Source organism: Hakea prostrata, chromosome 4, assembly GCF_041222555.1.
Source record: "Hakea prostrata isolate BN-2017 chromosome 4, UWA_Hpros_2, whole genome shotgun sequence".
NCBI lineage: Eukaryota > Viridiplantae > Streptophyta > Magnoliopsida > Proteales > Proteaceae > Hakea > Hakea prostrata.
In genome coordinates this window covers 1,314,364-1,576,694 of record NC_142603.1, presented here as the reverse complement: position 1 = coordinate 1,576,694, position 262,331 = coordinate 1,314,364, and the positions used below count along the sequence as shown (strand labels likewise).

At 38.3% G+C, this 262,331-nt stretch overlaps 22 protein-coding genes and 1 pseudogene across 36 annotated transcripts in view; 11 read left to right on the top strand and 12 right to left on the bottom strand.

The window, feature by feature from the left end:
* Positions 1-22,040: 22,040 nt before the first annotated feature.
* LOC149016964 (RNA-binding (RRM/RBD/RNP motifs) family protein) lies at positions 22,041-67,586 on the bottom strand. Of its 4 annotated transcripts, none has more exons than XM_089151265.1 (19): positions 67,271-67,586; positions 66,865-67,004; positions 66,665-66,725; positions 65,151-65,187; positions 63,946-64,076; positions 63,510-63,695; positions 63,305-63,383; positions 53,881-54,014; positions 48,015-48,154; positions 38,631-38,681; positions 38,440-38,522; positions 38,293-38,347; positions 38,097-38,211; positions 33,723-34,230; positions 33,423-33,636; positions 33,271-33,341; positions 26,148-26,316; positions 25,924-26,053; positions 22,041-23,000 (listed from the first exon to the last, which is right to left on the bottom strand). In XM_089151265.1, exons 2-19 carry the CDS (start codon positions 66,979-66,981, stop codon positions 22,300-22,302), a joined length of 2,982 nt encoding a protein of 993 aa, XP_089007391.1. In that variant the 5' UTR covers positions 66,982-67,004; positions 67,271-67,586; the 3' UTR covers positions 22,041-22,299. The 4 variants fall into 4 exon arrangements, with proteins under 4 accessions (XP_089007391.1, XP_089007392.1, XP_089007393.1 ...); XM_089151266.1 differs by having other exon boundaries at positions 66,865-66,984; XM_089151267.1 differs by having other exon boundaries at positions 67,413-67,586.
* Positions 26,957-29,042, top strand: LOC149016965 (uncharacterized). 2 transcript variants are annotated; one of them, XR_016172742.1, is made up of 2 exons: positions 26,957-28,826; positions 28,872-29,042. XR_016172742.1 is itself a non-coding variant. In XM_089151264.1 (2 exons), exon 2 carries the CDS (start codon positions 27,684-27,686, stop codon positions 28,680-28,682), a length of 999 nt encoding a protein of 332 aa, XP_089007390.1. In that variant the 5' UTR covers positions 26,957-27,078; positions 27,124-27,683; the 3' UTR covers positions 28,683-29,042. The 2 variants fall into 2 exon arrangements, 1 of the variants encoding a protein (XP_089007390.1); XM_089151264.1 differs by having other exon boundaries at positions 26,957-27,078; positions 27,124-29,042.
* Positions 67,587-69,556: 1,970 nt separating the features above from the next.
* LOC149016963 (Methylthiotransferase) lies at positions 69,557-77,470 on the bottom strand. Its single transcript, XM_089151263.1, has 3 exons — positions 77,069-77,470; positions 70,893-71,950; positions 69,557-70,279 (listed from the first exon to the last, which is right to left on the bottom strand). Exons 1-3 carry the CDS (start codon positions 77,368-77,370, stop codon positions 69,771-69,773), a joined length of 1,869 nt encoding a protein of 622 aa, XP_089007389.1. The 5' UTR covers positions 77,371-77,470; the 3' UTR covers positions 69,557-69,770.
* A 981-nt stretch (positions 77,471-78,451) lies between these two features.
* LOC149016962 (putative ubiquitin-conjugating enzyme E2 18) lies at positions 78,452-84,165 on the top strand. Its single transcript, XM_089151262.1, has 6 exons — positions 78,452-78,683; positions 78,832-78,935; positions 79,064-79,166; positions 79,259-79,322; positions 82,874-82,962; positions 83,078-84,165. Exons 1-6 carry the CDS (start codon positions 78,654-78,656, stop codon positions 83,171-83,173), a joined length of 486 nt encoding a protein of 161 aa, XP_089007388.1. The 5' UTR covers positions 78,452-78,653; the 3' UTR covers positions 83,174-84,165.
* A 5,005-nt stretch (positions 84,166-89,170) lies between these two features.
* On the top strand, positions 89,171-99,050 carry LOC149016961 (BEL1-like homeodomain protein 6). Of its 3 annotated transcripts, XM_089151261.1 has the most exons (6): positions 89,171-89,662; positions 89,775-89,908; positions 90,686-91,934; positions 97,031-97,410; positions 97,519-97,579; positions 97,886-99,050. In XM_089151261.1, the coding sequence occupies exons 3-6, from the start codon at positions 90,840-90,842 to the stop codon at positions 98,588-98,590; spliced, it is 2,241 nt and encodes a 746-aa protein (XP_089007387.1). In that variant the 5' UTR covers positions 89,171-89,662; positions 89,775-89,908; positions 90,686-90,839; the 3' UTR covers positions 98,591-99,050. The 3 variants fall into 3 exon arrangements, with proteins under 3 accessions (XP_089007387.1, XP_089007386.1, XP_089007385.1); XM_089151260.1 differs by having other exon boundaries at positions 89,171-89,908; positions 90,776-91,934; XM_089151259.1 differs by having other exon boundaries at positions 89,171-89,908.
* A 1,318-nt stretch (positions 99,051-100,368) lies between these two features.
* LOC149016960 (BEL1-like homeodomain protein 11) lies at positions 100,369-103,405 on the top strand. The gene is made up of 5 exons (XM_089152855.1): positions 100,369-100,909; positions 101,789-101,973; positions 102,061-102,389; positions 102,489-102,549; positions 102,655-103,405. Exons 1-5 carry the CDS (start codon positions 100,369-100,371, stop codon positions 102,775-102,777), a joined length of 1,239 nt encoding a protein of 412 aa, XP_089008981.1. The 3' UTR covers positions 102,778-103,405.
* Positions 103,406-106,008: 2,603 nt separating this feature from the next.
* LOC149016959 (protein CHROMATIN REMODELING 35-like) lies at positions 106,009-113,880 on the bottom strand. Its single transcript, XM_089153792.1, has 6 exons — positions 113,554-113,880; positions 112,990-113,080; positions 111,801-112,762; positions 110,499-110,660; positions 108,504-108,662; positions 106,009-107,757 (listed from the first exon to the last, which is right to left on the bottom strand). Exons 2-6 carry the CDS (start codon positions 113,072-113,074, stop codon positions 106,009-106,011), a joined length of 3,117 nt encoding a protein of 1,038 aa, XP_089009918.1. The 5' UTR covers positions 113,075-113,080; positions 113,554-113,880.
* Positions 113,881-115,022: 1,142 nt separating this feature from the next.
* LOC149016958 (GTP-binding protein, HflX) lies at positions 115,023-128,026 on the top strand. The gene is made up of 13 exons (XM_089151256.1): positions 115,023-115,434; positions 115,590-115,732; positions 116,996-117,112; positions 119,058-119,172; positions 119,250-119,387; positions 119,570-119,665; positions 119,757-119,870; positions 122,660-122,728; positions 122,917-122,987; positions 123,057-123,150; positions 125,810-125,938; positions 126,031-126,120; positions 127,671-128,026. The coding sequence occupies exons 1-13, from the start codon at positions 115,078-115,080 to the stop codon at positions 127,761-127,763; spliced, it is 1,626 nt and encodes a 541-aa protein (XP_089007382.1). The 5' UTR covers positions 115,023-115,077; the 3' UTR covers positions 127,764-128,026.
* A 464-nt stretch (positions 128,027-128,490) lies between these two features.
* LOC149016957 (heavy metal-associated isoprenylated plant protein 19-like) lies at positions 128,491-128,979 on the bottom strand. The gene is made up of 2 exons (XM_089151258.1): positions 128,913-128,979; positions 128,491-128,767 (listed from the first exon to the last, which is right to left on the bottom strand). Exons 1-2 carry the CDS (start codon positions 128,965-128,967, stop codon positions 128,499-128,501), a joined length of 324 nt encoding a protein of 107 aa, XP_089007384.1. The 5' UTR covers positions 128,968-128,979; the 3' UTR covers positions 128,491-128,498.
* Positions 128,980-129,415: 436 nt separating this feature from the next.
* On the bottom strand, positions 129,416-132,117 carry LOC149016956 (coatomer subunit alpha-2 pseudogene; annotated as a pseudogene). The gene is made up of 3 exons (XR_016172967.1): positions 131,666-132,117; positions 130,699-131,191; positions 129,416-130,569 (listed from the first exon to the last, which is right to left on the bottom strand). The product of XR_016172967.1 is annotated as a coatomer subunit alpha-2 pseudogene (transcript).
* Positions 132,118-136,565: 4,448 nt separating this feature from the next.
* Positions 136,566-144,079, top strand: LOC149016955 (histidine kinase CKI1-like). 2 transcript variants are annotated; one of them, XM_089151255.1, is made up of 8 exons: positions 136,566-136,981; positions 137,972-138,075; positions 138,187-138,414; positions 138,497-139,033; positions 140,385-140,760; positions 141,026-141,600; positions 141,825-142,928; positions 143,604-144,079. In XM_089151255.1, exons 2-8 carry the CDS (start codon positions 138,022-138,024, stop codon positions 143,814-143,816), a joined length of 3,087 nt encoding a protein of 1,028 aa, XP_089007381.1. In that variant the 5' UTR covers positions 136,566-136,981; positions 137,972-138,021; the 3' UTR covers positions 143,817-144,079. The 2 variants fall into 2 exon arrangements, with proteins under 2 accessions (XP_089007381.1, XP_089007380.1); XM_089151254.1 differs by lacking the exon at positions 136,566-136,981 and having other exon boundaries at positions 137,933-138,414.
* Positions 144,080-150,100: 6,021 nt separating this feature from the next.
* Positions 150,101-162,647, top strand: SAE2 (SUMO-activating enzyme 2). The gene is given in 12 exon segments (XM_089151253.1): positions 150,101-150,399; positions 150,515-150,604; positions 152,812-152,895; positions 153,024-153,242; positions 153,989-154,090; positions 155,201-155,392; positions 155,394-155,660; positions 155,926-156,155; positions 159,813-159,906; positions 159,994-160,176; positions 160,873-160,970; positions 162,034-162,647. Coding segments are annotated over 12 exon segments (1,908 nt in total). The 5' UTR covers positions 150,101-150,366; the 3' UTR covers positions 162,350-162,647.
* Positions 162,648-163,980: 1,333 nt separating this feature from the next.
* LOC149016953 (Peroxidase superfamily protein) lies at positions 163,981-165,476 on the top strand. The gene is made up of 4 exons (XM_089151251.1): positions 163,981-164,245; positions 164,508-164,699; positions 164,811-164,976; positions 165,064-165,476. Exons 1-4 carry the CDS (start codon positions 163,991-163,993, stop codon positions 165,474-165,476), a joined length of 1,026 nt encoding a protein of 341 aa, XP_089007377.1. The 5' UTR covers positions 163,981-163,990.
* LOC149016952 (G-protein coupled receptor) lies at positions 165,224-188,840 on the bottom strand. Its single transcript, XM_089151252.1, has 18 exons — positions 188,763-188,840; positions 187,074-187,142; positions 186,772-186,863; positions 185,574-185,612; positions 185,397-185,450; positions 178,533-178,607; positions 177,272-177,337; positions 177,124-177,166; positions 175,595-175,640; positions 174,154-174,247; positions 174,021-174,073; positions 170,448-170,532; positions 170,181-170,283; positions 170,006-170,098; positions 167,913-167,979; positions 166,929-166,995; positions 166,770-166,823; positions 165,224-166,517 (listed from the first exon to the last, which is right to left on the bottom strand). The coding sequence occupies exons 2-18, from the start codon at positions 187,138-187,140 to the stop codon at positions 166,380-166,382; spliced, it is 1,236 nt and encodes a 411-aa protein (XP_089007378.1). The 5' UTR covers positions 187,141-187,142; positions 188,763-188,840; the 3' UTR covers positions 165,224-166,379.
* Positions 188,841-192,897: 4,057 nt separating this feature from the next.
* Positions 192,898-211,652, top strand: LOC149016951 (uncharacterized). Its single transcript, XM_089151249.1, has 7 exons — positions 192,898-193,412; positions 195,458-195,600; positions 197,224-197,495; positions 199,595-199,749; positions 200,142-200,404; positions 203,280-203,342; positions 210,983-211,652. Exons 1-7 carry the CDS (start codon positions 193,166-193,168, stop codon positions 211,238-211,240), a joined length of 1,401 nt encoding a protein of 466 aa, XP_089007375.1. The 5' UTR covers positions 192,898-193,165; the 3' UTR covers positions 211,241-211,652.
* A 299-nt stretch (positions 211,653-211,951) lies between these two features.
* On the bottom strand, positions 211,952-215,254 carry LOC149016950 (uncharacterized). Its single transcript, XM_089151250.1, has 6 exons — positions 215,124-215,254; positions 214,565-214,841; positions 214,310-214,450; positions 213,330-213,449; positions 213,105-213,200; positions 211,952-212,966 (listed from the first exon to the last, which is right to left on the bottom strand). Exons 2-6 carry the CDS (start codon positions 214,781-214,783, stop codon positions 212,874-212,876), a joined length of 669 nt encoding a protein of 222 aa, XP_089007376.1. The 5' UTR covers positions 214,784-214,841; positions 215,124-215,254; the 3' UTR covers positions 211,952-212,873.
* A 134-nt stretch (positions 215,255-215,388) lies between these two features.
* LOC149016949 (NAD(P)-binding Rossmann-fold superfamily protein) lies at positions 215,389-224,076 on the top strand. Of its 2 annotated transcripts, XM_089151248.1 has the most exons (10): positions 215,389-215,503; positions 215,741-216,000; positions 216,141-216,239; positions 216,512-216,590; positions 216,714-216,795; positions 219,573-219,612; positions 219,697-219,831; positions 220,808-220,945; positions 222,700-222,997; positions 223,580-224,076. In XM_089151248.1, the coding sequence occupies exons 2-9, from the start codon at positions 215,771-215,773 to the stop codon at positions 222,962-222,964; spliced, it is 1,068 nt and encodes a 355-aa protein (XP_089007374.1). In that variant the 5' UTR covers positions 215,389-215,503; positions 215,741-215,770; the 3' UTR covers positions 222,965-222,997; positions 223,580-224,076. The 2 variants fall into 2 exon arrangements, with proteins under 2 accessions (XP_089007374.1, XP_089007373.1); XM_089151247.1 differs by having other exon boundaries at positions 215,389-216,000.
* A 773-nt stretch (positions 224,077-224,849) lies between these two features.
* On the top strand, positions 224,850-238,011 carry LOC149016948 (mitochondrial fission protein ELM1-like). The gene is made up of 10 exons (XM_089151243.1): positions 224,850-225,327; positions 227,236-227,471; positions 230,508-230,604; positions 232,621-232,770; positions 232,902-233,028; positions 236,384-236,496; positions 236,573-236,636; positions 236,732-236,825; positions 236,918-237,026; positions 237,397-238,011. The coding sequence occupies exons 1-10, from the start codon at positions 225,145-225,147 to the stop codon at positions 237,511-237,513; spliced, it is 1,290 nt and encodes a 429-aa protein (XP_089007369.1). The 5' UTR covers positions 224,850-225,144; the 3' UTR covers positions 237,514-238,011.
* A 204-nt stretch (positions 238,012-238,215) lies between these two features.
* Positions 238,216-241,728, bottom strand: IMPL2 (inositol monophosphatase family protein). 3 transcript variants are annotated; one of them, XR_016172741.1, is made up of 10 exons: positions 241,243-241,728; positions 241,055-241,133; positions 240,883-240,977; positions 240,753-240,802; positions 240,407-240,531; positions 240,157-240,223; positions 239,942-240,031; positions 239,371-239,482; positions 238,551-238,724; positions 238,216-238,417 (listed from the first exon to the last, which is right to left on the bottom strand). XR_016172741.1 is itself a non-coding variant. In XM_089151244.1 (9 exons), the coding sequence occupies exons 1-9, from the start codon at positions 241,586-241,588 to the stop codon at positions 238,654-238,656; spliced, it is 1,035 nt and encodes a 344-aa protein (XP_089007370.1). In that variant the 5' UTR covers positions 241,589-241,728; the 3' UTR covers positions 238,216-238,653. The 3 variants fall into 3 exon arrangements, 1 of the variants encoding a protein (XP_089007370.1); XR_016172740.1 differs by having other exon boundaries at positions 238,557-238,724; XM_089151244.1 differs by having other exon boundaries at positions 238,216-238,724.
* A 1,252-nt stretch (positions 241,729-242,980) lies between these two features.
* On the bottom strand, positions 242,981-243,776 carry LOC149016946 (uncharacterized). The gene is made up of 2 exons (XM_089152854.1): positions 243,366-243,776; positions 242,981-243,277 (listed from the first exon to the last, which is right to left on the bottom strand). Exons 1-2 carry the CDS (start codon positions 243,684-243,686, stop codon positions 242,981-242,983), a joined length of 618 nt encoding a protein of 205 aa, XP_089008980.1. The 5' UTR covers positions 243,687-243,776.
* A 1,182-nt stretch (positions 243,777-244,958) lies between these two features.
* Positions 244,959-252,189, bottom strand: LOC149016945 (uncharacterized). 3 transcript variants are annotated; one of them, XM_089151241.1, is made up of 4 exons: positions 252,015-252,189; positions 250,699-251,086; positions 246,079-246,113; positions 244,959-245,878 (listed from the first exon to the last, which is right to left on the bottom strand). In XM_089151241.1, the coding sequence occupies exons 2-4, from the start codon at positions 251,006-251,008 to the stop codon at positions 245,228-245,230; spliced, it is 996 nt and encodes a 331-aa protein (XP_089007367.1). In that variant the 5' UTR covers positions 251,009-251,086; positions 252,015-252,189; the 3' UTR covers positions 244,959-245,227. The 3 variants fall into 3 exon arrangements, with proteins under 3 accessions (XP_089007367.1, XP_089007366.1, XP_089007368.1); XM_089151240.1 differs by lacking the exon at positions 252,015-252,189 and adding an exon at positions 251,645-251,990; XM_089151242.1 differs by lacking the exon at positions 252,015-252,189 and adding an exon at positions 251,241-251,638.
* A 3,274-nt stretch (positions 252,190-255,463) lies between these two features.
* LOC149016944 (protein CASPARIAN STRIP INTEGRITY FACTOR 1-like) lies at positions 255,464-256,576 on the bottom strand. The gene is made up of 3 exons (XM_089154259.1): positions 256,406-256,576; positions 256,253-256,302; positions 255,464-255,950 (listed from the first exon to the last, which is right to left on the bottom strand). Exons 1-3 carry the CDS (start codon positions 256,491-256,493, stop codon positions 255,804-255,806), a joined length of 285 nt encoding a protein of 94 aa, XP_089010385.1. The 5' UTR covers positions 256,494-256,576; the 3' UTR covers positions 255,464-255,803.
* Positions 256,577-258,519: 1,943 nt separating this feature from the next.
* Positions 258,520-262,331, bottom strand: part of LOC149016943 (uncharacterized) — a 6,907-nt gene continuing 3,095 nt past the window's right edge. For both annotated transcript variants that reach the window (XM_089151238.1, XM_089151239.1), the window contains exons 4-6: positions 262,298-262,331; positions 260,541-260,801; positions 258,520-260,145 (exon numbers count right to left, since the gene is read on the bottom strand). The exon at positions 262,298-262,331 is cut by the window's right edge. In XM_089151238.1, coding sequence (XP_089007364.1) covers positions 259,986-260,145; positions 260,541-260,801; positions 262,298-262,331 — 455 coding nt within the window. In that variant the 3' untranslated portion in view covers positions 258,520-259,985. The remainder of the gene's footprint in view (positions 260,146-260,540; positions 260,802-262,297) is intronic.

The window sequence follows — 262,331 nt, the reverse complement described above, 5'->3', positions numbered from 1 at the left end:
ATATCCACATGGCCAAAAAGCTAAAACCATATGATAGATGAGAAGTTATTTCATACCATCATGAATTGATTTCTCATCTCATTCCATTACATCTTATATATCCTAACTAATTAATGTTGTCAACTACATGAATCTTACCCTCTTACCAACTTTATATTCAAAGCCATGCTTTTCTGTAAGGAAATATCTTTCAAAAAATTTAAGCTATATAGTCAAGGGGTTTAACTAGTATATGAGATCATCTAAAAAATCTCACATTGATGGATATAGGACAATTCCGTAACATTTTACATTAGGTTTGTTAAAGTAAATATTATTTCTTGTCTTAAATAATATTGTTACGGAGAGAGGCCTTTTCATCAACATTCTTTATTTATTTATTAATAATGTTTTGATAGAAATTTATTTATTTATTAATAATCAAAAAAGAATATTATGAAATATAAGGTTGGTAGGTGGCTTTACTAAGACTAATGGGTGAGATAGATGCGTACGCTTATATCTTGATTTCTCTTGTGTTTACATTAAGCATTAAGCTTCTCAAGATCAATAAACATAATTTCTTATCTTAAACAATATTTTTGGTAAAATTGTTTAAATAATATGGTTATAATAGAGACATTTTCGTTAAAATTATTTATTTATTTATGAATAAACTGCAAAGGATGTGAGAAACCATGAGGGTGGTAGGTGGCTTTGCCACCAATCCTTTTACTTCAAGGCGCGCACTTGATATATAATTTAATTAATGCATATTATTATTTTATTTTTTTTTCATTGTTTTATTCTTAAATTTTTTTTAATAGAATCTAAAAAAAATAATTCAAAATAAATTGAAAAAGGATTTTTCATCATGATTTTATGCATTGATTATGAGTAAATGTTCCTCTCCCACAAGTTATTCAACAGAAAAAAGCCTAAATATAAGCGGAAAAAGTTTATTTCTTTCACAGTTTTTTTTTTTTTTTTTTTCATTTTTTGTTGGAACTGAGTTTTATTTATTTAAAAGGAGAATCCCCTATTGCAACCTAATCCTATTTGATCAAATAGTAAAGACCAGTGGAAGAGGGGGGGGGAAAGGTGATAGTTAGGAAGACATGTTGTGAAAGGGCACTTTCCTTCGCCAGCACATCGGCTACCATATTAGTCTCGTGATAAATATGTTGGAATGTGAGAGAGGCAAATGAAGTCTTGAGTTCTAGAATGTCCGAGATGATGGGTAATACCTTCCATGGTGCTTCATGTGGACAGTGTTGCAATATGTAGAATAGGGTCTGATTGTCTGTTTCTATTTCAAGATTGGACAAATGAAAGTCACGGGCCCACAACAAGGCTTAACCCAGTGCCATGGCTTCTATGGTGAGAATGTCATGAGAATCAATTCCTCGGCCAAAGCAAAATAGCATATTGCCCCTGTGATCCCGAGCAATGCCTCCAAAGCCTGCGATTTTGAGGCCCTTAGAAAAGGAACCATCCACATTTATTTTGATGCAAGGGGGAGTTGGTGGTTCCCATTTAATAAGGGATGGAGCTAGACAATGTGGCAAGATATTCTGTAACCCTTGGCTATAAAATTGAAGATCTTTCCAAATTTTAAAAGATACCTGTGATGTTGAAAGACGCTCTTGAGAGTCAAAAAGACTTGTGTAAGCTTCACAAAAGCCATAGCGCTGTGAGGGTGGTAATGGGTCGTTCTGTCCGTGGGTCATCATGCCATTGGTTGAGTAGACATATGACTTTGTCCACCAGATTACTCCGTTGTTCCAAGATAGAGAAGTGTAAAGCCTCCCAGACGGCATGAACTAGAGGACAGGTGACAAATATGTGGTCTGAGGTTGTGTGCTCTTCGCCACAGTGGAGACAAAAAGTGGAGCACGAGCAACCTATTTGTTCCAATAAAAAGCAATAGGCAATTTTTTATGCAGAACTTTCCAAAGGAAATGTTGAACTCGAGGCAGTAGCGGTACTTTCCAAAAGCGCTAGAGGTAGGGGAAGGGGTAATAGCCAACCTGTATGCAGATCTAACCGAGAAAATCCCCGAGGAGGTCGATCCAGTGCCAGATCTGTCTGTCTGCTTGTTGTATAACTAATAAGGGAATCTCCAAGATTCTTTGAACAACTTTAGGAGGCCACCAGTGATTTTATAATGTTTTGTTCCATGAGTGAGAGCGTACATACAATGAATTGAGATACCTTCTTTGGGGTAGAGAAGGCGAAAGGAAAGCATCCCAAGTCGGGAGTAGCTTGAGGGATCCATGGATCAATCCAGGGGTAGTTGATCAGTTGACCATCTCCCACTTGCCACAAGAGTCCTTTTTTCAGCAAATCTCCACCCGCTAAGATGTATCGTCATCCCCAAGAGTCTGTGGGCGATGGGAACACATTGAGGAAAGAGGAATGATGAGAAGTAGTGTGCCAATCGGTGTGTACTTGTTGTTACCATTGGACCAGAAGAAGCTTCACATTTTTTCTCCAATGACTGAATGACGACCAACAGTAAATAGAAACAAGACATAAAGTGAGAATCATAGTTTATTTTCATTTGCAATGTAATAGAAGCAAATAATAAGTCATTAAGAAGGGTGTTTGGTCATGGTATAATGCCGTATAATTTCAATAACAAAAATCATAATATTATCCTAAGTTAATAGGGTCGGCTACATGAATCCCAACAAGGAATATCATCTGTACGTAATTCCATGATGATGAATATTATCCTAACTTAATAGGTCAGTAAATGAATCCTAAGTAATATCATCTGTAATTCCACGATGAAGTAAATTGTCCTAATATCCTCATATGGTGTGTACCAATAATGATCACATAACAAAAGCACCATATTTATATATATATGAAAAGAATAAACAAGTGCATGCATGGAAAAGGAGAGGTTCATATGTAAAAAATGATGAAGATATATATTCTCTCTCTCTCTCTCTCTCTCGCTCTAGCTTACATGAATCAGTGGAGAAGAGTGACTGCATGTGCCCCTTATGCTTTTATCTTTCTGATCTAGGGAAATCTCCCTTCACTCCATTAAACTAAACCCCCGGGAATTTGGCTTTCCTGTCGGTTTCTGATTTACCCAATAAAGTGCTTACTTCTGCGATTCATCTCTCTCTCTCTCTCTCTCCAATCTCAATCGATCCCTGAAGATCATTTTGTTTCTTTTTTGCTTTAATCTTTTGTATTACCATCTTTTTGTCTTTGTATAGTTAGAACCTTAAGCTTTTAAACCTAGACCCTCTTTTGCAAGTGCAATATGACCCTACACAAGTGCTACTTTGTAAACAAAGCTACTCAAAAAGAATATGAACTCCTTTTGTTGCCTGCGTATAAGGGAGAATCCACTACCTCTCTTTTTTTCTTTCTACTACGTACTCCTTGTAAAAAGAAAAACCCAAACCCAAAAGAGCAGTTGCTTCCAATGAAGAGATCTTAAAGTAGAAATGTAGATATGACAGCATATATCAATTCTCTCATGCATGCAGCTATGGTCGTGTCTTTTAGCTCATCTTTCTCTATTTTTTTCTCTGTGTAGGCTTGAAAGTGAGACAGCGGTTCCGGCCTTGCATGGGCTAAAAGCCCTAAAAGATTGCTTTAACATTTGCTTTTAGGTATAACGCAGCTGGGGTACTCTTTAATTCTATATAAGATCATTAGTGGCCATTTTATTCACTTTACCTTCTTTTGCCATTTTTATTATGTTTCCACTTTGCTCTTCCTTCATTGCTAGCTAGCTCCTTCATCATCTATGTATCTCTAAACATAAATTATCCACAATTTATTATTTTAAACTCCGGGGGTCCATGGCTGTTAACCAATCACCTTCCCAGCCTGAATTCACATTATATCCCACTCTGGTATCTTAATGGGTAGTGACAATCATAATCATTTACATTCTCCACTGTCTCGAAAAGGGTTTGTGGAGGTCCATATTAGCTGTGGAAAAAAAACCTTTGATTAGTGCCTTATAATGGCATGAAATTGAAAAGGTTTGTGGAGATTCATATTAGCTGTGAAGAAACATAAATACCTTTGATTATTGCCCCTTATGATGGTAGGAAAAGGGCTGTGTGGTTCATGCATAAGTTCTACTTTCAACCCCTCCCAACCCCCAAACGGAATTACCCAAACACAAAACGAGCATATAATTGATCTATTACAGTGACTGCCAAAGAAACTCATTTCTGGATGAAAGGGACTCAGACACAGTACTAGTCATTCATGCACTCACCAATCACTGTAATGGGTTTGCTTGAATTATTATTGATGATATGGGTAATTGTCCAACTGGCCAAGGAGAAAGACTACCTGCCCGATGCTTTAACGTGGCACCTTCTCCTGGCCATGGCAATGGTCCCATTTGTGGTCGGCCAACTCTCTTAGTTTGGCTACACTAAACCCCAAAAGTCTACTGTGAATGATCCAAGTTTCTGTGAATGAAGCTAGCTAGATGGGGCTGTGTTGTATTAAATTCGTTCAAACCCATTTTCCAAATCTCAGAACTTACAACTATTTTCTATATGGTACTGATGTATGCATGAATGGTCCTGATTCATGGCCACAAAACAACTTAAAGCAACTAGTACTTGTTGGTTTGGTAGCTGTTAGAAGGCATAGTCCAACCAAAAGAACACCATTAATTCAAACCTGCAAAGGCGATTGTACCTTCGAGATGCACATGAAAAATGTGAAATTAATTAATGTGTTGTTTAACTTTTTCCTCTCGTCCACATTTATTTCATTTCTACTTCTTCTGTGCGTTCGATTATCGTATGGACAATATCCATCAATTAAATATTTGTATGTCTTCATCATCCATTATTAGGATCTAGAAGATAGCGATAACACATTCATTTCATGGTTTTGCACGTCACTCGTGTGATCATCTTAGGGCAATAAGAGCTTCTATCACCACTTCTTACTTGGGTCATGGAATCGGGCATCTGATCTAATTATTGACCCAGAAGTCTTCCTCGCTATAACTGTCCATCTGCCCACATACAGTTGGGATTCTTAAATTAAGCTTTTGTTTTGTACTACATGTTTGAACTTTCGGGTGAGAGAGAGAGACTTGCGAGCTTATATTATTGAGCACTGAGAGAGAGAGAGAGAGAGAGAGAGAGAGAGAGAGAGAGAGAGACTTGCGAGCTTATATTATTGAGCACTGTGAAAGAAGTACATGTGAATAGCAAGAGACTATATAAATAAAACTATATTTTGTCTAAGAACAAACCTTAGAAGCAATATCAGTTGATGAACAAGTGAGACAAAATTAGGTAGGGCTCAACAGTACAGGGATTGTCTTACGTATACCTGATCCTTATCAACATCCATAGCCTGTCCGCCATTATTATTGTACCTTAATCAATTACAAATAGTTTTGTCTTTGTTAGTCTCCTTAATTAATCACAGTAATGTTAATCTCTACCTGATATATACAATGCTTGATTAATAGACTTCAGCCCAGATAGTGAACAGCAGGCATGCACAATTCAGGGGGGAAAAAAAAGGTGAAACAATATTAGAAACAGATTAGATTGCATTTCTCCTGTTCAAACATGATGAGTGACTGCTAGTCTGAATGCATAGAGCAATTTCTTCCAATAAGTTGGACAAGGACTACATATGAGAAGACCTTTGAGCCTTTGGGAGTCACTCATGGATCTCCAGCTTTTATTGGTCCCCCCAAGTGAAGTTGGTCTTAGCATCTATTAATTTGCTAATTTGAGGGAGACGATGCAGTAATGCATTGAATGAGACACCTGGTAACTTTAATGGTGATGTTAATATTTGCAGGTCCACAAACCAACAGAACATAGAAAAGTAGAGATTCTGGAGAATAATGATCCTCTCAGAGTATAAGATTGATCTTGAGAGTTTTTTTTCCTTTCAATCAAGTATGGAAACATTGGTCTAATCTATTAATTATGTGGCCTTAATTGAAATCAAAGAGCACTCATCGATTAGTGATAGGTGAGCTTCATCAATTATATGTAGTTGATCTTTAATCAGGGTTTTGTTTATGTGATACAGGATGGAAGATTTGCATCTGTAGGCGTTGAAACTAAGAAGTGCCGCTTCTCACAACTGTTCAATCATCAAAATTTTGGGTTACAATCAATGTCAAATGAGGTTGGGTTCAAGACAAGTCCACATTCGTTTTGGTCAAAGGGTGATCACCCACCACAAATTGTGTTGGTTGCAAGTTGCAGGTCATCAGCTAGTCAGGCGTGAGAGATGGGCTCAAATGGGACCCATATGTTGCAAAAGAAAGCCCATAGAAAAGTTTATATGGACCCCACTAAGGACCAACCTATTCTACACATCCCATCATGCCTCATAGACTCATAGGTTTATTAATGGTGTTTGTGTGTAATTTTCTTCTGAGTGTTGCTGTCAAAACCAAACCAAAATTTAAACTCACTAATGCTGTTTTATTGTAAAAATCAAATCCACCCAGACTCTGTGTAGCCCAAAACCATTACCAGCACACTTGCAGTGCATAATGTTGTCCTTTAACGGGACAATTGTCAAGAGTCATACACGGTTGTGGGGACCCAATCTAGAAGAAAATGAGAACCTCCCTCATGACCCAGATCAAATCCCTTCCTTTCTTTTCAAACATTTTTGGTTAACACATCAGGGTGTAAAGGCATAGCACAGTAAGTTTGTAACCTGTGTGGGTAACACAGAATGTAGTTTGGATTTCACTCGATTTTTTATCATTGTTATTACGGAAGGATGAATTGACATTCCTTTTTTTTTTGCCAAAAGAAACAAGTAGCAATTAAATTAAATAAAAGAGTTAAGGTCATAAGACCTATACAAACGGAAAGGATCCACAATAAACAAAGGTGGTATACCCCACCAAGATCTATCTAGAGATAACCTGCAAGCACCCTTAGCAAGAAAATCTGCATAGCCATTGTTAATTCTAGGAATATAACTAAAAGAAACCTTATGAATTGACATTCTCTCTTTAAACACCTTGACATGCGTTCATGTAACGTTGAAACAGGGCAGCTCACACGACTGCTAAGTCCAGTTCTTCTTAGTGGAATTTTCACTTCCCTTTCAATCCTCACAAGCAATCAGAGCCAGAATGACACTATTCTGTTGGTGTACCGGAACACAGCGCACTGAGGATCTTGTTATGGGCCTGTAGAGTTAGAGGCCCATAAGCCCATAGTTAGGATTAGATGCAAAAGACAAACCTACCGCTGTTTCTGTATTCCAGGTGCCGTTTTACTGCATGGTAAGTGGTGATAAAATGGTCATATTACCGTTACCATCGGATTCGCAATATTTAAATTTTGTTTAATTCGAGCCTGGCCCACTACCCACCTAATAATGGCATGGGCCTTTCTAATTAAGAAAACCGATATGGGCCCCCGAGGTTATAGGACTTATGCGCAAGGCCTTGTCTAGACTGTGGACTCTAATGTACCCAATTAATTCGAAGGATCACTATGTTAGGTTAGGGGAAAGGCAACGCAGGGTCCGTATCATCTTTCCCGACAGCTATTAACACAAATTACAAGGGTCCACAGTGTGAGGTGATTGATTTTATTTTTCAAAAATTTTTATTTTTTGTTTTTTAATTGTGGGTCCCACATAATTTGCAATTGTAACATTGTCAGGGAAGCACAAAGTGCTCATGAATGTTTCTTGATCATATGTAATCAGATGAGTTAGTAAAGCGGTTAAAGGCTCTACCTCCCACGGGGAGGTCTTGGGTTCGCACCCATTTGGCGGCATTAATTCGAGGATGTAATTGTGGTGCGCACAAACTGGCCCGGATGAACCTCATAAGAAAAAAATATGTAAAAAAAAAATATATATATATATATTTAAATTTGGCCAAAAAAAGAATGTTTCTTGATCGTGTGGATCATGCATCTACATGTATGGGTGAAGAACAATCACGTTGTTCATCCATGTTAATGGCCACTCATGCATTTTCATGGTCATATGTAATCAGTTGTGGGGCCTACACTGATATTCTTTTTTCAAATTTAGACATGTGAATCAGATCTCATATTGAAGATGTTACTATTCATGTACCGGATCAACTCCCCGCAGGGGTAGAACAATGTGCTCCCCTAGTTTCACAATAATAAAGAAACTTGACTTGAATGATCCTGTAATAAGAGTTAAATTGGCTAAAGGGGTGGGTCATAATTATTACAACAAACCCACGTGGCCTGACGATCTTGTATATATTTTTCAGTAGTAATTCTAGGTACTATTGCATATAATATAAGCTTAACCATCAATGATTGGTGAACCAATAGATCCATTTGCAACCCCTTTGCAAATATTACTTTAATGGTACTACTTTCCTGTATTTCAAATACTTTGTACAATACCCAATAAATTATTGACAATACCTTTTTTTTAGAGAATGTGAAAAAATTCCAAGATACCGCAATAGCTCTTTGGTTGGGTATTGGAGCAACATTACCTATTGATAAAAATCTCTTAAACTTTTTTCAAATTGATCCAACAATAAAATACAATGACATGTATCTATGGAATGGTCGCTTGAAAGTGAATCCTCCCTAGATACATTGTTAAGAAAATCTAGTCTAACGCAGCGGAATACCAACAAGAATCGTAGAGACAGAAGCAATCACTCGCACAACACAAAGATTTTACTTGGTTCGGGTCGAGACCTACATCCAAGGATGAGATATGCTCTCACCAAGCTTATGCAATCGAAGAACAACAGAGAAGGATTACAGCCCTAAGATCAGTGTGATAACTCTATACAAAAGGTAAAAGAAAGAAACATCAAGACAAGGAACAATCACACCTGAAACCACAAATGACAGCCTTGCTTCTTCTTCCCTGGAACGCACAACCGAGAGTACCAAACCAGCACCTCCACGCCCAAACAGCAAGTAATACTTGCACACCTTTACAAGAGTAAACCTCACAACAAAGATCAAGCAAGGAGCAGCAATGGAGTCTTCTTGCGCATGAGCAGAATCACCAAACCAGAGGAGAGCAAACCCTAGAACCCGTGAGAGAGATTGAGAGGAGAGAGAGCAAATGAGCGAATGATCCTCAAAACCCAAAACCCCCAAATTACATACATGAGATACAACAAGGGAAATTACTCACATACCCTCTAAACAACTCAATAAGACTCAGCCTATCCTAACCATAATGAAAAGACTAAACTGCCCCCTTTATCATATTACAACATACATCTATTCCATTATATTCTGGACCTATTCCGAATATAAAGATTTGCAGAAGATTCATAACCTTTCTGTGAACCGGTTCTATCGAGTACAAACAAAAGATAAATTATAAACCATAAATTAATGAAGAGCTATTTGTGATTTACTGCTACAAACTATTTTTGTCTCTTTCCCAGGTGAATCCGATTTGGCACTCACCGATTCGATTTTCTGACACTTTCCTGCAGTCCCCGCTGCTTCCAGGCTGACATCTCTTCACAAGAATTCAAAATTTTCCCCTAAATACAACTACAACCATTAAAGAGAGCTACGGGTAAGCAATCAGCAGAACCATCTTGGAGTTGTATATAAATACAGTTGTGGATGATACAAGATTGAAAATCATCACCACAGAAGAATAAATACATGGAAATAACAACCATAATCTCTTAAAGATCTAATCGGAAGCTATGACTGGAACCATCTTCTGAGTTGCCTAGAACCTTGCTTTTCACCATCGGGCTGTCGGAAGAGCGCCGTGAAAACTTGGATCGATACTGTTCTACAAGCATATCAAGTTTATCCACAGCTTCCTTCCCTGAGTCTTTGTTATCTTTGCTCTTCCTTTTCTTGAGGTTTTTGATGTTCTTTGGTTGTTGCTTCAGAAGAACACCATCCTCTAACTTCCTCTTTCTCAGGCTCACCTCCGCATCCCCTCTAGGTTTCGACTCTCGTGTGTCAACAGCCACATCTCTGGCATCAGATGCTTTCCTACCCTTCTCTCTCAATTTTTGGAGCTTTTTTGGTATCGCTGTCTGAGAGTGGTCCTCGGAAGCAAAGATAGCTCCCTTCTGCTTCTTAGTCGGGGGAAGTTCTTCCTTGGAGGCTATCCCTGGGCCCGTGTATTCCGTCACAATTCCTTTATTAGTTTCTGCTGTTTTGGCCAACCCCTTGACATCTCTAATCGGAAGCTTACGATTGGTCAGACGGGTATCGCGAGATTCCTTTCTGACGCCTCCGGATGGCCAAACTTTGAGCAGCGACATCTTAGGCTGCGGAGCTCGTTTCAGGGTGTTCTTTTTTTTGGTTCCGGGTGTTTTTTCGATATCTATCTAACGGTTAACTCCGATGGGAGATCGTAGCTAAGGGTCTCGCGATATGCATTCCAAGCTCAAGTCGGAAGTTGTCAAGCCTGATCGACAGTTTGAGATGATCCCCCCCCCCCCCCCCCCCCCCAACCACACTCACAAACTTACCCACAACTCTATTTAATTTATCGAATTAAGTTCTATCAATTCATTCCTAGGTGGAACTTAATGGTCTCCTTGATTTTGGAATGACCCCCACGTCCCCAAGTCCCAAGTCCCATATAAGATTATATATACCATTCGGTGAAGGTCAAGCATAGGTTATTTATCCCATCGCATCCCATCCCATACGGTGAATGTGATGCTGTTATGGTTAAGCATCCAACAGCGGATTTTGAAGGGCATTTTGGTCACTATGAGTCATTCCGCGCTCCCCTTACTGGAGCGGTGGAGATTTGCCAGTATGGAGACCCTTGTAGGTGGTTCTGCCCGCCACGGGCGCACTGGCCGCGACCGGCGCTGAATTCTGGAGTCCCGTCCAACGGGCGGAGGGCTGGGCTGCGGCGCACGCCGCGATCACGTAATCATGAAGGGCATTTTGGTCCTTTTTGAGTTACTTCCGGTTTCCAACATGAGGCGGCGGAGAAAGAATCTGGTTTGTAGAGCTAATCGTCGCGGACGCACTGCGGCGATCGGCGCTGAATTCGGAGCCCGAACGGGCGAGTTACGAGTCGCGTAATCATGAAGGGCATTTTGGTCCTTTTTGAGTTACTTCCGGTTTCCTAAATGAGGCGGCGGAGATTTGCCGACATGGAGGGATTTTATCTGTAGGGCTCGTCGCCACGGACGCACGGCCGCGATCGGCCCTCGAATCGGAGTTGAAACGGAGGGGCAGTGGTGAAGATTCCGTTTCGGGCCCTGTGATGGGTTGGGAGCAGGAAAGCAATCGTGCGCGGTCGTGCATCCAGAAAAGACTCGAGCGGTTCAGATTATTTCTTATTTCAGATTCCATTTTGGTGGCTGGGATCGTGATGTGTTCTACAGTGTAGCGCCGCGTAGGGCTTTGACGTTCTTTAGATTCAGATCGTGGGTACAACGTTTCTTTAGAAGATCAGATCGCAATCAAGGGTACAGATTGAGGGTGTAAGTAGGATCTCCGTGGTCCCTGATTCGGCGCATCACCAACGTAGAGGACAACAGGAAGATCCGGCAGTTCGTTCGACGATCGATAAACCTATTCTAATCTAACGGCTTCCGATCCACCAATCCATGCACCGGCGGCGCATGGAATCAAAATGTTACTGTGGAGGGCCGAGCAGGCTCACCCACGCGAGATTCTTATCGGAAGCTTACGATTTGTCACAAGGGTAAGCGAGATTCCTTTCTGACGCCTCCGGATAGCTAAACTTTGAGCGGCGATATCTTAGGCTACGGAGCTCGTTTCAGGGTGTTCTTTATTTTGGTTCCGGGCGTTTTTTCGATATCTATCTGACGGTTATCTCCGATGGGAGATCGTAGCTAAGGGTCTCGCGATACGCGTTCCAAGCACAAGTCGGAAGTTGTCAACCCTGATCGACGGTTTGGGGGTTCTTTTTTTGGGTTCCGGATCGACGGTTTGGGTGTTCTTTATTTTGGTTCCGGGCGTTTTTTCGATATCTATCTGACGGTTATCTCCGATGGGAATGATCGTAGCTAAGGGTCTCGCGATACGCGTTCCAAGCTCAAGTCGGAAGTTGTCAACCCTGATCGACGGTTTGACTAGAAATCGTCGCGCAGTCGAAGATGTGGTGCATCTGTCCCACCCCCCAACCACACTCACAAAAACTTACCCGCAACTCTATTTACGGTTTGACTAGAAACCATCACATTTAATTTATTGAATTAAGTTCCACCAATTCATTCCTAGGTTGAACTTAATGCTCTCCTTGATTTTGGAATGACCCCCACGTCCCCAAGTCCCAAGTCCCATATACGATTACATATCCCATTCGGTGAAGGTCAAGCATAGGTTATTTATCCCATCGCATCCCATCCCATCCCATCCCATCCCATCCGGTGAATGTGATGCTGTTATGGTTAAGCATCAAACAGCGGATTTTGAAGGGCGTTTTGGTCACTATGAGTCATTCCGTGCTTCCCTTACTGGTGCGGTGGAGATTTGCCAGTATGGAGACCCTTGTAGGTGGTTCTGCCCGCCACGGGCGCACTGGCCGCGACCGGCGCTGAATTCGGAGCCCGGACGGGCGAGCTACGGGTCGCGTAATCATGAAGGGCATTTTGGTCCTTTTTGAGTTACTTCCGGTTTCCAACATGAGGCGGCGGAGAAAGGATCTGGTTTGTAGAGCTAATCGCCGCGGACGCACTGCCGCGATCGGCGCTGAATTCGGAGCCCGAACGGGCGAGTTACGGGTCGCGTAATCATGAAGGGCATTTTGGTCCTTTTTGAGTTACTTCCGGTTTCCAACACGAGGCGGCGGAGAAAGGATCTGGTTTGTAGAGCTAATCGCCGCGGACGCACTGCCGCGATCGGCGCTGAATTCGGAGCCCGGACGGGCGAGGTACGGGTCGCGTAATCATGAAGGGCATTTTGGTCCTTTTTGAGTTACTTCCGGTTTCCTAAGTGAGGCGGCGGAGATTTGCCGACATGGAGGGATTTTATCTGTAGGGCTCGTCGCCACGGACGCACGGCCGCGATCGGCCCTCGAATCGGAGTTGAAACGGAGGGGCAGTGGTGAAGATTCCGTTTCGGGCCCTGTGATGGGTTGGGAGCAGGAAAGCAATCGTGCGCGGTCGTGCATCCAGAAAAGACTCGAGCGGTTCAGATTATTTCTTATTTCAGATTCCATTTTGGTGGCTGGGATCGTGATGTGTTCTACGGCCGTTCGTTCAACGATCGATAAGCCTATTCTAATCTAACGGCTTAGGTTCCTCCAACCCGTGCACCGGCGGCGCACGGAATCAAAATGTTACAGTGGAGGGCCGAGCAGGCTCACCCACGCGAGATTCTAATCGGAAGCTTACGATTGGTCACACGGGTAAGCGAGATTCCTTTCTGACGCCTCCGGATGGCCAAACTTTGAGCGGCGATATCTTAGGCTACGGAGCTCGTTTCAGGGTGTTCTTTTTTTTGGTTCCGGGTGTTTTTTCGATATCTATCTAACGGTTAACTCCGATGGGAGATCGTAGTTAAGGGTCTCGCGATACGCGTTCCAAGCTCAAGTCGGAAGTTGTCAACCCTGATCGACGGTTTGGGGGTTCTTTTTTTGGTTCCGGATCGACGGTTTGGGTGTTCTTTATTTTGGTTCCGGGCGTTTTTTTCGATATCTATCTGACGGTTATCTCCGATGGGAATGATCGTAGCTAAGGGTCTCGCGATCGCGTTCCAAGCTCAAGTCGGAAGTTGTCAACCCTGATCGACGGTTTGGGGGTTCTTTTTTTGGGTTCCGGATCGACGGTTTGGGTGTTCTTTATTTTGGTTCCGGGCGTTTTTTCGATATCTATCTGACGGTTATCTCCGATGGGAATGATCGTAGCTAAGGGTCTCGCGATACGCGTTCCAAGCTCAAGTCGGAAGTTGTCAACCCTGATCGACGGTTTGACTAGAAATCGTCGCGCAGTCGAAGATGTGGTGCATCTGTCCCACCCCCCAACCACACTCACAAAAACTTACCCGCAACTCTATTTACGGTTTGACTAGAAACCATCACATTTAATTTATTGAATTAAGTTCCACCAATTCATTCCTAGGTTGAACTTAATGCTCTCCTTGATTTTGGAATGACCCCCACGTCCCCAAGTCCCAAGTCCCATATACGATTACATATCCCATTCGGTGAAGGTCAAGCATAGGTTATTTATCCCATCGCATCCCATCCCATCCCATCCCATCCCATCCGGTGAATGTGATGCTGTTATGGTTAAGCATCAAACAGCGGATTTTGAAGGGCGTTTTGGTCACTATGAGTCATTCCGTGCTTCCCTTCCTGGTGCGGTGGAGATTTGCCAGTATGGAGACCCTTGTAGGTGGTTCTGCCCGCCACGGGCGCACCGGCCGCGACCGGCGCTGAATTCGGAGCCGACGGCGCTCGGTCGCGTAATCATGAAGGGCATTTGGTCCTTTTTGAGTTACTTCCGGTTTCCAACATGAGGCGCGAAAGGATCTGGTTTTCGCGGGGCATTGGCTTTGTCTTTTTGTTCTTGTTTCTCGAATTGGTTGCCGGCCGTGCGGGCGCGTAATCATGAAGGGCATTTGGTCCTTTTGAGTTACTTCCGGTTTCCAACATGAGGCGGCGGAGAAAGGATCTGGTTTGTAGAGCTAACGCCGCGGACGCACTGCCGCGATCGGCGCTGATTCGGAGCCCGGACGGGCGAGTTGGTCGCGTAATCATGAAGGGCGTTTGGTCCTTTGAGTACTTCCGGTTTCCGTGAGGCGGCGGAGAAAGGATCTGGTTTGTAGAGCTCGCCGGACGCACCGCGATCGGGCGCTGAATTCGGAGCCCGGACGGGCGAGCTACGGGTCGCGTAATCATGAAGGGCATTTTGGTCCTTTTTGAGTTACTTCCGGTTTCCAACATGAGGCGGCGGAGAAAGGATCTGGTTTGTAGAGCTAATCGCCGCGGACGCACTGCCGCGATCGGCGCTGAATTCGGAGCCCGGACGGGCGAGTTACGGGTCGCGTAATCATGAAGGGCATTTTGGTCCTTTTTGAGTTACTTCCGGTTTCCAACACGAGGCGGCGGAGAAAGGATCTGGTTTGTAGAGCTAATCGCCGCGGACGCACTGCCGCGATCGGCGCTGAATTCGGAGCCCGGACGGGCGAGGTGCCGGTCGCGGCTATCGTGAAGGGCATTTTGGTCCTTTTTGAGTTACTTCCGGTTTCCTAAGTGAGGCGGCGGAGATTTGCCGACATGGAGGGATTTTATCTGTAGGGCTCGTCGCCACGGACGCACGGCCGCGATCGGCCCTCGAATCGGAGTTGAAACGGAGGGGCAGTGGTGAAGATTCCGTTTCGGGCCCTGTGATGGGTTGGGAGCAGGAAAGCAATCGTGCGCGGTCGTGCATCCAGAAAAGACTCGAGCGGTTCAGATTATTTCTTATTTCAGATTCCATTTTGGTGGCTGGGATCGTGATGTGTTCTACGGCCGTTCGTTCAACGATCGATAAGCCTATTCTAATCTAACGGCTTAGGTTCCTCCAACCCGTGCACCGGCGGCGCACGGAATCAAAATGTTACAGTGGAGGGCCGAGCAGGCTCACCCACGCGAGATTCTAATCGGAAGCTTACGATTGGTCACACGGGTAAGCGAGATTCCTTTCTGACGCCTCCGGATGGCCAAACTTTGAGCGGCGATATCTTAGGCTACGGAGCTCGTTTCAGGGTGTTCTTTTTTTTGGTTCCGGGTGTTTTTTCGATATCTATCTAACGGTTAACTCCGATGGGAGATCGTAGTTAAGGGTCTCGCGATACGCGTTCCAAGCTCAAGTCGGAAGTTGTCAACCCTGATCGACGGTTTGGGGGTTCTTTTTTTTGGTTCCGGATCGACGGTTTGGGTGTTCTTTATTTTGGTTCCGGGCGTTTTTTTCGATATCTATCTGACGGTTATCTCCGATGGGAGATCGTAGCTAAGGGTCTCGCGATACGCGTTCCAAGCTCAAGTCGGAAGTTGTCAACCCTGATCGACGGTTTGGGGGTTCTTTTTTTGGGTTCCGGATCGACGGTTTGGGTGTTCTTTATTTTGGTTCCGGGCGTTTTTTCGATATCTATCTGACGGTTATCTCCGATGGGAATGATCGTAGCTAAGGGTCTCGCGATACGCGTTCCAAGCTCAAGTCGGAAGTTGTCAACCCTGATCGACGGTTTGACTAGAAATCGTCGCGCAGTCGAAGATGTGGTGCATCTGTCCCACCCCCCAACCACACTCACAAAAACTTACCCGCAACTCTATTTACGGTTTGACTAGAAACCATCACATTTAATTTATTGAATTAAGTTCCACCAATTCATTCCTAGGTTGAACTTAATGCTCTCCTTGATTTTGGAATGACCCCCACGTCCCCAAGTCCCAAGTCCCATATACGATTACATATCCCATTCGGTGAAGGTCAAGCATAGGTTATTTATCCCATCGCATCCCATCCCATCCCATCCCATCCCATCCGGTGAATGTGATGCTGAATGTCCGTAGATGAATGACATGGTGTACTTTCTAGATATGAACCAAATCCTCAACTTTCGATGTGGGATTTAATATTTCGATTGAAGAGTGACTGCATGTGCCTCTTATGCTTTTATCTTTCTGATCTTGGGAAATCTCCCTTCTCTCCATTAAACTAAACCCCCGTGAATTTGGCTTTCCTATCGGTTTCTGATTTACCCAATAAAGTGCTTACTTCTCCGATTCATCTCTCTCTCTCTCTCCAATGTCAATCGATCCCTAAAGATCATTTTGTTTCTTTTTTAGCTTTAATCTTTTGTATTACCATCTTTTTGTCTTTGTATAGTTAGAACCTTAAGCTTTTAAACCTAGACCCTCTTTTGCAAGTGCAATATGACCCTACACAATTGCTACTTTGTAAACAAAGCTACTCAAAAAGAATATGAACTCCTTTTGTTGCCTGCGTATAAGGGAGAATCCACTACCTCTTTGTTTTTTCCTACTACGTACTCCTCGTAAAAAGAAAACCCAAACCGAAAAGAGCAGTTGCTTCCAATGAAGAGATCTTAAAGTAGAAATGTAGATATGACAGCATATATCAATTCTCTCATGCATGCAGCTATGGTCGTGTCTTTTAGCTCATCTTTCTCTATTTTTTTCTCTGTGTAGGCTTGAAAGTGAGACAGTGGTTCCGGCCTTGCATGGGCTAAAAGCCCTAAAAGATTGCTTTAACATTTGCTTTTAGGTATAACGCAGCTGGGGGGTCTTTAATTCTATATAAGATCATTAGTGGCCATTTTATTCACTTTACCTTCTTTTGCCATTTTTATTATTTTTCCACTTTGCTCTTCCTTCATTGCTAGCTAGCTCCCTTCCTCATCTATGTATCTCTAAATATAAATTATCCACAATTTATTATTTTAAACTCCGGGGGTCCATGGCTGTTAACCAATCACCTTCCCAGCCTGAATTCACATTATATCCCACTCTGGTATCTTAATGGGTAGTGACAATCATAATCATTTACATTCTCCACTGTCTCGAAAAGGGTTTGTGGAGGTCCATATTAGCTGTGGAAAAAACCTTTGATCAGTGCCTTATAATGGCATGAAATTGAAAAGGTTTGTGGAGATTAACATTAGCTGTGAAGAAACATATATACCTGCTTTGATTATCGCCCCTTATGATGGTAGGAAAAGGGTTGTGTGGTTCATGCATAAGTTCTATTTTCAACCCCTCCCAACCCCCAAACGGAATTACCCAAACAGAAAACGAGCATATAATTGATCTATTACAGTGACTGCCAAAGAAACTCATTTCTGGATGAAAGGGACTCAGATACACTTGTCATTCATGCACTCACCAATCACTGTAATGGGTTTGCTTGAATTATTATTGATGATATGGGTAATTGTCCAACTGGCCAAGGAGAAAGACTACCTGCCCGTGCTTTAACGTGGCACCTTCTCCTGGCCATGGCAATGGTCCCATTTGTGGTCGGCCAACTCTCTTAGTTTGGCTACACTAAACCCCAAAAGTCTACTGTGAATGATCCAAGTTTCTGTGAATGAAGCTAGCTAGATGGGGCTGTGTTGTATTAAATTCGTTCAAACCCATTTTCCAAATCTCAGAACTTACAACTATTTTCTATATGGTACTGATGTATGCATGAATGGTCCTGATTCATGGCCACAAAACAACTTAAAGCAACTAGTACTTGTTGGTTTGGTAGCTGTTAGAAGGCATAGTCCAACCAAAAGAACACCATTAATTCAAACCTGCAAAGGCGATTGTACCTTCGAGATGCACATGAAAAATGTGAAATTAATTAATGTGTTAGTTTAACTTTTTTCCTCTCGTCCACATTTATTTCATTTCTACTTCTTCTGTGCGTTCGAATATTGTATGGACATGAATATCCATCAATTAAATATTTGTATGTCTTCATCATCCATTATTAGGATCTAGAAGATAGCGATAACACATTCATTTCATGGTTTTGCACGTCACTCGTGTGATCATCTTAGGGCAATAAGAGCTTCTATCACCACTTCTTACTTGGGTCATGGAATCGGGCATCTGATCTAATTATTGACCCAGAAGTCTTCCTCGCTATAACTGTCCATCTGCCCACATACAGTTGGGATTCTTAAATTAAGCTTTTGTTTTGTACTAAATGTTTGAACTTTCGGGTGAGAGAGAGAGACTTGCGAGCTTATATTATTGAGCACTGAGAGAGAGAGAGAGAGAGAGAGAGAGAGAGAGAGACTTGCGAGCTTATATTACATGAGCACTGTGAAAGAAGTACATGTGAATAGCAAGAGACTATATAATAAAAACTCAATTTTGTATAAGAACAAACCTTAGAAGCAGTATCAGTTGATGAACAAGTGAGACAAAATTAGGTAGGGCTCAACAGTACAGGGATTGTCTTACGTATACCTGATCCTTATCAACATCCATAGCCTGTCCGCCATTATTATTGTACCTTAATCAATTACAAATAGTTTTGTCTTTGTTAGTCTCCTTAATTAATCACAGTAATGTTAATCACTACCTGATATATACAATGCTTGATTAGACTTCAGCCCAGATAGTGAACAGCAGGCATTCAAGTCAGGGAAGAAAAAGAAAAAAATAAAAAAGTGAAACAATATTAGAAACAGATTAGATTGTATTTCTAATGTTCAAACATGATGAGTGACTGCTAGTCTGAATGCATAGAGCAATTTCTTCCAATAAGTTGGACAAGGACTACATATGAGAAGACCTTTGAGCCTTTGGGAGTCACTCATGGATCTCCAGCTTTTATTGGTCCCCCCAAGTGAAGTTGGTCTTAGCATCTATTAATTTGCTAATTTGAGGGAGACGATGCAGTAATGCATTGAATGAGACACCTGGTAACTTTAATGGTGATGTTAATATTTGCAGGTCCACAAACCAACAGAACATAGAAAAGTAGAGATTCTGGAGAATAATGATCCTCCAGAGTATAAGATTGATCTTGAGAGTTTTTTTTCCTTTCAATCAAGTATGGAAACATTGGTCTAATCTATTAATTATGTGGCCTTAATTGAAATCAAAGAGCACTCATCGATTAGTGATAGGTGAGCTTCATCAATTATATGTAGTTGATCTTTAATCAGGGTTTTGTTTATGTGATACAGGATGGAAGATTTGCATCTGTAAGAAGTGCCGCTTCTCACAACTGTTCAATCATCAAAATTTTGGGTTATAATCAATGTCAAATGAGGTTGGGTTCAAGACAAGTCCACATTCGTTTTGGTCAAAGGGTGATCACCCACCACAAATTGTGTTGGTTGCAAGTTGCAGCTCATCAACTAGTCAGGCGTGAGAGATGGGCTCAAATGGGACCCATATGTTGCAAAGGAAAGCCCATAGAAAAGTTTATATGGACCCCACTAAGGACCAACCTATTCTACACATCCCATCATGCCTCATAGACTCATAGGTTCATTAATGGTGTTTGTCTGTAATTTTCCTCTGAGTGTTGCTGTCAAAACCAAACCAAACCAAAATTTAAACTCACTAATGCTGTTTTATTGTAAAAATCATATCCACCCAGACTCTGTGTAGCCCAAAACCATTACCAGCACACTTGCAGTGCATAATGTTGTCCTTTAACGGGACAATTGTCAAGAGCCATACACGGTTGTGGGGACCCAATCTAGAAGAAAATGAGAACCTCCCTCATGGCCCAGATCATCCCTGCCTTTCTTTTCAAGCATTTTTGGTTAACACATCAGGGTGTAAAGGCATAGCACAGTAAGTTTGTAACCTGTGTGGGTAACACAGAATGTAGTTTGGATTTCACTCGATTTTTGTCATTGTTATTACGGAAGGATGAATTCACATTCTCTCTTTAAACACATTGACATGCGTTCATGTAGGGTTGAAACAGGGCAGCTCACACGACTGCTAATTCCAGTTCTTCTTAGTGGAATTTTCACTTCCCTTTCAATCCTCACAAGCAATCAGAGCCAGAATTGACACTATTCTATTGGTGTACCGGAACACAGCGCACTGAGGATCTTGTTATGGGCCTGTAGAGTTAGAGGCCCATAAGCCCATAGTTAGGATTAGATGCAAAAGACAAGCCTACCGCTGTTTCTGTATTCCAGGTGCCGTTTTACTGCATGGTAAGTGGTGATAAAATGGTCATATTACCGTTACCATCGGATTCGCAATATTTTAATTTTGTTTAATTCGAGCCTGGCCCACTACCCACCTATAATGGCATGGGCCTTTCTAATTAAGAAAACCGATAATGGGCCCCCGAGGTTATAGGACTTATGCGCAAGGCCTTGTCTAGACTGTGGACTCTGATGTACCCAATTAATTCGAAGGATCACCATGTTAGGGGAAAGGTAACGCAGGGTCCATATCGTCTTTCCCGACAGCTGTTAACCACAAATGACAAGGGGGTCCACAGTGTTAGGTGATTGATTTTATTTTTTTAAAATATTTTTTAATTTTTTAATTACGGGTCCCACATAATTTGCGGTTGTAACACTGTTGGGGAAGCACAGAGTGCTCATGAATGTTTCTTGATCATGTGGATCATGCATCTACATGTATGGGTGAAGAACAATCACGTTGGTCATCCATGTTAATGGCCACTCATGCATTTTCATGGTCATATGTAATCAGTTGTGGGGCCTACACTGATATTCTCTTATCAATTTTGAACATGTGAATCAGATCTCATATTGAAGATATTACTATTCATGTACCGGATCAACTCCCCGCAGGGATAGAACAATGTGCTCCCCTAGTTTCACAATAATAAAGAAACCTGACTTGAATGATCCTGTAATACAGCAAACCCATGTGGCCGAACGATCTTTTATATATTTTTCCAGTAGTAATTCTAAGTATTATTGCATGTAATATAAGTTTTAACCATCAATGATTGGTGAACCAACAGATCCATTTGCAACCCCTTTACAAATATTACCTGAATGGTACTTCTTTCCTGTATTTCAAATACTTCGTACAATACCCAATAAATAAATTATTAGGTGTCCTTTTAATCGTTTCATACCTGCAAGATTATACATACCTTTTTTTAGAGAATGTGAAAAAATTTCAAGACACCGCAATAGCTCTTTGGTTGGGTAGTGGAGCAACATTAACTATTGATAAAAATCTCTAACTTTCTTTCAAATAATAAAATACTATTACATGTATCTAGGGAATGGTCGCTTGAAAGTGAATCCTCCCTAGATACATCTATTCCATTATATTCTGACCTATTCCAAATATAAATATTTGCAGAAGATTCATAACCTTTCTGTGAACCGGTTCTATCGAGTACAAACAAAAGATAAATTGTAAACCACAAATTGATGAAGAGCTATTTGTGATTTACTGCTACAAACTATTTTTGTCTCTTTCCCAGGTGAATCCGATTTGGCACTCACCGATTCGATTTTCTGACACTTTCCTGTAGGCCCCGCTGCTTCCAGGCTGACATCTCTTCACAAGAATTCAAAATTTTGAATCCGGATCATCACCCCCCCGCCCCCGAAAATGGTGAGCCCCACCACTGAAAATATTAAAAAAAAAAAAAACCCTCCCATCACCACCCCTGGGCCCCCTGTTTTTTGTGGTGGTAAGCCGTCGGGGAGCACAAACGATGGAGTCACAGATCCGGTTTCCAAAATTTTCCCCTAAATACAACTACAACCATTAAAGAGAGCTACGGGTAAGCAATCAGCAGAACCATCTTTGAGTTGTATATAAATACAGTTCTGGATGATAAAAGATTGAAAACCATCACCACAGAAGAAAAAATACATGGAAATAACAACCATAATCTCTTAAAGATCTAATCGGAAGCTATGACTGGAACCATCTTCTGAGTTGCCTAGAACCTTGCTTTTCACCATCAGGCCTGTCAGAAGAGCGATGTGAAAACTTGGATCGATACTGTTCTATCAGCATATCAAGTTTATCCACAGCTTCCTTCCCTGAGTCTTTGCTATCTTTGCTCTTCCTTTTCTTGAGGTTTTTGATGTTCTTTGGTTGTTGCTTCAGAAGAACACCATCCTCTAACTTCCTCTTTCTCAGGCTCACCTCCGCATCCCCTCTAGGTTTCGACTCTCGTGTGTCAACAGCCACATCTCTGGCATCAGATGCTTTCCTACCCTTCTTTCTCAAATTTTGGAGCTTTTTTGGTATCGGTGTCTGAGATTGGTCCTCGGAAGCAAAGCCAACCTCTGCTACTCTCTCCATAGCTCCCTTCTGCTTCTTTGTCGGGGGAAGTTCTTCCTTGGAGGCTATCCCTGGGCCCGTGTATTCCGTCACAATTCCTTTATTAGTTTCTGCTGTTTTGGCCAACCCCTTGACATCTCTATGTTTGCGTTTCTTCTCCCCAGCATTTGGATTTGCACCTGTCTGAGATTCAGTGTTTTCCCGCTCCTCTTTTGGGTATCCATCCTTGCTCACTTGAGCCTGTAGCTTGAATTTTCGCAACTTCAGTGTCTGGACATTGTCTAGAGCAAACTCAACAATGGGACGATACTCTGGACCAAAAGTTTCTGGTTGAAAATGTAAGAAAGAAATTAGGCTCATTGATTAGTTGGTGAAAATTCAACTACTTAGTTGCATATACACCTTAATTAACTGGTAGAAAGATCTGTTGAAACGATTTAAAGATTCTGAACAAAAGTTGCATCACCCTTATGACCCAACTAGAAAAAATTTGTACATTTATGCATTTCCCCGGGTATTCAAGATTCCAAGAGAACAAGAGATATTTGTAATTGCTAAATACAGGAAAGTTTTAGTTTACTTGATTAGTTTATTTAGTTTGATTAAGACACTTTGGGTTGGGCAATCCTGATTTGTTTCCATTCTTAATTTGACTTGTTACTTAAATATATGTAAGAGGCACACCCTCATGCATGATTTGATAATGGAATACATATTTGGTTAGTCTTAACCGAGAATATTCTCTAAACCCCTAGCACCCACCCAAAAGAAAAAACAATTCGGTTCTCTCACATTTTTTCTTCTTCTCAAGTTGGTTAAATCTCCCTCTTTCACACTTCCGTAAATCTAAATACATCAAACTCCCTCTTGTTCCCTTCTGAAGCAATGGATGCAAATTTAATCGATTGGATTTCAAGTCTAATGTTTGGATATTATGAATCACAAGCTAAGATTATTTATTTGCCCTTTTGGTTTGAAGTTATTAATGGTCAATTCTATGAGATCTCATGATGGTGGTCAGTCCTACAAGAGGTTTTAACTTTTGTGTTACGTTGAGTTACTAGAAGTCCTATATCAGTTTCTACATCAGACCGAGTAGTTTCCCGGAGTTCCATTAAAAGATCCTGCAAGTGTGACAACTGGTGTGTTGGCAGTTGATTAGTTTCTAGTTCTGGTCCATGAAGAGCTTTATAGAAAGTTCAGTACTTGAAACAAACAATTGGGTTGATTACTCCACTAATAATAGGATTGGAACCCCCACTGTTTTAAATAACAATAAAATTGTGGTTATCTAACAGCTACCATGGATTCAAAGTGCTCATAAGGACTGGATTCTCCTAGGCTGACTGGGTGGATTCTACAGGCCATAACGAGGATCTCTATTGTAAAATGATTATGCGGCTCAAATTTTCCAGTTAAAAAGATCAACTACCCCTAAACTTCCATTGATTAGGTTAAGTTGTCACTAACTTTTATCCCACCCTGCAGATGCACTGTTTTTTATTGGTTCATGTACTTGCAATTCTTTAACTTGAACCTGCTCTGTTTCTCCTGAAGCTTCACTTGTCCTATTTATTAATCTATCCCCATAAATTGATGTAGCCTTAGGTTGAAGTCACCCAACTAAGTTCAATCTAAAGAGGAGCTAGGATGAACTAACTCTGAAATGGACGTGCTCTGGTGTAGGGTTTTGAAAGTGAAGGCTAAGAACTTCTAGGATTTCTAGTGGGTAGTTATGGTAAGGGTTTGGATTGAGTATAGTGGAGGGGAAAGAGGGTAATTCAATCCAAAATTGGAGTGAAGCCCTTGGTGTATGCTTTTCACTGATGACAATATTTTGATAGATGAAACAGTAGAAGGGATTAATGTGAAGCTGGGAATATGAAGATCAAGTTTGGAATCAAGAGGCTAATAACTAGAACAAGGGCAAAATATCAGGTCTAATTTTTGTCAGAACATGACAAGTGATGAAGTGGTAAAGCTCAAGGAGGGAGAGCTACCACAAAGTGAATGCTTTGGATATCATGGATCAACAATTGGCACAAAAGGGTGATACAAAAGATAACATTTCACACAAATAAACTAGAATGGATGAAACAGAGAACTGCAGTGCTTTATGTGGCAAAACGTCTATCAAACTTAAGGGAAATTTTTAAGGACATAAGAAGACCAGCCATGACATATGGAGTGGAATGCTGGGCGGTTAAGAAAAGCAGTATAAACAAGATGCGTTGCAGAGATGAGCACGTTGAGGATGTGTGCAAGATCAGGAGAGACAAGAATAAGGAATGTTCATATTTGAACTAAATTGCGAGTTGCACCCTCTGTGAGAACCACTTGAGGTGTTATGGGAATGTAGCACAGAGACCACCAGATGGATGGTATGGAAGAGTGACCAAATTCAGTTTCACAGGCTTAGAAGAGGTAGAGGCATACCCAAAATGGTTATAGCATTAGTAAGAAAGGACATGTATGTGCTGGGGCTCGATCCTAGTATGACCAGGAATAGAATTGTTTGGAGGACATAGACCCCTGTACTTATTGTCCCGTTTACCTTCTTCCACCCCTTTTACTTCAATGTACTTCTCTTATTTCAATTGCTGTCTTAATCTATTTTGGATCCATGTAGCTGACCCCATTAATAAAGTTAGGGCAGTGGTCACTGTTTCATCTCTAGCTCTGTCCCCTGAGATTAGAAGTCAGCTCTTTCAGAGGTGGTCAATAAAGCTGCAATGGAACTTCTCCATTCTCTCCCCTAGGTACCATGCACTTCTATTAATAAGCCTTGCTTCAGTCGAAAATGCATCTCAATACCAACAGAGAAACCTGAGATTCTGGTCTCTGGTGATAGTCTTGAACCTGACTGTAAGCAAACAGAGTTATGGAGGTTGTATCCTACAAGATGGTGTATTTATATCTCAAAAGCCTAAATCTGGTTTCAGATATTTCATAATTTCTGATCATTTTCAGCCACCTCTTCTTCCTACACTTTGAAAGCTAGCTTTCTATAATTGGGCCCATTGATATAGGCTGTGCTTGGGTACTTCTGATCCCAGCCTACACCAACACTAATGATTGATCCACATGCATGACATTAAGAGCAATAAGGTCAGAAACAAGACAGCACTGGAATAGATAAATAGCTCAAGGAAATGTGATAAAGCAGTAAAACCAAAAATGAAACCAATTTCTGATAGTCACCATATTCTTACGAGCACTAGAGTTCATTATACTACAGAAGTACATTACCAGGATTGTTGTTAAGAACTCTCAGAGCTACAAGTGCATGCTGATGTTCACTGAACTCAACAAAAGCTACCCCACGTGAATGATTCTTCTGAATAACCTTTCCTTTCTTTGAATCCTTCAAGAACTTGATCTGCATGTTCATTGTTAAATTTACTCGCAAGGTTATCTTAGATGTAAAAAAAATTGCATTCCAAGAATTCCAACTACTATCAGGAGAAGCTTACCTGCTGAATCGCAGGTTTTTGTTTAGAAGCACGGGAAAGAACTGCATCTATACAAAGCTTCTTGAGATCCTTTTCTGTCAACGATTTCGGCAAATTGTACATTATGAGTCTGGTTCTGGAAACATGAAAATTAGGAGACTGAAGCTTCATCTCCTTTTTCTTTTGCAACCTGTACCAGGTAAAAAGCTCAAATTAGAAAGCTCATCCAAGCTTTCATACAGAAAGTAGCAAGAGTACATTGCATAGAAGGGCAATCTATGTCAGGTCCTGCAATGTAATTTTTTAATTGTAAATAGAAAGTGAAGATGAAAAATCCCAATTCCAAGACATGACATCAACCATTATGATGCAACCAGCCAATCCTAGATTCCAGTCAAGGAATTAAAAATCAGATCAGCTTCTTCACAAGACCAGATGTCCAGATCCAACCTATTTCCTATAAAACAAGGTCTGACAAGCCTTGTTGGGCTGTTGATTTCAGCAGTCCACATTGGGGAAGGGAGAGTTACAAGATAGAAAAGATAGGGGCTGTAAGGGTGAATAGTAGCTGAAGAAAATGAAGAGAGAGAAAAGAGGAAGCCTTCTAGAGTACTAATACGTGAAAAGGGTGGGAAAAGAAGGGAAAATAGAGGAACGAGTTAAAGGAGATAGGAACTGACATAGTGATGCAGAATTGGCAGCAGATACAAAAGAGAGAAAAGCCCAAAGCTCAAGCCCATTAAAGCCTAAGGACATGACCCAAAACAGCCCATGGCTTGCATGGGCTAGGACTATTGGAGTGGGTTAAAATGAGCCAATGGTTTCATGGGCTTGGATCACTTTAGTGGAAGAAGAATATCAGCCCACTATTTTGAACTAAGCCCAAGTCTAGCTTTGAAAAGTCAACAAAAGGAGCTAGTAGGTGGTGTTGGTTAGTGGTGGGGTATAGTTGGTGGATATTTCCATTATTATTTTGACTTGTGGTGTTGGGTAGTAGTTGGATGTTTCCAATGTTGTTTTGACTAGTGGTGTTGGGTAGTAGTTGGATGTTTCCATTAATGTTTGTAGTAGGTTGTGTTAGCTAGTGGTTGGATGTTACCATTAATGTTTTTGTCTCTTTAGAATGCTATATAAAGAGACTTATGTAAATGGTGAAAAGACAACTTGTGAAATGAAATCAAATTGCTTGCTAGCATTCCTCCTCTTGGAGAACCCTTGTGTTTGATCAAGGTAGATTGGTGTTCGATCCAATCGATCCACCTTACGGTGAGAAGCCCGGGTGTTACATGTTACTTTGTTGTCCTTATTGTTCTCTTAATTCTCTTATATTGTTCCATCCATTCTTCTTTATAGCATACTGCTGTTTTGAAAACCTAGTTAGTCCTTGTTCTTAAACCAATATCCTTGTTCTACCACTTCGGTTTTCAGCCTTCCATTATATCTGAATTTTATCTATCTTAAGTCTATCAAATCTGAAGTTGATTCCCTGTGAAAGGTCCTATTTGGCTACTGTTTTGATCATTCAAATATAGTACTACATTATTTGGTATCAGAGCCATGGCAGGGAGTAAAACTTCTGGATTGGATACTAACCTTATGGCACAAATGATGGGGATGTTGCAACAATCGAGCAACCAACTCACTGCAAGTCACAAGCACGAGGAAGAGAGGCGCTCAACAATGGAGGCTAAAGTTGTTACCTCTACTCATGCTCCACACCCTCCACCCATCAAAGAGTTACCTAAATTCAATGAGCATGTTGGTGATTCTCAAAAGGTAAAGCTTGAACACCAGGAGTTCATTCACACTAGCCATAACACAGGGCTGGTATTGGCTCCTGTTACAAGAGAAGTTACCCCTCAACCTAAGGTGACATTCCCTCCACTTATCAAACAGTTGCCTTCTGATTGCCTTGAGGTGGTTCCTGATGAGTTGCCTAATGAGCTACCTCTTATGCACGATATTTTGCATGCCAATGATTTGGTATCGAGTGTAGTGTTACAACACCTTCCGACCTATCACCTCAGCCTAGTAGAGCACAATGACTTCAAACGACAGGTGGATGAGTTGCCACATAAAGGAGTCATTCAAGAGAGCTTAAGTCCATGTGTTGTACCGTCATTACTCACTCCAAAGAAGGACGGCTCATGGCGACACCACTCTGATGAGGGAGACACTGAACAAATGTTGAGGCTGCCCCAACTCAAGCCACCAATCACTAACATCATTGAAGAGGTTTTGGATGACTCTTATAAAACCACTCGTCGTGGCACTGAATACCATGCTTTCCTCTTCAAATGGAAGAATCGTCCACGACATGAGAGCACTTGGATTCATGCTGGCAACTTCGAGAAACTCGATCCCGATTGGTGTGAGCGTTACATATCATTCATCCATTCGTCGGAGACGAATGTTTTCAAGCCGGGGAGAGTTGATGCAGAATTGGCAGCAGATACAAAAGAGAGAAAAGCCCAAAGCTCAAGCCCATTAAAGCCTAAGGACATGACCCAAAACAGCCCATGGCTTGCATGGGCTAGGACTATTGGAGTGGGTTAAAATGAACCCATGGTTTCATGGGCTTGGATCACTTTAGTGGAAGAAGAATATCAGCCCACTATTTTGAACTAAGCCCAAGTCTAGCTTTGAAAAGTCAACAAAAGGAGCTAGTAGGTGGTGTTGGTTAGTGGTGGGGTATAGTTGGTGGATATTTCCATTATTATTTTGACTAGTGGTGTTGGGTAGTAGTTGGATGTTTCCAATGTTGTTTTGACTAGTGGTGTTGGGTAGTAGTTGGATGTTTCCATTAATGTTTGTAGTAGGTTGTGTTAGCTAGTGGTTGGATGTTACCATTAATGTTTTTGTCTCTTTAGAATGCTATATAAAGAGACTTATGTAAATGGTGAAAAGACAACTTGTGAAATGAAATCAAATTGCTTGATAGCATTCCTCCTCTTGGAGAACCCTTGTGTTTGATCAAGGTAGATTGGTGTTCGATCCAATCGATCCACCTTACGGTGAGAAGCCCGGGTGTTACATGTTACTTTGTTGTCCTTATTGTTCTCTTAATTCTCTTATATTGTTCCATCCATTCTTCTTTATAGCATACTGCTGTTTTGAAAACCTAGTTAGTCCTTGTTCTTAAACCAATATCCTTGTTCTACCACTTCGGTTTTCAGCCTTCCATTATATCTGAATTTTATCTATCTTAAGTCTATCAAATCTGAAGTTGATTCCCTGTGAAAGGTCCTATTTGGCTACTGTTTTGATCATTCAAATATAGTACTACATTACATAGAGAGAGAAAATATGGAGATAGACTGGCCTTAACAGATGAAGAAGCCATGAGACTGGCCATAAGACTGGCCTTATTTTTCAAATTTTAAGGCAATTCCAATAGTAATGGCATGCATATCCACGTAATCTGGAACCACAACTTGGAAAAAGGACATGTCTTCATTCAAAATCCTATCACATTTAGAGGTAGCCCCCCTCTAATTGCAACAGTTAAACCATTTAACGAAGCCTGATGAAAACATCCCTTGTTGCCTATCGTGTTGTGTACTGATACCTCTCCCTCTTCTGTTCCTCCCAACACCCTCTTTCCTATTTCTTCTTGTGTTTATCGTATCCGGCTCGCAGCTAAGACAACATAGTTTCTTGCATCCATTTAGAAACTAAAGGTCCTTATAGAGCACCAACGAGGTAATTCCTTGTACTATTTTTATGATATACTGTGAATCTTGTGTATAGTAGCAGTGGCTACTTTCCGCATTGTAATGTGGAGAAAATGGGGATTTCAGATACGCTCTGTAACTGTTTATTTTGTTTCTTATAGCTATACGTTACTCATGTTTCCTATGGCATCTGTTAGGTTATTGTCACGATTGAGCTGGAGATTGGTCCATGTATCTAATTTTACAGGTTAGAAAGGTAGAATTTACTTGAGCTTCAATCGAGTAATAGTTTATGAATCATCTAAGAGAAGAGGAAAGTGGGATAAATAGAAATAGAAAATAGAAAACGTTTATTTTTTTATTTTTTATTTTTTTCAATTTGGCTTTTCTATATATTCAATTAGTGAAGGGTGTCATTTTATCATGTGTCTTTCACTAATTGATTCAATCATTTCTTCTTTAGATTTAATTTATTTGTCCCCAGCTCCAACTTCTTGCAGATTTGCGTGATTTTGTAATTTGACACACACAAAACCCCCTGAGAGAGAGGGGAAAAAAACTAAAAACTAAAAACTAAAAAAAAACTAAAAACAAACATACCGTAGGTTTTTGTTACTTTGTTATTGGGTTTTTAGCAACTTGAGCCTTCAAATTGCTGCAATAGTTCTTAGATTGATTGGTAACAGATTCCTTACATCTTGCTTGAGGGCTCTTTGGCAGAGACTTCTCACAAGTAAGAGGCCATGAGTTCAGTACTCCTTGGGACTAATTATTAGATGGAAAGAAGAAAGCCTGAAGAGGGCCTATTAGGACTTGGAAGGGAGGAAGAAAATCATATAGTAAAAAAGGGGGGAATATGGAGGGAGAAGAAGTCACAGACATGTCTTCTATGTACTCTCCAAACTCAAAACTTTTCAACGCGTTCTCCAGCCTGTGTACAAATTTCACGATTGCATGGCATAAATAAAAACAAAAACACTGCTATTCCAACTCAAAATTTAGGGATATACTAGGACTCTCTTCTTATAGCTATGGCCCTATGTATGGACTCCCCCCTTTAGGCTGGTCACCATATTTTGCTCTTGTTTCTGCTGTTATTCTACTTCTTTTGATATTTAATCACACCTCCAAGAACTGACAAGGTGATCAATTTTTGGGAATGTCCTTGCTTTCCCTATTATATATTGTTTAATCACATGGGCAAACACTACAGCAAGAATTTCTATATTGAAGATTCTATGGATTTCATCTTTTGAATGTCTACAACCTAAGAGGTCTAACATGGTGAGTAGTAAGTAGCTGCTACTTAGAGCTTAATTATGTCTCACACACAAGCTTTTCTTCATCCTTACCTGGAAGATGGTTTCTTAATTTGTTGAGAAACAATTAAAGTTGGAACTCAAACTATGGTATCTTTGAAATGACAAGTATAGATTGTGATTCCCTTGACTTACACTCTAGCAAAGGTTGTTGATCTCAATGCTCACTACTCATACTATAATTGATCTACTAATATTGAAATTGAGTTGACTAAACAAACTGGTCGTATCATAGTCAACCTGAATACAATTCGCTTCTCACTCAAGAAGACTACTCAGCTGGTGAAGGAGTTTGGTAGGCAAGCTAACTTCTAAAGTGTTTTGATCCTGCTGGCTTTTGATAAGTGTATTGTGTTTCTCCTCTTTTTGAAGGTATCATTCTCAACGTAGCCATCATAGAAAGTACATTTTTAACTCTAATTGAGAGAATAATATTTGGCATTATTTTTTGCTGCAGGTGTGATGTGCAAGCAATAGCATGGTAGAAGATCTCGCTCGCTCGAGAGATCTCGCCACCTTGAAAAAGAGAGATCTCGACCATCTCGGTGAGATCTCGGTCAAGATATAAAATTTTTTGGCGTCAACTCGGTGGCCCATCTCGGTGGGTTTTAGGGTCCCAATTGGGTTGAAACTTGGTATTTAGCTTATTTAAGGCCTTTTGAACACGTTGATGGCCTTGGATTTATTAAAAACAACCCTATGTATGATTTCTAAGTCTACCCATAGTGTGAAACCAAAATGTAGTAGGATTAGGGAATGCAATGTTATACAACATGTAATATAGAACCTTTAAGGCATATAAATGAAAATCAAGTATATCAAGGGCATCAACTAACTTAAATGTTATCAAAATTCCATCCATATGAGTATCACAATCTCAATTTTCAAGAATAAAATAATTATACAACCATTAGAAGTTCTATATAAGTCATTAAATCATAAATTCATAAGATAAGTAGAGAATGATTGATCTTCCTTTTTGTAGGTGTGCTAAGAGTAATTGCAAGTGAAAATTCAGCCAAAATCCACAAAAAAAGGTAAAATTTGAGAGTTCCAGCTCCAGGGCGAGATCCAGGGCGAGATATGGCGAGATCTCGAGCGAGATATCCCAACTCGCTGCTCTCGCCCTCCATCTCGTCTCGCCAAGATGAAAAAATGAGATATCTCGCGAAATCTCCCACCATGAGCAATAGCTCAGAAGTAAGAACAATGTGGGCACTTACCAATAGTTGATAAAAAGGTGCTTCCAAAAGGAGAAAGAGAAGAACAAAGAGATAACAAAGCAGCACTCTCAAATTATGGAATTATAACTATTTCAATTATTTTTGAGGGGCTATAATTGGTTGTTAACGATAACTTTATCTATTTTGACAATTGAAAAAGCTTTGAAGTAAACAGCAAATGTCTAAGTGTATGATTAGTTTCTAGGCATAACTGATTGGAGATACGTAAATCTTCTTTTTTATTTTTGGTAGAAAGGGGATTCTTAAAAGTATGTTACTTTCAATATACTATGTTCACTTTATCCTTAAAGAAATGAAATTCCGACTGTTTGTTGTATTGTCAGATTTCGGAACCATACACCTAGGTAGTTGAATTTCCATAGTTTTTGATAGAATTTAAGTGACATCTTCTGCTAAGAAACTCACGTCTCTAACACTAACAGCAGCCCCACATTGAACCCATTGGACAAACATCAAAAAAAGCAACTCATTTTAATTAAATCATGATTATCTTCATATTCTCCACTAAACAAGAATTTCTGTCAAAAGATATAAATATATATATATATATATAAAATATAAAATATAAAATAAAATAAAATAAAAAAGAAGAAGAAGAAGAAGAAGAAGATAATCATTTAGATGGCAGAACATATAACTCCCATAATAGCTTTCTCTTCTAACATTTTAAGCTTTTCTTCTTCTAATTTTTATTTGTGTAAATAGAAAAGCATAAATAGAGCTAAAATTTATTTAAGTCAAATCGTGCATTACTATAATCTATATTCTATAATCTTCAATCTAATAGAATAGAAGCAAAAGGCTCACGTGCATTTGCACGTGCATATTTACTAGTGCCACTAAAAAGGGAAACTTCTATCAAACTTCTATCAAACATTGGCAATTGGGTACAACCTCTATTACTTACATTTGTCGTTTTGATAAATCACTGGCTGAAACACCTTCAGCAGCAGGTGAGCCCTCAAGAATGAGACCCTCCTGTAAATATGGGAACATAGAGTGGATTGAAGAAAGAGTTAACCATCACAATTCAAAATGAGAAAATGGAAAACTAATGACCTTTGCAAGGTAAAGGTTGCGGTGATCATGATCATCCTTCTTCGCCTTTTGGAGTTCTTTCTGTTGGGCTGATTTCTTGTCCAAAGCCTTCAAAGCAGTCAGTTTTCTACCTTTAAGAACAAGTCCAAGACCAGAGGTATCATTTGCTGCTGAAACTGCTGCATCTGCAGCAGATGATGTACTGAACTGAAGAAATCCAGATCCTCTAGGTCGTCTGCTCACAGAAACAAAAATAATAGAGATTAGGACAAAATATAAGAATTCTTGGGGGGGGGGGGGGGAACTAGATTCCAATCATACTTGGTGATCTGATGAAGAACTGGAACAAACGATTTCACTTCCCCAAATACAGAGAACCGTTGTTTCACATCTTCATTGTCAATATCAAATGGGAGGTTACTAATGAAAATTGTCTTCTGCAAGTTATCCTGTCCCTCAGTCAGCTGACTAGCTGCCTTTCCAATTTTAGGTGATTTTTCAGATTTGACTGGCACTGCATTTTTTCCAGGCTCAATGGCATTGTCAACATTTTCTTTGTCATATTCATGTGTCATGGAATCATCAGTCACAGAAGGCACTGTTCCTTTTGTAGAGAATGCAATCAAATTCTTTAGTACTTTCCTTGCAATGTCTGCCTCCTCATCAAAATTCAACTCTTCACTGGGAACTCTGTCATCTATGGCATTAGAGTCCTTTGGATAATCATGTTCACCAAGGGTGTTTTCACATTCTTCATCCCTAACGTCAATACCATCCTCCAAGTCATCACTACTGGAGTCACCATTGTCATGTCTATCATCTAATTTCCCTGCAAAAAGAAATTTAAGCCCAATGAAAATGATACAATCCAAGGAAATGGAAGGGGCAAAAACAAGGAAGCAAAGCTTCAAGACAAACTACAGTCCCCTAGAAGACTATGGCCGAGTAGTAAAAATTTGGAAGGCACTGCTCATCCAACAGTAGGCACGGTAGTCAATATTTCCACTCACATATTTAAGTCTGCGCTCAATATAAACAGTTTTATAATATACAAAATAATGAAATTTGAACCATAAAAAAAAAATACACTGCAGCGCAGGTGTGTGAAACCTGAGAACACCAGATTTTAAGTGCCAAGTTTTAAAGGGGGGGGGGGGGGGAAACCGCAGCTAAATGGCCGAAGAGATAGAAATTTCAGAAATGGACCTCAAGGAACTTGGCAATGCAATAAAAATATAAGTGATAAGCAAGGTGTTGTCAAGTGGCAGGCAAAAATTGATGCTCCTAGCTATTAGAATTGTAGACTCAAGTGTATTTACAAATCTTAAAGCATTAAATCCATTGACATACAAGCAAATTGAAACATTAAGATGCTTTGAGCAAGCACATAATGATTACAGAAAGAAAACCTCATACAATGCAGATTCAATCGGGACAATGTGTTGCCTACTCCAACAAAGCTTGATATTAAAGAAGAGCAAAAGTGCGCATAAACTAGGGACACAAAACATACAAGCAGCAGTTTAGTTTGAACCCCAAAAGACATTGCATGTATAGGCAACCAGAACAACAGTACTAAGGTACAATAATCAAGAGATCAGCTAAAGTTTGTTTTCTAAGGTCCAAGATAATTTCACAGACAATACTGTTAACTAGACTAAGCTTATCACTGCAAGGTGCGAATATAGGATTTCGGATATCTCAAAATACTTCATACTCAACTGTAACTGGATTCAGATTTCTCTAACAAGGTGAGGGTATGAGAAGTATAGTTGTCAAGGCACCGTTTGAGTGTCCAGGCTGATTTGTAGGAGTCTAGGTAGCAACCGCCTTATCGTAGATTGCCTTGCACTAGTGTAATTGGTAGACCACGTTACAGTACACACTAATGCCAAATATTATTTAAATAAATGTTTTTACTTAAGACATTATGGAGGGGGGTACACTTAACCATAATAACTGCCTCAAAACCACCATGGTCGATGCTTTACCACCTAAGCACTTCCACTACCGAAAAATGCCTTGGATTGCCTTGCTGCCATGACAACTTAAAGAGAAGAGGAGTAGATAGGTGGGGATAGAACCTATCCTACTTAAAGCCATCTACCTTAAACTGATTAAATGGATTCCCCAAGTTAACATAAAAACATCAGAAAAATAAATACTTTCCAGTACTAACATGAACCATTTGAGAGGAGGTGATGTAGCCGCAAGTGAATGAGGGCCTGTTCTTCTGTGGTCTTTTAAGAGAACCAACTCATATGGGACCAAGAAATAAAATTTGGGGATAGGGTGTATCAGTTGTTGTTTCCCAATTGTTTCTTAACAAGTGTGTTATAATTCCTCGCTTGGGATTTGGTTCTTTAATGGGATATAGATGGATAAAGGTATAAGGATAATTACCCATTATCCCCATCCCATGGGAGGTTGATAAATTTGTCGGTATGGGACGGATTTGAAATGGGATGAAAACTTAGGGGAATGGGATAAAACTTGAAAGGAATTTATATTTTGATCCTTAGAATAATCTTTTCAAGTTCCATTGATTTCTGATGGGTGGTTTGGGAGATATCAGGTTTCTTGATTTTTTTCTTTTCAAGTTCCACTGATTTTCAATGGGTGGTTTGGGAGATATTGTGTTTCATGATTTTGGAGGGAAAATAAGTTGACAATAACAAAGATGGGTAAATCTAGGTTTAGTTGGTTTGTTGGGGCTGAAATTGGGATGGAAGGTCAACAGTTAGACTGGCATAGATCTGACCTTGAATTTTGGGTCTCCAAAAAGGTCCAAAAATTCAAGCAAATTGAAGAAAATAGAAGAGGGTAACATGCGAAGGAAAACGAAATTAAGTGTTGACTTGTTAATTACCTATAATACAAGCCTTGAAATGCGGTGTGATGGAAGCACTGCTAAAGGAGAATCCTTCAAGTAGAAACCCTAGGGTGCTTACTTGATCAAATAAAGGTCCCTTACCATTGATGAGAGCTCTACTAACACCTTGCTCTTAAGCAGCAACACACTCTATTATTAATTGTATTCTCAAATCTGGAATCTATTACAATCCCAGGGCTTTATTTATAGCCTTAAATAAGAAGTTCTAGTGAAATTAGGACTGAGAAACTGACTTTCCTACTTATACAGTTATACTCAACATACTAATCCAAATATAACTAGGAGTCTAGGACTTTTATAACTAAACTTAAAAGGACTCCTTATCATATACTAGACTGCATCAGACATTAAAAAAACATATAAAGACTATTCTGCTTATAACTGGGCAAAATTTACATAATTAGACCAATTAAATTAAAATAAAAACCTGTTTTCGTAATTGACCTAAACACTAAACTTATGGGCCCATAAAGTAAATCCATGACCACATAAAACCTGCAGAACAAAGGCCCACCACCCATATCTATCAACCCTAAGTTGATTTCAAAGGGAAGTTGGCCAATTCGGTGTCGGACTTGCATGAGAACCAAGTATTACCATTAGTCAACCATTTATCATCTGAGGCACTTCCTGAGCACATAAGTGTCATTATGACATAATCCCAACATTTTCTTCTTTGAGGATAAATGATGAGGGGCGAAGAGCCAACCAAAAAAGTATGTCAAGACGTCTTGTCCAACGCATATACATATTGGACATCGGTGAGAGCAGAACTCAGGCCATTGTCACCAAGTGTTCAGTGTTCAAGTGGAAATAGCCTCTTGGTGAAGCAAGGTATAGGTTGTGTACATTCAACCCTCCCCAGACCCTGCAGTTGCCTCATGCACTAGGCATGCACCTATACTCATGGAACTTTTTTTCGCCGAATTTTGGTGATTTCGCCCCCCGGCGAACTGAAACCAGGGGGCAAAACGAAATGTTTTTAATATTGCCAGAAAATCGACGATTTTCCGGCGAATCAGCGAATATCGCCGGATCAGAAGAAGAAGAAGAAAGAAAGAGAAGCAGTAGCAGATTCTGGGTGGTTGATCTTTCTGAGTTTCTGATTCACCATCAACAATGCCGAGCAGATTCCGTCCCAATCATTCTACACAAATCCAAGCCGAACTCGACCACGAACCGGCGGCATTAAACAGAGTTGGGGCTGAAGTAAGGCAGGCGATACAGAAGATGAGTCAGGCAGATCTTGCAAAGCAGATCAATGAGAAGCTGCAACTGGTTCAGGAGTATGAGAACGGGAAAGCTGTTCCTAATCAGGCTAACAAGTGAAGATGGAAAGAGTCCTGGAAGTCAAGCTCATAAGGAACGATGGGAACTCACGCTCCCAGTCCCAAGCTCCCTGCGAAATCCAACTGAAATCTTGGCGAACTTTTGCCAAGATTTCAGGGTTTCGTTGGTTTCGCCAGCCAGCAAAACCCCGAAATCCGGCGAACTTTCCTTCCCTGCCTATACTTTTTCCCCTAACAGCCTCCGCAATGTTTAGAGGTTGCAGGTGTTATCATGACTAAATTTTCCAACTTACTTCTCCCTAAGAATAAAAGTTACAGAAGTCAGCATTTCCATCTATTAGTAAGCAAAGTTGCCAAACATTTAAATAAAGAAAAGCGCAGAAAGAAATCCATGCATTATTTACATACTCCAAATCGAAGAACAGTAGACCACAAAAAGATAAGAGCCATTAACCCAAACCCCCTCTCCACCCCCACCCCAAAAAAAAGAGTAAGTTAAGAGCTGTAAATCACCATCCTCCTCTGCATCAGCTGAATTAACTCCAGCTGTATATATTTTTTTGGGAACAGCCCAATCAACAGCAATGGGTCGTTTTCCAACTGTTTGCCCATTAAGGTTCCTAATAGCCTGTAAAGAAAAGTAAAGACTCTGAGATCTTTATAATACAAAATTCCTACTGTTCTCAAAGCAAGTCAAAGACAATCTTACATTTTCTGCATCCTGCTTGCATGTGAATGTAACAAATGCAAATCCCTTAGATAACCTGCATTGAGAAACACAGCTCAGATCCATTTCACCTTCAAAATGAAAAAATAAATACAAAAAAAGGAGATAAGACATATATAAAGCCTATACCCAGTTTCAGATTTCTGTGGCACAAAGATATCCCAAACAAAACCGGCAGACGAGAAGATTCCTTTTAAGTCATTGACTTTAGCCTGCAAAATATTTTAAAGAATGACTAAGCTACATATTTCCTCCAACAGCAACAACAAAAGGGGAAAAAAGAAAGAAAAAAGAGGTAAGACACACGTTAAACAATTAACCTTAAAGGGAAGATTTCTAACTATAAGTCTCCATTTGCGAGTCTTGGAACCCTGATCACAAAAAACAGAAAGAAAAATATAGACTTGCTTTAAGAAAACATTATCAAGAAACTAGTAAAACATAGGAAAAATGGTTAGAGACCAAAGATCACAATCGAGGAAACAACGAAACAAAGCTAAGCTCTCCACACTAACAATAAATATAAGATGGGCATGCATTTCATGTTTCGGATACGTAAATGGTTTCCCCAGCACACTATTAAATCAAGATTTTTTTTCACACATTTTGTCTTTTTTGCGGGGGCCTGGGGTGGCTTTGCAGGAAGGGTTTAATCATTGACATGAGAACACACTGCATGGAAGAATGCAAAAACTACAGGCCTTTAGTTCTTTGATATTCCCATAAATCAAACACGGAAATGCTCCTCCCTTCATAAAAAAAATGACAGGATGGGATCACACCCTCACGGGCCCAATAACATAATGCTGCAGATTTAGTCGAGCTATTTTCGAACATGACCGGTGATATTGTTGACCCTTAACAGACCGACTCGGGTCAACCATGGATGAATCAGACCAGCCAGTTCTTGGTCGGACCATGAACAAACTAAACCATATAGCATGTACACCAAGCAAAGTACAATGTTTGAGCTACAACAAACCTCCTAAATGTTTGGGACGACGACTTTGGATGAATCAAGGAGTTAGAACTAGTCAAGGAGTCCAGGTTGAACTCAATTACTATTAGAGTTTGAACTGGTTAAGGAGTCCAGGTCGAACTCAATTTCTGTTAGAGTTCCAACTGGTTAAGGAGACCACGTCAAACTCAATTACTATTAGCCTTATCTGACGGTCAGCAAGTATTTTGGAAACGGATCACACAGTCAAGGTAACTACCTAAAATCTATATAAACCTACACCTTTGCCATGAACCGGTACACATTTTTCTGGTACTTCTGCCAGCTCTGAGATCTCTACATCTGTTGTTCTATCTTATAAGGTTGTGTGCTACCACTGACTTGCTCATCGGAGATGTTACTCGACCAACCCAGTCAAGCAAGTGTTTGCAGGTTAGTTCGCTTGTGCTGCCGAACAGGTTTTTGAAGCAACAACCAGATTAGACCAACTTTTTTACTCAAGCAGCCAATCACAAAAATATTTGGTTCTCTTCCATACTAGAAAGCACAAGAACCTCAATTTAAGTAATTTTGTGATATTTGACCTCTTTGAACAATTGTAATATGCTGAATAGATGAGAAACATTTTTTTTTTATCATGCACGTAAATTTGTGTAGGGTCGGAACTGTGTTTCCTTAGAAATGCATTTTGAGCAAATTGATCCAGCTGTTCACCATTCTCCAGCAGACAAAATGATATTCACAAGATCTTGAGGAATCTTACAGAAAAAATCCAATTTACAACTACAAAATAGCCAGAAAATAACCATAATCCCAATAACTGTACAGGCTGCCTTCAACAGCAAAGAATCCTGATCTCTACAAAATATAGAAGGAAAATTTCAAAGAAATCCTATCAAGATTTTCGACATGATGAAGAATCAGATATCAAAAAGAAACAACAACTACAATAAGCCTTGTCCCAACTAAATGGGGTCGGCTACATGGTTTCTTGCCCTCCAATCAGTTCTGTTCGAGGTCATGCTAGATACAAGGCCTAAGCTATACATATCATTTCTCACCACTTCTCCTAAGGTTATCTTAGGATTACCCCTAGCTCTTCTAGTTCCTTCAATATGGATTAAATCACTTCTTATTACCACAAAAAAAAAATCACTTCTCCGTACAGGGGCATTTATAGGTCTCCGTTGAACGTGGCCGTGCCACCTCAAACGACCTTCTCGAAGCTTATCACTTATGGGAGCAACTCCCAGACCAACTCTAATATGATCATTTCTTATCTTATCCATCCTAGTTTTGCCACTCATCCATCATAGCATCCTCATTTCTATTACACTGAGTTTATCTATATGATTCTTTTTAACAGCCCAACACTCTGCACCGTACATCATAGCTGGTCGAACAACAGTCCTATAAAATTTTCCTTTAAGCTTTAATGAAATACGCCGATCACATAAGACCCTGGACGCACCTCTCCATTTCATCCACCCTATTTTAATTCTTTGGGAAACCTTATCCTCTAAATCACCTCTTTTACTTATGATTGAACCTAGGTACCTAAAACAATCACTCTGAGGAATCTCTTTATCGTCAAGTATCACCACCTCATCATCTGCCCGATCATGACTAAAGTTACAAACTAGATATTCTATCTTTGATCTACTAAGTTTAAAGCCTTTCGATTCCAAAGCTACTCTCCATGATTTTAATTTGGTATTAATCCCCACTTGGGTCTCATTAATCAACACAATATCATCTGCAAAAAGCATACACCAAGGGACCTCATCTTGAATGTCTTTGGTTAATTCATCCATTACCAGTGCAAAAAGATATGGGCTTAAAGTTGACCCTTGATGTAGCCCAATTGTTATCGGGAATTCATTACTTTGTCCCCCCACTATTCTAACACTAGTCACTGAACCATTATACATATCCTTAACTATATCTACATATTTACTTGCAACACTTCTTTTCTCTAGTACTTGCCAAATTAACGCTCTAGGGACTCTATCATAAGCTTTTTCTAGGTCAATAAATACCATATGAAGGTCTTTCCTACAATTTCTATACCTTTCCATAAGTCTCCTAATTAGGTAAATAGCCTCTGTTGTAGATCTTCCCGGCATAAACCCAAATTGGTTCTTCGTAACTGTAGTTAAGTGTCTCAAACGGGTTTCAATTATTCTCTCCCATAATTTCATCGTATGGCCTCATCAATTTAATGTCCCTATAGTTATTGCAACTTTGAATATCTCCTTTTTTTTGTAAAGAAGAAAAATTGTCACGAAGAATGCCTTCGAGCAATGCTAGGCATGCTTCCTTCAGTATTGCCTTCAAAGTTGTCAACGCCTGAACAGCTTAAGAGGAGAAGTTTTAAGTTGGCTAGAGATGCTATCTTTCAAAGAGCCAAAGAACTATCATGCCATCTGTTTCTGAATGACTCCAGTGTGATAAAAATGTAGCTACTAGGGAGTATTATTTTGGTTAGTTTGGTTTTTGGTGAATTCCTTCCCTTTGTCAGCAAATCTACACCAACTGAGCGGCTTTTCTTCAAATTTGCCAGTATCCAGATCTGTTGGGTCATACATCAAGAAGGAAATTAGAGCAGTCATGAAAAAACAAAGAAATATCCTAGGTTATATCTGGGTGTGAAGCACTCTTTGGCCAAGGAGCATCCGAAACAACCTAAATTTGAAGGAATGACTCCACTAAGCATGACTCCATTTGGGGTCAACTAGGTCCACTCTTACCTTCTCAAATCTGACTCTATCCTGATTGTCCTGGGTCCACTCTTACCTTCTCAAATTTGACTCTATTTGGACTGTCCCTGATGTAACCTAGGGTTCGGGCTAGTCTTTAGGATCTTCTCAAATAGAACCAGCAGTACTTTGGGATTAACTCCTTGCTTTTTGGGGTTAAAATCACTGGGGACAGCAGCTAAATTACACTCAGAACACACAAGGATCCCTGCAGCTAGGACTGATTTGGTTCCCAACTCTTAGATCTTGGTATAGGTAGGTCTAGGGTTGACCGGCATAGGAATTTAGGTTTTGGCTAGCTTAGAACTAGGTCTGAAATCAATGGAAAATATTCTCTTCCACACAAACTGTAATTTCAAAAAACTCCCAAAGTTGGGGTTTGTAAATTTAAGACTCTTAATTAATGTGTATAAGACTCTTGGTTAGGGTTTGGAGGGGAGGTAGAGAAGGTGAACGGGAAAGTAATCCTAAACGGGTCTAGGTTTTGGTTGAGAGGTTTGGGAGTAATGAGAATTTTAGTTAAACTAGGGTTAGGGTTTCTAGAGCAGGTTCTTACTAAACTAATGAAGGGTGAGGCTGTGATGGATTTAGAAGAATGAAAAGAGAGGGAAGAGGGGTGCAATCCAAGGATGAGGGAGGATGAGGGAAGGGGATACAATGGTTTTAGATTCGAGGGCTGCTGCTACTGCCGCAAGGTATGGGGATGGTTTCAGATCTTGCGCAAGGTTTAGGGAGGGGTATTAGGACTGGAGAAGGGGATGGGGTTTGCTTACTTAATGCTTGCTGAATAGGCTTGAAGAGTTGTTGAAGACCACCACTGTTTAGAGGTTCTTCAATGGTGCTGCAGGTGATTGAAGAAAATCCGAAATTGCAGACTCTAAAACCCAGGTCGTGGAGCTCCTTCCCATGACTTCAAGTCTTCCTTCAATGCTGGTTTTTTTTTTTTTTTGGTTCATCAGGATCTGATTTGTTTACAAGAGGTAGGGGCTTTTTTATAGCCTCATTACATTGAAGGAATGCAACTAGGACTCTTAACTCTAGTTGGAAAACATACTTGGACTCAACCAAGGAATCCAATTTGGATTATAACTAGACTTAACTTGAATAGGACTCTTATGTAAAGAGTTCCTAAACAAATACAACTTGCAAAATGAACAACCAATTTCCAGAAGGAATCCTACTTGAGAACTGGATTCTAACTGGGACTCCCACTCAGACAAAGACTCTTCAATAACTTGTTAACCAGGACTCAAACTCAAAATGAAAAGTAGATCTAGGGAGATCCCTTCTCTAATTGGAACTCCTAACCAAGCTGGGACTCTAACCACTTGTCCAAACTTAAAACAAAGAGTAGATCCTTGCTCTTATAATTATTCTGGATCCTTCTGGAGCACTTTGGAGCCCAAAGGAGCTGGGAAATGACCAAAATACCCTAGGGTAATTCAGCCAGCTCTTGGTTTTGCATAATTTTGGGCTAAATTTAGGCCTAAAATATGAAGGGCCCTATGGTAGCCAATCCTGGTTAAATCAGTCCCTATCACAACCCCCCCCCCAAAAAAAAAAAAATTTCATGAAGCTTCTCCTCCTAAGGCCCCCAGCCCTCTCTGCCACCTTCACCTTGATTTCTTACTGCTCCTCTACCTCCTTGTGGCTGGATCCATGGCACCCTTCAGGCATCCTCTATAACCTCTTGGGTCCTTGATTGGTCTGTGCTTCTTACATCCCTAAGTCTACCCTACTCTCTAGTTTCATCTCTAATGGTTCTTGGTTCCCTCCCCCCCCCCCCCAACCTTCCCCCCTCACCTCCAAGTCTCACTCAAGTTTGGTCCTCCCTTGCCCCTCTCCCACCCTTTTCCCCATAACAAGCTCAATTGGCTTCCTACCTCTTTCGAAAACTTCTCTACCTCGACTTGGAATCTGTCCTACTCCCTTGACCAAAACGTCCCCTGCACCCTCTTACTTGGTTTAAAGGCCACATCGCCTACCATGCTTTGACTGTTTGGAGAGCACAAGCATTGCCTTCCCACTCAGTCCTTTCTCATGTACTGCTGTTTCCTTGCCCCTTCTTCCGCTCTATTCGGGAGAAAGTTGTCCCCTCCATTTGGCCCTCTTTTGGCTTCATCAGAATTGCTTGTGGTTATTGAGATCTTTCTCTGTCTAGGTCCTCTATTTGTAACCTTGCAAGTAAGTTGGTGTTTGGTGCAGCAGACTCACTTATGGTTGGATTCTCTTCTTCTTCTTTTTTTCCCCTCGATAATAAAGCAGGAATTTATAACAACATCAAAAAAAACTTATGGTGGATGTAATGCCCCGCATCTTTTTCTATTATTATTTTATTATTGTGGGTGAACATGTCTTTGTGGTCAAGGTCAAACATCACTTGTGGGTCCCACAACAGTGGAATTAGACTGAACCGAAAGCGAGGAAATGATCAGCGTAAGTTTCTGGACCTAGAGGTATGAATATTAGCACCTGAAAGTGGGCCCTGCATAAGATATTACAGCGGGCCCACAAGCCCATAACAAAGCCCATTAGTCCTATAATTAAATATATTATATATATATATATATATATATATATTATATATTATATATTATATATATTAACCGACTTAAGAGGACCGACTTAAGAGAGATTAGAGGAGGAGGTGGCATTTAGGATAAGATTGAGAAATCAGATGCAGAAAAGGAGAGGCAGTATGCGTGGAAACAGAGGAAGGTTAGTTGAGAGAGAAGAGTGGAGTGAAGAATAAAGAAGGTACAGAAGAGGAGAAAGAATTTTACCTGTACGTGGAAGGGAAGTGAAGGCAAGAAAATCAGAGGGAATAACGTAGAGAAGAGAGAGGAAGTAGAGGAGGAAAGAGCAAGGAAAGAGAAAGGAAAGTACTTGCAGTTGCAGTTGCAGAATGTATACAGGAAGGAGAGAGAAAGAATGAAGAATGAATAATAAGGCCATTAAATGAGAAAGAGGGTAGAGTTGGAAGATTAATGGGATTTGTTACTTGTCCGTGAGGTGAGTTGAGTTGAGAGAACAGAGAAGAAGAGTTAAGGAGAGAGAAAATAAGTGGAGTGTTTAAGAAATTGAAGAAGAAAGAAGCCATTAAAGAATATTAAGAAGAGAAGAGAAGAGACAGAACGTGCAAGAGGAGAGAAAGAAAAGTGAGCTAGAGGAGAGAGAAGAAGTGGAAGTGAAGTGAAGCATAGAGGGAAATAGAGATAAAGGGCAGCCATTAAAGGCCTTAGGGGAGAACGTGGAGAAGAGGAGAGAGAAGGAGTGGAAGCAGAGGAGAGAGGAGAGAAATGAGAGAAATAGAGAAAGTGGAGGGAAGCCATTAAAGGAAGAGGAGAGAGAAGGAGTGGGGAGAAGAGGAGAGAGAGAGGGAGTGGAGACAGAAGAGGAAGACAAGAAAGGAGAGAGAAGAAAACCGTGGGGAGGAGAGAGAAAGGAGGAGAGAGAGAGAAAGAAAATAATATAAAAGGGGGGAAAATTCCCTGTTAGCCCCTGCGTTTTCGTAATTTTCGTTGATCGATCGAGATGCAAGGAGAGCGAATTATGATGGAACCAAGGTCAGGACACGCACGGAATAGGTAAGTAATATTGACCAACCTATGTATGATAAGTTGGTGTTTTTCTTTAATAGATATGTAGCATGCACATGGCAACATAAAGTCTATGTTATTTATGCGATGATGCAATTTGTGTATTGAACAAAATGCATGGAATTGGATGACAGTTCAATGATTAGATTGAATTGGTTGAAATGGAATGTGGATAGTGTGTTTGAACTGTTAATCATGAATTTGAAAGGATGTTTATGCATGTTAAATGTAAATTATCATGCTCTCATATGTAAATGATGAAATGTCATAAACTATGTTCAGATGAGATTGAATGATGCTTATGATTATCAGATATGGAATTGTCATGCTCACATATTTACATGATTGAATTGCATGAATTGTGTTCAGATGAGACTGAATGATGACTGGATTGAAAAATGTTCATGGAAATGTGCAGAGCATGGTAAGGCAATTTTAAGAAAGAGTAAAAGAATAAAATGTTAAAGGCTTCTGTAAGACCTGGTACTTATGTACCCAAATGGGAGGGCATGAAGCGGCTTCTATAAGTCCTGGGAGGGCATGAAGCAAGACTGAAAAGTGAAAAGAAAAGAAAGAAAATAAAAGAAATAAAGAAAGGAATAAAATGTAATGGCTTCTGTAAGTCCTGGTACTTATGTACCCAAATGGGAGGGCATGAAGCGAGACTGAAAAGTGGAAAGATATACTAGACCGATGATGGCCTCCTGTAGAGAACACCTGGACTTGAGCCAAGAGACTGATGCCACTTGTGTGGTTGAGACTGATGCCACTTGTGTGGTTTTGACTGATGCCACTTGCGTGGTTGGGACCGATGCCACTTGTGTGGTTGAGACCGATGCCACTTGTGTGGTTGAGACCGATGCCACTGCGTGGTTGAGGCGGCCACTTGTGTGGTTGAGGCCGATGCCACTTGTGTGGTTGAGACTGATGCCACTTGCGTGGTTGAGACTAATGCCACTTGTGTGGTTTAGACTGATGGTGCTCTCTCTACAGGTAGCGCTTAGGTCTAGTTTAATGAAAAAGGAAAAGGAAAAGGAAAAGAAAAGGAAAAAGGAACAGGAAAAGGAAAATGATAAATGAAAAGAAGAAAAGAAAGGAAAATTTGGAATGTATGATGGTATATGATTTTGATGTGATAATCGATGCATAATAAACTGCATGACTTACTTACATGGTTGTCTTTATTGCTTACTGGGCCGCAAAGCTCATTATTGTAAATGTTGACAGGTACTCAGATTCATGATAAAGGCAAGGTGTTGCCATCTGTCAATGCCTTTAAAGTTGAAGATGTAATCTCATTCATTTCGTTACGTTTGATGTTTGTATAACTGGACAGTGAATGTATATATTTCTTTGAGACTGTATGTATTGTTCTAGACATTGTTGAAAGGTCAAATGTAAATATAACAGGACTTTAGATTGTGTACATATATATGTTTATGGGTGAAACTGTCAACCAGGTTGTTTGTTTTTGAGAATGTTTTGTCTAGCATTTTGTTTTATTGATTATAAAGAGATGTTAACGAAGAGGAGCTGTCACGTGCCCTAGTGGAATGTACATGATGTGGGCCCCACTAAGCCTGTGAGAATTGGGGTCGTGACAGTGGACCCCGAGAGATGGACTTCCAAAAATACCAGGTCTGTTGACTCCATTTGGAAAGCCATACGCTTCGATGTCTCCTCTAAGCTGCAGTCTCTTCCCCATCCCAAGATTTTGGATACCCTACGAACAAGCTTATCACTTGTTGCTTGGGGCCTAGCCTTACAGGCCAGTAGTGGCTAAGTGTTTGTTTGTTACCTCCCAGCCACTCAATCCCTCCTCCCTCCCACTTTACCCTTGTGTATTCTCTTCCCTTCTCTCCCCTTTGGTGTTTTGGTAATTAAATATTTATTCATCCAAAAGAATTTTTGAAGGCATCAACATCAATGAACCACCAAAAGTGGTCTCGTTTTAAAATATGATACATGTGTGGCTTTATAAAATGCTACGATCTCTCTTCAAAAAAATCATTCCCCAAGTGCAGTCGAAGTTAATAAGAGGGAATAAAATTTAATTATTCACTGGTCTCCCTTAATATATTTAAAGATTACGACAAAATTTAAATTAAGTGCCTAAGCACATTGCAAAACAAGATAATTAATTGTTTCATCTTCCTCATCAATGATGTATTACATACTCTTAGAATGCCATCAAAAAGAGGAGGGAGGGGGGATGGTTTGATACATTGAGGTAGGTCACAAGAAAATACATGGTTTTCTAAGATTGAGGTTAATATATGTACTTAAGTAATCAAAAGTACAAATCGATTGACTAGAACATGGAATTTTCACATTAAAAGAATAAATACAAAAACTACATAAGGCAATAAACTATCAAGTATCTCATACCTCCCCCCCAAACTGACGTGCCCAAATATATCCACCCTTAATCTCTTGTTGATGTAGTGAGGCAACAGAGGCACGTGCTGCTTTAACACTTTTGTAAAGTACGGCAGCAGCATCTAGTTTGCATCCATCCTGAGCAAGCCCTGCAACATTTTTTGGAGAATCTCAAAGCATCAATAATAAACTCAGGCAGAAAAAATGCATTCCTACTAGCATGCAAAAGGTTTCTCTTCATTTATGATAAAGGGACCAATACAAAAATCAAAAGACATACGCTACAACAGAAGCAAAGAACAAGAAACAGAGAAGTATATTTAAGAGAGAGAGAGAGAGAGAGAGAGAGAGAGAGAAAGAAATGATTTCTTCATCAAGAAGTCCATATCCAACTCAAGCCAAGATGTCAGCAGGGCCATCTGGTAACTTTCTTCGAGGTCCTTGACATTTACCCATGTTTCCAAAGGCTTATTATTAATACTCAAGGATGTCCCATCAACTGGAGTACAGCTACTTGCATACCCGTCTCACAACTTTGATTGTAAGCATATTTGATGTTAACCCAATTCTAGGGTCACGGTTTCTTGGAAAGATTCCTAGAATTAAGGATTCACCCAGAATCTTCCAGCAAATAATGGTAAAATATTATGGGATGCCTATGGGTATCTAAGAAAATTGTGGGAAGCTCTTAGGAATGATATGGGTTGTTAGGGTTTTAAGATGTTGAGAAAATCAAGGAAGGCAAAGTAGAGGGAATTAAGTGTTTGCATGGGATAGGAAGTATCTTGGATAAGGGAGGGAGGCATAGGGGATCTTGTGGTAAAGTGAAGGAGGGGTTTGAGACTTGCAGCAAGGGGAGGGCGTGCTCTTGCTGGATTCTTATTCAGCAAGGGGAGGGCGTGCTCTTGCCTGGTAAACATATGGATTTTCTTATTCTTCTTTCTTCTCTTCTTTTCTTTTTCTTCTCGTTCTTTCCGTTTCCTTCTTCTTTTTCTTCTTTTTTTATTCTTTATTTGCTCACTTTTCTTTCTTTCTTTCTTTCTTTTTTCCTTTTCTATTTGAATTCTGCCGCAAGTCTCAGAGAATAAAAGAAAACAGAAAAATGGGCAGAGAGAGGCTGCCACAAGAAATAAAAGGAATGCAGAAAATTAAAAAGAAACAGAAAAAGGGAGGATCTTGGGGATGTCGCAGGGGAGGGAGGGAGCTGGGGATGCTTGCGCAAGGAGGGAAGGAGGGGGAGGGTTCTTGGTTGAACTGCACGGTAGGGGAGGGCTGTAATTGTTTAACTGCTGGAGATGAAGAGAGCTGCTGATGATGGCTGAAGAGAAACTGCTGCAATTGAATCCAGAAACCATAAATCTGCCGAGGCCCCCTCAAACAGACCCCGACTTGTTTCCCTACAAGCAATATTCAATCTTTATTCAATGCAGCAAAATTTTACAGCCATATGTGGGCTCATTTATAGCCTTAGATCAAAAAAGAAAGAACTTAAACCAAACTAGGAGACTCTTTCTTAACTCAACTAGACTTAAAGACCAACTTAACTTGGGTTTCATTTATAAGTTAGGTTACCCTATTACAATTTATTAACAAACACCTAAATAAAAGACTGAGACTGACTTATCTAAAGAGTCTTCTTTAGGAAAAGACTCCTTACCTTAGTTACAAAGTAAACCACAATCACTAATAAAGACAATTTCTAATTAAAAACAAACTCCTAAAAGATAGACCGGAAAAAGTTAAATAGAAAACAAACTCTTCAAGTAAAAAAGTCTTATCTTATCTACAACTAATCTATGGAAACCAACTCAAACACGACTCAAATAAGAAAAGTTAAATAGACTGGGCAAACTCTTCTAATAAAACTAAATTCTGGAATTTAGATTCCAGCAATAAAATAGGCTCTAAAATACCCAAAATACCCCAAAAATAGGGTTCAGCCAGCTTGCTTGGGTGGGTCTCGGGGCCCACTTTAGGGTTCAACCAGGGGGGTCAATTCATTTTCACATCAGTATCTCAACCTAGTAAGAGCTTAAGAAATCCTATTATGATTTATAAGTCAGAAACTAAGAATTCAGATAAAACAATGTTTTCTGCTGGTGGTCACTTTAACAGCCCTCCCTCAATATATCTAGCTAGCGACATAAAGCAAAGACATGAGCTTATTTCCATCTCTTATTTCACTGTTAAACTCCCAGTTCACTACTTTATCTATGTTTATTTGCACATACCTGGTGAATGAAACCATGGTATTAAATATCGGAAAATCTCCCCGAATTTTTGGCAGATCCTGGTAATTTTGACCTAACCAAAACGGATGGGCAATTGAAATAAAGAGGTACCAAAACCCGACTGGGATTTTGGGAAATTTCAATATTTTGGTCTGAAATCTCAAAATTCAAACATTTTGTGACTACCACTCAGAAGGAACAAACTGAATCAATTTTGTGAACATCTTCTCCTACCCATACAAGCTAATAGCAGCATCATATGACTTATCACAATGACTCAGAGGATCTTTTCACAACTGGGTGATCCATAGCCTACGATAGTTACTTAAAGAACAATCCACATTAGTTCCATCGAACTTTCACAAAAGTACAAAACAATTGTACTAAAACTTTATCAGAGTATGATGCGATAATATCCTTGAAAATTATCAACTTAATTATTATGAGTCTTCGACAATATGTAATAATAATTCACTACATTACTCGTTTAAAACTTTAAAGTGCTTATTATTTATGCTCTTGAGTACTTCACCTATGTATAAATGTGTAATTACACATGAGGATTCAATGATATATTGCCCATGAAGGGTGAATACCAAACACCTATTTAGGTAACTATTTTTGCAATATGGTCATCTAAATGTTTTAATAACTAAAATAAGCTTTTCATGAATGTGAATTTATACTTCAAGAATGCTTAGATGTGTGAAAATACATTCAGACTTCACAACATACAAGCAAGCAAGAGTGTGAATCTAAAATAGTATTGTGGTTTTTTTAACCAAACTAACCAGGGATGTGTTTATAGCCCCCAAAAATGGCTGCCAAGAAGAATCAGACCCAAAAATTGGCTAAACCCCACTGTAACACACCACCAATATTTGGCAGACCTTGTAGCATCGGCCTGAGGATGATTTACTCAATCCTAAAGGTGGTCTAACTTGGAACACTGTTGATAGAGCTTTGGGGGCATCTTCATCATTTAAGGGCCACAACAGACCAAGGAGATCTCAACCAAATCCTCTTAAGTTAATTTGTGCAACACACGTTGCAAAGGCAAGGAGTTCAGGGAGAGGGAATTTGAAGAAGATGACTTGGAAATTGGAATCAGATGGAGATATGGAATAAGAGGAAGAAGTGAATGATGATGAGAATGTTTGGATAATTATGGTGAAAGGGCAAGGACAAGAACAGCAGCAACAACCACAACTCCCACTTACTACTGATTTACTTGATGATGATGATTATTAGATAGTTTGTACTTTTGCAGTTGGATATTTGACTATGTATGTGGGGTTTGGCCTTCGGACTTCAGCTATATATAGGGTTTGGACTCTGGACTTTGGATACATATGGGGATTTTCGTTTAAATAATTAGAACTTTGAATTTGGATATTTGGTTTTATAATTTGCTTCATTTTCTTCTTCTTCTTTCTCTTCATCAATAATTTATTTGTGTCACTTTGGCATTGAATATGATGGTTTCTTATTCAATTCAATTTATAGGTTGCTTCCTTGCTCTTTAGTTTTTTTACTTCCTAATACTAAACAATGGCAGATGAGTATACTGCTTGGCAACATAGAGTCCAGATGGATGTAAGAAGACAAAGGACAATGTGTAACTACTACGAGTCTACAAGAGAGTCATCCAATAAGGTAAAACAAAGTTCAAGCAACATTTGGTTAGAGCTTATACAGATATTCCCAAGAACCACAAACCCCCTCCGGAGGTGCAGGATGCTATTGCTGAAAACTTGTACCATTTGGAATTGGCTAGAGCTCAATGACATAGAGGAGCTGCAGGACCTGGTGGAGCAGGTGGTGGTGCTAGTTGTGCTGGTGCTGGTGCTGGTGCCATCTAATGACGTTATGTTATGCTGCTTATGCATTGGTCCTTAATCCCATTTTACAAGTATCTTGATTTGAATGGTTGATAGTATAATACTTTCCATAAATTATTTTTTAATTTATATACTACCTAATTACTTAAAATTTATTTAGGACCTAGGGAATTACTATGTGGTTTCTGGTATGTTGGATGACCTAAGGTAGCCTAATGTTAGTTTTTTTATTATACAAGATATGGTATATTTATGTATATTATGAAGAACAAGAGTATACAGGGGATGTACACTAGAAATGTCCCTTAAAACACGTTAACCAATAACTGCCTCGAAAGCACCTCAGCAGGCGCCTCATTGCCTCAAGTGGCCTAAACCACCTCGCATCGCCTCATTGGCTTGACAATACTGATTCTGATCTTCTAACCTGGATCTACTTAGCTCAAGAACCCTGTGTTTTGTTTTTAAAATGAATTAGCATTGTTCTAAAAGTAAATGGGTTCCGCTTTGCCTTCAAATTTTTCGATAGAGCATCTCTATTTCTACCAAAACCTGATTGTATATGAAACTGAATTTTCTGAAATTTTTGGACGAAGTTAACTCATATTCTGTTGCCCAAAATTTCTAAAAATTTTGTCGCTAGATATCAGCATGTGGGTTTCATGTGGCAATCCTCAGCTAGCTCAAAGTTTTGGGTGAATTAGAGTTTCTCTTTGTTTCACCTCTTCTTCTTGAAACCTTCTCTTTATTCCACTGGAATTAGGATACATGGGTAATGTGTTTTCACTTTCATATCTCACAGTGTTCTTTTGTGAAAAGTTTGTGCTTTCAGTTTTTTCCCCCTGACTCTTAACACCTCATGCCTTACAATTAAAGAAGGGGGTAAAAAATCAACTTGGGTCTTCATTTATTCTGAAATATTTTTGCTAAAATTCATTATTCAATGGAAGTTTTAATCTTTCCCGTGGTTCTTCCTTTTTTCATGTGGTCTGCAGTCTGGTAGCTGTAAGACCCAACCTCATGTAACTTCACCTATCTGACCCCAATTGAACAGTCCAACACAGGCACCACAAGCTTATTTTCCGACTCTGACACCATAGCTTGAAACAACAACAATGTCAGCTACAATTGCCAGTCTTGCAAGGCTGAGTGCTACAAAACACAAGTGATTGGAAGAAGGTGGCCATGGTCAGCACATTATCTTCCTTATTTTCCTTATCCTAGCATATTTCATTCATTTCTGTGAATTCAGGAGCACCAGGAAGGATACAGATTATACAGGATGGACGAGTCTCCCAAAGAATATCTATTTGATTGGATTAATTTGCTGTAGAGAGAAGGAAAGATGGAGATCTTATTTTGCTGATTTGTTTGTCTAACTACGTTTCCATCTGAATTCCAGCAGGATCCTTAGATGGACATTCTTCAATTTCTAATTCATGTTCTTGTATAACTTTGTTCATTAGTATTTCAGTATGTAATCTACTTGCCAGGTTAACATGCATGTAATTTTTCAGCCTCTACTAGTGCTTTCTGGGAGATAACTGGATCCATCCAACAGAAGTGGATAGAAAGCTCCCATGAAATTATACTGTAGGTTGCATTTACATTAGTTTTGGTGAACACCAGAAATAATTAGGTTACGAGCAAGCCATACTGGTTTCTGTTTGTTTCGTATTTCCATTAAACCTTTCTAATCACTGTCACCAGACAGCATTTCTAATTTTCAGGACACAGCAACGCTCAGAAAGAGCTTAATACACCAAGATGCACAAAAATAAAGGAAAATTGGAAGTTACTAACCATGAAGTTCGAGCATTTCCTTTGGAAGGGGATACGTTACAGAACAAACAGGGCCCACTTCTTTGGCATGGCTGAAAACTTCCTCAGCCATCTCAGCGCTATTTAGTCCACCAAATATGACTGTTTTGGCAACCCTTCGCAGCATCAAAGTAAGAAATGAATACATAAAAAAACAACATTACTCCATCAACCATTCATAGTAGCATCAGGCATAAGCAAGACAAAAATGATAATTTTTATGAAGTATAGGTTTCATGATAATTATAGAACTCATGAGATCTTGCTGAGATATCGCAAGATATCTTGGCTTTTTGAAAATCTGAGACAAGATAGGTGAGTCCTAAGAAATAGTAAATTCGACCAAGATCTTGATTCAACTGAAATCTCAATCCAACCACTGTTATAAACATGCACCAACTCGATCGTCTCGTCCTTTTCCCCGCTGCCTTACTGAAAAAAGATGGTTTTACCAGGATTTTGCCATAGTTTTGACCAGAATGCCTACTAGGCTTCATCAATAACACTCCTAGAAAATCTATAGCAAAGATTGAGGGTTTACAACCAGATCTTCAAGAAAGGTAAGATTTCATCCCAAATTTTATTTTTTCTAAAAACTCTACGTTCTACCCTAGTATTTTTAGTCATGTATTCTCGTGGTTTAAATCATAACTATATGATCTTGTCATGTGATTGTGAACTGTTGGGGGGTAATCTGGTAATTGTATCTTTTTAAGTCATGAACCGAACCGGTTGGGTTCATAAGGTTCATAGCTCTTTGTATATGAGAGGGCTGGGTTGGTTCAGGTGTGTGTGCAAATCGATTTCCTCACATTTGGGGATTTTCTGTTCTACGGTTCTTGGAGCTCTCTTGAAGGGTTTCTCATGGCTGCAATGTTCGATCATCTGCAACTTCGAGTTCCATTGGATCTTGATGAAGGTTATTGAGGGCTTTTGATCAGTGGAAGAGGACGATCACTCGATGGTACTTTGGAGGCCTATTGTTACCTGTACCAGGTGTAATCGTGAACTTCTCCTTTCTTCTTCTTATCTGTAACATCCCAAGATTTAGTGTAGTTGGATTCAAACCTGAATCCCGGAGAGTAGGCATATTGCCGAACTCCGTAATCATGTCTTCTTCTCTTTCAAACTTTGATAAACCTTGCATGCTTCGGTCCATATAGTTCTTAGGGCAATGAGGTATTAACGGTCACAGGTTGTTAGGGTTTTAGGCTACATTTCATTCTTCTTATTGATTCAATTGATAATTCATATATGTTAATCACCTAATGCGAACATGAAATAAGACCTGGGAACATCAAATTGGCATCAGAGCTCAGGCTAGGTGTTTCGGTTGAGCTTTGGCTACTGCGCTTCTGTTGGTTACAATTTTGGCTACTTCTACTTCTGGTTAGGAATTGATGATATACATAATTTGTTTTTTGTTTGTATAATTTCTGCCTGTTAGCATGTCAGCCTGTTAGCCATGTTAGTCTGAGATAGCCTGTGTTTCGGTGATTTTCTTTTTCTTGTGATTCTGTGGAGACTAATTGCTATTATCTATGCTTAATTGGTTTATATGATCTCATAGGTAATTTCAGGATAAATTATTGAATTATTTTTCCTGATTATATAATCTGTGTATGCTTCGGCTGCTGCTCTTCTGGCTAGGACTTGATTATATACAGTTGTATATATTTTTCTGCATCTGTTGGTTAGAATTGATGATATACATTTGTTCTGTATAGTTTTCAACCATTGCTGGTTCGGATTTGATTATATATATAATCTGATTTTTTGTTTAGTTCTACCACTGTTAGCCTGTTAACCTATGTTAGCCAGTTAGCCTGGTTAGAAGGTGTTAGTTGTTATCAAATTAGGTTATGTATGTTATTTACATAATAATTTGATGTTTGATCTCATAAGGTTTTAGGTTGTTTTTACAATTTTTAATTTCAGATCTTGTAGGTACCTGCTTCTGATGCCTTATAACTTTGCTGTTAACATTCGGTCCTATGCTTGATCTGATTTTTTATTGTAATGGAATAAGCCTATGTATGAGAAGATATTCTGATATGGTTAATGTTTAATTAATCACTGTTATATATTTTTTGCTAAATATTCTTTTATAAAATTGCATTATTATATTAGTTTGTTAATATTGGCACTTTACTTGGTTTGTATTGGCCTGTTGTGTTAACATCTAATTAAATAAATGCTGATGTTTTTGTTTTTGAATGATATTAGCAAACAAAGTGTGATTAATTGATGCTTGATTAGTTTAATCTTCCTTTCTCAGAATTGTTTATATCAGTATTGTTTGAATTATTTCTTATATACTGATTTGTTGTGATTTACCTGCTTCAAAGTGGAGTCAAGCAAGGGAGTTGGTCTACCAAGGGAGGGCACTCCTCCCAGTGTGGTCAGTGGGGTTACCACAGGCTCGAGTAGAGCAGTAGGTCTAGGGTTGAATCCTAGTTACCTAAGTTTGGATACTCCTATGGGGGGTTCCAGGGTAGACATTGAGAAGTTTGATGGGACAGGGGACTTTGGGATTTGGAAGAGGAAGGTTCGAGCCTTAATGGCTCAACAAAAGCTCCTAAGATCAATAGATGACCCAGTTGCTTTCTTTGAAAGTATTGACCCAGTCTTGAGGACTGAAGTGATGGAGAATGCAATTGGTTGCATGCTCTGGAACATCACTGATGGGGTTATCAGGTGTCTTGATGATGATGACAATACTCCTATTAAAGTTTGGAATAAGCTTGAACAAATCTATCAAAGAAAGAATCTAGGTAATAAAATTTATTTGAAGGAGAGGTTGTATGGGTTTAAGATGGACCCTACAATCAGCCTTGACAAGAACCTAGATATGTTTAAGAAGTTGATTCAAGACTTAGCCAATACAGGGGAGAAGACTAAATTGGAAAACCAAGACTTGTCTATTATCCTATTGAATTCACTTCATAATGATTATCTTGTTGTTAAGAACTCAATCAAGTATGCTTGTCAAAACATTTCCCTAGAACAACTGATTGATGCCTTAAAGAATAGGGAGTCTGAACTATTGGCTTCTAGTAAGACTAAGGACTGGGGAAAATCTGTTTGTTAAGGGCAAAGGCTCTTACTAACAAGGGAGACCCAAAGGGAAGGGAAAAGTATTTGAAAGTCATGAGAATAACAATAAGAATAATAATGGGAACAACAAGTCTGATGCAAACCTCAAGAGATGCTTCTTTTGCAAGAAAGTAGGACACTTTAAGAAAAATTGCTTTGCATACAAGAGGAAGCTGCAAGAAAGTGAGACATCTAATAATAATGTGCCTAATTCTGGTGAAATAAACATGTTTGAGGTCCTTTGATGACCTAGGTGCTTTCTATGTTAGCATAGACCTTGTTTTAAGACCTGGTTGTTTGGGTTTCCATTGGGTGCACACTTTGGTTTATCCTATTTTGTTCCTTTGTTAAAAGGAGGTGGTCTATTTATCTTTAAGGTGATATGCTTGTGAAAGGAAGCTGTTTATTTTCATAAATCTGAGATAACATGTTTTATGCCTGATTTTCTATTGGTTAAGATATGCCTTGTTGTGTGAGAATTCTTGACCAATTATGATAGTGTTGGCATGTTAAGTATTTATTGTTGTTTTGTACTCTCATGGATGCTTTTTATTTGCATTGATATACATGTCTAACTGAGTTTTTATGCTAGAGTGGTTATAGGTGGTGTTGAGACTGTTTAGTACAGTTGGTTACACATGAGGATTCCTATTTCACTTGGTATAGCATTAGGTGTATCCCTGGTGTTTGGAGAGGTATAGTCTCCATGTTCAGCATGAGTGCTGGTCTTGACACAGGAGATGTCAAGAGGGTGTGTCCTCACATGATGTTGAGGTTCACATGATATTCAGGGGATATGGTTTGTCAGCTTGTATGGTTTTTTGATTTGGGAGTATTTATTGTCAAATTTATGGAGTTGTCTGGTAAGATGACTAGCACCAGTTTTATTGGTTAGATTATGTCTTGTTTGCAGTTGTATTTTTATGTGGTCATTGAGTCTGGTCTTGTAGGTCAGAGTTGTTAAGTCTTATTGAGTTTACTTCTTTTATCTCTGGTTTGGTTTCTACTCTAGGTGACCTGGATGTGTCTAGTTGTGACTTGTGCCCGTCATGTGTGGTGAGTGGGTGAAGAGGTCCTGGTTTGAGTAGTGGTAGTAAGCCAGTGATGGATTGAGGAGTGTTATTGCCTATTTGGGTTTGTTTAGAATATTTTCATCTTGTTGGTTAAATGTAAGGCTATTAGAATGTTTGCTATCCTGAGTTACTCTCTTCATTATTTTAATGGGTAATTGGATACTTGTTGTCTTTCTTTACTTTAGTGTGGAAGAAAGAATGATTTGCAACTTCTTTAGGCATTTTAACAACTAAATTTGAAAATATGACTTGTTAATGAATTCTGTTGTAATTTCATTTGAATACCCTTGGCATTGATATATGACTTGATGGTTGAGTTTTTTTTTTTTTTTTTTTTGCATTGTATTTGCATTTTTAGGTTGACAGTTGCCTCTAGTTTCTCATTTCATTTTCTGTGTCTTATATCTGCATCTATGTGGTTTACATATTGATTGCATGATTGTATTCGGGGAAGGTTTTAAAATCAGAATTTTGAAATGAAAATACATGGATTTGTTAGGAATTTCCTAAGTTTTTGGAATCTACTGATTGAGGGGGAGAGATTTATGCTTACTTGTTATGTTTTATATATTTGAATTGTTTAATCTCTCTTCTCTAGTTGGTTAAGTTCTCTTATGTATCATGTGATATGTTTTAGACTTGACTTGGCTTATATTGTAAGCATTTGTAGATTCATGGGTTGTGTTGGCATTGTCAATTATGTCATGATCCATGTTGTTCATCTGTTGATGTGTGTGAGGTTCTGTTAATCTAGGATTGTTTTTTGGATATCACCATGGATTTCTTGAAGTTATACTTGTCTCTTGTTTAAAGTCTTACTTGTTTTAATTCATATATTTATTATGCTTTGGTTAGCATGAGTAAGTCTATGTGGTGGGTTATTATCTTTTGTGGAGATTGTATACTTGTTTTTCATTTATCTATGGTGTGGTGATGTCCAGGTATGTCTTGTGTTTATTTATCAGGTTTTGCATTTGTTGCAGTTTTAGGGGAGATGCTGCCCAAATTTTTAACTCTTATTATGTTTGTCTCAGTTTTGAGATATATGACTGGTGTGTGCATGTTTGCTCTTCATAGTTATATGAGTGAGTTGTGAATTATGAGTTATGATTAGGGTTTCTCTACCTGATGCATTTTGTTGCATGGTGTATCTACATTGAGTCCTTAGTGTTGCATGGTTAGTGCATGTCTAGGTATTTTGCATATTTTATTTTGCTTTGTACTGTGGTCTCTTTTGTTTTGTGTGTGCAGGTACACGTGGATGATGATGGTTGCATCCAGCTCATTATAGTCATTTTGGATGTACAGATTAAGGGGGAGATTGTTGGGGGGTAATCTGGTAATTGTATCTTTTTAAGTCATGAACCGAACCGATTGGGTTCATACGGTTCATAGCTCTTTGTATATGAGAGGGCTGGGTTGGTTCAGGTGTGTGTGCAAATCGATTTCCTCACATTTGGGGATTTTCTGTTCTACGGTTATTGGAGCTCTCTTGAAGGGTTTCTCATGGCTGCAATGTTCGATCATCTGCAACTTCGAGTTCCATTGGATCTTGATGAAGGTTATTGAGGGCTTTTGATTAGTGGAAGAGGACGATCACTCGATGGTACTTTGGAGGCCTATTGTTACCTGTACCAGGTGTAATCGTGAACTTCTCCTTTCTTCTTCTTATCTGTAACATCCCAAGATTTAGTGTAGTTGGATTCAAACCTGAATCCCGGAGAGTAGGCATATTGCCGAACTCCGTAATCATGTCTTCTTCTCTTTCAAACTTTGATAAACCTTGCATGTTTCGGTCCATATAGTTCTTAGGGCAATGAGGTATTAACGGTCACAGGTTGTTAGGGTTTTAGGCTACATTTCTTTCTTCTTATTGATTCAATTGATAATTCATATATGTTAATCACCTAATGCGAACATGAAATAAGACCTGGGAACATCATGAACTTAGTAATTTAAACATTGATGATGAAGATTAACATGTGTACGTAAAATATATTATAGTTGCTTGAACTTGAACTGTAATGAATGGATATATATTAATCAAATCATGGGTATCCTATGTTTTATAAGATGCAATCATTTCTTCAATGAAGAAGTTCCAAACTTAGGACAAAATGGAACTTACATTTACAATCTGAGACCGTCAATATGTTCAGAAGGCCTATAATAGGCGGCACAGCAATTTAAGAGTTTTGGTTTGAATTGGATTGCAAGTTAGAGTCCTAGTTTGGTTTCTTTTAAAAGTTGACTCCTATTGTGAACTCCTTCATGTAGGCTAGAAATAACCCTCTCTAGGTTATAACAAATCAATTGATGATTGATAAAATAAAGCTGAGATTGAAGAAGCAAGTGAGAGAGTTGTGGGTTCCCATGGATGGGACTTGCGGCGGCCTTAAATGAGAGTTTTCTGCAGTTAACTTAGAATCCTAACAAGCTTCATCAAGTCCAGCAGAACCCTAATTCATCTTCAAGTATGTACAACACATTCACAGTCCCACCTCAGCCCCTCCCTTCTTCTTCCTACCACCCACAACCCTTCCCCATCCCATTAAACCCTAGTTTTTAGAGTCCCGACCCTAACCTCCATTGCAGACAACCCCAGCCCCCTCCCAACCCCTGCGGCAGGCTTAGGAAGCCTCCCCCTTCACTCGTAGTTAATCCCCAACCCTCCCTGAACTGTAGTTACAGCCCTCCACCTTACCCTTTCTTCTTCTTTTCTTTTTCTTCGCTGCAGCAGCTTAGGATTTCCCAGAAAAATGAAACAAGAATTATTTCCAATCCTAAATCACCTATATCTTCACCCTTTTAGGTTCAGCTTCCCCATCCCCTTACTCACATTCGATCCCAACCCCCATCCCTTTCCTTCAACTAAAACCCTGGAAAATTCTGCAAATTCCATCTTCTTCACTAGAAACCCTAACCCTAAAAATTTTCGAAATCGTAAATCTCTTCAATCATTCATCCAAACATTGAACCCTTTTAGAATTAGATTCATTCCACCCTAAGTGACCCTCGTTCTTTACCCTAGCTTGATCCAAACCCTAGAAACCCTAATTCCTATCAAGCCCTAGATTCCAAAAGCCTACAACAACAACAACAATAAGCCTTGTCCCAACTAAATGGGGTCGGATACATGGATTCTTGCCCTCCAATCAGTTTTGTTCAAGGTCATGCTAGATACAAGGCCTAAGCTATACATATCCTTTCTCACCACTTCTCCTAAGGTTATTTTAGGTCTACCCCTAGCTCTTCTAGTTCCTTCAATATGGATTATATCACTTCTCCGTACAGGAGCATTTATAGGTCTCCGTTGAACGTGGCCGTGCCACCTCAAACGACTTTCTCTAAGCTTATCACTTATGGGAGCAACTCCCAGACCAACTCTAATATGATCGTTTCTTATCTTATCCATCCTAGTTTTGCCACTCATCCATCTTAGCATCCTCATTTCTGCTATACTGAGTTTATCTATATGATTCTTTTTAACAGCTCAACACTATGCACCGTACATCATAGCTGGTCGAATAACGGTCCTATAAAATTTTCCTTTAAGCTTTAATGGAATACACCGATCACATAAGACCCTGGACGCACCTCTCCACTTCATCAACCCTATTTTAATTCTTTGGGAAACCTCATCTTCTAAATCACCTCTTTTACTTATAATTGAACCTAGGTACCTAAAACAATCACTCTGAGGAATCTCTTTATCGTCAAGTATCACCACCTCATCATCTGCCCGATCATAACTAAAGTTACAAACTAAATATTCTGTCTTCGATCTACTAAGTTTAAAGCCTTTTGATTCCAAAGCTACTCTCTATGATTCTAATTTGGTATTAATCCCCACTTGGGTCTCATCAATCAACACAATATCATCTGCAAAAAGCATACACCAGGGGACCTCATCTTGAATGTCTTTGGTTAATTCATACATTACCAGTGCAAAAAGATATGGGCTTAAAGTTGACCCTTGATGTAGCCCAATTGTTATCGGGAATTCATTACTTTGTCCCCCCACGGTTCTAACACTAGTCACCGAACCATTATACATATCCTTAACTATATCTATATATTTACTTGCAACACTTCTTTTCTCTAGTACTTGCCAAATTAACGCTCTAGGGACTCTATCATAAGCTTTTTCTAGGTCAATAAATACAATATGAAGATCTTTCCTACATTCTCTATACCTTTCCATAAGTCTCCTAATTAAGTAAATAGCCTCCGTTGTAGATCTTCCCGGCATAAACCCAAATTGGTTCTCCGTAACTGTAGTTAAGTGTCTCAAACGGGTTTCAATTATTCTCTCCCATAATTTCATCGTATGCTCATCAATTTAAGGCCCCTATAGTTATTACAACTTTGAATATCTCCTTTATTTTTGTAAATTGGAACCACAACACTTCTCCTCCAATCATTTGGCATTTTCCCTGTGGTCATAATCTTATTAAACACCTAGATTCCAAAAGCCTAAACTGTAAAATTCAGATCTGAAACTGCAATTAAAGCTAGGTTTCAAGCCCTTAAACAAGAAATGTTAGACCCTTAAGCATGGCCAAAACTACATTAACCCTAGCCTAGCATGGCCAAAACTACACAAACCCTAGCCTAACCCTTACATATATAGAATCTACCCAAAACTCAACCACTGAAGGTGTTCACATCCTATAAGACTGCTGATTCTCGGAGAAGAAGATCCTAGAGTGAGCTTGGTTCTAGGGCAAAATTCCAATCAACTAAACCTTAGATCCTGGTTCACATCACTCTGACTTCCTCTTTTCCCATATCTTCATCCCTTTTTGTTTGATCTCACTTTTCCTACTTGGTTTGCTTGACGCCTTAGATCCATGTAGCCAACCCCATTAAGTTGAATTAAGGCTAAGTGTTTCGTTGTTGTATTGGTCCAAACTTGCTACTAGAATAACAACCTTAATTTGGTTTTCTTTATGGATTCTATTATGAATCACTAATAATAACTAATAAAAAGGGGGAAATTACTTGGCAAATGATGATTCAAAATGACAAGTAGATATCACTTTATAGAAATAATTTTCTCATCTAATGTCATTTCCCTCTGTTTTTCTAGCAACAGTAGATTGAGTATCTAGGTACACAAGCCTGAGAAGCAATCCTTCAGCCAGGATGAAATATGTTGGCATCCTAAAATCTAGCATATTGCAATCAAATACTAGTATCACTAATCAGCTAATGTCAAAACAAATAGTCACTACCTCTGCTTATCCAAAGAATCCTCTTTCTCTCTAGGATCCATGGAAATTGACTTCACTTTCCTGGTTCCCTGAAACTTCCCTGAAACAATATGCATTCATAATAATCACTTTTCAGGAAGCAAAAAAGAAACATGACTCCAAAATAGCTGGCAACCAGAGGAAAAAGTGGAAGGCAAAATCAAACAGCATTTCACTTTATCAAAACCTATTTTCTGCAGCTTGGAAGCTCGTTCATGTTGGACCATAACACCAGACAAATTCTCTTTTTCCATGGTATCACCAACAGGAGAAACTTTCTCCTTTCCCTTGGTATCATCAGCAGGAAGAACTTCCTCTTTTGTCTTGGAGTCATCAGCAGGAAGAACTTCCTCTTTTGTCTTGGAATCATCAGCTGGAAAAACTTAGACAAATAACAGTTAAGATATTTTATCATAAAAAATACAAGCCAACAAAGATGAGGGACTAACAAAATAGCACACTCATTCTTTTGACAAGATCCAGATTTGCAGGCAACAGAGTCAAGTTAACACCTTATTTTCTCTCTTTTTTTTTTTGGGGTGGTGGGGGTTGAAATAAGTAGGTAACACAAATTAACAATAGCATTATAGAACACAATGTGGAACCACGGCACCATAAATAACCTTGATTCATCCTTGACCGGCGCTGCTCAAGAGGAAGACGATGCATGGCATGCTTAACTCCAATTTTCCTACCACCAATAAACACACCATTCTTCAGCTCAATAGCACGATCAGCGTCCTCTGTAACAGCACTGCATATTTATATTATGAATAATTGTCAGCAATTTCAGTGAGAGGCCCAAATACAAAACATGTAAACAATTACAAACAAGGAGAGGGAGGAAGGATAAGAATAAGCAAATGGACATGAGGACCAATTGTTGTACTAATGCAAGCCTTGGCCAGCAATGATGTGGCCCAGGCATCATGAGGATAACCATTGTGTAAATATACTAAGGAACTATCAAAGAAGAACGTTAAATGCACTTAAACAAAGAAAAGGAAAAGAAAGAAATGTCATGGTATAATAAAAGGCAAGCATAGTTGCCAAGTCATTTTTTTCTTTTCTTGTGTTTTTTCTTTTCTTTTCTTTTCTTCTTCTTCTTCTTTTTTTATTTTTTTTTTTTTTTTTTTTCTCTCTCTCTCTCTCTTGAGGGGGGGGGAGGGGGGTTTCAGACACAAGCAACCAAGGTACCTGGGTGAGCAGCATGCTGACAACTACGACTGGAAACAGTTAGCAGGATATTAAGAGGCGCATCCATGCCTAATAACAGGTAAAGATGTCTAGCCTAGAGACAAGATGGGTCAACTGCATCTGGTTTTGGCTTAAGTTCAACTGGAACCCCTGTTCGATTATTTTTTTCCAGCATAAACAGATCCATTGGATTCCTGAGCCTTTCATCATATAGATCTGATGAGTCTGTCATACTTTTCCAAGAATAGAGGTCACTGGCATCTCAACCTCATATGCTACAAACTTTGTATACTCAAGTATATGTTTTTATGCTTCAAACTTCATTTCCTCAAAGTTGTTCTGAGAAAGATTTCTTTTTTCCTCTGATGTCTAGTTCCCAGAACAGAAATTGGAGGCAGATTTGCCAACCTAATTCCACTACCAAGCTGCCAGATAAAACAAGATCAAGGAAATCACTCCCCCAGTGTTACAAAACAAAGCCTAAACCTAGGAATACTTGACAACCTATCTTCCACATACACTCCAGGCAAGAGTGTTTTTTACCCTTTAATTTTCTCTTCTTTTTTTTTTTTTTGTGGAGACAGAAAGCCTAACAGCACGCACAAGAGCAACAAATATTATCAAAACTTACAATTGAACAAATGCAAAGCCGCGGTGTACATTTGAGCCTGCAATATGGAACAAAAAAAATTAGCAAAACACTATTGCCTTATGTTATGTATATAATTTCAATTCATGAACAATATATTAGGAAAGAAGTACCATCCATGTTTATATATTTTCTCTTAGAAGACCAACATTTATCATCTAATTGCAATATTGTGTTGAGTAAAGCCAAGTCCTTGATACAACTCAACTAACTGATCGTCCAACAAACAGCATCGTCTTCTTCTTCTTTGTTTTCTTTTTTTTTTTTTTTGAATGAATAATTAAATAAATAAAACTGCAAGAACAAAATACAAAGAGGGAAAGGGGGGGAAGTAGCCTTCAAGAGGGAGGCAGGAGAGGGGAATCAAGACACCAGGAGACAACAATGAGCCTGTTCCATGGGGTATCATCATCCGGGGGGTGGGGAATAGACCCAAGCCTAGTAGAGACATCAAAGCAAATGGCTTTTCAAATTGAGTTTAGGGATCGAAATTTGGAAGTCCATCTCCTTAGGTTGCACTCCCACCACAAGTGGTGGATAGTGGCACTAAAGACCAGCTTCCTGACCCAATCACAAATAGAAGAGCCCAAAAAGTTTCTCAAAATCCAATGCCAATCTCGAGTAAAACCAAAAAAGCGTCTCGAACAGAATCAAATGGAGGCTAGGGCTTTTCCCCAAATGAGACGGGAGAAGGGGCAGGTGAAGAAGAGATGCTCAATGTCCTTTGAACCCTTCTAGCAAAGGATACAGTTAGGGTTCATTGGGATATAACGGCTAGTAAGAAAAGCCTGGATAGGGAGGCCAAGGTTGAGGGCTCTCCAGAGGATTAGGGAGTGGCACGGGATGTGGCCTTTAAACCAAACCAGGAGGTCAAGGGGACGGGGGGAGGGGAGCGAAGTAAGTTCCAAGCAGAGAAAATGGATAAGGTTTTGAGGGGGAGGGGGTCCAGACGGGAAGGTCACAGGGAATATCCAAGAGAGGGGGGAGGGAAGACCAAACCTGTGTGAAACAAGAGCGGAGGAGGGGGGACCAAGAACCACCGGTAAGGTCTTCTTTTTTCTTTCTCTTCCGTTCTTATGAATTCGCCAAACCAGTAGCTTTTACTCTGAACTAAGGACCAAGACCTAAAACCCATTGGTACCTAACATCTAACCATATAAAACCTAAGCCTAAAGCCTTGATCCTAAAAACTCAAACCCTGCAGCCTCAATTTTTTATCTTCCCATGCAATTAAATTGACACTACACCAGCACTAGAATAGGTACAGAAAATGAATTCAACCACGGACTTTCACATTGTATACCGTATTCTACCTTACTGAATTAAACCACAAAAGTGTCTCATTAGGATGTGAATCATTTTATAGTTTGTTTTGGTGCTCTTGTATTATCGTGAAAACAAAGCAAGCTATTGGACAATAACCAATTCAACGACTACAAGATAAATACAACTGAAGAAAATGCAAGTAAAGTACATGCTTGTTGCGCATTGCATACCCTTCTGTGTTACCATGAAGCAGCGCCTTATGGGACCAATCTCGCTAAATACTTCTTCCAACTAAGAGTCAGGAATGCATATCAACTTGGTGAGAAGGAAACAACAGAATGTGGAAAAGCATTTTATAGAATATTGTAATTAAAAAATCAAACAAAAACAAAAAAAGTGAACACAGACAGAGGAAGAAAAAGAATAATACCTGTGAGTTAGTGAAGGAGTAAGGCAAGTTACTAACGTAAACGGTGCAAGGAGAGTGGTCACCCTCCCCTCTGTGCTTGAACCCTTCTCCATCATTTATCTTGTTCTTTTTCCCCATAATCTGCAGAATGGGATGAAGTCCTACAGTTACAGAAATCAAATTGGCGTGGATACGAATAACAGTTAATTCATAACTAAGATAAACAGTGACAAAAAAACTTAAAAGGAAAAGTGGGGATCCAATTGTGGGTAAAGTCCTGCCGCTCTAACAGTACTTCCATTCTAAACGAATACGTGATATTTAGAGGTTATACAAACTTGGCAATTATATTTGAGCTTAACAAATAAGTTGCAGAAACGAAAATACGATATATGAATATGAAAGTCTGGGGACATAGGGTTGGCACCTTTGAATAGTTAGAATTTGGAAGAACTAGGTCCACTTGTAGTGTTTATCCCTTGGGTCCTTCCTTCCGTTAGAGAGAACCAACAAGAGATACAGGAACAGGAAGGTGAGAAAACCAGAAGAATCGAATAGAGAACTAGTACCTCAGGGAGAATTGAAGATAACCGCGAAGTTTATCCAATGCCCAAGGAAAAAGGGGAAGAAGCAAGAATTTGCAGAACCCAAAGTGCAGCCTAGCGGAGGTTGCAGCGGGAGCGGCCGCGGGTAAGGTAAGCCGTTTTAAGCATAGCCTCCTTGGCTATTACACCATGAGTGATTCAGCCACGGACCATAGGGTTGCTAATGCAATTAAGCCCGGTTTGATTTTATAAAGACGTTCCAACTTCCAATGTCGTGCCTAAACCGGAATAACTCGTTCAGCCCATTTTCTGATTCGGTCATAAATGCGGACCGAACAAGTCAAACCAGATGGAACTGAAGCCCATATCTTCTTTCGTTGAATCCATCTGAGGCAAAGTGGGTTTTCACAGTTTCTGATCAGTTAAAACGATTCCTTTCTTCTTTTTTTCTTTTCTTTTTTTTCCTTTTCTTTTCTTTTCTTCTTCTTTTTTTTTTTTTTTCTTATTAAGAGTTGAGAACATTGGGTTTACCATGCCAACTATGCCTTTGAATCCCTATCTCATTGCTTCTTAAGCGCGGTTTGGTAACAGGCCAAAGAACAATTTTTTGTATTCTACCGTTCTTATAATGACAAAGAAAAAAACGTTAGTTAAATGGATCGTTCTTTCGTTCTTAGAAAACGAACCAGTCTAATTTTATTGTCTGAAAAAAGCTTTACGTAAAATAACTTTGACTTGTTTCATTGTTCTAAAAAACAAAAAACACTTTAAAATTACTTCAAAGAGGGGAACATTCAACTCAAACTTTATTCACATGCAACTTCTAATTCTTTCCCGTCTTCATACTAATTTGTTGTTGTTTTAAAAAAAATATATGTCATCACCTCAAGTGTTTTCAACACATATTTTACCAAAATTGTCAAAATTGTGTTCAAACCACTATTTATTGATAAAGACACTAACAAACAATTACGTTAAAGAGTTTTATTTTCAAAAAATACTGTTACCAAATGCATCCTAAATCCCTTCAATCATCACTAAGGCATTAGTATGAACATTGACTAACGAGCTCCATAGCTTTTGCATTGTAGCTACCTGAAGCTCATTTTTCTTCATAAATTTGAAAATTGAAAATAAAAAAAATGACAATCATCAATCAATAATGAAATAGGTATTGGATAATTATTGAATATCTATTAAAGTTTAAGATTCCAATTTAAATGCCTATTATAGATTTATGCCAGATACAGGTGGGATAGTGGTTTTACTTATCCAGTTCGGTTTCGGATTCATAGAGTGGTATACCCAATCAAATCCAATCTGAAAACTAATAAAATGAACTACAAATCGAATCTATAATGGTTAATTGGGAAATTCTCCTAGATAACAATCCTATTTTTGTAATGAAATAAAGTTCCGTTTACTTATAGAGTCAATACAACCACTAAAATCTGCATTAGATTTTGAGCAAATTGAACTGGCACCCCAAATGAAGGCCTTAAGTCACTGACACCCCATTTTATGTTTAAAAAATACAAAAATCCTAAAATTATATTTTTATTTAATATATTTATCAAATTTATCATATAAAGTCGAATCCATAAAAAAATGTTTGGCTAGATTTTTTTCGGTGCCGGCTACCAACCTCATGCACCAACCCTCCTCCTTTACCAGGGCTTGGGACCGGCAAGAAAACACTGGCGGAGTAACCTTAGGAGAAGTGGTGAGAAATAATTTGTATAGCTTAGGCCTTGTATCTAGCATGGCCTCGAACATAACTAATTGGAGAGCAATAATCTATGTAGCCTACCCCATTTAGTTGGGACATGGCTTATTGTTGTTGTTGTTATATTTATCAAATTTATCAATTAAAATAGTTAAATCACTATTTATTTTAAAAAATATCCCTATAATAAACAGTGTCTGAAAGGTTTTCAGTGACAAATTGGTCAAATATTTCAAATAAAAATCAAATTTTAAGGCTTTGTATTTTTTAAACATAAAGTGGGATGTCAATGCTTTAAGACCTCCATTTTGAAGTGCTAGTGCAATTTGCTCTTAGAATTTTAAATACTGCTGTAGTTACTTCCATTGCTCTAACTCCCTCATTCCGAAATTTGTGCTCAAAACCCCTAAAAATTATCGAGTAGCCTGTGTTCTCCCATCCCTGCATCTGAAATGGATCTGAAGACGCTCAAAATAAATTTCTTTCATTTTCTTAGGGAAAAAGAAAAACCCACTAGAAAAAGATTTTAAGTGCCGCCTGCACACTGCACAGGCAACATCAACAACATTCATTTTGCCTTTCTACAAAACAAGTTCAAAATTTTTACAGCCAGCGCTAAACTTACCAAAGGTGCTCTCATTAATTTCAATAAGTTTCTAAGCCCTGTTTGCAAAAGCAACAGCTACATCATCCGTTTTGCTGTGAAATGAGCTCAAGGTTGTTACGGCCAATGCTTCCCCAAACAAAGATGCTCTTGTTGATTTCGATATTTTGACTTCTACATAGTCACCAACTTTAGGCATCAATTTATCATAATTCTTATCTGAATGCGGGACTGGAACATTAACAAATGAAACCCTATGTCCTCTGTCAGTCTTGCCAATAAGCTCTGTCTCAGGAGCTCTCTTGTTTGGTCCTTCAACCAACACAAGTTGAGTCGTTCCAATTTGTGAATCGTAACACTGACCTGTTGTCCCACGGAATGCTTCAATGAGCTCAGTAAGCCTTCTTTGTTTGATGTCACTAGGGACATCATCAACGTAGTTTCTATGGGCATGGGTTTTCTCCCTCATGCTATATGCAAACATATATGCCATGTCGTAACCAACTTCCTTTAGGAGGCTTAATGTATCAGCATGCTCCTCCTCTGTTTCTCCACAAAATCCTGCAACACAATCAGATATTTTAGACAACATGGTATTCCAACTCCCTGTAAATTGAAATAAAAATCATCTTATTTTTTAACCTACCTCCACACCTGTCTGCTTTGAGTGTCATAATCTGGTTAGAGAGAATTTCTCTCTCAATAATGGTGGAAGTTTTTGTGTTGGCCAAATAAATAGGAGAATATAAAAAGGGCAAACTGGTGCCAAAGGCATCCACACAAGTGGAGTCCAGGGGGTATTCCTACACAGCCTTACCCCAACAATTTTGTTGAAAGGCTGTTTCAATTTCTGACATCAGGCTACAACTGTGGTCCACCAACCAATGCACTAAGCCCCCCCCCCCCCCCCCCCAATATGTAAGTGATTAACTTTCTTCTTGTAAAAGGTTAAAAATAATTATTTTTGTGAAGAATAACTGATAGATTTGGTTGGATCCATGTCCTCACTGGTTACATAGAATGGTCTGCCTGAATCACGATAGTCCTGACGTCAATAAGCAACTCAGTTTTGTGGTAAATTCATCATAAAACCTCAAGGTCATCGATGTCTTAATCTACTGTGTATGAATAAAATTCAATAAATTCAGGAAAAGAGGATTCTATAATCTCTTACCACTGATGAAATCACTACTTATCCCAACATCGGGAATGATAGTCCTTATCTTTTGTACAAGATCCAAATATGCTTCCCGGGTGTATCCTCGACGCATTCTTTCAAGGACGGTTGTACTTCCTGTTTGTGCTGGTAAATGGATACTTTTGCAGATATTATGTCTATCTCGCATAAGATACAGCAATTCATCCGGAAAATCTTTAGGATGTGGGGATGTATATCTGAAACGCATCTCAGGAAATTCTGTAGAGAGTTGATCCAAGAGATCAGAAAAGCGCAGACCCATCGATTTCACCTTGCACGTGCTAGAAAATCCTTCACTATATTTCCAATTGGCTCCTGGACCATTGTCTTTGTCACTCCCAGAGGCATCATTGTAGCTATTCACGTTTTGACCTAGAAGTGTTACCTCTTTCACACCATCCATCCAAAGCTCACCAACTTCTCTCACAATTGATTCCACAGGACGTGATCTCTCTCGTCCTCTAGTGAATGGAACAATACAAAATGAACACATGTTGTTGCATCCCCTCATTACAGAGATAAATGCACTGATTGAATTCTTTGAAATTCTAACTGGACTGATATCAGCATAAGTTTCTTCAAGGGAAAGAAGAGTATTGATCCCCTTTTGACCAGAGTCAACCTCTTCCAGTAACCGTGGTAAGTCCCTGTATGCATCCGGCCCACAGACAACATCAACCATCTTATCTGCATCGAGTATCTTATCCTTTAACCGTTCAGCCATGCACCCCAAGACGACGACTTTTGGAGGATGCAAAGACTGTGATCTTCCAATGGAGACATTGCTCTTCCAGTGTCTTTTAAGGAACCAGAAATAGTTAAGTCTCTGCCAGACCTTTTGTTCTGCATTATCTCTAATAGCACAAGTGTTGATAAAAATTATCTCTGCACTCTCTGGAGCATCTACCACTTCACTATATCCAGCTTTCTTCATGACAGAAAGGACAATCTCCATGTCATTAACATTCATTTGGCATCCATAAGTTTCATGGTAAATACGACCTCTTGGAAGAACTTCCAAAGCTGATCCAGGGCTACAGAGATAAACAGGAGGAAAAAATAAGGGGAGGGACGCAGGTAAAAGTTTTAATTGGTACCAGCTATCATATAATATACAGGGATATTTGAAAATGCTTGCTTAAGGACTACATGCAAACAAAGTCTAAGCATCATTAACATATTCCATCAATTTAAAGAATAATCTACCTATAACAATCCAATAAATGCATAAGGACCAAAAATCTACAGAAAAAGAACTTGTTATTAGTTTTTAAAAAAGAAGTCCGATGCATATAAATGGTTTGAAAAAATTGCTCTAAATCATTGCTCAATTTTTCACTATGTTGATATCTATTACCCCCGACGTGTCATTCATTTAGTAATGACTCATTCAGCTCAATGCCACCTCAGCTAGACTTATGTTGCATCAGTAAGGCCATAAGTCTAGCTGCCAGAAAAGAATTGAGTGACTCCAAACCATCCCATGTCAACCTTGAATTCCTACAGGACCACTGACTTGTATCCAAATATGATGGAAGGTGTCAGTCCCATGTAGACAGACCTGGTAACGGGTTGAAGACAAAAACAAGACTGATGGGAAATCCCAGAACCACAATTGTAGGATGAAAGCCCATAAGTTCCATCATAGCCAAATTTTTCTCCAAAAAACAGCAGAAATTATTAAGCAATACCTAAAAGGTCTCTCTTGATTTCTTCCCAACTCCTCAAGAGCCACAACTGAAGTGCAACGCACCCACTTCTTGATAATAAGCAACTATCCAGCAGTTGAACTGGCAAATCTCTAAACCAGAAACCTAATGAGAATGTGGTTCACTTCAGCTCCAGTATCAACCCACAGAGAACTTCTCATTTTTTGTGCCCCAACAACGAAAAAAAATTAAACTAGAAATCATAACTTGAGGCCAATGGAAACTACATATATTAATAAAACAGGGACCACTGGCAAGAAATCTTCTGTCACTTGCCTTTTCAACATGAAACTCAAATGGCATCAAGATCACTCATTATTGACAGCTGTTCTTTTGAATCTTAAATCAGCTATGTGTACTCAGTGCCAAGCCCTTTACTTCGTTAGAGTCCAGTAGGGCACACCATGAGTCAATTCTCTTCACATTTCTGAGCACATGCCATCACATTTCCATTTCGAACTTCTTCTCTTCTTCTAGAACTGGCTTTTTTTGGATTGAACCAGCTATCCTTCTGAACACTTGATGTAACCCAGGGTCTGGGCCAGTCTTCAGGATCCTCTTTCAAAGAACCAGCACTAATCTAGGGTCTTAATTCTGTTTTTAGGTCAAACTGCAGGTTGACAGCAGCTGATGAAGTCCAATTATGCCCTGTGGCTAGCATTACAGGGGTCTAGGGTTGATGTAGGTATGATGGGGAAGGCAGTAGGTTTGGCTAAGCTGTTTAATGGCTGGAAAAAGAAGAAAATTATTCTGTTTAACGGAATTTTAAATCGCAAAATTATTCTTCCAGCTAAGGCTTGGGAATTTAGGGTTTTTGCAATTCTAGAGTTTCTCAGGTTTTTGGAATTTAGGGGATATGAGTTCCTTTGTGATATTTGTTGTGAAGGGATGATTTCCTAAAAGGAAAGGTTAAGTTAATGTTTTATGGTAAAATATGTTCTAAGGATTTCAAAGATACATAACCTGTCCCATGGAAGACATGGGATAAATTCCTTGAGATGAGAAACTAGTGTCTATAGGTGTCAAAAAAGGTTGAAACTTGGATAGAATATAGGTAACAATATGGAAATAAGATCCCCCACATTTGGTGGGGTTTGGATGGCTAAATTAAAAGATATTAAGGTTCTTGTTTTTAGGGTTTTGGAAAGTATGAAAATTCAAGAAAATAATTATGTTTTGAAATCAGACAGTCAAAATGGGGTCAAGCAGGGATCTAAGATCACTGGGGTTGGAGGAATGAGGCTCCTAAAGTTTGGGACAGATCTAACCTTGAAATTTAGGTCTCTAGAGAAGTCCAAAAATTCAAGAAAAATTCAAGAAAAAAAAAAAAAAGGTTGTGATGGATGGGGGAAGAAGAGGGAAGGGTAGGGATGGGGTTGAGGATGCAGTACTTACTCATAGGGGGAAGAGACGTTGAAAATCTTTAGCAAAATGAGAATTCTCAAACCAGCTGCAGGCTTCCCTCCTAGGGAACCAACTACCCCATTCATCTTCCTTCAATTCTCAGCTTTCTTCAATAATCATCAATTCTCCTTCGTTAAAAGGTGTGACAGGGTATTTATAGCCTTGTTTCATTGAAGGAATACAACTAGGACTCAATAAAGAAAGCCAACTTGAACTCAACTGAGGAAACTTACTTGGACTCAACTTTAGGGAATCCAATACGCATTGGGATTTCTTTTGCAAATCAACAACTTAAAAATGACCCTTAGAACAACTAGACAAGGAGGCTTCTAGAGAACTTCTGAACAAAAATAAGTTGCAAAATAGATAACCAGTTTCCAGAAGGAATCCGGCAAGATTGGATCCCATCTAGGACTCCTAGTCTGATCAGGATTCTTAACCATAGTCCAACTGAAAAACAAGAAGTAGATCTATGATCCTAAAATCATTTTGGAGCACTTTGGAGCCCAAAGGAGGTGGGTAAATGACCAAAACACCCCTAGGGTAATTCGGCCAGCTCTTGGAATCGCATGATTGTGGACTGAATTTGGGCCTAAAATATGAAGGGCCATATGGTTGCCAATCCTAGTTACATCAACTTTATAAGTGGATTTATCCGCTATCCAAGAGGTTCAGCATTCTAATTTTGTTTAGACTTCATTCAATTTGGCCTGAGAAGTCTATTTGATGTTCTAGAAATCAAAGGACGATACATTCACATCTAAAACAAGCTAATATTCTTCAGGAAATTGATAAGGAAATCACATTTCCCCCCCCCCCGAAAAGGAAATCAGATTTGCCCCCCCCCCCAAAAAAAAAAAAAAAAAAAGGAGAGAGAAAGAAAAAGAGAAAAGGTCAGTCATATGGGGTGGGTTGCTTGACGTAAGCTCAATCACAAAGGCAAAATCCAGTGTTTGAGAAAGATATTCAATCAATAAATAGGAGTGGGTGCTTGATATAGGGCATCAATAGGTACCTGCTCTAACACTAATCCTTTTTTGCCCATGTTTTGAGGAAGCAGATATAAAGTTAATAACAAAAAAGGAAATGGATGATCACCTAAACTCTCTTTTTTCTTCTTCTTTTTTTTTTTTTTTTGGGGGGGGGTGGCTAAAAAAGTGTTTTTGAGCCATAGAATGGTGTTTGGTAAACCTATTCCAATAGAGGCAAAAGAGAACGCAGAGTTGCAGGTTTCTATCTTGTTTCTAGTAAAAAAGAGGGTGGTTTGTCTCACTGGCACATAAATAGACCAGTATAACAAAATAGAAGATTCTGTTTTTCTGCTCCACTAGCACAGAAAAACATCAGAAGCAAGAAACAAAGGTGTTACCGAACACACACATAGACATCTAAACGGATTTTTGTTCTATTCTTCTATACTGCTAATTCTTCTCTTTCTTAGTTTTGCTAGCTCAAAAGCTTCATCTACAAGCATTGCCTACATCTATGGGGAAAAGGGAATAGTTCTTGATTTCCTTCTCTATCCAAATTGATAGATTCTTGGTTAGCCAATTATCTTGTTGTAAGCTTAGAAATAGAGCATGCATAGAACAAGAGACGTCATGGTCTGTCATTTAAGTGATTTGACACCACACCTTGACCAGCTTTCTCTTGTAGAGTGGTTAAAAGCATCTTTTCTGTGGAGCAAATTCCTTGTCAGTCGTTGTAGTTAGTGACAATTGAGCTTTGTATTGTGAGTATTATGGATCTGCCTCTTTGGTAAGTCCTTGTTGTTATGGCTACCATAAGACAATCCATGCAAAGTCACTCCCCAACGCCCGAGGATTGATCTTTAACTCCATCATGGAACTTGAAGCTAGCTTCAAAAAAGGCAGTGGAAAAGAAAATAGTTGTAACATACAAAGGCTTTTGTTCCAACTCAAAGCTCAACAGGAGAGGGGTATAGACACAAGAAAGTGCAAATACAGCCTCATAAGATGAAGCCTAGTAGTCGCATCTGACTGGTTCATAAAAATCATATGAAGCAGCTGAGGCACCTGAATGGCAGAATAGGACACCAAATCCTTCCAGGAAGGCAAAAAGACGATGGTCAGCATCATCCGATGAAGAGAAGATTTACAAGAAGGGGTTGTCATCCTACCAATACAAAGAGTAGCTTGGTAATGGGTAAACAGACCCCCATGTGTAGTATGACTGCTGTCATACCCCTGGATGATCAGTTTCCTAGAAATAATCCCAGATAATGAGTGTACCAATTTTCTAGCAAAAGCTAATTGATGTGCCTAGGTTACACTTTCTTACTGCCAAAAAAAAAGACAAAAGAAAGGATGCTGCTGATTTGGGTTGTACAGGACTATTGTAAATTATAGAATTTAGCACCTCCATGAAATTTATTTAATTTCATTCAATAGATTGAAAATTTCTCTGTATCAATTTTTCAAGCTAGGTAGCAGTTTTCACTCTTGCAAATTTTGTTACTTTCCCACCAAAATAAAGGTTTATTTCAGAAAATGTTATCTGAATTTTAGTTCTCATGATTTACATAATAATCCTTTACAGGCCTTATATGTCAGTTCAGCACACTGAACCTAAATCCTAACTAACAATTTTATGGGCAAATCCTGCAGCCCTTTCAACCCACCAAATTGCCATTTTGAGTGTGTGATAGAAATTATGTCATAAGAATTGGAGGCAACTAAAGGTAGAAACCTGGCACTGCATCCAACCTCATATGCACCTAGTGCGAAACTAATGAACATTGAAGCGGAGCTTTCTTAGTAACTTAAAAGTTAAAACAGAAACCTAAAGCCACAATGAGAGCTACAAATGATTTCAGACGATGAGAAATTCAAGTACAAACCCAAAAATCAATTCAAAACGAGAGCCAAAATCCATAAACGTATCTTGAGTGAAGGGTGTGACAAACAAAATAAATAAAAATAAAAAAAATAAAAAAAGAAGCTAAAAATAATATCTAATAAGCACTTGGCATTATAACCCTCGAATGTTAATGTGATAATCGACACTATTAGAGCTTACCCCGGTTGAACTTCCGAAGCCGTGAGCGCAGCTCGAGGCATAAATTCTCGAAGACTCGGAGCGTCAGGTTTCTTGTAGAGGGGAGATTGAGAATAGCAGAATGTCCTGGCATGATTTAGATAAACACTCCGCCTGAATGACCGTGGAATTGGAAGAGAATAAGATGAAGAGCGATGTGAATTTGCCGTGAGAGGGATAAGACTAAGCTTAAAACAACGGCAACTCTGAATTCTGACGCGAAACGCGTTGTGTGGTTGATTAAAAAGAGATGACAACGACGCTACAGAAGTAATTGCCGCCATGAGAGCTCTGAAACTATGAAAGGAAACGTTGCTCGTCGTCAATTCATCCGCCGGCTTCACAGCCTCACTTCTTTACTTTCGATCTGCTCAGGGTTATGAAGATAACCGGAATCGAATCGGTTCAGTATCGGACTCCTATATGAAACAAGTGGAATCGGGCCAATTCAACTCTGATCTGATTTTCAAATAAAAAAAACAACGGTAATAAAGTTTTATTTTCCTCTTTTTTTATGTAAAAAAATAAAATCTATAAAGTTTTAGGATTCATTTCGGAAAATTCTGCTCTAATGAAAAAATAAAAGAAAACGGGGTTATTGTTGAAAAGAAATATAATAGACGAAAAAAAATAAACAAAAAAAAACATTTGTGTAAATCAGTATAAACATCAAAGCACAAAAAAAAATGAGAAAATTGATCCTTGTGATGGAGTGCGTGGATTTCAATTTGAACTTTGACCTCCTATATAAATTCATCACTAATCTAGTCTCCGAACAATGGAAACCACACGAAAAATCATTCTTCATTTGTTTAATAATATTTGAAAAATAAAAATAAATATTGGTGGACCAATAATCCCTTTAGAGTAAAAAAGGAACCATCCCATGAGAGCGACCGGACCACGTATGATCCAGTCACGAGTAATTGAAATGTAAGTTTTGGTCATTGTTGGGTGGTTTGACAGAGACGGTGAGAGAAATGTGGTCTTTTATTGATTTGCATGGGGTAATATCGACATATAAGGCATAAAAAAACACTAGTAGAAACTCAAAAACAATGACCCAAAATTTTCAACTCCGTTTTATCGAAAAAGTAAAAGAAAATTAGTTGTCAACTTCTTAGCCGGTCAACCCAAGTTGGTTGGACCAATCAATGATATATGGTCGAATCAAACTTTTATTGGTTGGTTTTGGTTTGTGATTTATGATTGACCCATAACCATAAGGGTTCGGTTAAGATTTTATTTATATATTTTTTTGGTTCTAAAGATTAAATAATCAATTGGCCAAAAAATAAAATAAAAAACAATCAAAAGTGAAATATATAATTGAATAAAAGAAAGTGCAAGAACGGGTGGGGACAATACCATACAACGAGGGAGGAGGCGGACGGTATCCTCCCCAAGTTGAAAACTATAAATGGTCTCGCTCTCACTTTTTTTTCTCGATCGTCTAATCTGAGTTCTTCTGGAAAATCAATTCTTCGATCCTTCACTTTCTCGATTCGCTCATCAACACCCTCACCCTAGGCACCTCTAGGTCTCTCTGCTGCCCTGTGGAAGAAGCATGACCAGTTCTTCCGCTGCTTCTCGCAAGGTTTCCTCTCCCTCGTGCTCTATTCGGTTGTTTTTGTCGATTTCATACCCTAATTTTACCCTTGTTTGTACTTCTACGCATATTTTATAGTTTTTCTTCTGTTCTCCTTCCACTTCAACCTTTTCTTGGTTAATTATCGCTTTTTCAGGCTCTGAGCAAGATCGCATGCAATCGACTCCAGAAGGAACTCGTCGAGTGGCAGGTTAATCCTCCAGCAGGTTTTAAACATAAAGTCACCGATAATCTCCAAAGGTTAGGGTTGTTAAATTTTATTTATGTTTCCACTCGATTGCAAACTCTAAAACTGATACGTGTCTTTTATTCATCGTCATATTCTTTGATTTGCGTTTTAGTTGCGTTTGTATGATTCTTTCTTGAAGGTGGGTTATCGAAGTTACAGGTGCATCCGGAACTCTTTATGCCAATGAAACGTATCAGCTTCAAGTAGATTTTCCTGAGCATTACCCTATGGAAGCGCCTCAGGTAGAGAAACGGTCCGATTTTCTGTATTGTTAATTGGTATTACTCCCAAGAGAATTTTTGAACTCAAATGAATTTTATTTTGGCTTGGACAGGTTATATTCGTCCCTCCTGCTCCGCTGCATCCACACATTTACAGCAACGGACATATATGTTTAGGTAATGGGTGAAGTATTTCAGCTGCTTTTGTTCTGAAAGTTCGCGCTTAATCTCTGTTGGCACAGTGCTACGGATGTTTTCCTTACCCATGTTTGTGGTGGCAAAGCCCTTGATTGCGAATCAGGGTGATCCTGTGGTATATAGTTGCTCCATTCTAAGTGTAGGCTTATACTGCCCGTAAAGTGCTACTGTAGCTGTCAAGTATTTCATTGCTGATGTGGTCTGTTTAGTCTGCTTTCTATCTAAATAGGAATGGAATTTTCATCCAGTACGATGATTGCATGCATACTATACTCTGTATTGTTTTTATTTATGGGGACATGGGATTGGGGAAATGAACTTGATCATATTTTGATGGATAATGTTTGTTGCAAGGCATGTTCCCCTTAGGTAGGAATATGTCTGACGGTATTTTATTTTGTGCATTGGATGAAGATGAGGGATTCTTTGATTGACTAGTTTCTTTTCCTATCAGTGCCAATTTGACGTTTCGTTGCCTCAAATCCTTAAGCTAGCTGGACGCTGCCTATTCCCCAGTTTTAACTTACACAGTGTTTTACATTCACTGAAACTCCTGTGTGGTATTAGGCTGTCAGATGAATATTATTTGCGTCAAGTGAGTCTCATTTTTTAATTAGTCTCCATTAACAAGAGTGTTACAGAAGCAACAGGAAGTGAAGATCTACACATCAAAGTGATCCTTTGACCACATGATAAAGGTCAGAATCTTCCTAGACACTTAGTCCCACATTTCCACCTATAGACCAAACTTTCTAGAGAACCACATTCCCTGAAAAACATAACTCATCCTTCAAGTGTTCCTTACAACATGCCCTAAAGAGAGCTTGTTCTCTTAGCTCATTGTTAAGAGATTTCCCTATGTGCCCGATCATCTCCTCTACCAACAGATAGCATACCCGCTTTGATCAATTCATGTGAAAAACATGACATACTAACACTCTGTTCCCCTCTTTTGAGTCCACAGAAAGCTTTTCTCATTATTCAAGTAGGGTAATTGGATATAGACAGAAGCCTCCATTTTTCCTAGCATGGTTCAAAACCCACCCATATTTGACAATTAGACAAGTTAAAGCAATTACTCAATTGCTTTGAGCATCTGAGTGATCAGTGGATTACTGAAAGTACAGTATGGCCTGTCCAAAACAATCTAACTGTTTGAATCATTTAAATTGAGAAATTGGATCTACGGATCTATGGTGCATTTGAAATTTGGTTGTGTGAGGAGTTGAATTCAAGTGGTGCTCAACTGTGCAAAGCCTTACAACTGAACCTCCTAAAGGTTCTACTACCTAGAATAAAATCTATTTTAATTGAATTTTAGATGCCACTGTTTTAATCTCTTCATATCAATTAGACCTTTAGATGACAGATGAGAACTTCCAACAACCAAACTGCCGCCGATCAGCACAGAGGGCTTCCATTGAATGGCTTTGTGGAGGTTGTGGGTGTGAAACCAACTGGTTCATGATCTCTCTCCTCATTTCCCTTTGAGCTTTTCCTCTCTCCTTGTATGTTGCATAACCACAGATTTCTACTATTCATAAGTGTTCTGATTTTGACTTCAAATAAGGCATTTTATCTCTACATCATAGGCTTCACAAGGTCCCAACTAGATACAGATTACCATAGATTGATTTGTTTGTTTTCCAAGTGGACAAACATACCAATCTTTTCCTCTATTCCTTTAACCATATTGGTTATGTTGATCTCGTGTTTGCTTTTGGAGTTTAGAAATGCTAGTGCTGGTGAAAAGTGCAATTGATAATCTATGTGGTGTGATGAAGGTGATGTATTATATTATTACATGTTTTCATCATAAACCTATGAAGTGTATGTTTCGTTTCCAGAGTATCGTTTCTATAGCTTACTAGCCTAGGGATCAAATAGTCAACGGACTAGGTAAGAAAAAGTTGGTTGATGTTCAACTTGATTCTAACAACCATTTGGCTAAACAACCATGTGCTATATATATACATACACGCACACATTTGCATACACATTCAATGTACAAATATATCATATGTGTTGGTTACCTTGTGTCATTATTATTTGCAATGTGAAGATAATTTGGATGAGATTCTCCCTTGTTTTAGTTTGCTATTATAGATCTCTACTCTTTACACTCTACTTTCTATAGTTTGCCACATGTTCTGTTTATGAATGGGTGTTCTACTCTGTGTTTTGCCATATGCTATATTTATGGATGAGTTTGTTTTCTCTTTTTAGGCCTTCCCTATGAATACAATCTGTTAAAAGTGTATTGGGAGCAATAGGTGAAAGTTTAACATGTTGCCTGGAACTCTTATAAAGAAATGGATTTCTCCTTCTCCAATTGCTAGGAGAGATTGGTTTGCGGTTGCTTGTAAATGAATTTCTTAATAAATGTTGGAAAGGATTCCAAATCTCTTTCTTACTTCTCTGCTAAGTGTTGGTAATGCCTTCCATTTTGCTTACTCAAGCCTCCCAATTATTTTAGGGTTGCTCAGGCATGTTGAAAAGATCTATATGGAACCTATCCAGCTAAAAATTGCACCGACATGATTTGAGATCTATGTTTCTTGGAGCAATTTGTGATTATTCACTTGCCTTTTCTTTTCTTTTTTTGGGTTGGTGGGGGGTTAGGCAGGGTAATCCTTGATTATCTACTATTTGAGTTGGGAGCAATTCTATTGATTTTTTTTTTGGTACTGGTGCTTTTTTTAATACTGGAAACAAAATGTTTTCAAAAGGGTCGAACCCACAACCTCTCCATTGAGAAGTATGGATCTTACCACTTAATTAACCCTACATTGGTAGCAATTCTATTGATTATCAACTATTCGAGTCAGGAGCAATTCTATGATCCTTATCTGTTGGTGAATTATCCTTCTAGAAGAATTGACAGTGTAGTTGTTGGATGGTACTTGACCTACAAAGATGGTCCAGTCTTTAGAACAGTTTGATTCCACTAGCCTTATGCTTTTGTTTTTGGCAGCTACACTTGTCTTCTTCTTCTTCTTGCTTCTTTTTTTGTGCGCGTGCGGGGGTGGGGGTTACTAGTAATTTTTGTTATTTGATAAATGATAAGCTACATGAAAGTCGATTGAGGTGGCACGGTTACGTTCAATGGAGGCCCTTAAATGCCCCTAAACAGAGAAGTGATTTAATCAAGGTTGAAGGAATTAGAAGAATTAGGGGCAGACCTAAGATAACCTTAGGAGAAGTGGTGAGAAAGGATATGCATAGCTTAGGGCTTATCTAGTATGACCTCAAATAGAGCTGATTGGAAGGGAAGGATCCATGTGGTCAACCCCATAAAGTTGGGACATTGTTGGTGTTGTAATAGTAATTTTTGTTATTTGAATGTATAAAATGGACTGCTTGCCCGGTTTATCCCTGTTGGATGGTAATTGTCACTTCTATATTACTAGAGTGCATATATTTTCAGTTGCCCCACATTGATTACTGCCATAAAAAATGTATACTGTCTTGAGCCTAGTAAATATGATTTTTTCACACTGACATTTGTTTACATGTGTTCTGTGAGGCAGATATTTTGTATGATTCTTGGTCCCCAGCGATGACTGTTAGTTCCATCTGTATCAGCATTCTTTCTATGCTATCGAGCTCGACAGTGAAGGTTTAAATCCAATCCCATATAACTTCCCTTTATCTTTCTATAGGAGGGAGAAAAACTATTTTATCACCATTTTCTTACTAAACTCACTGAAAATTATGGAATTTGTCTATGTCAGCAACGACCTGCGGACAATGATCGCTATGTGAAGAACTGTAAGAATGGGAGATCTCCAAAAGAGACGAGATGGTGGTTCCATGATGACAAAGTATAATCATAAAATGATTGCTGACCAAAACACATGCCTTTGGTTGGTCAGTCGAGAAAGTAGGTAGGTTGTATTCACCTCTGGAAAAAAGGTGGAAGAGGTGTTTATTAACCCCAACCCCATCCCGGGGCCTCTCATCCCCTCCCCCCCTCCCCCAAAAAAAAAAAAAAAACTTTTCTCTTCCCATTCTGCAAAGTTGGGTTTTGGAACTGTTGTTGACAAGTCTACTGTATATTTGCATAGCTTGGTATGTATGAAGAAGCTAGTTTCTGTTTTAGCAAAAAGGTTTTTAAGTGCCCAATAGAGAGCTTGTTTGGAATGTAAGTGGTATTTGGAGAATGTATTTCCTGGATTTTGTCGTAGTCTTGGTACCTTCTGTACCATAAACCTAACCTATCTGTTTATATGTTATATATTCTCTTGCGCGTTCTCTTTGGTATAATTTGTGGTTGTATTTATATCCTATTTTTAGAAACTGACTTCTGACATCACTTTATGAGTTGAATCTGTTTGGTTATTGGCCCGAGCTTAAATTGCGAAGTGAGAGATGTTAGGGGCCGGCCAATATTTGCAGTCTCCTTTGGAGCATGCCTCATCAGCTTTGATGAGTGAGGCCTTAACCCTTCGTTCTGGGCTCCCCCCACACAGTGGCGGAGGCAGTGGATCTATTAGTTGTGGAATGGGATTGTCAGGTGCTGAACGATTTCATTAATGAGGGATCTTCACTACCTCCGCTAGATATTAGTCCTATCTTAAGCTGATGTTATGTATCTAAGTTCCTTCTTAGGGAATGTTCTTTCTCTTATGTTTTTATGATCGTCAACTTTACAGTAGACGATCTAGCAAGGAGGGCCTTTTGGGTGAGCGTACTTCAACTTTATCGTTGAAGAGAGTTTTTCTATGTTTTTCTTTTTATTTGGTAAAATATGAGTTTATTTAAATTTAAAACCTCGTAGTTTTTAGATTACCAAATAACTAAGCCCGAATAAAAAAAAAAAAAAAAAAAAGATGATTTCAGTCTAGAAAAGCTGTTGAGTTTGTGCTACTTTCACCGCCAAGCAGTCCACAATAATATTGTCCTCCCTCTTGGTGTGAGTGAAGGCGAGAGGGCCAAAGGACGACGTTAAAATTTTGTCATCATTGACAATTTTGCCAATTTTCCAGTAAGGTTCTCTCTCAAGATGAGCTAGGAGATTGATAATTTCTCAATTGTCACCCTCAACTATGAGAGTAGACAACCCCAAGTCATGTGCCCATTGTAAGGCTCTTCTTAGAGCAAGTGCTTCCGCCAACATGGTTGACTGATCACCACAATCCTCATAAAAGCAAAGTTACATTCACCCATTGTGATCCAGTGCCACCTTCCAAACTAGCTAGTCTCTACAATAGATCATTGATGTAGCTCGAGCTATCTATGTTAATTTGTTTGATAACCCTAAGTCATGTGCCCTTTGTAAGGCTCTTTTTAGAGCAAATGCTTCCACTAACATAGCTGACTATTCACCACAACCCTCAAAAAAGCAGAGTTCACCCCATGTGATCCAATACCACCCTCCACAAAACTAGCTTGTCTCTGCAGTTGATCATTGATGAAGCTCGAGCCATCCATGTTAATCTTTTTGAGAACCCCAAGTCTTGTGCCCTTCGTAAGGCTCTTTTTAGAGCTATTGCTTTCGCTAACATGGCTTACCACTCACCACAACCCTCATAAAAGCAAAGTTACATTCACCCCATGTGATCTAGTACCACCCTCCAAAATCAGCTTGTCTCTGCAATTGATCATTGATGTAGCTCGAGCCATCTATGTTAATTGTTAGCCAATCTTTGGTAGGTGCTTCCCACTGAATCAACTCAATCTCTTGGAGAGTTGCTTTTTAGCATTGATCTTGCAAAGATAGTCTTCGGTTAAAGTCCTTGCATATCTGAGTAAGTCCCAAGGATGCTTTGATCTTTGTCAGTGGATAACATTGTCATAGTTAACCCAAATGGTCCATAAGCCATTAAGGTGCAATAACATATTCTCTTTAAATCCCCATTTCTATGCCTGAAAATAATGAGTTCTTTCACCTACAAATGTAAGGGTTGATGCTCTTTCCACAAGCTTGAATATAAAAACGATCACACCTGTTAACTAAAGGGGCAATCCAAGAAAATGTGTTGCACATCATTATTTACATAACCACAAAAATAGCATTGAGTGGAGAAGTTGCAGCCTTGACTTTTGAGTATATATGGAGAAAAGAGTCTCTTATGTAAGATTTTACAAATAAAAAATGATTAATTTAGAAACCAAATCAAGATGCCATACTTTTTTGCCAAACATAATCTAGTGGAAGAAATGAATTAGCTATATCCCCAGTCTGTAAGCCAAGGCCACTATGAAGATTTCATTAGCTGTGGGATACCATATGAGTCTGTCTTAACGATCAAAGACAGGGATGGGAATTTGTATAGTTGCTTCCTCAATATCCGGTGACACCAGTCTTTAAGAAGATCCATGTTTTATGTGCTATTATGTTAAGGGGTAAAGAAAATGTTCTACTGTATCACCCTTAATGCTACTACTGCTGCTAGTACCAATATGAAGGGGTCAGGTGACATATTGTGTGGTGAGCTATTGCATCATTGAATATTATGAAGATCCTTTTAACTTTGTAAAGGGTGGACTCATGGAGAAGTGTACATTCTTCTTCGGGTGCAAAAGAAACCATCTGTGTTCTACTCATTGCTCCTATCATTGTCACAGTAGAGGCTTCTTGTGTAAGTCAACTGATGGAAGAAGGGAAGGGCTTGTATGAAAAAGTAATTTAATTTAGATTAAAAAAATTAGAAGAGTTATGGCTGACCTAAAATAACTTTGAGAAAAGTGGTGAAAAAAATATATGAATAGCTTAGGCCTTGTATCAAATATAATGTTAGGCAAAGCTTATCTAAATGTAGGAATCCATGCGATGACTCCATTTATCAATCTAAGCTAGCCAAACAGAAAAAAAAAAAAGTATATGTTGATTACTGAATTGAGTCAACCATTCTTATTAAAGGTGTACGCGTATATAAGAGGATGTATTGATTGTTACGCGTGCCTTGAATTCTTTTATCAGATTTTGAAGATTGATCAATATTAATATATATATTTTGGTAGACAATTTGAATGATGCATCTTGCATTTTCTATGATCCAACTCTCCTAATGGCTTGAGCCTTTTATTTGATTGAAATTCTACATTTCGTATACAATTATTGTGAAACGTATAGATTTCTTAGGGTTTGAGTAATGGTTTTGTAATGTTCTAGTGCTGATGAGATATCTTTGTTTATGTATTTTCCCTCTAGCTAGTGGTTCTTATTTTTTGCTTGTGAAATCAAATCGCATTGTTTGTTATTTTGACTTTTTTGCCGTTTCTAGATGTTTATAAAATTTTTATTCTTTGCATTTTTTTATGAATAAAGTCAATTTTTACACACAAAAAAATGTTCATAAAATAAAAAATGATATAATAAGATGATACATATCATAGTATCATACATTGAATCGCAGTACGACATTTAGTGCGTTAACATTCCGTTTCTAATACTTTCTTATAGTATAATATAATTACATTCAAACTCTTTTTCACCGTGTAACTAATTCTTTTCTTGTAAAAAATAGATCCACGAATCAAAGTTGCACGTTTCATTCTCATCCGTATCATTGATTCCCAGGTTACTTAAAATTGCTTGGGTGCGCAATTAATGTGCAACATTTGCAGCGAATGGTCATGGTCGAGATCGAGCGTCCATCTCCAAAAGTGTGTTTTTACACTTTTTGAAAAAACGGACAGTCGAGATCGAAATCTTGACGACCGTTCACAGTACATTGCTGCACATTAATTGCTGCACATTAATTGCACAGCACTGAAGTCGAGCTACAAGTTATTACCTTGTATTCAATAGAACAATTTAACTTGCTTATGAGGATTGAAGCCTTGGTATCTTGCTTCCATGGTTTCTTTAGTCGTCTTCCTAAACTCCGCCACGAGGAAACCTTAAATGGTGTACCGCTTGAGGTGGAGAGAGCCTGCTGTTTATCCGCCTCTTCTTCTTCCTTTGTCTCCTTTCACCTAATTCTCCATTTTCTTAAGCCTCTAGCTATCTCTTTTCTCCTACTTCTTTGCTTTCTTAAGACTTTGCAGTTTTCTCTATCATCGCCACTTGCCTCTGTTTGTCTACCTCTTTTTCTTCTCCTCTTCGACCGAGGAGATTCTCTGCCATTTCTCGTTAAAAAGTTATGGCTGGAACACCACCTTAGACACCTCTTCCAGATTCACCGCAGCGACAACCTTTTCTGCATTATTGGTGCCACCAATGCGACAAGTGAGTCGTCGTCAAGAGCATAATTGAATTGATTTGCTGAAGGCTAGCTTTGTTGAATCGATAACCACCGCCTCCCACTTTACAGCATCGATTCCAACACCTAGCGAAGGAGACGATCAAAGTCAAGTGGTGGTTGTTCAAGATGTTGTTTCTCCACCCTTGTGGCGTGTTTTTTCTTCCGCTGTTGTGGGGTGTTGGTCTCCGCTTTTGTGGTGTGTTTTCACTTATTTAAACGCTTGTAATGGAGGACACATATTTTGTATCTTTTGAGCTTAATGTTTGCTATTTTAATTACATCTTTTTTTCTAAGATTTTATTGGACTTGACTCATACCTTAGCCTAGACGACCTTGTCTATTACATGTATGACAGTTTGATCAATTTCCTTTCTCTGGTTTGGATATTTTTGTTCGAACTTTGTGTTTTATGCATGTATCTTTGTGTATTTCTTTGTTTGCTATTTTTCAGTATTCTTTAACGTTCAATGAATGAAGTTTCAACTTGGTTACCAAAAAAAAAAAAAAAAAAAAGGTTTCAACTTCTTACCCAGAAAAACATATAGTCAATTAGTCATCTTTGCCATCCTCACTTGGATAAATTGCAAGTAAACTTGGAAGTCATTTACCAAAAAAAACAGAAAAGTAAACTTGAAAGTCTGGAAATATAAACCCCTGGTAAATCGCCGTCATTGGCAGAAGTTAGACATATTTTGCATCCGACGTGGCAATGTTTTTTGTGAGAAGCACTGAAACATCCGACGTGGCAATCACTTTTGGGTCTTCTGCCCTACTCTACTAATCAATCCTCGCCGTCGATCGACAATAATTTCGCGAATATCGAGGCCTACTGTTGCAGGTTTCCCTGACCCAAATCTCCACCCAATGGGTTCTCAGTCTGTCGCTGGCTCTTTGCGGGCGCAGGCGCTAGCGTGTTGGATACGCTCCTATGTCAGAGTATCCATCCCATTCCATTCTAGCTACACCTACATTTTAAAATAAGAGCTCAGCTAACGATGTTAGCCATGCTGCTGTGCTGGGATCAATAATTTGTACCAAGATGCATGCAACCTAAAAACTGGTACTGGGTTTTTGGTTGAAGCTGCATCATTATAGCTTAGTTTGAGCTTTACAAGCAAGCAAACGGATACTCGTAGAGTTAGTTGAGACTTAAATACTTCTTGAGTTTCAATATGAGAATCGTGTTTTTTTATTCGTATTATTGTTGGGTTGGTTGAATGAAGCAACTGTTACATCAATCAATAACATAAATGGGTAATGAATAAAACAGTTTGAAGAATTGATATTATATTGACTGAACAATCAGAACGAATAACAACAATCTGATAGCGATGTCCGATTAAATCATTCTTTTTTTTATCTGGTGATGCAACTTATCTTTCACATGTTCTCAGAATTCAGAAAACCCAACAACACAACGACAACGCATGCAATCTTTATTGCCCTACAAGAAATATTGTTTATTCTGTGTTCTAGTGTCATCATCAAACCGTAGATGTCCCCAAGAAGCCGTGGAGAACGAATTTCCTTTTGGGTTTTCCTTTTTTTCTTCTTTCTTTTTCGCCAAAATTTTATGGGGTTTTTGAGAGTGGACAAATCATTCAGAGGGAAGAGACAAAGGAGCTGACTCACTAAGGAATATCTAATTAATTATGTTCTAATTAGGATGATGGTAATCACCATTGTTTCTTTTTCTTGTATTATAAGAACAAAATCTAAAATATTTAATTTTTATGGTGTAATATGTTGCGGCATTTCACATTCTCCCGTAAGTTCTAGGAGTGCGAGAGAGAGAGAGAGGGAAAGTTTGAAGCAGGGAGAAGCAACAAGGGAGATGGGTTTAAGAGAGGTTTAGGTCTACCTACTGGTAGTTAGGGATTGAACACCCTAACAACAGCAACAGCAGCTGGAGGAGGGAGAGGAGGAAGAGGAAAGAAAAAGCAACAGGGGAAGTTCTGGTTTTGGTATTTTTTGTTGTTGTTGCTGTTGTTGGGTTGTCTTGCTTGTGTTCTCGAGAACCATTTATTAAGTTGTTTCATGGAGAGAGCGAGAATGGGGATTTGTCTCTCACGTGAAAAGATGGAATGATGAATAGAGAATATGAGAGTTAAAAAGGAACGCAAAAGGGTCAACATATAATTGCTGTAGCTGTGTTGTTCGTAGATTATTATTCTAGAAAAACAAAACCCTTTTCAGAAACGCATTTATTTTTTTATTGTTGTATTTGTTCAATGAAAAGGGATTATTGTTTGGAATCTCGGGATCGGGTTGTCTCCACTTGGGAAGAATTGTTTCAGCGGATCGGGTTTCTTTCGAGCTAGAAACCGAGCTTTTCTGCTCCCCACGGAAGACACAGCAGCCTCGGATTTTCAGGTTCATTCTCTACTATCTTCCTTTTTGTGCTTATCTTCTTCTATAGTTGGCGTTCAATGAGAGCAGAAAAGCTATAATTGTTCAATAAATTCTTCTTCACAACCCCCACCAAAAAAGAAAAATGATAGTTTTTCTCCAGTTTATATTTTCTCATCCCTTATACTGTTGTTTCTGATGTGGGGTTTGAAGGAAAAGCCCATATGATAGCCCGGATGATGACAACAAAAATGTGGAATTTTCGTGTGTATCACTATCATCCCAGTGGATACATGTTTGTCTCCTGTGTTCTTATTCTCTGGGATCTGGGCACTGAATTCCTCTTTGGCTTAAGGGGTTTTGGCTATTGTTTTTCATCTTGAACTTCCAATATTGTGTTACTTGTTAGAGCAATTGGTTCATGGAGCATGATATTTTCATATTTCTTCATCCCGCTTACTTTTTCTGTTGATGGTTGTACTAGGTTATAGCAAGCTGGGCTCTCTCTCTCTCTCTCCCTCTCCCCCCCCCCCCTCTCTGTGAGTGTGCCTGGTGGATAGAAACGGATATTTCTTTCTGTCTACGTTTTTTCTGGTACTCTCTTGAACAGGGACTAAAAATTGACAGAGAAAGGCCTTTTCTTTCCAAGTCATTTCTCTCGGTGGTTAGGTTGGCCACTTGGCTGCTTGAATTTTCCGTATGGAGAATCTGAGCTGTTTGAGATTGTATAATTCAGGAATATTGTTGTAAATTAGGTGAACACATGAAGATAATCATAGAAAATTGATATTGTATTTTCAGAAGCTAAAAGGAAATTTCTTGGGTCACACATCGGCTGCTAAGTGCTAATAGCCCAATTCTTTATCACTGTTCTTCTTGGAGGTGGTTCAGCTTTTGGAGCCTAATTCCTCGACAGGGAGGCCGGTGATGCTTTGTCTTTTGGGGTGGAATAAACATGGCAACTTACTTCCCTGGTTCCAGCAGCCAAAGAGAAGTCACACCAACCCTGTATTCAAGGGATGCCGTTCCAACTTCATATGCTGAGGCTCTAGTTCCTCCTGGCAACACGATGATGTATCTGAACTACTCATCTTCTGCTGGGTCCTATTCAGATTCACTGGCTGGAAATTCTCAGCCTCAGCAGAACTGTGAACTCCAATCCATGGGAACCTTAGAGACTACTCATGCACAGCAAGGAGTCCTCTCAAACCTTGTTGCTTCTCATCTTGGGGAACAGCAACAGTTTGGTGAGTGGAGGGATGGTGGAAATGAGACATTGTTCGTGCGGCCAGCTGCTGGCTCTGCTGGTTTGCAGTCACTTAGTGGGCAGTTAAACGGCACAACGGATGATATGGTCCAGGGATCTGTCGCTGGGGACCCCCATATAGGTTTGCAAACACTTGAGGTTCTACATGGTGGACAGAATTTACAGGGACAAGGGTTATGCCTTAGCCTAAGTACACAGATCCCGTCCGCTGTTTCTGTACCTCCATTCCAGTACCGGAATTCTAACCCAGGTTTCTCTTCACTCTTGAATTCCCATCTTTCAGTGTCCAGAGATGATGGCAGTGGGACCAGTTCATGTAGGGATGATGAATGCTCTGAAATTAAACAGCCCAGGGATGCTGGATACTTGCAGTCTAGTTTTCTACGAGAAAATAGTGATGCTATCCGGGGGGAGGCATTGATAAACTTCCAATGTATGGTGGGACCAAAACTGATGCATTCTGATAGATCTCCTTACGGACTGACAGGTCCTGCAAGTGCCATTCCAAAATCCAAATACCTCAAAGCAGCACAACAACTGCTTGAAGAAGTTGTCAATGTTCATAAGGCCTTGAAACAATCGGAATTTGATAAACACCAAAATTCTCGTGGTATTGGTCCCAAAGAGACCGAAGGAGAATCAAGTGATACCTCTCAATTGCGTTCTACATCTGGGATATCCTCAAAACCTCAAGAATCAGGTACAAACAATGTTGAACACTCTCCTGCTGAAAGACAGGATATGCAGAACAAGGTGACAAAGCTTTTGTCCATGTTGGATGAGGTATGCATCATTGCGTCATTCTTTGAGACATACAGATTCAATAGGTCTCCCAATTTTCTATTACTTGCATCATTGCTATTATCTATTTCTTGTGGTGGCTTATCTAATTGACATCTGCTCTATGTTAAAGCTCCGGTATAATTTCTTTCGTTTCTTCCATCATTCTGGCCCAATGGATCCCTTCGAGCAGTAGTTCTCTTATGCGTGCAAATTCTTAATGACATGTGCTATTGAAGACCTCAAAAAGTTTATTAGTAAGGGTTCTCTCTTTAAACTTCAAAAGTAGCATGTGTAGAACAGCTGGTTTGCACAAATGAGTACCTTTAGTAAGTTCCCTAAAAATCAGTGGATGCATACCAGAAAAAATAGATGTCATAAAAACTAATGTTGTAAGGGCTTCTGTTGATTTCTTTGCCTGGAGATTATGTATAGGAAAGTCAAGCAATTTGTTTCCTTCCACAATATAGGGAATCGGTTATAAGATTGAGCCAATTGACAAGTGGTGTGAGAAAAGGGGGTGTTGTAGTTGAGCGAATTTTTTTTGGATGAATAAATAAATATATTCAACAACAAGAAAGCAAGAATACAAGGTCTTTAAGCAAACGACTGAAAAGAAGAGCTTAGACCCCAGGAGACAACAATAAGCTTGTTCCTTGGGGTATCATCAATAGGGGGATGGGGGATATCTAACAGTCTAGAAGAAACATCAAAATATATGGCATTCCAAATCCTGTCTATAGATCAGGATTTGGAGGTCCATCTTCAAAGATTGCGCTCCCACCAAAGTTGATGGATAGAGGCATAATACACTAGCTTACCATTCCGATCGCAAATGGAGGTACCTGTTAGGACCCCAGGATTAGGCGATGTGGAGGAGAGAGAGAGAGAGAATGAGGGTGAGTTAGGGTTAGTTGAGGTAATAAATAGAAGGGAAAGAGAGGGGAGAGGCATCGAATCTTTTGGGAGTCTTGTGGGCAGCCGTAGGCTGAGGGAACACCATGAGGTGTGGGGGGTGACTGGCACCATAGAAGCCAGTGTTATCTTGTTAATTCTTGCAACTTTGTAATAATTTTCCAACGTATTATAAGGGTTTTATCAACTGGTATCAACAGTATCTGAAAAGTTTCTCAAAACCCAAGACCAATTACGGGTAAACCTGAAGGAACGCCTCGAACGAGGCCAAATGGAAGCCAGGGCTTTTCCCCAGATAGATTTGGAGAAAGGGCAAGAAAAGAAGAGGTGTTCAAGGTCCTCCAAACCGTTCTAACAGAGGGTGCAACTGGGGCTAACGGGGATATGTCGGCCAATAATGTAGGACTAGGTGAGGAGAGCAAGGTTAAGGGCCCTCCAAAGGGTTAGGGAATGATGTGGTATGTAGCCTTTGAACCAGACCATAAGGGGGGTGTTGGGCCATGAGACTGCTCTCTAATTATCTGCAGTTGTCGAAATGTGTACATTGTTATGTTGACTATGAAAAGGTGTGATATACAATCTATCTCTGTCTAGTGATGGAAATATGGAATTTAAGTCATGTCCAAAAGGTCTTCTGCCAATTTAAATTTTCTAAGTACAGAGACCAATTCAAGATAAGGGAGCAAGCGTCTCACACATCCTTAAAATTGTCTAGTTCCTCAGAAAATCTTTTTATTTCTCTCCTTTCATTCTCCCCCCAAACAAACTGCAAAATGAACCAGCTTCTTTACTTTCTGGTTTCCTCCCTTCTTGGCCCATTGCGTATTAAAGCATCCAAAGAAAGAACCATACATCTTCAAAAACTGCATATGAGAAGCAAATTATATGCTAGTATCAGTCAAATGGAGGAAAAGAGGCATAGAGTTTCAAAATATAATCCTCTAATTTTCTGTTTATGCCAAACAAAATTCTCAGCTTTCACCTTTCAGATGTATTTACAGTCAAAAGAACTAAGAAGTACCCAAGAGTGCACCCATCCATTCCTGAACATTGGGTGTAAATTTAAATGGATCCCAACCTGTGCTAGACGTACAATAAGAAAACAAAGGAACAAGCCAGCCGTCTTTTGAGGATTCTCAATGACCTAAAAGCCTTCATTCTGCATCTTTTGTCATCTCCATGCACATGACAAGGTTCTGCTGGCTGTTACATTTGCTATCATTATTATCTACTGTTGAAATTTATCAAGAAACAACATCCACCTAGGTGTTTACTCAGTTGCACCAAAGTAGGAGCAGGTCCATAGTCTTCTTGATAGGGTACAAGTCTCACCTTTGGAGATGTAAGGGTTGTTAAAGTGGTGCCCTTTTGGGCCAGACCAAGTGTAGTACTTGTTCTTATGTCTAGAGATTAATGAAAGGGAAATGATTTAATCTCTAACCACTGACATCCAATCACTAGATAATTCACTTAAGGACTGTCATCTGTTTCGCATGAATTCTCCAAAAGAAGTTCCGTTATATTTCTGTGGAATTAGTTCCGGTCTAATTAGAAATATGGCGTTGGTTTCTGACAGTCTTGACAATTTGGACAAATTTTCACGGCCCCAAAAAGGAAGGAATAATATGTGATGAGATATTGTTAAATTTTCAAAGGGAATAATGGGATTTTTGAGGGATTATAACTGGACTTTAACCTATGTCAATTTAATAGTGTACCTTATTCATTGTTTCTGCAAATATGAGAACAGTGCATGTTTTGAATTTCCATTAGGTGACTTCTGCTTCCAGTATTTTGAGTTAGGAGGAAATCGACTCTGACTTTGTGGACTTCCATGTCTGTCAAGTGATTTATCTAGATCTGATTCTCTGAAAGACAATATAGTATTTTGTTTCTTACTGGAAGATCAAAGATTACCACCCACTTTGTGCTTTGAAAATACCATCCAAGCCTAGAGGCATCAGATTTCAGCTCCATTTGCACCATTGAGCAATTTTCTTTAAGTTTCTGCTTTGCAACTGTCAGTTTGCCCCAAAAAATTTCTGCCTCTTCATTTTCCAGAGTAGTGTAGAATGATGATCATGAGATAACACTATGTTTTCTTCCATTTTGCATCTCCATGGTGCATGGTCTTGAGATTATTAATGTGTTGATTGAAGTAATTGGGTACAATTTTACCTTGACACTACAGTTCAGGCATCCTAATCTGTGACTAGACTATTCTTTTTTAGGTACAGAATGTGATTTTTAATTTGCATGCCTGTGTTCAGGTAACATAAGTTGAGAACAATAAGATAAAGTTGGGATCCGGAAGATCAGAAGTTAAAATGGGAAACCAGAGGAATAGAAATTTATTGAATAAATTTATTCAGGTTAGATCCAATGTCGACCGAAGAAGAAGTGATTACTCTATTGATATGTATATGATTCCATTTTGACCACTATCAGTGAAAGCAAGCTTGTAACTTCCATATTCTGAACCTGAAGGTTGTTTGACTCCATTAGGGGAGGAAATTTTGCCATGCTTGCTGATGCATCTCAACTTTTCATGTCCATGCACCTGTATAATCTCTGCAATGATATGTTTTCCTGTTGTGCATGATATGCAGATTGTTTGACTCGTTTCTTTTATGTTCTTTAGTTGGGGTAGAGTATGGAAGTTAGTCCTATGGAAGAAGATCACTAGTTTGTTATTTGATCTTTTAATTGCTAATTGGAAAGATCGCCAAAATTCTTTTCATGGGGGCTTGTCAGGGTTACTGTATTCTTATGTTGCCTGTCATGTTGATGTACATGAATCAGCCTTGACATTAACATAGATCATTGGGGATGCATGCATATCCTGATAAAGGCACTTTTTGTCTATTGTTATGTGCGGAATGGCTATTTCAGTCTTATCAACAGCCTAATGTTTCATATATAATAGTAACCCTTCCTCTTTCTCTACTAGTTGACAGAGCAACCACATTGCACACTGCTTTCTGGAAATTATGATTTAATAATTCGTTGGGAAGTGTGAAAATTTTCTATTTTCTTTGCAAATATAAAAGCTCCTAACAAGTTGAATTGTGATGAGTAGCTTAATAATACCCTGCTAAACACTGGAGCCTTGTGCACTGTGCATAGCCTTGTTATGCTTCATTATACCAATTTAATCCTTGATATATGTACTGCTAGTAATCCATGTGAACCATCTTATTCTATTGTCTTTTGTGTAAATAGGATCATTGTTTCACTTACTATTCATGTAATGAAGGTATCAACCAAGTAGAAATGCTACCTGGCCAAGACACATTTCCTGCATTTCAATCGGGGTGGTTGTGGTTAAGAAGTGGATAACTGGGATCCACTAGCTGCCAAAGCTTGAGTGATCTGACAGTTACCACTTTCCAAACTGTCTGTTTTAGGACCCCTGGTCGAAATGTAGTAATTTCAGCCTTTCTTCTGTTTCACCAAATTGAACACTTTGTCTTTGCCTTCTCTTGTCCAAAGTTGAAAGACTGAAATTCTCTTAATTCTGATCCCCCTCCTCCCCGGCAACACCCCCCTCCCAATAAAAAACTTTTTATTGGTTTCTCATCAAAGTAGTGATTGGGGGAAACCCCATTAATTTTGTTATCAGCTAATTGAGTTGGGTAACGTTTTCAGTTTCATTAGTTGGGACCTGAATCAGACTTTGGGGCCCAACTTTCAAAGGTTATTTGGTACACCCAATATTTGAAAAGGTACCTTAAATGAACCTAAATGTGGGAGCAACCACATCGTAAATGCCTTGATGGTCACAATTTGGAACTCTTTTCTTACCATTTTCCAAAAGCATAAACTGTTGAATTATAAAATATGACAATTCTGGATTCTAATGCCATATCTTATCTTATAGCTTGAATATTTAATTTTCTTTCTACCTGTTAAATGGTGTGTCCTCCACCTTTTGGCATAAATTGGTTGTCAACCCTGACTTGATCTGTGCAATTATGGCTAAGTCAGGAATACAAATCCTTCACTTGAGTCAAGTCGGACAAAATTTTTCACCAGAAAAGAATTCTGTTGTCAACATAGATAATGCAAGATACCTATTTTTCCCCCCTTTTTTAGGAGATGGCATCACTGCTGAAAATGTAATTCTAAGATTGTTTTCGGTTGGTCTTTGAGCATGAAGTTTTCATTTGATTCCCTTGTTGCAGGTTGATAGAAGATACAAACAGTATTATCATCAGATGCAGATTGTGGTGTCATCTTTTGACGTGATTGCAGGATATGGTGCAGCCAAACCTTATATAGCTCTGGCCCTACGCACTATCTCCCATCATTTTCGCTGTTTGCGTGATGCAATCAGTGGCCAAATTCGAGTGACACAGGTGAGCCTTGGGGAGCAAGATACTTCAGGAAACAGCAAGGGGGTTGCAATTTCACGCCTACGTTATGTAGACCAGCAGCTTAGGCAGCAGAGGGCTCTTCAGCAACTTGGTATGATGCAGCAACATACTTGGAGGCCACAGAGGGGGCTCCCTGAAAGCTCTGTTTCTATTCTTCGTGCTTGGCTGTTTGAGCACTTCCTTCATCCGTAAATTCCTTAAACTGCTTCTCTTTTTCTTTTTCTCCCCATACTCATGCTAGATATTCGAATGCACTTGGATGGTCTAATTCCGTTGCTAATTTTAATGTTCACCAGCTACCCAAAGGATTCTGATAAAATCATGCTAGCTCGGCAGACAGGCTTAACCAGAAGTCAGGTAAATGAGTAAAACAGAATGAATTAATGTACTAGTTGGTTACAGAACAATCTTCTAATGATAGTTAAACAATGCATATGCAACAAATTTGAGGATCAGCCATTCAATGGGTATATCTCCCGTCTGTTGTATTTGGTGGGAACATATCATGTGGTGGTTTCTTTGTCTGAGGATGTTTCCCTCTTCAATTTGGTGGTAAGTGGTAGAGTTTCTTGCCACTGAATTGATGGGTGGCTAATTATCGTGAGAAACAAAATCAAATCCATGTCATTAATGCTTTTTTATCTTTTATTTTTGGGGGATCAGGTGTCAAATTGGTTTATAAATGCACGGGTTCGACTTTGGAAGCCCATGGTTGAGGAGATGTACAAGGAAGAGACTGTAGACACTGAAATGGACTCAAATTCTTCATCCGAAAATGCACCAAAAGCAGTAAGGGATGAAAATAAGGCACCTGAGGATAAGATAGAAGATATTCAGCCAAATGTGAAGTCTGTGGTGACTGATAGAAGCCAGCCTGAACCATTTCATCACTTTAAATCCAATCTTGTAGCTGGTGTTGAGATGGATGGACAGGCAGCAGAAACTTCCTTTCAGGATGATACCCCTAAAGGAGGTGATATTGATTTTGATGGGACGAAATTAAGGGAGGATCAAAGATCTAATTTGGATGCTTGTAGCCTCTTCCAGGATGCTTACGTTCAGTGTGACCGGAATGTTGGTGGGAGGTTCGTGGCTGCTGCTGCTGCTGCATACGAAATGGCAGAATTGGGGAGGTTTGGCAGCACCAGTGGTGTGTCACTTACGTTGGGGTTGCAGCACTGTGATGGAAGTGGTTTACCCATGTCTGGTGGCACCTCCCATAATTTTGTCACCTTGAGAAGTGATGAAATGTACAATGCAGTAACTAACTCCGGGGCTACTGACACAGCTGATTACAACTCTCTGGATCCTGGGAACCGACAACAAAGATTTGGTTCTTCGCATCCATTCCATGATTTTGTAGCCTGAGGTGATGCTAGATTGGTAGACCGTGGTAGAAAACATGAGCTTTCTTCAAGCAGCTGGAGGAAAATAAAATTAGTTACAATAATGTCGGGACATAGGCTATCACTTTGGGTATATTCATCCTGCTTGCAAACTGTTGAAGGGTGAAACTTAGTATGAATAGAAACATTGAAATGACAAAACACCACTGTGTACTATAGTGAGATTGGTGGGGAGGTAGCATGTCTGTAAAGATGCATTTTCCCTCTTTTGTGTAAAATATGCTGATGAAAAAGAAAAAAAGAACTTTGTATAATTATTTTCATATGAAATTTAAGAGAAAGGCTTCATCTTCTTCTTCTTTTGTTGTTGTGGGTTTGGTTAAAAAGGCTTCATCTTATTAAGGGTGTAGTGAGATTGATAGAACTTCTTTATTTTGATGTCAGTAAATATTTTTGAACCTGTAAAAAGCTTCCTACGATCCTGGGGTATTGTTTCCCTTAAACATGGGGCCTTTTTACTTATTTTGCTCTAAAGCAGTTCTGTTTAGGAGGGGCTTCAGTCCTGTTTCTGAAGTAAAAAGAAAAAAGCATTAGAAGATGACTCGAACCTGTGGATAAAGATTCTTCTCAACTCTGATTGAAGGAAAAGAAGGCCTTTTTAAGCAGTACAGCTCTGCAGCAGACGGCCAACCTCTCCGTCTCAGCGTGTTTTTTCGTCTCAAAGATACTGGAGTCAACAGGCAAGCATTGGCTCTGTTTTTGCGAGTCGGAAGACTGCCAAGACTTGGCAAAAACCTCTTCTTTTTGCAGTGCTGTGGCGACCAAAAAGCCCATGAAACAGAAAAATCAGAGAAACCCAGCAGAGAATCCGAATCAAAATCAGAATCAGGGATTTTCTGATGTTGTTATTAAATTTTGAAAAAGACTCCCGGCCGACCACCGTAGTCTTTCACCCTAGTCCTAGTTAACCGTTTATCGAGAAAAAAAATGTTCAGTTAACCAAAAAGACCAAAAGAGCATTGAAATCCTAAAAGGACAAATGGGGAATAAAAAAGCCGATGAAATAGCAAAATCAGAGAAACCCAGCAGAGAATCCGAATCAAAATCAGGGATTCGCTGATGTTATTAAAAATTGAAAAAGACTTCCTAATTCCTACCACCGTAGTCTTTCACAAGAAGAGAATATGATGCTAGAAGCCTAAAACTACGGCGACTCTTATGCCTGCAGGGTGGTAGGTGTTAGCATAGCGCAATGTTTCTTTTCTTGTATCGAGAGTCTGACAGTCAAGAGAGTAAAATATTTCATATGTGGTTGAAAGTGTCGCATCTCCTGAAGTAGATTAATCCAAAGATTTTAAAAGCCACTTCGAGCTTTTAGCTTTGTTGTTTATTTTATTTCCGCCTCTCTGCTGTAAGGGACTCGTGTTCTATAATTGAGAGGGACCAGTCGACCACGGTATTCTGTCATTGTGTTTACTCCCTTTTGTTTTTGGATGTCTAAAACCAATAGAAAAATGCACAAACTTTAGATCAAGGGGTAAGCATGTAAAGTCTAACAACATGTACTCACCGATAGGTATTTCTTTCTTTCCTTCAGTGCTTCAACATGGGATGTTCTGTGCTATAACCTCTATTGGATTTACCATCTTCTGGGTTTTGACTAATCCTAGCTATCAGATTGATCTAACAAGTTTCATGGCTATCCATTTCCTTGGCTAATAAGCTGAAGTAGCTCTCAATCTTCTTGGCTAGTTTGGATCGAGCTTTCAACCTTCTAGGCTAGTCTGAATCGGTGCTACTATGGTTTCTGAAGACTTGCCATTGGATCCATCGAGTGTTCTTCACCCTTTCACCATCACAGATTTAGACATACTTCCCAGCATCCAATCTCTTGGAGAACGAAAATCTACATCAATAGACCTGGTTGAAGATCCGACCTTAACTGAAGATTCTGAGACCTGCAACAGGAGACATTTAATGAATCTTCTGGAAGTCGCAAAAGATACTGATTATCAACAGTGCCGGGGATTGTCACTCTCTCTTGGTTCTCATCTCCAGTCTCCTACACGGGTTCCTTCGCTCCGCAGCTGGATTGGTTCCGTCAGGTGGGTTCCAAATCTCGCCAGTGAGGAAGTGAAAGAAACTCGTTTTCCTGGAGAGGAATGCATGAGAGAGAACTTCGCTTCCTTTACTTCATCTTCAGCCTCGGGCTACCAATCTTGCTCCACTTTTCATGACCTTGAATCCTTTGCCACCATCACTGGGTGTTCAAGATATCTGAAACCAGCTCAATCCCTTCTCGAAGAGGTTGTTGGTGTCGGGTTGAGGGATTCAGAGCTAAGTTAAGATCAACTGTTGGGGTAATTGTATTACAAATTCTTCAAACATACAAAGATGAAATCGCAATACAATTGAGAGATGAAGATCGTCTTTAGCAAATTTGAAGAGCTTGAAGTAGCAGCCGAACGAACCCCTGATTGATGAGGTTGAGTCACACCTTGATGCTGTCTTTAAGGTAATTGATGCACCCTACTACCAAGGGTTCTTCGCACCACCACCTCCAAGATAAAGCAACCTCCAACTAGAAGATGAGGTAGTTCTTCTAGTCCCTTAAAGGAGCCAAAAGCTAGAGCACAACACTTAGACAACTCAAGAAAGAAATGAAATTTGTAGAACAAATAATGTGAGTGAGGAGAGTCACAATAGCACACAATATGCAAAGAAGGATTGGGTTTATATAGGCCCAAACCACACCTCCCCACAAGGGGAGAATCAATTCTCCACTAATGGAGAATCAATGGTTTGTCCCTCCTCCACTAATGTGAATAAACCCCCTTGACTTAACTTCCCCACTACTTGGGGAAGTAACTCTCATATTCACTTCTTTGGAATGAATAGGCTTTAACCCATTCAAAGACCTTAACCCCCACTCATGGTAATGGCCATGAATGGTCATGAAGTTGAAATGAGAAATAAAGGTCAAGAGTTAGAATTTGAGTAATTCCACCATTCAAGTTAGCCCACCTCATCACCATGATCAAGACCAATGTCATGAAGAGCCTCATAACCAAAGCCATGAAGGGTCTCCTTTAACCAAGGTCATGAAGGGCCTCCTTAACTCATGGTGCCTCATTACCACCCTTACCACAAGGGTCCCACACACAAACAAAACAATTAAATAAAAGAAAAGCAAAAACTAATTTTGAAACTTAATATATAGATAATATAGATTTTAATAAAAAAACCTCACATCAACCGTTCAGATGGTTAACCCATAATGGCAGGCGAGGAGCCCTTGGTGTCTCCAATGAGCTTCAAGGAGAGCGGCACTGTAATGGGTTCTTGACAGCCAAGGAACAGGAGCTTCAGATTAGAATTGTGAAACTCATTGCCTTGTTGGATGAGGCAAGATTCTTCTATCAATTGTTATCTACCTGAAACAACTGATAAATAGTTCTCCCGATGTTAACATTTGCTGGTTTGTCTTTCCAGGTTAATAGCAGATACGAGCACTATTATCATCAAATGGAAGAAGTGATTTCATCATTTGAAGTGATAGCAGGTCAAGGGTCAGCCAGGTCTTACACTTGTCTCGCACTCCAAGCCGTCTCCCAGCAGTTGAGTAGCTTAAGAGATGCCATTCTTGTTCAAATAAATGTGGTAAAAAGAGAACTTGGCCAAAATGTACCTGAAATCCAGAGCAATCTTTCACGAATTGGGATGATTAGCAAACAGAATCAAGCATGGAGATCAATAAGAGTGTTGCCAGAAATGTCTGTGGCAATCCTTAGATCTTGGCTATGTGAACATTTCCTCCATCCGTAAGGGCCAGAACCTGTTTTCGAGTGTTTTGTGTTTGTTCTTCTTCGGTTGTACCTTTGGATCAATGTTTTCAATTTCTTTTCATTTGTCACACACAGCTATCCCAAGGAATCTGAGAAGTTAATGTTGGCATCACAGACGGGCCTAACAAAGAACCAGGTAATTCTTACACTCAGCTTCTTCTTCGTTTGTATTTTACTGGTTATCCATGTTTGGGACTCCTAAATGTTTATGAAAACATGGTGCTCTTCATTGTGGTTTCAGGTTTCAAATTGGTTTATAAATGCCCGAGTACGGCTGTGGAAGCCTATGATAGAAGAGATGTACATGGAGGAATTCTCAGAGTCATCTACAATTGACAACTTATGCAACACAGAAGGCTGCTAGAAACCCATTTAGGGTTTTTTTTTGGTTTTTCAAAGGTGGGGGTAAATAACCCATTTCAAGACAGTTTTTCTTTTCCCGTTTATCTTTCATGTTTGAATGAACCTTTCGATACGAATCTAGACATATCAGGACTCATCCCTCAAACCTCATTTCACCAATTCGGTTACAGCTCTATCCCCTTTCTTTCTTCTATTTTATTTATTTTAACCCATTGCAGGCTACTGGAGTATGAAAGTTGTATGTATGTCGTAACCAATGAAGAAAAAAGTGTATGTATGTTGTAACCAATGGAGAAAAAAATTAGGCACTGAGTATAATTTAATAATAACTCGGACGCTTGTGGTATCGCAGAAAGTCCAGATCTTGGAAGAAGATGCTTTAAAAGCTGCAGATATCTGCACAGAGAGAAGCTTTGAAGAAGTTTGGCGGTTGCAAAGAAAGAAAGAGTGTGTTCATAATGTTGACGAAATCACTTTTGAATCTCAATGCTTTCCAACGGTACAATTCTATCAATATTTAAGGAATAATAATTTTAAACATCCAACAACGATCAAAGGGGAAGACCTAAATCAATTATACCTGAAGGAGTGAAAAATAATAAGATGGAACTACAAAAGAAAAGATAGTAGTTTCCTGCACAGTTAAAAAATCTGGGATATGGTCTGGTTTAAGTGGAAAATTCAGGGTTTTGTATTGGATTGGATCGATTACAATCAGATTCGGTTTAGACCAATTTTCACCGACTCTCATCCAAATCCAAAGATCTCTGTTTAAAGGTAGACCCCTCCCATTAAGGTTTTCAATTTTATTGGAAATCAACTAAAACGGCAAAACAATGACATGAAAATCCACAACTACCAAATGCAACCCCAAAAAGGGCAGACCTAGTCTTCTTATGAATCCATCTATTAAAACAAACAGGCAATGGCAAACAGCGAAAAAAAAATGTGAGCCGAGTGGAAAAACAGCAAAACAATGACGTGAAAAGGGGGGGGGGGGCCCCCTTTTTTTTTTTTCTCTTTTCCAAGTCCCACAAACTAGGGGGTACAAATGGCATACTCCAAATTAAGGACATCCTTGTCGGTCATACTATCCCATCTCAAGCAACCAAGCAATCACCATTTGGGATAAGAAAGTACATTTTTCAATAATTTTCCCACCCTACCTTTATTCCAGCAAACAAACGCAACCTTAGTGAAGAGCTGAAGTTAATAATATATATATATATAATACCCCCCCCCCCCCCCCCCCCCCCCCCCTCCTATATATATATAACATCTTTAAAGCAAAATAATAATAATAATAATAATAATAATAATAAATTATTATTATTATTATTATAATAATTTTATTAAAGGGACCGTGAACGTCTCATTGTAACATAGCTCCACTCATGCAATCAGAAATGACTACAATACAAATAACTCTTTTATTGAAGCACAGAAAGATGCAGTCATTCATCTATTTGGTACCATTCACACAAAACTTCAAAGCAGATCCAACCAAAGCAGGTATATATAATCCAATGCAATGAGCTATAGATTAAAACACTTCGATGGCTTAATTCTTCCTGTGCATTGCTTTCTCTTCTTCCATCTTTCCAGGAAATTGAAAACCCACACCCATAAAATTGGATCATATCCTTTATCCGCATCAAATTATCAATCCAAATAAAGATCAGGCCGGAAGAACAAAAATGAATGAGGCACTTTCTTTCTAGATCCAGATCCATTTGAGATGATACTGCAATGAAAATGTTCTACTTCAGGTCCCTAGAGATAACTTGGATGTTTATAAGCAATCATTTTGCAGATGCAGTGATCAGTATCAATTATCTGCTAAATTACAGGATTGAAAGACACATGCTAAGACATAAGGAATGAGAATTATGTCCAATCCTTGGGACACTGATTTAGTCATTAACCATGATAGGAGTGGCTCCATCATGGTGAGTGTTAGTTTTAAAGAGTTTGGCCTTGTCTTTAACTGTTAGTTGAGAGTCTTCGTTTCCTTGTTAGATTATATTTAGTTTCCTTTGGTTTTAGTTATGTGCAAGGTTTATTTGCTGATATAAATACATCATAGTCAGTCCCATAGATAGACAGATAGATCCTAGCATGTTCAATCCTGCTAGTTTATCAGAACCTGATAAGCCTACAATGGCTAGACCGCTAGAGTGTATAGGCACAAGAAGAAGAAGAGCAGCACTGATCATCCACTGGTACAGGGGATCATCCCTAGCTCTTCTTCTTCTTGTGCCTATACACTCTAGCGGTCTAGCCATTAGAGGCTTATCAAAACCAAATACTTAAATTAAAAAGCAAACATTGATGAATAGAGTAAGTGCCAGAGATTCATACAACTATTATCTAGTATTATGTCCATTCACGGCAATATGTAATTTCATTACCCTAAAAAAGTAGACCACAACATTCGGGGTTTGGTACTACAAATCAAATAAGAAGTACAAGGCCAAGTTGGAGATATAAGTTCAAAGCACCAGTGCATTATTTGCAACAACGGACGTTGTTCGCATTTCTCTGCTGTAATGCATGCACATTACCCAGATAGAGCACCAGCACTCCATATTGAACTTCATCTAACAATGGTTATCATAGTTCATAGAGTGTGTACGACAAAAATTAGCCTAACTAAAAGCACTTCCAGGATTAGTAATGGGAAAAAGAAAGGTCCCCCAACAGAAGTTTTCAATTAAGTTGAAGTCAATACTAAAAAGATACATTAGTTCATGACACACGGAACTGTTATCTACATTTCTCCAACTCTCAGTCACTGAAAAGACGAACATTGATTATCAAAAGGCATTATAGGCATAAGATTGAATTTCTGCTATTATACTGGCTTTGCTGGAACAAAATACCTCAACCAGTTATGCACACTGATGCCAACATAGCCTGAGTTACAAATAAACGAAACCCAGAACTAGCTGACCAGGTCAGAGGGAGAAAATTCCTGTCATAAAAACTTACTCCAATTAAGGAGGAAAAATGCAAACTTGCGAGTGTAGAGCGTCTAAACTTCTGCACCAGCTAGGCCCACGGATAAGACAAAATAGTTTTCACCTGACATGACAATGTTGCCTTGGTTACTTTAAGATGATAAGGCATTTACTTATAGAAAAGGAGAAAAATATAAAAGATATCATTTTTATGATCATGTATAGAACCACTAGAGGCAACCTGTTTTCCTATTAACCAACACAAGTATTTACTACCTTTTGTATAGGGCCTTTACGTCTCTCCCCATCAAGGGGCTTTCAAGGAAACAATCCCCACATTCCCTTACGTCAACTGATTCCATTTCAAAGTTTTGGTGACTGCAGCATTCACTCCATTCAAACCACATCTTTGCAATTAACTCTTTCCTGAAGGAAGTGAGATGGTCTTGCTCCTCAGGGGAGTCAGCAGCAACCAATCTGTATGTATAAACCTTCCTCTCTTGTCCTGGTCGGAAAGCACGACCAATCGCTTGCCGGGTTACTGATGGGTTTAGATGAACATCCAGAATCAGTACACGAGATGCCCCAACAAGGGAAATCCCCTCACCACATGCCTTGATTGACCCAAAGAAAACCTTGGCATCAGGGGAATTGTTAAAATGGTCCATGGACCTCTCCCTCTGTTCAGAGGTAGAGTCACCAGATATCATAAAAATTTCTTTCCCAGGATACCATCCCTTTGTGGCAACAATCAATCTCTCTAAAAATTTCAGTGGAAGGAGATATTGACTGAAAACAAGCAGCTTCTCCCCAGCAGATTCACATAAGTCCAAAAGATTAAGAAAAAACCTTGTTTTGACCCCTTCTTTCACATCCATTTTCCCTACCAAGTCATCAATATTTTTCTCCACAGCGGATGCAGTCTCTGAAAACTCTTTCAACCGCGGGTGCATATAAACAGCACTCCCCACAGAACATCTTTTGAATTTGTCCAAGTTCTTCAATTTTTCTACTGCACTCTTCTGTTTGCTTGTCAGATTTAAAAGCACAGTGAAGTTAACAAGACCAGGTAATTCCTCCAAGAAATCTCCCTTATAGTAATGAAGAACATCATTTGTCATCTCACGGAGGTCTTTTATGACCGTTATCTTCCGTTTGAAATCTTCATTGTTTTGTAGTGTGGCTTCAACTAACTCATAGAATGCAGATTCTATACCATTGTTACAGAACTTCTTTCCACCTGATATTTGAACCCTACTAAGAACACGCTTTACTATGAGACGAGAAGATTCCAACTTTAAGAACTTGGGGCGGACAAGGTTCAAAATATTGAATACCTCCTTCACATGATTTTGAAATAATGTGCCGGAAAGAACCACTTTTCTTGGTGTTTGCACCTTGGCAAGGGAGTGTAACACATTGGTGTCTTCATTCCTTGGGGTATGGCCCTCATCCAGTATAAGAATTGAAGGAACTTTCAGCAACATGTCATGGCAAGCAGCTGCAGTTTTGCTTGTTGCACTGCCACAAACAATATTTGCAAACTGCTGGTAACCCAGAAATAAGATACCACTCTGATCCACCCACATTTTCATAACTTCCAACTGCTGATCTCTGTTTTCTGCTTTCATGGAATAAAAGTCATATAATGGTATATCCTCCACTTGCCATCTTTGAAACTCTTTCCTCCATGTAGCCAGGATACCTTTTGGTAATACAACCAGTGGCCTGGCTTTAGGATACCTGGCCAGGAAACTTTGCATAAAGCTGATAATCATGAAAGTCTTTCCGGATCCAGGAGCATGTGCAAGAATGCAACCACCCGGTTTTTCTGTCATTAAGTTCCTCTGCAAGAAATTAAAACCCTCAACTTGATGGGGTTTCATTTGCTGCCTATGCCTTGGATGCACAGATAGTTCTGCCACAGTAAAATCCAGCTGACACACTTCAGAAACCTCAGCTGGTTGTCTACCTTTCAAATTCTGAGATTCACGGAAGTAAGTTCTGGTAGTCTTTGTACCCTGGGTCATTCATATCAACTATGAATCCTCAAAACAATTTTGACTTGACATAATACAAAACAAAGCAATGTGAAGAAGCAAACCAAGAAGCACGAATGAAATACGAAAAAGCTCAAGCCCAGATGGCAAATGAAACAACAATGGGAATAATACGAAATAGAGTCACTTAACAAGAAAGCATTAAGGGCAAAATTATGAACATTAATCAACAACTCATATGATTTCTTCACTTTGTTTAGGAGCGAGAAGGCAGTGAGAAGGATAATGTCTTACCCACACTGAAGAGAAGTCATGACTTGGTCATATCATTTGTACCTGTTTATGTTTTATTTCATATTTACGAACCTGTATAATGTCTTTCAAACTTATTTGAACTTCAATATAGTTGTTAATCTTGACATTAGGACAAGAAGAACTTATTTAATTAATTTATATAGTGTTAACCAGATTTTATGTAATTTTGCTTTGAATCTAAGTTTTTTTCTTTTTTCTTTCTGGCTTTATTAAAAAAACATTTCTATTTCATGCAAACCATAGCAAATTTTCATTTTCTCTTTGTTGCAGAAATGTTCTTTTACATGGGTAACAATACATAAGTTCTAGACCCAGAAACAGGAAAAATGCAACAAACCAAGAAAACTGTTCCTTACCTAGAAACAGGAAAACAGAACAGGAAAGTTACCATACAACCACTAATTCAACAGAGCAACATATGTCTCATTAGCTTATACAGTTATACAGGATACCTTAATCCACTGGAAGTCAAATATTGTTTCAATTCCTCTTTCTATAATGCCACAAACCCGGCAAACATATCCTAAATCATCCTTGAGAACAAAAGAATGATCGCATTCTTCACCTCCTCCTTCAATGTTTTCATAAGCTGACCTTTCAGGAGCAGTATCCTAACAAAATACACAGCACAAATTATCAGCATACACCAAGAACTTGTACAAAAATGAAAGATTCACAAGTGTGTCCAATATCCGAAGGAAATAAACAAAATCAAGAAGAAACAAATATTGATACACTGAAACAACATCCCTGCCCGCACATTCACTATATAATTCACAGGCAGTGAAATCACAAGAGTGGATACGCTTCTAGAGAGAGAGTCCTGGAATCAATGCTTTAGAAGAATAATGAATAGACCAAAAATAAATTACTTAAAATGAACTGCTTTAAATCTCAACCATAGAGAAAACATGATACATCCCACCATCAGGTCTGCGAGCTAGAAACCAAAAATAGTTGGCAGATAAATGTATAAGAGAAGGTTAAAGTCATGAATCACTGTCTTGTTGTCCACATAATAGTGGGGTTGGGAACCAATAGAGGTGTAAAAATCTTTATTTTGAAAACCCACCAAGCTAGATGAGTCTGTTAATCTGCCACCCAATCTTGAAACATTAGCTATCAAGTATCAACCCAATTACTGGAGGACCCAATTGACTTGCCACACCAATTATTTGTCCAACCAAGACAGTTTCACCAGCGAGTTGGGACAGCCGAGCCATCATTTACCCATTGGTCAATTGTAATGTTACCATTGCAGGGTGGTCAACCCTCAGTTTGACCTGGTAACCTACTATCCAGCACTCAGAACAGGTTGAGGAATAAGCCAAGTTGCAGACTATTAGAAGAAAAGAACACATGTTTTTGCACTTTTTATTACTTGGGCAGCTTACTTATTGTCAGCAGAGAGAATCCCCAACAAGAATCAATTAAGCATGACAGCAGATTGTTAAAGGCATAAAGAGTGGAGCTTGCTTTGTGTATGAGGTCAGACGTATCTTGCACTGATGCAGATATATTACAAAGATAGGATTATTTTATAACAGTGCTTTTTGGATTTGGTTACCTATATATCGGGGCATTGATCCAATGGGTTTCCATTGTAATGGGCCACATCCATGGGCCTATAACATCAGTAGTCAAGTAATGTTTTTTCTTAATTTTGGTTGTTATTTGTGTTTTAGATAAACTGCACTAAGATTCTACAAGTCCAATCTTACTTTGAGCTAGTGGTTAGCCCTTTCCTTTTTAGTGTCAAGTCTGCTTATAAGTTTTCTAAGCAAGTCCGCAAGGGGAACCAACACGGTACATGAATTCTAATGGATGAGAAAAGTTCTTTGTTTCCCATCGCAGTATGCTCTTCGCTTACATAAAATTAAGGCTGGTTGGGGTTTGATCCATGAAAACACCTTGCAGCAGTAAGCCAATCTAGCCTTCTCTTCCTTCATCTTCCTCCATTAATCACATAAGTTTATGCTTTTGTTTTTCTGCAATTAACAGTCTGATCTAGAATTCATGTGCAAAGACAATTTTGAAATGAATAGCAGTTGTGGAAATCTGTTCCATCAGATTATCCTCATTTTAAAAAGTTGTTCTTCAACCAGAAGCTATTAAATCATGGTAATTCCTGTTTTACCACTCCTTTAATTGAAGTTTTACTCTCTGATTGCTGAAGCAATCTTCCAGTTCTACTGGACAATTGCTGATCATATTCATGCCAAGTGCTGACAATCGAATTCGCTTTAGACCAATATCGCCTTATCCAAACCAGAACATGGCTACAGGGATCCATCCTCTCCAATCAGCTCCATTTGAAGTCAACCGAATTTCTCATTCTATTCTTATTTTTTTCTTCTTTTTTTTTTTTTTTGGGGGGGGGGGGGGGGATATAGAGAAGTCAATAAAATTAATCATAATGAGGAAGTGAGGAGCATCCTTCCAAGTACCTTAGAACATTCCAATGCAACTGTCATTTCTCTCCATACATCCCCAAGATCATCATCGTCAGCACTTGGATGATTGCCTTTCTCAATTATTTGATCAACCTGAGCACCAACATATACACCTTGCTCTTCTTTTGAAATGCTTTCCTCTTCGTTTTCTCTAACCTGGAAATGATGATACACATCCAAATCAACTTGAACTGCCATTCTTTTCCTAGCTATCCACAAAAACATAGCATAAAGTAATATTCTTTAGGTTTAACAACTGTCCCTGGTTTATAGTGCAAATGGTGAAAATCACATCAAGAAGGTTATTGTTCCTACGTAAAATGGTGTGACTATGCTTGTGCTTCCAATCCAGTGACAGATCATAAATTTACAGGAATTAAATAGAAATGGAACTAATCAGAGATGAAGCAAAACAATAATGACTACAATTCAAAAGGAATGCAGCAAACAATCCATATTAATCTCTTCAGTTTAGAAGGATACATTGAACAAAAATTGATAAAGAGAGAACTTCTTAGAGAAGCAACATATTTGGAATTATCAATAAAATTGTACAAGGTCTTCATTGAATATTTGGATACACACACACACAGATGTAGACTTGGGCATGAGGCAAAATCTTCATCTAACAAGTACTATTGAACCTGTCACTGAAAAATTGTTTCTTTTTGTACCATCTCTGAGCTAAGTCAACTGTAAGTCTAGGGTACATTACGGGAAAAAAAGAGGTGAGAAAGCTAAGCTTGAGGTAAAGTTCCCAGAAGTCAGAAAAAATGGGGGAAAACCCTTAATGCTCACTGTCTTTTTTGATGAATTTCTCTTCTGCTCTGGTATATGTTGGGAACAGCAAGTCGTACTGGAAGACATTAAATTCCATCAAAATGAATGAAACAGAAGAAATTACACAATAGAAAGAGATGGAAGAATAAGAAGTAAACACTCATTTTATCTTCACCCTATTAGGACTATGATCTTAAATTCATTTTAACAACCTATCTGGAGAAAGATAAAGTTGCAATTTGACAAATCGAACATTCTTTTTTGGGGTGGGTCCGGGGGAGTGGGAGATGAAAATAATGAATACAACATTTAAGGTACAATTACTCTGCATCTTTTCTCTTCACGTGGCAGTTTGTTAGAGGATTGACTAACCAGATTAGTTAATATGGCTCTGAGAATCCACTGAGTGCATTTGTAATTCTTCATCCAAATTTACTTGATTTAGATATTTTCCTCCTAATTCAATGGGTTATACAGATATACAACACCAGAATAACAAATTGCAAACAAACTTACATGTAGACTCCTAATTGGCTTTTCTTCAACTTGGTTCCTCAAGACAGCCTTTTCATACGGGTATGATAGGCTCCCATTTGCTTCAACAGCATCAATCTGATCCACTTTTGCATATACCAGCTCATTATTTCCTTGCTGATACTGAACATCAAGCAACAACGATCTCGTATCAGCCATCAGAGCTCCTCTGTTGTTCAGATCGTCAAGATCATTCTTTTGAGATTCTAATGGCAATTCAGAATTAGAAGCCCTAATACTGTCTCCATCTTCTTCATCAGAGTCAAGAATTACAATTAGTGGATCAGAATGACTCTGGAGGTACTCAGGCTGATTGGTTTGCTCCTGCTCTATGGGACTAGAACCACCATCTACATGTACGTTACTTTCACCATCATTTTCATAAACTGGTAGGGAATCTTCAGACACAGGAATATTATCTTCCATGCAGTCCTCCAAATCAATAATATCACACAAGCCTGAAGTGGAGTGACTGGGTTGCTGATTCAATAAGTTGCAGTCCTTGTGAAAACCAGCAGTATCTGAACCAGATCTTTGTAGAAGAGGATATCTTGCAAGTAGAGGGTTTAAGAGTCGCATCTTTTGAGCAAGAAGTTCCTCAATATCTTTGGAAACACTTCCATATTTACCACTATCTAAACCTTTTGGCCAATTGAGGAGAGAAAATGGAGCAGAAACATCAACAACTTGTGAAGTCTTTCCATCCCTGCATTTGGAATCAGAAAAGCAAGGACCTAATATTTGCATCTTTCGAGCAAGAAGACCACTTATATCTTTGGAAACACTTCCATATTTATCACTGCCCCAACCTTCCAACGAGTCACGCAAAGCAAATGGTGAAGTCTTTACATCATTGGATTTGGTTTCAGAACGCAACTTTGCAGTCCAAGGCATGCTGCTTGTATCAAATGTTTTCCTTCTTTTATGGTCTCCGTAGCACGATTCTGTTTTCAAAATACGAAAGCAATAGTAGGAGCATGCCCAAATGAATCCAAAACACTGGGAAAGCCTATTAAAGTAAACTACATAACAGAAAAAATGAACTCACTATTTTTCCCCTTTAGTTGAGGGAATCAAAATAGGCACAAATTTATAGCATACTTATAATATAAAACTTTAAGAAACACACAATAGATGGATTATTTTTCAGGTATCGAAGCATAATTTTTACCAGCAGGACTGCATTTCTCTAACGTTTCAGATAGCCGTGCTTCACCAACTGCCATGCTAGGTGACCAAGTCCTTTTTTCACCCATTAATCACTGAAATCATCAATAATCAGAATCAAATATTGGAAATCTGATATTCAGCCTTTAGATGACATGATAGAAACAAATTTGATCATCATCGCTTCAGTCCAAGTTAACCTTCGCAAACCTGCACTAAAATAAGTAGGGCGATGCAGACAAACTCACACATGCAAAAACAAGTAAAGTATTTAACCGAAGCATGTATCCAGTAGTGTTGTCTTCCAAAGATTCTTAACTCCCAAGTCTAAATTTAACTAGTCGGTTCTGTACGAAATAGAAGAGATGGAGCGTAGGGAGTCGAAACAGGCTAAGAAAAGGCAGCATTAAAGCGTTAATGAGAGAATGGAGGATGTGAAACCTTATACAAACTTGCAGATGGCCTCTTCAACTCATCTACTCAAGATGACAGTGGAAGGATAAAGCAGAAATCGTTAACATGAGAATGGAGAAACGTAATAAGGGGAAGAATGAGGGTTGAGACAAACCACGCAAGCGTAGGACCTCACAGTAAGACAAATGAAATGGAACGTAGCGACGACGCTTTCTCCTGTGTCTCTCGAGGGCACACCGTCTAGTTGACGCTCCTACAGCTTTACTCCATGAAAACAGAAGCTATAACTCCATATCTCTGTATTGTGTAATGCAACAGGGAAGACATTTGGACATTCTTGATTCTTCTCTGAGAAAAGGGTGTGATATGGATAGCCTTACTCCATGGAATCAGAGGATACCTCCATTTCTCTCAAGCATGTAATGCTAACGGGCACCGACATTCGGACACTCCAGATTTTTTCTGCAACTGCCACTGCAACTTTGTGCTGCGTCTGCTGAACGAGAAGAAAAGAAAAGAGAAGCCGAAAAGTTTTGTAAGCAGGCGGGCCATTTGGATGCCACACGGTAAGTAAGAAGAATCCGATCCACTACTACAACAAATTGACAAGTGTCACATGTTGAATGGATGCCAACCCGACCCCACTTTCGTACATCGTTCTGACGTTCTGTCTCCTCAGGAAATTTTCATTGCGGTATTTCTACCGTTAGATGCTTGCCACGTGTAAGAATTTTGATCCAACCTTAGGAAAACATGGGGTAAACTTGTAAATATATCTAAATTTACAAACTCATCACTGAATCTACTCAAGTTCTCATCCCAATTACATGTGGATTCACATCAAACAAGAAAATACCAGTCGTGAACATTTTCAAGAGAGTGGAGGTTTCTGTTATTTTTTTTGTTTTATGAAATCTCAACGTCGTTTCATAACCGGTGATGGAAGGTTTAAATAATTAACAAAAAAGTAATGGGAGAAAAATTAGGAGACTCATTTTGGAGGTTTAGTTAAGAAATTTTCACGGCCGTTCAGCCACCACCTTCTCCAAATATGAGTACCAATTTCAGAGAATCAGATGAAGATTCTTCTGCTGGCCATCTTAGGGTTTTGAGTGGTGGGACTAATCAGCAGCTCATAGGAGGAATTTCGCGTTTCTCATATGAAGGAACCTGCATCTGTCCATATCACACACGGTTGAACAGAGTTTGGGTTTAAAAACGAAACTTTGAAAATCAAACGGTCCCAAATGTTATATAAAAAAATCGTTTTTTTGGTACGAAGGCCTAATGTTAGTTTAGTGGGGGCATTACGAGAAAATCGTTATTCACATCTATACCCGCGGTTTCAGTAACCGTTAGATCGGAACTTCTACATGTTGCAAGCATCTAACAAGCCAGGCTACCGCGAGTAAGAATCCCTACTCAGGAGTCAGGTCCCTAGCGCCAAAGAAATGCCGGATCTGGATCAGCCCGATCCGGTACCTCACTTTATCTACTCCCCGTCCGCGGTTAATATGGTGGATCAGAGACGAAAGGGTTTGGAAAGATCCGGCCGGGCCAGTTTGACCCGTACGAGTAACGCTCTAGAGAGCATTGGATATTTGGACACTTATTACAGGATATGTTCTGATCTTTGTTTTCGGCGGTAATGTCTTCGTTGTAGTTGGTTACAGTGACCATGAGCTTCTGCTTGCGGTCCTTAATCTTCCCTCCGTTAAGTCGAAGGGCAGTTTTCCAACAGAGTCCGATACCAAAGAATGCTCGGAGGGTCACATGCCAGAGATTCGGAGTTATCAGTGAAGTTAAGGCCGTTACAGTTGAGTCTCTCGAAACTACTTCATCACCACAAATCCAACCAGTCGACAGTGGCTCCGAAGAAGAGAACCAGGAGCTAATCGATAATAATGGCTCCGCTATTCTTGGAGAGCCGGAAAATGCCCAAACTCCACCAGAACCGTCTCCAAGCAGAGACAATGAGAAATTAAAAGATGATAAAAGATATGAGGACAGATTCAAATTGCGGAACGGACGAGAGGTCGATTTTCAAATCTCTGTATCTCACTATCCCAACCTAATACTTGATTTGGTGTTTCGATGCTGTAGCATCTCATTTGAATTTTGTAGAGAAGCTAACTACGGCTAACCATATTCGAATGCGTTGCTGAGCCCTGATCATTAAACCTCTTTCAGGTCTTTGAAGAAAAAGCCTATCTCGTTGGGGTTGATCGGAAAGGTGTGCATGACGATTCATTTGGTACCGAGGAATCACTCAAGGAGTTAGCACAACTCGCCGACACTGCTGGACTTCTTGTTGTTGGTTCTTCATCTCAGAAGTGAGTGAGAGGAATCCGCCCGTTAAGCTATACTCCATATGAGAAAACTTGACTTGGACATCCCATTTGGTTCTGTATTATGCAGTTATGATTGCTAAATATTACTATACTAGTTCATGTTAGCGATGAGATACACAAGATGCTTCTCCCAGCTCTAAACGCAAATTGATTGATACTGGGAGGAACAGTTGCCAATATAATCGAGGGAGACACTATCCATGAACCAATACTTTGGTTGAGGTACTATTAAAATTGCCCAAACGACTGCTTTTCTTCTTTCAAACGCAGTGAGTTAACAAATTTCCCCAACTCCCTCGAGACGAGTCAGTTATGGTGGTGGTCAACCCTGAAAACTCGAGTCTTAACTGGCTAGCTTAGTTGGTGGATTGAACCAATTCTCTCATACATTAAGTGCTACATATGGTTTTGGGTTAAACATGCAGTAAATCAAGGAAAAAGTGGTAACTGAAAATAGTTCTTTTCTTTTCCCATCCCATTATGCTACATATATAAGATGTTGGAAAATTCGAAATTACACAGATAGAAATGAAAAGCAATCACTAATACTATATCTATATGGAAGATTCTATAAAGAAAGATTACTTGTTAGTCTTCTAGTAGTCATCTTAATCTTCTTATTGTTCTACTGCCATCATAGAGAAGTTGGAGGTGAAAGATCAAGGTTGCTTCATAACCTGGTCCATCCAATTTGAAACATAAGAAATAGGCTGAGGGAGAAATGGTCTACATGGATTGTGTTCTCTGTAGATAAACTAAAATAAGGTTCTATTTGGATTGGGAAGAATGTTTGTTACATAGAAGAATTGTAAATCCTTCTTCATAATAACATAGAGTAAGGTTGTAATTTTAACCTCATTATTTCCTGCATTAAGAAGTGACGTTTTGTATTTAGAATTGAATTTTGCGCTTGGGTTAGTTTCATTTACGGAAAAAAAATGAGGTATCTTAATAACACCAGATAAGTTAAATTGGTATCTGCTCTCCTTTTAATATGTTGACTTCCTCCTCTCATCTTCCTATGAAGATTTAAAGTTTTCTCTCTCAAAAAACAAAAGCTGCAGCAGCAGCATGGAGGTTTTGAAATATTAAAGTTTAGGGATTATATTAAAGATTCCTTTTCTCTATTTTATCTAGCTTTTTTCTTCTAAAATTGCCGATGGTACTACAGCCTATAATATTAGTTTTTCTTTTCTTCATTCCCCTCCTTTGGTAGTCTGAATGGTTATTGTATTTACTGCACAGACTTGCTGCTCCAAATCCAAGAACATATATTGGAGCTGGCAAGGTTGCTGAAATCAAGAGTGCCATTCTTGCCTTGGATGTTGAGACTGTAATATTTGATGATGAGCTTTCGGCAGGGTAAGATTCCACTAATTTTCTTTTCTTTTTCTATTTTTGCTCTCATTTATGGTTGTTAGAGATATTATGAGATATGATGCAACACCATAGGGGGAGTCCCCCTGTTGTGGTTTCCTTATGTCTTTTGATCTTCAGTTAACTGTGTCCTATCTAAATGAATTTCCTCTTAGACTTTATGCTTAGTTGACTCCTTCTGTAATTCTTTCTGTTGATTTAGCATAAATTGTGTTGGCTGGTGTGGTAACATACTTTCTACTATATTGCCCTATTCTCCCATTGTTCTCTCGACCTGCCTTTCTTCTTCTCTCTTCTTTCTTCTGGTACTTGGTTTCAGATTATGGGATTGTTTACAATAGTTACTATCGTGCCCCCAAATACCTAAGTGATGTATAGGTTGGTATTGAAAGAATGTTACTGATGGACAAGGTTATAAGATCTCTATATAAAAAAATTCTCTGAAAAAAATGGACTAAAATTATGTTTGAACAGTATAGTGTAAAAACTGTCTTTCATCTCCCACAGTATTTTTTTCTATTTCTTCTCTATTCTCTCAACCTACACTTCCTCTTTAGAAGCATGTCAACCTTATCTTTCCTTTTCCCCTGTGATAGACCTGGATATGATCATAAGATTTAGCTGTTGGGTGTACTGGCTACTGAGATCCATAATCCGAATTTCAACGGTTTCAGAACCATGTCCATTATACTGTGGATCGTATTCTCTTGTTTGCTATCTGCTAGCAACTTCAAGCTGTGCAAGAGAACCTGCAAAAGGTTTAGGCGAATATTGAAGCGACTTGGGGACAATTTGGCTGCATTTAAGGAATTGAAGAACCCATACTAAAGTTTGTAGATGAAGTTAACCGATGAATTTCCATTTTGTTGAACTCAGTTTCTCTATAAAGACGAAATAAGTTTATTTTGCCACCTGAAACTGCCTGTGCTTCCTTTATTTGCCTCCTTGCCTCTTGATTAATTTTAGCAAATGTATAGTTTTCAAATTAAATCAAATGCCTTGGGTTCATGGTAGTGTTTCCTGTTTCTTCTGAAAGAAAAGGATGACATTAGGAGAAAGTGCAGGTTAAGTATATCATGTGACGTGAAGGAAAAAGAACTGCAGGGAGGAGAGGCAGACAACGTACTCTTGTTGATGAACTTAATATTAAGTCTACTATCTCCGCAGTTAGTAACAAATTCATGGAATTTCTCAAACTTTGGCTGAAAAAAGATCTAAATATGCTGACAAGTAAAGATATGGTGATATTTTGCTTGCAATTTGAAATTTCATTGAAATTTCTGTAGTTAGTTATATTATTGAGCTCGAAGTAAGATTTTGGCTTATTAGTATTCTCTATTTCTAGGAACTTGATACCATTTAAACTTTAAAGTATCAAAATGTACTTGTGATATGATATGATACAACCAGTACAATACATTCAGTGGAGGTTTATGTGGGTGCTTTTATATGTATCAGTATGTATTGATATGTGTCAGCTGATACAGCTTGATACATATTGATATCATCAATACAAACCAAAAAAGCCGGAAGAATGGAAACTCTCAACCAGGTGTGAAATCTTCTGTTTAACCAAGTTTTTTCACACTTTTGGAGCTGGGGCTTCTGTTCCACTCTCAAAAATGAATCGAAGAATACCGCACAGTTTTGGAGGAAAAAGGTGTATTTCCGTTTGTATCATGACCATTTCCATGTGTATTTGTAGTGTACATCAGTCGAAACCAAAATGATACATCTCTTAGAATCACCCTTCCAACATAAATATATGATAATGGATACCAAATTATCAAATACTCAAATCCTTAATTGCTATACAGGTCTTCTTTTGATGACTTTTATTGTAAGGCCATGTCTTAAAATAAGGCGTGTATGTGCCTATTTAAACTTCATGGTTGATTTTGATCTTACTGGATATATCAACTCATGTTAGGCAACTACGTAATCTGGAAAAAGCTTTTGGTGGAAATATTCGAGTCTGTGACCGAACTGCTCTCATTCTGGATATCTTCAATCAACGAGCTGCAACGCATGAAGCAGCTTTACAGGCAAATGCATGAGCATTTTTTTGACAAATTTGAAGTGTTAAATCATATGTGAATACTGATGCACACTCGTTCTTTAGGTTGCATTGGCACAAATGGAATACCAACTTCCACGCCTAACAAAAATGTGGACTCACCTTGAGCGTCAAGCAGGAGGAAGAGTGAAGGGTATGGGTGAGAAGCAGATTGAAGTGGACAAGCGTATCTTACGAACTCAAGTAAGTGGTCCATTTTGAAGTTTAAAGAATCTTATTTATACCATCTTTGTAGCTTGATATCATGAAAGTAATGTTTATAGTTCTAGTGGAATTTGCTGTTACGTAGTTTCTATAATGTTATTGCGTCCCACTATGAATGTCATGTGAAATTGCCTTTATACTGAACTATTCTTTGTGGAAAGATTGGTTCTTTAAAAAAAGAGTTAGAGTCTGTTCGAAAGCATCGAAAACAGTATAGAAGCCGGCGTTGTTCTGTACCAGTTCCTGTAGTGTCTTTGGTGAGTAACAATATGGATTTTATTCTTTTAGAAATGTTCAAACATCTGCATTCTGGTTAATAAGCTCTGTATACATTCTAAAATGTATCAGGTGGGATATACAAATGCGGGAAAGAGTACATTGCTAAATAAATTGACTGGGGCAAATGTTCTTGCTGAGGATCAATTATTTGCAACGCTTGATCCAACTACCAGAAGGGTACAGGTCAGTTAATATTTAGAGAACCTCATGGGCTTCCGAGTTGTTTTTTTCTTTTTAAATCTTATGAAATACAATTTTAGATATTTAACTTGGAGGAGAGGTTTCACTGAATGGGTATATTTTCTGTTGAGCAATTTGATGGGACTTCTAGAACTATGCTAGCCTAGATGTTAATGCAACACATGGTGACTTCTATGGTGAACAACTGTCCGTCCTTGACTTCTATGGTGACTTCCGAGTTGTTTTTTCTTTTTAAATCTTATGAAGAACATTTTTTATATTTAACTTGGAGGAGTGGTTTCACTGAATGGGTATATTTTCTGTTGGAGCAATTTGATGGGACTTCTAGAACTATGCTAGCCTAGATGTTAATGCAACACATGGTGAATTCTATGGTGAACAACTGTCCGTCCTTGAAAAGTTTTAATTAATTTAGCACAGAAAAGGGCAAACCTGGTGCCAAAGGCTACTGCACTAGCAAAGCGTGGCGGGAGAGCAATTATTGAACATGATTGTTAAGGCAATTGTGTTTAGTTGCTAGAGTTGGTAGGTGATATTAGTTGTGGTTGTTGTTTATTGGATAATAATTCAAACCCCAGTCCGATCTCTCAGTTTTTTAGAACCTTTTTAGGGTTTCTTCCTTTTCTGGTTTCCAAAAACACATGCTGCCCTGTGTGTGATGGAACTCTACTACTACAGTTTCTAATGTTGATGCTGTTCAAGTTTGCATTGTAATGAAGACTAAAACGAAGTAATATTGATGTAGAACAGCCCTAGAAAGTAGGGTATTCTACAAAGAAACCAGATCCTAAGCTAACTAAGACACTAGGAGGGTTTAGGGGAGGGATTTGCACAGAGACCAACAGTATAAATTTACTATGGATATAGTTTCAGCAATAAGAAATATAAATAGCATACAAATATTAATCCAAAGACTCAAGAAGAACAGACCGAATCAAGCTTAGTCAATCCACACAACTAGTCAAGGGGAGGGGGAAATTGCTTTCACAGTAATTAAAAAAAATTCAGCTACAGGTCATATGCTTTATTAATCCATTAGGGGCAAAATACGTAAACAATGTCAATCTCTCCTCAAACCAGAACTAAAACCTAACCCAAGCACCAATAAACTAAACTAACAAACCTGAAATAATATAACCAGCAGTAAGTAATGGCAAGGCAGAAATCTCACATAACAATAGAAACAGGGCAGCAAGGGGTATTGCCATGGAAAGACAGCAAAATCAATATTGCAGAGAATATGGGTAAGTGCTAGAAACAGAAACTGCAGTAATATGATAGTCAACAGGAAATAAAGGAAAAAAAGAAGAGGGAGAAGGCAGGGCTTACTGTAGGGTATTAAGGGAGTTATCCCTGCCGAAAGTTGTGGTTAGAAATTAAAGAGACTGAAGAAAGATGGCGGAAAATTTCTGCAGTAGAAATAAGACTAGGAGAACAGAAAAATAAGGGAAAGGGGGGAGGGAAGCTTATCCACAGAATTGGGACTGCTGTGAGATCCTTGGGAAAAAAGAAGAGAGAAGAAATAATGATTGGACAGCAAAGCTGTCAATAGAGTGAAGAGGAGGACAGGACTAATGGATACAGGTAACAGCAGACTACAGTACAGAAACAGAAGGAAAGAAGCAGGAAACCTCACACAAGCAGGAGAGAATGAGGGGAAAAGAGAGGAGAAGAAATAGGGGTAAATCAGGCAAAGAAAGTACCGATTCTAGAAAAGGGGAATGCAGGATTTTCTTTTCAGATCAAAAGAAGCTGAGAGAGAGAAGACATACTTTTCAAGAGATGGAAGAAGGGGAGTTTCCACCAGCAGGAGAGGAAGGGGCTGAGTCGTCGATCTCCTTTTCTTTCTAATTTTTCATGCCTTGATCCTTGTTGTTGGTTGGTAAAATAAAGGAAAAAGATTTCCTAAAACTATCCCAATGAAATAGAAGGAAACAAGAAAAAGGACCTTCCTGAAATAACCTTAAGATAACAAAATCCCATAACCCCCAAGATATGAAAAGAAACTCCCTAGGCTACCCTTGCGGTAAATAATCCCAAATACTCCAATGTTACTAATACTAATATAACGAAAGAAAAAATGTGGTACAGACCACGGTCCTAAGGGTCCAAATGACCCTTTCTTGTAGATATCTCCATATGCTTCACGGAACCAAGTTGAAAGGTTCCGTCGTCTCTGTCTCTAGTAATAACAAATGATGGTTGGACATGTGATGTCCCCATCAAATATAGTGCCTAAATCTCAGCCTAGATTCCCCAAGGACCAGGCTAATTGTTATTAGTTGTTGCTTGGGTTCTTCTTTTTTGCAGTCTCCGAGGCTGTCTCCTTGGTCTTGGGGCTTGTATGGCACTCCCCCTCCCCTCCCCTCCCCACTCCCTTTTCCTTGTGTATTCCCCCTGGGGTTTTGGCAATGAATTTCTAATTTAAACCCCCCCCCCCCCAAAAAAAAAAAAAAATGCTTGCCTTGGTCTAGATTACCACATAAGTATGAGCTTCCTCTCTCTCTCTCTCTCTCTCTCTCTCTCTCTCTCTCTCTCTCTCTCTCTCTCTCTCTCTCTCTCTCTCTCTCTCTCTCTCTCTTCTGCTTCTTTCTCTTTTTTCTTGTGTATATGTTGATTCTTACCCTGGATATTGTCACGAATCATGAATTCTTGTTGACCCAATTTGAAAAGATTCAGAATATTCCATGCAAATTGTCATTGGATGATCTTTTTTACATTCATTACTCTTCAAACAATAAAATGATATGCTTTCTCTATATGTGATACAGTCAAAAAACGGGAAGCAGTTTCTTCTGACAGATACAGTTGGATTCATCCAAAAGCTACCAACTACACTTGTGAGCTCTCGCATAATTTCAATACATATCTTATAACTGTTGTTTTTTTCCCCTTCATACTTTGCAATCTCTCTAGTAGATTTGTGATTTTTTTGCTAGTTAGTTATAGTGATGATTTGGTTGATTGTTTCAGTATATTCAGTAGCATGAAACCATGAATAGCTCTTAGGTTTCTGTTGTATTCACAGGTAGCTGCTTTCAGAGCAACCCTAGAGGAGATATCTGAATCATCACTCTTGGTTCATGTCGTGGATATCAGGTATAGTTTAATTCCTCTGTGGATAACGGTGTTCCATATCATTCTTTGATCATTTATCATCATCTTCAGCCACCCACTGGCACAGCAACAGATAGATGCTGTTGAAAAAGTTCTATCTGAACTGGATGTGGCATCAATTCCAAAGTTGATGGTCTGGAACAAGGTATATATGTTTTTTTCATGGCCATCGAGTACTGGATATGGTTTAGTGGGGTGTGTGTAATTTATTCCTTTGCTTTAGCATTCTGTGATTGGGTGCATGATTATTTGCAACTGATGCACTATTGGAGTAGAATCCCAATGAAGTGAGAAATTCCCTAGCTGGCCATCTACGTTGCTGTAGCTCAATCGGAGGTCAAAAGAGTGGCATGACAGAAAACATTAGCTGTCCCTATCAAGCCTGTAAATTGCTCAGTAGCACAGTCAGTAGTGCTTTGCCACTACCAGAGCTAGAGGTCAAACACATCCCCCCCCCCCCCCCCAAAAAAAAAAAAAAAAAAAAAGAAGAAAGAGAAAAAGCAGCAAGTTATATTATCAAAATATCCTTGAAGCCCAGTAGTGAAAGGCATCTGTAAATGAAACTAATGATCAGATATTGTTAAAGTACCACCACTCATCCATAAAATGTTCTCTTTTCTCTGGTTGGTCATTTGGTCAAGTCTAAGTATTTCTGTGCCTGTTGAAAAAAGATATGTGCTTGCTTTCAAATACTTGCAACTGCCACTTGGTTTTCTTCCAATTTCCCATACTGCAGGATACAGCAGCTTATCTAGAAGTCCTTTTACAGTGCTTATCTGAAAAGCCTAAGCTGTCAAGGCTACTACAATGTATATCAATTCATAACAACCCCCACTTCCAGAATGTGCAAGCCTCACATGTGCATCTGCACACACACAACACAGTTCTGCATGTGGCACCAAGGATATCAAAACACAGTGGCACAACAACACAAATCCATCGCACTTGGCCTCTGCTTTCTTAACATGTTGTAACCACTTTGTCCCAAAATCTTGAGCTATTAAGTAAGGGAAACAATACTGTGTCACAACGCAAAAGAAGAAGCCCTAAAAGGTTACATGCATTTACTGCATTAAGCTTGCTGAAATGAGTTGTTTCAGTTGTAATTATGCTCTGACAGACATCAGACAGATAAAATTTAATATGTGATGGGGACCGTGACTGAATTTGTCAAATCCAGAGGATTGTTTGTGATGCAGAATTGAAGACCTTGCTAGAGTAGGAATTTCAACAAATGTCAAGCTTAGTGTGCCCTACCCTATTTAAAGACTTGGGTTCACTTTGTTTTATTGTTTAAGTGTTTATTTTCTGTCTTAAAATGTTTTAGTTTGTCCAGGTTGAACTGGTGGTTCAATTGGTTCAGTTCAGGTGGATATTTTCTCTTAGGGAAATTGATTCCTGTGGGAGAGCTTCCCGCCCTGGGGTTGTTGTTTAGGTGCAGGCTGCAGCAAACCCCCCCCCCCTCTTTCTCTGGACAGTTCTTGTTGCCTAAGTTATAGGGCTTTCGTCCTAGCTTGATTCCAACTCTACTTTACAGTTACCATAAGTAAAAGAACTGGGGCTTATTTAGCCCACGACTTGGATGTAAAAGGACTGTATGTGCTGCCTATGGTGTCATGCCTTCCTTGTGGTGAATTAAGGTTTGGTTGGTGGTGAACCCAATAAATACCTTGTGGTGAGAAACCCTAGCGTTTGCTGTTCTTTGTTTTGATTCCTTATAGGGGTATCTATTCTATTTCTTTTTGTTCATGGAATATTAACATTCCTGTTCCCGCTAGGAGTGCTGGAAATCAGGGCTTTATGGGTCCAATGTTGATTTTTACTTCAGAAAACCTTTTTTTTGCCAATGTTGTATCTTCTAGCCAGTAATATAACCTTGGTTTCTCGTAGTTTTGACTGGTTTTGACTTATCCTTGTTCAGATGGGGTACACATTGGCAGATCTGACCACTGGATCTGGCTTGAGATTTTCAGCATCCAGTCTACCCATAAGAGAACCTTGATTGATTAGTTAAAGAGTTTATGTTCGTACTTGCATGGCATGCATGCTGGAATGTTGATCCTCCAGCATGATGGCTTCTGCTAATGTTAAGGTTTTGATGCTTGGTAGGCCGCTACTCCCACCTTATAGAACTTGCATTATAGCAGCTATGACATACAGTGCGGAATGCTGGGTTTTGAAATAGTGTCGAACAAATAAACTTGGCATGGTAGGGATGAAGATGTTGAATGGATCTATGGGAAAACTAGGAAGGATTACAGTAGGAAATGACAATATTACTGCTGGAACGGGAGTAGGCTGGATTCATGATAAACTTTGAGAGAGTCGAATGACCCAGTTCAGAGAAGTGACCTGATTTTTAAATGAAAGAACCAAAAGAGCTAGAGGCATTTGTAAGTCCTAAGATAACCATATGAGAAGTGGTGAACCGAGACATGCTTAACTTAGACCTGTCTCCTTTAAAGAGCTTGGTAGAGAGCAATCCATGTTCTGATTTAGTTGAACTATAATGTTGTGATGCTGGTGTTGGTACACCTATTTCTTGAGATCAGCCTGAGGCTCAGTTATGAATTATGATGCATTTTGGTGCTTAGGCCTCTGTCATTTTTTGCTGCTCCTTCCTTTTATTTTTTATACTATTAGTTTATGTTTCTTATGGGTTTCATGAGTCTGGCCCATTTTGTACTGTTAGCAATGATTATTAAACATGCTTGTGCTTAATAATGCCATCCAGCTTCATTTAGCTTTGCAAGTGCATGAAAGCTACAGTCCTGACAAGATGAGCTAAATCTTTTCCATTGTAGGTTGATAAGGTCGGTAATCCTCATCAAGTTAAGATGGAGGCGGAGGAAAGAGAGGATGTCATTTGCATCTCAGCTTTAAATGGCAATGGGTTACAGGAATTTTGCGATGCAGTTCATGCAAAACTGAAGGTATGGAGTTGAATTATTTTTAGGATTGTAATTCCCGTTTTGACCCCTGACATTAAGAGAGAATTTTTTCCTTACTTCCAAATGTTGAACAGGACTCTATGGTATGGGTAGAAGCTCTTGTCCCATTTGAAAAGGGAGAACTCCTCAATACCATACATCAGGTTGGAATGGTGGAAGGAACTGTGAGTATTTAATCCTGACCTCAATCTATTTTTTATGTTATTCTGCATCTGCATACCAATGATTTCAAGGTTTAACATTGGTCAGAGTTACATGCTGGTTGCTAACTTAAGGTTTTGCATTCAGCCCATGGTCCCGTGCTTGAGAGAGAGAAAAGAGAGAGAGAGGTACCTGTTTAGAGCAGGAAAGATAAACCAATAATAGTAGTTTTCAGGATGATGTCATGTTATCTGAAGAAGAAAGAGCAAAAACCAACTGTAGATGTGTACAGTTAATGCAAGTTATGGATTTACATAAGATTGAATGAAAGAATGAAAACTTGAACTATCAGTCCTACACTCCTACATTAAGCATATTCATTACCAATTTACCACTTCAAAACCAAATAATGTAAACCAATTGTTCCAGGAATGATTGTTTGGTTTAATTGTGAGTATTTCATTTCTCCATTCTTAAAACAATAAATGTCAAGCCAACCAAAACCACACCAAAACAAGGGGTTCTAGTTTTTTGATGGCATAGCCCCTTTTGGAACCATTACAACAGGATTGATTGCAGTGATGAGAGAATCTTACTACAGTGCATGTGCTAGCTCTTCACAGCAATAGCTAGTGATTTTTTTTTTCTCTTTTATTTTTTCTTTTGCTAGTGTGTTTCTGTGTCAGTGATTGTTTGTACTTTTCTCACCTTAAACATCGTGATGTAGGACAGTCTGGGGTATTGGATTTTCACGGTCGAACTACAAAGGAAGGGTGTGGATAAAAGTTTGGAAGTAAATGATGTTTGATTATAAGTAATGAAATAAATTAGGGAAAGACTAGATAATCAGATGGGGTCACAGGATGATGAACAAAACCTTGATGAAGATGAGGATAAAGAGAAGAGACAGTAGAGAGAGTGTTTACTACAAACAGACCAGGTTTGCCCATCAAACTTTCGGATGAGAGATCTATTCCCTTCTCCACAATCACACGGATCTACTCAATCATACTCTTGAAGTATAACAGTAATGCCCTTTATATAGATGGACTCATGTACAACGAAAAGATTTTACCTACTTAAGCATTCCTAACTTGAGGTCCATTCTTAGGGAAAGAAATCCCTACCCTCTTGACACCTTTTAAAATTCTTCTGAAAGTTGGAACTAGACTTCCTGATACTTGTCAAGGGCCATGAGGAAAGGAATTTACATCAGCCCCTATTGGGATACCCTTATATTTGACCTTGAAATTATGCCCCTTACAGTATGAACCCATTAGAAGTAAACCCATTCCCAAGTAATAGCAGAACAGCCTTCAATATTTATCTATGACTGCAGCATACAGTGAATCTACGCGAAGCTATTACATTTCTAAAGCCGACTTTGCAGCTAGATGAATGCTTCTAATAATTGTGACTGCTGAGTGTTGACATCATCCAATGGAATTTAATTAACATTGAAACATCTGATTTTTCTTTCCTATATTGTATCACCAAAATGTCTACATTGACTTCTATTATGTGCAAAATTTTGGTGCATTATAACTTCTGCTGAAACATTTAATATTTGTAGGAATATCAAGAGAGTGGGACATTGATCAGAGCACATGTGCCCCTTCCACTAGCGAGACAACTCACACCAATGAGGCAACTCTGTAAATCATGACCACTATTTGTCAGCACTGGAGTTGTAAGTCATCAAACAACCACAAAGTCAACAACTTGGCCTTATCTATGTTGCAAGTCGTCCCATGTTAACAATTCATCTGGCAAACCACCGCCTAGTTAATTCCTTTGACCTTTTCTCTTCCCATCTTTTGTATACTCCACCAGCTTTTATGGCATTGTAGATACCAAACGCTTTTTGCATTCTTTCTATAGTGTCATCTTGTAGCTTGCGAAACAAAAATCATGTTATAAATGACTGAATGCTTTTAATGTGTTCATTCTGGAAGGATTACTTAACCAATTTCTACTGATTCTGTTGTACTATTCTAGTATATGATGAGATGAGATTTTCTCTGATCAAGCATGCTATCATCACTTGAACATCTGTTCCAAGGGATACCACCATCATCATGACCTACCATAAGGAGCTTGGCTTGATTCTAGTGGGCACCAGCAGTTTGTCAATGGGGTTGATCCGTTGGTAAGATTCGATATTGAATCATATGTTCGTCACCCATTGCTGCTCTTCTAACGTTACTTGTGTGGTAAGGATATCTTACAGAGACACATGAGATGTTACAAAAAGAGAAGTATGTTGTTTGTCATTGACTGCAAAAATTAATGATTCATAAGGGCAATGCAGTCGTTGGGGAAAACTGGTCTCACCTTCCGGGTTAGATGTGAAGTCATTTTGATGTCTCCTCTGACTGATGATGTTTCTGTATTTTCCTCTCTACATTATGGTACATGCATTAGGATTGTCATCACTAAACATTGTAAAAATTGCACATTGATCCCATTTATTAAACATAATTGGATTAGAACCCTGTTTGGGGGAGTCTCCCTTTGCTGAAACATCACCATTCAAACCGCTGTCATCCCCAATCATCTCAACTTTATTTCCTGTCTTCTTCTTTAGTTTTTTCAGGACCTTTCTAGGGTTAATACAACCTGTTACAGTAACCTTGTGTTTTGTGATGGCAGTTGTAAACTTCTCCACCCCTGATTCCAGTTTATTACCAAACCAAATATAATGTTGATATTAGTTTCTCTTCACATTAAAAAGAGGAAAATCAAATTTGAAAGAAAACCATTTTTTAACTGAGCTTATATGCTTGTGAGCTACGGATCCGTGGAACATTAACACCTTTGATTTTGGAGATGGTTTTAGCTACTGTTCTCTCGCATGCTTTACAGTGCATGGAGATTCTAATCTCTAGCACAATGGCCTGTCATGTTTGTAGAGCTAAGTGCTCGATGTAAGAAAAAAATTGGAAGATAAAGCAAAGAACAGAATTCCTCCTGGAAATGGGATTGGAGATCTGAAAAATCGATTTACCTTGTTATGTCCATCTTTCTTATCTGCCATTAATTTAGAACCAATGCTGCTAGCAGGTGTTAACTTTTCCAATGTCAGACAAATGATGCACCTCTCAACCCACCAATGGAAAATGGAGTCAATGTAAGTTACATCACAAGGAGAACAATTTAATAGTTTAACACCACTAAGAAGGATGCTCAAGTGATCCCAGTAATTCCAAGCCATGGTTCCACCAGCCTGAATAAAGGACCTAGGACTATGTCTTATAGTCCTAGAGAAGATGCCATCTTGCTCTACTCATATGCTGATGGAAGACATCCCCATGAGCTTTATGTTCTACCCAAAGACACTGTTGTAAGGGGTGATACCGAACAAGATGCAAGAAGAGGAACTGAGGGGGTCAGTTGTTTTTGTGGGATGGGACAAGTTTGCTGTTTTTGTGGCATATAACAAGTTTGTTGTTCTTGATAGAAGCAACAACCAAGTGTTGGTGAAGAACCTGAAAAATGAAAGAACATTTGACAAAACAGACCTGTTCTGTGCCAGCATAGAATTTGCATGAGCAAGAACCTGAAAAATGAAAAATGAAAGAACAGATTTGCCCATCCCAGCATAGAACATTGCATGAGCAAGAACAGATTTTTCAAGATGTTGAACCTGAAAAATGAAAAAGCATCTGACAAAACAAACCTGTTCTGTGCCAGCATAGAACATTGCATGAGCAATAACCTGAAAAATGAAAAATGAAAGAACAGATTTGCCCATCCCAGCATAGAACATTGCATGAGCAAGAACAGATTTACCCATCCCAGCATAGAACATTGCATGAGTAAGAACAATACTTGGTTGTTGCTTCTGTCAAGAACAGCAAACCTGTTCTGTGCCACAAAAACAGCAAACATGTCCCATCCCACAAAAACAAATGACCCCCCAGTTCCTCTTCTTGCATCTTGTCCGGTATCACCCCTTACAACAGTGTCTTTGGGTAGAACATAAAGCTCATGGGGATCTCCTCCATCAGCATATGAGTAGAGCAAGATGGCATTTTCTCTAGGACTATAAGACATAGTCCTTGGTCCTTTATTCAGGCTGGTGGAACCATGGCTTGGAATTACTGGGATCACTTGAGCATCCTTCTTAGTTGAAAACTCATAATAATGAAGGAAACGGTCAAAGTCTTTGACGTAGTACAGAGAATCACCACTCACAGCAAAAGCAGGTCTTTCTCGTTTCAACTTAAAAACTATCATACCATTATCATGGCCAGCTGCCAGAAGGTTCGTTTCTGGATGAACAGCCAGAATCCAAAAGCAGTCATGCCCCCTTTGGAATGTCTGAACCCAAGTCCGCTTTGTTACATCCCACACACGAATACTTTTGTCCTCAGAATTGGAAAAAATAATGTCTTGTTTAGAATGAAACATCTCACATGAGACATTATTCCTGTGTCTTTTCAGTGTGTCCACTTCCCAAGCTTTTGTATCTGAAGACAATAAACAGCCCGGACTTAATGCATGATCTCAAAAAATTTCAAGCAAGAAGAAAAGATAGACACAAATGGTAAAACTGGAAGCTCAAGAAGAACAGAAACAATAGATTTTCAAATCATTACCATTCATACGCCAAAGTTTCACTTGGCGATCATCTGCTCCAGACACAATTAGAGGCAGGGTGGGGTGGAATGATGCCCAGTTGACTCCCCGATCATGGCCTTCCAAGACATACTTGACCACAGCGTCAACACCGCCAAACAAATTGGAGTTCATTTGACTCAGCCGCAGGATGTCATCCGCAGGGGGCACTGTCTTCTTCCTCAGAGCACCAATATCCCAAACACGAACTGTTTGATCCAAGGAGGCATAGACAAGAAGGTCTTTTTAGGATGGAAGATGGACACATGACAGAATGATTGTGTCCAGTTAAAACAGAAATACAGGTACGAGATTGCCAGTTCCATATTCTGATAGTCTGATCATCACTTGAACTAACTATCCACGGGGCCTCATTGTGGAATTGTACAGTACGAATGTAATTCAAATGCCCGAGAAGAGTAAACAAACATCCGTGCAACTCGTAATTCCATACTTTGATCTTGTAATCATCTCCTGCAAACGCCACCCTTAATCATAAAGCAAGAAAATGTGCATCTAAAGTGAATAGACAGGACATGAAAAGTAAAACCAACAAAGCAGTCACTACAGTGAGTATTAGCATAACTACCAGAATCCACAACCAGATACCTACAATAAGTACAATTTACTGTTACACGGTCAGCTTAACTTCATCACCGATACACAAGTTACCTACTGAAAAAGTGCCAGAGAAAACATTTGACCAACACAATGACTAAGATTGAGAAAACACATCCATTGACAGGATCGTTTTCTTGCGCAACAAAACACTTAATTAGAGTATCAGATCCTATGAGACAGAGAGTAAGTAGAAGCAAATGATTTGCGAACGAAATGAATCGACTCATAAAACAAAATGGGATATCCAAGAGGAACAGCTTTATACTAACATTGATTTGAAACAAGACCAAAGCACCGAAGAGGTCAAGAAGTAGCAAAGTTCCATACCTCCGGAGACGAACAACGGCTGAGAATTATGGAAATAAACACCACGAACGGGTCCATCGTGCTCATCAAATCTGTCAATAAGAGTACCAATCCCGTAATCCCAAACCTGGATCACACCACTGTCAAGACTTGCGAGAATCCACGGTCTCTTAGTATGAAAACTTAGGCCCCTCACTCGATCACTCTCGGTTTTGAATCTGGCGAGCATCGACATCGCAACTCTTAAGTCTCAAAACGCTGCGAACAGCAAGAGAAAAACACAAGAAGAGAGTGAATGGAGAGAGCGGGTTGGATTTGTGATGCACTTTATCTCTTCAAAAGTTGAGTTCAAATTTTGAATTTAGGTGATCCACTTGAGTGTTAAACATTCGTCATGTGTTTGGCGAAAACCTTAGTTGATTCTTGTCTCTCTCTCCCTGCTTACTCGAATCGAATTTATTTTTTTTCTTGGCGAGAATTTTATGTAAACTATTAAGCGTTGTTTTCTGTTATTTTAGCGTTAATGATCTCTCCAACTACGTTTTTACATGATGCTTAACGTTAATGATCTTCCCAACGACGTTTTTACATGATGCTTAACGTTAATGATCAGGATTTTGTTTGGCAGCAGTGCCTACGTGGCACTGCTCCAAGCAGTGAATGGTCAAGATGAAAAGTTGAATTTTTGATTAATTGATTTTACTCATGTGCAAGGAAAACTAATTTTAAGTGGGAATAAATCCGATTGCACTGTTCACAATAAAATTACAAAACCAAAACTCTATTTTGAAAATAAAAAATAAAAAAGAGTCGTCTTCCATTCTGGTTCGGTGCTTCTGGTGACGGTCAGAATGCCCAGTGCAGCGTAAGAGATTGCTAACAACACCGTTAGAATCAAGGAGAGCTTGAACCGATGGAGTACTTTTGAGATGATTTCTCTTTCTTTCGAGCAGAGATTTCTCGATAGAGGATTCGGAAATGCCACGAGAGCGGAATTGGAATTTGGAATAAAGCTTTTGGACGGCGAAGACGAAGAAGACGAACAAGAAGATGAGATTTACGGTGGCGAAAAGCGCTCGTTGAGGGCATGGTGATAGGAAGATGAATCTCAACCATTCCGCCGGCGACTGGTATGATGATCTTGCAATAATCAACTCCACGAACTAAATTGTCAGTAACCATGCATATTCTTTCCCACATGATTCAAAACCAATACCTCACAACATCCCAAAACTTGAAAATGAATGCTTTATTCCCTTGGCACTTCAGAGCTTACCAGTCTGAATAGACATAAATTACTTGTGACAAATTCAATTAACCTAAATAGAACAAACACTAAGCCATTCACATGATCACAACACTAATTCATCATATTAGCAAGCACCACCTCCCTAAATAGTTGGCCAAAGGCTAAAGCTAAACAAGTGAGAAAGCAAAACATGTAACTGTTGGCCACTTTATATACAGAAACCTCAATATCCCATAACATAGTTCTTTGTCACAACTCACAATTTCACACTTGCTTTGTACAACTTCTCACCCATTTCTATTCTAGACAGGTTTTCTGACCCAAGGAAAACTTAACTTACTTAAGCTCCCTAAAAAATGTTGACTCCATTCAAGCTAAGTAATGTTAGCTCAAGTGCCTTTCTTTGCAAGGCTACGTTTGGAGAGAACTCTGGAAGCATACAGCTGCAAGACTTTTTGCAACATAGCCTCCAATCCAGGCTTATCTTCATCCCCTTTTGCCTACAAATGAGTGTCGAAAATCAATGAGAGGATTAAGAAATATTATCACAGAGGGCATTTCTAATGACAATGAAGCAAGAAGCTTTGGTGCATTCAACTGAAAAAATGTTTAGTTTTCCTAATCACACAACCAACAGGAATTCAAGAAGTACTAATAACATAAAAAGGATATAGAGTGAAAATTTGAATACTAAAAAGATCTCAACATCTAATTCCTTCACACCTTAACCCCTCTTTCCCTAAATCAGTTCAAATTGGCAGATTAGAGGCACTACCACTTCTAGACTGCAGAACAAAAGCCCAATTCCCCAAACCCTAACCCTAGTTGAATCCCAGTTCAACTAGGATTTGAAATTCAAGTTTCAGCAACCTTTTAGCCCCTTTAAAACCCTAGCCAAAACCTCTAATAGCCCTAAATAGCTGCTGCAACCTCACTAGAAGATCCTGGATATCCAACCCTAACCCTGGGTTACATCATCCCCAAGGCACCCAAAATTCAAGGTCATATCTACGCCAATCTGAACATTATATCTATCTCAAACTTTGGGTACATCATCCCCCAACCCAAATGAGCTTTAGACCCCAATTTCAATTCCGACATCCAATTTTAAGATACAAGTGTTTTCTTAAATTTCGATACTCCCTAAAACCCCTAATAAAACAACTCCAATTTAGGCATCCAAACCCAACCAAACTTGGGGGATAATATCTTTGTATTCATCTCGCAACTCTTCTCTATTTTCCTCTCTACATTATGGTACATGCATTAGGATTGTCATCACTAAACATTGTAAAAATTGCACATTGATCCCATTCATTAAACATAATTGGATTAGAACCCTGTTCAGGACCTTTCTGGGGTTAATACAACCTGTTACAGTAACCTTGTGTTTTGTTATGTCCGTTGTAAACTTCTCCACCCCTGATTCCAGTTTATTACCAAACCAAACATAATGTTGATATTAATTTCTCTTCACATTAAAAAGAGGAAAATCAAATTTGAAAGAAAACCATTTTTTAACTGAGCTTATATGCTTGAGAGCTAGGGATCCGTGGAACACTAACACCTTTGATTTTGGAGATGGTTTTAGCTACTGTTCTCTCGCATGCTTTACAGTGCATGGAGATTCTAATCTCCAGCACAATGGCCTGTCATGTTTGTAGAGCCAAGTGCTAGATGTAAGAAAAAATTGGAAGATAAAGCAAAAAACAGAAATTCCTCCTGGAAATGGGATTGGGGGATCTGAAAAATCGATTTACCTTGTTATGGCCATCTTTCTTATCTGCCATTAGAACTAATGCTGCTAGCAGGTGTTAACTTTTCCAACTTCAGACAGAGGATGCACCTCTCAAAGCACCAATAGAAAATGGAGTCAATGGAAGTTACATCACAAGGAGAACAATTTAGTAGTTTGACGATTTGGGTTTTAAAAATAAAATAAATAAACTGATTATGAACAAAATTCCTAATGCTGGAAGAAAGTTACAAAAGTAACATCTCAAAAGAGTAATTTAGTAGTTTGATTATCTGGGTTTTGAAAAGTAACTGAGTAGGAAACTGATTATGAACAAACTATAACTTTTCAAAATTTCTGTTACTCACCAAAACTGGATATCGTCGTTACTTTTTGGTGATGTATTTTCAATTTTTTACGAAGGGTCGGGCAGATAACAACATCCGGGCTTTAATAGTTTAACTGATGACCTTATTACCAAAAAGAAAATTAAAAATTGAAGACCTTTTCTGGTAAACAATTGAAGACCTTCTACTGGTATATGCATGAAGCGTATCGGGTATCATATAGCTAATCAACCATGATAGGTAGCGCTTGTTCATTGCTTTTGATTATTTGTTCACTTCCGTTTTTTTATTTGGAAAAAAAGTAAATACGTGGGTCTTATATGTAAGGGAATGTGAGAAAAAGAAATGATTTTGTAGAAAAATGTTAAATATTGGGTCTCACTTTATTATTTTTCACATTTTTTCAAACTATTTTTTTTTTCTCCACAAAAACTCATTGTTTTGTAAGGTTTTTAAAATGCAAAACTAAACTTTTTAATTTAAGAAATCTTGTTTACCAACTTTCATAATCAATGAACTAAACAAGTTGCATTTTTAAATTTTTTGAAAAAATACTTGCTCTTTCAAATATTTTCCCACCCAACCCTTGTTCCAACAAACAAACGGTAGGTTAAGAAGTATTAGTTGTGTATGATGGTACATGACTTACATATAGAATCATGTGAAAATCATCTTACTCACATCAACGTCTAGGTAAGGGTGTGAATCGGTACCATTTCGGTAATTTGGTATGGTACCAATTTTAAATATAAAAAACTAGAACCATACTGTACTAAATTTACACGGTATGGTACGGTTTTGGTATTTGAAAAAACGGTTCAATATGCTTTCGGTATTAAATCAATACAAAAAAACGGTTTAAACAAGGTATCTAGTGTGATACAATTTTAGTACGAACGAACCCATCCCACCTTTTGTTATTAGTTCATTGAGATTTTAGTGAAATTATAATCAAAACAATCGATAGAATATGATTTTAACAAAGACAAAATAAATAAATTTAAGAAGAGAAATGAATAACGAAACAAAAAACTGAAAGAAGGAATTAGGGATGGGATAAAGGTAAAGTGTTTTAAGTGTAAAATAACATTTATATTTCTTAATTTGGTACGGTACCAATTCGGTTTGGTTTTGGTATATACCAACGATATGAGTACTTAAAATCGAAACTATACCTAAAAAATTCGAATTTGATATGATACAGTGGGGTTTTAGATGGCACGATTCTGTATGGTTAAACGGTTTCATTATGCAATTGACACCTTTACGTCCAAAAACACCATTTCCTTTTCTTTTGAGGTGGACCCATGAATGTGAAAATCAAACTTGTTTGATTGATAATAACCAGCACCTTTTAATGAAAAGAAATTGAACCCGTGTATATGTGATATTCCCATTCTCAATTTATAAAATGCGCCCTTATAACAAAAACTACAAAATAAAAAATATAATAAATAAAAAATTAAAAAAGAGGAAGGTAGAAAATGTCGGATCTCAGAAATATTGCAAAAGTAGCAAAATTCCTGAACGAATCCGGCTCGGGTTGCGCAGGGTACACGATCGAGTGGCCTTCCTATCAATAAAGGAAAGTGTAAATGTGTAATCCGTTCATACCTCGCGCCAAAAACAGGTTTTGAAGCGGCAACGGCAAACCAACGGGCTGAGGGGCGATATCTCAAGATCCAGAAAATCTCAGAGGGTTTAAAAATGGCAGGACAGATCTTCTTAATTTTAAGAAGGGGCGATTTTTCAAGCAGAAGGAAATCGAGATCTGAGATCTCACTAATTAATCCAGATATCATCCATACAGATATGGCTCTCACAATTTTGGAAGTGCGAATGAATCTGGGGAGAAAAATCCAGATTATAGAGGAATCAAGATACGGTAAGAGAGAAAAAGAGGGAGAAGGTTGCAGATTTCTGATTACTCCTCTCTGCAACTACATCTGTTATTCAGGTGCTACTTCTGAAATCGGTCTGAAAGAGAGAGACCATACAGAAAAGAGGTAACTCTCCTCTCCTGCAACTTTTTTTTTTCGTTTGTTTGTTTTCCGCCCCCTTCTCCTAACTCGAATTTCACATCCGAACCCTCTTTGTACCATTAATCTTTTATGGTATTTATTTACTGATGATTACTCTAAACTTAGCTTGGTTATTCAAAAGCAAGCAATCCCTGAGCATGTTTAGTCCCACTCACGCAACTTCCTTGTGTAAACTCAAAAATGCCTCTGGTCTATCAGGTTCGTGTCTGGTACCTAGTTATCTTAGATTTTTATACCATTTTTATTTAGAATTAATGTAATTAGCTTTTTACACCATGTTTATTTATATTAACAGAAAGGGAGTCGGGTGCTTAGTAACCACTAACCACTAAATAGTTTATGTAAACTATACTCTGTATTCAAGCTAAATAAGTAGTCATTGATCTTTTGTGTTTATATTTTGAAATATGACTTAGAAAAAACTCTTTGTCTAATTCCAAATTCTTTTTCTTTAACTCATGGTTTGTACAATTGACATATAAGATGATCTAACATTTGTATAATTGGCATGTACACTTTTACAATCTTAGCATATGGATTATTCTGATATGAAATGAGAATAGGAATTCCCTAACTTTGTGGTTGTTAATCTGTTTGAGGTCGTCACTTAATCAAATTGATGAATGTGTCTTTCAGATGAAATGGTGATTTAATTTGAAACAGTCTAGTTTCAAATATAATCTGCTCAGGAATTTGTAAGAAGATACAATTAAGTGGCAGGGGAAGGACTTCCAGCCTTTCCCCAAACAAGAAACCTGAAACATCCTTGCTACCCAAGAACCAGTTTGGTCTAAGAAACAACAAACTGGTTCAGGTAAAAGAAGAAAAGGGATACGGAACCCAAACATTAAAATACCAGCTGTATTAAAATTGTTTTCATCAGTGAGACAAACTAGCAATCTCTTCTCTCTTTCTGCCTAGCAATCGATAACTCATTTTTTCTCTTTGTTCCAGAATATCAAGTGCAGGTTTCGTCGACTCACTGTTTCTGGTCAAAAATCACAATGAAGCCTAAGTCATCAGTAATTCTGCAGCCTATTTGTTTGCTTATTGCTCTGGTGATTCCTTTATATCTATTATATTTTCTTCCCTTAGATTTTGAGTTACAATCTTTCTTTAAGATACAAATATGGAGACTAATTGGCTATACTTTTTTATTTGAAATGAAGGTATTGATGGTTTTATTGATTCCCATTGTACTAGTAACGATTTGGTATGTCATGACTACTCGAGTTGAGCACACCATTGAGAAGGTCTTTCAAAATGATTCATTATCAGAAATTAGAATTATAGAAAGATCATCCTACGCATTTAGTTCTTCAGCTTTGGATTTGGCCAGAGTGCTAAGTGCATCACTCAATGGGACTGATTTCTCATTTTCCACAGTTGAGACTAAGGTTAACATCACCTTCAATTTCATATATAAGTTTTGTTGTATGTAAATGCAATGAAAATAACTGCTACTATTACTTGTTTTAGGTGGCACCTTGCCTGTTTCGAGCATTTTCAACAATTTCAAACTTGTCTCAAATTTCATACATTGGAAGAGATGGTCTCGTATTCTCATATGTTCGTGATGCCAATCAAACTTTTGCCATTTATTCTAACATTTCTCATAGTTCAACTGCGGTTACTCCAAATGCTGCAGTGACAAGCTGGTACAAGCAATTTGTAAATAGTAATAGTGGGAAGCGATATGGAGAAGCGAAGTGCATGAATCCAGTAGTCAATGTTGATGGAAGTTGGTATCAAGAAGCCTTGAGTAATGCAAATGGTTATAAATTAGGGAACAAATGGAGCGAAGACCAAACTCTTCTTTTGCTTCGCACTGCTGCTATGGATGGAATAGGCGTTGTGTCTCTTGGCTTTTCTTTAGTGGATATCATGAATTTTTTCTCTATTATACACTCTCATGATGGGCAGTTACATTTGGCTACCGGAAATGGGGATAGACTCGCTCACAGTGGAGCTCTAAGCAATAAACTAATTGAACAAACTGGATATTCGACTAGTCAGGTTGCTAATAGTTCATTCAAATTTATTGATTTGTTGTCACATTATGCTAATGCACATATTTTTCATGCAGCCACCATGATATGGTGGAGTTAGCTTATATTTAGATATATTTATTGCAATCAGTTAGCTCAGTTCTACAAATTCTTTTTATCACCCCAATTTATTTGATATTTCAATGTATTGATTAGATTATAATTGCTAGGAAGTTCTGGTGTAATGTTATTTTTGTAGTTTTAAACTGGTTAAAATGTTCCATTGATTTTCTTTCACACGTCATTGGAAATTGCATTGAATAAATTGGACTTGCTTATTCATAAGATGATTGCATTTCTTTTGTAAATGTAATCATTGACTTCATCACACTATATATGTTAACTATAATGGGAAGATTCTCAGCACACCAGCAGGGTGTACTAGAGTATTTTATGATAGCACTTATTGGCTTTCTGATAGGGCAGAAGGCATCCCAAATTCCCAACTGTCTTTCTTTTCCCCTGCCTTCTGAGCCTGCTGCACCATCACATCTCTTTCTTTTCCTCATAATATATACATTACAGGACATGTACCACTTGCCCCAACATGCAATCAGCTGGTGCTACGTCATCTGTCTATAGTTTTAGAGAGATGGGGTCATTGTTGATTGAATTTTCATGGAGGTGCTTTGCCATCAAAGTGTAGATATAACAGACATATGCCTTTCAATTACATTATATTATTTACTGTTATTTCCTTCCAGATCTTGCATAGAAAATCCCTATTACTGAACTATGAAGTGGGTCAGACCTGTTGAAATATTTTCTTAAAAAAATTCCCTTTGATAACTTTCTACAACACTTATGTAAATTTTACATTCCACATCATACCATCCTGTATACATATAAAGATAGTAAATAGGAATGATCAAAGCATAATCATTGGGTGATTGATTTCTACATTAAATATGCTGCTGATGGAATCAAATTCTGATGTGTTGGAAGTAAGGTTGGTTCAAAGTTAATCAACATAAAAAGCCTACCAAAGTGGGTAGACTTTCTGCTAGTTCTCTACTATTCTTTGAGATTAAGTGGAAATCTATAAATGCATACTTAAAAAGGGCATACCCAGTGCACAATGCCCCTGCTGCTACTATGGGTATAGGGAGGTCATAATATGTGCAGCCTTACCGCTGGTTTCTTAGAGAGTCCGTTTCCAGATCACCTGGTTACAGTGGAGCAACCTTTACCCTTTTTGCAAGGCCCATGCTTGTGTGAATCCAAACTTAGTGAAATTTATTTGCTGTAGATTTTCACACTTTGTTTCTGTGCAGGAAAAGATAAAGACTTCTTACTATGTTCTCATTCTCTATCTATAGGTGCATTTATGTGCTATTTCTCTTGGGAGATTTATTGGTCTTGTTCGTAGGAACAGCAAGCTAGCACTTCCCCTTTTGTTAGCAACGTTCTTATCCATGGTTATCTCCTTTTTCTTTGTTCTGTTCTTGATTATAAGAACAGCAAGACGAGAAGTGTTACTACGGGCCAAATTGATAAAACAGATGGAGGCAACTCGACAAGCAGAAAGAGAAAGTAAGAACAAGAGCCTTGCTTTTGCTAGTGCAAGTCATGATTTACGTGCAGCCTTGGCAATCATCACTGGTTTGATTGGTTTTTGTAATGAAGTTGTTCATCCTAAATCGGAGTTGAAGACAAACCTAGTGCAAATTAGTGAGTGTGTAAAGGATCTTTCAGGTAAGTCTATTGACCAAATTTATATACAACCAAGATATTTCTTTTCAATTTATTGATGATGCTTTGCTGCAAAAGTAAATGAATAAATAAATAACAAGTAAATTTAGTTGATCTTTATAGGGCACAGGATACATACATTAACCCATAACAAACTCAAATTTGATCAGTCTACAATAATTTTTTCTGCTTTATGGCATTTCTATTCATAAGGATACTTTTTGAAGCTCACATATTGCTGATAAAATTTTTATGGTTTGTTTTTCAGGAATATTGAATTCTATCTTAGATACAAGTAAAGTTGAAGCTGGAATGATGCAACTTGTGGAGGAAGAGTTTAATTTAGTAGAACTTCTAGAATATGTAGCAGATTTATACTATAATGCTGGTTTAAGGAAAGACATTGATGTGGTCTTAGATCCTTGTGATGACTCTATTTTCAAGTTCTCTATCGTTAAAGGTGATCATGAAAAACTTAAGCGGATCCTAAGTAACCTTCTTAGCAATGCTGTAAAGTTTACAGATGAAGGGCATGTCTCACTTCGGGCTTGGGTAAAGAAACCAAGCTTAGAAAACTCTGTACTTGATTCCAACCATGATAGTATGTGGGGGTGTTTGCCACGGTTGGTTTACAAGAATAAGAAAGCTTATAATGATTTCAGTGTCCTTCATCCGATACAACAGAATCCAAATACTATGGAATTTGTGTTTGAGGTGGATGATACTGGTAAGGGAATTCCGAAGGAGAAGCAAAGCTACGTCTTTGAGAACTTTGTCCAGGTCAAAGAAACAGCATTGGAACAAGAAGGTCATGGACTAGGGCTTGGCATTGTTCAGTCATTGGTATGTCAAAAGAAACACAACTTGATAGTTTATGTATCAGTATGATCCGAGTCTGTTTTATTCAAATGTTTCACATATTAGTCTTACTTTTGAAGTTCATTGAAATATTTTTAAGACATTTGCAAACAGTGCTTGAACATACTTGATTATTATCTATGTCTGTTTAGAATATAACTTAGATTGTGTTTTATATGACTTTTTCCCTTTCTAATTTTATGTTACAGGTACATCTAATGGGTGGCAAAATCGAAATCATGGAAAAAGAACATGGTGAAAGAGGCACTTGCTTTAGATTCAATATCTTGCTTACTAAATGTGGAGCTGCAACTGTTAATAGTACTGGAGAAGAGAATACATTACAAAATAGTCACATCTCAAATGAATTGAGTCAAAATTCTGGGCTACATATCCGGTGCCAAGCTTCTAAGTTGTTTGGAAGCTCTCATGTTGTTCTCTTAATTCAAAGTGATGAGAGGAGAAGAATCTCTCAAAGGATAATTGAAAGCCTTGGTGTTTCCGTATCCACCGTTAATCGATGGGAACATCTCTTTCCTACCCTGGAGAAAATTAAATGCAGATTAAACCTCAACTGTTTTAGCTCTTCAGGAAAATCTGAGTATGGGTCACCTGTTGACCACAGGTCTAGAGTACCTACAAAAGATGGAAGTGATTTGAACCCAACACCACATAAAAAGCAGGGTTTCAGAAATATCACCTTCTTATTGCTTGTTATTGATGCTGATATAGAGCACTTTTCAGACATGCATTCAGGTATCACTAATTTTAATAGAGAACTTAAAGATGGATGTTGTAAAGTTATTTGGTTGGACAAGCCAATGATTGGTATCTCTCATGCAAAAGGCCTTCAAGAGGATAATCTAGCTCATTATGAATATGTTGTATCAAAACCACTCCATGGTTCGCGTTTGTATGAATTGCTTAGGATTTTACCAGAGTTCAAGGGAAATGTTGAAGGTGATTTGTTGAGGAAGGAACCAGAAACACAAATAGATCTGGATCCTGGTCCAACTACTAGAAAACCTTATCACAAATCCAAATCACAGCTTTTGAAATCCCAACATGAATATAGCCCACAAAAAGGAAATGATAAACTCTTGACTGGAAAGAAAGTATTGGTTGCTGAAGACGTTGAGGTTTTGCGCCAAATCGCTATTGCTGTGCTTTCTCGTCTTGGTGCTACAGTTGATTCCTGTGTGAATGGGAAAGAGGCTTTAGAAAAAGTTTCTAGGGCACTAAGTGGAATAAATTCAAGTACAAATGCAGCTGATAGAACTCTTCCCTATGATATTATCTTCATGGACTGTGAGGTAATATTTATATGCTTCTTTTTGTGAAGGAAAAAGATAGTATAAGCACTTAATGTGATTGGTGTTGTCTGTAAAATAGGAAAACCAAACAAAATTAGTTGATTTTGTTGCAACTATTTAAACTGAATAGGAATATAAGAGGTTATTTACTATGTTGGAATGGGAAGTTCTGATTAAGATCATGAGATTATCTTTAAACTCTATGATTAAAAAAAGACGAGGGATTCTTTCCTTCTTCTTCTAATCATTTTCCCTACAATTTTCTATTTTATGTTTTATGTGTGCATGTAAACTACTCGTCTATGGAAGTTCAATCCTGTACTTTTTAATTCTTATGAATAAATAGAAAATTTTCTTTCTTTTCTCTTAATAATAGCCTGCCAAATGAGAATTATATGCTTTGAGGGATCTATAGGTTATCTTTTAGAATATCAGAATTAGCAGCAATGACTCATTTCTCATAATATTTATGATTCTGTCAGTCACTCGGTGACTCCTTTGTGAATGTTTGAGAATTGTACATGGTTCTTCATTATTAAGAAAATTTAATGATTATAATTGTTTTTCTTTTTTCTTGTTGCGTTTAAATATATATGCAATTAGATTTGTTGCAAATGATTTATAATTGTCTGATTATTTTTATATAAAATTTTGCATTGCTTTCTTATTTATCAGATGCCAATAATGGATGGGTATGAAGCAACTACAAGGATACGCCGGGAGGAGAGGAGGTATGGTGGTATTCCCATCCCTATTGCAGCATTAACAGCCCATGCAAGAGGGGAGGTGGAAGAGACTAAGATTTTGCAGTCTGGAATGGATTTTCATTTAACCAAACCACTAGAGAAAGATCAAGTGTTGAGTTTACTTCAAAAACGAAGTTTGTGAAGTCTCTCTCTCTCTCTCTCTGACATTTATGTGCTTTTCATTCTAATTTAGTTGTTCCCAATATTGTCCAAGGACTTATTCTCATCTATAAATAAAAGGATCCAGTTTACGCCTAAGGTAATTATCCAAGCCAAAGCCTCTTAAGATTATCTTTAATTTTAGGATCTTTTTAATTTTCATAAGCAAATCAATTGATTGCTACATTTTTATGTTATTATAATTTTTTAAGGATAAATTTAGGGGAACAATATTCTCTAAGGACTTTGAACCTGTTATGCCACATGGAAGGATGATGTGGAAAATTTGATCCTTGATCTTGGAAATGGTCTAGATGTGGCCATTTCAAACACAGATTTCATTCATTTATTTTCCTTCCCCTTATATTTGCCCCTCCATTTTTTTCAGTAAATTTTACTTTTTGTTGGATTTCCAGAGTAGGGCCTTGGGTATTGATTCTATCCTCATCCCCAGAAACATCCTCCCCCCCCCCCCCCCAACACTCTCCCCACACAAAAGGAAAAAGAAAATGAGAAAAATTTGTTATGTACCCCATAGTTTATATTACAGCTGTCAGTGAATCTAATATTGGAACCCCAGTTACTAAACATTGTTCAATATTAGATATTTTATATCTTGAATGTATAACAGTCTTCCAATTTGAGGTAGTGAAGTCATGTTCAACAGAGGCCTAGGTTACCCCAGTGAGGAATGTGATCCCAATGAAGGAATCAAAGAGCTAGGGACAGGCTTGAAATGACCATAGGCGAAGCTGTGATGAAGGACTCGCAGTCTGGGTCTTGTATCAAGCATGGTCACTCCTGAAGCCTTTTGGAGGTCAAGGATCTAGCATACCCCATTTAGCCGAGAATCCGACTCTGTCTAGCTGAACCACATTCTTCTTACTTCCATCTGTCGTTTCTCTTTTTATTCTCAATCTTTTATTTGTCATTTTCCAGTTTTCATTGATTCTCATTTCCCATCTCTCTTGTCGTCATCTCTTTATTCCCTTGTTATGTTTTGACCTCAATAATCCCTACTGTGTTTTGTTTGGGTCTGTGTACTGTTAAGGTGAGATAAAGCTGAGTTTGCTGTTGTTGGTCTTAAAATTTATCTGTCATAGTAATGGCAATAAACATCCAAATAAAACAATTTGGGGATTTTTCAAAAGAAATCTGGACAAAGAAAAAAAGGAAACTTCCAATGAAAGGGATTTTTCTGTTGATCCTGTGGAATTCTTCCTCTGTGGGGGTACCTGTGGGGATATGTCAGTTAGAGTTAATTTGTGGGCCTTGGAAGGATAATTTGGTAGTGGGGTTTGTGGGTGAGTTGGATTACCTGTTTCGTGCTGTCATTACATGCGTGTGCTTTTGGTTTCAATTTGTGCTTTTTTTTTGTTCATTCATGGGTGTGGGTCTGTTGGGGTCTCATTTATACTGGTGAACACTTCTGTAGGGTGGTGTTGTTTGAGTTGGGGCAAGTCATGTTTATTTGCAGGTGGGTTGCTCACTGCCACGTGGGGGCGCATTTTGTTCTTGCTTTTGTTTGTGGATCTTGTGTTGGCTGTTATGGCATGTGTTTGGTACTTTTAATGTCTTTGGTTGGGTTGAAGTTTATAATTTCAAGTTTAACAGCTGGCTGCAGCAAAATTATAAGTGGTGGTTGCAGGGTTTTTTTTTTTTTTTTGGGGGGGGGGTGTAGTTGGGTTTGGGCTGGGTGTTAGTGGCTTAGTTGCGGTTGCAGGAGCGTGAACGGCAGGTCGGGTTTGTCAGTGCTGGATGATGTGTGTTTACGCTCAAGCTGGGTAAGGGTGGCTTCAAGAAGGTGTGGAGTGTGACACTTTCAGGAGGCATTTTCACGGGTGTGGGGAATCGTCTCCTTTAAGGCAAGGATGCTTTTGTAGGGGTGCATTATCCTGCGTGAAGGGGCAGGTCTCTATAGCGAGGGGTATTTTAGGTATGTGAAAGATCATCCATAACTGCTTTCAGGTTTTACTTTTATAGTAGTAGTATGATATGATAGTATGATATGATAAGTATGCCAGATGGTCATCTGTTTTCAGGCTAGGTAATATCATAGGCCACCAGATTTAAGCCATGTGGTACATGAAAGTCTTAACCATATGGATATGTAGAGTAGGGTCCACTTTACACTATCCATGCATTAGATTTGATGGTCTTGACACCATATTATGACCCATTTGTACTGGATTGTTCTTTCGATATTCCCATCTGTCCACTTTACATATCATGTTATTTCTTATGCTCTTGGTCAAGCCAAGTAACCAAGATGGTTGTGTTTCTGGTTGGTTCTCCAAACACTGTGATATGTCTGGAAGCTTTTGAAGCGTCTTCTTGTTGATGCTTGTGAGACAATCTCATATTTCTTCAAGTTTCTTTCTTGTTGTAAAACTGTGGTATAATTTTGAGAAGAAACAATGTAATTCTTATTTGCTCTTAGTGGATTCTATTGGAATTCTGGGGGCCTATGTATCCAGCCTTTCCTCATTTGAACTTTGGCCTTAACTTTTAACACTAAGAGACTCTCTAAAGGACTCAATGTCCAAATAAAACAATATAATTCCATCCAGAAATACTTTGTTATATCAAAGCATGGGAATTCTAAGTTTATTCTGTAGTTTTTTTCCTTTCATATTGGTTTTCCACGTCAAATTCGGCATTTTATTGTTTATTTAGCTTCCATAATTGCATGCACATACTTGTGAGGAGCCCTCAATTTCATGAGGGCACATGTTTTATGTGCTGGTGTTTCTTGACTCACATCTTCGGGAAGGTTTCCCTTTTCCTTTCCCAAAATCTAGGCATTTTTTCTAATAGAGATGGATATGGTTTTCACTCCCCATATTCCCTGCTTATGAACAAGAAATAGATTCTTGTTTTTTCATAATAATCACTGTCACTGTATTTTTGCTGGTCTGAAATTTAAAATTCCATACATGTGATCGTTAAGAATTACTATCCTCTGCTTTTTGCTGACTTTAAAATATAAATTTTGCTTACATGTGATTGTTATGCTTCATGTTTATCATATGTGGCTGGAAGGTTTCAATAGACACCAATACTGTAGTCTTTGATTAGGACTTCCAGAATTGAGAGCTACCGCTGACTACGGAAAGCTTGATCGGGTGGGTGAGTGAAATACATTCTGTTTCCTCTAATATCCTCTTATATTCTTATTTGGTGGGATTCCCTGTTTCTTAGGTAATTAGAATAAAATTTGGAGGTATATGATATATGTAGAGTTTGCTTGCTTTAGGTTGATGTTGTTTCAGCCCCAAAACATATGTATCTTTTAGTCCTTCTGTACGTTCCATTTTTCTACTTCTACTTGCTAATCTTCCATCTCAAATCAGATTTACTAAGAAAAAAAAATTCATGAATCTGGGTGCCTCCCTACCATGTGATTAACCTCACCCTTTCTATATGCTTCATTTTGGATTTCCTTCTGAGCCTATTAAGGATCATCTTCCTGAACAGCTTTTTATTATGTCATCTACTTCTATCTAGCAGAGTTCTGACAAATTCTCTCTCAAGTTCTCAGACTTGTTAATAGGAAGGAACTTAATTTTTATCTTCATGTACCAAGCAACCAGGAAGGAGAGGCGGTATATGATATTGTCCTCAGAATTGAAGAATGGAACTAGTGATAAAGGTGAGGTACTTTGAAGTGTTGCATGATTTATTCAATGAGATGAAACTGAGAGGAAAGACTAGAAGATGGCCATAAAAGCCATGCCTTCTAGCAGAGCACAAGTGAAAAATATTGCACTGATGAAGTTAGAATGAGATTGCTGGTTGGTTGGTTGGGTTTTTTTTTTTTTTTTTTTTTTGAATGAGTTGTTAGGAGTATAAAAAAAGAGTTCAGTTGTCCAAACTTAGGCAAAAAAACCTCATAGGTGATGTTTGGATTGGCTTATAAGCAATACAAAAACTGACTAATGACTCAATTATTTGCAAATTGCAAGGATGATCAATTTCCATGCCATTGATGATTGGATTGGCTTAAGCAATACAAAAAACAAGAAAGAGCGTTCTAGTCTCCAGCAACTAGAGGGTCATGCAACCATAAGCTCCTCTGGATGGAGGGCATTTCCATTTTTAACCCAAAACCTGATTGCAATAGTGTCAATTCTTAGTTATGGCAATCAGGTTTGCCCTCGCACACAAAATACAAGTGATTTAGCTTTGCATCTAAGATGGGCATGAACCTAACCAGTTTCCAGGGTTTATCCAGAATCATAATGAACACGAGAGCGAAGCTTATCTAAACTTCTTTGTTCCCTTTTCATTTTCAAGCGTTGGAAATGCATGTGGTACGAATTGGTGTTGGTAATCCATATTGCAGCCACTATTCTAGGCAAATCTTGAAAAGCAGAATGGGAGGAAACAGAGAGAGCACAAGAAGAGAGACAGCAAAACAACTAAAACTTTACTGTGGATGAATGCGTAAACGCAATTCGTCCCATGAAACGCTAAAATTGCATGAACATCATTACATAGCACATCCCAAGTTTGTTTCGAAATTTTTTAGATTTGATTAAAATAGTCAACCAATCAACACACCTTTTTATCAATATGCTGGGAAAGTAGCCAATTTATGAGTATTTACCAACAACCCATTCGAGGAATGAAATTAAGAGCTAAATGGTATATTCCTTATTTATTACACTAGCCTAGAAGCCTTATACCTTTAATGGGGAAACAAGTGGTTGGTAAAGTCTTCGCCCACTTGTGGAAGAAAATATACCTAATGTGTATATAAAGCCATATTTATAACCTTCTCTCCTTTCTCTATAGAAATTGTTTTGGATAATTGAGTTTTTTTAACTCTTTTCTCTAGAGAACACCAAGCATGATCTTTGCAATGTATCACATTCCGTTTGCTTATTTATGTTAGTTATATAAACTACAAGTAACAACACGTTAATAGTATAATGTTAGTACCCTTCTAATGATCTAAAATATAAAATATATATGTGCATGTAAAACAAATCATGACAAAATGTATACTTTAGTAACAAACGAGTGGCCCCCAGATTTTCCAAAGCATAATCCTATGTAGTCTAGCCAATGCTTAGATTGGTCTAATTATCCAACATATGGGTCCAATGATCCAACATCAAATTTGCCTTGACTAGTCAATACAATAATTCAACTATGCCAATAGAGGGTTAGTTGATTGATAAGATCCATGCTTCTCAGTGGAGAGGTCGTGAATTCAACCCTTGCGAACGGCATATGTAATATCTCCACCCCATATATATAAAAACTCACGTTTCAAATAATAATAATAATAATAATAATAATCAACTAAAAAAAGAAGAAAAAAAAGCCAATCACATAAAGTGTTTACCAAATCATTAAATAATAATAATAATAATAATAATAATAATAATAATAATAATAATAATAATAATAATAAAAGTGTTAATAGACTAAAGTAAATACAAAATAGTCTAACCTAATCATTTATTTATACATGTTACCTCACATAAAGAACCAAAAGTGTTTGAATGCCAATTATCACATTCTTGTTATGCCATTAAAATAATGAACAAAAAATTCCTAAGTACAAGGGTGCTTAACAAATTTGTTTTGTCAAAGGTTCACATGTTTTACTCATAAAAGATGTTCATGTGTTGATTAGGAAACAAAAGGTTTCATATGAACTTTGCAAATCCTTAAATTATAATTTTTTTTCTTCTTAATTTAAGTAAATAAATTAGATACATATTATATATAAAAAAAATCACATTCTGGTCCATAAACTGTTAGGTCTGCATATCTTTCAATTTTTTAATTCGCATATTATTCATATTCATATTAGAATAATGGAGTTAAGTAATAATCCAGTATGTGTTGTATTTTTGAATTCTTACACTACCCTCATTTACTATACAAGAAATATAAAATATATTTTTGTGTTTTTTTTTTTTTAAATTTGGTGAAGAAAGAAGTTAGGAAATCTTGTACGTGGTATTAAAGGTTATTTTAGTAATTCAAATTTCAACTTTTTTTTGTTTTTGTTAGTTGCAATTTCATGGTTCGTTAATTGTGTATGTCAAATTGCCGTGGCTGGTTCTCCTTCAAAAAGCCGAAAGCCGCAAAAGCTAGGGTTAGGAAACACTTGGGCCAAGTGTCATATATTAGTCACTGACTCTGATATTTACATATGGCCCATCCAAATTAACATACGGGCCCACCAATCTGGATTCCAATTTCCGTTTTTTCAAACGTCGAAGTCGGTCGAAATGAAAAACGTGAAATGCAATATTGGGGTAGAACCGTAGAAGCGGGTGTTCGTGAGAGAAGGGAGGAGGGTTTTTTATTTTTGTTTTTATCCCCTTTCTTGGCGCTCTTTCTACGAAGCATTTGGTGGAACGGCTCTTTGAGATTCTATTCTCTCCCGTCTTTTCTTCTGTACCTTTGAATCTTAAATTTTCTCTGAGAATTGCTTCCAATTCACAGTTGGGGCTTCTTTGTTGGAGTTTGGCATCTCCTTTTTGCTCAGTCTCAGTTCTCAGAGTTGTCTCATGGCGTCGGAGCAACAGCGTTATGCAATCAAGGTATCTCTCGCTTTAAGCTTAAGTGGCTTCGCTTCCGTCTTAGAGTGATGTCACAAAGTATTAGATAGAACTTATTAGTGGATCCAGTTGAAGAATTTAAACCTTTGTCATGCAGAACGCGAAAGTGCTAATGGTTGGCGCCGGAGGCATCGGCTGCGAACTTCTTAAGACTCTCGCTTTATCTGGTTTCCTGGATATCCATATAGTGAGTTTGCTTCTTTGCCATATCACGTATCCGGGTTTGGTTTAAGGGGCTAAGCACTCTTTCTTTTTTTTCCTCAGTTTAAATGGTTCTAGGGTTTCGTGAAGGAATTTCTTTGGCACTATTGTGAGAATGGTGGGAATATTTATTGTTGGGTTATAGAAGTATAATGGTTTAGTATGGTTCTTCGTTTTACAGTGTCCTTAAAATATAAGGAATTTTTTTTGGCTTCCACTTTATCACAACGCACCAACTAATTTGTCATACATTTGGTAATGGTTTCTGGTTGGTACCTTGATATTTAGTGGATCAGCTACTTAGGTTTCCAACCTGATTGAAGCTTTCTTTACTCAAATCTTTTCAATTTGCAAAAGTATGGGACTTGTGGGGGTGGTAGTGGTGCCTGGGAATGGCTCGCAGTGTTGAACTTTTTGGGAAAGGAACTGGGGGTAAGAATCTCTAATATTATTTTTTTTTGTTTTGCTTTGATGAGCAAGCAAATGAATGGCATCCCTTTATTGAATGCTCTCGTTATTGTGTTGTTGTCGTTGTAATCGTGTTGAACCCGTTTTTCCATAAATGATCAATATATTTGTTTATTTTTGTGCCAGTTCTTTCCTTAAACACACTCCTTTCTAAGTTTGTTTTTTCTGCTGTTTTTAATTGATATTATTGTTTAAGAGAAAAGAGTTTACTGAAAGTGCCGTAGCTGCTACCAAACAGCTGGTTATTTGGGAGTGTGTTATCTGTGGTCATGGCTTTTTGAGGATGATGATTGTTATTTCTTATTTGGAGATGTTTTGGTTTGTCTGTCTACGGCGGTGTGATGTGAATTTGTAATCTAGGGTTTGATATTAGAGGCAAACCCTAAAATCTAGAGCTCTTCGTCAGGATAGTAATCCAACGAACTAGCTGTAAACTAGCATTTAGTACCCTGCAGTTGTAGGGCTAGGGCTGAAAATTTGAGTTCTAAGGTTGGGAAGAGTGGAAGACTAGGTTTGGGTAAGGCTAGGGATTATTTTTTGTTGAAATTCAGTCCCAATACTTTGCTGTATACAATTTCAGATTTGAGTTTTAATGTTTCGCTTTTTATAGGAATTCGGGTTTATAGAGGATGTTCTAGGGTTAAGGTTGGGTGTCAAGGAGGTGAGAGGAAAAGATATCCTGTAGGGAATGGGTTTTGGATGAGTGGTTGAGGAGAATTAGGTATTTGAAGTTTTAGGGTTTTTAGGGTTTCCTGTAGAGAAGATGAATTGCAGAGATTTTAGGGTTTAGATGAGGGAAAGGGGTGGTGATGGGGATCGTGTGTGAGTGAGGGGAAAGGGAAGGTAGTCATAAGAGGGTAAAGGGAAAGGAGAGTCTAGGGGTTTAAGGGTTTGGGAAATTCTGGTTTAACATCCTTGGAATTCCAGCACTATCACAAGGAAGAAAGAAGGAAAAGAAGAAAAAAGAGACGGGTTGGGGAAGAGAGGTCTAGGACTGGGGAAGGTAGGGGATTAAGGAATTGGGGAGGGATTGCCGCCGCCAGATAGGGAAAAAGGGGAGGGAGATGTGCAATGGGGGGCAGTAGTTGTAGAATTAGGGTTCGGGGATGGGGAAGAGATAGAGAGGCTGCGGGTGGGAGAAGAAAGGATAGGGTAAGCTGGGGGTATGGGTTCTTGTACTTGAAGAAAGAGTGGGAGTTTGAAGAACATAAAATATGCAGAAAATTCTCACACACAGCAGCCGCAAGTCCCCTCTTAGGGAACCCATGACTCCAATACCTTGCACTTTGAACTCAAATTTTGTTAATCATTCAAAAACTGCCTCTTACAAACTAGAGAGGCTTTATTTATAGCCTTAAATGTGGGTGATCACATGAGGTTTCAACATAAGCAGGTGACTTTGACTTTGATTCTAACTAGACTTGAGACTCACATCCAAGCAAGGACTCTATCATAACTCAAATATTACGGAACTGCTAAATGTGATCTTTTCTATTATTAACCCTCGAACAAATATGCTTCACATGTTGCTCTCTTGCTGGAGTATCTTTAGATCTTTCACCAAAAATGAAAAAGAAGTATCTTTTGAACTTTCCAGGGATTTATAATTCTCCATAATGGTTTGGGTTTTTTGGCTGCTGCATACAGTTGTTAGTTGAAGCTTTATCTTTTGTTGTTGTTTATTCGAAGTTTGTCCCGCTCACATTTATTTATTCCTATTTGCAGATAGACATGGATACAATTGAAGTGAGTAACTTAAATAGACAGTTTTTGTTCAGAAAATCACATGTTGCGCAATCTAAAGCAGAAGTGAGTAACTTGAATTCAACAATTGCTTTTTGTGCCCATTTCATTGTCTGGTCCAAGGTGAACCGCCTAATGGAGCATTGGTCTGATTCAAGTGTCTTATTCCTTCTTTGGCTCTTTTCATGAGACAGGTTGCTCGAGAAGCTGTCCTAAGATTTAGGCCTCACATACATATCAAAGCCTATCATGCAAATGTCAAGGATCCTCAGTTTGATGTGGAATTCTTTACGCAATTTAGTGTTGTTTTGAATGGCCTTGATAACTTAGATGCAAGGAGACATGTGAATCGCATGTGCTTGGCAGCTGAGGTTCCTTTAGTTGAAAGTGGCACAACTGGGTTTCTAGGGCAGGTGATGATGGTTCATTTATTGTGTTTCTAGTTCGTCATGCTGCTCTCAACTCCTTTTTGTTTTTGGATCAATGATGAAGTTTTATGCAGCTTTCTTATTTGTCTTTCAGCAGACTCACCTGCAGACTGTCTGGTCATTGTGGCAACTATAACTAACTGATAAATTTCTTAGTGTATGTGTAGTTATATGTATATTATGTGTATCTGTGTTTTTTATTATTTGAATACTTCCTCTGTAGAGGAATTATCATAATTAACATACTTTTTATGGAAAATATTTTCCTTATGGGGGCATATTTTCGAAACAATTTATGGTGTTTTACTGCTTTAATAACCCAAGGGATTGGTAGGGCTGGTGATCAGTCTTGGGGCCCCACTGGTTTCAGTTGGCTACATAAAAAAAACTATTGCAGGATCAGAGTTATATCTTCACAGTTGTTTATTTTGGTTTTTTGTCTTAGTATTTCATTTTTCATACATGGTATCTGGTTTGTTGATAATTTATGAGGAAAATCTACCCCCTCACTCCCCATTAAAAATATATATATCTTGAGTCAGAGCATAAGGGAGTCCTCTCGCCTCCCTTTTCTTTTTGTCTCTCTGACTTTTCTTTTAATATTTTAGTATCTCTTCGGCGGTATAATTGTGTAAATATTGCTGTAATTGTTGGCATTGTAAAAGTGTTTTGTTGATTTGACTGACTCCTTTAATGATGATATTCTTGGTTTTCCAATGTAAGGAGCTCAGGTTACTGTTCATGTAAAAGGTAAGACTGAGTGCTATGAATGCCAGCCAAAGCCCACTCCAAAAACATATCCAGTCTGCACAATCACCAGTACTCCATCAAAGGTATTTAACTGTTGAAAAACCATATTTGATTTGCTTGTGCTTTCCTTCATGATTCTAGAACTTGCTTGTCCGTGTTGGAGTTTAACATTACACAGCATCTTATACCTGATTTACTGATCGTGTGTTTGATCAAATGACTTGGCTGATCTATTTTCATGCTGCAATGGATTGTTGGTTTTCCTGCAATTATTTTATTGGGTACTTGTTTGATTAAGTCCCAAAGTTCATCACTGAATGAAGAACAGATCCTTATTGTTAGTTCAATTGAGGCTCTTCCTGTAACTGTAGTGATCAGTGAAAGCAGGGCTGTATCATTTGTATAGTTGAATTTGAATGTTCACTTATTCTCATGGAGATTGCTAATATGTCATAACTTTTCTTTTCTTTTTCTTTTTTTTTCCAGAGGGGGGAGGGGGGTGTCGGGGCGGGGGGTTTGTTTGTGGTACTCTTAATATGCCAAATCAAATGATAGTTTCTGGTTGAAGGAAATGACTTGCAGCCATTACTTTGATCATTTGTTTCTCACTAGCGAACTTGTAGGTTAGAATTTTTTATTAATTTTTTCATCTGGCTGGTAGCCCAGCTTGGATGCATGACAAAATTCCATTTCCTTTCGCACTTCCTAATGGAATCCCTATGGTTTTTTTATATTTTGTATTTATTTATTTATGTATTTTAATTAAGGGCGATGTTCTTGCGGTTTCATGCCTTGGAGGACGGGTATTAGTGGAAACTTGAAAATAATCGGCAATGTTATGGTGTCTGAGTCTTGGGAGGAGTGCCAGCATGCAATTTTGCCAATAAGCTGGTGTTGTGGCAATCTCTTTTACCCTTAAATTATTTGGTTGATACATTGATTAGTAACCTTCAGATGTTTGAAGTTGCTGGTTGTTCAATCTGACTTTGTTTTTTTAATTATTTCTCCTTTTATTGCTTGTACTGCTTTTGATCATCAATGCTGTTGTTTCATTCCCATTTATCTATTAAAGGGTAATTTTCTCATCATATATTGAATCAATGTGCAATAATACAATTTTGGCAGGTTTTTCATTTCTGTACTCTCTTTAATGAAATTCATTTACATTGACACTCATTGCTTAAAATCTGCAGTTTGTTCACTGTATTGTTTGGGCAAAGGATTTGCTCTTCGCAAAGTTGTTTGGGGACAAGAGTCTGGAGAATGATCTTTATGTGCATTCAAATGATGCTTCTAGCTCTTCAGAAAATGTTGAAGATGTTTTTGAACGAAGAGAAGGTGATGATCCTGAGAAGTATGGACGGAGAATATATGATCATGTCTTTGGGCAGAAACATTGAAGCTGCTTTAGCAAAAGAAGAAACGTGGAAAAATAGAAATAAACCAAAGCCTATATATAGCAGAGATGTCCTGCCTGAGAATCTTGTTCAACTGAATGGGAATTTGAATAAGAACACTACAGTTGATGACCCATTATCAGTGTCTGCAATGACTTCTCTGGGTCTTAGGAATCCCCAGGATGTTTGGAGCATAGTGGAAAATACGAAAATCTTTCTAGAGTCTCTAAAACTATTTCTAGGGAGACGAGAGAAGGTTTGGCTTGATAATTGTTCTTTCCTAGTTTGGTATATTTACTCAAATTTTTTAGGGAGAGGGTTGGGTATGCTAGCAGCATCCTGTGTATCTTCTCTCTTTTCTCCCTTTAAAAGGGTCAGGGAGTTATTTCAGAAAGGGGGAGAGAGAGAGCATACGGTACAACACTAGCATACCCAGCCTTTTCCCAATTATTTATTATGCTTTATTCTATTGTTTTCTTTTATGTTCAGTATGGTGATGTATTCTATTGTTTTATTTTTAGGAAATTGGTAGCCTGATTTTTGATAAAGATGATCAGTTAGCTGTAGAATTTGTTACAGCAGCAGCAAATATTCGGGCAACCTCTTTTGGGATTCCTATGCATAGCCTCTTTGAAGCTAAAGGCATTGCCGGTAATATTGTTCATGCTGTTGCCACAACAAATGCCGTTATTGCTGGCTTGATTGTGATTGAAGCAACCAAGGTTCTCCAGAATCATGTAAAGAATTATAGGTGTGGAATGGAACTTTTTCTCTCATTGAAGAATGTTATCTTTAATGTTACATTTTGGTATCAAAGTCTTCTGAAAAGTCCCTTTCCCATTCTTTAGCGAGTGATGGAGAAACAGAGGATGGAATGTGTGTTAATCTAGTTCTAGATGGTGATTCAAATGTCGACCTCAAACTGGATAGACCAGTGGGAGATCGATTGCATCAGGATCAATACAGTAATGAGGACACAATATAATAACTAAGACTCCCCCCCCCCCCCCCTACTTCTTTTAGCTATCTCAGCTGTTGAACATGCATTACCCCGTAAGCAATAGCAACATGGCTTGCAATTTCAGTTCTTTCTAAAAGTCTTATCTTCTGAAGCAATATAGGGCCTATTTATAGTTTGGCTAAAGCTTTATGTTAAGATCCTAATTAACTGTTGCAGAAATCACCACATACTCACATGACCTAACTCACAATCACAGCAAGAAGAGCAAGTATGGTGCAGATAGAGATAGGATTGCATTCTCCTTCTTTAGTTTTCAGATGGAACAATTACACAAGACAGAACATAGAGTAATAAATTGTGTCTTCCATTAATATCAAAGACACATTAACAGCATAAAACTCCTGAACAAACACTAACCTGAGAGCCAGGCAGCCAGCTCTCCCCAGCAACACTCTCTTGCTCCACGCTACAGTCTCCATGCAAAGCCCCTCCTCTCTCCCCTCTTCCCTTGCATAACCAGAACATTCCTAACTACCTTCTGTCTTCTCTAATCCTCTCTTGCCATCTGCACCGCCTTCTCTGTCCTGCTGTCATATGCAGAACAGTGTGACTGCTTCCCAATCTGCCTTTGCCATCTGTCTCTTCTACCTGAGCTTCTGCTCTATATGTCCAGCTGGAAGTGGTCCCCTAAAGCAGTGGGTGATGATCTGTGTTTCCCCTGCTATTCTTGCCCCTGTACACCCGAGATATTTGGGGCTTATCACTTTACAATGGATAGGATTTCTTTTCAAATTGGGAATAGAACTAATAACTTGGTAACTAGTGACAATAGAATCTTATGGAAAATAGACTAATTAAATATTTAAAATTAAAAACTACTAAGCTTTATAATTCAGCCGTGTAAATGACTAAGCTAAAAACTGCCAAAATGGAAAGCAAACTAAGCTCTTCCAAGAGTAAATTCTTCATGCAATCTGATCGTGGCCCCCACAAATCCTCTATGAATATTTCCGTTATGCCAAATAATGGGCTGTGACACATTTCACAAGAACAATGTTTTGGCATGTGATCAGTGTTTGGGCCTCCTCTCTTCATGTTTTGTTCTATTGCAGTGGTCCAAGTTGATGGTCAAAACTGTGGAGCAAGGGGACCTTCTAGTTGGACCAGTTGGCTGTCCTGCAATGCTGGTTTGAATTGGTCCTAGGTGATTCATTCCTTGGCTGGTTCCAATCTGTCTGGATCTATGTCAGTTAGTCAACGTTTGGCAGCATGCTGGAATGCTTATTTCTGGAGTGGATCTGAACGAACGGGTATGCAAAAGTTTGTATTCAGATCCACAATTAAGTATCCTTCTATGATGTGTTGATACTTCTCTACATTGATTACATCATCACCCTATCCAAAGTAGAGATCGAGTTATGGGTTTGGGAAACCTAATTTTAGATGATGCAGGTGTTGAAGCCAACCTTGGCTTGAAATGGATCTGCATGGCACTGAATGAGATCGGTTCTTAAGATTTCTACTCCCATCTGTTCCTGGCCTACTCTGCATAGTATATTCATCATGCATATGTTGTGTCCTGCTTTCTCTGCCTTCCAGATTCTCTTTGTAGCTAAATAGGAGATGTCATGCTTGTGTTGGACTCCTGGACCTCATGAAAGTTTCAAAGACTGCAGGTATCTTAAGCTTTTCTAGGAGGAACACTGGACAACAGCCAACATTTATTGTTGTTGTGTGTTTTTTTTTTAAAGACTAGGTAAGCACTTGTTTTTTTTTTTTTTTGGGGGGGGGGGGGGATTTTCAGTGCCATTTCCTAAGTTACTCCCTAATATTAATGCCCCCCTATAGTTTATGAATATTATCAGTGACACTCCGTATTGTGTGAAATCTATCAGTCAGACTCTCTGCTGTTAGTCAATCAGAGTTAAGTGATGATATAAGCAAGTTAGATCTTTTAGAAAGGCAAAATTGCCCCTTTGACAAAAGCGAACCAACCACGCACCTTCTTCTCTCTTTCTTTTCAGTAATTTCTTGTTGCAAACAAGAAGAAAATCCAATTGTGTATTGTAGACTTTATCCAATGGATGCCCCCTTGAACTAGAAGCTAGCCATGCTACCTCAAAAAAGAGAAACCGAAGCTGTTACTGAGGAACAGTAAGGAAAACAGGATCATATTGGCTTTCTGATTGAAAAAACCCAATCGGGAAAGGAAAAGTACAAAAACAAACATTAAAGATATCCAATTGCATGTGAACCGATTCCAGCATCCCAAAGAAAGAAACCTCAATCCACTCTCAAGGCAATTGAAAATCGTCAACCAAAATAGAACTAAGATTTAGCCCTTAGGAAGATTCATCCCAAACTAAGTCATTGGTCAATAGAATTAACTTTAAGAAAACGAAGAGAGAAACTCACCAGATTATGAGATCTCAATGGAATAAAGACGAATTGTAACACTCTGAGAGATGCAATACAAGAAGAAACGAAGGGTCCAATCCAAGAAGCAGGAGGTTCAAGAAACTAAAAAATTGAATGCCTTTGCCATGTCTTCTCTCAGTCAAAACCCTCTCCTGTCTCACTGCTTCTTGTTTCTGGTTCTCTGTTTTTCTGTCTGCTGTGTCTCATATTCTTCTACAAATCCTTATATACTCTGGGCTTTTTCCTGGAGACGACGATTTGCATTCTTCGAATCCATGAAAATGGTGAAACCCTTCTTCTATCTTTTTTGATGGCAAAGCTACAACAGAGTTTGGTCGTTTAGTTTAGGGCATTTTGGGTAGTTAGTTGGAAATGGATGAATAAAACTACTTGAGACTAACAGTGTTAGTAATTGGGGGTCTGACTGATAAATTGATTTGTTTGGGTGTGACATTTAGAGAGTAACTCAGGGGGTGGCGCTGAAAAATTCCCAAAAAAATATCATTTAAAGGATAAGTTTTGATGAAGAAATGCAAGAAGGCACAGCAAACCACTGCCTGCCAACACAGAACTGGATCCCATCCAAACCAGAGAGAGATAAGAATGGCGAAACGGAGAAATAACAGGAGAGAGCATCCAACTTGGAGTTAAAGCTTATTCTTGCTCCTCAAAAGGATTTTCTATCTACTGAACAATATAATTTCTTAGATTTGATTCTTTCCCCAGTTTTAGAGAAAGGGAGTTCAATTGACTGCATTTTTGTGGCATTTAAATATTCTGAGTTAGAGTAACACTGTAGAAACTACATCAGTATGTGACTTGGATAGCCTGTCTTTTCTTTATTATTGTTATTATCTTTTGAATCGTAATGAACATATATTCAACTGGTTTTTAATCAATACTCTTGAAATCTAAGCAGATATCTCCTTTTTAACATGTTCTAACTTGTGAGAGAGAGGGTGCTAATGTTGGAATATTGATTGTTATTTTGGCACTAAATGGGTTCTAGTTTGATGGATATATATGCAGGATGACATACTGTCTTGAACATCCATCAAGAAAGATGCTTCTTATGCCAGTCGAGCCATTTGAGCCTAATAAATTATGTTTTGTATGTTCAAAGGTATTTTGGTATTCCTCATGGATTTTGTTAAAGTTCGTTCACTTTTTGAGTCTAAAAGGATCATATACACTGATATCCTGTGATTAGGCACCACTGTCTCTTGAGGTCAACACATTCTCTACAAAGCTGCGAGATCTTGTTGACAAGACTGTTAAAGCCAAACTTGGCATGAATTCACCATTAATTATGATTGGAGCTGCCCTCCTGTATGAGGGTGGTGATGGTGTAGAAGAGGATATGATCAGGATTTATGAAGCAAACCTTGAGAAGGTAATACTGTTGTAAAAAAACTAATTATATCAACCTTCCTCTTCTTTTTTGTTTTGTGGGACTAAGGAGAAGGAAATATAAATTGGTGAAGAAGAATATGGCATGTATTAGAAATTTGAGTTTCATAATTAGGTGCTTTCTTTGACCAGGTGATCTTTTCTATTTCAATATCATGAATGGATGATGAGGATGATCTAGAGTCCGGACTCCTGTCTGATAATGGACCTTCTGTAAATGGTCATATATCCTATTCTGATATCGACATCAGGTCTCAGATCTACTATTTATTGGACCGTTTAGATTGTAGGACTGCCTGTTCTTGGGGTGCTTGAGAAAAACACTTTCTTCCCCATGTATATAACAACTTGCTTTGGAACTGGAAATTCTTGCACATGGGAAGGGTAACCTGGCCAAATAGAGCTCCTTAGACAAAACTGCCACCAAGAAAAGGATCAGATACCATTCTGCTCCTGAAACCAGCCTCCCGCCATTTGCATTACTTTTTCTGCAAAGGAATACCCGTGGTTTATGTTTATCTTGTGCTACAAAGTTGGGTTCAATAGTCTGGCCAAAAATACCAGCATGTGGGCTAGATGTTTTTTTTTTTTTGTTTTCTGAACTTCAAAGACTTCTGGGATGGTTGGTTGCTGCAATGTTTCTGAGTTTTCCCTACATATGCATGTTTGCATCTTACAGGTACTGGCTAAGCTTCCTTCTCCAGTTTCCAGTGGAACAACGCTCTCTGTTGAGGATCTCCAGCAGGAATTAAAATGTGATATTACTATTAAGCACAGGTTCATGTTTCATGTTCCCTTTTCATTTTTATATAGGCTTTAGTTGTCTAATTATGGGGAGTGTCCAAAAATCTGTTTATTGATGACAATGTGAATTTTGTTACTGTAATGTATGCAATTCATATGTGCAACTTGCTCACATGGACTCATATGTATGAATTTGAGTTCAGATCTATTGAGGGCAGTGTATGATCTGTGCAAGTGTCTATATATATAGGAGCCAGCCAAAATTCACAGTAAATAATATGAGAACCAATAGGGTTAACAGAGGCTACTGGAGAGAATTTCTTATAGATATATATATATATATATATGTGTGTGTGTGTGTGTGTGTGTGGGGTGATGATGCACAGGTGCAATTTAGCGCGATGATTTGCTCAGTGTACGTAAAAAAAATCATAAACAGAACAGAACTAACCAGAAGAAAGGGCTGGTTTTCTTTTGAGTGTTGGGGGGATGTTCCATCTCTCTTAGTAACTGTTTCTAGTGAGGAATCATGTCATCTGCTGTAAATTCCATATACTTAATCTGGAAATTTTGATAATGGATATGGTTTTATGATGAGAGATGTTTTCTTTCACTGCCCCTATGTTTTGACACCTATTGCAAGTCTCGCATCTGAGCAAAGTAATTTATTTATTTATTGGGGAGCTTAAAGAAGAACAATTTTCACACTATGAGCAGGACCCAATTTAATATATGATGCAAGGAGTGTCCATATCAGAATTTTGTGGTGTCTGGAAACAAAATATGTTTCACTTTGTCGAACCATACAAGTCCCTTTTTGAGGTATCACGGTGTCATGTGCTGTCAGTGTCTATACTATGTTTGCATTAGGCTGGATGTCATAAATGGTGATTCTGAGTGAGATTCTATTGAACTCTTTAGTCTTAAGTAATAGCATTGTAGTGTATCTTTTATTCTGAGTTTTCATGTGCAGTTACCGATTGTGGGACACAGTGAATCGAGCATGTGATTACTACTTTCAGATTCATTAACGTGTGCCTCTTTTTCCTTTTGCCTGATGCTTATGCTCAATTTTTATTTATGTCAATCTTCGCAGGGAAGAATTTGATGAGGAGAAGGAACCTGATGGGATGGTTTTATCAGGATGGACACAAGCACCTCAGGTGGAGAAAGATAATGAGAATGGTCAGAGAGAAGTTACATCTGTTGTATCTGAGTCAATCTCGCTGGAGAGTGAGGACAACGGTGATATAGAGATTATAGCCTCTGGAACTAAAAGAAAACTTCATCAAATTTCTAGTGGAAGTCATTCTAATGGAGAACAAAAGTTGCAAGTAATCGATGATGAGGATGAACTTGTCATTCTCGATAATTGGAATGCAGAAACCAGCAAGAAGAAGAAAGTGTTGTAGCTAGGGACACTATTCTTTGGGATTCCCTATGGAGGAACTTCTCCCATTGTAATTTTGTATCATTGGGGATTTTAACTTGTTTTTTTGATATCTGTAACTTACTCTCCCACTTTTTTTGGTAGGTGCCAGACTTGTAATCCTTTGCGTGAGAAAAACTCATAAGGTTTTCATTATTAAATAGGCTAACTAAATGTTCAGTTCATTTTTGCTTCCAATCAATTTTCTCTTCTTGAAGGAAGCCCTTGTTTTGTTGGTTGCGCATGATTTGCTGTCACTGAACCAAGTACCCCTGTAATGCTTGATCCTTGCCTATGATTATGCTGGACGGTCTGCATTGCCTTTATAGCTCTTTGAACCTTTCACTGGTACAGCTTGCCGCTTTTAAAATCAAATCTCTTAATTTGTACAATTTAAGTGAGATTCCATAAAGAGGTGGTGGGAAATGCTTGAGCTGCTTCAACTTGAATCTACTCTGGAGGTTGTAGGTTGAAGGTTGAAGGTTGAAGACTCAAGGGTAGTAAACCGTGCAAAAGGTATAAAGGTTAAGAAATTAATAAAGGCAATAAGTTCTAAATAAGAAAAGATGGTAATATACAGGGTTTTTTTTCTTCAGATAATTAAAATAAGATGGCTGCAGAGCATACATTCTTTCAAAATTTAAAAGTTAAATTTCATAGGAACATTAAGAAATATCATTTGGATAAATTTAGTGTAGCATAAGCAAGGATGTTACGATGGAGAACTGAGGAGCTGCTGGCTTAGGATAAGTTATGAGAGCATCGCTTAAGATAAAATAGTGTTATGTGCCTAGTGAGCTCACTTCGGTGTATGAGTGCTAAATTGGGCTAGTTTATTGTGGGAGAGGTTATAGTGTTTTATGAACTTGTTTCCATCAGCTTTAGAGCTTTTGGCATGCTGGTCAAGTACCTAACATTCGAAATGTTAACAGTTTGAAAATCCCAAAAAAGGTCTAAGTGAATTGAGGGTCATGTGGCAGTATCTCATGTGCTTAGTTGGGCCACAGTTTGATAATCATTGAATAATATTTTGACTAGTACTTCAAGCCCTCAACATATCAGAGCACATTATGATTTCTGCGTTCCAGATCTTGAGTTCTTGTTTCGATTTCTCTATCAATAACATCATCTTAATGAAGACACTCGAGTCAACCAAGGCAAGATGTTGAATTCATCAGCCGAGAATTAAGGGGTTGTAGTGTACATGAGTCAGGTTCACACACTTTTTGTAGTAAGGCACGTCATCAATGAGTTGAATCATTTCAACTAACTTCTGGATATTGTATCTTCCAAGTGCAAAAGTGATCATATACTAGGAGCAACTTCAAACACCCTTGAATAAGTCGTCTCTCTGTAGTAGTTGAATCTGGAGCACGAGAAAAGGAATGCCGTGTGTACCTTGATGGAGTTGGTGACTTCAAAAACCAGAAATAATGCTCAGATTGGATACAGCCACTGACACAGAGGGTGAGGGAGCAGGTATTACTACTGCCAAGAGTGAGACCAAGTCCACTGTAGAACCAGGGGATGGCTGGAGGGAGCAGTCGATACTGATCACTGAGCCCTATAAATATGAACACATTTGCTGAGTGCAGGAGCCACAATATCGTGGGAGGCATGCACAATGGCTTCCTTAGCAGTTTCTTTTGGTTTTATGGCTGTGCTTCTCTTGTCTTCTACTCTTTCCATAGCTTTTCCTGGTTTCAACTTTAACTGGGGTGGTGGTAGAAGGTCTTCTGATCTTAGCCCACAATTCTATCAGTACTCATGCCCTCAAGCTAATGACATTGTCATGTCAGTGCTGAAACATTCCATTGCAAAAGACCCAAGAATGGCTGCCTCTCTGCTTAGGCTTCACTTTCATGATTGCTTTGTACAGGTTGGCTTTTTAATTAGAGGAAATAGAAGGCTATTCATTCTCTTTTTTTGCACTAAAATTATTAGCAATCAAAACTTATTCAGATTCATGTTCTCATCCTAGGAGTACTCCCACAGTAAGTGAAAATGGTTTGGTGACTCCTGGTATTGTTTTATATATTCATTTTCAATTTAATCATAATGTTTGAAATGGAACCTTTCAACATGAAAACATAGAACAAATGTGAAAACGTAGTTTGCCTCATAAACTCATGCTTTTTCAGGGCTGCGATGCTTCAGTGTTGTTGGATGATAGCAGAACAATCATTAGTGAAAAGCATTCAAACCCAAACAGAAATTCTATTAGAGGATTTGAAGTAATAGATAAGATTAAGGCCAAGTTGGAAGAGGTCTGCCCTCTGACGGTTTCTTGTGCAGACATCCTTGCTCTAGCTGCAAGGGGCTCCGCAGTACTGGTAAGCGAGGATTAGAGCAACGTGACTATTGTCCAATCCAACCATAGGACCTGTGTTCAAATTGTTTTTCTTTTTAACTTCCTAATGAAGATTGATGGACATGTGAAACAGAGTGGTGGACCTTACTGGGTACTTCCATTAGGAAGGAAAGACTCCAAGAAAGCAAGTCTCAGTGGCTCAAACAGAAACATCCCCCCACCAAATTCTACTCTCCAAAACCTCATAACATTATTCAACCGACAAGGCCTTGATGAAGTAGACCTTGTAGCACTCTCAGGTGTGTCACTTTCCAAATGTCCGAGAAATTTTAAGACTTCAATCTCTACAGCTTAGAACTTCTACTTATGTTAAATTTCTTGCACAGGAAGCCATACCATTGGAATGGCAAGATGTGTGACCTTCAAGCAGAGGCTTTACAACCAAAATGGAAATAACCAACCAGATGAGACTCTGCAGGGAGCCTATTTTCACGGTTTGAAATCAGTTTGTCCAAAATCAGGGGGAGATAACATAATCTCCCCATTGGATTTTGCTTCTCCGTCCAAGTTTGATAACTCATATTTCAGGCTAATCTTGCTGGGAAAAGGGCTTCTCAGTTCAGATGAAGTGCTGCTGACAGGGAATATGGGCAAGACTATGGAGTTGGTTAGGAGCTATGCTGAAGACGAAGATCTCTTCTTCAACCAATTTGCAAATTCAATGATCAAAATGGGAAATATAAGTCCTCTCAAGGGTAACAACGGAGAAGTAAGGCGGAATTGTCGCCGAGTCAACTAAGAAATTGAACTATCAAATTCGACTCCTAGATGTTCAACTGAATCTCTGTTATATTAATAATATGAGCTAAGAAAGAAACTAAACTACAATATTTTAACTTCGATGTGATGAGTATGACAAATGTTTCTCAATATCTATGTTGGTCAAGTTTTTTAGTTGTACTGTCTGCAAATGAATAAGCTGAAACTGCTGTTAAAATCTAAGCTGGGAGAACTGAAGAGAATGTCATTTTTTCTACATTTCTCTTGACCACACCCACTGTGAACAACATACCAAGGTTTTGTATTGGACCACCATTCTTCACCAGAAAATTTCACATTGTGATATGTTGCTTGTTCCTGGCTCGAATGGAGAGTTTCTTTCCCACACTATGACATGCTGCTCAAAATTCCTTCCCAGAGAACTGAACAAGTCATACCTAGACTGATTAAGGATAATAGATGCAAACAAACCCAGTGGCTAGCTATTTGTTATTGAGAATCAATAGGTGCTTAAGTGGCACTGCTATAGGGAAATGTGACTAGCATCAAGAACAAAAAGAAACATACGTTAAATAGAACAACACAGTTACACAGGGAACACAAGGATTTATGGAGTCGACAATTTATGTGCCTACGTCCATGCATGTGGAGGATACAAAGCTCAATTTAAGAATCAAACAAGCATTTCCAAAGACAGTTTGTAATTACTTTTCTCGGCTTTTGTTCAGCTCCAACCTCAAAAATTAGGTCCAGCAGACTAATAACATTCCCACCATCCAGTTCCACCCGCATAAAAATCAAGATAAAAAATGATACACCTCAAAAATCCTTGTGTTCTGCACTATCCGACAAAATTTTAAGTAGAAAAGCATGGACATACAGAAACCTCACAATATGTGCACTGTATCTACATTTCAAAATGTCAAATTGAACCGTATTTTCTTTCACTTGTTCTCTGGTTACCCTGAGCAGAAACAGGTTGGCGTTCCCAAGATGTTTGGTTGGCGAATGCTCCATTGATGTCCTCTCCCCGTGAGTAGCTGCCACTGGCCCCACTCACCTAACATTTTTCCAGTTCAACTAACCATTAGAGAGTTTTTCTAGTCAGTCAGAAATTAAATTAAATGAAGCATAGTTCCAGCTTCCAACAACTCAGCTAAAACCAATGAGTTCAATTGCATCTTAAGATCCTTCACCCAATAGCAAGAACTTCATAAACTAGAGAACTGAACAATATCCTGGTCCAAGTTTCTGAACTGTGAATTATGCCATAGGGTCCTAACTCCTAACTGCCAAATCCAATAACACTTACAGTTTCTAAACAGGCTGCCAGAATTGTCATCCCTGGCAATGCATCAAGCCCTCGCTGCAGAAGAAAAATAATGACCATTGGTAGGCAAATCCATATACTGAAAGCAGTAACCCCCAAAAATTAAAGCTAATTCTGGAAAACAGGAAATGATTAACCAACCTGATGTTCAACTCGAGTCTTATAAATGAAGCCCCCACAACATAGTAAGGTTGACATCACAATGAATCTGCAAAAGGCCAATCCATGCAATCTTTAGGATGAAAATATCAAAGACCAACATGGATCGAAAAGAAGCTGACAGGACAAGAAGTAAGAATCATTGCAGATTGGGTTGAATTAGTAACCTTGCCCATCCCTAAAGGGACAAATTTGGTACGATGTGATCTAGTTCAAATGGTAGAAGGAAAGTCATTGGCAGGATTAGGTTTCACCTTCTTGAATCCAGGTGATTTAAGGTTTCCCCAATCCAATCTTCTCACGTGTGGCTTGGCACCTTTTCTTATGCACCAACACATCGAGAGGGGGACCAGGACCATGCTTGATCAAGCAAGGTTATGTACACTAAATCACCTACCAAATCAGATCCTTTGCAATGACCAACCACAACAATAAACTGCTTCTAAGATATGCCGTTTTTATGAGTAAGGCCATCCAAAGATTTGACCTTTTGACCAATGGTCCACCAACAAATTGGTAAACCTATTATTCTAGGCTGCATTCTATATGGTCATGCTGCTTGATATTCTCATACTGCAATCAACAACATCAGGCTGACAGCATAAATAATTGTTCATGTTGGCAGACAAGGAAAGGACACCAAGCATATATTAATTTATCGTACCATGCCTCAACCACTTAAGGAATCTGCTGTAAGCAGGTCAGCCTGTCCTATCTCCAGAGTGTAACCTTTTACTGAGTCAGGATGTCTACACGTGCCCCCCCCAAAAAAAAAAATTAAATAAATAAATAAAGGAAAGGAAAAAAAACCATGGTGGATGGGCAAGGTAACAAATTCCTCCTATTACTCTATCATCCATCCCCATCCCACCCCCTAGGTGGTTAAGAGAAAAATGAGAACAAGCGGAGGGGACAAAAGAATAGAGGAGCTTCTTCGAGCTGAGTATATGATAGAATTCAGCATACATGCAAGAAAGTATTCCAAATGTAGCCCATCCTCTTGTAGCATCAGCACTTATGTTCTGCCTATGTTCTGCAAAACTTGAAAAAACAAATTCAGGATCTAAGCAATGGAACTCAAAGCATAAGTATCAATTAATTGATTGGCCTTGTCCTTGCAGTAAATTATGGCGTTATGGTAAATTAATTGAAGTTATAGGAAGCTCTGGGTCAACACTGTACTTTTTGCTTTTCAAAAGGTAAATGAACTATGTGAAGGGGGAAAAAAAAGAAAGAAAGACACAGAAGTAATTTAAGCAGTGTATAAAAAGATGAGACTCAACTTGTTTTTACAATCACTAGTCTGGAAAAAAAAATTTCAGCAGTGTGACTAGGTTCACCAGAGTTAGGCTATCACTATTTGGTAAAATTAAATAAGGGGGAAAAAAGCAAGAAAGACACAGAAGTAGTTTAAGCAGTGTACAAAAATATGAGACTCAACTTGTTTTTACAATCACCTGTCTGGAAAAAAATCAGCAGTGTGACCAGGCTCATCAGAGTTGATGAGGCTATCACTATTTGGTCATATTAAATGTGACAATTCCAAACCCAGTTTTGACTTGATGCAATATCCTGATAATGTGCCCCTAGTGTGTTTATCATTGGCTTATTTAGCCTCATTATCAGGGTCAAATAACTTCCATATGCTTTTGATTTGAGTCGTAACTTCATATTTCTGAAATCACTCTTATGGTATACCCTTTTATTCCATTTATCTGCTCTTTTCATGGCACAAGTCTAGAGAGAATGCAAGTTTATGCTTTATATGTTTGCTACGTTTCAGGGATGAATTTTGTCACTATTTCCTCTTCTGAGGTTGTAGCAGTATCTTTTCTTCTTATCAACAAATACATTATAACTCGTAAAAACTTTCTTAATGAATAAGAGTATCTTTTTTCAACCTTATTTGTCAATAGATTTTTTTCCGCAATGGAGTTTGTTAATAAATGGACAGTGTAAATGGGATGCTTATGTGTTACTGCAAATTATAGAGCACGGAGAAGAGCTAGGCTGCAACTCTGGAGTTCAACCATATGAGTTGAACTCCCCAGCATTATTCATATACATAGAAAAGGAAAACATAAGGGAAGTAACATATAGAGCTCTATAAGAGCTTTTCAAAAACGCCCCAAAGATCACTTTAGTCCCTCGATAGTAGGCCAGGCGATAATTACCACAATGCTCAATATCAAGTTCCCCTCAGGATCTCAATACAAAATTAGAAACTACAGGTCCATTGGATGAATAGGATTAGCAAAACAAGGGACAACACGGATCTGTTAACCATTGATGAAAAAGTAGCAAGGAGGACTAAACAATCAATAAAAGGAAGAGGGAGAAGAGAATAACCCAACAAAGAGGACGAACAGTTTACACTGGGTTAGTAGTCCTATCATGACCAGCTCTTTATTTATAATGTCATCATGACAAAGAGACTAAGACTACCCTCTGTCAGTATGAAATAGTACCATACTACCATTAATCAAAACATAAAGAACCGAACCCCTTAACACCCCAACCAATATGAGTATACAAATACAACACCCTATCAGATGGAAGGAAATTACAAGAAATTTAATTGTAGTTTTTGTGGTTGGCAACTAATAAACCAAATCAGCGGGTGTGACACCTAGTTCTGCCATGTGGTGGCTCAGATGGAGATGATTTCAGGGTCACAAAGGTCTCAATGCTTTTGGCTTTTGCTCATCTATCAAGTTTCCTTGCTAACCTTCCCCCACCCCCCCACCCCAAAAAAAAAAGGTGAAAAATCAGGACAGTAAGGAAATGTATGGACATAAATAGGGTATGTGATTGAAATTCAGGATAAAACTTAACAGGTGTCGAACCGGGACTTACCTAGCTATCCAATAATAAGAATTGCCACATCCTTTTTCTACATGGTAGAAGTGACCCACCACAAATTTTACTCATGGTTGCTGACAATAATAAAAGTCACTGTTCTAAATTTAAATTTGCAGTAGAGGACTTATTTCAAGCTTACAAAATAGTAGAAATAAGTGGTTTTACCACATTGATTCACTGGAAATTGAAGAACATACCACACATTTTGGTAAGAGTGAACTCAACAGGCTCATAACCCTCCACTGGGATAGAAACATTAACTTGGTATGGAGTATTACTGGCCTCCTTACCTGAAATAGAACCCATGATAACTCATAAAAACCATGTTATCATGAACAAGATATATATCACAGTAGCTTGAGGTCGACATACATATCCAATCAATGATCAGTATTGACGGTGTCAGAGTCGTTGGCGGGCTCCCATTTGCTCCTGATCCAGATAGCTCAACCTCTAGGCCTTCCATAGGGCTAACCTGGCACAAGGAATAAGATCATATTGAACTGTGTAAGGAGTTCAACCAGTGAAGGACAAACAATTAAATGTAATGTGAATATTTGTAACAGGTTCAGCCACCCAGCAAAGAGGAGTAGAACTCTTTTCCTAGTAAAACATATAGGATTGAAGAAATAAAATCACCTCAATGACAGGTTTCCCCACCAGCCTAGAATGAGCAGAAATTGCAGTCATATAAAGAGATACATGAGTCTGCTCAGTTCTAAAGCTGCAACATCAACAAACTCTTGAGAAACATAGAAAAAGCGAGAAACATAGAAAAAGCTCATTATAACCAACTAAAAAAGGGAAAGAAAATTACAATGCAGAACTTAACTAGGTAAGTATATGATGCATAAGTTCAGAACTTATTTGAATTATAAATTCTTCATCATCAAGTCCTGTCTTGCATGCATAAGATTTAGAGGGGATAAACCCAAGAACGTCAACAAGAGTCATCAATGATAGTACCGGAAGTGACAGAATAAAATTAATAAGAACTCAGGCTTTGACAAAGCCACTGAGACGGGCTGGAACAATGCTTCAGCTAACATCATCAGCATTCAGAAAGGTGTGGCTTTCCCATAGGACCCATACTAGTGTAAGAAAACCGCCAGTAATTGCCATGGTCACTCATCCATCAGATGCTATGACCTAGAATCTCAGAAAATATGTCATATTTGGGATTTAGTTTTCTGCATATATCCATACAGTTTTAGCTCCTCATTAATGTGAACATGAAATTGCCCCTTGGCCGAAACCCTAAGTGGGGCCCACAAGATGCTCCTAAGTAGGGGTGTAAACGGACCGGATTCGGATAATAGCCTATCGGGTTTCGGACGGATTCAGTCGGATTCGGATGATAATCGGATAATTATTTTCTAAAGTAGATTCTTCTAAATGGGCATGAATACAGATTGAATACAAGTTTTCGATTACCTGTTTACATCTTTACCATTTTATTTGTGAGGGCTAGGTTTGAAATTTAAGAATTTAACAACTTTGCTTGCTATTTTAGTAGAAAATCTAGAAAAATAGTCACAGATCACAGGTAAAAATTTATAAAATAAGAAAAATAAATCTAAATAAGTAACTTAATCGGATAATTTTATCAGACGGATAATAATCGGTAAGAAAAGGGTATACCATATCCACATCCTATTAGTAATTGGACGGATTCGGATACCCCTAAACGAATGCGGATGCGAATTCGAAAGCAGACTTCGGTTATCCATTTACACCCCTACTCCTAAGTAGCCTCCCCAGGCTGGCCGAACCGTCCATGAAGTATTTTGGGCATTTTCCACCCTATTTACTTGCTGGAAATTAATTCCAGTTTAATTGTAGCGTCCAATGCGGTTAAGAAGTCTTGATTTGAGTTAGTAGTTTGAGTCTTCAGTTCTTTTAAACTCTAACACGTGTCAATCAGTGTTTTAATCAAACAGAATTTAGCATGTGCTTATTAAAGTTTTAAGTTATTTAAACTTCCATAGTTCCATTTCAGCATGTGTCCATTAGGGACTCTTAGATCTTTTAATTTTCAGTTCAATGGTGGTGATTGTGGTGGTGGGATCCTAATCTATAAAGGAACCCCACCCAGTGTTGAGTTCTTTTTAGTAGGTTATAAATTAAGGCCTAATCTTTCTTTGTAATTCAAGTCTGATTATGTGAATAAGAAATTGAGTTTTGGAGGACCGCGGTTCCTGTTTGAGGGGGCCACAACGGATTTTGAGAAAGCATTCTTCTTCAATAATCAACCTATCTAGCATTCTTCTTCAACACTCCAGCACCCACCTTCAGCATTCAACCTTCAATTCCAGCAAGTACAGTAAGCATTCAACCTGCAGATATCAGTTCAGCTCAAACCCAGGTAGGCACAAGTTGCACAACACCCTAGTAGCCATAGCACCCCTTTCCCCAGGCCCTCGCCTGTCTGCACAACCCTAAAACCCAACCCCCCTGCTGTCGCACCCCTGACAGTAGCCCCCCAATCCCTGACAGACAGTAGTTCCCTCCCTCAGGCCCCTATGGTTCTTCCTGGACACTCCCCCCGCCGCTCCCCTACCCTACTGCCCCTTTTTCCCTCTCTTCCCTTAATTGTAGCACCCCCCCCCCCCTCTGTTTTGGTTTGCAGGGACCTGAAACAGAAAAGAAAACACAGAACAAGAGAAGAAGAAAAAGAAAAAGAAATAAAAGAATTAAAAAAAGGGAAAAGAAAGAAAGATTCAAGAAAGGTTTCACAGAAATTCATCCTGTATTGATCATTCCCTAGTTTCTTTCCCTTCCCAAATATCCCATACTTAGATCTTCATCTTGGTTATCCAGTCCCCATTATTCTGTTACCTCCCACAAGGATTGATAAAACGCTACTTTTACCGTTCTTCCCAATTACCCCACCCATAGAGATTTTTGTTAAACCCTTAACAACCCTTAGGATCCCAATTGTGTTTCCTTGTCTTTCCTTCAAATTCCCATCTACCCATAGGTTCCCCAAGAATTGTTGGCTTATTTGCAGGAAGATTCTGGGCGAATCCTAAATTGTAAGGAAATTCCTTAGAAACCATAACCCTAGAGTTGGGTTCACATCACTCATGTACTAATTGATAGAATATTTGGGCATGAGGAGCAGTTTTAAGAGAAGAATAAGAAGAAAACTGGTGATTTCAGGAATTTCAGAATTCATAGTCTCTCTTGGAATCCCAATCTCAATAATTCTACTCTTAATATACTACAGAGTTCTGTTTTCAGTTTCTGTTCCTACTTTGATTATGTTAGTTCTAGCTCAGAAGTCTAGATGCTGATCCACCTAACATCTTGAGTCAATGGCTCACATCTTGAGTATGATTCTGTCGCACAACTCAATTCCTCTTCTAATGTCCTCCATTCTTTATTCTCTGCAAACAGTTTATTACTGCTGAGTTTGTTTTTGCATGTACTACAGTCATGGAATTCCTCAGATTCTAGCTCATTTCTGTAGGCATCCCAATTTTGATAACATCATTTACAGTTGGATCTAAATCTGGACCTACCTATGGTATTAAAGTTTAGGTTTTTGTCTAAAATATCAGAATCCTATCATTACTAGGATTGGACTGAATGTGCAGGATAAGCATAAAGGAGGAAGTGGTAGCAGATCATTTTCTCTTGGGATGATTGAGTTTCAACTTTCAAGTGAAAGGGAGCAGGAGAAGTATCTTCACTATACTGAAATCTTTCACAGCATAAATATTGGAAAGAGACTTCCGGTGTGTAAACAAAAGAAAATTTTTGCTGAAATGGAAAGTCCTATATTCAGTCAGATTCTTCAGAAACTTGAGTCAGATATCTGTATCAAGTTCAACTTTTGATACCATGTTCCCATCTGGTCCTTATTTTATTCCCCGCAATTCTGGCTTTCAAGTGAGTTTCTAACCCTAACATCTCAGGCTTCTAGAAACCCATACCAGTAGTCCTCAGGCACACAAAAATCACTGCATATTCCTCCAGTTCCAAGACAAGCACATTGAGAAAAGTTCAGGACCATTAGCGTCAACTGAACTTCTACATTCCAGAAAGCAAGGAGATGAAATAAAACTAAGATGTCAGTCCATAATTTATTTGCAGTAGCATCTAAAATCATGACACCTTCTAGCCACACATGAGAAGCTTAAAGGTGCACAATGAACTAAACAGAACCAACACTTGAAGAAACCAAATTACTTGCAAAAGATTCACCACCTGAATTCACGGTTAGACTTTTCAAAACCCAATTGAGTCATCCCATTGTAAACCTACAATCCACAAAATAAACTTCCTTAGTGACATATTGGGGTTGAACTTGAAGATTCACCAAGAAACAAAAAAGACTTACAACTTCCCATGACCGAGGATGAAAACCAACGGTGAAACCTTCAAATACACGAGGACCAGGTTTTTCACATGGGATGGCAAGCTCAGCACGAACCCTAGATTCAAACATAATACATGTTGTAATTTGGAAGTTTAAATCAGTCAGTAATATAGCAGGAGAGACAGTCAAAAATTAACCCTTCTTCCTCTGCCAACAACAACACTACTTTTTGGATCTATGTGCAATTGTTTTGGAAAACATAAGATGCGGCTTCCCATGCTCTAAACAAGAAAATATTTGTTTCATTGATGCTGTTTCAGATGTTATTAACAACCAAATGTCTTTTAGCTTATATCCCTCAGCCAGGCATAGAACAGTACAAAGTAGAGCAATGGCATTTGAACAATAAATTTCTTGCAAGTTGCAAGAACCTAAGGTGTACAGTGTACTTCAATGGTTTTTAAGACCAACCTGGTTATCAGCTGGAAAAAAGAGCCTACCACATACAACAAACATGCCAGTGAATGAGTGAAGTATAAATACACCTTACTGTTCTTGTTTCTACTTAATTATATGCATTACTCATCCTATACTTATGTAACTAAACTTACATCTCATTCTTTACCTCTATGCAGTGATTGACAACAATGGCAAAGAACACTGATGCAAAGTTGATCATGACGGCAACAGCAACAAAGTTGAGAGGTGAAATTTCCTAAACAGTACTTATATAAGGGCATTATAGTTACACCAATTTATAAGAAAACTAAGATAAATATCACACCCATAGAAGACCATGAAACACACCTTTGTTTGTCAGGCTCTCAGTCTCTAGAAAAATAAATACTTTTTGCTGGTTCTAGTCCTAGAAACAGCCTATCTGGAAACAGGGGTAAAGCTGCATATATTTGATCCTCCCCAGACACTGCTAAACACAGAAACCTTGAGCACTTGGTATGGCCCTTTTCTAAGTAAAATGAATGCAATTCTAACATTACATAAGAGAAGTTTCAGATTTTACATCTAAGATTCTAAATGCGGAAGACTCAAATCACCATTGTATATATTCTATTGGTAAGCACTTTGCAGATAATCCATTTTTCTCAGAATTTCTATCCTCATTTTTACATGAGATCAGTTCAGTAAAACGCTAAAACTTGCTGAATATGTTTCCGAAAATCTGAACTTCAGTAATTTCTTGATGTTGGTAATTCTAGCTTTGCCCAAAATCTTAAGAGGAAAAAAGAACTGTTGGCGGATCCTATTTTCAAAGAGTTCTGGTATTCCATTAGACGATAGACAATGGAATTTTAGAAATCCTGCACTTAAAAAAAAAAAAAGGCATCAAGCCTAGAAATAACCAAATTTTTAAGCCAGTACTCAGGTCTCAGGGCATAAAGAATTAATTGACAAGAAACAAAAGAAATATACAGTTTTAATTAAGTCAAGATCAGGTGAAGACCTGCATGGTGAATCATAAGTCACGTTGCATATGCAGCCCAGATCACCTGGAAGAGGGAAGAAGTAGAAGATCCCATTAATCTCCATGCACTAGAATACAAAGAAAACAAATTCAGTTGCAAATGCACAGCTCTTAAACAGATGCAAACACAAGACGGGATGGCTCTCAATGGTTCATTTGTTACTCATTTGGTGTTTCTGAACCAGTCCAAGAAAGGACCAGAATTTTCAAGCCATCATCAACAAACAACATGTTAAGAACAAACATCCCCCCCCCCCCCTTCAACCTGTCACCATCTAATGAATTTAAGAAACAATAATTTCCAATATCCATTTGATGAAATGAAGAAAAGCCAATTTCAACAAAGCAGGTTTAATTTGTAGGCACTCTCTCATCCACAAGTGTAAGAGCATAAGATAGTTTAAGTAACAGAAGGGTAATTTCGATAGAAGAAAATTAACATGGTCTAAGACTCTAAATGCACCAGCTTTTTAAATGAAAAGAACACATTCATCACTCACTCAACATCTGACAGCATTGAAGCCCAAGCACCTCAAACACCATCTGAAATTAAAGATTAAAAAAAAAACTACAGCGAAAGCAAAAGAAGTAACTAGAATATTTTTCGCAAAGTTAAATAGATGCAGAAAGAAACTTCTGTTGCAGTACTTCTCTAGCCTACATGGTAACATGGAAGAGAATGACCCAGATGCATTGGTACTTATCAAAATTAAAATGTTACAAGCATACACTCCAAAGTCTAAACATACAGATTCTGACAAACGGAAGGATTACAATCTAATATGATCAATTTTTAAGCTAGCCTCATAAAGCTTGACATGAAAGATAGATAGAATTAAAAAATATATATTAAAAAAATGATTAAAAGCCGAAATTCTAAATCAGACATGGGAGGGTGTCAAAAGCAAATAACTATCTGCCCATGAAGTTAACTGGGACAGTATTAATAAGATGGGATAGGGCACCATTCCCATTCTAATCTGATTTAGGCCTAACGGAATTTACATTCTTTAAAAGTTGTTCAATGAGGCTGCAGTGAGTGGGGCTGTAAAAAGACTAAATACTGAACCGGTACAAGTTTTTCCATACTTGGCCCCATTAGGTAACTAGATAAGAAATCTCAGTCAAATAATTTGTAGATCTCCAGGGCTACTGGCCTAAATTCATATTCAAGTCATTATCTGATTAACCGAGCACAACGTTCATACCTGGTTAAGCATAACTTTTTAAGAAGACAATTATAATGAAGCACAGAAAGTACAAATCCATCATCAGATGCTGACACAGCAGAAAATGATTGAACAAGAATGGGGAAAGGGGGAATGCTACGGGGGGAAAAAAGACAGACAGAGAATACATCTTTTTTTGTTACATACAGATGACCCTAAGTTGTGACACAATGGTAAGAACTTCATATAAGTTATTCCAACAATTAGAGTTCATCCCAGATATTTCTGAACTCTTCCTGACTTATAAACTGGAAATACAATAAGGAAATGATCACAAACCTTTACATCGTCCATTTAAGCAATTTCCACAGATGATATCTACCTGCAATTACATAACATGACACATATCCTGGAGGTCATTGCATAAGATTATAATGTCAACCGTGTTTAAATTCTTATCAATCAAGTAAACAATAAAAGTTTCAACCTGAGCCGTACGTCCCTTTTTATCGAAGCTTTGCTCACAATTCGTCAAATCACCATTGTAAAAACCCTGGATTTGCGAGGCATGCCAATTAATGAAAATATTCAAGGCTACACAACTTCAACTTTGGAACAAACATAAATCGAGTCCAAAAATCAATGCAGAAAATTCTAAGAAAATTATTCACTGAACAACCATTAAGAGCTTTTCCTTTATCTACATATCAAAAATTAAGTTTTCATATTTCTTCTGCAGGTGGGCAGATCTTTGGTGGTGCGACAGTGTCTAGACACATGCAGTGGATCTAAGAATTTAATGAGATTCATAATGGTTTAAATATCAATAAATGAGATGTGAAATGTTGAAAACAAGACCCAAAAAGTACCCCTTTTTTAGTAAATACTATAAACAAATGTGTCAAAATATACCCAAGATCACCCCATATCTGTAACAAGCATCTATTATTCACCCACAAAATTCAAATCACTAAAACCTTTCAAATTTAACCATGCCTAAACCAGTTAAGACATTGAAGTTTAATACCCACATAAACCGAGTCTTTCACCATGCAACCCATGAGAAGCAAAATTTCCCACAATACTCATTTACTTTTGCAGGAAAACAATTACACACTACAGAAGTAGAGATGACAATTTTCCATATCCATTTTATCACACATCGCCTGAATGAAATGCACACCCTCCCCCCAAACAGAAATCAAAGCTGAGGCATTCTAAGGTTCTAAACATAGGAGGAAGGTAGGAGGAATTTCAAGTTATATGCCAAATAAAAAAAGCAGGTTCTTCAAGAAAGACTAAAGAACGACATGGAGAGGGAAATTGACCTACTTAGTATGGGGCCTTTGAGTGGATTTGTTTATAAATTTTGTGTTGTACTGTATACTATCCCATTTCACTCATAATTCATTGGTATAAATCAAAAGTAAATGGAATCCTAGCTCCAACACAGCAATAATCAATTCTTTAAATTAATTGTCAAATAAATCAACCCAGTGTATAAATTTGGTCAGAAATTTCAGGGTATATATATATAAATTAAAAGAATAATTGAAATAAAGCTGTTTTCAATGCTTTCCCTTTGTAATAGAGGATTTGTTGCAGTTACCGCTCAGTGTTGAGAGGCCCAACAATGGGCAGTGAAACATTATGCATAAGTTAAGAAACAAAGCCAGCATTATTTACTTCAAAATCTTTTATTTCCAGCAAATTCGGAGGACCCATTTCTAGAAGATTTAGGGATTTACTTGAACAAAGTTTACACGCCCAACACCAGCCATAAAATAGCTGGAAGTATCGAAACGGCCAAAATCGACATAACCCTACAGCAAAAACAAGTGTACACATATATCAGAATCCACAAGATAATGCGAGGTTTATAAATCCCCAGGCATAAATACTCCCAAAAGTTATTCAATGCCAGCAATGTTTCACATAATGATAAATTTGTAGTTGCCACCCAAAGTAGTAGAAGAACATATAATTGCATGATGCGTCTAGTGCATAATCAACTAACAAGAATCCATCACTTAGCTGGAGACTACTGATAAATTATGCCTCACTATTATGCACAGTATGGAAAGAAAAAGAAGAAGAAAAAAAGCATCCATACAAAGGCATGAATATACCATTAAATGCACCAGGCTACATCTTCCTCTATTTCATTCATTGCTCTGGCTCACATTCAGAACTAGACGTTCAAAACTATGCAAGAGATCTAACTGAGAAAATTCTAATATATAAACACCATGACCATAAACTTTTCATTGTTTCCTACTAAGTCATGACCATAAACTTTTCATTGTTTCCTACTAAGTCACGACCATACCAGAAGGTTAAGCTCTTCAGTGAAAGTGAACCTGAAGAGAATGGCAAAAGCCTCCATTTAAGTGGATTCAGCTATACTGAAATAAGTCTCCAAATGCATACCAAAACTTCTTATGCGCTTCCTAGGGATCAAACACATGACCTCCCAGCTCAGATACCATGCTCGCAACCCTTTCCCCTAAAAGCCTGAAATGATAGGGAAGGGCAGCATAAATGTATACATCAACAAATACGATGACATATAGCACTCTGGATGCATCTCCACTTTATCCTCCCTATTTCAATTCTTTGGACAACATCATCCTCCGTATCACCTCCTTTATTTATGGTTAAGCCCAGATATCTAACAATGTTCACTTCGTTAGGTCCCCCTTTCATCAATATTCGCCACTGATGATATTAGTGAGGTTAATATTACACACCATATGCTCCATCCTAAATCTCCTTATCTTCAGACCATCGGATTCCAATATTGACCTCCATAGCTTCATTTTGGCATTAATCCCCACTTTTGTCTCATCCACCGAAACAATATCATTTGACAAGAAGCATACACCAAGTAACCTCATCTTGTGTACCTCTTTTCTTAGGTCGTCATCATAAGCACAAACAATTAAGGGCTTCAACGCTAACCCAATATGAAAAACTCAATTATAAGGTTTTGGCCAAAAAATCAGGGAAGTTTTCTTTCATAAATGACATTTGAGTTTTGGCAGTTTGTATCAACTGTATTGGTCCAAAACAGTACCAAATCAGTTCAATACAGCTCTGTAGAGAAATATTATGTATCGGTTTGATGTCATCTTAACATGGCCAATGTTGATATGTATCGGACACAATTATACTGTGTCCATAATTGACACCATGCAAATAAGATCAATTGTTGATGAAATGATGAATATTATGGACCAGCTGGTGTGCTCAATACCTTTTGGGTCACAAACTTTATGTCTCCTCCAAGTTGTCGAAATCATGTATTGGAAAGAATTCAACTAGGAGCCAATATCCAAGATTTGGGATGAGTTGGTAAGCTTCGGTCATTTGTATAAGGGTTTAGCTGCTTAGGTTTCAAGTCACAACTATGGTTAGGAGGTTGGGAAGACCAAGGGTTCAATGGTAGGAAAAGTTAATAAGGATTCTTGATGTTCGGATGATTTGTCTTGACACTATGGGACATTTAGGTCTAGGGAAGCTTTCTTGGGGATAATTGAGAAATTTGGGTCGAGATTGTTGGATGGATTTGTCAAGGTTTTGGGAATTTAGGATCAGGAGATGTTTGAGCTGAATTGATTGGGTGTTTTGAAGTCTGCGGGAATGTTGTTTTGGTTTGGAAGAATGTCATTTTGGTTTTGGATGTATAAGATTTATTTCTAGATTCAGATTCTCCTACGCAGAGATGGTTGGGTTGTATAAGACCCACTTGTCGACTTGGGTTGTCCTGGGCAACAGCCCAGTTGGTTAGAGGATCTTGAATAAATAGTGAATCTTGATCTCGAACTTGAATAAGATTTTCAAGGAATCAAGTAGCCCAGACCTTAGACCAAACCCAACCCAACCTTCCCAAACCCTTTAGCCCTATTTCTAATGATTTAACCCTCCACTTTACCCCCTCAACCCATCTTCCTTTCCCTATCTAAGAGCACCAGAACCTCTCCCTACCCCCTGAACCTTCCCCTCAAGCCATTCACCTTATGCTCCTAGACTCTCCGGAACATGTTTCCCCTTCCTCTAGCTCAACCATTGACCCTCGCTCCACCTCTCTCCCTTCCTCCTCCAACCCCTCTTCCCTGTCTTCAGCCGACACTGACATTGCCAAACCTCTGGTTTGCGATTTAACTCCTTTTGAGCACGATCCTGACTCTCTACTTTCCCCTCCTACGCATGATCTTGATCGTGTCAAGTGTAGGAGTAATCGCCCTATTAAAGGGCACAACCCGTTTGGTGAAGAATTCCTGGTTGGTCTCAAGTCCTCCAAGAGGAAGAAGAAAAAGAAACATTTTGCAAAATAGTTTCTTTTGGCCTCCGTTCGGCCCTTTTTCGTTGGGTCTTGTCCCATTTTGCTTTGTCTTTGCTCTTTAACTTTGCGAATTTTCAGGCTTGATGTTTGTGCGTCTGTTCTTTTAATATATTATTTATTCATCCAAAAAAAAAAAGTAGCGCAAGTTGGGGAAGGATGAAAAACCCAATGGACAGAATGCGAACGGTGAATAGCTCTCACATGACTAAGCAATATACAACATGATAATCCTATTCATCAAATCCTTTTTTATGCTAGTCCACACATACAACCATATATAAAAGACTCAAACAGACTCCTCTACCAAAAAAGAAAGGCCTAATTCGCTCGTTAAATGCACTAACTTTAACTGACTAGAAAACTGAAATAGACTCGAAATAGAGTCATTCATTTAAGGGAATATTCCCTTAGCCAAAGAACATTCCAATATTACTAAATTGACCCACTAGTTTAAACCAACCAAAACAGTTTGAAAAACCCTTTGGATCAACAGCACATGTATGGAACCAAGCACTAGACTTATCTCAAGGGGGGGAAAGAGTCTCTTTTGGTGATGTAACTTTGTCACACAGTCTACACACAAGGAATTCAAGCAATTTGAGATAGTACACAACTCAGTTAGAGAGGAAGGGTTCATTAGTATTAAAAATGCGGCATGAGTGGGCCATTGACTTCGCACTTCAACAAGCTGATCCACATCACTCTTGCAATCCTACTATGAAAATCTTTTTTTGGATGAATAAATAATTATACTAAACAACAAGAAACAAGAGAACAGGTCTTTAAGGAGAAGACCGAAAAGAAGAGCTAAGGCCCCAAGTAACAACAATGTGTCTGTTCCTTGGGGAATCATCAATGGAAGGGTGGGGGATAGCCAGCAGCCTAGAAGAAACATCAAAGTAGATGGCCTGTCAAATCCTATCTATAGAGCGAGATTTGGAGGTCCATCTTCTAAGGTTTCGCTCCCACCAAAGGTGATGGATAGAAGCACAATACACTAGCTTACCAATCTGATCGCAAATGGAGGAACTTGCAAAGTTTCTCAAGATCCAAGGCCAATCACGGGTAAATCCGAAGGTACGCCTCGAGCGGGGCCAAATGGAGGCTAGGTAATGGGGGACAGAATAGAGAAGAAAGAAGGATAAAGAAGAAAGAGGGAAGAAGGAGACATTTGAGAAGACTCAAGCTTGAAGAAGGAGAAGAAGGAGAAGAACACTTATAAGAAGAAGAAGAAAAGAGGAGAGAGAGAGGGGGGCTGCAAACGCACAAAGCTAAAGCTTCAATTCATATTTTTTTATTCCATCCTCAATAAGCTGATTACAAGTGTTTAAATAACAAAACAAACATGCTTGATACGAAACGGACTATAATAGGACTCTTGGTAATTTAAAACTAACAAAAGACTGATCCTACAAAGACTCTTAGGAATTTAAAACTAACTAAAACTTATCCTATAACCCAAATTAAAAACTTCGATTACATGATTATCCCAATAATAAATAATAAATTTCTAAATTATCCCTAGAACTCCCACGAAAACAGATCCTATTTTATCTCCTTGCAAGCTGGAGTTTAGGCCCACCAAATTTGAATCTATTTCCATGCAAGCTAGACTTGGGGCCCACCAAATATGAAAAATATCATCTAGGTTACTGTTCACGCTACTGTAGCGTGAATAGTAATTTCTGGTTGTGTTGCATCACTAGGGCTTTCCCCCTGATCAATCCGGAGAAAGGGCAAGAAAAAAAGAGGTGGTCTAGGTCTCCAAACCATTCCAACAAAGGATACAACTGGGGCTAAATGGGGCTAACTGGGATATGGCGGCCAATAAGGAAGGACTGGGTAGGGAGAGTAAAGTAAGGGCTCTCCAAAGGGTAAGGGAGTGGCGAGGGAAGAATCTTTTGAACCAGACCAAGGGGGGCCAAGGGGTTTGGGGTTGTGGGTACGAAGGTGGTTCCAAGCTGAGTAGGTGGAGAAGGTTTTGGTGGGGGAAGGCAACCAAACAGTAAGGTCACAAGAGGAACTAGAGATGGGGGAGAGACTCCCAAACCTGTGTGAGAATGGGGAGGGAAGAAGGGGTCCAAGTGCCATTAGAAATGAAGGTGGACAAGGGAGTGGATTTGAGGATACGGGAGTCATAGACAGTGCGAGGACCGAAATGGTTGAAGAGAATTCCCATCGGATGCCATGAGTTAAGCCAAAAGGAAGTGGAGGAGCCAGAAGCAATGGAAGTGGAAATAGCAGAGATGGCATGGGGACGAAGTAAGAAAATTTACCTCCAGACCCATGATGGGTTGGAAGGCAGAGAGACAGTCCAGAAGGACTCGGATCAGAGGAGGTAAGAATAGACCCACTTAACCCAAATGGAGTCATGCTTTAAGGCAATTTTCCAAATGAGTTTGAGAAGGCAAACCAAGTTAACATTTGAGATCCGACGGATACCCAGGCCTCCTTCAAAGGTGGGGCAGCAAAGGGATGACCAACTAACCGGATGAATGAAGCGAGAGGATTCTTGCCCTTTCCATAGAAAGGCACAAAACAAGGATTCTACACCAGTATAGTCGATATGGCCTGGATAGTCGATATGGGTAAGGAGAAGATTCCGCACCAGTATAGGTAGGAAGATTGGAGAACTGATCGGATGAGAACCACCCTACCCGCAAAGGATAGAAGCTTGCCTTTCCAAAGTTGGAGCTTCTTACGGATATATCTAGCATAGGCAAGCAATGGTGGCAAGGGAGTCTACCAGGGATGAGTGGGAGGCCAAGGTAGGTCACGAGAAAGGAACCGGGCTTGAATCCCGAGAGAAGGAAGAGAGAATCACGGAGCTTATCAAAGACACCAGAAAGATGGAGGGTGGATTTGTCAAGGTTGACACGAAGGCCCGAGAGGGATTCGAAGAGAGAAAGGGCCGAGAGAATGGAGGATATGGAAAGATGATCCGCTTTAGAGAAGATCATGAGATCATCCGCAAAGGCGAGGTGGGTGAGGTTTAGTGACTTGCATTTGGGGATGGGAGAGATGAGAAGCTGGTCAGTTTTGGATTGGAGGATGTGGGGAGAGAACCTTAAGGGCCAGGGAGAAAATATAGGGGGAAAGGGGGCAGCCTTGACGAATTCCCACCCGATAGTGAAAGAATCCCGCCGAGGAGCCTTTGGTGATGACGGAGAAACGAGGGGTGGAGATACAACTCTCGATCCAGTGGATGAAAGGGGGAGGGAAACCCATAGAAAAGAGGATGTCGCTGATGAAGTCCCAACAAATAGAGTCGAAGGCTTTGTGGAGATCTACCTTGAGGAGCACGGCTGGGGAGTTAGCGGATCTATCAAAGCCACGGAAAATTTCAGCACACAAAAGAATGTTATCCGAAATACTACGGCCCAAGATAAAAGCAATTTGATTTGCGCTCACAAGAAAAGGAAGAGCCTTTTTTAGCTTATTCACTAATATGAAAATCTTATTTAGGTGGAACTTTAAATCTGTAAACTCTAGGGCTGATAATGACCTAGCCAGTGTTGGGGTTCCTCATCCTTCACCTAGCCAGAGTGTTGGGGCTCCTCATCCTTCATTAAAACTCACCCACTGTTTAAGTTACTAAGAATTTCCACCATTACATTCCAATAACGGACCTTGATTCTCTTTTACATTCCTGGTTTGATGATTCAAAATTATGATCCCAGCTCTTGGCAGTTCTCAGTTAAAGGTACGCTGCCATTTTCCCCAGGGCTCAAACTTACCACAATTACACCAAATTGTCCTGCTTCATCAAGCCTCCCCAATCCATGGAAATTTCCTTGTTAACCACTCACACCATGTGGTAAGCTGGAGTGAACTTGACACATCTGATTTTCCCTCTTTGCAAATATAATTTCAGTGTTTAAACAACTAGTGATATCTGTGACCTCTCAACAATCAGCTCCTGAAAAGTATGCACTTTTGATCCATCTCCTAGGGGTAAATCCAGAAAGGTATCAAGTAGCAACTAGCAACACAATACAGAAACTAAATTAAGTTGATAGCTCACACTCTTTCTTACTATAGAATAGTTAAAGGATACTAGTGACATGCTAGCTGCTACTAGCAGTGACAAGTGCTTCACAATTCATACAGTAGCTGGTCCATTTGGAGTGCAGAAGAGTAAACCACTGGAAAGATAAACTGCTCATGCTGCGGCCACGGTTTTCACAAAAATTTCCAAATGCATATAAAGCGTTACTACAAGAAAAAGAAATGTCAAACTAGTTAAGAACGATGATTTGAAAAATACCGTTTGAGATCTACTCTCCACATCTCTACAAAATCTAATGACCAAGTCATCATCCTGCACAAGAATGATACTATGGTCATCCAACTCATAAGTATAGCATATCCATAAAATCTCAACATGTCACTGCTTGGTGGAGAATCATGAAAAATTGGAGATACATTTGAAAAGGATACTCACATTCCCGTCATACTCGAATGGGTGCCCAATCCAGCTAGTCTATCACAGTTTAGAAGAAAACAGTTTCTCGGAGAATGACAGTTCAAAATTTGAATAGAAGCATCAAAACAGTGTGAATGAAATTCAATGCTCTGATCAAAGAAAATTTTAATGCAACCTGACTCTGACTAACCAATAGCATATGGGTGCAACCAGTGTAGACAAAAGTGAGAGTAACCCCAGCACTCAAAAAACCTTATCCAATTGAAGAGATCTCTAAGCTGGAACTTGCTTAATAGTGATCCAATCCCTGGCAAACTAACACATTCTATGATGCCTTAGGCTGAAAATCCATTAAATACAAGGGGCACCCAATGATGTAGACTAAAATATGAAGAAGGGTCAAAATATTGTTCACTTGAACAGTCTTAGAGCACATGTTTGCCTTGTCTGGAGATGCTTTTTAGAAGATCTTGTGGGTTCATTTAGATAGCTCCTAGTTTCAGATTGTTACCATCTTGTTTTGGTGTTTTATTTTGATGTATAGCAACTAGATTTGTAGGAAGTTTCTATTCTTTTGCTCAGCTGATCAGAGTTTCTATTTTAGTTTCTTAGCTTTTATTTAGAAGTCTCTACTTTCTTAGATTTCTACTTTTGAGACTTTCAGTTTTAAGAAGCTTAGGCCAAGCTGTAAATAGGCCCAATCAGTCGTAAATGTATACTAAAATTTAGAGTGGATCAATGGAATTTATATTGCTTGTTTCAAGAGTTTGGTCTGAAAAAGATTCATTTCAACAGCTGATATAGCTTTCAGTGAGAGGCCAAAGGCTGAGATTACCTACTATTCCTATTCCCCTTTTTTCTATATTCCCTTTTTCTTATCCTTCTATCTTTCTTCTATCATGTGAAAATAAACAGAAAAGTAAAAATTCAGTTATTCAATTTGTTCATCCTTATTACCTTGGTCCTGGACGGCCGATCTCCCACTGGATATGCTGGCTAAAGGTCTGGATGCCAGTCATCCAAATTGAAGAATGTGCTTATGGAACAGGAAGGTTTTCAGAAAATATGGACCCCCAAGAGATGAGAGGGAACTGAAACATTTCTTGGGGATCGCAACCTAACACCTTAAATATCTCAGAATATTTTATGGCATATAGAATAGTAAAAGGAAATTTTATTTTTTGGGGTAAAATAACTTAAATAAGTAGTAGGATACAAAATCAAAAAGGTGACTGCTGTTGTCAAAGGCGTAGCAACTGGAACTTGGTGCAACAACTGAAGCAGCCCAAGGTACCTGAAAAAAAATAACTGTCCAGAAAAGAGACAAAAGGGGGAGGAGGTGTGGGGGAAGGCAAAAGCACATTAGAAGAGAGTAGATAAAAGGACTTCTAGAAAACACAAAAGTAATAAAATAATAAAATAAAATAAAATCTCAAGCTACAGACTCTATTTCATTTTTATGAATTAAATTTTTTTCTTAAGGAAGTATGACCAAGATGTTAAGGAGTTTACACTTACCGGCAACTGATGTTACGACAAAGTAGTCAAGTAAATTTACACTCAGGGACCTTCTCCCACTCTGCATATCTGCAAAGAGCATAAATAAGCGAACTCAAAGTGTGGCATATGAAAACTAAGCAACATCAAATAAGGAAATAGCGCTGCCAGTTTGCCTGCTTCTGGGTGGGCATTTTCAACTTACAGCCAAGCTGTATTATAATCTTCTGATTATGATTTTTGTTTGCAGAGGTAGGAAGAGAAAAATATGATTTGCAAGAAGAAGCAACCCATCCAATAAAGAAAATGAAAATTAAAAGATTACATATCTAAACTGTGCATGGTGATCATCTGATCAATTTCAGTTTCTACGAAAGATCACTAAGATGGAACAAGTCTGATTGGGTCCAGTCCAACTCCAGTCCCTTGCCCCAGCTTGCATGTGCATCACATGTCTTACAATCACAGATTTGAGTGCTGGATGAAACTTGTAAACACCGCAATTTACAGGATGCAATCTACATGCAAGGCCACACTTTGGATAAGACCACCTGGATCATATTGGGAACATTAGGACTATTGAGGACCAATCCAATCCTTGCCTACAGCTGTTGTTAGAGACAGTTCAGATTGTGTATCTGTAGAATAAAAAGATAGATTGTACCTACAGGGTGATTAGGATCAATGGACAAGTACGGAGGGGGTGATCTTTTGAATAACATTAATACATAACTCAATAAGATTTAAAAGATGCTTTTACAGTATAGGGATGAATTGTGAAAGAGTGTTGCACGGCTAAGGTAACTCTGTCTTCTATGCTAAGAGAAAGTCTTCAGTAAAACTCTTCTTTACTTTGTTAACTCCTCTCATAACACAGGCAAAGAAAGTATATGATTGATAGCAGAATCAGTGGACTGCTCTGCTCCTGCTACCGCCAACAACTATTATCTCATTAGCGAAGTTCAGAGTCAAGTCAGCATTACTCGAAGTATTGAGGAAGAAATTGACGTAGAAAGAGGAATTCAAGAAGCTGCCGCAAAATGAATCAAAGATGGTCTGTTGCCTGGGTATAGCTACAAAATGAATAGATTAGAAATGGCATCACCTAGTGCACGAGGTTTCCACCACTATAGGGTCTAAGGAGGGTCATAATCAATGCAGCCTTACCACTGTATTCACTAGAGGCTAATTTCCATACAGAACGAACGAATTTTGTCTGGAAATTTTTAAAAGAAAAAGAACGAGCTTAGGCATTCTGAACTTGTAAAATTTGCCAGCCTTGGTGTAAGGGTATCATTGTAACCTGTTGGTTGCAATTTAAATATTGGAAACAGCCTTTCTTGTGAAGCAGGAATTTGAAGCTTCATACATTTGCCCTCCTATAACTTGCAGGCGGAGAAGTGTCATGCACCAGAGTGCTCCTTTTTTTTTTTTTTTTAATTTGAAGCAGGGAGATGTGAAATTATTACACATCCAGCATGAGGTACCAAATTTATCTAACCAGACTACAAGATGGAAATCTCCACAAAGTATAATTAAAACAAAGAAAAAGGAACAGTTTAACTCCTACTAATGGACTCTTGCGATGATTAAAAAAAAATGCAATCACTTTCAATTCAGCATTAGTACGTGCCAGTATTGAATGATCAGAACAAGAAGAAAATGCCAGAAAAGAGAAATGGTCATCTTTTCAGTATAACATGGAATCACCTGCGATTCTACATAAGAAAACAGCCAGCCCAGATTTCCAAATCACTGCAACTTTCTGATAATTTGTCAGAATACTAACATTCTGGATAAGCTAAAATAATCTCGAACTTCCTAAGAACACGGCACTTTGGCTTTGGCGTTTGACAGAGTGAATTGTCTTCTTACTGAACTAAAAGGTACCAGAGACGTGTTAGGACTTAGGATACCTGCCTCCTTAAAATAAAATGCACTACTGATTTCATTTGAACTATTGAAACAAGTTTAAGTGACGGCCGCAATTATAAGAATACAAAAGCTGAAAATGACTCCGGAAATTTAAGAACATTACCATCCAAAAGAATAAATATCACAGCCGAATCAATTCCAATCAACTCGCTTGCGGTTTTTCAATGGATTTACTTCTCGTTCTCTCTTTTCCGCAATAACATATCACTGACCTTGAAATCGACCAAGAGAAATTTCAAGTTCGATTATAATTCAAAAGGAACTAATGACCTAAATATTTCTTACCTGTATAGCTTCTCCGCCGCGTTAATCCTAACAACACCAGATATTGTACAATTCATACCCCCACCCGCGGCGGTAGAAACAGGCTGTGCTGTTCAATTTGATTTTGTAAATCTGTCCGTTCAGACCACACGGTATTTTTTATTACCTTTTTTTTTTTTTTTTTTTTTGTTAATCCAACTTTGTATTTTTCCTCTAATTACTATTCCCCTTTACCATTTAAACTCTATTAGGTAAGTAATGATGTTGCATCTTTAATGCCCTTTACCATTTAAACTCTATTAGTTAAGTAATGATGTTGCATTTTTATTTATTTATTTAAAGATCATAAAATAATCTTAAGATTTTTTTATTACTTATTTACACTTATATTAAATTAGCTATTATCCTTTTACCGGGCACAATAAATGAATAAATTATCTTATCCTCTTCTTCTTCATGACCCTCAACCTAACTCCTTTCTCTCCTTTTAAAAAATTCACAACTAATATTCAAAATATAAGATAATAAAAAAATAGTACCTTTTTTTATAGTTACTTTTTAGTTTACCCTTTAGTTTTTATTATTGACATCTAATTTGATGTTATCAATTTTAAGAACTTCTTGCTTTCAATCAATTTTTTATTTTATTGTAAACTGTCTAATTCATTTTAGAAAGTTCATTTTCTTACTAAATAAAACACAATTCAGGATTTTATTTTTTTTAATAATCCAAAATGATTAAAATACAAGTATAACCTTGGTATTTCATTTTTTTCCTCCTAAATGAGGATGATATTTTCTTTTGTTTCTTAATTCTATAATGGCGAAATAGACATTAAATTCAGCTGCAACAGTCTCTTGACACTGTTAGGAATTGAGGGGGCAATAGTAATTTCATAAAGAACAATTTCATTTTAATGATTATGCTATAGTGCAGAGGGACAACAATAATTATCAATTTTTTTTTTTTCATTTTATCTTCTATTTGGAAAAATATAATATATTTGGTCACACTGACTAGGGTGATAGGCTTGGGATCAGCGACAAAACAAAGATTTAACATCAAGAGGGACATCTTAAAAGTGTTTGATTATTTGATTGCTTGAATACAAACTATAGATAAGCTTCCTTAAATTTATAATAAAGCTTGTCTATAGTTTAAACATAGGCTTTTCTCCCCACCAAACCGTTCACATAGGTGCCCATATGTGTTTTTTTTTTTGTGGTTTGATTTGGAAGAAATTTCAGAATTATCCTAAAAAATATTTATGAATTATGGTTCAAATCTTCGTTGAGGGGTGAAAGGCACACATTTTTAGTAATGTGAATCTCTCGATTTCGAAAGGAAACCCCCCCCCAAACAGAAAAAAATTCTCCGTTGAGCGAGTGGTTTTTTCCCCGGGGCCCCCCCCCCCCCCGGCCCCAAAAACAACTTTTCATTAAATCTTAAAGTGTTGATTATTTGATTGCTTGAAGTAACGAGCACCTTAAATTTATAATAAAGCGATTAACATCCTCAAGGAGATTTTTTTTTTTTGATGATATATATATATATATATATATATATATATATATATATATATATAATTAATGCCGCCGAACGGGTGCAAACCCAATACCTCCCCTAGGGAAGTTGGGCCTTTAACCGCTTTAGTAACCCATTATAGGAAGGGGGCAAGTGCTGAGATTTCGTACATAAAAAAGAACAATAAGGTAAGGTTAAAATAATATGAAGTAAAAGAGGGGGAATGGCATAAAAAATTAAAAGAGCAAATTAAAAAAAAAAAAAAAGGGGGGGGGGGTGTTTGGGGAAAGGGGCCATGCCCCTGCCCCAACATAACTCCACCACATGCTTAAGGGAGAGAATAGATGTTTACCAACTCCATTGGTCAAAAGGTCTCCACATAAAGGTTGCCACCAACATGCTATCATGGTATATTTGATTTGATTCCTCACTATCCTCTCATCATGTCTCGAAAACACGGTGGCCATGTAGTCCTCCTATGTTGCAAAAACTAGTGTAACTGGTAGTGCCTTCTCCTATTGCCCTACAATGGATGAAGTTCCTTTATTTTGTAAATGGTCGGATAAATGGCATGATTTAAAGTTCAGCTATACACAAGAAAAAATGGAAGCATTGGTACATTGTAGCTTCATTTGTTGGTACCTATGGGTTGCAAGGAATGAGCTCATTTTTAACATAAAAGAGTGGCAACCAGAGGATGTTTTTGGAAGGGCTCAAGCTGCAGCAACTGAGCTTTTAGAAGCTACAAGGGGACGAGTGAATCATGGAGGAGTTGACAAGGAGTGTTTGACAGTGCATGTTTCCTCCAGAGTTGCAGGTTAAGGATGGCCTTGTGATCCATTGTGATGCTTCCCAAGCACCGGGAAACATCAATGGTGGTGTGGGTTACGTGATTTTTGATGAGCAAGGATCTATCTTGAAAGCCTTCTCAAAACCCATCGTGTTTGATCATGTTCTTACAGGTGAGGCTTTGGCGGTGAGAGCTGCTGCTATTTGGTGTGCCCTTCAGAATCATGTATCCAGTGTTGTTGTTTACTCAGATTGCGAGGAATTAATTCATCTTCTATGTAGTCAACCTGCCCTTGTGCCTCCGTTAGAAGTTGCCCCCATTGTGGATGATATTTTGGTATTGTACAAGAATTTTGAGTCTTGCTCTTTCTTGTTTTTTTCTAGGGAGGATAATGGGATTGCCCATTCCCTAGCCCAGAAGGCCCTCACTTTGGCAAGGAAGACTGAGTGGTCATATTCTACTATGGGCCTCCAGCCTGTTGGAGGTCCATCCTCTTCTTGCTGTTTGGAATGAAAGCTCTCTTTATCAAAAAAAAAAAAAAAAAAAAAAAAACTAGTGTAACTAGTTCTCCATTATTTTGTTATAAGGGTTTTATGATGTAATCTTCAGTTTTATTTCTAATCCATAAAAATGCCTTTAGATTTTATTTATTTTTTGGGTCAAAGTTTAGATTCATTTTTTAAGGCACGGGAAGGAGGTGATACATGAGTCTAGATAATGGTCATTAGGCATTATTGAAGGATTGCTAACTTAGAAGTGATTTGCCTATAGGATTTAAAGTGGTGGTCAAGACTCGTTGGGGGTGGTCGAGACACTTTTTATTTTTTTTATTTGTTTGAAAATTCAATCAATTTAGTTCAAAAGTCAAAAAGAAAGAAAGAAAATTCAAATGGATGGTGAGATTTAATATGGACCGGATTGACCACCGTCACATGCAGTAAAAGCAACATGTCGCACCTACGGGAAAAAGTGACGGGCGTACATGTTCCCTAAGGGAGGTGTTGGGTTCGCACCGTTCGACAACATTAATTTTATATATATATATATATAAATAAAATCTCCCTTGAGAATGTAATCTTGGTGCGCATAAGCTGGGCCGATGAAACTCATCCAAAAATAAATAAATAAAAAAAAAAGAAATGATTTCACTAGGCTTTTTTTTTGTGGTAATATTTCACTAGGCTTTTGATATCATACAATTTCCCGAAAGTAAGAATTTCATAAGAAAATCATATATTTTTTATTCATTTTTTTCATGGCAAAGAAGAAAACTTGATCCAACGGCTATTTTAAATGATTGTTCCATTTATTTTCATAAATTTTCGCTTCCCCACCCTGTAAATGGCACGAGACAGAGTGAGAGACAGAGCGCGGACCGAAGAAAGCAGAGTCTGAAAAAGGCGTGGAAGGATCCCAGATCGAACAGAACAGCCTTAGTAAAGAAGTATGAAGTCTGAATAAAATCGAGGTTCTGAAGGGTCTTGCATTCCAACTTTCAGAACATTACTATTAAAACAGCCAATTGAGACTGCAGAACTCGAAGCCCTAAAATGCCGGAATATTGTGCAGAATGAGAGAGCAAGCTGTTGAACAGTAATCATGGCGAAACAATCGGTCGGTTGGATCAAATTCCCGAAGAGATGGCTATTGATGCTTATCGTCATTTTTTCAATTTCAACAGCTATTGTGTTCGTTATCAGAGCTGCATTGGACTCCTGCGATCGACATTATGAAGATTCAGGCGGTCGGGTTCATTTAGCTTCGCCGGTTGGAAACATTGCTAATCCGCTCGACTTTATGAAGTCGAAACTCGTCCTCCTGGTTTCCCACGAACTCTCTCTCTCAGGTACTCGTCGGATATCGCTGTCGTACTTATAAAGTGTCTGCAGTATTTTTATACTTTTGCTATTAAAAATGCTGTTTGTTGTTTTCATGTGAACACGTCCCTAATAACTACATCGTAAACTACATTTTCATTGTAACACGAAAAGAATTCATATGTTGTGCGATGGAGTAGCCTTGTTTTTGTTATTATTTCTGATCTCGTTAATCATGTCCGTGCATGCTACATGTTAACTTTGTGTTTATGATAGTTGATTTTTGTGTTTGTTAAACACACACAAAGATTTAATGTGGTTCACACATCAATGAGATATGTTTTGTCAATATGTAGAAGAAGATCAGAAGGAGATCTCACAACCAATCGCTAAGAATGACGTTTAAAGAACTGTCACCCAAAACCCTAATTGGAAAATCCCAAATCTCTTAATAATTTAGTAGACAAACATAAAATACATGTGTAGACTCCAATCAAGTAAATGGGTCGACCAATCGGGTTGGGTTGTACCATACTGCAAGGGCTGTGGGCTCTGCTTTCACCACAAATCTCTCGAAAATGGGTCATTCAGGTTGCCCATCAAATTATGTCGGTGCAGGTCCATCTTCCAAATCGGGTATAAGAATTCGGGTCGGAACATAACAATGTTGGACTGTCGTTTAGTAAAATCTGTTGGAAAATAAACTATTAAGATGGAAAATTGAGATAGGATGTTGGCACTCTCAGGCGCATTACTGAGTCGCTTTCCTACTGTAAGAGGGATACAACAAATCGTCTTCTTGGATACATCATACAAGAAAGCCTAGTGATGGTTGTATATCATGTTTTGCAGCTTTTGCTATGCACGGACAAACCCGAATCATAGAGAGCTCACGAGATTGTTCGGTAACTTGTTTTGTAAAACAAGAAGGAATGTACATATGTAGAGAGGTACCTATTCGATATAATCATGACTATTTGTATGGATACCTCTATATAGGCACATCTATACACGATCAAGTCTGAGCCATTGGATTGTTCAGTCGCACGATCTGACAGTCCAGATTGAGCGACCATATAGATAAGATTTTGTCCAGATTGAGCGACCATATAGATAAGATTATTTCCTTGTAATGGTTAGGTTATTGAAGTAAAATTGACCGTTGGATCTTCTTGGAATCTAATGGTTCTACAATCTACATCCATCACCCTTGATTGATTGTTGATCAAAATATATAGTCCATATTAGATTTTGCTCGAAGTGATGCAAGCCTGCAAAGTGTTAAGTGCATGTGCCAAAAGCACCATAGGCCACTTGCCCATGCTGCACATGCACGTGTGCATGCGTGGTTGGACGGTACACCATCCTCGCATGTACACCGCACACACGCCTTAATGTGTCTAATTATTATCTTAAGCTAAAGATTAATAAGAAGTAACTATTAATAAACTCGAATTCCAACTCCTCAGTTTCCGATATGGGACTAAAAAATTTCTAAAATAAAATAAGGAAAAACGCACAATTAATTAGAAGAAAATTAGTTTTACTATGTTAAAAATAATACAACAAACTCAACTTTGTGGAGAATATATGTTTCACTTGTTATGAAGCATTTCAGGGGCTTCAATGATTTAGGTTGTTCCAACTTCCAACCTTGTATTTGATTATTGTGAGAAACATTTTTTGGTACCATTTCTTTCATGCCAGATATAGTAGTTTTGAACACTGAAGTCCTTTAAATGTCTTTAAATTGAAAAAGGGAGCTCGATGCTTCATGCATGTTTTTGGACATGATAGTTCTATTGCTTCTACCACGAATATCTAACCATAGTGGATGCACATTAAGGGGTTCAGGGTGCCAGAAATTAATATTGTTGGTATTTTGATTATTAATAGTACAATGTGATTATTATTACTATTACAGTCTGCTCGCATTTGGAATCACATTGATGGGTGAACTCATGGAAGTACTTATAATTTATGATTCTTTTATTGTAATTAGTTGAGGTAATTATTTGGCATATCAATCAATAAGGTATATTTTTGGAGCATTCAAAAGAGCATTTTAATGCAGGTGGACCATTATTGTTGATGGAGCTAGCATTTCTTCTGAGAAGTGTTGGTGCCCAAGTTGTTTGGATCACAATTCAACGGCCAAGTGAAACAGATGAAGTTGTGTACAGCCTAGAGCATAAGATGTTGCACCGAGGAGTGCAGGTAACATTTTTTTTCTTGATAGTTATTTGAAAAATGTGCTTTAGGTGGCTGTTATTCCATTGATCTTCAACATATCTTTATGATTAAGAGACATCTTCATTCACATTGTTGGGAATGTCAGCTTTAGATGTCTCATTTAATTTTTGCCAAGACCTCATTGTTTTGACAGACTGGCATTACTTGGCATTCATGGTTACAGAGTAAAAGTTACCCTACTCCCCTAGGTCATTATATATTTTATAAACCTTTTCTATCCAATTTACATGATTATGTTATGATGCACAATGGATCATCTTCCAAGGACAAGTATGCCCTGGCATTAATTTATTTTCTTGTACTTTCTTTTCTTCTTAATTGTCTGACTATATTTCCCAGTTCACATGGAAATTGTTTGTTTTAGTGAAAATAAGCCTTGGATTGTGTTACATACATGTTTAGGCCTTGGTTCGATGAGTTTTCTTGTAAGAGGACTATACTATAGGTAGGAGCACAGGATTTCCTTAGTAGTTAGTTTAGTGAGAGTTCAATTTCTTTATTTTTAAGATGTTTTAGTTATAGGTAGGTTGGATCAAGTCTCTATCAAATATCAATGCACCTTATTTGAGTTTTCTTCCTAACCCCCCCCCCCTTTTTTTTTTCTTCTAATCATAACTTATTCACAGTTATAGTAGCAGTAGATTACCTCTATAAAAAGCTATTATCTAGAGAAGCTAGGGTTAGTTAGAGTCCAGTTTATTTTCTTCAACAAATGTAAGAGCAGTACCGTACCCACTAATTTTGATGAATTAGTGAAAGATTTTACTTTATTCCAGTCTATGGATTTGGGCTTGCAGCAGTGTTTACTCCTGTGGTTTGAGCGCTGAATTGCTGTGAGACACTGCAGTGAATACTAGTGAGGGGACGTTTTGAGGTATTAATGGGAGTACAGCCTGCAAATTAGGTGGGATTTCTGATTATATTCTTTTCTTGTTTTCTACCATTCCAGTCATCAATTAAGGTCAGTTCCTGCTATCTTTCTATATCCCTGGCTGGCAGTCTTTACTTTCTACTTGTTCTTATTTGTAATTTTTGCTTAATATATCATCTATTCATCAAATTCAGAAGTTGTGCTTGAAGTTTATTTCTTCAAAAGTTCAATTTTGAAGTTCATCTGGTTCATGCAATGATCCTGTTTTAAAGCTGCACAAGCCTGATATCAATATCTGAAGTTGTTGTCGGAATCTGATTTCCTAATATAAGTTACAGTCATTTCTCTAAATCTGACCATTAGTTTTGTGCCCAACTTCACAGAATCGTTCCTCTTGAGAGAAAGACCCTTCAACCCAAACTTCTAAGTATTTGAGTTGTTTTGAGTAATCTATAATCTTTCTGATTTCTTCTTTCCCCTGCAATCATGGCACAAGCTGATCTCTTACTGGACTTTACCGGTTTGATACTAGCATTGCTGTATGAAGTATATTGATAACTGCTCTTCATATTTTCACTCTGAATTTTTTTGTTTATAAGATATGCTGACATATAAAGGCTATTGGTTTTCTTTACTTTACCTAAATCATGTAGGTGTATGGTATTTCTGCATCCTCCGATAGCAGTTTCTGAATGTGGTTTTCCTGACGTTTTCAGGTTTTCCCTGCAAGGAGTCAAGAAGCTTTAGATGTGGCTTTTAAAGCTGATTTGGTGGTTCTAAACACTGCAGTTGCTGGAAAATGGCTGGATGCTGTTCTTAAGAGGGATGTTACTCGTGTTCTTCCAAAGATTTTGTGGTGGATTCATGAAATGCGAGGCCATTACTTCAAGATGGAGTATGTTAAGCACCTCCCTTTTGTTGCAGGTGCCATGATTGATTCATATACAACAACGGAATATTGGAAGAATAGGACTCGAGAACGTTTAGGGTATGCTGCTGGCATTGTTAAAATCAACAATTATGCATTCTTGAACAAATTTTTAGTTTGGTTCTCTTATGACAAGTGGTCAATCTTTTATGTGCAAATCTTATTCACAGTTATAATTTTATTCCCCCTGAAACTTTGATTAGCCTGTCTGGAGTGATCATTTTTGTTTTGTTATCTGGAAAGTGCAAAGGATCTACTATTTTCTGAGTAAAACTGTCAACTGTGTGACTATATGCTATTCAGTTAGACAGTTACTTGGTTTCTGTACCTAAAGGTGTTCAAACAGGCATACAACAGCATGAAGGCTAGTTCTGTAAAGCGTAAAGTCTGTTAGGGCCTTCTAATAATATATATAGAAGCTATTTGTCCATTTACATACTTTAGTGTCAGACTAACTGTTCTTAAAGATGGCATCTCATCCTAACTGTTCTTGGCCTGGTCATTCATTTGTTATTAGCACTGTAGTTCTTCATCTAATTCTTTATCCTAATAAACTAACTGTCCTTGAAAGCAAGCATTGAACAGTGTTGTTAACAATGATGACTAGGAGAGTTTGGATAAAGACCTGGAGCTATTGGGTTTGTTTGTTACTGTGTTTCTGCTTTTATAAATGACCTCAGGTCTGTTACTCCAATGACCACCAACAAATATGTGTTTTTTTTGCCCTGTTTGTTTCAAAAGGACAGAAAACAGGACTGGATATAATGTACATATTCTGTTTGAAATTTATTCCCCCCACCCCCTCAAAAGAAAAAAAAAAATTTAATATACAAAGAACTGCTTTTTTTGAACATTACCATACAAGCCCTAAGTCTCAATCTATTCCAAATGATTATCTTTGAACGCATTTGATACTAAAGTTAGAGCACCAATGGTAGGGTTGCTTTGTTTCAGCTAGTTTCTGCCGTATATGTGCCTCCTGTAGATATATTGATGAGATTAGAGAAGCTGGGATATAATACTTACTACCGTCTTCTGAATCAATATGACATGCATTTGGTGAAAAGGCAGTTAGGCATTTGGCATTAGTTACAAATTTAGATTGAGAAATACCATTAAACCCACTTCCTCATAATTGTGGTCCAATCATCCATAAAGCGGGAGAGTTTTGAAGGTGGTAAGCTTAGAATTTCAATGGGAATGGTTGAAATCAGGAGGCATCTCTACAGTTCCATGTGAGTAGCCTATGACTCTTTAGGCACCGTTTGTTTGCAGAGGTGGGTTGGGAAAAATAAACATTTGGGAGCCATATAGAATGGGGTGGGGGAACAACAAAGGAAGGGAAAGGATTTTGTGGAAAAGTTTCAAACGTAAGTCCCCCTTTTGTCGTTTTCCACATTTTTTTCACAAAATTTCATCTATTTAGTGGGACTTTGAAATTGGATGGCGTGGGAAAGTTAGCATGCGACGTCAGCAAACAAGCTTCCTTAAATCTGCCAACTTTCCCATCCCAATGAACCACACAAGCCACACTTTGAGATTTTATGGAAATGTGGACATTTTCAAACTTTTTCCTACTCTTTTTTCCCCACCCCACTTCAGATTCGGCAAACAAATGGTGCCTTAGAGTTTGCTGGTGGAATCAGTATTTTTTTTAAGGCAACTCCCATGTAGTTGGAAATGGGGAGCTGAAATGGTTGGTTTGAGCTGAGTCCCCCCCCCCCCCCCCCCCCAACCAAAAAAAAAAAAACCATAACAGTAGACGTCCGTTTTTGGCGTGATGAAGGTGCTTGAGTGGCAGCTAAATATTCAGTTTCTGTGTTTCATGGGCAATTGATTGACTTTCCCAAGTTGTTGGACATTTTTTTAAATGATGTGATGCGGTTTAGATATTTACTGAATCAGAAATCTTCATGCCTTGATTCTGGATTCTTATTTAGTTCTGGAAAGGGATTACTCTGATTTAGATTCTAAGATATTTTATCATTTTCTGGTCCTTTTCCGTTGCATTTGGAACTTAAACATACTACATGTGCCTGTGGTTGCTTAAGAAAACTACATCTTATCACTGCAATAATACTCACTGTTAAATGTCATACTGCATTCTTGTCCTCTTTTAAAAATAACTGTCTTTCATCTCCTTTTTTTTAATCTTGCAGGATTAGTATGCCTGAAACACATGTCGTTCATCTTGGGAATAGCAAAGAACTGATGGAAGTTGCAGAAGATAATGTGGCCAAAAGGATTCTTCGTGAGCACGTCCGAGAGTCCCTTGGAGTGCGGAATGAAGATGTTCTCTTTGCTGCCATTAATAGTATGTATTTTGTGTTCCAGGAGCTAGCTTGCAATGGATTTGAGTAGTACCATGATACACCTGGTTGTTTGATAATCCATTTCAAAAAGAAAAGGGAGGGAAAAAAAAAAGGTTTGTTGAAGTCATTTTATTAGTTAAAAGGTGTTTTTGATTGGATTTGGCTGCTCAAATCCACTAATCAAAATGGTTGACTTTCGAGTTTCTGGTCTAAGCCCCAGATTACTAAATCCCCCTCTTCTTAGTCCAGAATTTACTTCATAATTTTCTAACTTTATTGGATCTGGTGGAACATGTTCACTATTGTTTTCTGGCTGATATACCAGTTTGTCAACGTTGATGACAATCTCTGCATGATTTTGGGTTTTAAGGACTTAAAGAGTGAGATAATGCAGGTGTTTCACGTGGGAAAGGTCAAGACTTATTTCTCCGTTCCTTCTATGAAAGCTTGCAATTGATCCAAGAGAAGAAAGTCCAGGTGCCATCATTGCATGCAGTAATAGTGGGAAGTGACATGAATGCTCAGACCAAATTCGAAAGAGAACTGCGTAACTTTGTAATGGAGAAAAAGATTCAGGATCGGGTTCACTTTGTCAACAAAACTTTGACTGTAGCTCCTTATCTTGCTGCAGTAGATGTTCTTGTCCAGAACTCACAGGTATTTGCATGCCTACTGTTCAATTCAAGTGTTTAAAATATCTCTTCCCTAAGAGGAAAAAAAATAATAAATAAAAGTAATCCATCCTCACCTCATATGTGTCCCAATACAGGTCCTTATTATTGGTTTTTTTTTTTCTTTCTTTCTCCTGGAAATGTTGCAAAAGTAAAGTCTTCTTTGCTGCTACATGCGGTGTTCCTTATAATTGTTTGCAATATGGTTTTCTTTCCTGTACTTTCAAGTAATAGCATTAGTTTAGACTTCTATGACAGCATTTTAATGTTTTAAGTATTTTAGCTATCATCATTTGGCCATGCATCAAAGTCCAACTTAAGAGTATCATACCCCGTACAGCAGATATATCAATTATGGAGAAATTTGATTTCCAGTGCTCATCGGAAAAAAGTCTTAGCTTTGTGGGTTTTGGTTCGCTAATTTTGAGATCCTAATTCTGAATTTCATTTTTCTTCTTACTTCCTACTTTTGAATTCAGGTTTTACTTAGTGACAAATTTGCCATGCTATTCAGTAATAATTCCTCCCCCCCCCCCCAAAAAAAAAAGGTTTTTTTAAAGGCTTGTTTGTATTTTACTGGTCTGTTTTTGCTGGCTTCTAGAATTTATGCGCAAGTTGTATTTCCCTGAAAACAGGGTTAGGATTTTATCCACCTGCACAAAAGTATAGCTGAGAAACAAAGTGATATGTTGAAAGGGCGTAAGAGTTGCGAGATTAAAGCCAAATAATTCTTAAAATATATGAAATAAATTGAAATTTCCATGGGACTATGGGAGTATGTCTATGTGCCATAAGTGATGAAGGAATTCAGCTTGGAAAATTGAAAATTCATCAAAATTTTCCCATTGCTAGTTACAACAGCAACAACAATAAGCCTTGTCCCAAGACTGCCAGCTAAATGGGGTCAGCTACATGGATCTCTATTTTAGGCCATACTAGATGGCCTAAGTCATGCATATCCTTCCTCACCACTTTTCCTAAGGTTATCATATGTCTGTCCCTAGTTTTTCTAGTTATTTAAATCTGGATTAAGGTTCTCTTTGGTATAGTTTAAATTTATGATTATTTGACCTATAAACATAAATAGACGTATCCGGTATGATTTATGACCCCTGTTTCTCATTAAAATAAATTGATTTAAACAGACCTTCGTTAATAGGTGAGTGGCTGTTTATGATTTATCACCATAAACTGTTAATTTTTATTTATGCGGGTACTGTTAATGAACATGCGCATAATTACTATTTAAGTAAGGATAAAAGGGTAAAGTTACAAAAACATAGAACAAAACCATGTTCTTATCTCTGTCCAATATCCACATTGCTCCAATTTCAACTTTAACAAAATTTTAAGGATATCAAAACTAGCCAAAATCAATAAAAACGAGATAAAACCAAGACTAAAAGCCCATATATATTTCACAAGGTTAACCAAAACTGACCGAAAACCAAATTGATGACACATAATATATTATTCATCCAATGGCGTGAGACCTATTTCTTGTTATATAATGTAGTATATCTAATAATAACCAAATGGAAACTGTTCATCACTCATAACCTATTATCATAATTGATTATTCATGAATAGGTCATATGCATAAATATAAATTATGCCAAAGAGAGCCTAAATCACTTCTCTGATTAGGGGGCACTTAAAAGCCTCTGTTGAACGTGTCCATGCCGCCTCAATCAACTTTTTTGTAGCTTATCATAGTTTTCCCATCACAAATTATGCTGTCTCTATGATAAGAACCCACTAATCCAATTCAAAAACTAATAAGATTCAATTATTGGAATGACAAGGATGTACACTTCGATAAGAAAATAAGCAAGATAATCTGGTTTTGTTGGTGCCAGTCTCCTCCTACAGCAACATTGATGCCCCTCAGAGAAAGGCTGCCCAAAACACATAAAACAACTCCTGTTTTCTCCTCACTCCTTCCCCCCTTTTTATAGCCTACCAACCACTAGTTGGTTATGGTAATCCTCTCTCTCCTCCATGTGTCCTGCCCCCAGGGCCCTAACAGTCTGTCTTTGAAAAATGACCAAGTGATTGTGGAAGCAAACTATGCCAATGTTATCACTTTGCTTTCCCCTTGCATCAGGGCAGCCTTGGAGCTTTGCACGTCTAGTCAGACTAAGTCAATCCCTTGCCTGTAGGATGGATTGCTTTTTCCACTCAAATCATAGATTGGACAATGAGTTGTCTGATTAACTAGCCAAGGGGTGGTGTGTCAAAGCTTGTGTTAGGGAAATAGTTTTTTGTTGTTTCAGTGGTCAGGCCTGTGGTTTTTTCCCTTTGCTTTTGTTTTATGCTCATTTTTGATTGGAAGTTTGTGGAATCCTATGTTTTCTTTATTTTTAGTAATTAAATTGTTTTAACCCCCCCCCCTTTTTTTTTGTTATCTCAGACTTTTTATTAAGTTAAAACCTCTAGAAACCAGAAATCCCATCTTAAACTGATGCCATTATCAGTTAGATTCTCAAAATTTCTTGTAGGATCTTTGTTCCTTTGCTGGTAACTTATATTTTGGGAGTTGGAAGGATTGATGCTTATCCGTATCCAAACATGAAAGATTTTGTCCTCATCTTTATTTCATCTTTGTTTTCTTTAGTGGCGACTCAGAAATCATTTTCTATGTTATCTGCAGCTTGAGAGAATATATCTTTTATTTTCGGGCTGTCCACATACTGATTCTTCCGTTTAGATGTTTTTCTGTTTGTTTGTGACTTGTTTTTCTACTGCTCTTGCTATTTCATTGAATCCAAATTTCTGTTTGCCTCTTTATATAAGTTTTTTGGGAGATGAACAAGGTTGCACTTTCTTGTAGAAGCTTGAACATTTCATTCATTTTTTAGGCCCGGGGAGAGTGCTTTGGACGGATAACCATTGAAGCAATGGCATTTCAGCTGCCTGTCTTGGTAAATTCTCTACTTCTTCGTTCAATATATGCATGTCTAGTCTTAATAAACTCTAGCATGCATCTGTATCAGTTTTGACATCTTTAGAATTTGTATGTCTCCGTAGATCCTTTCTGTATGTTGTTTTTCTGTTTCTATGTTTGTTTGAACTTAGTAGCTTTGATTTTTCACTTTGTACATTGTACTACATTTTTTTCTTTGATGTGTATACACTTCAGCTTCACTATAGTACACAGGATTATTTGTATTATGGAACTTCAGTCATTTTTTTTTTGGATGAATAAATAATTAAATTAAACGAAGCACCAAAATACAAGAGAGATCCAAGAGAGGGGATCAGAGAGAAGGAAGGAGTTGGGAGTTGAGACCCCAGGAGACAACAATGAGTCTATTCCTTGGGGAGTCAACAACTGGGGGGGGGGGGAGGAATAGAGCTAAGTCTAGCAGAAACATCAAAATGAATAGCATTCCAAATCAAGTCAATGGAGTGCGATTTAGAAGTCCAACGTCTGAGATTCCGCTCCCACCACAGATGGTGGATCATGGCACTAAAGACAAGTCTACCAATATGGTCACAAATGGAGGTACCTGAAAACTTACTCAAAATCCAAGAGCAATCACGATTAAACCCAAATGAGCGACGCGAGCTGGGCCAAAAGTGGGCAATAGCTTTTCTCCAGAGGGAACTAGAGAAAAGGCAAGAGAAGAACAAATGCTCAATGTCCTCAGTACCATTCCAGCACAATATACAGTTTGGGTTAGCAGGGATATGGTGGCTAATAAGAAAAGCTTGGGTGGGGAGAGCTAGGTTAAGGGCACGCCAAAGGGTTAGGGAATGACGGGGGATGTGACCTTTGAACCAAATGAGGAGGGGCCGAGGGGGGAAGGAGAAGGGGAGTGGACTAAGTTCCACGCAGATGAAGTGGAAAAGGACATGGTGGAAGAGGGGAGCCAAACTAATGAATCATGGCTGGAGGAGGATATGGGGGGAAGGGAGTTCCAAACTAGAGTGAGACTGTGATGAGGGAGGCGGACCCAGGATCCATGAGAAATAAATGTTGAGAGAGGGGTTGATTTGGGGATGCGGGTTTCATACACAGTGTGGGGAGGGAGGAGAGTAAAGAGAATACCCATCGGATGCCACGGATCAAGCCAGAAGGATGTAGAGGAACCAAAGGAAACCTAGGTGGTTATGGAGTCCGGATCATCTCTCCGTCGGGGGAGCACAGAGTGCTCCCATGGCTTCCTGACCACAAAAACCAGTGGGGCCCACGGTGAAAAACACTTTTTGAAAAAAATAAAAAAAACTTTTTTTTTTCACCAGTGGGCCCCACTGGTTTTTGTGGTCAGGAAGCCATGATCCGGATTCGTGGTTATGGCAGAAAGAGCTCTAGGTCTTAGGAGGAGAAGCTTCCTTCAGATCCAAGAAGGGTTAGAAGGAATTGGGGCAGTCCAAAATGAATTAGATTTGAGGAGAAGGAATTGGAACTTCAGTCATTAGTTGGAAATTATCGCTAGTTGCATTTGTTGACGAATAAACTAGTATTATATTAAAAATCCTCTACACAAATTGCTGGGAAAGATAAAAGAGAAACAAACGATCATGCTTTTTTATGTGCTAACCTCTGCTTCCTCTTCTTTTTTTGTCTGGCTACTTTGAGTTACCACCCAGTTTTAATGCCACTCCGAAACTTATTAAAATATCACAAAGTGCCTAACTTCTAATGGTGTTTAGACTTTCTAATGCATTTCATGGCAGGATGGCACTACTCTTTATATTGAAAGGAACTATTCTTCTCTTCTATTCCTTCTGCCTTCTTTCCAGCAAGAACTAAACCTAAAGGTTAGGTTACATAACGAGAGCATGCACCTACCATTCGCTTGCTTCTGTGGGTTTTCCAATACTTTCTTCTTCAATAGTCTTTCTCATCATTCTTTTATAGGTTTCTTCCAATTTCTTTTTCTTCAAACTCTTTCTCACCATCCTTGTAAAATGGTAGCATGTCACTTTCTTATTGCATTCACCTTTCTGGACCTCATCATTGCTGTCTGAATTTATGCAAGAATAGGCATTCACTTGTACCTATTCAAAACCATCTACGCCTCCCACTTGATCTCTTCAATCTAACCTTTGCTTGCTGAAACCAAACACTTCTTGTTTCTTCACTGTCTTGAATCTTCTGTTAAATCCAATTGGGGCTATAGAACCATCCAATTTAAAATTTACTTATTGTAAAACCCATTATTTCAAGTTGAATCCTTGAATGAAACTAGAGATTGGCAATAACCTAAACAAATTGGACAATGATCAACAATTGAGGTCGTAATATATGAAAAGCCAAAGAGTACCAGACCAAATAAGGAAAGCATCTTTCATGGAAAAATCCTTACCGAGTGTAATTCCTTTGTCTGCTGGAGTGAGGATGATGTGTTTTTCGTTTAGTACTTTTTATTGATTTTGTTGAAGGGTTGTGAAAGAAGAGATAGAAGGGAAGTTAAGATGGGAAGAAATTGAAAAGAAGAAACAGAGTGCAGAATGGAGGATGATAAAGAAGAAACGGAGTACTGTAATTTTGTGGATTATTTTTTCCCCCTTAAAAAGGTAGTTTGGTCTTTTGAAAAAAATCTAACTTCCTTATTCTGTCACTTAAGCGAGTTTTACTAAAAGTGGGGGTTCTGAGTGACAATTTCACTTGATAGGTGGTCTCATTGAATTCTTGGGTAATTATAGGGTGGCATTAATCTAGGGGATAACTCAGGACTGGCGCTAAAGATTTTTCTTTATTTATGGAAAATTGAATTGTAAAAGCTCTATAGATGAATCAGAAGAAAAAAACTGTAAAACAGTGAAAGCATTTTCTGGTTATGACTTGCACAATATGTTACAAAGGCATCTTCTGGTGGATGGAGTTCAAGTCTTAAAACGTGCAGGTGGATGTGGTAATAGTATTTTATCCTTAAATTTAATACGGATCACAGCAAACTGCAAACAGTGTCATCTTTCAAAGAAAAATGCCATTGGATCTACAAAGGTGAATGGCCAAGATAAGAAAACCCCCTTTACCTCCATTGCCCATTGGCTTACTCATTCTGTAGTCTTTTCCTGGTTCACAACTCCAATTCACTCATCAATGCAAAAATGGTTCCTTTCTTTCCATCCATGTTAACCAAAAGGCTGTAGGAGGTCATTTTTGATGAATTTTTTCCCCATGTGTGCTAGATTGGCCCTGTTTCTTCATAAACAGTATTCATCCTATTCTTCGTTTTTTTTTGTCTTTTCTTTTAGGGGGGGGGGGTGTTAGATTGGCCATCCTATTTTTGAAAGCACTGAAATGTTCTAGCATGCATTCTTTTGCACATGATTCTGTAGAATTAGGTTTTTCCTTACTAGAAGGTCCTATACACTGTTATGTAAGGATCTGAGGTTATGCCACGAGGAGAACCTGACTATACAGCACATACTAGGGGTCATGTGTTGTACCTCATACACAGAATCTTAAGAAATGTGGTTGTATTTGCTATTGAATAAGATGGTGGAGCTTAAATGAATGTATTTGAAATCATTTAAAGACAAAGTGGTCGAACCAGGAGAATGGGACTTTGTGGAAGGTCCTAATACAATATGCAATGAGATGACAACTTGTAGTAAGAAGGTTCCTAATGATGTTCTTGGTGAATCTAAAAGAAAATGTCATTCCTCTAGACAAAGTTGGTGGTTGGATAATGAGGTTCAAACAATCATTAAAACCGAGGAGATTGTGGGGAAAGCATAGGTGGATAAATGTTAATATCTTTATAACAATCTGAGCTTAAAGCAACGGGAGAAAACTATCTATAAGATAGCTCTAGTGATGGAAGGAAAGACTAGTAAAGACCTAAAACCATGTTAGATATATTAAAAGCATCGATGGTAAAGCAAATTATAAAGGATGGGGATATTAAGAAGGGATGAGAAGGTTATTTGTGCTGCATACTAAATGAAGATACTAAGAATAATAGTGTTCTAGAACGCTTTAGTACACAGCGAGACATCACATGCCATAGATAAATATGAAAAAAATAGGGTGCTTGAAAACATGGTGCAAATTTCTGTCGAAACTTTGACCAAGACCGAAATTTTGGTCAAAACCTGGTACGTTTTTCTAAAGGTTTTGACCCTAGGTTTTAGGCCTTATATGACCTCCAAATGGTCTGAATTCTCGCCTCCTAACCATTTAAAGCATAATAAACACAATAGAACTACTATTTTACCAAAAAACCACTGAAAAGCTAACATTCAAGTATATACTACTATATGACAAGAACTGAGGACCAATTGTTCTTTATCGACCTAGAAAAAGCTTTTGATAAAGTCACTGGAGAGTAAATTTAACAGATACTAGAGAGGACAAGTATTTCAAGTAAATATTTGGACATAATTAAAGATATGTAGGATAGTGTGATGACAAGTGTAAGAATTGTGGAGGTTTAAGGTAGTGAATACCCAATTATAATTTTGTCATGTCAAGAATCTACTTTAAGCTCTTATTTGTTTGCACTTATCTTGGACATTAATCAAATGTATTGAAAGATGAGATTCCTTGGTTTATGCTTCTTATTGACAACATTCTTTTGGTGGATGAGATAGAAGCAAGGATTAATTCCCAATTTGATTTGTGATGATTAATCTTGGAATTAAGAGGTTTAAAGCTAACTAGAACAACGGCAAAGTTGGTGTAACTTCATTATTCTAGGATGGATATTGAAATGGTAACAATTGATAAGAGGAACATTTTCCAAACTAATTATTTTAGGTATATGGGCTCCATCATGAATAAGAAGGTGGCTAAGGATGTTCTAGGTGAATCAAAAGGAAAGATCCATTCTTATAGAGAGACGTGGTGGTGGGATAGTGAGGTTCAAGCTGCCATTAGGAATAAAAAGGCTAGTTTTAAGACATGGCAAAGAACTAAGGATGTTGAGGATCTTCAAAGGTATAGGTTAGATAGAAATGAAGCTAAGAAAATTGCGGGAAAAGCAGGGAAAGAAGTATGAGGTTATACATAGTTGGGCACAAGGAGGGGAAATCTATTTATAAGATGCTAGATGGGGATGGAGAGTGAGATCTTGCCATGTTAGATGTATTAAAAATGGAGATGGTAGTATTGCTTGTGAGGGGATATTAGAAGATGGGAACCTATTTCTCAGTTTACTAAATGAGCATTCTTCAGCACTTATGTTTGGACGATTCACTTTTCACAAGGCCTGGTGTCCGAACTTATATCGTAGATTTCGTGTCCGAGGTAAAGAAGCTTTAAGGAGGATGAACTCGGCAAGACACAAGGTTCGATGAAATCCCAATTGAGTATGGAAGAGCTTAGGAACCCATGGCTAGTTTGGTTGACTAAGTTGTTTAATAAGATTATGAGCACGGGAAAATGCCGATGATTGGAGGGAGTATTGTGGTTCCAATTTACAAAAATAAAGGAGATATTCAAAGTTGTAATAACTATAGAGGCATTAAATTGATGAGCCATACGATGAATTATGGGAGAGAATAATTGAAACCCGGTTGAGACACTTAACTACGGTTCGGAGAACCAATTTGGGTTTATGCCGGGAAGATCTACACGGAGGCTATTTACTTAATTAGGAGACTTATGGAAAGGTATAGAAAATGTAGGAAAGACCTTCATATGGTATTTATTGACCTAGAAAAGCTATGATAGAGTCCCTGAGCGTTAATTTGGCAGTACTAGAGAAGAAGTGTTGCAAGTAAATATGTAGATATAGTTAAGGATATGTATGATGGTTCGGTGACTAGTGTTGACGGGGGGACAAAGTAAGGAATTCCCGATAACGGTTGGGCTACATCAAGGGTCAACTTTAAGCCCATATCTATTTGCACCGGTAATGGATGAATTAACCAAAGACATTCAAGATGAGGTCCCCGGTGTATGCTTTTGCGGATGATATTGTGTTGATTGATGGACCCAAGTGGGGATTAATACCAAATTAGAATCATGGAGAGTAGCTTTGGAATCAAAGGCTTTAAACTTAGTAGATCAAGCGAATATCTAGTTTGTAACTTTAGTCATGATCGGGCGATGATGAAGTGGTGATACTTGACGATAAAGAGATTCCTCGAGTGTTGTTTTAGGTACCTAGGTTCAATCATAAGTAAAGAGGTGATTTAGAAGATGAGGTTTCCCAAAGAATTAAAATAGGGTGGATGAAGTGGAGAGGTGCATCCGGGGTCTTATGTGATCGGCGTATTCCATTAAAGCTTAAGGAAAATTTTATAGGACCGTTGTCCGACCAGCTATGATGTACGGTGCGAGTGTTGGGCTGTTAAAAGAATCATATAGATAAACTCGGGTAGCAGAAATGAGAATGCTAAGATGGATGAGTGGCAAAACTAGGATGGATAAGATAAGACGATCATATTAGAGTTGGTCGGGAGTTGCTCCCATAGTGATAAGCTTAGAGAAGTCGTTTGGGTGGCCGGCCACGTTCACGGAGACCTATAAATGCTCCTGTTCGGAGAAGTGATATAATCCATATTGAAGGAACTAGAAGAGCTAGGGGTAGACCTAAGATAACCTTAGGAGAAGTGGTGAGAAAGGATATGTATAGCTTAGGCCTTGTATCTAGCATGGCCTTGAAGAGAACTGATTGGAGGGCAAGAATCCATGTAGCCGACCCCATTTAGTTGGGAAAAGGCTTATTGTTGTTGTTGTTGTTGTTGTATGTAGAGGATGATGTTTCACAGAGAACCAAAATAGGATGGATGAAGTGTGTACATTGGGTGTATTTCTTTAAAACTTGAAATTAAAATTCTATAGGATAGCCGTATGATAGGATGATCATGATGCATTGTGCAGAATGTTGGGTGGTTAAAAAGCAACATTTAAATAAACTTCTTATAGCGTAGATGAAGATGTTGAGATGGATGAGTGATTAAATAAGGAATGATCATGTTTGAGCTGTGATTTAGGAGTGCCGTTGATGTCTTGTATGTTTGAGAATGTAGTTCAAGGGTGGTATGGTCGTGTTCAATGGAGGCCTTTGGATGATTTAGTACAAAGGAGTGATTTGATTTAAGATCGAAGTACCTGAAAGAGCTAGGTGCAGACCTAAAATGACCTCGGGAGAACTGATGAAAACTTGCATAGCTTAGGCCTTAATATAAAGATTCCCTTTTCAACAATTGGTAGTCCCTATTTGCTCAGTTACAAAATGGATATAAACTTCAATTGACATCTGATGGATATGTCTATTATGTTGCACTACCAGTTGAAGCCGAAAAATGGTTTTTTACATTGTATGTTACTATCAGATGTCGGTATTATTTCAATCCAATAAATTAAACTTCTATTTATTTTTAAAGGTATGAACTCTTGATCAGGTGGTTATGATCTTCCCTATCATACCCCCTCCTGGCGCCACTGAAAAATAATTGGAGCAAAGTTTGCCCATGAGTTGTATATCTTGAATTTGGTTTCCTGTTCAATGGACAACCTTGCTTTTGAATTATCCAGTTGGTGATAATGTTGTGGCTTGTCACGGTATTAATTGTAAGGCCCTCGTTAAGTTTTTGTATGGTCTTTCAGTCTCTAATCATTGGTTGGATTTATCATTCTTGATGAAAATCATATCAGGGAACAGCAGCTGGAGGTACAACAGAGATTGTAGTAAATGGATCCACTGGTTTGTTGCATCCTGCCGGTAAAGAGGGTGTCACACCTCTGGCAATGAATATTGTGAAACTAGCCACACATGTCGAGAGAAGGTTGACAATGGGAAAGAAAGGCTATGAGAGGGTAAAAGAGATGTTCCTAGAGCAACATATGGCTCATAGAATTGCATCAGTTCTCAAGGTGGTCTTGCAGAAGGCAAAGAGCCACCCACATTTGTAAGGCTTATTCTGTTTTGACTTCTACCTAAATCCATGTGTCATTTTATTTTTATGGTTTCCCTCCTCACTTCCTGTAAGCTGGAATACTGTACATATTTGTACAATTGGTAGTTTTTTGTCAAACCGTTTTACCCAATGTTATTAAGCTGGTGCAGAGTAGCTGAATCCTAACTTTTCAGAGCCATAGTTTTTATTTTTCATGGTCCAGAGTTGATCCATATAAATAAATCACAGATTTTCCTCTTTTGGTGCAATGTATCACTTACTGTTCACTGGTAAAGTTGTAGCTCAGTGATAAAGCAGTCCTGAAGGCTAGCACTGTGAAAAGGGCATACCTAGTAGATGAGAATCCTGTTCGCTGAGCAACAAAAATCTTCATTTATTATAATTTCTTTCAGTTGGAAATATGAGTTTTTTTTTCTTTCAAAATGTAGTTATAAATTATTTGACGATTGGGAGGATTGTCAAAACTGTCAAAACGTATACTCTGAACCAAAAAATAAGAGAGGAGAATGGAGCATCATTTCTCTCTAAACAAAGGATACATGTCTATCTATCAGTCACATCTGAAGATTTAAATTAAATTAAAAAAAAATTTTATTTTTTAAAATCTTATTTTAATTTTTAGATGTAATTAATGGACATGTATCCCTCATCACCTGTAAAATTCAGAGAGGTTTTAACTTTTTCTTTTTTGGTTCAAAGAATACATGTTTGTCGTGTTGTGGAGTTTGTAATTGTGTTGGAGACCTTGAGTTTTATACCATGTAGCTTTTCTTCTGGCCTCTTTCTAATTTGGAACGTATCATATTTTCTTTGTGGATAAGAATTTTCCATTGGAACGAATCCTTTTCCACATAAAAAAAAATAGTAAATAATAATAATAAATAAATAAATAAATGGGACAATTCTTAGCCATGGTCCGTGTCTGGTTTTGCCATCATAAAATTCTTGGCTAAAATTCTACCACTTGAGCCTTTTCCTTTCATAGATTGAATAATTAATCTTGCTGTGTGTTGTCAGCCTTATAATTTTTTGGTACAAAGGTGTTTTTAATATAAGGATGGTGATATTACATGTGCCATCAGTAAGAGTTGAATCTACGACATCTTCACTAAGAGGTGTTGGTTTTACTAGTTGAGCAATCCTACATCTAATAATTTATCACACTGGATTTGATTATGCATTTCAACATGACATCCACATAACCAAAGTCTGGACTAATATTGATAGCTTACCACAATATCTCCCGTATCTGAAATCTCATTGGCCACTTGAGGTAGCGAAAGATTTGCTATGCTTAGCCAAAGTCACTAATGCATTACCTTTGAACCGTTCAAGAGTGAGGATACCAAAAACTGACTTTTTACTTTAGCCACCCAATCTATGTATAATACAAGCCTTCACGGATGGAGGCTGTATTCCCTGAAGATCTCTGTGTTTGCTGTCTGTAATTACCAAAAAAAAAAAAAAAAATGGAGAAATAGGAAAAGAACGTCCTAAGATCAACGTGGATTCACTTGGTTCTTTCTTCTTTTCTTCCACCTGATCCCAATTTAATGCATCTATAATTCTAGTTCCTCTTTCTTCCCCCTCTCAAAATCATGAGAACAGCCTACATGGATTCTTGTGCTTCAAGTCACCTTTTTATGCAGTTTGGACTTTACCATCTTTGCTATCTTGTAGAACCAGAAAGCACTCACTAATTGCAATCCCAATGCCATGGCCTATAACAAAAACAAAACACAGTTTATCATTTGGGTTATGGAAGCCATCGGTTAATAACACTGCTATTGAACAAATCCTCTTATTCTAAAAAAAAAAAAAAAAAATTACAGTAGGAGCAGTGCAGATTAAATCCTCACCTTAATGAGTAATGGGTTATCAGCAGAGAGAGTCACACAAGTGAGGTAAGGTCCTCCAACCATCCTTGCAAGTGTGAAGATTGCTGCAAACAGAATCTATACATATAACCAAAATGAGCATGCCTTAACCAAGAAATAGACTAAACCTATAGCTTTGCCAAGTTATTGTAAGCAAAATTCATATTGAAACGAAAGAGACCAAGGGCATTAAGAAATGGAACTAACATCAGCTGCTAAATTGAGATTGGTGTCCCTGTAACCAAGTTCTTTGAGAAATTCCCTCATGTGGAGAAAAGGGCTGGAGATCTCTGTAATCAACACCGCCATGACCATCTCTGATCCACACTATTTGCGAATATAGAATCCAATCAACCAAATAGTCATAATCTGCAGTTGGAAATGAATGTGTACACAGAAGGATAATCTTCTCAATTGAAAACAATCGCATTCTCATTGAACGAATAAGGGATGTGACATCTAAAACTAGATTTTCAAGGTAACAAACAAAACCAATGAACTGAGTCTTCTAGATGACAGCTTAGTTTACACTTTAAAAGAGTTCATGCCTTGCCTATTTCAGCCAGTTCCATATGATAAGAGGATGCTCTGCTTTAAACATAGATATGAGAACAGAAAAATCTGGTTTGATATTAAAACTAGGTGTTTTCAAGGCAAGCAAACAAAACCAATGCAACTCAGTCTTCTAGATGACAGCTTAGTTTACACTTTGAAAGAGTTCATGCCTTGCCTATTTCAGCCAGAACCCGTTTTTCCATAACATAGATGATGCTCTGTTTTAAACATAGATATTAGAACAGAGAAATCTTGTTGGGGGGGTGGGTGAGAAATGCATTAATGAATCCATTGAAATGTTGAATCCATAGTTAATGCACTCAATAGTCATTCTTGAGCTTTTGGGTTCAAAGCTGATTGTAGTATACCAGCTTTTTTGTAGTTGAATGATCAATGACTTGACATGGGAGACTTTACTTGACTTAAAAGTTCCTCAATTACTAGTTTGAGATATCCAAGCATTAGTTTCATTTCTTTCCTCCTTGGGAGAGGGGATTGAAAATCATCACTCTGTTTCTTCAGTAACCTATCAGAACATCTTACACTTTGAAATTGAATGATGAGCAGAAGTTGCAGATTGCCCAGGCAAAAAAATAAATGAATTTAATAGGAGAAAAGAACAGGATAATCACCCTTTCATAGACAAGACCAGCCCCAATACCAAGAATGCTAACCAGATGATGAACTATATTGTCTATTTTGACATGTTTGTCGAACTGGCAGCATATCAGATCATAGATGAGATAACTAAGAGTCACAGCCAAAGTTCTCATCTGCAGGGAAACAACAAATAAGAAGTTCAATGGAAATCTAGATATGTTTCTTTAGGTGGAACTCACCCACACCCCAATCCAACAAGAATGATCTCACAGAGGATTTTGAGATACCTGTGAGGGAGAAGACTTCGAAGCCAGAGGACAAGCAGGGCACCTCCAGTCTTCAACAGAGAGAGAACACAATGTGACGGCCAAGGAAGCATGGATCGTAGAAACAATGCGGTTGCAGAAACTGAATGAGAATTTCTTGAAGATCCTTCTGATTAGAATAAAAGCTACTGCCCATGAAATAACTGCACAAACCAGAAAAATCATAGTGTAATCCTCCATCTAGAGATCCCCTGCGGATCCAATTCCTCCTACGAAAAGAACTCAGGTCCTTGGGAGACTGAGAAAGAGGAGAACACCAAAAAGGCGTGAATGAGAATTTGAATTTCCTAATCTTCTGGGAATGTAATTCAATATTTTGATACGATACTTTTGACAGCTAAGAACAGCACGGACGCATTAGCAATTTATTACAGGTGGATGGAACGGTGTGTTCGATCAGAGGGTTCTTATTAACAATTTCCAGAATGATTTGTGGAAGTCTGTTTCACAGAGTTTCGTAAACGCATATTAAAGTATGAACCAAGGTAAAACCAAGAGGAGTGAGACAATGAATACTGACGGATTACTTCTCCATCCTCATTTCTTCCAAATCTGGGCAATCTCGCACGATTTCTCCTCTCTTTCAGCTTTTCCAGGTGAAAGTGAAACCCATGATCTCCACAGCCATTTTCTGTTATGTAAAGACGATTTTCTGCATTAGAATAAAGTAAATCCGTTTCAGCCGTCAACTGATTAATAATTGGAAAAATTAATGAAAGGTAAAACGTCACGAGTCACACCAACTAATTAATAATTGAGAAAATGATCATTAGGAAAGGAAGTTCGGTTGACCCAGCTTATTTTCTCTGTTTAGCTGAAATTCCTGTTGATCAAACCAATTCCAGAACCATGATTGGTGACTTGGGTGTAAGGTTGGTGAGGAACCATGATTCGTGTAAGGTTGGATATTCTAGTCTGCTCTTCTCTTTACACGATTCTCGAGTATTTGAGAATTCCATGATTTTTCTCTGGGTAGAAAGAATCAAAGAATTGCAATGATTGTCAAATCCATATTATGATATGTGTGTGATACGGGATTGCAATTTGCAAAAGTAATTAGGGCATCTTTCTTTTGGACTTCATGATTTGCGTAAATTCTCAATGTATGACTTCATCATAAAATTTATTTTATTGAAGTAGGGAAGCCCCACATCCCACTAGCCTGAAATGGAAAGTGCTTTCATACCTGCAACTCCGTTTCCATGTCGGTTTTCAGTTCGAATTGTTCCACGGGCATCAGCATCCATTCTCCGACGTTTGTCTCCTTCTCCTCCTACTCCTCTGTGCCGTAATGCTGCCTGCGATCCGCAATCCCTAACTTCGAACAGGAAGATGCTTATAATGGGCATGGGTTTCGTCGGACAGTTTTTCGCGCACCACCTTGAACAAGATGGCTGGTAAGTGGCAATGGCAATTCTATTTCTTTATGCTCTTTTGTTCGTTCCCGATTCCATTCAATGGGATCAAGGTGGAATTTCCGGTTTTCGAACGCTTTCTCTAGAGAAAATTGATGCGTTGATCCTACTTTGTTCCACAGGGAAGTTTCTGGCACTTGCACTAGTGCGACTAAGAAGAAGAAGCTGGAAGCGATGGGATTCGACGTACAACTTTTTAGCTCAGATGACCATAACCTAGAGTAAAGTATCTCTTGTCGCATTGGATGTTTGTAAATTCTCCATCTAGTGTAAAGCTTGGTATGCACCCAGCTTCGTTAGTGTCAAGTAAGCCTGCATGAATCAGGCTTTGCTTTTACTCAAAAAGTAAAGGGTTTAAAGCAGTTTTTTCAGCTGTAATAGACTTGTGAGGGATAATGCCCAATTTTGTTGGTGGTTCTTACCTCAAACTTTCTTTTTATAAAACTTCCACACTTTATGTTTTCTGATTTTTTTTTCTCTGCTGTCTTTCCAGCCTCAGAAGCATTGTTGCTCTTGAATATGCTACGCATATGCTTGTCTCAGTTCCCCCTGTTTCTGGTCTCGGTGATCCGGTAAGCTGAGAAAATATTCCTTCTAGTCTTTTTTGGGGAATTGAATACTGTTCAACATCATTTGTAGCTTCTTTAATTAGCTACATGATATGTTGGTCATTCCTATTGTTTCAAATTATCCAGGTGCTTCATCAACATCGACACCTTCTACACAGCATACTAAGCCGTGGAAGTCTTCAATGGTTGTGTTACCTGTCATCAACAAGTATGTCTCTGTCACAAACTGTAACCAATATTCTGCTTGCTGTTTCACTTCAGTTTCCTATCTACTTCTTTAGGGAATCAGAACAGTTACCTCTTATCAATTTAACACTTCTGTAAGTCTGTTATAACTCCTTGAGATGATTCCATCAACAATTCCTTGCGCTGTCTTGCAGTATCAATAATAGCTAAAAAAGGATTTAAAGGAAACTAGAAAATAAAGAATTACATGATATTAAGGGTCAGGGAAGACCACTGAATTTTGGGCCTTTTAGGTACTCTTCCATCCAAGAGTTCTCAGTTCACCACATGTGGACCTCTTATCCACATTAGGTCTTAGATGGCACATCCAAAAGTACAGAGTTACTAATTCTCTTACTCTTCTATGAGCCAAAAATAAAAGGGAAGGGAAAAAAGCCGTTCAAATGGAACCATTGAAAAGAAATCCAATGAAGCCGTTGGAGAAGTCATTTGAGGGAGAGATAATGTCGTCATGTTTCCTTATTTAGAAGAACTTGTCCTTGAGTATAAAGTGATCATTCCCAGCCAAAGTGTCAATGATCGGTTTTTTTAACTCATCCAACTTTTGGCATGATATTCAAAAATCAGAACCTGGTCTCTACTAGAGTTAGAATTAACTTCTGTGCTGAGTTGATGTAACTTAAAAATAGGAGGATTTAAAATCAACAAGGGAATAAAAGATCAAGGATTGGGAAAATCTTTTAACTCAATGTTAGAGAGGACCACTTAATTCTTGATCTATCGGGGACTTCTTCATTTAAGTGTGGGACTTAGAGAATCTCAGACTCACATTGGGGTTCCCACACACCCGTATATACTATATACTTGCTTTCTCCTTTTTTTTAGATGAATGAATAATTATATTAAAGAATAGAAAACAAGAGAACAAGGTCTTTAAGAGGAAGGCCGAAAAGAAGAGCTAAGACTCCAGGAGACAACAATGAATCTATTCCTTGGGATATTATCAACAGAGGGATGGGGAAAAGCTAACAATCTAGAAGAAACATCAAAATAGATGGCATTCCAAATCATGTCTGAAGAGCGAGATTTGGATGTCCATCTCCGAAGATTGTGCTCCCACCAAAGATGATGAATGGAGGCACAAAAAAATGAAAAACTAACTTACCAATTTGGTCACAAATGGAAGAGCCATAAAAGTTTCTCATGATCCAAGACCAATCACGAGCATACCCAAAGGAATGCCTCGAACAGGGCCAGATGGAAGCTAAGGCTTTTCTCCAGATATATTTGGAGAAGGGGTAGAGAAGAAAAGGTGCTCAAGATTCTCCGGGCCATTCCAACAAAGGATGCAGTTGGGGTTTACTGGGATATGGCGGCTAATAAGGAAGGATTGGGTAGGAAGGGCATGGTCGAGGGCTTTCCAAAGGGTAAGGGAATGACGAGGGATGAAACCTATGAACCAGACCAAGGGGATCCAAGGGGGTTTTGGGTTATGGGCTTGAAGGAGATTCCGAGCTGAGAGGGTGGAAAAAAGACGTTGGTAAAAAAGAAAATACAAGCATGTAAGGGAAGGGAAAAAAGACGTTGGAAAGAGTAGTTGAAATAAAGCCATAACAGAGGGACTGAAAGGTGAAGTTATGAGTAGTGAGCACTTCATCATAATGGTGTCAACGTTAGTGATGCAACCATGACCAGAAACGCCTAATCTGCATTCTTTCTTTGCTCCCCCTTCTCTTTAAATGCACTCTTCCTAAGGCATCTCTAATGGCTCTCCTCCAAGAGTCCTGATCAGTTTCTCATACAATGACTTAAATTTTTACAATGATCAGCTAATCTGCAAATGGTGGACCTGGCTATTGGGACCATTAACTGGTAACCCTCTCAATACCCTGTCTCTTTGATCTCTCAAGTTAAATGTGGGTTTATGAATGTAATAGAGTAACCTGACTTATGGTCTTCTTCTATTTATTCATTTAACCTTCCATAGCACAAGGCTTGGCATCCGATTTAGATGAGACCAATCCAAGGCTGATGCTGATACTAATGTTGGGTTCCTTCGAAACCATAATTTGGGTTCGTATATGTGTTGTATTGATTTGGTGACATTAGCAGCAAGTTGGTGATGGGGTGCCATGGCAATAACTTGGAGATAGAACACTACCAAAATGGTTTTGTTGTTTATATGATGCCATGGTGGCAATTAGGCAATTTGGGTTGAATAAATTTTTTAAGTAAATGTATAAAAGAAGAAGAAGAAGAAGAAGAAGAAGAAAGCGGTTGAATACAAAATAAAAAGTGATAGGCATATTAGCCCCGTGGTGGGTTGAATCAAAGTTAGCAGCCTTAATTGTTCCCTGAAGTGTTAGTGAATTGTCATTTGCCTTATGTTTTTGGAAGAGCCATATTAGCCCCATGGTGAGTTAGAGATCCTCTATGGCGACTGGCGAGTGTGTCTCAAATATACATGACCCTTGTTACTATTTATTGGTTCGTTACTTGCAATAAAAGTTTCTTTCACCTTTTATCTTGTTTTTCCCTATTCCTTTCAAGCTGCATCAGCTAATCTTAAGTATTCCTTGTCTGGAATTTGAACATGAAATGCATTACCAACCTTAATTTCTGTATGCTTTATAGCATTGTCAGTTCTGCAGACGGGCTAGGATCTTTGTTTATGCTTTCTGGGATTGTCAAGATGTTCGCTCAAACTGCATTAACAGTCAGCTTCATATTTGTCTAAATGGTTTGAAATTCGAACTCTGGCTTTGGGCATTCACTGATGTTCTCTTCCTTTAAGAGCAGGTGTTTATGGAGATTGTGGTGGTGCATGGGTTGATGAAGAGTAAGCAAGTCATGAGTTGCATATAAACTGTGGATGAAGCAGAAAGCACAATTGTTGCTAAGAACTTGTGTTGCTATGTGACAGTTATCCATTGAATCCTTCAACTGAGTCAGCAAAAGCAAGGTTAGCTGCTGAGGAGGGATGGCTGAATCTGGGGCGTTCTCTTGGGGTTTCAGTGCAAGTAATGCGGCTTGGGGGTATCTATGGCCCTGGCAGAAGGTTTGTCTAGTGTCGTGTATTCTTAATGTGTCTTGTTCTCATTTGTTTCACCTAAATGTTCACACTTGTTAGCATTTGACAAACCACTGGAAAGCCGTTGCTTTTGCAATCTTATTTTGTTTAAAAAAAATCTATATGTTGAATTTTTCTTTATTATTAGTCATTAAAAGTGGGAAGGGGGCTAGAGAAAGGTGCCTCTACTTGGTTATCATATTCTATTTTCTTCATTTGTTTCGATGGAAATCATTTTTGGAGTAAAGACAGATGTCTGCTACATCTGACCAAGTGGTCGTGGGTTTGGATCTGGAAACAGCCACTCTGCAAAAGCATGAATAAAATTGCACATATTATAACCCTTCCTAGACCCTAAAATGGTGGGCCTTGTGCACTGGGTCCCGAAATGGTGGGAGCCCTGTGCACTGAGTATGCCTTTTGTTTTCTCCTCAGACAAGTGGCTTTTTTTTAGAAATAAAAGAATGCCTCTTGCCCCTCCTCCCCCAAACAGAAACATAGAAAACCAACACCATTTGATTGGATTCTTTTCCCTGATTGCCATCACTCATATGTGCTCACCTCATCATCTGTAAGGGAAAAAGTGATAAATGACAAATGAACATGGAATCAGTCTTATAATTATTGTTTATTTTGGTTGGAAATAATTTTCCATTGAAACAAATAAGCCTTTGGGTAAAGTCTTTTATTTTCTCTTTCTTATTGGGTTTACAATGGTATTAGATTTTCCACCTCATATAGGAACTTATGCTCACTCAAAATTTTTTATCTGATTGATCCGTTGCCTTCTAGTTATACTACCAGCATACTCTTAATTTAGTCAGGATTCTATGTTTGTTTAAGTTTCTTTGAGAAATTTTATGCTGCTAGACTCTGTTCACTCATCAACCAGAGCTTATTGATGCTGTCTAGCTTTTATATGCATTTATGTCATGCTGTGATTAATTAATCAATTTTCTTCCAGTGCTTTGGATACTATAGTCAAGCAAGAGTCTCTATCAGCAGGGCAGAGGATGAGGGAGACCAGGCAATACACATCACGTGTTCATGTTTCTGACATCTGTCAAGCATTGCAGGCCAGTATTAACATGCCATCATCGGGGTAAAGCTTCTCTCATTCAATTGTCAAGCTTACTTGAAGTCATCGCATGCTACTGTTGCCTTTGGTGAGAAATGCCAGCTTGGAAAAATTGACCAAAAAGGCTACTGAACTTGGAAAATTCAGCACAAGTTCTAAGAAAAAGAAAAAGAAATAACATGATTTTGAATAACATGATTTTGATTAAGTGTTTCTTTGGATGAAAAATAAATATGATTGACAGAACAGAGGAAATGATATTTATAATGTTCTTTTGATAAGAACCAGACGACAAAAAACTACTCAAACAGGAAATTTTTTTGGCTGAATATATGAATATAATATGAACACCCCGAGGGGAAGAAGGCTAAGAAGGCCTGGAAGAAAGTAACATAGAGCTATCAAGACCCCAGGTAACAACAATGAGCTTGTTCCTTTGGAAATCTACAAGAGACTTATGGGGCAAGAAAGAAATCCTAGACAAACCAAAACAGGAAGCATCTGTAGCTGAAACATGGGCTTCATTATTCAGGGATTGAGGGACAGACAGAAGCCTAATAGTCAAGAAAGAACTTTGGAGCTAATATGTCATCTATAATTACAGAAGAAGTCCAATCCTAGGACTCAAAAAAAGAATTAAGGAAAGACACTAGCAGAAAACAATCAGTAAAAAGGACTATCTTAAGTAGGTTCAAGCTGCAACTTAACAGAAGAGCATCCCAAATTGCCTCAGCCCCCAAGACTTGTGCAGATGAGCCTAAGCTAAACTTGCATTTCCCAGTAATAATATGAGCTCGCCAATCCCGAACAACAAGACCCCTGCCACCAATGTTGTCATTAGAAATCCAAGAGCCATCAGTATGAATCACAAAACAATCACCCTTGGAGGCTTGGGGAAAGTGAAGAGATGGGAATAAAAGAAAAGCAGTTGAAGTGATAGATTCGGTCTTATTTGTACACAAGCAAGCTTCCAGAACCAAAAAATTAAAAAGCATGTAGACAAGCCTAGCACATGAGCAATAGTTACAAGCCTCCTAGATTGTTTTTTCATGAGAAGAGTTTTACAATGATTCATATGCTACAGCTCTTGAAAACAATCCAAGGCTATATATGTGGTTTCTTCAGACTTTGGAACAATCCAAGCTAGAACTGCGTAATCGGTCTAATCCCCTTTAGGATTGGCCACCCACGAATGGTGCTTCTTGGATCTCATGGAGAAGTCTCCTTGCTTCTGCTTGGAACTCATTGGCTGCCACACTATGACCCAATCCAAAAACCATAACTTATTTATTGATGTATAGTCATCTTACCTCTGTAGAGACATAATTTAAGCTACTCTTTGAAATTATAAGGGGACAATATATTGTAGGCATATTAGTGTTATCTGAATATAGAGATACTCTGTATAGGAAAAGGAGGAGGGGAAAATGGAGAGTTGGAGACAGAAGATCAAGAGTCTACCTTGTAAACATTGTGCAATACAGGAACATGATTAGGATCATCTCTATGAAAAACACACTATGAAAAGCTACTTAATATTTTTTTTACTCCAGAAAAATAACTGGTGATCGCAATTATACGGATTGATCAATAAACAAAGTTAGAAAGATAATTCATGAGGGGATCATTAGCCGCTGTGTCAGTTCTCAAGCCCAAGCCCTAAGGCCGAGTTTTTCTAGAGAAATCACACAACAAGAAATGTGCCAAATAGATGCAAATTCTTTTACAGAAATAACACTTATGATAAGCAATTGATGCAATGTATGGCCATCTTTCAGGAAAATATACAATGTTGTTGATGATGTCCCTGCACCTCGTGCTGAAGTTTTCGCATTTGCAAGGACTTTGGTCCATGAAAAATGGCCTGCCCAGCAGAGTCCTTTGCCTGATGATGCAGAGTCAGTTATCCAGAAGAAAATTACTGGGAGAGGGAAACGAGTTTGTAATGATCGATTGAAGAATGATCTAGGAGTAAGGCTACTTCACCCAACTTATAAATCAGGGCTTCAGAGTATTATCAATTGTATGGACTGCCCATTTTGAGTTAATTAAGTGCGGCCTCTTCTTTACTGAGGGGTATGAATCTCTCTCCCTCTCTCCTACTCTTTTTTTTTTTTTTTTTTTTTGGGGGGGGGGGGGGCTGTAGGTCCGAATTTGCACCACGCCTGAAATCCTTGTCTGTATGACCTTGTGTTTTTGCTGCATACAGGAGTAAAAGAATGGCTTATGTTTGAAACTTTACCTTTTCTGGTTCCAGGTGTTGGCATGTCACATTTCAAATTTCACCCAAATTTTTTACCACCTGCCCTTCCATTGATTTATAATAAATTCCCTCACTAGTGACACTTTGTGCACCTTCTTAATGGTCTTAGTTTTTTCGAATTTTTTTTCTTCTTATAGTCACTTAACAACTTGGGATTGAGTTGAAACAAGATGTATGATGGGACTTGTTGATAGAATTTCATCCAGTCAGTGGGGGAGCATGATGAACTTCATGCTTCACAAAATTGCAGCCAGTAGTGGAGGAGATTGATGAGTTGATGCTAGAACCCCTCTCTCCGTTCAATGGTTTCTGAATACATGAGTTGATGCTGGGGTTACTTCTGTTTTGATTAAATACAAAGTTAGTACATTTGAAATTCTTGGCAGCATTTACAGGATTCTTTCGTCTTGGAAGAAAGCTCAATTCAATGTCTTCTTGATCATGACTGGACGTAAAGTAGCTTCTTTGATCCTACGCCAATTGTTGAATGTGAAAAGAAGTGCAGCTTGACTGTTATTCAATAAATGATCTTGAGTTTAATTTGTATGCTTTATAGAATCTTTTTGCTGTATAAGAAATTTATCAGAACTAACATACCGCCTCAAATAGTGCAGTTGAGATGATGAATCAGATTGTAGAATTTTGCTGGTATTAATGGTGAATCTTGATATTCGTAAATCATAACACATGGAAAATGTTAATGCTATATAAACTGCATTAAGTCACAATAGGGTCAACTTTGGCCTAAAATGCCATGAGTAAATTATAAATAGGACAGCATCTCAATTGAGTTTGAAGATCACTGAATGGCCAATATAATTCTAGTGCTCTTTTATTTATTTTATGGGAAAGTGTCCACTAAACAGGCTTAGGGGAGGCCACATTTTTTTTTTTGGTTAACCAAGTAGTTCATTCATAAGGAGCATAGGAAGTGGAAGAGCAAAGCTCTAATAACCAGGAATTCGACCAATCTTTCAAGCTCTCAACCAAGAGGGTCTTCCGGCTAGGATGTTAGCTATTACATTAGCTTTCCTAGGAACATAAGAAATCTGAAAATCTATAAAATTTTCATGCTAAAGCTTTTGATTTGATCTCCTAGGTTTTAAATTGTGCTACGAAGGACAAGCCGGATCCCGACCCCTAAAATTTAAGGAAAATTTTCAACATCACTCCCTGAGTTACCCCCTAATATTAATGTCTTGCATGTAGCTCGATTACATCCTCAAAGGGAGCTTTGTCGTCCGCAAAGATTGAACCATGACCTTTCTATTGAGAAGTATGGATCATGCCACTCTACCAACCTTACTAAGTTTTTGAATATATATTACAACTCTATTACTACTAACACCATTAATCTTAGTTAGTTCTTATTTGTCTATTTCTAACATTACCTCTATATCCTAAGTTTAAAAATACTATCTATGATGCATGTCTCTTAAATTTTATAAGGATTTATGAAAAAACGAATCAAGCATTGGTTTTTCATTCTAGGCTATTATTGTCCTTTCGAAATATCTAAGTTGCTTGCATCGATGCTTTAACTATAACTATGATTTACTAAAGATAAAAAGTGTCTTTAATATACTTTTAAGTTTTATCCCATAAGGCCTGATTGATAAATTGAAATACTCAGGGGGTGTCGCTGAAAATTTCCAAAATTTAATAAGCAGCACATGGTTGGCAAGGGTGGAGTTCCTTCGACAAACCAGAACAGCAAGAAAAGCAGGCCTTCTATTCACGATTTCTGTTTACCAGAGAAAAAAGCTAAAATCTGAGACACTTCCTGTTGCGTGTGATTCTTAAAAACAGGTTTCCATGTCGGGAATGATTTACCGGAAAACCAGGAATGAACTCATATAACTTCTGTCGCATACTATAATTTCGATGCCCCGATTTTTTTTTTTCAGTGACTGAATTTCCAGTATAAGAAGAGAGATCCGAAAACCCTAGCTACACGGTAATGAGGGCAATTCGACTTCCTGAACCGCCAAGTGGTTCTCTGGGCATGCCCGAAATTTTCGAAGGTGGGATTTACAGTGTTATTAGGCGGGCGATTGTAATAGGAAATGGTGTTGCTGGTTCGGAGAATCAAAGCATTGGATTGGTTCGTGCTCTTGGACTTTCCGATAGCCAGTCACTCTATGTGAGTTTCTACTTGCTCTGGCTTCTGTTCACCGTTCGATTTGAGATTTTTTACTCACCGCTATTTTATCGCTCTCTCAGTTATTGATTTAATGTCATCTTCTGTTTTCAATATTTTCATAAAGTCATGTACAACTTAGTTGCTGTTATGAAAAATAACAATGCTCCATAACAAGTAAATATAATGATGAAGGTATGAAAGAATGATCCTTCCCTAGAGGATTATAGAGTAAGTACCAAACTAATTATATAAATTTTATTAGAACAAATAATAAGAAAGGGAATTATTCTAGACTAAATTGCAAATTTAAATTTAAATTGAGATCTCTTAATAGCTAAAAGCGGTCAGATTTCACGATACTTTGTTATCCTATTCGCCCTTTGATCCATCTTTATAATCTGGAATTTTTTTTCTTCTATGATTAATAGTCTAGATTCCCTTCCCTATCTACTAATCTCTCTCGAGTACTAATAGAAAATTTCTCAATTGCTAATCCACTATATCTCTATGTGATTTAAAACAACTACGTGATCATTAAAGTTCTATGGATTCTCATGTAGCAACTACACAAACCTTGTAACTGTATATCTATCCCACATGTAATTCATGGCATTTATTCTAACAAACTAAACACATAAATCCTCTATCAGTTCATCATGATTAACGATTCTATTGATTAGTGACCAATTCATCAAAGGCAGTAAGAACAGAAGTAAATACTCAATCAATGGAAACGATATTCAGAGTTATATTGATGAATTAAAGAGTGAAAATTCAAAGTTAGGCTACAGCTGATCCCTAGAAAAATAAATTTAGTTTATTCTAAAAATTAAAAATATCACAAGAAGTAGAAAACATTGAGAGAACAGAAAGAGGAATTTTTTTATATTCCAAGAGCTCCAAAGTCTTCTTTCTACTCCTTTGAATTCTGTTTCCTTGTATGATAGTAGTTCATCCACATGGAGAATTTGTATAAGATTTTGAGGCTTTAATTCTGAGAAAACACAGATTAAAAAGACAAATTAAATCGAATAAATATTAAAAATCTAACAAAATGTAGACCAAAAACCAATTAATTAGTAGATATAAAATCTACTGTAAGTTGCATTGGATATTGTGAATCTAATACTGGTGTAATTGACATTCAAAGTTTCCCAAAGTCCATTTGATCCATTACTATCTACTCATTTAAAAGTGATATCTAGTTCCCAGATACTGTTAGCTCTAGAATATCAGAAACCAATGTTGTGGTAGACTCGATAAGTGTTTTATTCAAGTACAAAACATCTTTCTGTCACTAATATTTCCCTGTTAACTTACTATAAAGGATAGTTCATTATATCAAAATTCTGCAGCAAATGAGTTGCCATTTTTTGCAACCTTAATTCTAGACTTAATTCAGTAATTGTGCATTCTGGTTTCCTGCTGCTGAATCGTTGATACGTTGTGAATGATGGCAAAATGGTTATCCCTAAATATGTTGTCTTGGCCTACTCCCAATTTTGATTATCTCCAGACAGTTCTTACTTCTTTATTTTCTCTTTCTTTTTCATGAGTTTTATCCAGCCCCATCCATGCCATGGTGATATTTTGCCTGGAATTCTCATCAACCATTCTCTTCCCTCGCAAAAAGAATTGGGGAGGGGGGGTGGTCCTGATAAAGGTTGGAGGGAAATACCTTATGTTATCACATATTAATTAGATATTATACTTTCAGATTTTCACATGGGCATTATTTTGATCAGATTTTTTTTTTCTTATACAATTATTTGGGATCGGGTAAATCTTTTTCTTTCTTTCTACAAAACAAAGTTTTGAAGTCATCCAAAAAAACAATAGTAGAAGCTTTGGTTTTGCTCTGTGATATTTGATCACATTCCCATGATTCACATCTTGACTGCATTGCAGCGTGTTACTAGGCCAAGAGGAGGAATCAATGAGTGGCTCCATTGGCTCCCAGTTTCTCTCCACAAAAGGTTAAACTATGTAGTTAAGCGAATATGTGGTGAGCCACGGTTTCTAATGGCTGGAGCGAGTAAACTGGTTCCAGTTGCTGCTTCAAATGGTGAGAGTTCAGGCTTGTCAACTGTTCTAGAAGCTGATGCAAAACATATAACAACAATTGCTCGTGAGACTTTTGAGAAGTAAGTTTTTTTTTCTAGTTGAATGGACACACGTCATTAGTTTTTCATTCTTTTCTTATGCATGTTAAATAACATGCTTCATTGTGACTTAGGAAGGCCTAAAAATAAGAGGGCAGTTTTGATCTCTTCTGCCAGTGTAGATTTTTGAATCTGCCAAGTAGAATCAATAGTGGGATTGATCCACTTAACATGTCTACAATAAAATTTTCGTAGATTTTTTGAAAAGAAAATGAAAAGATACCTGAGAAACTCTGAAGAATCTAAAATAATTGCCAGCTATTGCAATGTCTTAATAGAATGTAGATTTTGAAATAGCTTTGGTATGGGAGTCATTGCACCATTTTGGTATATCTGTTCATGAAAGACTTTATTTGCTTTTATGCCGTATTCATGGAGAAACTCATTCATCTCTAAACTTCACTAATAATATTCCATGTTGGAACGGTTTAGAGGACATTGACCATCTTTTCTTCTCTTGCCCCCTTACCCGTCCCCTTTGGGAAATAGCTATTGCTTCCATTTGGCCTCGTTCGAGACGCTCATTTGGGTTTGTTTGTGATTGGTTTTGGTTCTTGAGGAACTTTGCTGGCCGCTCCATCTACGACCACATAGGCAAGCTAGTCTTTAGTGCCACCATCCACCACATTTGGTGGGAGCGTAACTTTAGGAGATGGACTTCCAAATCTCGATCTATTGAAGTGATTTGGAATGCCATCTATTTTGATGTGTTTTCTAGGCTGCTTTCCTTCCCCCACCCCCTGTTGATGAGAAACCCCTAGGAATAGGTTTATTGTTAGCACATGGGGGCTCAGTTGTCGTTTATTGCTCTCCCTTGAGTGTTGCTCCCTCTTGCGAGTTCCCCCCCCCCTATTGTTCATTTCGCTGTGATTTCGTCTTTACTTTTATACAATTATTTATTCATAAAAAAAAAAATTGAAACTTATACATCAATATCGACATTCTTAGTTATTAGAGATTGTACTGGCACCCCAAAATGGAGGCCTTAAAGCATTGACACCCCACTTTATGTTTGAAAAACACAGGCACCCAAAAATTGGATTTTCATTAGATACATTAGTCCAATTTGTCACTGAAAACCATTAAATCATTGTATTTTTTTTCCCCTTTATATTTTGATACGGATATTTTTGAATTGAAAGAAAATAAATTGTGATTTAATGGTTTTCAGTGATAAATTGGACTAATGTGTCCAATGAAAATCCAATTTTAGGGTGTCAGTGTTTTTCAAACATAAAGTGAGGTGTCAATGCTTTAAGGCCTCCATTTTGGGGTGCCGGTGCAATTTGCTCTAGTTATTATAGCTTTGGAATGTTCATTTCATCTTCTTTATTTCACATGGAAATAGTAAACAAGTACAATTTAACAATAAAACACCATCTAAACAAAACTAAAGCAACAAAGAAATTGAATTTCCTGAGGTATCCAAGGAGATATTTCATTTCGGAGAAGGATCTCTGAGCAAGCTGGGTACACCGATTAACATTGTTTTTTAGAATTATTATTTCTCTTTCCATTAAACATCAATATTACAAGTGTGTGAAGATGCAGCTAACACCTTGCATTTTTGTGGCTGGTAAGGTTGGAGAACTCTATGACAACAACAGCTCAGCTTTATCCCAATTAAGTGGGGTCGGCTACATGGATCCTTGCCTTCCAATCAATTCTATCAAGGTCATACTTAATACAAGGCCTAAGCTATCCGTGTTTTTCTTAACCACTTCTCCTTCCGTTGTTTTTAGGTTTGGCTTTGGGTCTTGTAGTTTCTTCAATATGGATCAAATCACTCCTCTGCATTAGAGCATCTGAAGGCTTCTGTTGAACATGGAAATGCCACTTCAAAACACTTTCATGTAGCTTATGCTCAATCGGAGCTACTCCCGAATGAGCTTTGATATGATATTCCTTATTTATCCTTCCTATTTTGCTACTCGTTCATCTCAACATCCTCAGCATCCTCATTTTCACATGTTTAATTAGTGTTTAGAGCATTGTAAAAAACAGAGTTAGAAAAAGGGTCAAGCTACATCCCTCAACCCCCTGCACGTGTGCCCTCTTCCCCCCCCCCCAACCAAAAAAAAAAAAAACAACGAAGAAGAAGAAGAGAAAAAGTTAAGAAAAAAGATGGCTTAATTGTCCCTCAGCCATATTTTCTGAGTCAGACTGATTCGATTACTCAGTGTCTAAACCAGTTTATATTCAGCCAATTCCTCTCATAATAAGACTCACTGCATGTACCTGAATCAACTAATATTTTAAACTTGGAATGTTGGTCTGAATTGTGAAGATTTTACAAGTCACAAACACAGATTTCTTCCCTATAAGTTACCTCACATTACTTCCAGATATATATTGATCCAAGGGGATCTAGAACTGTGTCAGAAAGCAGGAGCATTGACTTTGATGCATGTATTTTGTCCATCCAAAAGAGTTCATTTAACATGGTGTTACATTACATTAATATTACTTACTCTATATGAGTGGATGTTTCCTTGTACAGTAAACTGTACTTGGAAACAAATAATTCCCTTACAGGATGTGAAGCTTCTTTTTTTATGCTTAATAGCTGGGTCATTTATCTGACCAAGGTTAGAGGTCATGGACGATATGCCTTGTTTTTTGGGGGGAAGAATTGACAACATGCATTTATGCCATGGGACAAGAGCAACATTCTTTACCCCATATTTTAGTTATAGTTTTCATAGTGAACTTTAGGGAAGAAGTTTCCCATGACACCATTGTACTATTTTCCCCCACGCATGGGATTCTTTTATTATTCTCTCTTTTTCTCTGTTCTTGTGGGACCATGTGGATGACGGAGTTCTCTGCCCAGCCATTAGTGCGTGCAGCTTCGTCCCCAATCTGTCATCATGGGGAACCATCTCCCCTAATCTTTGTTGTGCATCAAAATTTCTTTCTGGGCATTTTAAGTGCTTGCAGTTGAGAGACTTGGTAGTTGATATAATACCCTGTTATGCAATAACTTATCTTCCTCTATGATTTTATCATTTCTTTCAGGGATGGTCCTTTATTGGTGGTTGCATCTGGCCGTGACACCATATCTCTAGCAAGCTCCATAAAACGATTAGCTCCTGAAAATGTTTTTGTGGTCCAGGTACAGCTTTGTTGTTTGCAAATGTTTTTAGTGGAAATTTGTTTAATGTGATGTCTACATTCCACAAAGACTGTCTTTTTTTTTTTTTTGGGGGGGGGGGGGGAATCCCGATATATATTAAGGACATTGTCATTAATGTAACTGCCTACATTGATTTAGCTGACCTAAAAGTGGGAAACAAGTGTAGAAAGTGATCTCAAATAAATGTGTAGTGATGCAGAATCACTTGGTTGGTTGGACTCGCATGCTGTACTTTGGAAGCCCAAAACCAGAAGTGTTGGAATTAATTGGTTTTATCTATTTAGTATTATATTTTGCGTTGGATTACTTACGCAAGAATTGAGTTAGATTTTGATTTGCATTTTATTTTTGAGCTTCACAATTCAACTAGCTTATGTATTATTTTTCTTTAAGTACATACTTGTAACCCAGCAGAGGACAGAGATAATTTGAATAGAATTTTGAGTTTTTTTACTTGAGAATGTGTATTATGTGTTTCTTCCCCCTTTCCCCTACAGGCCCATCATTATATAGATGACTAAATAGGGGTAATAGGGTATCCAAAAAGCCTCATCTCTTGGTTTCAACGATGGGAAATATTTGGCAACATTAGAATACCTTAAGCAAAACCAACTTCGTCAGATGGAAGGAGTTTTTGTCCCTTATTTTTGGAGGATTTCCTTTCCATTCTACATTTCATTTGAAAAATCTAGGGTTGGTCTTTCTGCTACAGTTGAAGGCTTCCGTCTTCGGGTTTCTTGCCTTGAAAACCAGAAGCTGTCAGTGATTCTGGAGGCGGAGAGACGCTGGCAGTCCTCCGCCTCTGTGTCTCTCCGCCTCTTTCTAAGGGTCATCATTGCTGATCTCTCCGATTCAGGTTTGATCCTAGATCCAGATTCATCTCTTCCCTCTATTTTCTCCTTCTCTTGCCCTCTCCCTTTCTGTCTTTCTTCTTTTTCCTCTCTCTCCCATTTCTGTTTCAAGGTTCAGCTTTAGACCGTAGAAGCTTCCAGCCCTTGATGGCCTCTCTGGCATCAGGGGAAAGCCATGAGAAGTATCCTTTTTTATCTCTCCCAATCAAGTTCAAACTTGGTTCTCCTTCTCTATCCCTCTCCCTGTTCTATTGTTCTTTGTCTCAGTCTTGTGATGCTACCAACCCTAGCGCCTGTGGTGTTGCGTTGATTCCTGCTGCATGTCCTATGCTTTGTTGCAACAAAGGCTTTTCATGTCATCGATTGATCCGGAGACTGCGTTGGTTTAGGTGGGTCTACTGCCCTTTTGGTCCATTTTAGTTGTGCTACTGTTGTATTTTCTTGTGTGGTTGTATGGCTTTGTGCCACTTGTGCCCGTGTTCTGCACTTGTTTTGTTGAGCCTATCTTTGGCTTTGTACTTTCCCCTTCCCCTTTTCTCTTGTTTGGTTCATGAATTTATTTATTCATCCAAAAAAAAATAAAGAAAAAAATCCAGGTGTAGGTCTGGATAGTAATATGATAACATTATATCCTTGTAGCATGTGTCTGTGCTCATAATAAGAGGTAGCACTTCACCATGTTATATACACTCCCCCCCCCCCCCCACACTCATATCAATTAATTAAGCACTAAAGTTGCTTCTGGTGATATTAGTTCTAAGTATTTCTTCTTTGGGAAAGGAATGTTGTAATGTGCTTATGTTTACAGCTATCTCAGTTATGAATTTTTATGGGTGCCTTTCCTTCGACCCCCCTCCCCCTCTATTATCTCTCTGATGTAATTTTGCATTCATTTATTTAAAGTTGTAAGTTCTCTTCGAACAACCATAGCCTTATCTCAACAAAATGAAGTCAGCCACTTGGATCTAAAAGAAGTCCAGGCAGTAGCACAAATATAAAATTTGCTTCATTTCAATTATTTTTAGTGCATCTGTATGTTTCATATGTGCATCAGCTTTTATGTGGGACATTTTTTTGCTTTCGGCCAATTGGCAATAAATATTTTAGTTTCTGACAAGCTGTAATTTTGGCATTTTAATTATAGATACAACATCCGAGGTCACGTTTGAATAGGTTTGATCTGGTGATTACCCCTAAGCATGACTACTACCCATTGACTCCTCAAGCACAAGAACAGACTCCTCGATTTCTCCGGAGGTGGATAACTCCACGTGAACCTCCTGATAGACATGTCGTATGTTCCTTGACTGAATTTTTATCCATGAGGTTTCTTTTTTCAGAAAACCTTTGACATCTATTAGGCTTTTAGCTTCTTTTATTAATACTTGCTCCTTTTTGTCTGAGGCTTTAGAATTTGAATGTCAGTTCCTCACCGTGGGAGCTCTACATCGGGCTGATCCTGCTGCACTCCGAGAGGCTGCCACTGCTTGGCATGATGATTTGGCATCTCTCCCAAAGCCCTTACTCATTGTAAACATAGGCGGGCCTACAAGTAATTTTCTTTTTCATTGATGTTTGTTGTAGATCCATAGTTTTTTTGCAATATATGCTTTTCAGGCTTGTGCTATTGTATATTGTGAAAAGGAGTATTCCTATATTGAGTCATTATGTTACATTGTAGTCTGTTTTTAATTGCTTTTAATTTTTATCATTTACTTTTATTGTAGTTAGGCTTAGATTATTAGTATGGTCCCTTCTAAGAGCAGATTACCTGATATGATGTAGTGTTTGCTTCCCCGTCACTATGCTAGTGAAGTATAATGCTTCACTCTTTGCAACACGCTAGTACATTGGTTAGTCTATGGGATAGAGCACCTCAAATCTGAATGCCCAAATTTTAGCTTAAAATAGAGTAAGCATACCAAAAATCACAAAAGATATCTTGTGTTTTATGATCATCTACGTTTGTAATTTTACTAGAACTTTTAATAATAGTTTAATTTAACGACTTTTCTTGTAAGAATATGCAAAAATTTTAGGTTCCTTTTCCTTATTCTCTTTGTACGTGCTGCCGTGCTGTGGTTTATCAGTTGGTATGTTGTCCCAACTGTCCACACAGGAGGTCTGATGTATTATCCCATTACTAGACAAAAAAGCTTTAAGGGAACCATCATAAACTAAAATATTAGTTATTACTCTAAATTTCAGTTTAGGTTGTATGAATCAAATTTGACATTAGTTAGTTTTTAGATTGTATCTAAAATTGCAATATTAAGTAATGTTGATCAAATCATTTGATTCAATATCCAAAAGAAAAATTAGATTGCTTGAAGCATACTAAGAACTTGTATGCCCATATCGAGTTGAGCCTGGAAGCGTCTAGGTGTAGGAGCGGAGGGGCTCTTCCTATGTAACCCGTCATCATTGTGCGTGGCGTCAACGGTTGTTGCCTTGTGGCGATCTCAAATGGACTTTGATTAGTCACCTTGCTCCTTTGGAGACTATAGGATAAAGTGGATGTGGCTAAGTCTACTTGGACAAACCCACCAAGAAAATAAAGAAGTGGGTCAACAAAGATAGACGACCAGCAATTTTCAAGGTTGGGGACTTAGTCTCGGTGAAGATTCTGCCTCAACAATTCAAGACCCTAAGGAAGGTGCATGAAGGGTTGATCAGTTGGTATGAAGACCCATTTGGGATGAGAAGAAGTTGGGGAAGATTTCCCATCATTTGAGTTTGCCACTTAAGCTAAAGATTCATCCGGTTTTCCATGCTAGCATGCTCAAGCCATATCATGGGAATGAGGAAGGCCCAAGTCATGGAACATCCACAAGAGCACTAATGAAGTGACTACATCCTATGACAAGGAGGCCGAGTACATAATGGCGGATTGGGTTATATGGAAGCAAGGAGTACCTCCTAGTCAGGAGTATTTGGTGAAGTGGAAGGGACTACTTGAGAGTGAAGCAATTTGGGAATGAACAAACTCTTTATGGTAGTTCCAAGATCAAATACAGAGGTTCCATGAAGAAGACACGACGGGGACGTCGACGGATTAGGTGGGGGAGAATGACATGGCCCTCCATTATAGGCCCACGGGTCTAGAATGAGAGGGCCACACATGGCCCAGTCCACTAAGAAGTTTACTAATGGTTCAAGTCTAGTACATTATCTAGAGGGTTCCACACTTAGGAGGAATTTAAAAAGAGCTTAGACCCTAGAAAATATCTAGTTGCCTAGAAGGTTCTCCACCATTAGATGGAGGACACTTGTACATAATCCTAACCGTTCATTGTATACTACCTCACCTATATATAGGGGTGAGCCTCATTTATTCAAGCCATCAATTTGTAATCAAGCAAGTAGCAATACAAGTGATTCTTTCTCACAAAGCTCTCTTTAAGTTCTCTCATACTCCCTCACTAAGGGTTAAAGGCTGATTTAGTACGAGTCGTGTGCTAAGTGCTTGCATGGTTGGCTTAGTCAAATACCAAGGCCGTGAAATTTGACTTCCTTTTGTGCGAAGGAGCACTTCTCCTTCTTAACATCTAGTTGGTTGTGTGTGCTCCTTTAGGGTGTTGCTATAGATGACGATGTCATCCAAGTAACCATGACCATGAACTTGTCGAGGTAGGGATGGAAGATCTTGTTCATCAAGGTAAAGAAATTGGCTGGTGCATTGGTGAAGCCAAAGGGCATGACTAAGAACTTGTATGACCTATACCGAGTCACACATGCGGTCTTAGGCTGATCGCCCTCTGCAATTTGGACTTGATAGTACCCCGACTGCATGTCTAACTTGGTGAAGTGTTGTGCACCTGCAAGCCTATCAAACAAATCTTCAATCAATAGAATGGGGCATTTGTTTTTGATAGTTACCTCATTCAATGCCCGATAGTCAATGCAAAGGTGGAATGACCCATTGTTCTTCCGTTGGAACAAGACTAGTGCACCATAGGGAGCTTTTGATGGTCGAATGAAGCCTGCATCGAGTAATTCCTTTAGTTGCTTCCTCAACTCTTCCAACTCCAGCGGGGACATTCAATAAGGTCCATAAATGTCACAACCTTGTATTTGATCAAGACTATGCCGGCTCTTAGCACACAACTCTTGCTAAGTCAACTTTTAACCCTTACTGAGGAAGTAGGAGAGAACTTGAAGAGAGCTTAAGAGAAAGAATCACTTGTATTGCTAATTGCTTGATTATTTGCTTGATTACAACTTGATAATTTGTACAAATGGGGTTCACCCTTATTTGTAAGTGAGGTAGTATACAATGAATGGTTAGGATTATGTACAAGTGTCATCCATCTAATGGTGGAAAAGCTTCTAGGCTTTTACATATTTTTTTAGGTTCTAAGATCCTTATAGATTCCTCCCAAGTGTGGACCATCTAGATAATGGGTTAGACTTAGCCCATTAGTAACCTTCTTAGTGGACTAGGCCATGTGTGGCCCTCTCATTCTAGACCCCATACCAAGTTGAGCTTGAAGCAAGCTAGGTGTAGGCAATGGCTCCAACAAACCCCCTTGGTGGTTGTTGCTTCACCTATTGAAATTTAATAAATGGAATTATAGTTGTCACTCTTCATTGAACTTGTGGGAAATATTTTCATAAAAAATGTAATCCTCCTGTCTGGTCTCTAAATATTCCACCAAATACAGAACTAGCATAGTATTGCTCTGCAAATATACCAATTGCATCATGCTTGATTGGCTTCTGGGTAATTTTATTTGACTTTTAGGTGGTAGGGAACAACGGTTAGAATCATAGGGTGTTCAGGGTGCAGCTCTCTACTTGTAGGGACTTCATCAACTTTGGCTCCATGGTATTTTACTCCTGTATGGTTTGGCACTTGATAAATCCAGATTATCAAAATCTAATACATTTTGCACATTCTACCATAGGCCATTGTCGTTATGGAGCTGACCTTGCAAAGCAATTAACTTCGTCATTACAGAATGTACTTGCAAGCTGTGGAAGCCTAAGAATATCTTTCTCTAGAAGGACTCCTCAGAAGGTATGAATTTATCGAGTCATCTTCCTTCCATTTCCTCAATGGTACTGATTTTTCTTTTCAATGCTGTTATAAACAGGTAGCTAACATTTTGATTAAAGAACTCAGTGGTCATCCAAAGGTTTACATTTGGGATGGAGAAGGTAATTATAGTTTCTTTGGCCTTTGACAAAAGATGTCAATTTTTTGTTGGGGAGAAACTAGAAGATTTTGTTGCTCTCATCTTGATGACTTCTAGGTCCAAATCCACATATGGGGCATCTAGCATGGGCGGATGCCTTTGTCATCACAGCAGATTCAGTTAGCATGTTGAGTGAGGCTTGCAGCACCGGGTATGCATGTTGGGACCTCTTCTATGATTACCCATGTTTAGAATTCTTCTCTTAATGGTTAGATCTAAATCATCTCCACCTGGATTTCACAGTAAGCCTGTCTATGTCATTGGGGCAGAGCGTTGTACATGGAAATTTTCAGACTTTCAAAAGTCTCTTCGGGAACAAGGTGTGGTTCGGCCATTTACAGGTGAAGAAGATGTAAGTGATCAGGCATCAATTTTATTCTTCTACCGAAGCTTTTTCAGGATCAGACAATGGAAAGAGAATGTCCATGTTCCCCTTGAGGGCAGCCAAATTGCCTTTTGCAAGATGCAGTTCTCTGCCTCTGAAAATCCCGTGCAAGCATAATTCCCTACTTCTTGTGGCGGACCTGATTGTCCACAGCAAAAAGTTGGTTTTTTTATTTTTTTTAGCATTACAAAAAAGATTCTGTGCTTTTAACCACCCCCTCTTGCTTCCCCTCCTTTTTATCCCCTGTAATTTGCAGCATCCTGCTTAAGATGGATACAACATACCCTGATATGTTGACTTACTACAATTATTTTCTTCTCTGGTTCTCAACATGCAGATTTCTGAGAGCTGGAGCTATCCCCCACTTAGTGATACAGCAGAAGCAGCAAACCGGGTACGCGAAGCACTTGCTGAACGTGGATGGAGATTGAAGGGTAACCAGCAGCTTGATTAGTATGTTTTCGTCCATTTAAAAAATTGAGTAGTGATCAGAATTGTGGCCTTCAGGCAGGCTTTGGCCACATACATGAATTGCTCGGTGTTCAGAATTTTGGCCCTTAAGCACAGGATTTTTGCATCGAAACCCAGTCGTGAACCCTTTGTTTCATCTGGGAACAGTTGGGGCAGTTAATGTCTGCTTACACCCAGAAACCACTTGGTCATGCTTTGCTACCTACAGTGTCCACGGTTGCTCTGTGCCTTGGAGCTGCAGAATGAAAATGGCAGCACTGGAACTATGGGTTGTCCTACTCTTTCTATAATCGTGTTTTCTTTAACCTACTTTCTGGCCATTTTGAGTGTTGTCTCACTTTGTAACAGTGAACATCATATAATTCACCGGGGTATTTCGTATAAGATATTTCTCTGGTACTCTAATGAAAAACGAGAATCAAGTCCACACAGGGTTGCGAACGTGTTTGGCAAGACGGGAAGACGTGGTATGAAGTTCTTTGCTGTATTGTTGGGTTTATGCGAATTATCTGGCATTTCATCTCTTCTATACTTCTTTACTGGTTGGGGCAGAACTCCTTTGGCAGATCGACTAGAAATTCTCCAAAGTGAAGACGCCAATACAGGTGCGAAGTCTCACACTCTCACTACTGCACTGGGTAAATGGTCATTTTTGTGGACCAAAAATTTCAATAGGCTAACCTGTAACTTATCTGATATTACATCATTCAAATATTATAAAAAAAAAATCCAACGGAACTGAATTTCCTCAATTAATAATAACAATAGTTATTAATTGCGTCTTACTGTAAAACACTTCAGCCAGGCATATTATTACAAAATGGAAGATGCACTTCTTTGAGAAAAGGCGACGATAATGGCCTGGGTCTTCCAGTGCTACCAACAACCTGGTTAAAAAACAATAAGCCCCGAATTGGCATCTTGAAAGTAAATAGAACCGGACCTGCAGAAGAGAGAATACTGGAAATAACTAGAACTTTGCCAGTTTAAGGGATAGAACTCCATTATTGAGCCTCAAACCTTGACCTTGACGACATCAAACGGTCAGATTGGATGGTGTTCACTCTCAATGCAGCCAAGTGACTAACGTAACAGGATTTCTTGTGTCCACGACATGTCAACTTTATTTCCATTCTAGCGAATCTAGAGCCAGTTGGTGAAGCTGTTTATCTCCAGCTGCCACCACATTGAAACCTGAAAGACAAAATAAGATTACAAAAGAATGCTAAGTTAGAGCTGGAAATTTAAGTGAGTAATACATCGAGCAGTACAGCAGGATGCTACATATTGTCTCAGCAGTCACGACATTTTTGGATTTCATTCCAGAAATTGGACTCCACTAGGCAGATCTGAGAACCTGAATGAGAAGTATTCATTCTTCCAATCACTAAAAAGTTTAATACTTGAATTCCTTTAATAAACCTATATTTAGTGTATCCACTATACCTAGACGAGCAAGTGAATGACACAATGTGGGCCCTACCTTGTAACTTTGTATCTGTTTAATACAGCTTCAACAATCTAACACATTGTTTCAGTTCCAAGGCATCCTATTTTGTTTCAAAGTTGGTACATGACTGGACACAAGCCATTAAACTTGATTCAACTAAGAGCCGTAGCCATAAGAATTAGCTTTGCCTCTCTATTGTACTGTTGACAACAAAATATAGTTACAGCTCAACATATGATCCCCCCCTCTAAAGGAATGTCTTTGGTTACATGATGTCCCAAGCTCTTATATCCTCATACTGATTATAGAAATGTGGGTACGCAGGTCTGTGCGTGTTTTTTTTTCTTTTTTTCTGGGGGGGAGGTTGGGAAAGAGAGGGAGAGAACATACTTGTTACTTGAGAAGCTGAAGAGGCTTCCCAGGAAAGTTGACGACCACTCCAGTCAGTTATCACTCCTCCAGCACCTTCTATAACCGGTATCAGTGACAGAAAGTCGTATGGCTGGAGAAAAAAGCCTTAATTAATGAGGATGATATTAAATTTTCCTAATCACATCAATCATTTGGAGGCTATTGCTAAAAGATTTTACATAAAGTTAGATATGGTGGCTGCAGGCATACTGGTAGCACTTGGATGATGGTAGTTCGCTCATTCACCAAATATTGGGGAAGGCATGTTACAAGAAAGTAAGCCTACAACATTGATTCTGCATCTTCTAAATCATCCTTATGCTTGATCAGTTAACAGCTAAAAAAATGTTCACAATGACAGCAACTCGGACAAAAAGAAAAGAACAATAGAATGAACGACCAGGGGAGGGTATTGGGAGGGGAGGAGATCAGGAGTATTTCTTCTGTACACATAAATGGAATGTCAAGGGTATTGGGAGGGGAGGAGATCAGGAGTATTTCTTCTGTAAACGTAAATGGAATTGACATTATTTGACAAGAAATATCTCACCTTAAGACCAGACTCAATAACAAGATCCACAAAACCAGAAGCCAAAAGAGCATAGGCATAACAGTCGCAACCATATAGTGGAACTTTCACCTATGCAACAGAAGACCACACTGGAAGCAGGTAAACATAAAAAAAAAAACTAGGGTTTAAATTTGTCTATCTTTATAAAATATTAAATCCAATGAGGAAATCATTTTAGTTTGGCATACACTAACCTGACTTCTAACACGAGCAAATGCCTCCTCAGCATCTCCACTGAACAGATGTGGGCTTGTAGTGTACCTAAGAAACAGAAGAGAAACACAACATGAACACCTATGGTCCTGGTCGCAGTTGCAACTGTAGAAAGTACATGGTTTGTGAGAACTGAAGGACGTAGACAAAACACCAAACGAATTCCACGATTCTAAAACTCAACCTCTTACTAGAAGCACGATATCAATAATCATGAGAAGAAAAACATACAAATACGCCTGAGAAAGTTTTGCACAGGAGCGTGTAGAGATTTCTTCTCCATTTAATGTAGTTTTACTCCCACTCACCCCAATCCATCTCTCTTTTAAAATAGGCTGATCAATAATGCCAAGAATCTGAAATGCAGGATCTGTTATTATTAGAAACAATGTCAACCAATTATTATTTAGGAGGATCATTTAAGACAGGTGTTACTTGATGGACCATCTAAAAAACTTTACATAGTGTTTCATCATGAAATCATAAAAAGATCAACACATCAGTGGACACTTCTGTTCTAGAAAAGCATGAAAGTTGACGGATAGGCAAACCAAATAAAAGTTGAAGTAGAACATACTGGTTTTCCCTTGTAGAGAAGAGCAATAAGAGTTCCAAACAAAGGCTTCCCTGGAACCAAGACAATGAAAGAGCTAAGGATTAAAATTTCATAGCCTAAAAACCAATCTATGTTCAGGATACGAGAGAACCTGTGATGAAACTCTTAGTTCCATCTATGGGATCCAAGACCCAAACATAGTCGGAAGATTTCTCTTTACACATCCAACCTTTTTCCTCTCCAAAACTGCAATTGCATTTAAAACGTGAGCATAATGACCCGTAACACATTAATTTGATTTTTCATTCACCATAGTCACTTACATTGCATGGGATGGAAAATTTTCTAGAATAACAGAAACCATGGACTCCTCGGCCTCTCTATCAGCGATAGTCACAGGACCTGCGACAATTCAAAAATTTGTTATCCCTTTACAGAAGACGATGAAGGTGAGTAAAATCATAATAAAGGGGGAGAAAAAGAAAAGGAAAAAGGAGCAGATTTGACATACTAAGGTCGTCTTTGTCAAGAATATCGAAGCTTTTACGGAAGTAAGAGCGAATCACTGCTCCAGAGGCATCTGCAAGCTTATTGGCGACATCGATGAATCGATGGAGTTGCTCTTCGAAATCTAACCGAACAGTTCCGATCTCTCTGGGGAGATGATTCTGGTCGGAGTTCATAGTCGAAGAGGCTGATATTCTCCACCGTGGAACTGTAAAACCGAAGCGTGAGACGGAATGGTTTTCTAAGAACCGAAATTTCCGATTGCAGCGGAAGGATTTGGGCGGAATCAAAAGGCGTGAAGAAAGGAAATCAGGGTTTTTCTGAAACAGACCCTGAGACTGAGAAAGCATCGCGATCGAACGAGGGCTTTTCTAAGACAGGCGGGAAAGAAGAAGTAAAAAAAAAAGTAGAGAAACACACGCGCGCGCACAGAGAGATTGAGACTTCAGAGACCCCGCGCGGTGAGTGGTGAGTGAGTGAGACTGGAGAGTGGCGGAGTGAGTGAGAGGAGCCAAAATGAGTGACAACTTCCGTTAATTAGGGGGAAAGTGGTCCGCAACCGGGTCGGGCACACGGTCGGGTTTTTTGAAAATTTAAAATCAATCCGGGTCTATCACACTAGCATGTGATAATGGTATATGGAATTATGGATGGCACAGCCGCATAGGTGGCAATGTTGTTAGAAAAAGTTTTTTCCATTTTCTGTTTTTGGAGAATGAGAAAAAAATAGATTAGTAGCATTTGTTAAAAAGAGTTTGTTCTTCTATTATTTAATGAATTAGAAGTATTTGTTAAAATGATTTGTTCTTTTGTTATTTAAAAACAAACCGATAAAAAAAAAATCTCGATAGAAACATTAAAATGAACTTATCAAACACCCAAAGAACAGTCTTAAAAATTAATGTTTCATAATGGAAACGTTACCAAACACATACATATTGTCGTTCCGACTTCACATGTGAATAAATTGAATTGAATCGGACCAATTTAATTCTGACCCTAAAATTGTACTAACCAAACCTTGATTTCTAATCTAAAAGAACTTGGGTCAAAACTAGAGGCATATTTGGGCTGGCCGGTAAGGTTTCATTCACATCGTAGTCCCGGTTTAACTTTATTGAATTTGAATCAGCTCAACTCGGGCTCGAATGTCCACCGATTTTTTTTTTTTTTTTTTTTGTGTTTGAGGTCGACACACCTAGATTACATCATCAAAAGGAAAGTTTGTCGCAAGAATCGAAATGTAATTACATGAATTAAATCTGACACAATACTCAAATACTATATTTCGACAAAATACTCAAATACTATATCAAATAGAAAATGTCACTTAAATTCTAGTGTATTTATCCGAGATATGTCTCTTAAATTCTAATGTATCTATCCGATACTTAATACGTCCGATAACCTTTCCTCAGACATTTTTCTTTCCTAAAACCCTAACCTATAAATTTTGTCGATGCAGGCTGTCTTTGAAACTAGGACGCACTATTTTTGAGACCGAAGAAGATCATGGAGAGGGAGAAGAAGAAGAGACTGAAGTGATTGTTCATTCGAATACAGAACAGATAATACATGCCTATGAAACAAAGGGTATCGTCTTAATTACACAAGTCTCTCTCTCTCACGGCACACAATTAAAGAACCGAAACCAAACCCTAATTACATTACTTGGCTAGCTTATTTATAGGACTCAGTTGCCATGCATGTAATTAACCATGGACGACCGAAGAAGTATTCAGTTACTTGTTGTGCTGATGGTGGCCAGGGAGCTTCTCTTTTATCTTCTCCATAAATCCCTTCTCATGACGCTGCTCACGAGACTGTTCATAATGCTGCTCATGAGACTGTTCATGATGCTTCAACTGCCCTTGCCCTTGCCCTTGCCCTTGCTCCTGCCTCAGATGAGTTCCAGCCGTGTCAGAGCCGGTGGTGTGCTCCTCGCCCTTGTGTCCCATACTAGGCAACTTCTCCTTTATCTTCTCCTTAAAACTCTTCTTCTTCCTCCTCCTCCCACCTTGTCCGTCATCCTCAGAAGACTGCAAATGTATCCACAACCACAACATTATCAGATATCTAAACAACAAAAGAATGACATAACGGGGTGATTACGTAGTAACTACTTACGGAGCTAGAGCTCCCAGAGCGATGCAGTTGCTGCTGATTCCCCGCATCGACCACGGTGGTGCCGGCCAACGGAGCAACAACCCCGATTGTCCCGGTCGACGGAACATCGACCCAGGTGGTGCCGACCAATGGAGCACCGCCGTATCCGGTGGTTGGGTATGACTCCTCTACCGTGGTAGCAGAACCATAAGCAGCAGCAGCAGCAGTAACATCTCCTGGCTGGTAGATAGGGTTACCATACTCGTCCTTGAGCATCACTGGGTTTCCATATTCATCCGTGAGGCGCACTGGATTCCCAAACTCGTCTCGCAAATACGACATTTTCAGAGGAGAAACAAGAAAATGTTTACAATTTACAACCAACTCTGAAGACACTAGAGAGAAATCCCTTCTTCTGGAGGGGAATGGAATTGTTCGTTCAAGATAACTCTGGAGGAATTGAATTGCTCAAGGTCTGTAGAGGGCATTTAATTTATATATACCCCCAGCAATCATGTCGACTGTGAGTTTTTGTGTGTCTATGTGTGTGATACATGTCATGAGACATACATACACGTGTCGACCTGTTTATGACAAACTAACATGGTAATGACACGTTAAGCTGCAGGTCTACGTGGCATTACAGATTGGAAGGAACGTACCATGCCTTGTTGGCCTTCTTGCGGATAAGTGAAGGCTGAGCGACTGCAGAGTGGTAGCGTTATCCGGACTTTGGTACAGTCCACCACATTCACCGAAAAATACAAGCGTCAGACAATTTCCACCTGATCTTAATCCAACGGTCTTTGAATTTTGACATTTTCAATTTTTAAACCACCAGTACGTCTTAGTCCCATCCATTTACATATGTTCTGTCCAAATTATTGTAGACCGATAGGATTACCAAAAAATTTAAACTGAACCCATAAAAGGGTTGCCCTGACCAACCCCTATTCCCTATTGATGAAGAGGCCATAAGTTTGACTTCCCCTTCTAATATCCCAAAAACAAACATTCCCTCATACCAAAAAACAGGAAGCCTGGTTCAACTTCTTTGATACATCTAAATCTAGTCACTTTTAGGCCCTGAACGATGACTAGGCTCGCTGGCTTATCTTCATGCACCTTCGCACGCATGAGGATGAGCACCAATCAAGGAAATGAAATCCAGGAAAAATCAAAGCTCCCCGGTGCACTCATGCATCCACCTTCCTAACAACTGAGGCTGTGGATGAGGGAGAGAAGGATCTACTGACGGAAGAAACTCAAGTGCAATGACCCAAAAACTAAAAAACAAAAAGAAGGAAAAAGTAAAAAAAGTAAAAACAGAAAGACAGATAAGAGGAGGGGGGGGAGGGGGATGGATCTTAATTCAAAAAAGAAGCATCATGCTGCTACCCAATTTCTGCCACCCATTGAAACTTTGCTGCTTTGCCCTGTTTTCTTTCCTCCTCCACAATTAGACAGAGTTCAATAAAGAACCAACTCCAGTCTCCAGTTACACATTTTGCAGCTGAAAGTTAACCATCACAACTGCAATCAAGATTCACCGTTAGGCTTTTTAGCTGACATTGCCGAGAGAAGCAAACTCCATGTCTTTAAAATGCTGTTTAGTCTTGGAGAGATTTGAAAGAAAATGAAAGCAGGGTAAGAACACTAGTGATTCCGACACTTCACTAGCATCTCTGCAACCCCACAAAAAACAATGACAAGGAAATCGCATTAAGCAATGAAGGAGAAGAAAAAAATAGGGGACCTTTACTGGGTGGAGTATTGGAAAGGAAAACGGCATTCCAAGTGTTTACAAAAGCAACAAAAATATCTAAAATATGAAGCTGCTCAACTCTCCCCATCTTGCCCGGAACCCCTTCCTTCTTTGAGAATCATTTTCTGACAGTAGTTGACCCAAGTGAGAAGCGCCTCCAGAAAGGCTTCCCAGAAGAACTCATGCTGGAGCTAGGCCCTGACTTGAGAACTTTCCGTGGCCGTCTGGTACTTTTCGAATCATCAGACGAAGAAGTGTCATTGTCTAGGCTACTATCAATGACCCGGTTTCTTGATGTCTTAATGCTTTTTCCTTTCAAATGTGCTTTCACTCTGGATGCTTTCCCCAACGTTTTAGAAACATGCTTCTCTCCACCCGTGCATAGTGGGCATACTGGATCATATTTATCTATTTCAGCCGTCGTATGCTCCAAGCACGACGTATGAAACACGTGCCCACAGACAAGAACAGCAACTACTGCAAGTATTATCTGGTTGCTCCATGAAGATCTTTCTGTCAAATACTTCGAGCATAATCCACATGTTTGTCTTACTTCAGAAACTGAGTCGTTCCATGATTCCAATCCAGGTAGTTGCCTTATTGAGATCCGCCTCATACGATGGTGTGCTGGTGAAGAGTTGGCATGTGCTGATGACCCTGACTCAATTGCTTGAGGTTGGTTCTGAGATGATAAAGGGTCTGGTTCGGAAATTGAAAGCCTTGACGTTGAAGGATTGGCAACTGCAGACGATTTTCTTATAGCTGTCATCTACAAAACAAGACGACGCAGAGATGTCAAAATGAAAACCAAAAGCAGGCGAGTGCAGGTTCAGAAGTCATGCAAAAGCATAAAAAATGATGTTCCTCACCAATCTAATCACCCCAATCCCCAAAAAAAAAATAATAATAATAATAATAATAATTAATACATTGATAGAGAGCTCAATTGCTCAAAGATGAATAACTCACCATGGCAGATAAATCATTTTTAACCACAGATGGACCTGTTACATGCATACAGACGTTAGATCAATGCAGCAACAACATCATATGTGGAATACAAATTAAAAGCCTAAGCATTTAATAAAAACTGAAGTTCATAAAGGGTCTACAAGAAAATAATATTCAGATGATTATTTAAATTTTAAAATTAAAATAATCAAATCAATCTTGAGCTTTTTTTTTTGGATGAATAACTAAATTCATTAGCAAATAATAGAAAAGGGGGGAGGGAGAGTATACAAAAAAGCACAAGGGCAGAACCCCAATAAAGAGCTGAACTAAACAAGAAACAAAGAAAAGCACCGAACCTTACAACTAAAGATGGGCAAGAAAGGAAAACAATCAAAGCAAACTAGACAACAATCCTAATTTTTCAATTTTTATTTTTTCAACCTATTTATTGGTGACTTGAAGCCAACAATAAAATCTTTGCCGATTTGGTGATGCCCCTGGCTGGCGCGGCTGCTTCTCCTACAACCCTCTCGATCAGAGGTGGACCTAGGAGTTGAGTTGTCAGTCTTGACAGCAACCTCATTGGTGACCATGTCACACATCGAAGAGGGGGCAAATAATGCACGAAATTGGATGGTTGTAAGCAGAGGGGACGGGAGCGAGAGAGCAAAGGTCAAGCAAGGGTCTCGAGATAAGCGGAACTCCCTACGACCATCAAATGCAATGGGTTGGAGGGGGCAGGGGATGAGGTAGGAATAGGCGGAGAAAAGGATTGGGGAATGGGTTGATTTGATGGGTAGGGAGGAGAAACATGAAGAGGTTTCAGAGAGGAGGTGGGCCTAGAGAGCTGCGCCATGAGGGAGGGAGAGCTGGCTTTAGAGGTAATAGGAAGAAGGGAAGGGCCACAAGAGGGGGTGGGACAATTCAATATTCAGCTAATCATACAAAGCTTGCATTACTAAATAACAGATAAAGAATTGGTAAGGAACAAAAGAATGGAACATTATTTTTGGGTGAATAAAGAATGGTAAATTTCTGTGCTCAGGTAGTAACCAGTCAAAGATAACAAAACAATTTAAAAATTGATCATTTATTATTACCTTAGAAATTCCAAATACAAACATATATGTGTGTGAGAGAGAGAGAGAGAGAGAGTTATACATTTGTGTCCTTTTTGCCCAGATAAGATGTTTTATATGTTATAATCTCCAAAAGAAGACAACCCACTCCACCCCCAAACCCAGAGTGAGAAAACAAAAAGAAGACGAGAAAAAGCACTAAATTTTGAAGCTAAGAAAATTGAACTGATGGGGAATGAAAAGGATGGGCAGCCTAATTGCATGAAGTTGTGCTTACTTCCCAGAACATAGTTTAAGTAAAGCTAGAGCTACAAAAAAATGTCACATTCGAAATGCCTTTGCAAGCAAGGCACCCCAAGAGATGCAAACCCAAAGGCTAAGCAGGCCAAGAGTAAATCTGCAAGAAGGTTATGACCTAGATCTAGTTTGAGAGTGCATTATGGAAATGTGTGATGGAGGTTAATGGAGATGACTACAGAGAATAAATAATGTAGATGATGAGGATGATAACCGTTGAAGACATACAGGTTCAGACTCCCATTGAGGTCCTGATTGTAGGAGTCCCACATTGATCCCACTTGAGGCTCGCAAGTAAAAAATTCTCAAAGAGAGCAATTTTATTTTCAATCCATGGTTGCTTTCAACAGCAACCAGAACTAGCATTTTGTATAGATGGAAATCTTAATACAACACTTCAACATTAAACAGACTATAGGGATATATCTTTTTCGTTTCAAATGCTTCAATATTCGAGCCTGAGCCAACAAGATGGTTTTCTTCTTGCATGGAACACGATAGATGGATGTTGACTCCAATTCATTAAAAACTTTAAGGGATCTTCTTGATATTCTCCAATTCATATTCCTACCTTCCCTAACTTCAGCATCAGATTTTTTGCATATAGAGTGGGTTAAGATTCAACGAACTTAACCAAAGCCAAGTAGCAGATACTCTTAATTTCCGTAACGAGGAATTCACCTGCCTGCCTGCATGCTTCTCTCCTCATATACATGTCAATATCGATAGGTTTTGGTTGTTCTGAGAAAGCACAAATTGTTCTAACCAGTGGCAACCAAATTTGATTCTCTCCCTCACTCACCAATCATTGTACCAGACACCATCAAGTTTGAGTTGGGTAAATCAGTATGAAGCTTCAGCAGAATCCTAGCTAGAACAAAAGGTGGGGTCTAGTTCAGCATTAGGTCAAACCTGTACCAAACTGAACCCCCTAGAAGATTGAGTACCTCAGCAAATATCAAATCCAAACCAAGCAAAAAGGTTAAAAGAAGAATAATAACAAAATTAGAGAACTTAAATAAACTAAGCTTTATCCAACTAGTTGGGTTGGGTATGCAAATATCGCATCACCACTTTATTTCAGGACATAACCACAATCAACTCAGAAGTCCTTGTGCCTTTGGTAACCACCACAACACAGGTTGCAGTTGTCTAGGCATTGCCTTGGCGACCAAAGCACCCTTGAAGATGAATGTTTGAGGCTATCGTATCTTGTCACATATAACAATCAGCTAGGCGTCACCTTGTCCAGTTTTGGGGGTGTGCACAGAGGAGCAAGGAAAAAAATGGACAGGCATAATTTCTTCCTCTTTAGTCAATGAACCAAAGGAAATTCAAATTTACTGTCCTATTCCCATCTCCCCAGATATGTTCATGCCGCAATGTTGCTGAAGGTGCAGTCTCAAATGTCAAACAATTGCAACTGCATGATAAATTTAAAACTTCAAAGGGAAGCTATTATCATTTACTCCCAGAACTCTTATCTATATGTTGTGGTCAAATATATTTTCCATCAATCATGACTCACCCTGGTCCACTGGAATCGCCTAGGGGACTGAGTATGCACCAAGGTCATTGGCCATTACCTAGCTTGCCTTGGGGCAATAATAGCTATGCTAGGTCATCAGTGGCCTTTTCCATGTCACTCTTTGTTTTATCTCTAGACACTGTATCAACTAATATCTTTTAACAACAACGAAAAAACTCAGCTTTATCCCAACTAAATGGGATTCACTACATGGACCATTACAAAACATAGCAAGGAAGAAAGAAAAAGAAAAAAGAGATAAGAAGCGACAAATGATATGGAAGTAAGAGGAAAGAGACACAACTCAATACGTCAAGAAACTATCAGATAAATGCGATCAGCAACATGGATCCTTGCCCTCCAAAAGGCTCCATTCAAAGTCCTACTTGGTGCATGATCAAGATTGTGCCATGTCATTCCTCACCTCTCCTGTTGCCATTTTATTGCCTGACCCTGGCTATTTAGTTCTTTCAATCAAGATAAGGTCACTACTACTTACATTGGAGTCTCTAGGCCTCTGTTAAACATGGACATACCCCCTCAAATGACATTCTCAGAGTGGGGAAACTCCCAATTTAGCTCCAATATATTCATTTATTACTTTATTCTTCCTAGTTTTGCTGCCCATCCATCATAACATCCTTACTCTACTACATATAGATTCTCTGCATGGAACTTCTTAATTGCCCAACATTCCATCCCATACATCATAGTTGGTTGGACAAAGTCCAAATTGAATTTTTGTTTAAGCTTTTTTAGAAGTTATTGATACAAATTTCACCAAGGTTCCATACAATTAAACATTCAGCAGTAAATTTATGTACTTTTACTGTCCAATATTTAGTTCAATACAACCTGTAAGTTTACTGCCCAACTTTTAGTTCTATACAGCTTACTGAATTTTGTTCAACACTCAGATAGCCCCTAAATATTAATCTCTTACAAGTTTAGGTTAAATACTTTATATCCTTTTGATGTCACCAAGAAAGGATAGAAAATGGGTCCTCCACCAAATTGCATGAACCGGGGGAAGGGGAGTAAATTTTTTTGTTATTTTTCTGTTTAAGATATTGACATATGAATAATATGACACAAGCACTTTATTAGGATTAAATGGCATTGGGAAATTGGAATCAGATGTGAACAATTTTCCCAGATGCATTCTTTATGCAAACTCAAGACAAACTGAAAATTTATATATGCAACAAGTCTTCATCTATCAAAATGTATGTGGACCAACAAATAAATAACAATACATAAACTGAATTATGCAAACAAGAAAAGTATAACACCTTCAATGCATAAGAAAAGTGGTTTCAAAGTTGTTATACCATCAAATCCCATGGGCTTCCAAGAGCTTGAATACAATAAATATTGTCAACGCCTAAGGAAACAAAATTAAGCATTTAATTCTATTAGCTCAATAGTTTCCTTAAGCTAAAAGCATAGAAGAGCCTAGACAAACGGGAAGATGTTGATGTTTTCTGTGCATTATTATTTGATACATGATTGCACTTAAGCCAACCTAATATGGAAGATAACAACTTTGCTTCCAACCAAAGAATGACAATAGTTTCAAAGCTTTTAAACATGGTAAAGTAGGACCAGTTAATGCACGAAAGGGATAGTCAATGTAACATAACAGAATAGTAGTTTCAGAAAAATGGCATTGGACACTCAGGACAGGTAACTGTCAATGGCAAAAAAAATTAACAGATCCAATAGGTTTACCAGAAGCTGGAGCAGTTCCTTCATTAATGGAGAATTTCAGCTGGGTGCTGGTCCGAAAATCCTTCAGTGGACCTCCTATATCTGAAACATATCCAATTTCCATACCCCTTTCGTACTTATTCTCCACATCTACATTTCTACTGCTTCCATAAGAAAACGGACTTATTTGATTATCCACTTCACCATTTACACGCCCTCGATTCTCCCAGCTAAAGCTCCAGGAAGGCGAACGTCTGACATTCCTCTGTGAAGCTTCACTGTTGGGTTTGTCAGACCTGTTCCTCGAACCAACACAACAGACACCACCCATGCTCACTTATAAGCACCAGCAAAAACCTACCAAGAAATTATAATTCATCTGGAACTAGTCATACGAGTTCAATTGTTCCTGTAGAAAGTAAAAGCAAATATAGTTTAAAGCAGTTAGTCATACATCCAAGTGCCAATGAATCACTATGCGCAAAACAAAAGGTATATATATTATAGAATGCAGAGATTAGGAGAGCCCTAACCAACGATGAATATTGTAGAGGATAACTGACCTGAAAAATTCCAAACATGAGAAGATAAAAATGAGAATGAAAATTATCTCCTGCGAAGAATAGACCAATGGGATAGGAAGACTTCACGAGAATCCTCTCTCTATCGGATTTAAATTATCCCTCGAGAGTAGATGACCAAAGACTAACAATATTCTAGTTGAAATCTCTATTGTGTAATCGGAAAAGAACGGGAGAGCCATAATTACAATAAGAAGACAAAGTCAAGAAACGAAGATCTTCAAGATTCTAACCAACAGGGGAAAAGCAGATAAAATCAATTCTAAACAGAAACAACAACACATTTCCAATCCAACAGTGCTTGCACATATACATATCGAACCAGATAAAAAGAGGATGAAGAGTAGAAAAGAAATAAAGAGACATTCTTGAGAAGGAAAATTAACTGTAACTGTTTCTTTTCTTTTCCAAAGATGCGTGAAGCGAAGTTGGAAGTAAAATTGAAACTCTTTAAAGCAATATTCAGAAGAATAAGCGCCAAGTCCCCTTGAAGGCGAGAGAAGCAGATGTGTAAAAGCGAGAATCGACCATTAGTGAAGACTGGAGAGGAAACTGAGAACCTCTAGGGTTTTGCCAAAAGCTGATAGTGGAATTCGTTTCAGTTCTGTTTTTGAAGATTCAGTTAACGAATTCCGTAACAGGGAATACTGGCAGGCGCCCAAGAATGTACTTCTTGGACAGTCTTTCCTAATAAAACAAATGAAACCTGAAACTGACGTGACCAATCAGATGAACCATAAAACAAGCAATTTTTACCTTTAAAGGTTTTTTCTTTTCCTTTCTTTTTCTCCTCTCTTCCTTCTTCTTTTCTTTTCTTTTCAAGGTAAAGAGTTTCTAAGAGAAGCTGCTTCAAAGACTCGAGTTTGAAGTCTACCAGAGAAAGGATGAAACTTCTTTCTTTTCTTGAAAGCCTTCAGCTTGGTGTTGTGGACATGTGGGGGCCTGAAGGAGAGAGAGAGAGAGTATGGAAGGCGGGATTATTTAAGAGGAATAAATACACATCAGCAGTACAGTCAACTACGTTCAACACTCACTCGATCACTTCTCCCGGTGCTATCTTCCGACAGAGATTTCCATCTCAGCCGTCTATTTCAGTTTTCACCACCTATGAAATGAACGGTCGAGATTTGATTTCAACAGCAGATGCTACACATTAAATGCGCAACATTCAAGCTCACTCCTGTCAAGAAGTGGATATCCTCTTCACTGAGCTACTCCTTCACCTATACAATCATACTTGCATGAATGTGAGATCCACACTACCCCAGCCTACTACGGGCCGACCTTCTAAATTTGAATCATCTCTTATGTGAATGTGACTGGATAAATGTAAGGTAGGTTGAGAGGAAAAATCTGAACACCCTCATTAGTGGTGAAGTATGTGGTTCCATCCCACTACTCTACCGTGAATTTTGGTGCATCGTACATGGTGGTGTTTATGGTGCACGTGGACACCACCTGGATTCTATTAAATCTCAGTTAGACAAAAGAGTATTTGTGGACTATACCAACTTAAGTGAAATAAACAAGTTTTTCCTTGATTCTAATTTAATCATTTTTTTTTTGCAACTGAGATTTAGTAAAGTCCACATGACGATCATCCAATATTGGGCACCACTACATTAGACAGACCAGCCCAAAAGGATCCTTCACAATAAAGGTGGAGTTCATCGTTCACGGGGTCTCACAGCTTAAATAAGCAATATAGCGAATTTTGGAGGTACAAATTAAAGATAGAGGATCTGAATTACTTTTTCCTTTGTCTTTTGTTCTAACACATTTTTTTCTTTTCTTCAACCCATCCCCACCCAAAAAAAACAAAAAAACAAAAAAAAAAAAAACATTTATTAGAATCATGTTATTTCTTTTTCTTTCCACTTAATTTTTTTGGAGCGGTCCATTATTGGTATTTAATTTTTATTTCTCATTCTTCTTAGGTTCTTTAAATGGAGACTTCGCTGTCACGTCATGTCCATGTTGGTTGAATCTTTACTACGTAAGCTTAGAATTGGAAAATAAAAGTCAGGTCAAGGTATTATATCCCTATCACATGGGATTTTCTCCTTTTTTATATAAAAAAAATATTTTTCTCCAATTATTTTATTTGAGAATCACTTGACATGTAAATTCCATGCCATGCTTAAATGGATAACAATTAACAAATAGAAGATGGGATGATAATGTGGATTATTAAAGGAAAGTTGAAGTTTCCTTTTCTTATATATATATAATTATCTGACTTCATTTGTAACGTTTACACACCCTTTTGTAAGTTTGAATTTTCAAATCTCTATTTTATTTAAAAAAAACAGTACTTGATGTAAAAGTTTGTGCATGAGTGCTAAACCACCAACACCTCTCAAAAAAAGAAAAATAAAAAAAGAGTAGTAATATTCCATGGTCAGCAATTCTTGTATATGACAAAAGCATTTTCCGTGTATAAATTATAAGTAGTTTTAAAGAAAATATTATTTAAATTCAGACACGTCATATTTAGGGGCAAACTCAATGCTAAAGGCTTTCGCACAAATAGAGTTTGAGGTTCTATCAAGAAATAAAGAAAAGAAGAAAATAGAGACTTGGGAGGAATTAAAGCCTGTGGGCTGGTAATCATGGCCCATGGGCCAGATTGCCCAACTAGGGAACCAAATGTATGACCTGTGTATGGGCTTGGAGAGTTCTGTACATAGTTTTGTGTTTTGGGAAGGTGTTGGGGAGTCTGGATCGTCTCTCCAGACGGCTCTTGACCACAAATTACAAGAGGGCCCACCAGGGTTAGGTGATGAGATTTTTTTTAAAATGTTTTATTATTTTTTACTTGTGAACCCTACGTAATTTGTGGTTGTAAAGTCGTAGGGGAGCACAGACGTCAAGAGAAATGATCCACACTCAGTGTTTGGGGTAGGGGTAATTTTACTTGTAACACCTGGTGATGATAGTGGTGGTATTGGATCAATATCAACGAAACTACAATAAAGATTTTTCTTTTTTATTTTAAATAATGTCCAAGAGAGAGATTGCTGATTTGACTCTCAACTGAAATTTTAGTTAACAAATTGCTTGTTTCATCATCCATCGAATGAAGAAACCCATCTATTAGATTTGAGAAAGTAACAAAGTATTAAACTTTATTAGGCACAATGAAGGACTTTTCTTTACCCTTAATGCATTGCCTATAATTTCTAGATCAACTTGATAAGACCAATTACCAAACGGTTGATAAAATCAAGAGCAAATTGCACTAGTACCTCAAAATACTGACACCTCATTTTATGTTTGAAAAACACAAATACTTCAAAAATGGATTTTTATTGGACACATCCATTTATCACTGAAAACTGTTAAATCACTGTTTATTTTCTTTCAATTTCAAAAATATTCTTATCAAAATATGATATCTATATATATATATATAATGATTTAACAGTTTTCAATGACAAATCGGATTAATGTGTTCAATGGAAATTCAATTTTGAAATGTTTGTGATTTTCAAATATTAAATGGGTTGGAGTGCCAGGTGCAATTTACTCTAAAACCAATTAGGTCACGCAGAATTTTGTAACTATAAGTCCCAGCACTTCTTAACCCCCTAAACAACTTCGCTAGTAGAACTATTAGTAGATATATTTTGAACGGTAAGAGTGAACTAAGCCTCATACAAACTAAGGAATTATGTCTCTTGATTAATCAATAATGATATTTCTTTCTTTCTTTGATAAAAAAAAATAAAAAATCAAAATCAAAATAAAAGAGGGATTTTTTTTTTTTTTTTCTTCAACAATGAAAACTTTCTCCAATGAGATAGAAGAGATTACAAAATAAAGCATTGTTTACAAATCACATGAAATCTCTCTTGTTTTTACTATTATTATATGAACTCACATAACCAAAGAAAAGCAAAATAGGTGAGATAAAGAAGAAAAAAAAAAAAAAAAAAATAGGCACTATTGCTGCAAGTATTATTATAGCTTAATTAGTAGCATTTTGACATATTATTTGGTCAATTAGGGTGTATTCATACCTAGGACAATATACAAAAGGTTTTGGAATCCAATTCTTTTCAATTTTCTTATCTTAGATCTAGAATCTCATGAGATAGTGAAACTTGATGTGAAGGAAAATCCAGTAATATATATCATACACAACCTAAAATAAAATAATTCAAAATCATTAAGAACTCATTAAACTAAAAATTATGGGAAATGAGAGTAAAATACAATCAAACATATGCCAAGATTAAAAGTACTGGTGCATGTAGCTTGGTATTATTGGGCATATATAAGATCCACATTATACTCTGCCGAAGTATCAGTCCCTCAGAAGATACTGGAGGACTGGTAAACTTCATTTTACTACTAACACATTCTAGAACTGTTCATATATAACATAACACATGTATTACACCTTTAATAGATTTCAGCATTGAACTTAGTATATGTATGGGCAAAGTATAATCTAGTAGTACTAGATATATATAGTTCAACATAAAAACATGACTATATAAATATTATGCAGAAGAGAGCCTCTCCATCAAGATTCGATCTTCAGTTGGGTATGAGCTTGTAAGGAGGCTTCACAAAAGTTGGGGTAGGTCTGTAATTTGAATAGTCATTCCGGTTGGCTCGAAGGAGCCTCTCATGAACTTCAGCTAATGCTTCATCTTCTCTTTCCATGGACTTCCTTGTTGTGTCCTAGCATCAAAGGATAAAACCATACTACTATTAGCAAAGTCAAAGACAAGTGATGAAAAACACTGGAGTTAGAGAGGGGTTATAAGCTACAAGTTGCAGTAGCTTTCACAGATATTAATGACAGCCCAGAAAGGTTCTGTACTCCTGGGAATCAAGGTGTTCAGGTTCTTATTGCATGCAGTTAGTGATTTATCATTCTTCTTTCTCTAGTTCTTGCTCTTAATTGATCCATGACATTATATGGTTTTGCTTAACTAGAGAAGAATCATCAGAAGTAAACCAGCTTCCCCTAATGAAGGTACCTCATTAGTAGTTTTGACAGCAGGATTATCCATGGATGTCCATTGCCGACCTGCAGAAGTGATTTTACCATACAAAGGAAGTTATAAGTATCATATGTACTTAACTGATAAACAGAAAATCTTAGTTCACAGAAACATCATATACAAACCCACCAGCTAGTGAAGTTGAAAGAAGAGAAACTGAGATGAGAAGGAAGAGGAGAGTAATCTTCTTGAGAACAATGAAACCCATTCTGAGCATCTCCAATCTGTCTAGCTCGTCTCATTCAAAGAGAGCATATGGAGCAAAAGAAAAGGTGCCCTCTTTCAATATTTCCAAGTACCTAGGATATATTTAGAGAGAGAGAGAGGCATGCAGTATCTTCAAGAGAAAGAAGTCGCAAAATAATATTCTATTATAAAACTACTCAATAAATATGCTTTACAGATTAAAATTCAAAATGGAAAGGTGAGGGAGACCACTTTTCCTTTTGTTGGGGCACTAGAAGTCTTAAGAGTTAGTGGGTTGAAATAATTAATTAAAATGTTGGAAACTTTAACAGCATTATTAGGTATGACTAATGACACTTTACTCTCGAGTTTACCCCAAAAGCTCTATTTAGACAGTACCTTTACACTCAGTTTAACTGGCCATGATTTAACCAGCTGGGTTCTCCACAGTTGATCCCATATCAATTGTAACTGAGAAACCCTTTCCTAATGTATATGTGAACATCTTTTTCATCATATTCACCTATTGAAATGTTGATTTACATTCTATCAGAGAGTGTTATATATGTCACACATTGAATTTGAATCTTTGACATGCCATGCATGCATCAATATCCATTAGGCTAGGGTCCATATTTGAGTCATGCTAAAATGAATGACTTGGTTAACCTATATGTGAACTGATCACTGCATGCCTAGAGTAGTTTCAAATATGGGCCCTAGAATTATTATCAGCTCTCAGCAGTAACCTTTACTGTAGATGCATGATCTACCTACTACAACCATTAAAAGACAACTAAATAAGTCTAACTCAAAGTTAAACTTCTCTACAGTAGAGGAGATAAGCTCAGAGTTGTTGCTTTTCCCACCCAGATGAATTAAAGATCTAGCTACTCTCCTAGCCTTCATCAAGAAGATACACTAATGGTGGGTGTATTTGAATCTTTCCCTACTTAATTGATCCCACCAACACTTCAGTCTTATCAGCTCAAAAGTACCAGAATGACTCGGCATGGACGGATAAAAGAAGTGTGCACTTGGAGTGGAAGCTGAGAGCGTTTAGGGAGTTTTTTTTTAGTCTAAAGCTTTGCTTGGAGATAACATCGGCAGGCATAAAATAGGGTTTGAGATGGGTAGTGCCTTCAATAATCCTTAACGACAAGGACAATGTACCAAATACCACTGAAAGGATACTGGTGGAGAATAAAGAGAACTACCACTAAGGTTTTAAACTATTGATATCTGTGGCGTATCTGTTTTATATAATAGTAGCAGTGAACAACAGGTTCCCTTAATGCAGGTCTTATTCACATCCGATTGACTACCCAAAAGCTGAAGTGGAAGCAGTTTATTTTCTCTATGGCTATTGGGTATTACTTGGTAGAAACCTTTTGTAAAGGAACCTTCATAACAGTGGCACCTGTACCAGCTTTACCAGTTTTTGGTTTCTCACTTTGGTTGCATTGCATGGATCATGATATTCATTATGATTTAACAAATCATAACTTTGAGAGGAACAACCTTATTGCATGCAATTGTTAGCATCATTGCTTAAAGCTCTATGTGGCTAGCTACTGAGTCTAGGGTGTAGATCAGATTATATTATTAAATCTCAAGTGGATTAGTGCTTAATGATCTTCTAACTGATGAATCAAGATTTGTGTTTGCAACTTGTTTGTGCAGTGACGTAGTTGCTTCGATCATTTGGCATTTAATATTTTTGCACTGGATCCCATAATCTGGATAAGCTTATTTTCTGAAGTATTATTATGAATATAGAGCATCAAATCTTATCTTGTGTGGTGTTGTTGGAGAGAGAGGTACCATTGATACATATTCAGACTTGACACTGGGAAGAAACCCTGAGATCAAGCGCCATGTTTATCTGAGTGGGTTTTATTTCACTAAGTTAAATTAGTGGCCTCTCTGATCATGATGCTGGAATCCACTTCGAAAGATGTTTGATCCACAGAGACCATTTATCTGGTACTGCAACCCCCTTGTCATTTCATCACTGGAGGAAATTGCCTAGTAAATTTTGACAGCAAGTGCAGGAACTTGCCTTTGCTGGGGTCTGGATCCTGATGGACAAAATCTTAATGTACATGAGCAGACCCTCCTTAGAATTTTTGGGTTTTCTGCAACGATTTGGGGTTATTATTTCAGTACTCGAGTTCTTTTAGTACTGAAAATCGATGAATTTGTTGTCTAGAGTTATTTCAGCCGAAGCGATAGGGGTCGATTTGAGGTTTTGTTAGGGTGTCTGATTCATCAAGATTATTCTTCTTTCAGATAGCAAGAGTGGGAATCAAGTGCGACTGGCATACAAAATAAGATTAGAGCTTTTCTTTTAAAACTGAAGTTCATCAGACCAACTCACACACACATTGACTACATTCTTAGGAGATTACACGTATAATTTAAATAAAAACAGTACTTCACCAGTAGCCCAAAGGGAACTCGAAATGATAAGATCTGCAAATCTGCAATCTCCAATTCCACATAAAGAAAGATGTGGACGGTAATAGAATATTTGAACACTCACTCCAAGAATTAAATTAGTAGCCCATTGAGCACACGCTCGGTGGGATACGAATGATTCCAAAATCGGATTCCACAAATCCTTCTAGATATTCACCCATCTCACATATACCAACAAACCCAACAGTTCAATGTCAGTTCAACTATTTCGAGGCTTCTTCAAAATCAATCCATGATCTAAATTTCTGTTTCTGCCTTTTTATTTTTTTTCCCTCACTTCAAGAAGGTGTTCAGTATAAAAAAGATTTCAATAGATGATCACCTGAAACGAAATTCAGTTATGCGAGGCAAGCAGTTCCGGAAAATGTCAATGATTGGCTCTTGTCTGAACGAAAGCTAGGAACATGCACAGATTCGGGAGCGATGGGCTTTTGGCAGAAGGTCCCATCAGCATCGATAATTGAGTTGGCTCAGTTGGAAAAGAAAAGGAGATCAATGAAAGTAAGAGAGAATTGATAAACTAGAAATACTTGCAAAAATACCATAACCAATCATGATGGGATAATCATGGCGTTACTAAGGCATCTTGGATTCCTTGCTCACCTATTTGGTGTTGCCTTCTTTCTGGACAGTCTCCAGCACTTTGGATCACCTAGGAGCTGTGACGCCAGATTATCAGACTCTTAAGTGACCAGAAGCAAAAAGGATCAACAAAAACAGAGGCACTTAAAATAAAGAGCACCATACCAAGAAATCAATGGCCTACCTTGACACTGATAAGGGAATAATTACATTAATATGGTGAAATGCTTGCTGCTGTTTTGAGGCAGCAAGTAACATGAAATCACAATCTAAGATGAACATAGTAATGAACAATCTTCTGCGGATCAAGACTTCTTCACGAAATGGTGCATGATCGCGTACCAGCATGAGACAGTTATTACTCATTAGAGATGAAAACTGGATCCACCACTTCAAAGTCAATTTGAGGGAATCCCTGGCAATATGGAAGAATGCAGAGAAGGCTAACACTTAAGTCCTGTTACCTTTCTATGAATGACAACGAGAAATCCTGCAGTAATGAGCATGAATATGGGAAACACTCCTGACCAGATTTCAAGGATTCAGTTACTTCTTTTAACTGATGGTCGAACATGTAAACCTCATCTCCTTGGTTCTTGGCTACCCACTCTTTTATGATCCTGCATATGGTTCATGAGTAAAATAATAGAAGCAAAGCAAGCTTAGGTATAAGAAATCAAATACAATAAAAGAGAACACCAAAAATGGAACTAATTCACATTCAAAAATAAATAAAGAGTCAATAATCTAACTGGGCAGATTACACAATTAGAGCACGCTGTCCAAAAGTCACAACGCATCAGTGAGAATCGATATGATACCAGGTGAAGTTAAAAGAAGGGCAAGGCAATACTGACATTGGACCAATTAGAATAAGCAAGACATGAGTGACTTGTAATTTAATAGAAGATTGATACTTTCTATGAAGTAAATCTTGGGACATAAAAGAAAGACCTAATGGCCTTAGAATAAATGGTAGTTCAAAAGAAAAGCCAAACCAGAAGGACAAACTAACCTTGATTGATCTTCAGTAGAGTCAACACAGATAGAAAATAGCACCTTGATGACAGGCAGCAATTCTACCTTATTTGTAGGTCCAATGCAGCCTACCGCTTCCACACAATTTCCAGTATAACACCAGGCATCCAGATTTAGGAGGACAACCCGAAGGGCAGGGGTATTCTTTTTCAGGTCCCTCACGACTGTTCTGAATGATAATTCATTTGTCGCACTTTCTACAAGCTGATAAGTGAACATTCTTTCAAAGGTATTATTCCTGTTCCCAAAAGTTAAATTGAAAACAAAAATTCAGGATATGCCATAGAATTCTGTCTACCATATATCTATCTTAATCCATATATAGGACTTTCTCATTGACACCTCTGAAGGTGCAAAACAATTTTAACCCTAAAGTTTTCAGATTCCTAGTATAATACACATTTTCTGGTGAGGGTAAAATTTTGCTATTTCATATGTATACTTGAAAAATGTGAGAGCCAATCAACAATTACATCAGGAGAGAGAAAATACAGACTGGGGAAGTATGACAGAAACAAGAAATGATGCAAAGTAAAATAAAAGTATGCGGGAAGAAGGATGCATTGTTTATCAATTAATCACTTATTCATCATCACAGGTTGCAGGTGTGAGTATGCATTGTGGGAGGAAAATTCAACTTCCACGGGTAGACAAGTAACATGGCTCCATACCATGGAAGTGGAGAGATAAAAATGTATACCGTATCCAAGCAAGTATAACCATTTGTTCAAAGACCTCAAGCTTATTAGCCAAGGCACACGACAATATATCAAAGACCACACGAAGCTCTGGACATGACACCTATTGGCCCTGATATGCTACAACTTCTAATCCTGAAAACTCAAGCTATTATTAAGGCCATGCAAGTATGTACATCAGCATAACCAAAACCATGATATTGGATCACTAACAAAACAAAAAAGTTACAGAACTTTTAACGTTCAACACACTTCTTCTTTTTTTAAATGCATTTTCTTTTTCTTTTTTACTGCAAGAGTCATGAAGAAATTTGTAAATACTAATCTGATTTGATTAGTGAGGCAAATCTCGGAAATGAATAAGAGAAATTCTATTATCTTCATAAATCATGCAACAACAAGAAGCCTTGTCCCAACTAAATGGGGTCCTACATGGATTTTTGCCTTCCAATCAATTATGTTTGAGACCATGCAAGATACAAGCCCTAAGCTATGCATATCCTTTATCTTCATAAACCATGCAACGGAGCAAAATCATAGTTTGAGAACCCAGTTTCGAAGCCCGGCTCAGCCAATCAAGAAAACAAGTTGAATTGAGATCTTGCCTACGTTGGTGCACTTGTTTTTGGATCGAAATTGAATCAAAGTTGGGTTGGAAGAAGATAATTATAATTACAGTAAAATTCCCAGATATAACAAAGATATTGATTCGCACAATATCTCGTCACAGAATCCCCAAAAATGACATATTACCGACATATCAACAAATTCTTGATCTATAACCTAAAGCATTCATAATGCAACACAGGTCCACACTCTTACTGGACATTTAAGAGTATTCAGGACTTTTGACTGTTTTGAACCTTTCTAGTTTAGTTGCTCAAAATAATCACAAATATGTTTTACCAAGTTATTATACAAAAACTATAAAAAAATAAATAATAATAATAATAATAATAAACTGATTTGTTCTATTTGATTTTTGAATAATTAAGGAATACAAAAACTACAATTATTTTGAATTTTTTTTCCTTACCTGAATATATTACCTGAACCATCGACGGGCAAAC

Excerpts from the sequence above, each read along its gene's own strand:
- LOC149016965 (XM_089151264.1), top strand. The coding sequence starts at position 27,684 with ATGGCAGGGAGTAAAACTTCTGGATTGGATACTAACCTTATGGCACAA.
- LOC149016964 (XM_089151265.1), bottom strand. The coding sequence starts at position 66,981 with ATGGGGAAAAAGAACAAGATAAATGATGGAGAAGGGTTCAAGCACAGA. Across the intron at positions 48,155-53,880 it reads GGAAATGCTCGAACTTCATG|GGCTTGCTCAGGATGGATGC; the intron begins GTTAGTAACTTC and ends AAAATGTTGCAG. Across the intron at positions 38,523-38,630 it reads TTAGAAATCTTCCCTTTAAG|GCTAAAGTCAATGACTTAAA; the intron begins GTTAATTGTTTA and ends AATATTTTGCAG.
- LOC149016963 (XM_089151263.1), bottom strand. The coding sequence starts at position 77,370 with ATGGCGGCAATTACTTCTGTAGCGTCGTTGTCATCTCTTTTTAATCAA. Across the intron at positions 71,951-77,068 it reads GCTTCGGAAGTTCAACCGGG|CCCTGGATCAGCTTTGGAAG; the intron begins GTAAGCTCTAAT and ends TTATCTCTGTAG. Across the intron at positions 70,280-70,892 it reads AAGTAGTGATTTCATCAGTG|GATTTTGTGGAGAAACAGAG; the intron begins GTAAGAGATTAT and ends ATTGTGTTGCAG.
- LOC149016962 (XM_089151262.1), top strand. The coding sequence starts at position 78,654 with ATGACCAGTTCTTCCGCTGCTTCTCGCAAG. Across the intron at positions 78,684-78,831 it reads CTTCCGCTGCTTCTCGCAAG|GCTCTGAGCAAGATCGCATG; the intron begins GTTTCCTCTCCC and ends TCGCTTTTTCAG. Across the intron at positions 82,963-83,077 it reads TATCGAGCTCGACAGTGAAG|CAACGACCTGCGGACAATGA; the intron begins GTTTAAATCCAA and ends TGTCTATGTCAG.
- LOC149016961 (XM_089151261.1), top strand. The coding sequence starts at position 90,840 with ATGGCAACTTACTTCCCTGGTTCCAGCAGCCAAAGAGAAGTCACACCA. Across the intron at positions 97,411-97,518 it reads TTTGAGCACTTCCTTCATCC|CTACCCAAAGGATTCTGATA; the intron begins GTAAATTCCTTA and ends AATGTTCACCAG. Across the intron at positions 97,580-97,885 it reads CAGGCTTAACCAGAAGTCAG|GTGTCAAATTGGTTTATAAA; the intron begins GTAAATGAGTAA and ends TTGGGGGATCAG.
- LOC149016960 (XM_089152855.1), top strand. The coding sequence starts at position 100,369 with ATGGTTTCTGAAGACTTGCCATTGGATCCATCGAGTGTTCTTCACCCT. Across the intron at positions 100,910-101,788 it reads GTTGAGGGATTCAGAGCTAA|ATAATATAGATTTTAATAAA; the intron begins GTTAAGATCAAC and ends CTTAATATATAG. Across the intron at positions 102,550-102,654 it reads CGGGCCTAACAAAGAACCAG|GTTTCAAATTGGTTTATAAA; the intron begins GTAATTCTTACA and ends TTGTGGTTTCAG.
- LOC149016959 (XM_089153792.1), bottom strand. The coding sequence starts at position 113,074 with ATGGGTGAAAAAAGGACTTGGTCACCTAGCATGGCAGTTGGTGAAGCA. Across the intron at positions 110,661-111,800 it reads AGCCAATTAGGAGTCTACAT|GTTAGAGAAAACGAAGAGGA; the intron begins GTAAGTTTGTTT and ends CATCATTTCCAG. Across the intron at positions 107,758-108,503 it reads TTGACTTCCAGTGGATTAAG|GGTACAAAGACTACCAGAAC; the intron begins GTATCCTGTATA and ends TGAATGACCCAG.
- LOC149016958 (XM_089151256.1), top strand. The coding sequence starts at position 115,078 with ATGAGCTTCTGCTTGCGGTCCTTAATCTTCCCTCCGTTAAGTCGAAGG. Across the intron at positions 115,733-116,995 it reads GTTGGTTCTTCATCTCAGAA|ACTTGCTGCTCCAAATCCAA; the intron begins GTGAGTGAGAGG and ends TTTACTGCACAG. Across the intron at positions 119,666-119,756 it reads CAGTTCCTGTAGTGTCTTTG|GTGGGATATACAAATGCGGG; the intron begins GTGAGTAACAAT and ends AAAATGTATCAG.
- LOC149016957 (XM_089151258.1), bottom strand. The coding sequence starts at position 128,967 with ATGCACTGTAAAGCATGCGAGAGAACAGTAGCTAAAACCATCTCCAAA. Across the intron at positions 128,768-128,912 it reads AACCATCTCCAAAATCAAAG|GGGTGGAGAAGTTTACAACT; the intron begins GTGTTAATGTTC and ends AACTGGAATCAG.
- LOC149016955 (XM_089151254.1), top strand. The coding sequence starts at position 138,022 with ATGAAGCCTAAGTCATCAGTAATTCTGCAGCCTATTTGTTTGCTTATT. Across the intron at positions 140,761-141,025 it reads GTGTGTAAAGGATCTTTCAG|GAATATTGAATTCTATCTTA; the intron begins GTAAGTCTATTG and ends TTTGTTTTTCAG. Across the intron at positions 141,601-141,824 it reads TTGGCATTGTTCAGTCATTG|GTACATCTAATGGGTGGCAA; the intron begins GTATGTCAAAAG and ends TTTATGTTACAG.
- LOC149016953 (XM_089151251.1), top strand. The coding sequence starts at position 163,991 with ATGGCTTCCTTAGCAGTTTCTTTTGGTTTTATGGCTGTGCTTCTCTTG. Across the intron at positions 164,246-164,507 it reads TTCATGATTGCTTTGTACAG|GGCTGCGATGCTTCAGTGTT; the intron begins GTTGGCTTTTTA and ends ATGCTTTTTCAG. Across the intron at positions 164,977-165,063 it reads AGACCTTGTAGCACTCTCAG|GAAGCCATACCATTGGAATG; the intron begins GTGTGTCACTTT and ends TTTCTTGCACAG.
- LOC149016952 (XM_089151252.1), bottom strand. The coding sequence starts at position 187,140 with ATGCAGAGTGGGAGAAGGTCCCTGAGTGTAAATTTACTTGACTACTTT. Across the intron at positions 177,338-178,532 it reads GGCGTGTAAACTTTGTTCAA|GGTTTTTACAATGGTGATTT; the intron begins GTAAATCCCTAA and ends TCGCAAATCCAG. Across the intron at positions 166,996-167,912 it reads TTTGGAATACTTTCTTGCAT|ATTCATTGTGATGTCAACCT; the intron begins GTATGCTGAATT and ends GGCCTTTTGCAG.
- LOC149016951 (XM_089151249.1), top strand. The coding sequence starts at position 193,166 with ATGGCGAAACAATCGGTCGGTTGGATCAAATTCCCGAAGAGATGGCTA. Across the intron at positions 197,496-199,594 it reads AGGACTCGAGAACGTTTAGG|GATTAGTATGCCTGAAACAC; the intron begins GTATGCTGCTGG and ends TTAATCTTGCAG. Across the intron at positions 199,750-200,141 it reads TCTCTTTGCTGCCATTAATA|GTGTTTCACGTGGGAAAGGT; the intron begins GTATGTATTTTG and ends GAGATAATGCAG.
- LOC149016950 (XM_089151250.1), bottom strand. The coding sequence starts at position 214,783 with ATGGAGGATTACACTATGATTTTTCTGGTTTGTGCAGTTATTTCATGG. Across the intron at positions 214,451-214,564 it reads CGAAGTCTTCTCCCTCACAG|ATGAGAACTTTGGCTGTGAC; the intron begins GTATCTCAAAAT and ends GTTTCCCTGCAG. Across the intron at positions 213,201-213,329 it reads ATCTCAATTTAGCAGCTGAT|ATTCTGTTTGCAGCAATCTT; the intron begins GTTAGTTCCATT and ends TTATATGTATAG.
- LOC149016949 (XM_089151248.1), top strand. The coding sequence starts at position 215,771 with ATGGAAAGTGCTTTCATACCTGCAACTCCGTTTCCATGTCGGTTTTCA. Across the intron at positions 219,613-219,696 it reads GGTGCATGGGTTGATGAAGA|TTATCCATTGAATCCTTCAA; the intron begins GTAAGCAAGTCA and ends GCTATGTGACAG. Across the intron at positions 220,946-222,699 it reads ATTAACATGCCATCATCGGG|GAAAATATACAATGTTGTTG; the intron begins GTAAAGCTTCTC and ends GCCATCTTTCAG.
- LOC149016948 (XM_089151243.1), top strand. The coding sequence starts at position 225,145 with ATGAGGGCAATTCGACTTCCTGAACCGCCAAGTGGTTCTCTGGGCATG. Across the intron at positions 230,605-232,620 it reads AAAATGTTTTTGTGGTCCAG|ATACAACATCCGAGGTCACG; the intron begins GTACAGCTTTGT and ends TTTTAATTATAG. Across the intron at positions 237,027-237,396 it reads CATTTACAGGTGAAGAAGAT|ATTTCTGAGAGCTGGAGCTA; the intron begins GTAAGTGATCAG and ends CTCAACATGCAG.
- IMPL2 (XM_089151244.1), bottom strand. The coding sequence starts at position 241,588 with ATGCTTTCTCAGTCTCAGGGTCTGTTTCAGAAAAACCCTGATTTCCTT. Across the intron at positions 241,134-241,242 it reads TCTTGACAAAGACGACCTTA|GTCCTGTGACTATCGCTGAT; the intron begins GTATGTCAAATC and ends GAATTGTCGCAG. Across the intron at positions 240,224-240,406 it reads AAACTTTCTCAGGCGTATTT|GTACACTACAAGCCCACATC; the intron begins GTATGTTTTTCT and ends TCTGTTTCTTAG.
- LOC149016946 (XM_089152854.1), bottom strand. The coding sequence starts at position 243,686 with ATGTCGTATTTGCGAGACGAGTTTGGGAATCCAGTGCGCCTCACGGAT. Across the intron at positions 243,278-243,365 it reads GCTCTGGGAGCTCTAGCTCC|TCTTCTGAGGATGACGGACA; the intron begins GTAAGTAGTTAC and ends ATACATTTGCAG.
- LOC149016945 (XM_089151241.1), bottom strand. The coding sequence starts at position 251,008 with ATGGGTGGTGTCTGTTGTGTTGGTTCGAGGAACAGGTCTGACAAACCC. Across the intron at positions 246,114-250,698 it reads AGGAACTGCTCCAGCTTCTG|GTCCATCTGTGGTTAAAAAT; the intron begins GTAAACCTATTG and ends TGCATGTAACAG. Across the intron at positions 245,879-246,078 it reads AAAATGATTTATCTGCCATG|ATGACAGCTATAAGAAAATC; the intron begins GTGAGTTATTCA and ends CTTGTTTTGTAG.
- LOC149016944 (XM_089154259.1), bottom strand. The coding sequence starts at position 256,493 with ATGCTCAGAATGGGTTTCATTGTTCTCAAGAAGATTACTCTCCTCTTC. Across the intron at positions 256,303-256,405 it reads TCTTTCAACTTCACTAGCTG|GTCGGCAATGGACATCCATG; the intron begins GTGGGTTTGTAT and ends TCACTTCTGCAG. Across the intron at positions 255,951-256,252 it reads CTGTCAAAACTACTAATGAG|GACACAACAAGGAAGTCCAT; the intron begins GTACCTTCATTA and ends CTTTGATGCTAG.